Raw genomic sequence first — 288,358 nt, 5'->3', positions numbered from 1 at the left:
TCTGACCCCTTGATGGGAAGTGCCAAGACCTCTGAAAACAACTTAGGGAGAGATGGATGCAGCCAGTCTTGGATAATGCAGTTTTCTAGCACTTGCCATTAGCTCAGTCTAAACCAGCTCCATGTGGAAGTTTTGGCTCCTGTGCTCTAGAGAAAGTGCCTCAAGTCTTGCTCCTATTTGATATTCGGGCTCCAGAGTTGCTGGGCCCCGTCCTAACATTTGGTTTCTGTTACACATACATTGCACAGATCTGCCTGAGGAAAGATTCCTCTCTCTTTTAGGGTGGCCTCACTGAGAAGGCAGAGAGAGTTAAGAGAGGAATTGATATTTGGACTCAAACATCACCAGTTGTTGCTGACATGGCAGATAATACCTTAGGACCTGGTGACCAGACAGAGTTCATGGACCAAGAAAGAGAAAGCTGGGAAGAGTTGTCACAGAAAGCAGAAGTCAGACCCTCAGAGACAAAGTAGGTGAAATACTATGACCAGAAATGCTAACAGGGAGCATGGTTAATAGAAGGTAAAAGTTTCCAGAATAATTTAAATATAATTCTAATAATGTAATTCCAAACAATCCCACTGATGATTTCAGTTGGGTTGGTATAAGTAATTTGTGTGTGGTTTTGTTAGTTGATATTTACTTTTTTAAAAAAACATTTATTCATTTATTTTAATTTTGGCTGCATTGAGTCTGTGTTGCTGCACGAGGGCTTTCTCTAGTTGCGGTGAGCGAGGCTACTCTTTTATTTATTTATTCATTTTTTAATTTGCGCTACGGCGGGCCTCTCACTGTCGTGGCCTCTCCCGTTGTGGAGCACAGGCTCCGGACGCGCAGGCCCAGCGGCCATGGCTCACGGGCCCAGCCGCTCCGCGGCACGTGGGATCTTCCCGGACCGGGGCACGAACCCGCATCCCCTGCATCGTCAGGCGGACTCTCAACCACTGCGCCACCAGGGAAGCCCGGGGCTGCTCTTCATTGCTGTGCGCGGGCTTCTCATTGCGGTGGCTTCTCTTGTTACGGAGCACGGGCTCTAGGTGCACGGGCTTCAGTAGTTGTGGCACGTGGGCTCAGTAGTTGTGGTGCATGGGCTTAGTTACTCCGCTGCATGTGGGATCTTTCCAGACCAGGGAGCGAACCTGTGTCCCCTGCACTGGCAGGTGGATCCCCACCCACTGTGCCACCAGGGAAGCCCTATTCTTTTTTAAATTTTAAAAAAATTTTATTGAAGTATAGTTGATTTATAATGTTGTGTTAATTTCTGCTGTACAGCAGTGACTCAGTTACACATATATGTATGTATTCTTTTTCATATTCTTTTCCATCGTGCTTTATCACAGGATATTGAATCTAGTTCCCTGTGCTATACAGTAGGACCTTGTCGATTATCCATCCTCTATCTGCTAGTTTGCATCTGCTAATCCCAAACTCCCAATCCTTCCCTCCCTAATCCTCCTTCCCCTTGGCAACCACCAGTCTGTTCTCTATAGTTGACATTTATTCTTAAGGTATGCCAGGAACTATGCAAAACTCTTTACAAACATTTCTTCATTCAATCCTGAGACAACAGTATTTGTTAGGTACTGTTATTATGCCCATTTAACAGATGAGAAAACCAAGGTTCACATGGTTAAGTAAACTGGCCAAAGTCAAACAACCAGGAGGTTTTCCAAATCTGGATTTGAATCTAAGCACTCTGACTCCAGAGCCTGCCCTCTTAACTATCACCTACACAAAAGAGGGGCACAGACCTGAAAAGAAAATATCAGAATCCATAAAGCCCAAATTAGGATAGAAGTTACAAAAATCCTAACTTTTAAACAAGTTACAGTCAAAGCAGGACTATTAAGGTAAGAGTAAGAGGCAAATGACATAGTCCAGGATGGCAAATAGGTTTCCATCTGCAGGACAATTCCATTTGACTAGGGGAGGTGACCTGGAGTTCAGTATCAGAGAGCTTCCTGAGACAGTTCCCGGCTGTGCTGGAAAGAGTGCTGAGACCGATTAGCAATACCTGCCACACGTGCAGGGGCTGGGGAGAGCAGCATGGATGCTGCATATTTGCCATTCTTGACGGAAGCCCACAGATGGCAGAGAGAGAGCAGGATTCCTTCAAGGAGACAGGCAGACCTTGAGATAGAAGTGTGGCCAGCATGGGAAGAGGTCTAACCATGACCTAACACGTCTGCCCAGGAGGAGGATGCGGGGGGTGTCAGGTGGGACTGCACGTAGTTGGAGGTCCCAGCTCATTTTCAGAGTCAGTAGCCAGGTATCCAAGGGTGTCAAGGTGGGATTCCTTTTCCGGAAGAACAGGATCTCGGAAAGAAATCTGGCAGTGATTCAGTGACTTGGTATGTGGTCTCAAAGAAGAAGGCAAGAGCCAGAGGCCTGGTCCCTAGAGGTCAAGTCAGAGTGAGGTCAGCAGTGCATCTGAGCAACGCTGCTCTGCAGAGTGGTGGGTCTCGGCTCTGTAGCTGCCTCTCCATTGAAGGTCTGAAATTATTCTAGCACACAAAGAGCCACAGAGCCGGCAACTGGGAATTAAGTGGCCCTGGTTGTTTGTGAGGCTTGAGAGAGGACAGGACAAGAAAGCAGTATGTCCTTACACCCGTCCTGTGAAGAGAGAATGGGGGTGAACTGGTTTGGCAACCAGTCAAGGGGAAAGGCCTGGAGGCTGTGACTTGACCACGACATTAAGATGAAGCAACAGCTGACATGGCCTCTGTTAAAAGTTCATGCAATCTGCACCAGCCCTGTTTTTAGGTGTGTGGCGTCCAGATCAAGGGGGAAATAGTCTGTATTCTTACATTTGTAAAACTATATCTGGAAAACTGTGCCCAAGTCTGGCCACTCCATGTCAAGGAGGCAGGGGCAAACCAGAGGGGATTGGTGAGAGGTTCTAGAAAGCACAGTTGAAATGAATAAAACTGTATTCACTTTTGTGTGTTTGTTTTGTATTGTTTTTCTTTTCTGGTCAAGAGAGGACCTCTGAGGAACATGCAAGTTTCTTGTAGCCAAAGGGCTGACCTTTGGAGGAAGGCTTCGACTTATTCATGTAACTCCTGAGAGAAGAATTAAAAATAGTAGGTGATGGGGCTTCCCTGGTGGTGCAGTGGTTAAGAATCCACCTGCCAATGCGGGGGACACAGGTTCAAGCCCTGGTCCAGGAAGATCCCACATGCCGCAGAGCAACTAAGCCCGTGTGCCACAACTACTGAGACTGTGCTCTAGAGCCCGAGAGCCACAACTACTGAGCTCATGAGCCACAACTACTGAAGTTCGCATGCCTAGAGCCCGTGCTCTGCAACAAGAGAAGCCACCGCAATGAAAAGCCTGCTCACCGCAACTAGAGAAAGCCCGCTTGCAGCAATGAAGACCCAACGCAGCCAAAAATAAATTAAAAAAAAAAAAAAGTAGGTGACAGTTATAGGGAGGCTGATTTCTATTCAATAAATGAAGTCATATAGAGAGGCTGATTTCTATTCAATAAATGAAGTCATTTCTAACCATGAAGACAGCTATTTCTCCACAGACTACTCTCCCATTGGATGTTACTAGAATGTACCATGGGGTAAATTTAGGAATCTCTGGATTAGACAAAGTAAATGGGTTTCTTCCTGGCTGGATTCCTCAAACCCTTTAATGTGTGTATATGCTTAAAATTTCTCCAAGAAGAACATTCCCAAACTCAATTGACCCCGACAGAATCAAATTCTATTTTATTTATTAATTTAGTTTTCATGACTCATCTGTTAACAACTCTTGAAGCAAGGAGTTGTGTCTGTAAAACACACTTGGGAAAGTTGGACTGAAGCCAACATCAAAGAAATAGGCTGCTTTGTGAAGAAAGCTAGCAGCCTGTCAGTATTCAAGCAGATAGCCTTCAGATTCTATCTGGGAAAAGGGTTGTAGGGGAAATAAATTCATAGAGGCATTTGGATTAGATGGCTCTGGAGTCTGAGGTTCTATGATTCCATTGCCTGCTTGAATGACCTTTGTCCCACAAACATGTGTTTTCAAGGAGAGCTGAATTAATTCCAATCTCAACAGAGCTCTAAAACTATATAGAGGTAGCCACATGAGAACATTCAGCTGGTGATAACTTGGGATTATGTAGGTCTAGCAAGAGTGTGCTATTGGTACGTGCAGGTTTATAAGGCTGGTACTGCCCCACAAAATGCCTTACTGAACTCGTAGAACCTTCCAGATCAACTCTAGTTGATCTCTGGGGGCATTTTTCTGCCTCTAGTTCTTTAAGTCTCACAGAGTTGCTTTTGTCTAAGATATACCCATGACTTCCCTTAAAAACGATTCCACTCCTCAAACTTTCATATCATCTAATTCCTTTTAGAGACAGAGGATGGGGTATAAATTTTAAGTACATAAGCTTGAGAGCTGTGTATCTTCCACAGCCATAATATACAGTGGCCTACCTGGTTAAAGAAAAAAAAAAAGGTTGGCCCAGTGTAAAATCTGATTCCCTGCGTTGAATTAAAAAAAAAAGATGCCTGGCCTTTTCCTTTTAAGCAAAGGACAGGGGCTTAGTTACACAAACAAGGTCAGGTTCTAGAGACTTCCAGAAACATCCTGGGCAGCTCAAGCCTCATGGAGCTCAAGCCTCATCCTCTGCCTGGCTGGTCGACCGCCAAGCCCAGCAAGGAGTGGCCCCATGGCTTTCCCTGTCCACGGATGTGCTGCTCTGCGCACACACCCTTGGCCTCAGCTCCCCCTGACAAGAGACAAAGGTGGCTCTTGCGGCCCTCTCCCTCCTGCCGGTGCTCAGCTGCTAAGGAAGGGAACAAGAGTTCCTTACTGTGGCCTCGAGACGTCTTGTGATCTGGCCCCATCCCGACCTCTGGGACTTCAACTTCCCTGACCCCTCCCTTCTCCCACCACCCTCTCACCGCCCCCCTACTTCCGGCCGATTTCCACCCGCCAAGCTAGTTCCTGCCTCTGGGTATTTGCGTTTGCCTTTCCCTCTGCCGGGAAGTCTCTTCCCCGGCCCTTCGCTTGCTTCCATCTCTCCGTCCTTTCAGGCCTCTGCTTAAATGTCACCTCCTCAGGGAATTCTTCCCTGATTACCCCCAAATAATCCTTCCCTCATGATTGCCTTACCCTTCCGGATGTTTCAGTAACATTGCTTTCGACCTGACATTACATCGTTCATCCGTGTGTGGCCTTGTTTACTTCAGGCAGGTGGAAAGCCTCGGTCTGCTGCCGGGAGGATGTACCTGGGAAGTGAGCTCTGAGACGCTGGACTTAAACCCGCTCAGTCCTGCAGCGAGCTCTCCTGAGGTGTCCCTGTCACCCGGTCCTGGTGGATGGACATGCCTCTGTCACAGCCTCCAGCACAGCTGGGGGGTCCCGGAGGGTATAAAACCCTCACCAGAGAGGCAAAAGCACCTTCTGGCAGCGCTTCCGGTCCTACCAGCTGGGCATCACCAGCTGCTGGAGGGCCTCCCAGAGCCTAAAGCCCAGGCCCAGCTCCGCCCAGCTTGAGTCCATTGAGCTCCAGCCCTGCAGAGCTGTCTTCATGGGGCCAGTTGCACCCCTCACATGGACGAGAGAACCCCAATTCTTTGCCTGTGGCTAATGGCAACTTTTTACCAGTCCTTCTGTAAGATAATAAACTATATATAATCTGCCCCCAGTTCCTGGCACAGGGCCCCTAAAACGCTTGTAATTTCCTGAGCGATAAGGACACGAGGTGCATGCTTTGTTGTAATGAGGAGACTCTGGTTGGGCTCCTGACCGGGGGCTGGTCATCAGAAAGATCGAGCCATGACTAGAAACGGGAAGTTTTTAGTCCAGCCTCTGAGGGCTTCTCCAGAGAGAGGAGAGGGCCTGGAAATGGAGATGATAACTGACCATGCCTACAAGAGGAAGCCCCCATATCAGAAGTACTGAGCCCCGGGAGCAGCCAGGTCAGTGAGCAGATCCATGTTTTGAGAGCGTGATGTGCCCCAATTCTATGGGGACAGAAGCGTCTGTGATCAGGACCCTCTCTGACCTCATCCTATGTATCTATTCATCTGGCTGTTCATCTGTATCCCTTATGGCATCCTTTGATAAACTGGTAAACGTAAGTGACTGTTTCGCTGAGTTTTGTGAGCTGCTCTACCAAGTTAATCAAATCCAAAGGGGTCATGGGAACCTACGGTTTGCAGCCAAGTGGGACAGAGGTTGTGTCACCTAGGGACCTACTACTTGTGACTGACATCTGAAGTCAGGGTGTAACGTGTGGGATCTGACGCCGTCTCTGGGAAGATAGTGACAGAAGTGAGTTAACTTGAGGACACCCAGCTGGCATCGGGGAGAATTTCTTGGTGTTGGAGAAAAGAAACCCCACACATTCGGTGACCAGAAGTGTCAGACGTCAGGAGTTCTGGGTGAATAAAGAAGACACACAGGAGGGAAGGCTGGACTGAGTTTTTCCCATGCACAGTCCCAAGTGCACAGAATGGAAGCTTCTCTCCTGTTCACCCCTGTGTTCTCTCAGTGCATAAACAGTTCACGCAGTTGACATTCAGTAAGAGCTTTTTCACGGCTAAATAAAAGAGCAGCAGGAGATCCTCTAAGAGTGAGAAGGGAGAAATTATAAGATCAATAGGGAGGAACTGGAAGTCAGCCTTTCCCCCAGGGATGCCCCACCTTTGTGACAATAGCTTATAACTGTGACCAATCCCCTTCCACCTAAACAGAGAGCCCAGCCTTGTGGGGTGAAAGGGTCCATTAGGGCATGGCCTCCGGGGCCTCAGCCAGGATTCCTGCCTGATAATCAAATCCTCTGAAAGTTACAAAATTAGAAGACGTTCCCTGGTTACTCAGGAGGACCTTAACCCTCTTCTTTTGGATTTGTTCCCTCTAATCCTGACCACCGGGACTCACTGTCAACCTGTAACATTGAACTTGCCCCACTGGCCTCTAAGCTCTGATTTCTATCCTCCCACAAAGCGCACGCTTGTTTCCCGGACAAGCTGTGCTCCTGTGACACTTCTGGGTTATTTCTTGTCCCCCTACTCATAGAACCTGGAAATGTGCCTCCACGGAGAGTACACGCCACTTGAGGGAACAAGACAGATAGATACAACTTCAAGGGACCAAATCAAATGCTCATCTCCGTGTTCTTTGTGGAAAATGAGGAAGGATCGCTGAGAAGCAGGTGCTGACACTGGCGCAGGCCGATCAGGGGGAAATTATCAGGTTACAAATGAATATTGGAGAATCAAAGGGAGAGGTAAGGAAGCTGAACCCCAAAGGCCGTAAGTTACAGCCCTTCCATTGATAGAGGAAACAGGAAAGACTTCTATTTGCCACAAGTTAGCTTGTTCTTAAGAGACACCCTTTAAAACCACACTCCATTAAAGAGGGCACTGTAGGTGGGTTATCGGAGAAAAACACTGCATCTCCCTATGCCTTCAAGGAAGAATAATGAAGCAGCTAGAATGGTCAACAGAAGGGAGTTTCCAAGTGAATTAAAAAAAAGAGATTTGAAGAGATGCAAAATGTCACAGAACAAAGAACTGCACTTCACAAGCTTTCCCATTGCCGTGGCAGCTGGGAGTCCCTTGGTACCTGACAGCGTCAAGTGTAGGCCTGTCCTGTCCTATTCACGCCTGAGGTACATCAGAGTCACTTGGTTCTGATCTGCCCCAAGGTGGCCCAAAGTCAATGGGCCTATTCCAGAGTGGGCTAGTGTCACCTCTCACCCTGTACGCACACACACACGCGTGCGCGCACACACACACACACACACACACACACACACACACACACACACACACTCTCTGCAACAAGCCAGTGATTCTTCCAAGGAAGGAGTCTGGATTAAAATCTCAAGAGGGGAGACAGTATTTGATTTTAAAAAGCAAGTTCAATGTGCTTCTGATTTACTAATAGAAATTACAGGAAGTAAAGCTCCACAGAAATCTTCATATCATATGCATTAGCAGACAGCAGAGTGGGTGAGAATGCTTTGTAAGGAACTACCGGGCTTTAAAGAAATCACTGAGAACCATTGCTTGTGTTTGCCCCTGTCTGGCCTTGGTAAAGGCATCAGAGATGGGCAGTGCTTCAGCACCCTCAGTCATCAAATAGCACGGAAGCCTCAGTGTTTGGGGGAAAGAATCTGACCTCCAAGCAGTTAAGTCCACAGGAAATCTGCCTGTATTAACCGGCTGGGTGCTGGAAAGGTTTGCCACTGCCTCATAAAAATTATTTCACTCACAGATGTCTGATCTCCACCTGAAAGGATTACAGAGCAAATAGCAGATTTGCCGCAAGCTTGGTGAGTCATCACTGATGTCAGGCCATGCACTAGCTGAAAACGTTTGAGGAAATGTAGTCGGAGGGGGACTGGCTGTGAAGTGCGGTCTGTAGCATCTTGATGGGGAGACAGAGCCCTGGAATCTATGTGATTGGAATTTTAATACACTAAGATTTTCTACAAGGATTGTAGAATGTCAAGGCTTGTTAGCTGCAAATCAGAGCCTTGATTCCAGAGCTGAAAATAGTTCTTCTCCCTAAAAAAATAAAAGCAGCTTAATACCCTGACTGTCATTACTTGGCAGCAACATAAAAAAAAAATGTTTTAAGGTTAGGCTCTCAAGATCGAAAGGGAGCTCAGAATTGCTTTAGTCTAAGCAGTAAAGAGGTCAACTTCTACCGCCACCTAGGAAATAGAATTTGAGTAAAAGAGGCTGAAGTGCTATTCTGTTTAAAAATGTTTTCCCGAAAGTGCTATTCTGGGAAAAAGACCCATTGAACATATTCCAAACCCTCCTGAAAGGTGTAACTGTGCCTTTGTGTAAATATGCACATATACTCATGTGCTCACATACTTCACGTACACATCCACACATACTTCAACTCTTCTAACCCTCCATCTATCCTCCCGCTTTAAGGAGCTTTTAAAAATCCTGACGCTGAGTCCACAATCCAGAACAATTAAGTTAAATAGCTCTGGGGTGAGACCCATGCATCAGTACCTTTTCAAACTTCCCCGAGTGATTCCACAGTTCAGCCAAGGCTAAGAACTACTGCTCCAGAGAAGACAGATTCACTCTTCTTTCAATCATTCATTCAACAAGTATTTATTGAGCATTTGGCATGTACCAGGCACTGTACTAGATGCTGGGAATAAAATAGGGATTAAACAGACAAACAAAAGAACTGTGATCTTGGATCTCATGGAATTTTCAATCTCATGAGGAGAGACTAACTAGTTAATGGTGAATGTGCCATTTAAAACGTACTAAGTGTTCTGGTGGGAAGATCATCCTTCTGTGAGCAGATATAACAAAGTATCTGACCTCGATGAGAGATCAGAAAGGTCCTCCCTGAGGAAAAAGCATTTGCAATGTGTTTCTAAAATGAAGTGGCTCTGCCTGACATCATAGGCATCAGGGAAATGCAAATCAAAACCACAATGAGATAAAGGCAAGAAATAAATGCAAATCAAAACCACAGTGAGATAAAGGCAAGAAGTAACAATTGTTGGGAGGATGTAGAGAAAAGGGAACCCTCGTGCACTGTTGGTGGGAATGTAAATTGGTGCGGCCACTGCAGAAAAGAGTATGGAGGTGCCTCAAAAAACTAAAAATAGAACTATCATATGACCCAGCAATTTCACTTCTGGGTATTTATCTGAAGAAAACAAAAACACTAACTTGAAAAGATATAGGCACCACCATGTTCATTGCAGCATTACCTGCAATATCCAAGATATGGAAGCAACCTAAGTGTCCACCCACAGATAAATGGATAAAGAAAACTTGATATATACATACAATGGAAAATTATTCAGCCATAACAAAGAATGAAATCTTGCCACTTGTGGTAGCATGAATGGAATTTAAGGGCATTATGCTAAGTGAAATAAGTCAGACAGAGAAAGACAAATATTATATGATATCACTTATGTATGGGATCGAAAAAATAATACAAATGAACCTATGTACAAAACAGAAACAGATTCACAGACACAGAAAACAAACTTATGGTTACCAAAGGGGAAAGGGAGGGGGAAGGGATAAATTAGGAGTCTGGGACCAAGAGATACAAACTACTGTTACCGAATGCAAGTTTGTACGCCCCATGCACAGTGAGGCCAAACAAACGGAAACGTCAGATTTCGGAGAAGCAGGTTTATTGCAGGGCCACGCAAGGAGACAGGTGGCTCGTGTCCCCCAAACCCCAAAGGGTTTCAGCAAAGCATTTTTAAAGGCAAGGTGAGAGAGGGACATAGTTGTTGCAGACTTCTTGGGGTAGGACTCCTTTGCTCTTGCAGCTGTCCCTGTATGTCAGGTCATGAGGTTCCTGTAAACCTCCGACAAGACAAATGGTATTTTCTGTTCGGCAACTTTTTATTTCTGTATGAATGGAAAAGTGTTATACCATTAAAGGTTAGCGCCTTGCGAATGGGCTATCCTGTATATTTCAGGCCACAGGCAGCATTCTTAACTCCAAGAAAAAGCAGTAGAATACAAAGCTTAAAGTAAAAGACACAGATCTAATATGGAGTCACATTTGTTCTTCCCTATTACACTACTATACATAAAATAGATAAGTAACAAGGATTTACTGTATAACACAGGAAACAATATTCAATATCCGGTAATAATCTTAATAGAAAATAATCTGAAAAATGTATATATATATACACACTGAATCACTTTGCTGTATACCTGCAACTGACACAATATTGTAAATCAACTATATTTCAATTTAAAAAAACCTGTTACACTATCCAATGAAATATAATATCATAACATTTTGATATCCACAATTATTCACTTTAAAAATATGAGATAGGTCATTTTTTAACATTTGGAAATTTAATGTTTCTTTGTTCTATTGGAATGCATATTTCTGTTTTGCTTCTCCACACATATACAAAAAAATCTATCCTAATATATTTTATGGTCAAAAGTTTTTTGTGATTAAAACTCTTTGATCACCTCATCATGCCTGTAATTAAAATATGTATATTAATTGAAAATTTAACATTTGTTTTATTTTCTATGACCTAATGTGTTAAATGTTTAAAATTTAGGGGGAGTTGCATTATCATTGTAATTGTTAAACACAGTTGATGACAACACAATTGTTGAAAACAAAGTAAATATTTTTATAAGTATTGATTACAATAAAACATAAAATTATATTGAGATGACTGCTTTTAGTCAGATGAATCGTGATCACCACAAGGACATAATTTTATTTTTTGCTAATGAGTTAAAAATAATTTAAACATTTTATAAGATGAAACAAGGATTGATTGTAACGGGAATAAATATTTAATAATATGATCTGATAGTATAGGTTTTAATGACCAATTCTGAAAAAGAAATCACGTAAAAGTTTTATCTATACAGTTTAGTTAATGTATCCTGAAAAAGCTTCCCGTTACATTTATAGGAATTAATGTCACTCCCCTATATTGTTGTTGAGAGATGACTTGCTTTCCAGCTATAAAGGAGTAAGCAGTACTCCTTTGAAAATAGCTGGAAAAACGTTTACATTTAAATGCCTTAAGAAATCTATTTTAAGTATTCAATATTTCTTATCAATGCTTTACTTTTACAAGACTTTCTCTCAATAGTCAGAAAATGAAAGAGGCAAACTTTTTAAAAATTATTATTATTATTATTTTTTGGTACGCGGGCCTCTCACTGTTGTGGCCCCTCCCGTTGCGGAGCACAGGCTCCGGACGCGCAGGCTCAGCGGCCATGGCTCACGGGCCCAGCCGCTCCGCGGCACGTGGGATCTTCCCGGACCGGGGCACGAACCCGTGTCCCCTGCATCGTCAGGTGGACTCTCAACCACTGCGCCACCAGTGAAGCCTGAAAGAGGTACATTTATCAAGCAAAATTGTCACTTCTCCCCCCCATTCCACTCTACCATATATCTGAATCTGAACTTCCCCACACGCGAAGGCCCTCCACCTTTATCAGAAACAAGAGTAAAACCAAGAAAGACAGGATCTTAGAGGTTCATGGCACCTTCATTACCCATCAAAGGAAGCCCTCCTTTGGCTTGGCACTGGGAAGTTTTTACATTCCAGGGCAATGTGCCCATAGTAAGATTTAAAGTGTGTGAGGAATAGAGAGAGCTATTGTGAACACAGGTCTGTTCTCTAGGAAGGAATATCTCAACGTGGAGGGTTGAAGATCTGGAAATCAATTTCCTTAAAACTATGCATTGTATACGTTAAAAAAAAATTTTTTTGCACATCCCAGTGGTGTACATACTCCATTTTGAAGACCACTAAATAAAAGAATTTGGTTTTGCAATAAGTCAGATATTGATCCCAATCTCAGCTCTGACAGTACTACCTGTGCGACTTTTAGGCAGGTTGTTTGCTCTCCCTGAGTCTCCGTTTCCTTGTGGGTAAAAGGGCGCTAACGGACACATATCAAAGTTATGACAAAAAAGATAATACATGTAAAGCAACTCATGTATCCCCTAGCTAACACAGTGGTGGGCCCTGAATAGGGCCTTATCATTATCGTCATTTTGATTTTGGTACAGAAGTTGCTATTATTATTGCCCTGCAGATGGCCTCAGATTAGAAGAATAAAACAGGCACTGGAAGAGGATCCATAGCACAACTGAGTATTTTGCTAAAGGCCACAGTGACTTAAGATTTCACTGATTGATGGTGGAGAGGAATTAGCGACTGGAATTGGAATCTGTTGTATAAGCATGTGTTATAATTTTTATTACAGAGAATGGTTTAGTCATTCTCCATAATAAGCCTGTTGAAGTCTTTCTAAAGTCCCTTGTTTAAAAAAACCCCTTTAAGATTCGACTTCATTATTATAATCAAGGTTCTGGTGCTAATGGATCATACAGTCGGGTGGATAGAAACCTTTACAAAAAATTCTCCTTAATGAGATACAGACCACAGCTCATTCTTTTAGCCTATGAGTTTTGGAGGCAGGTAGACTCAGGTTTAGGTTTAAGGACCTTCCTAAATTGCCATTTTTACCAATCAGGATGCTCGAGTCATTCAACTTTTTCCCAGTTTGTAAAAAGGGTATAATAACACTAACTTTTCAGAGTTAGTAAAGAAGATGTATGTAAAACACCTAACGAAATACCTGATACGTGGTAGGTGCTCAAAAGTTAGTATTATTGGGCTTCCCTGGTGGCGCAGTGGTTGAGAGTCCGCCTGCCGATGCAGGGGACACGGGTTCGTGCCCCGGTCCGGGAAGATCCCACATGCCGCGGAGCAGCTGGGCCCGTGAGCCGTGGCCGCTGAGCCTGCGCGTCCGGAGCCTGTGCTCTGCAACGGGAGAGGCCACAGCAGTGAGGGGCCCACGTACCGCAAAAAAAAAAAAGTCAGTATTATTAAACAACACAAAAAGAGAAACCACAGCAAATTATTACATAAGGCAGAATGTTAAATACTATGAAAAGCAATCAAGGGGCTGTGGTGGTTCAAAGAAAAGAGGACAACTTTTTAAAAAATTGAAATACAGTTGATGTACAATATTATATAAGTTACAGGTGTACCATATAGTGATTCACAATTTTTAAGGGTTATACTCCATTTACAGTTATTATAAAATATTGGCTACACTCCCCGTGCTGTACAATATATCCTTGTAGCTTATTTTATACCTAATAGTTTGTACCTCTTATTCCCCTATCCGTATATTGCCCCTATCCCCTGCCCTCTCCCAACTCGTAACCACTAGTTTGTTCGCTATACCTGTGAGTCTGCTTCTTTTTTGTTATATTCACTAGTTTGCTGTATTTTTTAGATTCCACATATAAGTGACAGCACACAGTGTCTGTCTTTGCCTGACTTATTTCATTTAGCATAATGCCCTCCAAGTCCATCCATGTTGTGCAAATGGTAAAATTTCATTCTTTTTTATGGCTGAGTAATATTCCATTGTGTATATATATATATATATATATATATATATATATATATATATATATATATATATATATATATATATATACCACATAGGGGGACAACTTTTAATTCTGGAAAGAGGTGATGGAGAAAAGCTGCCTGGAAGAGGTAGCACTTGAGATTGCCCTCAAAGGACTGGCTGGATTTAGACAAGTGAGTTGGGAAGAAGGGACATTCGGGGTAAAGGGGGTGGGATGAGAAAAAGGCAGAGGTGGGAGATTCTAGGAATAGGTTCAAGGAATGAATATTGAACGTGTATAGGGAGATGATATTGAGAGATGCAGTTACTGCCTTGTCTGTTTATATCCCCCCCTCCCCTTTACCTCGGATGGTAAAATTGAAAACGAAGTTGGCAGATCCTCGAAGGCTGGGCTGAGGAGCTGCAGATGGGAGAGCTGGAACCAGAACGGACTCAGAGAGCTCAGGCTGGAAGCAGGCCCTTAACTACAACACAGAGGCAGAGAAAGGAACTGGTTTTCTATTCCTTACTTATTCCTCAGAGTACCTGGGTTGGACCATGTAAGGATATATTAGAGAATACTGTTGAGGGAATGTTCTTGGGCCAGCATTTCTCAAACCATCTTTTGGATGCACTAAAAACTCTTAACGTTAACACAAACATATCACAAACTAGTGCCCCGTGATCACACAAATTTGGCAAACAGTGTTAACGTGGCCCTCTTTGCCGGTTACCATGTGAATGAGCATATTAAAGATCCTGAGAAATCCTGAAGCCAATGAACTGTTTCTCTTTATTTAATCCAGCATTTTCCATACCGTTTACAGTGTAGCATGATTATTAACAGCTTGTGGAACACGGTCCTGCAGAACCTAATTTGGGAAATGTATCTTAAGCAAGAACTAGGTAGGCATCTGACTTAGGATTTGGGCTAAGAATTTGGGGAGAAGCAGGGAGGCGGGGGGTGGAGGCAGACAAGGTTGCCAGGAGAATTGGGTATAAAGCAGGCTGATTGACCCAAGAGTCACATACATGCGCTGCACTGCAGAAAATTAATGAGCAGATAAAGGAAGTTAATCATCTTGAAACTTGGCAACAGTGAATAACACTTTCTTCTCTAAACTCCAATCCTTTAAAATTTTTTACCATACTCTTCAAATTCTGTTGGCTAGCTCTCTTAAGAGCCAGAACTCCAGATTGCTTTCTGCTTGTTTTGAAAGACATTTCTGCAGCCTGCCCATAAAGGGGTGTGAAATGGTTAAACAGTAAAATCCAGGATATCTGCAGCCAGAGCTCTTTTTAATTGTACCGCTCCTGGCATCTCTGCCTCCTTCTCAAAAGCTGAGGCCTTTTCAGCTCATATTGGAACCACATGCATTTCTTCCCACCAAAAATCCAGAGGCTATAAAACTTGTCTCCCCAACTCCCATCACTCTGTCTTTTCCTCCTGCTGCTTGGCAGCCTGTGGGAAAAAAATTGCAGGCAGCAGTTAAAAAGCATTTCGAGAGAAACAAAAAGTTGGCCAATGACAAAAATATAGAGCGACGCCTTTTCTGAGCAATATGTGACTAGTAACAGGCACTTTTCAAATAGTGTTGGAAGATAATAACTTCTTTAAGCTGTGATTGATCAATTTTCAGGACCGAAAAGCTAAACTTTGAACCACTGCAGTTAACAGAGAGTGAAAGTTCCCTGTCAGGAATATGAAGGCCTTGATATAAAACCAGTATGAGCCACAAACAAGGGCATCTGTGCAACATGGTCCCGAATGAGCAAACAATATCAGAACAGACATCAGTCTCGGGGCTATGGATACAGAATTATAATTTTTCCATTAGCCCCTTAGAGCTGATAAACTGTCAGTTACAGCCAGAAACATGCTCTATGGACATGAAGGCCCAAGAGGATGACCAAGTAGAGAACAGTACCACCAACCACCACCCCAGGATCTCCTTACACGGTCGATCACACCGTACAAATTTCATCTACGAGAAGAAAGGTGAGATATAATGAGATAATCGCCCCGAGGCCCATGACAATTCAGCGGTGTGGGTGGCAAGAAGAAAGGTCTCCCTTACAGCAAGAGAACACAGGGAAAATACATTTTCAGCACAGTTGAGGTGGCATGGTGAGGGGTGATTGACCCCTCCTGCTCTCAATGGCTTTCACTCATTGTGGACAGAGGGAAAAAAAAACAACTAGGACCAGACACACATACTCTGAATGTCCTGTGCTGATGGGAAAGAGACTCCAGATAAGCTCTGAACTATAGCCCTTGGTTTCTTTCCTTTCTGGCTCCTGTTGGAGAAATGTGAGATGCTGGCCCGCTCCACTGAAAGACGCCTTTCCTTTAGCCCTTATATAGCCATGATTCCTAAAGGAGATACGGGTATTGGAAGGAAGGCTTGCTGCCCTGGAGATGCAGCAGAAGCATCTGGCAAAGGAGGGGAACTTTTGTACCTTAAGACTTTTCTCCCACCGCAGGGAATTTGGTACCCCCTCACGGAGTCTTGTGCGAACTTCCCCTCCATCCTCTCCTACTGAGCGGCCCTGGGCTGGGGAGACACTAGTGCTGACGTGACTGCCCACACCCCTAGGCAGTGTTGAGTCAACAAAAACGGAACAAGAACCACTGCTAGAGAGACTCTTCACTCAACCTCAAAGAAGCTGAACTTTTTGCCGAAGACAAAAGCGGAAGCTCTGCTGGGAAGGCTGTGATGGATGAGAGCATCTGAGTGGTGTCCCGAGGTCAGGGGCGTCCAGACCAGGAAGGATGTGAAAGGCTCTGGTTGCCCCGTAGCAGAAGAGCTGGAGAAGACAGAGCCAAGAAGTAGGCAGTGAAGTGAGCAACACAGAGAGCGATAAAGATCCTCTCTGCAACCGCTCAGAGCAATGGTCGGAGGCAAGAAAGGTACAAGAAATACAATGGTTGAGGGGCTTCCCTGGTGGCGCAGTGGTTGAGAGTCCGCCTGCCGATGCAGGGGACGCGGGTTCGTGCCCCGGTCCGGGAAGATCCCACGTGCCGCGGAGCGGCTGGGCCCGCGAGCCATGGCCACTGAGCCTGCGCGTCCGGAGCCTGTGCTCCGCAACGGGAGAGGCCACAGCAGTGAGAGGCCCGCGTACCGCAAAAAAAAGAAAAAGAAATACAGTGGTTGAGACTCTGGGCTGGAGTAGAGTCGAGCAAAGCCGAGGGCCAGCAGAGAGGAATGTCCTATGGAGGCACATGTCCAGCCATTTCAGTGGTGAGTCTCCCCATTGATGAGGCCTTTCTGCTCCTCTGGCAACAAGCTGGCTGGAACCCTTTCACGCTTGTGGAGGCAGCTCTGCTCACAGGCTTTACCTCCTCATCCATAAGCCTCAGGTGCCGTTCAGCATCCTTAAGAAGATCATTTTACTTAAGGGAAGCACACTCTTCTGCTTGCTTTTGTTTTTTTTGTTTATTTGTTTTTTAATATTTATTTATTTATTTGGCTGTACCGGGTCTTAGTTGCACACGCAGGATCTTTTTTAGTTGCAGCATGCAGGATCTTTTAGTTGCGGCATGCGGGCTCTTAGTTGCGCCATGCACGCGGGGTCTAGTTCCCTGACCAGGGATGGAACCTGGGCCCCCTGAATTAGGAGCACGGAGTCTTAACCACTGGACCACTAGGGAAGTCCTGCTTTTGGTCTTTTATAGGAAATACAGTTGACCCGTGAACAACAAGGGGTTTGAACTGCCTGGGAACACTTAATACACGGATTTTTTTCAGTACTACATGGTCTGCAGTTGTTGAATCCTCAGATGTGGTACCGTGGACTGGGAGGAACCCAGGGGACGGAGGGCTGCCTATAACTTAAACGTGGATTTCTACTGTGTGAGGGTCAGTGCCCCTAACCCCCATCCACCCCGAGTTGTTCAAGGGTCAAGGTCATTGCAAACTGTGTGTTGTTAAGGGCTTATTTTTACAGCAAAATAATTCGGCTTCTCCCTATGTTGGATTAAACCCACGTTTAGAGAGGGCTGACTTATTGATGTGGAGATTGTGTTCGTGTCCTAGCTCCGATCAGCGTCTACCCGTGAAGTCAAAGGCATAAAACATCTAGGCTGTTTATGTCCTTCCCATCCCCCAGCCCTGCAAACCTCACTCCTTAGCTGCTCTTCAGCTTTGCACAGATGTAAATGATGGCGAGACGAACTGCTTGTCGAACAAGCTCCTCCAGGCAAGGGTGAGCTGCCACAGAAGTTTGACGGCCAGACCTTAACTGCTGTGATCTAAGGAGTGGCGGGACCCAAGGAGGCATGTTTTAGCTCATGTTTTGCAACGTCGTGCCGTGTGTCTCGGTTCCCATTTGTATTTCACTCTACGAGGCAGGTTGAAGATAGAAGAGCTTCTGACCCAAAGCCTCTTGTATTTGGACCATTGCTTCCGGGGCTCCACTTATATCTTTAAACACATTGCCTCAAATGAGCTAAACTAGATCTCCTCGGTCTCTCCAAAAGGAGAAAGTAAGATTCATTTTACTTTCAAATCATCAGGGGGGTCAAAACTTTGGTCAGAGAAGGCAGGGGAAAACCTGTAAGATTAGATCAAGCGGTGCTTGCGCAAGATTTCTGCCAGGAATCTCCGGCCTCTGTCTTGAGCTGCAGCAATATGCACCATTAGTGCCCTTAACTATAACATGTATAAATTAGTGAATCCTGCAAACATGAAGAGCTGACGCTTCTCACTTCCCTTCCCGAACAAAATGTGAAATTCTTCATGAGATTATCAAGCTATCACTTCAGTTCAGTGTTAATTGTAATTAATGTACTATGAAGTAAATTGGTAGACAAAATTTTCCCTTCTTCTTACCGCGGCCTTTATTAAAATAAAATGCAGTAAATGCGTTGTAACCTGTCAACAGAAAGGGGTCATTTGTTTTATATTGGGATTATCAGTTTCCAAATGATTGGAATAGAATAAATTGGGTACAAAAAAACGTCTGCAGAATACAAGTTGGCCTTTTTGATTATGTAAAAGCTACTCTAGAGTCATCATAAAAAGTCGTTGAACTGGGGTGGGGTTAAAGTGCCATTTGGAAACTGTTCTTGATTTCAGTTTGTTCTAATACTGCAAATAAAGAATAAAGGTTAAATATCTAGAAATAAAATATATCAACCTGGTTTAAAATGGCACCTACATGACAGCTCCAACACATTCTCTCTCAAATACCCCTAAGATGCCTGATAAATACAAAAAAGAGAGAAATGTGGCACCACCTAAAACTAGTACTTACTCAATTACTACGCAATATCTCTGTATGGTGACATACCACAACTAGACTTCTTGTGGTGATCAGTTAGAAATGTACAGAAATATTGAATCACTATGTTGTGTAACAGGAACTGACATAGTGTTGTAGGTCAATTTTACTGCAAAACAAACAAACTCATAGAAAAAGAGATCAGATCTGCGGGTGCCGGAAGCTGAGGTTTGGGGGAGGGAGAATTGGAGGACGGTGGCCAAAATGTACAAACTTCCAATCATAAGGTAAATAAGTACTAGGGATGTCGTGTACGACATGACAAGCATAGCTAACCCTACTGCGTGTTATACACGAAAGTCAGGAGAGTAAACCCCGAGAGCTGTTATCACGAGGGAAAACGGGTTTTTCTAATTCTTTCATCTTGTACCTATATGAGATGATAAACACATCGTGACAATCACTTCATGGCGTATGTGAATCACATCATTACGCTGTCCACCTTAAACCTACACCGTGCTGGCTGTCAATTATATCTCAATAAAACTGGAAGAAAAAATTCTTCATAAAAAATAAAACTAGGACTCACAATCCTGCTATGGCAAAAAGTCTTGGACATATTTTTATTAATCATAAAGCTAATGAAATGCAATTTACGAAAACAATCAGTGGTCCATGTTTACTCTGCTGCTAAAAGCATCGCCAACCTCAATCTGAAAGTAGGAAGATGCCTTATGATTTTTCTGGGTGCTGCCTCTAGTTTGAAATGGCAGATTTGGGGCTAATGAGAAAATTAGGCAGCAAAATCCAGGGGTCGAAAGTTGGGGTGTTGGGATATGGTTGGGAAAGTCATGGGGCAGATTATCAGGATAGTAGCTGATTAGATACAGTCTACGCAGTAGCTCCATTACATATGCAGACAAGATCTATTAGAATCTCCATGAGTTTTAGATTGTGGGCACCTGAGGACAGGAATTTTATTCCTAGTTCACTGTAACATCCCCAACATCTAGTGGAGTATCAGGCACACAGAATATACTCCAAAAAAGTTATTAAATGGAAGAAGAAATGAAGGAAGGAAGGGAGGGAGGGAGGGAGGGAGGGAGGGGGGAGGGAGGGGAAGTAAGGAAGGTTAGAAAGTTGCTTACATTCAACAGTAAGATTCCAACACCTCTTGGGAAGATATTTGGTCTAAAATGTTTTCTCATGATTAGAAATAACTTTGAAGTAAAAACCTTGCTGTGGGGAAACCGTCTGGAGAAAAACTTCTGTTATATCTATACCATGGCATACGTAGCAAGGGGTGTGGTGCTAGCCGCACACCCACACTGCCTGTTCTAAACTTTCTTGTATTTGAAAAATATGCCTATGTAGTTTTGCTTTTTAGAATTTTACAATCTCCCTCCCTCCCTCTTACCCTTCGGTAATCATGAGTTTGTTTTCTATGTCTGAGTTTCTGTTTTGTAAATAAGTTCATTTGTATCATTTTTTTATGCCTATGTACTTCTTATGACCCCTGTCCTATGCCATTTTACCCTGCTGGGATTCCTGGATCCAATCGAAATATATTCAGTAGGGAAGGACATTCCAACCTGATTCCTCCATGCCTATCTCCTATTTTCAGAGATGTTCTTACAGGAATAAGCTGAAACCTCCCTGCCTTCTTCCCCTACCCCCCACTCCATCTGCAACCCAATTTCAAGGGAAGAAATTCAAGAATCCAAAAGATACCCAATCAAGCATTGCACCACTCATCCCAGAGAGACCAGATAAAGGCCTTTGTAGTGAATGTGAGGGTCTCTGTAACGAAAACGAGGTATATGAACCTCTGTGGCAATACAGCCAAGGCTACTATTTCATAGGAAATAGGCTCAAAATCATGTTAAAAAGGTCAATGAAAAAGTCAGATTAGTTCTCTCCGTGGTGGGGTGTAACTGCTCTTGGGCAATTTAAGAGGAATTAGCCACAGTCATTTCTGCTGGAGAGAAACCGGGGTGGTGCCAATTCACTAGTGAGCCAGCCTGGTGTCCCCCACAACCCACCCACGTTCAGCTGAGATGAAGGCTGAGTTCAGCCACTCGCTCCCTTCAGAGCCAGCAGAAGCCCACAGGGAAGATTCCACGGACTCGGACGGAAGCCTGGGGTGGCAGAGTGTGTAAGACACAAGAGGGATTGGGGCTGGGCCTCCCCGAACCTGCGGGCAGGTACGGCGCACCCACAGGAAGACAGGGGCCTTCGAGAGAACATTCCTCAAGTGGGAAGAGCACGTGGATGGTCGGGGAGGAAATGAAAGGTAACTAACTCAGCGAAGCTCAGCACTGCCCTCGGCTGCCCCTGCCTCATGAAGCCCCGCACACGCTAGAAGAGAGGCAGTTAGCTACGCACGCCCACGGCTCCGGATTCGGCGTGTGAGTTTGGATCTGGGGAGGATGGAAAGGATGACAGTGAGGACTTCTACCTGGGATCCCCTGAAGACTGCATACCCCTACCCGCCTGAGCATCTCTCAGGTGGAAAGGTGGTAGATTCGCGTGAGTCTCCCTGCCTAAAGGTCAGGCGAGGTTCATGGGCAACATTTCTCCAGGGAGGAAAGGAAGGAGCATCCCCCACCAGACGGAAAGGAAACTTGCCCAGAAACTCTTTTCAACAAACTCTTTTCCTGTTCACTTAACTACAAATAAGGGAGGAATGAGAGAGGGTAACTAACCCTTCTTGCATCTTAGGACGTAGTTCTTTAACTCTTAGTGTTCAGGGAAAGAAGTTTGGATGGCCACATGAGGGAGATTCAGAATAGCCACAAACGCTTGCAAATTCTCACGTTAGAAGGTAGCGTATTTTCCCACTCCCTAAATCTGGATTGGCCCTGAGGCCAGTTTGACCTATAGAAAGTGGCAGAAGTTGGGGCTTCCCTGGTGGCGCAGTGGTTGAGAGTCCGCCTGCCGATGCAGGGGACACGGGTTCGTGCCCCGGTCCGGGAGGATCCCACGTGCCGCGGAGCGGCTGGGCCCGTGAGCCGTGGCCGCTGCGCCTGCGCGTCCGGAGCCTGCGCTCCGCAACGGGAGAGGCCGCAGCAATGAGAGGCCCGCGTACCGCAAAAAAAAAAAAAAAGAAAGAAAGTGGCAGAAGTGATATTCCGCCAGTTGGAGCCAAGGCCTCCAGAGACTTTACAGCTTCTACTCATCCCCTCCCCAAACGGGATACCATGTGAACAAGCCCACGGAAGCCTCCTTGAAGGTGAGAATCCACGTGGAGAGGATGGTCTCGGGCATGCTTGCACCGCGTGAAGCAGAGATGAGCCTTGTGGTTTGAAAGCACAGCTGGAAATTCTTTGATGCGAGTGTGAGAAGTTTAATTGCCTTACCCCCTTGAAAATGGGTTGGTCTTACTGACTCACTGTTCATGAATACGATGAAGTGAAACTGACTCTGCATGACTTCTGAAGCTGGGTTAGAAAAAATTATACAACGTCCACTGGGCTCTCTCTCTTGCGACACACGCCTTGGGAGCTCGGAGCTCAGACATTGGAGAAGTCTGGCTACCGGAAGCCGCTATGCTGAAGAAAACACATGGAGAGGCCACATGGAAACAGAGCAAGATGCTCCCGGAGCCGCAGCTGTTTGAGTCCGGTCAGCATCAACTAGCAGACGTGTGAGCCCCCAGACTTCGAGCCACTCCAGGCTGCCGCCGTGTGGAGCAGAGATGAGCTGGTCCTGCCACTCTCTGCCGAAACTGCAGATGTGTAAGCAGAATAAATGTTATTTTAAGTCACTAAGTTTGGGGCTGATCCGTTAGGTAACAATAGACGACAGATAGGATCATTGTCTCTTCTCATTCTGGTCCGTCATAACTTAGTGAGTTCTGGTTAGCAGGTATGCTTAAGCCTTAGCAGCATGGGTCAGTGAGGAAGAAGCAACTGGAAGCAAGAAACAAGAATGAAGAGGGATGAAGGCTGGAGATACCTGCTTTAGCTGGAAGGGTCCAACACATGATGTTTAAAAGCCAGGGAAAAGTGGCTTTTAAAAGTGTTTAAAAGTGAAGGGGAGAGGAGAGAGCCCAGTCCAGCAAGTGTGAGTACACCTTTTCAGGTAGGCAGTCAGAGACCACGTACACGGTAGCCATCCACTCCTGGGACATTAACAGGGCTAGGGACATGGGGAAAACTATTCTCCATCCCAGAGGAGGGACTTTCCTTTCTATCTTACGACCCAGTTGAAGAGACCAAGTGTGGACAAAATCTGTTGCCTGCCATTGTCTACCAACAAAGAATGCTGTCTGACATTCCTGTAAACAAGGCATGTTGTCCATCATCAAGCCATTGGCCGCCATAGCGACCCCTGACAGTGAACCCTGCGGGGAAGTCAGGATGGAGAAGAACAGGCTATTGGCCCTAGACAGTTAAGGTGCAGATCAAAGGAATAATTTCAATAAGCTCAGACCCTTGCATCTTCCCATATATAGGAAAGCACAAAAATCATTAACTTGCGATGTCTGTTTTTTGTGATTAACAGTACTCTTTTGGTGTTTGACTACATGGTGTTTTGTTTTGTTTTTTTCAACAAAAACTCCTACGTATCCTCCCTTACCTCTTTGGGACGGTTCCTCAGAGCTCTCTGAGAGGCCGCCTTCCCGGCCTATAGTCCTCAGTAAGGTCCCCGAATAATATATAACTAGCAAATTTTAGGTTGTGCAGGGATTTTTTAGTCAACAAAAGTAACATACATGAAACCTTTACAGAGATCATTAAGTGCTCAGTTGCTTGGATTATGTGTTCAGAAAACAGAAAGTTTCAGTGTGTGAAAAATGAAAATTACCTCCACTCAACAGTATTCATACGAATTCACCTTCACCTTAGGTGCAAAGAGCTGCATTGAGATGGGTCATAGGTGCATTCTCTGGCTAGAAAATAGTACCATTTCCTAGAAATGAATGAAAAGGATTTGTGAACGTAAACCGCCACTCTTGAGAAAGAGAAAGGCAATCCTCTGTAGTAGTTTGAACGTGACAGTGACATTTCTCAATCAGCCCCAAATCCTCATCTCCCTCCCAGCAATGATTTTTCTGAAATCCTTCGTATACTCATTTTCCCCTGTTCACTTGATTGTCAGCATCATATTTTTTGTGTAGGTTAAACTGACCCCCTAGCCGTGACTGAATCTTGTGTTTTGTTTGAGGCAGGGGATAGATGGGCCCCAGGTTAGACATTTACAGCCAGCCTCCTGTTTATACTTCAAGATAGAAATAACAACAAGAACAGGGTAAATAGCTGGACTTTGTCTCCTGTGGACACTTTAAGATAACAGTCATGGCAGGGGTACTGAGGAGCCAATCCCTGCTTGGGTAAAAGATCAGGAGGTCATATATTTCCCACCCTTGGGGCCAGGGAGACCTTAACTGCACATGCACAGAAAGGCTCCTTGGGGGTCAAAAGGGAGGGGACACCAGACCATAATAAGCTTCACTAACTCCCCCAAAGGCCCTTGCCTTGAAATCCATCTTGGCTAAAGGATGCGTGAGCACATAAGAGAGGGCCCTGAGGCAAATCAGCCATGGGGTCAAAGCAAGATGAATGGCCAGAGGAAAACAAAAACCTGGAAGTCTAGCCCCTTACAAATGATTTAAACTTCCCAAAGGCGCAAAGCTCTCTGAGCCCGCCCATGCATCTGTCCGCGTGTACTCTGCTTTTCTAATAAATGCTTTACTTTCCTCTCTACCTTCCGACTCCCTGTCAGAATTCTGTTTTTTGCAAGGCAGACAAGGACTGGGGCCCAGACTCTAGCCACTGGCCTTCATGGTCTAGTCATTAGGACTTGGCCCTTTTGCCGCTGCAGCCAGGGTTCAATCCCTGGTCAGAGAACTGAAGTCTCGTTTCAAGCTGTTGTTCACTGCAAGCTACCGTTCTCTGCTGTATGTTCGAAATCATGATCAACAGGAAAAAATTAATGGACTAGAAGCCATAGATGCTGAGCATTGGTTAGTGGTTGAAGGGTAGTTTATCTTGTCTCTGTGACTATCTGAAATAATCTTATATTTTCACTGTGGGATGTTGCAGATTTTCTACCCATTTGCCAAGAAGAGTACAGAGAAAGAGAGCAATGTCAGAGAGCTGTGTTCAAAATAACTATCTGTTGCTCTTGGTAACTAAGATCTGGAGTAAGTTGAATTAGAGGAGTCTATGCTCCTTTGTGATTTTCAGATAGTTGAAACTTTAAAAAAAGTAAACTTAGTTTATTTTGGATTTTATGGTTCAAATATTTCTCAGAAGGTCAGTAGGCCTTGGGAAGTTTTATATCCCATAATTAGATTTCTAAAGCTATGTTTTCAATAAGAATATTTGGGATTTATCTAAAAATTGAACTTAAAAATAAGAATTGTAAGAGAAGTAGGGTTTTAACAGCAAATACAACCATTTGCACATCCCCATTCAGGGTCATCATTGGAGATCCTCTTACTTCATATGTCATATGTCATAGACCCTTCCAGTGTCCTCTTACAACTTGCTTGTTTTTTTCTTCTCAGTTTTCATTCTGAGCTCACACTTTGGACTTGACAAAAGAATTTGACCAACTGAGTGTATACATTGGGATTTTTGCACTTGCAAGTCACAGAACATTCAACCCAAATTGGCCTAAACCAAAAAGAAATGTATTGGCTCATGCATGTAGAAATTTCAGAAGTTCAGGTACACCATGGTGCAGGGCCTCAAGTGATATCTCCAGGACCCGTTTTTTTCCCTGTGCCATGACTCTACTTCCTCTGCTTTGATTCCATTCTCAGAAAGGCTCTCCCCCTATAACCCCCAAATGGCTGCTACCTGCTCTGGGAACAAGTTCCTTCAAGGTCTAAATCTGGTAGACAAGAGTGGGGGTCTTTGACTCAGAATTCTCAAGAAAAATCCAGAGACTCACATTGACTAGACTAGGCTAGGTCTTGTGCCAAGAAGATATGTTACAGCTATTGGCTCAGGCTTCAATCCAGTTTCCACCCCTAGAGTGAGAGCCTACACTAGGCCACAGGAGTGAAAGGGAGAAGGAGTGGATCTCAAAATGAAAATAGGGACTGTTGACAGCAACAGAAGGATTGAGTACCAGGAAGGCAAACAACAAATGTACATTACATCCAACTTAGAGCATTTGCTCTTTCTAGGTTCGATTTCTACTCAATACTCCCGCCATCTTGAGCTCTCCACACCCTTAACCTGCCATGATCTTTCCTCTTCATGCCATCCCATGTGCTGGGCTATGTGGAATGGAGTTGAACCTGTTGCCTGCCTGTCATGAAAGAGTGTAAATAAACTTACTCTAGGTACATAATTGAGGCCTTTGGACTCTGTCAAATGAAACACCCCAGAAACACCAGGATTGCTGCAGACCTACTGAAATGAGAATTGTTTCTTCCAATGCATATTGACCATGTAAACTCAAGCACATCTAATTTTAAAATCTATCCTGCTGTAGAAAGAATGATGATACAACATCTGCAGCAGGAGATGAGTAGAGCCCAGAAGCACTTAACATGGTGGCCAATAACACTTGGGAGTGCTTTAATCTCTGTTGTCTTTAAAATATTTCAAGGTTTATCCTCCAAATAATTAGTCTTTTCGTAACTACTAGGCACCTGACGAGGTCATTTAACTTAGTGAGAAAAAGACTGATTCAATTTGTGGATAAAAAATGTCACCTGCCATATCAGTAAACCAAGGATGTTGCAGCCAAAAAGCGCTCAGCCACTGCCGCCTCCCCCAGCTGTGCACCCTGAGGGGATTCAGGGTGGAGAGAAGCAGGCTACTGGTCCAAGATAGTTAAGGTGCCTTTCAAAGGAATGATTTCAATGAGCCCAGACTCTTGCATCTTCCCGTACACAGAAAAGCATGCAAGATTCATTAACTTGAGATGTCTGGTTTTCTTTAATTAACAGTAATCTTTTGATGTTCCAACTAGCTGGTTTCTGCTGCAAAACTCCTATATATCCTGCTCCTACCTTACCTCTTCAGAGAAGTCCCTCAGAGCTATCTGAGAGACTGTCTTCCAGGCTTAAGTCCTTGGTTTTGTCCGCCAAACAAAACATAATTCTCAACTTTTAAGTTGTGCATTTTTTTTCCAGTCAACAAATTATATGAAGAACTATCAGCTGAGTAGTAAAGTGAAAGAGAGAGACTTATTCTGTGATATTTTTTTTGAGAATATGAATAGAGCTAAAAGGAGAATTTCAAACGAGCACATTTCATTCAACATATATTTATGAAGAGCCTGCTAAGTGCCCAGCTGGGTATATAACATTGATATGCTAGAAGTAAGATCCTTGCCCTCAAGGTGCGAATAGGTCTTGTGAACAATATACACATTAACACACACACATTAACAAATGACCCCAAGCGGGCCAGGAACCCTGATTGAGAACCAGTGCTCCCTTCCTTCAGCACCTCCAACATTCCCACCTGGAAAAAAGGTGAGCCCTCTTGGGCTTTGTAACATTCCAGGCCCTGCTTGGCCTCTTCCAACGGATGACTCCTACTTCCTTATTTTTTAACGTCCCCTTAAATCCTACTGTGTCAAGACCATCATGGCGCTTTCTCCTGCTTTCCCTACTTTTGGGAAAGGCCTGTGAACTGGGGAGAGGCTCACTGAATAACTTAAGGCAGCTTCTCACTTCCAGAAGCAATGCTCCAGTTATCTGAGATAGCATCAGGCCTCCCAGCTTTCGGCCTGAGCCTGAGGCAGGTATACGCTGGAGGTGGCTTCCACTAAAACAGCCAGTGAATCCGCAGTGGCAATAACCACCTCAAAATTGTCATGAGTTATGGGCTTCGCTCTAAACTGAGAGATGATGCTGTGTGTGGAAGAGGAACTGTTGAGATTAGTTGGTCAGCAGCAGGAGAGCAGGCAAAAAGTATCACTTACTTGAGCTGGGACAACAAAATTGTGATTATTTGCATTTTTTAAAGTCAAGTATGGAAGTTTTATCTACTTTCTCCTCCTGCCACCAGCCTCTCGGTCATTTCTCTTTTCTTTTTTTTAACTTTTATTGGCATATTTACAATGTTGCATTAGTTTCAGGCGTATAGCAAAGTGAATCACTGATACACATATCCACGCTTTTTTAGGTTCTTTTCCCAAATAGGCCATTACAGAGTATTGAGTCTCAGTCATTTCAATAAGCACCTTTACCACGGAATTCAGAGAAACAAATCATTAATACATTTGGGTCCTAAATATAAACAGAAGTGAGCCTCTGTGAGAAAACCCAAAAAACCCAATACGCAGTAAGATCTAGAACTCCCAAACAAGCTTCGTTAATTCAAATCCCCAACAAAAGAGTGTTGTAAACATTCCTTGAATTATGATCATACTTGCAAGATTTCTAGGTGTGACTATTGAAATATACTGATTTTATCAGGGCTAAAGATTGAATAGAAGCTAAAGCTGGAAAAAGAATGGAAACAAATCCCAGAAACAGTGTCCTCTTTATATCCACGCTGTGAGAGTTGCTTTTATTAGTTTAATTAAGCTCCTGGATTAATTCAGGTAAGCCCCTCCTGATCCATCCCTTGGTCAGGCAGGAAACCCAGCACGGGCCTAAGCTGGGTTCACTCCAGGACTCCGGCAAGTCAAGGCATGTTTCAGGCACCAGCAGGGGTGGGGGGCGCTCAACAGGGATCTACTTGTACATGGCGGGTGGAGGCACCTTCTGGGAAAGAACTCCTTTTCAGGAAAGAGACTTTTAAGGCAAGTTTGATACAGGAGAGGTTCAGAATGGGAGGGGTAAACGAACAAAACAGGGGAGACAGGGGAGCCTGGGAGGCTGAAGGAGCCGCAAACTCCTTCTGTTTGAGACTCCTGAAATATTACCACATTAAGAAACACCAATACTAGGTTATAAAAACAGGCACGTTTTATACATTTACATTTAACATTTACATGTAGCCTATTAATGTTAACACCAAAATAAAAACACATTGCAAATAATTGTGCTATTCACAAAGTAATGAGAGGATTTATAAACACTTGTAATTCATAGTTCAGTACAGGTGGGGCGATGCAGGACAGACATACAAAGGCTGTATGGCGAACGCTCTTTGTTCAGTTCCAGTGGCGTCTCTCTGAGATGGTATGAATGACCTGTGGATTCATCCCCATGACTGTCCTGTGGGTGGCTGTATCTGGCCCTCAGAGTGTCCTCCTGTTCAGTCCTCATGGATGCAGCCTGAATCTGAGGTCTAGGGGGCTGCAGGAAAAGAGCAAGTGGAAGCCACAAGAGCTCCTTATCCGTAAGCTCTGAGAGACGCTGAGCTTGCAAATCTGCTGGTGCCAACACTTCTTCAGCAACTTTGGCTTCTTTGGCAACCACAGGAGTCAGCTGAGACATTATCGCCTGGACCAGGCGTCAGCAGCTTTGGCACAGGTGTTGCTGGGCCATCACAGCGTTGGGTGCCTTCGACTAACACCAGCAGGGGCCGCATCTTCCAGGCATAGCGACAGGAGAGCTGTCACTTCCAGCATCGGTTATGAGAAAGATCATCAGTAGCAGGAAAATTGCAGTAGCCGTGGGATAACCAAGAGGATCACATTCCATCAATTAATCCTTCCCTGTCCTTTCCCCTGGGGGCCAGCCTTCCCTAAGAGAGCACGCATTCTGTTTCTCCATGGCTGATTTTATAGTGACAGACCACGTCGGAAATCACTCCCTGTGACTGGGTGGGGTAAGACTATTTAATTCTGAGGTTTAGTATTTAGAAGCCCGCTTGTCCACAGATAGAAGGCTCGTTCTCCAATATAAACTCCATCAGGAATTTTTTAAAAATTAATTAATTTATTTTTATTTTTGGCTGCGTTGGATCTTCGTTGCTGCACGCGGGCTCAGTAGTTGTGGCTCGTGGGCTTAGTTGCTCCGTGGCATGTGGGATCTTCCTGGACCAGGGCTCGAACCCATGTCTCCGGCATTGGCAGGTGGATTCTTAACCACTGCGCGACCAGGGAAGCCCAGGAATTTTTTAAATGTTATAACTTTGACTCTAAATGCTGGTTGTTCTGTCTTATTTCTGGATTGGTTCAGAACTCCGGAAAAAAAGGTGCTATTTTTTGAGCTTCTCAAACACTCACAGGCACCATCATCACCATCGTCATCCTCATCACTGTATTCTCAGGTCTTGTATGTTATTTGACCCTAACAGACACATAAAAATACATTTGAGGTAACTAATGCATGAGAAAATATGTGCAATACTCACCCCGGGAAAACAGCAGAAATATCTGGTTGGAATTTGAAGGGTGTGTAATGGTAAGAAGGCACATCCATAGAAAAATTATTTGATGATTGTTACAGAGCCTTTTCCCCTAAGGCTGGTCTCCCCCAGGAAGCAGAGCTAGCTCATTTACTGTTTGTACTTTCAAGAAACATCTCTTGAGCATTTAATATGTGCCAGGCACACAGAAAGAGAATCCCCACCTTTAGGCAGTCGTACTCTAGTTGGATAGGCAGACCTGGGTGCAAATAACTGGAATTCAATATGACAAATGATTTGCTAACAACAGAAACCAGTTACTATAGAGCATAAAGGACGTGATAATGAATTCTGACTGTCAAGAAATTTAGTGGACCAAAGGATATCAACTTAAGTTTATGGATTCACAATATGGAAAAGAGGTACACTTGAAACATCGAACAAATCATCAGTGAACTGGCAGTTCTTCTGGAAGCTAGCAAATGGAAAACACCCTGTTCAAATGAACTGATGATTCATTCAAAGAGTATTAGCTGAGGGACTGCTATACACAAAGAACTGCCCTGGGACCATGGCAGATGCACGTATGACAGACACAGGACAAAGACACCTGGGGTTACATGTGAAGGGGGATTATTATAGACCTTCTCTGGTTTCAGGACTGAGCTCTCACTCCCAGGCTCTGTACTTGGCAGAAGTTTCCTTCCTACAGGGATTCCTGCAATGGAGAGGGGTGGGTGTCAAGCAATTTAAGCTTTGATTCAAGCTTGAACCCATGATCCTAGACATCTTAAAGAAGAGGATCAAATCCAGAAAAATCTCTTATCAAACTTTTGAGCAATTTTCTGTTATAAGCAGTAGGAAATAAAGTTACCTTGGAGAAGGATTCCTTTACTCTGGAAATCTCAACTCTCATGGAAATGGTCACTTTTGATTCGATACCAGTTCCAAGGTGGAGATTTTTCCCCCACACCACCAAGCAATTCTTGGACACTAGCCAGGTGTTCTACAATTCAACTCAATTCTGACACTATCTGCATGGAGATAACATCAGATCCCACAGGTTAAGCGCTCAGTCCTGCAAGACTGTCCCCACTCCCACCTCAGATGCCAGTCGCAAGTCCATGTTATCACCTGTACTTCTAACTGAGCAGTTATAGATCAGAGAGGTTTTACAGCCCTCTCCTTGGGTTTGATTAATTTGCAAGAGCAGCTCACAGAACTCAGAGCAACATTTTCCTTACTAGATCACTAGTTTATTATAAAAGGACATAACTCAGGAACAGCCAAACGGAAGAGACACATGAGGCAAGGTATGGGAAAGGGGCGTGGAGCTTCCATGCTCTATCCAAGGGCATCACTTTCCCTAAATCTCCACATGTTCACTGACTTGGAAGCTCTCCAAACCCTATCCTTTTGGAGTTTTATGGAAGCTTCATTACATAGGCAGGATTGATCAAATCATTGGCCATTGGTGATTGATTCAACCCTCAGCCCCACTCCCCACCCCAGAGTTCAGTGGGGTGGGACTGAAAGTTCCAACCTTTTAATCACATGGTTGGTTCTCCTGGCCACCAGCCCCCATCCTAAAGTGAATCCAAAAGTCATCTCATTAACATAAGTAAAGACACCTTTGTCAATTTTCATCACTCAGAAAATCCCAAGGGTTTTCGGAGCTTTGTGCCAGGAACAGCGGACAAAGACCAAAAATATATTTCTTATTATAAATCACAATATCACACCACTCCAACCCACAAGGTAGACAATGGCAGAGATGTGCATACCACAGGATCCTTTCTCCCTGGCTATAGTTAATAAGATCAAGGCTAGCCGTCTAAGATGGAACAGTCTCTTTCCCAAACTAGAACTGGGGCTAAGGGACACTTGCAAATTGCAAATGGGTACTTGACTTGAAATTATATAAACTTAGACACTGTGCAGAGTTGAATCATGCAAACGGGTTTGAAATAATATAATAATATGATAAACTTGGACACTCAGACACCATCTTTCCATCTTGTGTAGGGAGAAGCCGAGGCCCATTTATGAAGAGAGACAGCTGATGTACAATGTCGAAGAGCATGAATGAGCCTAGTTGCCAATAGCTCAAGTCTTTGTGAGATAGCTTTGCTCCTATTATCCTATTGCCCTATAATAAATCTCCCACACCCTATGTTTTTGTTTAAGTTAGCTTAGTAGAATCTTCTTACTTGTCATCAAAAGAGCCTTAAGCTAAAAAATAAATATAAATAGAGCAGAAGACCTGTGGTTTGTAACTCTCTAGCTACAAAAAGTTTGATTGACTTTCTTGGTCCTTATAAAGTCTATTTTATTATGGGGAGACTTGCTGAATATAACCTGAGACACATCATTACAAGTTATTGCTTGCTCTTAGGAAAGGCAGTTGCTCAAGTAGATTGGCTGTTAAGACCCCAGATGGTGACTGGGATATACAGGCGTTCACATGCATGTGTGTCACCTCAGACAGAAGAGAAAACTGAAAACAGACTGGACTGAGGTTAGCAATGCTTGCTCTAGACGGGACTGATCACGCCTCGTATGCATTGCTAGTCAAACCCAGTTGAGAAAACAAACTGATGCCCAATTGTGATGCTCTAAGTAGACTACTTCTCAGTATGGAGGTTTCCAAAAACACTACAAATAGAACTACCATATGACCCAGCAATTCTACTTCTGGGTATCTGAAAAAAAGCCAAAAACACTAATTCGAAAAGATATATGCACCACAATGTTCATAACAGCAATATTTACAATTGCCAAGCTACAAAAGCAACCTAAGTGTCCACCAAACAGATGAATGGATAAAGAAGATGTGATTGATACACACACACACGCACGCGCACACACGCACACAATGAAATACTACTCAGCCATAAAAAAAGAATGAAATTCTGCCATTTGGAACGACATGGATGGACTTGGAGGGCATTATACTAAGTGAAATAAGTCAAAGAAAGACAAATGCTATATGATATCACTTAGATGTGGAATCTAAAAACTACAACAAACTAGTGAATATGACAAAAAAGAAGCAGACTCACAGATACAGAGAACAAACTGGTGGTTACCAGTGAGGAGAAGGAAGCAGGGAGGGGCGAAATAGGGGTAGGGGACCAAGAGGTACAAACATTAGATACAAAATAAGCTACAAGGATATATTGTACAACACAAAGAATATAGCCAATACTTTATAATAACTATAAAATGGAGTATAACCATTAAAAATTGTGAATCACTATATTGTACACATGTAACTTATATAATATGACTGTACCTCAACTATATTTCAGTAAAAAAATCAATGAATAAAGAGACTATGTTTCTGAGGATAGAGGCCACCTTCTATGGGCTGGGGGTTGTATATTTTTTTCTAAAGGGAATGGAAATTTCCAGAATCCATCATATAGGAATGGAAAGATCCAAGGCCAGAAAGATAAAACTAAGAAGGCAAAGAATCTTTTACCTTTGAGGGATACAGGGACAATGAGACCTGTGGTTCATCAGAGGGGCACGTGCTTGAGGTCTTTCCTCCCCGGTGGGAAGAAGAAAGTTGGCGTCCACCATGGTGAGCCAGGCCAGAGACTGTGTAGGCTTCAGCCAGTGCCTCTGAGAACAGTCGTATCTAATACTAGTTTCACATTTCTCCGTATTGTATTTTCCTTCTGTGATTTTAAAGCCCTCAGTAAAGTTGTGTTGTTACAGTCTGGCCTTGGCTTAGCTATAAGCTAAGGGAAGGATCTGTGTGAAGTGGTTAGGAGGGAATAGATTCTCCTTATCGGAGTTCAGCTTCATCAGAGGAGCAGCATTGATTGAAGGGATGTAGAAGGTTCTAGAACTGCAGAAAGTGGCCAGCAGGAAAGTGAACGGTGGTCCATGGTAGAATGCAGCTCACCAGTCTGGAATCCCGCAAAGCAGAGGCATAGGTGTGACATGACTGACCAGGAACCAACATGAGGCAACCTTCCCACCTGTCTCTTCCAGGGCACGCTAGAGGGGAAGGAACAATTATGGCTGAGACTGGCTAGGTGTTCGATGACACTATCGCCACTTCCTGAACACACAGACTACATCTCCCAGGCCCCTTGCAGTGGTCAAAGAAGCACACCTGGAAGTGAGATAGGCCACTTTCAGGCCTAAAATCTCCATGATACCCTCTGCTTGATCTCTCCTTGCTCGCTGGTCAGCTCATACAGATGATATGCAGAGGCCTCCAAGAGGCCATAGAGGGCAGCAAACCCCAAAGATAGAGGAGCCTGAATTCCTGAGTCATCTCTTGGAGGAGAGTTGCCAAACCTGCTTTGGGAGTTGTAATGTGAGCAAAGGATAAATATTTATTGTGTGAAACCATTGAGATTTTGAGGTTGTTTTGCTACTGCAACTAACGTTAATTACTCTAATACAACATAAAGAGATGTCTGAAGTCCTATTTTTAAACAGTTGAGGGCCTTTGAACCATCAGAGGTCCGGGTTATAGGAGCAAGAATCAGACATATATCTTTCTCCCAAACAGCTTGCAATTCACTAGGCTAAGAAAAAAAGTGACAATAGAAAGATAAACAGGAACCTAATAAATGACTGTGTTTTCCTATTGTAGACCGTTGTGATGAGGCACAGAGCCAGGAGGAAGTGTTTAAGCAACAACTCTGTAGTATTGTTCTTTTAACAGAATTGCCAAGAGTTGAGCACTTGTTTCACAAGTGGTGAAGTCATTGCGATCCTACCCACTTTTCTCTCTGAGCAGCTCGTGGATTTTTGTTTATAACCTTTATTTTTGCATTGCCATGGTTTTATCTTTTTTTTTTTTTTTTTTTTTTTTTTTTTTTTTTTTTTTTTGCGGTACGCTCGCCTCTCCCGCTGCGGAGCACAGGCTCCGGACGCGCAGGCTCAGCGGCCATGGCTCACGGGCCCAGCCTCTCTGCGGCACGTGGGATCTTCCCGGACCGGGGCACGAACCTGCGTCCCCTGCATCGGCAGGCGGACTCTCAACCACTGCGCCACCAGGGAAGCCCCGTGGTTTTATCTTTTACTTCCCCATGGCTATTGGAAAAGAAAACAAATTAAAGAGACAGCATATTAAGTCAGTTCTTCCTGAGCCAAAATTTTGCTAACACAATGTTCTTTAAGTATATATAACTACAAGTCAAAGTATGACTAAAACATCCAAAACTAAGTTTATGGGGTACCCTGAAGGAATAGCTATTCACCTGGGATATATAGACTTTCTTTGTTTGTTTCAGTTTCCTTTTCCCATTTCTGTGGGACTGGATAAGGCACCGACCGAATTAGAGGTTTGCGGTGGCCGTTCTTTGTCTCCTGGTCGACAAGCAAAACTGAGTGAAAGGAGATATACAGCCAGGCGAAGTGGATCTGTGACTTTTCCTCTCAATTTTATTTTTATTCAAAAGTAACTTAAAATACATGCTACAACATGGATAAACGTTGAAAACATTAAGCTACGTGAAAGAAGCAAGACACAGGAGACCACATACTGGGTAATTCCATTTATATGAAATATCCAGAATAGGCAAATCCATAGAGACAGAAAGTAGATTAGTTGGTTGCCAGGGGCTGGGGGTGAGATGGCAGGGGGCGGAGGTGACTGCTTCTTAATGGGTACGGGGTTGCCTTCTGGGATGATGAAAAAGTTCTGGAACTAGATTATGGTGATGGTTGTACAACATCGTGAATGCACGAAATGCCACTGAATTGTACACTTTAAAATGGTTAAAATGCTGTTAAGTGAATTTTACTCAATTTATTCTGATTTTCAAAGGTAACTTAATATTATCCGTTGCCATATTCTCTTTCTGTCTCTTACTCACCCTTCCTAAAGCTATAGCATTAATAACAGTAGAAGCTAAATGCAGCTCACTGCAACTAGACCGGCAAAAACACAAAACTCAGCTTTAGGGCAATTGACTGTCTGCTGAATCAATGGAAAATCTGAAAGGGGAAATCATACGATCTTTAGTCAAGCCTCAGGGGAGACTGTGCTTCTACTTGGAATAGGCACAGAGCTATACGTTCCTGGATGGGAGATTAATAAACAAAGACTAAAGAAACATATCTGGATCTTTTCAGCTCACCTCCCCCAAATGCATATTGGTGTCATATATAGATTTGATCATTTGAAAAAGTCTTCTCACCTCCCAGCACTGTGACAAACCAGACTTAGATAATGAAGGATAGAGTGACCAGCGCGGGCAGAAAATGAGCTGGGGTGGGACTGTGGTTGTCACGTTGATCCCTAAAGAGTCACCCAGTCCCTGCCACTGACTGAGTGCCAAGCAGGTAGCTAGAAAGACATGAGGCTTGAAGAAAATGGACTGAAAGTCACTTGCTTTAAATTCCTGCCCTCCCTTCCTGCCTCAGCCGGGCTTTGTCTTCGGTGAGAGGGTTTGGCATCTCTGCCTGAGCTGGGAGATAAAGGGCATAGGTGTCACTTCATAGAGACGTACATACCCTCCACCCAGGCTCCAGTCTGTCCTGTTAGATGGTTTCCAGGCCTCTGAGAATGTAAAGTTAGCAAGATGTCAGCAAACTCTCCCTGGTCCAGCAGGACAGAAAGCAAACACCATTTGGTTTTTTGATTATTGACGCCTACAGCCTAGCCCTGCTTTGAAGAAGATCTGAAGAGAATCAAGCGAGGTAGCTACCAGCCCCTAAGGCAGAGGTGCACTGGAGCTGGCTTGGCTTACAAGAGTTAGCTGCTAAAGTTTCAAGAATTTTTCAAGCCAGTTATTAAATGAAACCTTTATTTTTTAAAATTATATTGCAAATGTTACTAGAGCTGCAAGAGCTGTCAAGTTACTGGTTATAATTTGTATAAAGGGGATAAGCAGTAAATCAGCAGTAGACTGCATAACAGATACATCACGATAAATTTATTGGGCAAAGACTTAGTGGGTTGGGCTACAACTTTGTCATGTCATGGCTGAATTGCAATCGTAGGTTGGCTACAGATGTATGAATTCTGCCAAAATCAACAAAAGCCTTTCGTGAGGGTCAATTGGCTATGTGGAATTTACAATAAAGTGTGCTGTATATTTTATTATTATTTGTAAATTGTACCCCACGCGCCTTTTATATCAGTAAAATTCATGATAAACTCATAAGCTCACTTTTTGTGACAGCCCGTTGTTAAACGTCACCCGCGCGCCACTGCTTGTGGTCAATAATTCTAGGAAACCTGTAGCAAGTTATCTGTTCATTTTCCCACCTGTAAAGGGAAAGAAGGAAGGAAGGAAGGAAGGGAAGGAGGGAGGGAGGGAGGGAATCAAGGAGAGAGGACTGGTTCTAGACAATCCTACCCCTCCCATTTCAAATTTCAAAGTAGTGAAGAAAATTCTAGATATGAAAAACACAGGGCAATCCAAAAAAGAGGGAATATATGTATATGTACGGCTGATTCATTTTGCTGTACAGCAGAAACTAACACAACATTGTAAAGCAACTGTCCTCCAATAAATATTTTTTAAAAAAACAAAAACCCACAGGGCTCTCTCCTTACCCAGGTAGAGCAGGTGCACTCCTAGCTGGTACGATCTGAGAAGTACACCAAATCTTACCAGCCCCCAAATACCTGTTCCTTTGTCTTGCCAGAGCCTGATTCTTGAAATTCACAGGATTTGAGCAGTCTTCCTGTGGGTAAGCCTTGTCTCCTAGAGCTGTCTCCTGCCTCAAATATCACTCATTAGCGCTTTAGCCCACATTTGTGTATAAATAACTAGATATGACCTTGAAAAGCACTGCATTTCTTTGCAGGGAAATGAGATATAATTAAAAGTTCTGATGTGGGAAGAGAGCTGGGAAAAGCCCAGACTTTGAACCTGCCTTGGCAGTACTGGCCATGAAGTGGAGATCTCAGGCAGCGTCAAGCATGGGTGCTGAAGGCACTGTGGTCGAGCCCAGGGCTTCTCAGAAGGAGATGGAAATGCTCCGGAGGCTACTTCACCTGGGCACCAACCTGATGTGTATCCTGGGGTTGAGCTTGCACATCAGACCCACTCAAAAAATAAAGAGGTTAGAATGAACCCTAAGGTAAACTGTGGACTTTGGGTGGTAATGACGTGTCAGTGTCAGTCCATCAATTGCAACAAATCCTCCCCTGCTCTGAAGGGGAATGCTGATGGTGGGTTTACTGTATGTGGAAGGGAGCAGAGGCTATATGGGAATTCTGGGTACCTTCTGGTCAATCTTTCTGTGAACCTACAACTGCTCTGAAAAATAAAAATCTATTAGATAAAATTGAGAGTTTGGATCATGTGTTTATCCTGTTTATAGCTCTAGTCTGCAGCTGCCTACCCAGATATCTTCTTTCCCTGTCACTCACAATCTTCAAGGGTCTCCTACCATGATGGTTACATTTACAATCCTTGGAAAGATATAACTATAATTTAATAGATCAACGGGTATAAGTGCGTGAATTTATATATTCAAAGTGGTGGAATGGAGATTTCCCTGGTGGCGCAGTGGTTACGAATCCCCCTGCCAATGCAGGGACACGGGTTTGAGCCCTGGTGGGGGAAGATCCACATGCCGCGGAGCAGCTAAGCCTGTGAGCCACAACTACCCAGCCGCGTGCCACAACTACGGAAGCCCGCGCGCCTAGAGCCCATGCTCTACAACAAGAGAAGCCACCGTAATGAGAAGCCCGCGCACCACAACGAAGAGTAGCCCCCGCTGGCCACAACTAGAGAAAGACTGTGAAGACCCAATGCAGCCAAAAATAAATAAATTTATAAACAAAACAAAACAAAAAACCAAAGTGGTGGAATGGTGAGAGAAAGCATCTCCTCCTCCCCCACAGCAATCAAGAAACAGACCTAATAAACACTCTGAATGTTTTACTCTCTCAAGGCCATCTCCCCTTTGCCCTTTAGACCAACTATTGTGACCAACAGGTGTTGTGTTTTTCAAATCTACTTCTCAATCTCTTTTCAGATGTCTATTTTACTTTGTTTACAGAGACCACCCTGGTTTTCAAAATATTTATTTGAATCTCTTTTCAAAGGTTTATTTGACTTCCCATTCCTCCTCCTCTTTTCAAAGGGTATACTGGAATTCCTCTTTAATACCATTATTGAAGTTTGTTTACCTGTGATCCAAGGCTCCCTCCCCTGTATATTCCTGGAAAGGCCAGAGGGTCAAGAAGATACTGAGTTGTACTCAGGTGTAAAACTGACCCTGAAACCAGGTGAGAGCAGCTTGGCTGTTCTCCTTTTCCTTCATCTCTTCCTGCATGCAGATATTTTAATAAATGGCAAAGTTGTATGTTTTTAAAGGGGGTGAGAAATGACTCACCATGTCACACAGGGCAGCGTTGGCTCTTAATGATGACTAAAAATGCCAGGGGCCACAGTGCTGCGTGGAAGCTGTTCCAGGGTGGTGCCCGCCTGCCCTACGCTGGGCCTCACCTCCAGTCCTGCTCGTCACATTGTCATCCTAATGAGATTACACCTGCCTATCTGGTCCTGCTTCATTCAAAGAGCGCTCTGGGCCGGCTTCAGGCAGTCCAAATGACCCTTCTCCACCTGGATCGCAGTCACCAGCTGTTCCTTCACTTGCTATGTTTGGGTCTTCCCAACTAAAAATGCAACCAAGGGGTCTAAGAAAAAAAATATTTTTGCCTTGTTTTTCTTACGAAGTTTGAAAGTTCATATGAAGACAAATTAAACCTCACTTCCATATTTTGTGAACAGCTTTTACTGCAAGGAATCACAATTGACCACATTGGGACTCTTGAGGAATTCAGAATGGACAGCCACCATGCCAGTATCTTCTCTGACGCAGGACATTGGCCCTCCAGCCAACATCCGTGGATAACTTTCACTCTGCGATCAGACTGCAGAGATGGGAACAGAGGGAAACTTTCACTTGCCTTCCAGACTGGCAGTACCTTTTCCGAGAGGTCACAATTTGAGAATTTACTGCTCTGGGGACTTCCCTGGTTGTCCAGTGGTTAGGACTCCATGCTTTTGCTGCTGAGGGCCTGGGTTCAGTCCCTGACCGGGGAACTAAGATCCCACAAGCCACAACTGCACGGCCAAAAAAAGAGAGAGAGAGAGAGAGAGAGAAGTTACTGCTCCAGATTTCAGTCTAAGTGGGAGTCTTTTTCCTTAACTCCCTTAACTCTAAGACAGACCCAATGGATGGTTCTATCCTCCCAGTAGTTCGCTTTCAAATGGATGATTTGTTTCACCCACTGTAAAGTTGTTTCACCAACACTGTAAAGGAAGCAATGTGGAGACTTCCCTGGTGGCGCAGTGGTTAAGAATCTGCCTGCCAATGCAGGGGACACGGGTTTGAGCCCTGGTCCGGGAAGATCCCACATGCCGCGGAGCAGCTAAGCCCACGCGCCACAACTACTGAGCCTGCGCTCTAGAGCCTGTGAGCCACAACTACTGAAGCCCGTGCACCTAGAGCCCGTGCTCCGCAACAATGAGAAGCCACCATAGTGAGAAGCCCACCCACTGCAACAAAGAGTAGCCCCGGCTCGCTGCAGCTAGAGAAAGCCCAAAGATCCAACGCAGCCAATAAATAAATAAATCTTTTAAAAAAGAAAAGGAAGCAATCTGGTGTAAACAGAGCACCTGGACCCTGAGTTACATTTTTGATCTGTGTTAAAGCTGCCTATATTTTTATAGGATAGCAGGGCAGATAATGACTTGTGTGCACTATTCTTAGGTAGTAAGTAGGAGCCAAAACCATGATAAAATTACGGTTACCAGTGCATCTTCTGCTGTTTGCAAATGGCCAGTTGTCTCTGGGAGCCTTCCTGGGAATAGCATGTCTATAGTTGCCAGATAGAGGAATTGCATAGAGGAGGTGACCAGCTCCTTGGCTCACTGGATCAGCGCCACTGGATCAGAAAGAAAGGCAAGAGGATGAGACCAGGGAAGGGACGGTGTGCTCCGTGGGGTTGAACTTGACATTTGATGTGTTGAAGCCATTTCTCAGCACAAGCTCCCCTTGACGTGGCCGGTTGGAAAAGGCGTCAGGCAGGCTTCACAGGAGTCACAAGCATAAGACGCCACCTCCTTATGGCTGAACTCACCTTCAGCAAGAGGGTTAGAGGGCTGTGCTTCCCAGCGATCCTTGCTGAGTCATTGCTTCTGGGCTGTGGGGAGAGCTGGACAGCAGCGGCTAAACCACAAGAGAGGAAACACAGAGGGGAGGCAACTACATGGTCCTGTTAGCGCCCACGTGATGCGTGCTCCTTCCTGAGGCCCGCCCTCCCCGCAAAGCCTCCAGCTGACTAAAAGATAAAAATAAAACTAAAGGTAGCAATTGCTTGTTCTCTGTGGTTTTCATCCCTGTTCACTCAAAAAGGGGCTGCAATAAGCCCGGCTCATGGGAGGACCGGGCCTTGGCCACTCCAGACCACACCAGCCATCCCTTCCCAGCTGGAGAGATTCACTGGTGAACCAGGGCAAGGGGGGATATCTGCTCAGTCCCTCTTTGCAAGGCTGCTTGTCTTTGACCTTGTTTTCTGAACCAAAACTCAGGACATGTCTGAAAAAGGATTTTTGTGCTGCTCCCAGGGACATGAGTCAGTCGGGAGAAGCATGGTTTAGAAATACAGATGTTCGAATCTCTGCCACATTAGAAGAATAGCAAGGGAGAAGAGTAGTTTGAGAGTCAAATGGAAATGATTAAAAATTGTATCTCCGCTGCTTAAAAACTGTGTGGTCTTAGACAAGTTATTTTACTGGGACGCAGCTTTCTCCCCCAGAAAAGGGAGTCATAAGACCTATCTCAGAGAGTTGTTTTGCATATTGAGATTATATATATATATATATATATATATATATATATATATATATATATATATATATATATATATATATAATAAAGAAAGGGAAAAGCTTCACTATAGATGTCACAATTGCTTTCTAAGAGACCAGGATCATTTTGTTCTGGGTATCTTCATGGCTCAGTTGGTTGGCTTTCCTTAGTAAAGAAACAAGAATATGGATTTTCTGGAACTAGTCCAGGAAGGATTCCCTGGGGAATGGAATGGAAGGAGGGAAAGAATTTAGGATCCAGTGAGATGACGTGAGGCTACGGGAGGAGGTTCTAAACTTAGGGGCTTGAAGGCTGGAAAGAACAAAGTTCAAATCCTACCCCTGTCACTTACTAACTTGGATCTTTGGGCCAGTTCTTTGCCTTCATTTAGTTCAGTTTCCTGGAAAATTGGGATCATCATACTTCCTTCTCAGAGCTCGCGCGAGCATGAAATGAGATAATGATTGCGAAGCACCTAGTACACAGTATCTACTGTTGCTATTGCGAATGACACTGAGAATATATGGTCTCGTCTCTACAATGGGGGCCCCTTGGCAAAGGCATGTGCCCTGGCCCAAAGTCTGGTGTCAGATGGGACACTGTTGAGAGAGGTTAGGGAACATCTGGGTTCCAGCAGCTATCACAGTGTAAGCCCCAGCTGAATCCCAGGTACCACTTCACGCTCGCCACTTAATGTATTTTTCTTGACATCAAAATTATATTTTATTAAAACATAAATTAATCATATGTGAATAGTTGGATGCTAAAGAACATTTTCAGATTTCTCAGTGGTTAATTTTTTTTAACATCTTTATTGGAGTATAATTGCTTTACAATGGTGTGTTAGTTTCTGCTGTATAACAAAGTGAATCAGGTACATGTATACATATATCCCCATATCCCCTCCCTCTTGCATCTCCCTCCTACCCTCCCTATCCCAACCCTCTAGGTGGTCACAAAGCTCCGAGCTGATCTCCCTGTGCTATGCGGCTGCTTCCCGCTAGCTATCTGTTTTACATTTGGTAGTGTATATATGTCCATGCCACTCTCTCACTTCGTCACAGCTTACCCTTCCCCCTCCCCGTGTCCTCAGGTCCATTCTCTACATCTGCATCTTTATTCCCGTCCTGCCTCTAGGTTCTTCAGAATCTTTTTTTTCTTTTTTAGATTCCATATATATGTGTTAGCATACAGTATTTGTTTTTCTCTTTCTGACTTACTTCATTCTGTATGACAGACTGTATGACATTCAATATGACATTCTGTATGTATTTTTGATCCAGAAAGGCAGCATTTGCTTTCTGTGATTAGGATGACAAATGTGAAAGACCTATATTTATGTAATTAAAATAAATTCATGTACATGAGAGAGTTTTGTAAACAAACTCAGGTGTGTCATGCAAAACTAAGGTATTAGGATTATTATTACCAGAAGAAAATAATACCTATATGGATGGATATTCCTTTTTTATATCAAGTACAGCTTTTCTTCAGATATGTTATCTAGGCATTAAGGGATTTTTTAAAAATCCTCTCTGGAGTTCCACCTAGTTTCTCCAGGGGAACTGAAATTGCACGTGCGGTGGTTCTAGGGTTTATGTCCAGGTCGAGTGGACCTGCCTGCTGAGCCCTGGAGGAGCAGCAGAGGCTTTGCTTACCTCCTGCACCTCCTGTGACAGGTACCTCCCTCCCCATGGCCATGAGTACTTGGTGGACTCGGGGCTGGTGCTGGGCATATAGAGTGAAGAAGTCAGGCAGGTCTCTGCTGCAAAGGTGGCTACTATGGAAAACATTTCGAGTAAAGTACACAATATTCACTCACTTCCTTCTCTGTAACAAGTGATACAAAGTAAACCTACAGAGGTATTCAAATAGAGACTTGACCTAGTCTGAGAGTTTGGGCAAAGGCTTTTCCGAAGAACTGATACTTTAACTGCAGCACTTGGTTGGAGTTTGCAGAGAGCGAGCACACCCAATCCCACCAGAAAGAGGAAACAGCACGTGTAAAGGCACTGGGGCAGAAAGGGGTGTGGTGTTTGAGGATCCAATAGAGGGTCAGCATGTCTCAAGTCTAGTAAACAGATGGAGAAGGTAGCCTGGGATGAAGGGGGCAACTTAGAACGAATCTTCCAGGTTTTTTACGTTGGTGAGTGGTGGAGATAAACCCTACCTCTCACAACTAAGAGAATAACCACCCATAATAGATAAGAGAGAGGGATAGCAGAAGGAGAATATATGAACACTTTCATTAAGGGTGCGGATGGTTTATTCAGTTACCTAGAACACTGTGCCACTGGCCCCAAAGTCAAGGACTCTGAACAGCCCGAGCTGACTCATCTTCCTCTATGTCGTGGCCAGCTTGCAGACGCGTGGGCGAGAGAGAGGCTCTTTGAGAGTGTGGATAGTTTTGTGCAACTGCATTTCCACTAATAGGAACAGACTCAGGGTGGACCCTGTGGATGATGCTGATGATCGTCATGCATGAAGAGAGCACAGTAGAGTTTAGACACCAACCAAACCTGTGTCATACGTGTTCTGGGCATCAGTACAGTTAAGCGCAGAACCCAACCCGCCCCTCGGGTTCCTCCCCGGCTTCCGGAGGAGCTCCCACACGGAGATTCTCTAGAGTGAGCATACCTGCTTCTCAAGACCTGCTTATTTGTCCTGACCCGTCGGAGGCATGAAAACATAAAGGTGTTCGGAGCCTGCCACAGGGAGCCAGGCAGCCTGCATCCACCCTTTGCACCAGTGGGTCGTGCATGAGGGCTCCAGAGCAGAGTGGTGTCCTCCTGCTGGACTCTCCTGGGGCCTGTGACCCATCCACCCTGGGATGGTACTTTCTGTCCCAGCACTAAATAGACATATGAACAGTCCCTCCAAGATGCGACACCCCAACAAGCATGCCAAATGCAAATCATCTCATTCTAGTAAAGAGAAGCAAGAGAAACTGTTACCAACCTGGGTCCTTGGACTCTTTAATCAATAGAAATTGGTAAGAGTCCAGACGAGGAATTCAGGCAAGGCTTTACTGGGACTTGTGCTGCAGCATGAGGGAGTGAAAACAAGTAAAAAAAAATAAAAAATAAAAAATAAATGCCTTTGCTAGCTCCCTGAGGGAGGGTGAGCTGATCCCTTAAATGGGGTGATGGTAGGGCGGGTCCAGGGATCGGGCAGGAGGCGTGGCTGAGGTGGACTGCCCACCCCCTTGGTGGTGCTGTGTGCAGGGATCACGTGCGGGGCCCTGCTTTTGCTCCCGACACCTCAGAAGTGGCGGTTGGGCTTTGGTCTTTTCGTATCTTTTTGTTCATAATTTGCCCCAGCTGCGCATGCATGAAGTTATTTTTAGTCTCTTGTAGTTTCTTCTTATTCTGTTGCTGGAGGAGAGGTCTATCCCGGGGCAAGCACGGCAGCAAAGGGCCCCAGGTCCCAGCCTGTCTCAAAAATCAGTTTGTCTTCTTCTAGGCTCACATGGGAAACGTTTACTCTTAGCACCTGCCTGCTAAGCAATGTCCGGGACCTTCCAACTGTGTATCCCACCGCGCCCAGCGCCACCCCTCCCCCACCCCCACCCCTCCCCCACCCCTCCCCCACCCCTCCCCCACCCCCACCCCTCCCCCACCCCTCCCCCACCCCTCCCCCACCCCCCCACCCCTCCCCCACCCCCCCACCCCTCCCCCACCCCTCCCCCACCCCCCCACCCCTCCCCCACCCCTCCCCCACCCCCCCACCCCTCCCCCACCCCCCCACCCCTCCCCCACCCCTCCCCCACCCCTCCCCCACCCCTCCCCCACCCCCCCACCCCTCCCCCACCCCCCCACCCCTCCCCCACCCCTCCCCCACCCCCCCACCCCTCCCCCACCCCCCCACCCCTCCCCCACCCCTCCCCCACCCCCCCACCCCTCCCCCACCCCTCCCCCACCCCCCCACCCCTCCCCCACCCCTCCCCCACCCCCCCACCCCTCCCCCACCCCCCCACCCCTCCCCCACCCCCCCACCCCTCCCCCACCCCCCCACCCCTCCCCCACCCCCCCACCCCTCCCCCACCCCCCCACCCACACCCCTCCCCCACCCACACCCCTCCCCCACCCACACCCCTCCCCCACCCACACCCCTCCCCCACCTCCACCCCTCCCCCACCTCCACCCCTCCCCCACCTCCACCCCTCCCCCACCTCCACCCCTCCCCCACCTCCACCCCTCCCCCACCTCCTTCTCCGCCACCTCCTTCTCCGCCACCTCCTTCTTCGCCTCCTCCTCTTTCTTTTTTTTTTTTTTTTTTTGCGGTACGCGGGCCTCTCACTGCCGCGGCCTCTCCCGTTGCGGAGCACAGGCTCCGGACGCGCAGGCGCAGCGGCCATGGCTCACGGGCCCAGCCGCTCCGCGGCACGTGGGATCCTCCCGGACCGGGGCACGAACCCGCGTCCCCCGCACTGGCAGGCGGACCCTCAACCACTGCGCCACCAGGGAAGCCCTCTCTTGCTTCTTCTTAACGCTTCTCTATACGTTTCAATATTTCTATAATGAATGCACCATGTTTTAATACACAGGGGAAAATAGAAGAACTGAAAGGAAACTCAATCCTCAAATCACTAAGAAAGGGAGCCTGGAGTGGTGAGTACCCTGGAGTCTGGTCCTGGACCTTTCACTCACGGTTTCTGTAGCCTTCATCTCCCTATGAGAGGGAAGCCTTTAAATCATTGCTAAACTCTATTCCAGCTATCAGCTAATGGAACATGTGAATAAGTGGATCTTTTTTAAGGCAAAGCAAACCTCAGGGACAGAAGGCATTCTCCAGTACCTTCATCATAGGCAATAAAACAAAGAAACCAGCCTTGAGCAAGTTATCGGATTCAACCACTGACCTACCAGTTCGCTATGCTAAAAGGACTTAGCCCTAAGACCTCAGTGCAGTCCTGAGCTGGAAGAATTTCTTTTATCAGTGATTTGCTAAAATGTTGTCAAAATTAGAGTCTCAAAATACATTTCTTTTAACTGCAGCTTTAGAAATGAGTAGGATGATAGTGTTTCCAAGCAGTTCCCCTTGAGTGAGATGATATTGATTAATACTTTCTCCATTTCTGAAAATTCATGCATGTTCTGCCCCCCCCAAAACGTCTCCACTCCTGCTCATATTTGGGGGAGGTCTAATGAGTCAATGGCGTCAGTCTCCGGCTCCAAGACACTAGAGGACTTCCCCATGTTCTGAGAGACAAATAACATTTTGGGGTCTCCACTGACAGAAATGTCTTCCTGTTTATCAGAGAGCCAGACACTGGAGACCTGTTGGTAGAACCAAAATCAGATTTCACCTGAGTTTCTATGGGGGCTTTAGCATATGAGAAGAATAATGAGGTTCCCTCTCCACCTCTCCCTGTCTATGGATTGTTGGGAAGGGAGAAGTTTCCCCCTCTACCCCTCTTGAGTTCTCACAGCTGAACTAATAATCAAATCAACGTGACACAGATTGACGGGAGAAAAGGAAACACATTTTAATTTGTGTGCACAAAGGTCTCATAGAAAAGGCACCGAAGTGGCCAAAGCAGGCAGTGTTTATGCTTTTTAGATAAAGAAACAACAAATTTGTGAACAATCGACGGGTCAAAGAAACGTAGGTTTTGGGTGCTCAATTAGTGAAGAATCTAAATGGAGTTTCGGCTTGGGGTAGTAAATGGAAGAAGTAACAGGGTTTGTCTATATAGGCTTCTTGGCCCCAATTCCCCATCTCTGGCTGTAAGGGTGTCCTACCTCCAGATGTAGGGAGTTCACCTTTCACATGAGAGATTTATTTCCTGTTTACAGGGAGACGGAGAGGAGGGTCAGAGTGTCCCTCTTGCACTGGTCATTTCTTAAGTAACTTTATTATTATTTCTCAATTTATTTATTTATTTATGGCTGCGTTGGGTCTTTGTTGCTGTGCACAGGTTTTCTCTAGTTGCGGCGAGCAGGGGCTACTCTTCCTTGTGGCGCGTGGGCTTCTCATTGCAGCGGCTTCTCTTGCTGAGGAGCACAGGTTCTAGGCGCACGGCCTTCAGTAGTTGTGGTGCGCGGGCTTCAGAAGTTGTGGCACGCGGGCTCAGTAGTTGTGGCTCGCGGGCTCTAGAGCACAGGCTCAGTAGTTGTGGTGCACGGGCTTAGTTGCTCCGCAGCACAGGGGATCTTCCCGGACCGGGGCACGAACCCGCGTCCCCTGCATTGGCAGGCGGATTCTTAACCACTGCGCCACCAGGGAAGCCCCCTTAAGTAACTTTAATTGAAAATGATATGCCTTGGAGGCACATTTTGGGGTGGCCTGCCCTGGACTTCAACAGGATCACGGTTGACCTCACTACCACCACCACCTGCACATTCCCACCACTCGTGGGGATTCGCTTTAAGTTGAGAACAGTTGCTTACGGGTGCCTTGAGAGAGCTTGAACCCTGAATCACAAAAATCAATGTCTGAAACTGACAAGTTGCAAATCAACTGAGAAAGCTATTTGCATATTTGAAATTTATGGTTCGACTGTGTCATTTAATCTCCACAATAGTAGACCGCTGGTTACTGGTGCTCTCATTTTGTAGATCAGGAAACAGAGGCTCCTTGAGCTGTATTAGGTCTGCATTGAATATTAATCTACCCCCTTAATGTCAGACCTAAAATAACTGGGAATAAGAGATCAAATAAAAATCAAAAGGCTAAAAAGAGAAAACAAGTCTATCATGAGTCGGGAGGGTATCAGGAGATTTCACAATTCCATGAAATCCCTAGAATATCACTGTCTAATCTGATCACTGTGACTCGTATGTGGCTATTTAAATTTAAATTTTAATTAATTCCTCAGTCATATGAAGCACATTTCAGTGTTTAATGGCCACACGTGTCTAGTGGCTACCTTATTGGATAGCACAGATTTATATAGCATTTCCATCATCACAGAAAAGTCTATTAAACAACATGGCTCTAGAATGTATCCTCATGAATGATGGGGTCTATTCTAAGAAGATGATGGTTTTTTAAATGCTATTGTCTGAGCAGTGCTTATATTGAGCTCCTAGAGAACAGAAGGAATCTGCTTTCTCCCACTGAAGGGACAAGATGCGGCAGACGGTCTTTCAAGAATCCACTCACGAGACTTCCCTGCTGGCACAGTGGTTAAGACTCCTCCTGCCAATGCAGGGGACACGAGTTCGAGCCCTGGTCCAGGAAGATGCCACATGTCACGGAGCAACTAAGCCTGTGCGCCACAACTACAGAGCCTGTGCTCTAGCGCCTGTGAGTCACAACTACTGAGCCCGCGAGCCACAACTACTGAAGCCCACGCGCCTAGAGCCTGTGATCCACAACAAGAGAAGCCACTGCAATGAGAAGTCCACGCACCGCAACGAAGAGTAGTCCCTGCTCGCGGCAACTAGAGAAAGCCCGCGCACGGTAACGAACACCTAACACAGCCAAAAATAAATAAAATTAAATCTTAAAAAAAGAACGCACTCGCTTGCCGAGGAGGCAGAGTTGCTTCAGTGGCCAAAGGGTGAGGTCTTTTATGGTCCAGTAGGCACACAGTCTTCCTCTGAGCTCTCTCTTCCACTCCAGGTGGCCTGATGGACAAGTGGACGCAGGGCCTTCCCTCAGGAGGCCCCGTCAAGCTGCTCACCTCAACAGCCTTCTGTGATGCAACCAGCCAGAGGTAGGTAAGATCCTAAAACTTAGGTTTGACCCAGAGCGGGGAAGGGCCAGGAAATTCAGGGTCAGAAATCTCATTTATGCCTCAAGCCTAAGCCAGAGATCCATCGTATCCCCACCAGAGCTGCATTGAGTTATTGCCATTGGCTTGGTCCTTAATAGAAATTGCAATGTGATTTTTATTTGATATTCCTCTATATACTGTTCTTTGTGGAACCCGAGAGAAAGAGACTAACAGGCAGGGAAGTATGGAGGTGACCCTGGGATGCCAAACGATAAACGCTATCTCCCAATCACCAACACTTTGTCCATTTTCTTTCCTGGGGACACGCTGCCCATTCCCTTCTTTCTGAAAGTCTCCTTCCTTTGTTTCAATGACAGGATTCTCTGAGTTTTCTTTCTACCTGTTTGACTTTTCATTTAAAAAATGCCTTTAATTTATTCTTCTTTCTCCACTTCTTAAATGTCGATCTTTCCCAAGAGTCCACACTGAACTCTTTTCCCATTCTGAATGCTCCTGCCCAATCACACCTCTCTTTATGGTTTTGCCCACTTGCCATGTATTAATGCTCTGGATGTTCTAATTAATCTCACACCTCTCTGTTGAGCTCCACACACAGATGCTCAGTGGCCTGCTAGATGTCACCATCTGGATGCCCCACAGGCAATCCAAAGTTATTTTATCTTAAACAGAACTCATTCTTTTCTCTTCTGTTGCTAAACCTTTTCTCGCCTAGCTTCAGCCAAGGCTAGCCATTGCTAGCGTTACTCATCTTTGCCGGTCAGCTTAAACCAGGGTTATGTTTCCATTGACCCTAGGCTACCTCAAACAGCCTGAAACACAGAACTCCATGAAAACAATTGATAACATATCAAAGTTTTTTAAAATTTTATTTTTATTTTTATTTTTTGGCTGCGGCACTCGGCTTGCAGGATCTTGGTTCCCTGACCAGGGATTGAACACGGGCCCTGGCAGTAAAAGCACCGAGTCCTAACCATTGGACCACCAGGGAATTCCCTGCAGAGGTTTTTAAGATAATGTTCAGTGCTAGTGAGGATACAATGTGAGAGCCACTATCACATGCTCTTATGATGGGAGTATAAATTTATACAATTCTGGGCAGCAATTTGGTGATATGTATTGTTAACAATATTAAAACACTCCTTCAGAAGACTCTTGGGTCCCTATAATAACATAGTGAGACAGAGACCAGTCTGGCATGGAGAATCTTTGGAGTCTATACTGCCTTCTTGATGCCAAGTGACACTCCTACAAGCATCACAGGTATAAAGAAGGTGATACCTTAGGACCAGGTTATCAGAATAATTTTTCACAAAAGTTTAAGTGTACTGAACCCATCTTCAAATTACATCATCCGTAATTCCCTCCAGAGCCATTTGTCTTTCATCATTGATAACAATTCACAATTATATCAGAATATCAGGTCTGATGATAGACATTCCCTTCCAGTTTGGAGACATTTGTGCTCAAGAGTCTCATCCAGTGCTAGCTTCTTCCTCTTGCAGGTGCTCAGATGCTAGATACAAGACCTCAGCCAATCAGAGCTTGAGGGACACTTTCTAGACTCAAGGCACTCTGCTATCTCATTCGCAATGAGATTATATAGATATGTCCTAAGTAGAAAACATGGAGACAGCAAAGAATTCCAATTCTATCAAACCACACTCCAGGCACAAAAGTCAACTATAAAACTTTATAAATAAAATGTAATGCAAAACGGCACTACCAGAAATGGGTAGAAAGCTCTATTCAGGGAAATCAAAGAAACAACGAATGTAAATCAAATTAGTGCGTGAATTGGAGACATAATGTCGTACTTTAGCCCCTAGAGCTGTGTGCCTGAAGTGATGCAAAGTCTTCCCAACATGTGTCGAGAGTTTCCAAAAATTTATTCTCAATTCCTCCCGAATGAATGTATACTAAATCAATAAGTAGAGACATGGGTAACGATTTGTGGTCTAGGGTGTTCAATGCAAAATTATTTATAAAAAATAAAAATAATGAAGACTATAAATGTCTAGTTATAGATGGGTAATAAATAAATTCTAGTACAATGAATACTATACCTCCATTAAATTATATTTTGAAATAATTTTAATGTCGTGGTAAAATGCTCATGATACAATACTGAATTTTAAAAAGAACGTACACATATGTACAAGTATAGTTCAATTTTAAATGTCTAAATATATATATATGTGCAATTGAAAAACAAGAGTTAAAGAAAATATACTAAGTGATGGCATTAGAGATTTCCCTACAATGTGTAGCTGTTATCTTTTGAATGAGAAAAAAATTAGGAAAGCAATCAGGCTGTCTCCAGAGTATTAATTAATACCTGGTGACAAATAGTTTTTTTTTTTAACATCTTTATTGGAGTATAATTGCTTTACAATGGTGTGTTAGTTTCTGCTTTATAACAAAGTGAATTAGCTATTCATATACATATATCCCCAGTTTTTATAACTTCTTTCCTCCATTTGGATTTGAGTACCTTGGGAGTAAAGACCCTGTCTGCTATTTATTTTGTTTTCTCCCTTATAGTACAGGTTTTTTTGCACAAGGAGGCAGTCAACCAATAAGTCTAAGGAGAAACAGCTAATGTGATCAGCTCAATGATCACTTCTAAAAAGGCTCCATGGTCAATCTGTCAACAAAATGAATGGCCACTAACCAGGTGAAATTCTACAGCTGTGAAGATGCCAAAATTCCCAGTGTAGAGGAATACCAAAAAAATTCGAGTCAAGCATATCTGAGTTCTTACCCTAATTTCATCACTTAATAGCTAAGTAAATTTGGCTCAGTTACCTGCTTCTGTGAGCCCCAGCTTGATGACCAATAATAATACCACTCCTAAAGGTAGTTATAAGAATTAAAGGAGGTACAGTGCCTGGCAACTTGTTGGTATTTTCTTTCCCCCCTTTTGAAACATTCATCTTTTCACCAAGAAACAAATGTTATGAATAATTAAAATTGTCATCAGCATCCTCAGTTCATTAAATATCTTCTTTTGAAGAACTCAAAGGATTTAACATTAAATTTTAAATGATACTTGTGTGGACAGAATCCACCCACATCTAGAAAATTGGAGGTTGAATCTTTGTTGTTGCTGCCAGCAATTGAATTTTTCAGTATTTTCCTGAGAACCTCTTGTTGTTTCATCAAATCTGAGAGGGGTGGGACACTAGTTTCCCCAGGGTCTGGGGTTAAGCATTATACATAAAAGTCATTTTATACATAAAAGTCACACAGATATCAGGAGAGATGAACACTTTGTCTCAGGTCATTTATTTTCAGAAGCTTTTTGAGGCAGGAGAAGAGGTGGATGGGAGGAACCTTGAAAGAGTAACCAGCTTTATGAGGCAAAAGGAAGTCATTTTCATAATTTGATACTAGGAAGCAGAATTATCTTTGATGAAATAGTTACCTTGGAACTGGAACAGCTACTATTTCTTTTGTGTTTGTCCCTTACAATACAGGAACATTAAAGTGAATATAATAGGGCCATGTGAAAATTTATTTTTCACCCAACCCCATTTCTCCTTGTGCTGTGACTAGTTGTTTAAGCAGTAATTTTCAAAATATTTTTTTCCTAGTTATCTACTGAGAAAGATATTATTCTTTCAAGAGAATATTCAAAATATTTCTATATTCTTTCATTTGATCCATGAACAATTCAACCTTTACACTGCCCCTACTTTGAAGGTGGTGGCAATAATTAGCTTGTGCTATTTGTGCGTTAAGCAAACTAGTCATTTCAACAGAGAAGAAAACTGGATAGTAATAATGATTTGATGTGCATGATTCAATGTTATTTAATCTAAGGCTGTGTACAGTTCCACTTAAACTGATTCCATTCCCCACCACCTTTGGGAAATATTGTTTTGTCATTATCATATCATTCACGTTCCAGAATCCTTGATCCTTACACTACAAAATTCTTACGGTGTAGCTTTTGGTCTCAGGGACTCAAGCTTGCACCTCTACGTCCTCTAGATACTACATCATCATTCCAGGTAGGAGGAAAGGGTAAGGACAACAGAGTGAGTCTGCCAACTACTCTTTGATTTTCACCAGGAAACAATAGTTTTCCTAGAATTTCCACCTAGTAGAATGCAGCTTGCATATCACTGGTCAGAATTATGTTACATATTCATTCCTAACTGCAAAGAAAGCCTGAGACGTCATCCTCACAAAACATTTTTCCTCTGCAAATGTATCAGATATTCTATCAGATCCATTTTCACCCCCAGAGACATCTTCCTGATGCCTATTGCCCTCCTCCAATCTGAGCTCAATGTACTCTAATCTTAATACTCAGCCAGAAACCCAGGACACCTCAATTTTCATCATCCTAGGAATTTTTCTTCCTCTTGCTCCTGTGTTAGATCCTCTGTTTCTCGGATGCTTAGTTCTTGGCTTACTCCCTTATTTTGGTGGTGCACATCCTTCAGTAGCTTTCTGAAAAGGACAAGAAAATTTTCGAGACCTAACATTATCTGAAAATACGTTTTATCTTGTGTCACACATGAATAATAGCTTGGCTGAGTAGAATCCTAGGTTAACAATCATATTTTGGGGCTGTTAGTTTATTTTTTTCTTTCAGTATTTTAGCGATGTCATTCAACGGTCCTCTGACTTTCATTAGTTCTGATGAGAAGTTCAACAATCATTTTTATCATGGTTCTCCTGTATATAATACATCTTTTCTTCCCCTCTGGCTGCTTTCACAATTATCTTTGATTTTATTCATTTTATTATGATGAGCCTAGGTGTGGTTTTCTTCATGTTTATACTGCTGAAGTTTAGTTGAGACTCATGGATCTCCAGGTTAATATTTTCCATCAAATTTGAATACTTTTTAGCCTATGTGTCTTCAGTTTTTTTCTCCACTGCCTAGGATTCCAATTACATATATGTTACACCACTTGATATTTTTCTACAGCTCATTGAGTTGGGTTCCTTCTTCTCAATCATTCTTCCACTCTGTGCTTCAGTTTGGATAGTTCCTATTGAGTTGTTTTAAAGTTCATTGATTTTGTTTGTCCTTCACCATTGGTCAAATTACTGTGAAGTTCAGTCAGTAAATTTTTCATTTCCTATATATTATTTTTCAGTTCTAGAATTTCCACTTGATTCTTGTATTCATTTATTTTGACATTGCATATGTTCTTTCCCAGCTTTATTGATGTATGATTGAGATACCAAAAAGACTGCATATATTCAGTGCATATAATTTGATAAGTTTGGACATGTGCATATACCCATGATACCATCACTACAATCAAGGCAATAACATAAACATATCCATTACCTCCAAATGTTTACTTTTAGTTTTCTGCTTATTTTATTTTGTTTGTTTTGTTTCATTTTTGTGGTAAGAACAGTTAACAGGAGATCTACTCTTTCAACAAATTTTTAAGTGCACAACGCCATATGGTTAACTGTGGACACTTGGTTGTACAGCAGATAGCTAGAACCTATTCATCTTGTATAATTGTAACTTTATACCTTTGAACAACTCCCCAATTCCCTCTCCCTCATCCGCTGACAACCACTATTCCACTTTCTGCTTCTAAAAGATTGAGCGTTTAAATACTTCATATAAATGGAGCTATGTAGAATTTGTCCTACTGTGACTTACTTATTTTACTTAGCAAAATGTCTTCCAGGTCCAACCATGTTGTGACAAATGGTAATATTTCCTTCTTTCTTAAGGCTGAATAATATTCCACTGTCCGGGTATACTGCATCTTCTTTATCCATTCATCCATCAATGGACATTTAGGTTGTTACCATATCTTGGCTACTGTGAACAATGCTGCAATGAACATGAGAGTGTAGATATTGCTTCAAGATCCTGATTTCAGTTCTTTCAGATATATACCCAGGAGTGGGATTGCTGGATCATATTGTAGTTCTATTTTTAATTTTTTTGAGGAAACTCCATACTGTTTTCCATAGTGGTTGCACCATTTTACTGTCCCACCAAGCATGCATAAGGATTCCCTTTTCTCTACATCCTTGCCAACATTTGTTATTTCTTGTCTTTTTGGCAAGAGCCATTCTAACAGGTGTGAGGTGATATCTCATTGTGGTTTTGATTTGCGTTTCCCTGATGATTAGTGATGATGAGCGCCTTTTCATGTACCTGTTAGCCATTTGTATGTTTTCTTTGGAGGAATGTATATTCAAGTCCTTTGCCCATTTTAAATTTGGTTATTTGTATTTTTTTGCCATTGAGCTGTATGAGATCCTTATATATTTTGGAAATTAATCTCTTATCAGATACACGGTTTGCAAATATTTTTTCCAATTCTCTGGGTTGCCTTTTCACTCTGCTGATTGATTCCTTTGCTGTGCAGAAGCTTTTTAGTTTGATGTAGCCCCACTTGTTCATTTTTGCTTTTGTTGCCTGTGCTTTGGGTCATATCCATGAAATTACTACCAAGATTAATGTCATGAAGCTTTTCCCCTGCTTTCTCTAGGAGTTTAACAGTTTCAGCTCTTATATTTAATTTTTTAATCCATTTTGAGTTGATTTTTGTGTAGAGTGTAAGATATGGGTCTACTCTCATCTTTTCACATGTGATTATGCAGTTTTCCCAGTATGATTCATTGAGAGAGTATCCTTTCCTCATCATGTATTCTTGGCACCCCCCTTTTAGTTCTTTTAAATAGTTTCATTTCTCTGGTGACATTTCCCATCTAATTATTGATTTTGGATATTTTCCTTTAGATACTTAAACATAATTATCATAGTTATTTTACAGTTTGGGGTGCAAATTCCAGAACTGTGCCATATCTGGGCTTGTTTGTATTAAATGTTATTTATCCTGGTTATGATTCATGTTTTCCTGTTCTTCATATGTGAGTAATTTTTTTTATTGTAAGATGAACACTGTAGATACTCCAATGGGTTTTGCTGTCTTCTAAGAGTGTTAAGTTTTGTTCTAGCAGACAGTTAACTGGTGGTTCAGCTTAATCCTGTTGAATCCTAGTTTTACCCTGTATGAGACAAGAAGAAGAGCAGCCTTTACTCTCGGACTTCCCTAAGGTGTGGTCTTATATTATCTCACCTAAATAACCAGAATACGTAGTGAGGTCTCTCCACCCTGGCCAATTAGAATTCAGATGTCTCCCCAGAACTGTGAAGTCCCCAGAATCTTCAGTCAGCTTCATGGAGTCTCTCTATCCACGTGTGCAGCTTAGTGTTTGGCCAAAGATTCAGAAGGACTCCTCTGCTGATATCTGAGTCTCCTACTCTGTACTCCTTCCTTCTCCCTAGTACCTGACCCACAAATTTCAGCTGTCTTATTGTCCGTGAGTCCCAGTTTCTCTTTCTCCCCGCTCTGGCTTCATTTCCATGTGCCAACCTTATAGAGGGCCTTCAGGTAGAAAACAAAGGTGAATGTGGTGGTTACTTTATGTGTTTCCCTTCTCTTAAGAAGCTTAGCCCTACAGTGTTCAATGTTTAATAACTGAAAAGTTACCTCATATATTTTGTCCAGTTTTACAGTTGTTTGCTGTAGGAGGGTGAGTCTATACGAGCTACTTCATTAAAGCTGGAACTAAAAGTCAGACTGGCTGAATTAATTAATTAATTTTTTATTTTATTTTATTGGCTGCACTGTGTGGCTTGTGGGATTTCAGTCCGACGACCAGGGTTAACCACTGGACCGTCAGGGAATTCCCTGAATTTTTTACTTTTAACTTTATATTTTCAGTGCCTATACAACAGTTTAACTCAACACTTTAAAGGGGACCATTTTTATGGTGTTACTGATTCTGTCCACCCTCACCCCCTGTATTTAGTGATCAGTTTAGGAAAAAGTGGGGAGTTTTAACCGAGAGTGTGTAACATACGTAAAAACTTACCGGCATAACTGCTAGTAAGATTGATTTCTCACTATAAAGTAAGGCATGAGTCAAAGAAGATGTTCTTGCTCTGGATTAATTCAGTGCAGATTTGGATTTCTATTTTGACAGGTTCCTCAGAGTCTTCAAATACTAGCTTTAGAAAAATGATTCCCAACTTAGGAATGGAGAGAAGATTCTGCCAGAATAGATACATATAGAGGAACCTCAGTTCACCTGGTTGGCAACAAAAAGGTAGAAACTGAAAATATTTGAATCCTGGTCATTGTCCAGTTTGGCCAGGTCCAGAGAAGTTGTTTTACTTACTCAGTACTTCCCTTTCTTCTCTGGTGAAAATCAAGAGGCAGACAGGGTGTTTATGGCAGTGATGGCTATCTCCTTTTTATACTGAGGGGGTAAAAGTATGTAGTTTGAGTATGAGAGAACAAAACACAAGAACAAACTTCTTGATTCTAAAGAAGAGATTCTCATAGGATCAAGAAGGGGAAGAAGCAGTAACATTTGGTTTGAAAATTTTGAACAATTTATCACCATTGTTCAAAATACTAGATGCATACGATAGATGATAGATAGATAGATAGATAGATGATAGAAATATTACCTTATTTTTCTCTTTAGAGTGAGTATGTGAAAAGAGAGAGAAAAATAAAACAGATATGGAAAAATGTTAATTGGCAAATTTAAGTGAAGGATATTTCTTTTAGTAATCTGTAATTTTTCTGTATATTTGAAATTTTTCAATTAAAAATATCATCATGATTAATAAAGGTGAAGCTCTGTATTTTTAAAATATTATATGTGTCTATGCAAGGAGTTTGTAGAAGCTTCATTTAACAATCCCCTGAATTCCTCTCCCCAAGATTCTATCTTTCTACACACTTAGAATACCTAAGAATCTCTGCTGTTGGGACATGCCCAAACCCTCCCCTCTCCCCACTCCTCCCAGACATCAAGCTAGTCCAACTAAGTGCCACCGCTCTAGGCGTTGGGACACTGGAGCCCCGTACCAAAGCAGGTTATGTACCATCATTCTCCTGGAGAGATTTACAGGCTTTGAAGTTTTAGATGTAATCTTCCTCAGAGGCAGATCGTTGAACCGGATAAGCGTCCCAAGGTCCTTTGGATTGCAAACGTGTCTGACTGCTGAGGGGTAAGGGTTTAGAGTCTCTGGAGGAAGTATCACAACTGTTTATTTTCCCCTGTGGTCTGACTACTCAGATTTTTGAAGCTGGCACTCACTTTTGCTTTGCTCTGTTTGCTTTTCCGTCTCCTGAAAGAGCTAAGATCCAGTGTCTGCCGGGCAAAGTTGCCAGTGGCAGCACGTTCCCAGAAGTTCCCACCTCCAGATGGTGCCAGGCCTCACGTGACCCAACCACCACACGTTGGGATGCGTGACATCATTCCAAGATGTGATTCCTTCTAATGCAGCACTTGCTGTCACCGTGCTACTGTCGCTGCTGCCACTGCTAGGAACAGCAAGCCATAACCTCAGGCAGAGTCAGGTTTGCACAGGTCAGCAGTCAAGGCTAAGTAGACAAGAGACTCACCTGAAGGTCACATTGCCTCCAGCAAAAGGCAGGGACTTTGGGGGCAGGCCACGCAACACATTAAACACGCATAAAGCCTTCCCCGACCGCAGATCAGATATGAAAGAAAGGTGCTTTTTTCCTGCCAAGATGTGGTAGCATGTGGTTTATAAAACTCACATATGAACAGTAATGGGACAAGAAACCTTTAGAGGGGCATGAAAAGAAGGCAAGGCAGGGCTTCCCTGGTGGCGCAGTGGTTGAGAGTCCGGCTGCCGATGCGGGGGACGCGGGTTCGATGCCCCGGTCCGGGAGGATCCCGCATGCTGTGGAGCGGCTGTGCCCGTGGGCCGTGGCCGCTGGGCCTGCGCGTAAAAAAAAAAAAAGAAGAAGACAAGGCATACTTTAAAGACACTTGTAATTCATGATCACCTCAAAATAATTATAGATGCAAAACCTGGGGGTGGAGGGAGAAGATGAATAGTCAATACCCGTCTCTAGGATAGTTATAAATAAAGCACTAGAAATAATAGCAACTGTTTATTGAGCTCTTACCACGTGCCAGGTTCTGTGTCAAGCAAGCTCGTGGCCTTGTTAACAGCATGATCAGGTAAGTAGGAGACAGGCTGGGTGCGACCTGGGACCTGGGACCCTTTGCTGCAGTGCTTGCACCTGGAAAAATATCTCCTGGAGCAACAGAATAGAGAAACTAACTATAAGGGACTAAAAATAACTGCATGCATGTGCAGTTGGGGCAAATTATCAACTGCAAGAGACAAACAAGCCAAAACCCAACTGCCACTTCTGAGATGCCAGGAGCAAAAGCAGGGCAGCGCACATGCCCCCTGCACACAGCACCACCAAGGGGGTGGGCAGACCACCTAAGCCCCGCCTCGGGCCCGACTCACCGATCGGCCCTCACCCTCACTCCATTTAAGGCACCAGCTCTACCCACTTCAGGGAGCAAGCAAGCGCACCTGTTGCTTGTTCTTGCTCCTTGGGCTGCGGCAGGGGTCCCAATAAAGCCTTGCCTGAATTCCTCGTCTGGCCTGTTATCAATGTCTAGTGATTAAAGAGTCCAAGAACCCAGGTCAATAACAAGCAGGCCACCCTTTGCTTTAGAAAATAGTCTTAACCTTGTGTCCCAAGGGGCTCCCATCATGGTCCAATCGACCACTTGCTCCCACCTAGTGACACTGAGCTCCAGTGCATCAGCCTCTCGCCATCTGGAGCGATTCAGACACATCTGCTTTTGGATTACCTTGAGTGATTCCCAAAGACAAGCTCAGGCCCAGGAAGGATGGCCTCAGTCACGTGGATCTAAGCAGTCCTGCCGGCATTCAGCCATCTTGTCAGGCCTGAGGAGAGCGGGGGAAGCATTAGTCCCACTCCAACTCATCAGGAGCTTCAATCAAAATGACTTCGTCTCTATTTATCTCCTCTGAGCACTAAGCCTTTGATTTCCTTGCTGTCTACACAGCCTCAGGTAACACCCACCTCATGTAGAGCCTTGTCTTGGATCCCTGTCTCTTACCTATAAGCTCTTTCCCAAAACTTCCTCCTTTCCCTTCCCCAGCCTTCTCCCATTTGTACTATGCCTCTGTTTTTAGTTTGTTTGTTTGAATTTCAACGGCTTTTTGAAAAATTTAAGTAGAGTTGATTTACAATATTGTGTTAGTTTTGGGTGTACAGCAAAGTGGTTCAGTAATCTTTTTTTCTGATTATATTCCATTATAAGTTATTACAAGATATTGAATATAGTTTGCTACGCTATACAGTGAATCCCTGTTGTTTATCTATTTTATGTATGGTAGTTTGTATCTGTTAATCCTATACTCCGAATTTGTCCCTCCCTCCCTCCGTCTCCCCTTAGGTAAGCGTAAATTTGTTTTCTATGTCTGTGAGTCTGTTTCTGTTTTGTATATAGATTCATTTGTCTTATTTTTTAGATTCCACATATAAGTGATACCATATAGTATTTGTCTTTCTCTATCTGACTTACTTCACTAAGTATAATATTCTCTAGGTCCATCCATATTGCTACAAATGGCAATATTTCATTCTTTTTTATGGTTGAGTAGTATATATATATATATATATATATATATATATATATATATATATATATATAAACACTGGGGTGCGTGTATCATTTCAAATTAGAGTTTTCATTTTTTCTGGATATAGACACAGGAGTGGGATTGCTGGATCATGTGATAGCTACTTTTTGTTTTTTAAACAACCTCCATAGTGTTTTCCACCGTGGTTGCACCGATTTACATTCCCACCAACAGTGTAGGAAGGTTCCCTTTTCTCCACACCCTCTCCAGTGCTTGTTATTCGTAGACATTTTGATGATAGTCATTCTGACTGCTGTGAGGTTGTACCTAATTATGGTTTTGATTTGCATGTCTCTAAAAATTAATGATGTTGAGCATCTCTTTATGTGTCTGTTGGTCATCTGTATGTCTTTTTTGGAGCAATGTCTATTTATGTCTTCTGCCCATTTTTTTTTATTGGGTTGTTCGTCTGATGTTGAGCTGTATGAGTTGTTCATATATTTTGAATATTAAGCCCTTTTCGGTTGCATAGTTTGCAAATATTTTCTCCCAGTCTGTAGGTTGTCTTTCTTTTTTGTTGGTTTCCTTTGCTGTGCAAAAGCTTTTAAGTTTGATTAGGTCACATTTGTTTATTTTTGCTTTCATTTCTTTTGCCTTGGGAGACTGATCTAAGAAACTGTCGCTATAATTTATGTCAGAGAATGTTTTGCTTATGTCCTAAGAGTTTTATGGTGTTATGTCTTATTTTTAGGTCTGTAAACCATCTTGAGCCTTTTTTTTTTTTTTTTTTTGTGGTACGCGGGCCTCTCACTGTTGTGGCCTCTCCCGTTGCGGAGCACAGGCTCCGGACACGCAGGATCAGCGGCCATGGCTCACGGGCCCAGCCGCTCCACGGCATGTGGGATCTTCCCAGACCGGGGCACGAACCCATGTCCCCTGCATCGGCCGGCAGACTCTCAACCACTGCGCCACCAGGGAAGCCCTTGAGCCTATTTTTGTATATGGTTTAAGGGAGTGTTCTAATTTCATTGCTTTACATGTAGCTGTCCAACTTTCCCAACACCACTTGCTGAAGAAACTGTCTTTTCTCCATTGTGTATTCTTGCCTCCTTTGTCACAGAATAATTGACTGTAGGTGTGTGAGTTTACTTCTGAGATCCCTACTCTGTTCCACTGAACTATATGCCTGCTTTTGTGCCAATACCATGCTGTTTTGATTACTGTAGCTTTGTAGTATAGTCTGAAGTCTGGAGTCTTTGTCTCCTGCTTTGTTCTTTTTCCTCAGGATTGCTTTGGCAATTCTGAGCCTTTTGTGGTTCCATATAAACATTTAGATTATTTGTTCTAGTTCTGTGAGAAATGTCATGGATATTTTGATATTTTGATAGGGATTGTATTAAATCTGTAGATTGCTTTGGATAGTATGGTCATTTTAACAATATTAATTCTTCCAATCTGAGACCATGGGATATCTTCCCATTCCTTTGAATCATCTTCAATTTCCTTTATCAATGTTTTCTTGTTTTCAGTGTACAGGTCTTTCACCTCCCTGGTTAAGTTTATTTCTAGGTATTTTATTTTATTTTTTGGCATGATTTTAAACAGGATTTTTTTTTACTTTCTCTTTCTGCTATTTTATTGTTAATGTAAAGAAATGCAACAGATTTCTGAATATAAATCTTGTACCCTGCTACCTTGTTGAATTCATTTATTAGTTCTAATAGTTTTTGTGTGGAGACTTTAGCGTTCTCTATATAGAGTATCATGTCAACTGCAAATAGTGACAGTTTTACCTCTTCCCTTTCAGTTAACTCTCTTTTTAAAAACTAGATCTGATATCCAGGAAGCATTTGCTTCCCCACTTACTCAACAGTTGTGTTCACCCTCCTTGCTCTCCCAGTGAGCTGAGACCCCCTTGATCACTGCCTACTGATTCAGCCCCAGTCTCCTAGCAACACTCAGCTCTTCACAGTTTGGGAAGTAGAGGTGTCAAAGGGAGCCTGGGCGGCAGAGATGAGAACACAAGGAAAGCTCTTTGCTCTCAGGTCCTGAAGTAAAGAATTGCTGCTTCACAATCATTAATATTACAGAAGAAGGGATTTGCTTTCCCTGGCATATTTAGGACTCAGCCTTAGGGTAGGAAATCATGTGCCAAAGAGGGCAGGGCTGTACTTTGATGCCAGAGGCAGAGAGTTCTGTTTGAAAGATGCTTAATGATTCCTATCTAGCTTGCCCTAAGGACTGATGAAGAGACAGTTAAGTTAAATGTTTATCTTTTTGGTACAAGAACAATTAGACTGACTTGCCCTTCACAAAGGATGTGCTTCAGTTGTTCTTTGAGAATAATGTCATTTTAGAGTCCCATGATCTCTTAGGATCATGTCACTCAAGTATCCTATCTTTTGTAACCTGGTAAACTGAGGGCCCAGGAAGTTAAATGACTCTTGGAGTCTCCCAGTAAGGGAAGGGTGAAGTTGGAACTAGAACGCGACCACTCAAGGCTCAGTCTTATCCTCCTTCTATTACGCCATGCTCCTTCCAGAGTCACTGTAGACATGCACTGAGCCATGCTGGTATACATCATGGTCAAGGTCATGGGTTGCAAAACAATTGGCTGTGTTTAGGGGTAAGAACTGTGCTGTAGATAGAGCAGAAGTAACTGAAACAGATGACCTGTGGTCTTGGCTTCACTAGCAGCATGTTCTTCTTGGTTGAGCTAACCAGGACAGACAACAGTGAGGAAATAGCAAAAACAACAGCTAATCACTACTCACCCATGAGTCTGGTATTTGAAAGGTGGACTCTTGGCTTGACCCTTTGTTTATGGTCAGAAGAAAGGTGATATCACCCTATAGAACTGTCTCTGTACTCGTCAAAATTCTTTTCTGTGACAAAAATCTAACTCATGGCTTCCCTGGTGGCTCAGTGGTTAAGATTCCACCTGTCAATGCAGGGGACATGGGCTCGAGCCCTGGTCTGGGAAGATCTCACATACAGCGGAGCAACTAAGCCCATGCACCACAACTACTAAGCCTGCGCTCTAGAGCCCTTGAGCCACAACTACTGAGCCCACGTGCTACAACTACTGAAGCCTGCATACCTCGAGCCCATGCTCCTCAACAAGAGAAGCCACCGCAATGAGAAGCCTGCGCACGGCAACGAAGAGCAGCCCCCACTCGCCGCAACTAGAGAAAGCCACGCACAGCAACGAAGACCCAATGCAGCCAAAAATAAATAAATTAAATAAATAAATTTAAAAAAAATCTAACAACAAGGACGTCCCTAGTGGTGCAGTGGTTAAGAATCAGCCTGCTAATGCAGGGGACATGGGTTTGATCCCTGGTCCTGGAAGATCCCACATGCTGGGAAGCAACTAAGCCTGTGCACCACAACTACTGAGTCCACGTGCCGTAACTACTGAAGCCCACGTGCCTAGAGCCCATGCTCCGCAACAAGAGAAGCCACTGCAATGAGAAGCATGCGCACCGCAACGAAGAGTAACCCCCGCTTTCTGCAACTAGAGAAAGCTTGCGTGTAGCAACGAAGACCCAATGTAGCCAAAAATAAATTAATTAATTAACAAAATAATAATAAAAATTAAATTTTATATATTTTTTAAATTTTTTAAAAAATTAAAAAAAAACAACAACGAAAAAGGAATTGATCTTAGCTCACGTAGCTAAGTATAACAACAAGGGAAACTCAAAGAACACAAGAACCTGAGGAGCCAGGGCTGAGGACAGGAACTGGGACTCAATCCTCCATCTGGCTTTATCTTTGGGTCTGTGATGAGCTCTCATATGTCCTCCAGTAGCAAGTCTTCTCCATTTAGTTCCAAAGAGGACCACAGTCACCTAACTTCATATCCTTTTGGTAGCATAACCCCTGAGACAAGACAGTTGTTCCTCCAATTTCAAAATCAGAAATCCCAGGGAAGGACTTTGATAGGCCCAGCTGGATAGCATATCCTGCCCTGAACCATCACTGTGTCGGGAGGAACAGGAAGTTATGATTAGCCAGAACTGTGCTACTGGCCCACACCTCTGAGAGTGGAGGAGGGGAGAGGGAGGATATTTACAAGAATAAGGGATAATAGGAAAGCTTGTTTGCGTAACAGAAACACCATAGCCTCACCAGCTCCTTCCCCTGCATCTTGTCTTCTATACGTGTTACCATTCAGCACAACTGCCATTACCTCACGTTACTCCTCCCTCCAGCCCACACGTATAGATATGGACTGTTAATCCATAAACTTGGGTGATGACGTTGGTGGTCCAAGGATTTCTTAGCAAGTTAAGCAGCCTTGCCTAAATCGATCCATATCAGTGGACCCTGCAAGAATCCTCCAAGGACTGGAGGGCAGGAGAGAGTGTACAGAGATGAAGAGTGCTAGGAGAGAAAGCCAGAGGTGTGGGGTTTGTCACTACCCAGCCCTGTGACCTTAGGCAAATCCTTTCATCCCTCCATTTGTTTATGAAATGGGAGAAGTTGGCCCATGAGATCACTAAGCTCCATCTAACCCTCATGTCCTACAGGTGCAATGCAGGTGCAGCAACAGAGCGTGTGTGTCACTGCCCCCTCTAGTGGTTAATTTAAAGTAGGAAAAGCGTGCGAGAGTATTTCAAATTTGAAATGAAGAGAGGAGCAACTTTCTCTCCAGAGCCTGACAAGAGCAATTCCCACAGAACAACGTTAACAGGCAAAGCTCTGGGAGCAGAAGGACACCATTGCTATGTCAATGGAAGCCCTGGAGAAGTGCCAAAAGAGACCTTGCTCCTGCACAGAAATGCAGCAGCCACCCCTGACATCGTGATTCACCAAGTCACCATGTGTCTAACTTAGGTAGTGAAAATTAGAAACTGACCACAGAGTCAGAAACCTTGTAAAAGAGTGTAAACAGCTCTGCAGACAGTAGAGGATGAGAGGGAGAGAGAGGTTAGTCCCACCAATGCTGTTGAATGAAACTCATTGACTCCAAAATGTTTATTGAGCAGCTAGTATGTCCTAGGCACTGATTGTGATTTATAGCACTGAGGATAATGGAATTCACAGTTCCAGGCCTCTCTGGAGTTTATATTCTAATATTGGACCTAAACATTACATAACTATAAGGATAGTAAGTGCCAGAATGTGAAAACCTAGGGTGTCCTCTGAGCTCATAACAGGTGGCCCAGCCCTTGACTTTGGTATCAGAGAAGGTCTCCCTGAGGAAGTGACCTTTAAGCTCAGTTTTGAGAATGCTAGCAGTGTGATATTTTTTCAAACATATGTTTTATATATATATATATATATATATATATATATATATATATATATATGGTAGGTCTCTGTCCCCGGTTCCTGACACAGAGTTCCTGAAACCCTTGTAATTTCCTGGGTGATAGGAGTGTCTTTTGACCTAATGAGATGACTCTAGGTGGGCTCCTGAATGAGGGCTTGTCACCAGAAAGACCAAGCCATGATTAGAAGCTTGGAATTTTTACCCTACTTGCCCCCATTCTCTTGAGAAGGGAAAACAGCTGAAGATGGAATTAATGACCAACCATGCCTGTGTGTTGAAGCTCCATAGAATCCCAATAATATGGGGTTTGGAGAGTTTCCAGGTGGATAAACGCTTCCACACCGGGAGGGTGATGCACCCCAACTCCATGGGGTCAGAGCTCCTGAGCTATGGACCCTCCAGACCTTGCCGTGTGTATCTCTTCATCTGGCTGTTCATCCGTTTCCTTTATCGTATCTTTTAATAAACTGGTAAACAGAAGTAAGTGTTTCCCTGATTCCTATGAGATTCTCTGGCAAATAAATTGAACCCAAGGAGGGGATCGTTGGAAACTCTGATCTATAGCCGGTTGGTCAGAAGCGCAGGTGATAACCCGGGCCTGTAACTGACAACTGAAGTGTGTGCAGGGGAGACGGGGGGAAGGGGGGACAGTGATGTGTGACTGAGCCCTTAACCTGTGGGGTCTGACGCTGTCTCCGGGAAGAGAGGGTCAGAATTGAGTGAAATTGTAGGGCAGCCAGCTGGTGTCACAGGATTGCTTGAGATGGGGAAAAAACACACGTGGTGAGCAGAAGTGAGGTGTGCTGTGTGCAGGCTCAAGGGACTCACAGGGAAGAACGAGGTAAGAAGAAAGAACTGGGTTTTTCCCTCACAGGAGGAGGAAAACTGAGGTTTTCCCTTGTCAAGCTGGTACCAGGTCAGTTGTAGGGGGATAGGGAGTCAACGGCAAACAGCAGAGGGACTTGGACCTTTCTAGACATGCATTTTGGTAGCACACCCTCCTGCAACAGCTGACAAAGTGCACCAGCCTGTGTCCTAGACTGTATGTCACTTACCAAGTGCTGCATCCCCAGCACGGCACGCGCTGCACTCGGTAGATGATGAACAAATGAACCGAGCCGCTTCCCTCAGACTCTCCAGCCTCATCTGTTGAATTCATTCAGAACGTGTAGTACACTTGGATATGGAGACAAGAGGCAGGGAGAAAGTCAGTACCAAGTCAACACCCTGCACAAAGGAGGTTCTTAATGAGTGTTTAACAAAGGCATGATTGAACGGATGTGTGAACAAACAGCTAGGTGAGGAGAAGTGTGTCACATGCATCAGAGAACTGAGACGCTGACAGTATTTTAACTGAACTGAGATGCTGACAATTGTTTAAGACTCAAAATATTTTTAGACTCAAATAAAAAAAACGTTAAGACTCAAAAGAGATCTTTAAATTCAGGCACAATCAGCTCCATGCTTCTTGATGCCCACCCTCACTCTTCAGCTTCCCAGGCTCCATGTCCGACAGCTGAGACCCTTTGATCAATGTGTTTTTCCATTTTTCTAAAGATGAAGAAAATCCAACCCCAGCTCAGTGATAGCTGGTCTGAAGGTCACTTAGCTAGGGACCGAGATAGAACGGGCATTAAAATCACTCTTTCCCTCCACTTAGACTTTATTTAGTAGAGTCAGCCCATTTATCAAGGAAAATATGCTGGGAATTAAATAATTTTAAACCCACCAGAGGTCTCATCATTTAAAGGAAGACTGATGATGATTCCTTTTTCAAAATTAAGGTTTTCTAATGGTTTCTCTGTGTGGACTTTGGCACTGGGTTTTCTTAAAATGTGGTTGACCTTTTAGACAGAAATTTGTGGTGGAAAACAAACTTCAATTTCTGAAAGTAAACAAAAACAAAACCAAAAACTTTTAAGAATCATCATCCTGGGGCTTCCCTGGTGGCGCAGTGGTTAAGAATCCGCCTGCCAATGCAGGGGACACGGGTTTGATCCCTGGTCCGGGAAGATCCCACATGCCACGGAGCAGCTAAGCCCGTGTGCCACAACTACTGAGCCTGAGCTCTAGAGCCTGCGAGCCACAACTACTGAGGCCCACGTGCCACAACTACTGAAGCCCACACGCCTAGAGCCCATGCTCCACAACGAGAGAAGCCACCGCAATGAGAAGCCCACGCACTGAAACGAATAGTAGCCCCTGCTTGCCGCAACTAGAGAAAGCTCGTGCACAGCAACAAAAACCCAATGCAGCCAAAAATAAATAAATAAAATTAAAAAAAAAAAAAAAAAAAAAAAAAGAATCATCATCCTATAATCAGTAAGGATTCCTTATTGCAAACAGTCCAGAACAACTCCAACTGCTTTAAGGAAAATGGGAATTCATGAAAACGATAGGTATGTCACAGAATCACAAATAAGGTTGAAGAACCGGTTCAGGGTAATGAATGCAGAAGGAAGCCAGAAATCACACTACAGAGCCCCTGCAGCCTGCTGCCCCCAAAGTTGCAGCTTGTACTACTGAGAGAACGCGTTGGTGAGGATTAATTTCAGCAGCAAGTTGCAGAGACTCCCAATTACAAGACCATAAATGAGAAACATGTAGCTCTCTTTCTTGTTTTGAAGCCTGGAGGCTCAGGACTGACAGATAAACTCTGTTCCTTGGAGCCCCCTCTATTTTGATGTTCCCCCATGCAGGGTCTCCGCTACCGTGGTTACCTCATGATTTGTGATAGCTGCTCCAGTTCAGCCATCCTGATCCCCACTCCAGACAACAGGAAGGGGGAAGGGATGAAGTCCCAGCTGTCCTTTATTTTTTATTTGAAACCTCTTGCATTCTTATACCCTAACAACGGAAGATCAGAAGGAAATAACCATTATGGAGAACAGTATGGAGGTTCCAGCTGTGCTTTAATAGGAGGGATGCAGGAAGAAGCCAGGCAGAGATTTCCCCTTACTAGAACTAGCTAAACCAGGCCTCAGGGGAACTGGGTAATATGGTGTGTATCCTGAGTGGCATGTGCCCACTTAAAAATAAGAGGTTTGGGGGAGGTACAAACTACTGGGTGTAAGATAGGCTCAAGGATGTATTGTACAACACAGGGAGCATAGCCAGTATGTTGTAATAACTGTAAAGGGAAAGTAACCTTTAAAAATTGTATAAAAATAGGGCTTCCCTGGTTGGTGGCACAGTGGTTGAGAGTCCGCCTGCCGATGCGGGGGACACGGGCTCGTGCCCCGGTCCGGGAGGATCCCACGTGCCGCGGAGCGGCTGGGCCCGTGAGCCATGGCCGCTGAGCCTGCGCGTCCGGAGCCTGTGCTCCGCAACGGGAGAGGCCACAACGGTGAGAGGCCCGCGTACCGCAAAAAAAAAAAAAAAAAAAGTATAAAAAATTTAAAAATATATATGCATAAATGTTTTTAAATAAGAGGTTTTGTTACTAAGGATGAAAGGAAGAATCAAAAACTAGCAGCCTTTTCCACACGTAGCAGGCATGAAACACCATCATTTCCTCCACTGTCCCTGGTTTGTTAGCTCCCAGGACCTCAGGTTTTCTGCAACCATTGCCACTGGTTGAATTTCACTCAGTGAGTTCTGAAGGACATTCAGAAGCAAGGCAGTGACATAATTAAATGAGGAAGAAAAATGACATAAATTCATTTGTATCTTCATGCTTCCTTTCAATGCTCAAAATGGCAATATCTGGGGAAAATTGACTGAATGTTGGAAATGTGAAACAGTGAGGATAGGAATGGCCAAAGCTGAGGACTGTCTGAATTTACTCCAAACTTCGCATTTTTTGAGGGCCCTCCAAGGAAGCTGACTACCATTTACTCCCTTATTTCTTTGGATAGATGCAGTAAAAGTTCCTGAAAAGATGTAGACTCATTAGGAAATACTTTAATTGGAGGTGGCCTAATCTGGGACCCAACCCATTAAACACTATAGCACCTCCTTTGACAAAGGGTATGGTATCTTAGAATGCACACTTCCCTGGGGTAGGGGATACTAAAGAATAGTAAGAATCTCCATCATCATCTTCATTATATCATCACATTAAATATAGTATAATCTATATAGGCACATAGGATAGCATATAGTGTATATATGTGCATTATATACTAGCTATACATGCCTTGCTTAACAATCCCTCCTTTTAGCCCTAATTCTAAAATGGTCCCATTGTTCTGTCTCCATTTATTCAACTGTAAATGGAGAATATTGGACTAAATGGTCTCTAGATTTCTTTCCAGCTCTAAATTTCTATGATTCTAATGCACTACATAATTCCTTAATTCCTTTTTGTTAAAAGTGTTTTCTCTAGCAAAAGGACTCATATTCAAATTCTATATTTTGCATGAGAAATGTTACAGAGGATTACACTGAATTTATCAATATCACTTCTCTCCGCTGCCTTAATATCAGTTATTGAGTTACTTTACACTGAGCCATATACGTACACACCTCTTCAGGAGAAACATCTCAGAACATTAGATAAAATAAATGTTGTTTTTAAATTTTTTGATTATTCACAATTACAGGCTTATTAGTAGTTGTACTGGGGAATGAGTGCTTTTTATATGTAACTACTGTAATTTAGGATATCCAACCTTTCTATAGTCAAACCATTTATATGAAAATAGAATAGGATAAACTTTGTGATTAGGTGGTTGCTTTACAAAAATAACCTCATAAGGATTTACTTCAAAAAAATGAGGTCCTCTAGTTAAATTATTGCAGCTTTTTCTGAAGGACTCTTGTAATATTTCTGTTTCTTTAATATAGAAAAAATATCCTCACATGAGCATGAAGAAATATATACAGATATATTCAAAGCAATATTTTTTAATAGTGAAAAGACTGCAAATAAAAATTTACCAATAGTTCAATTATGATACATCTATAATATAGAATGCTACACAGAAATTGATAAGTCTGTATGTAGTGATGTGGAACTATTTGTAATGTACATCTGTAAATTGAAAAAAGTAAAGTTCTGTTTAATCCTTAAAAAAAAAAAAAAAAAAAATGAGATCCTCTAAATGCAATCTTCATAGTGGCATTAAAAGTCTATCTATAAGACCAGGATGGAATATTCACTATAGATATGTGTGTGTGTGTGTGTGGATACAGATATATGCATACATACACACACATAGGACAAATGACTTGTATCCAGAATATACAACTCTTACAGCTTTACAGAACTCTTACAACTCAACAAGAAAATAACCCAATTGGAAAATGGGCAAATGCCTTAAGCAGACACTTCACAAAAGAAGATGCATGACTAGCCAATCAGCGTGTGCAAATATGCCCAACACCATCAGTTATCAGGAAAAAGCAAATTAAAATCACAATGAGGTACCACTAGGGAACCATGAAAATTGCTAAAATTGAAAGAACACAATACCAGGTGTTGGTGAGAATGTGGAACAACTGAAACTCTTATGCATTATTGGTAAGAGTGTAAAATGGTAGAATCATTTATCTATAGAGGTGATAAAACGGTTATCTAATGATATAGTAATTCCAGTCTAGGTATTTACCTAAGAGACATAAAAATATATATCTATTAAAAGGCTGGAGCATGAAAGTTCAAAATAGTTTTCTTTGTAATAACCCCAAACTAGAAACAACCCAGAGTCCATCCAAGGTGAATGAATAAACAGATTGTATAATTAAACAAATGGATACTACTGCAAAATGAAAATGAGCAAATTTCTGATATACATACAATATGGATAAATCTCAGAGATTCGGGCGAGTGAAAGAAGTCAGACACAAGAGTATATACTTTTTTATTCAATTCATAAGAACAGCCAAAACTACCCTATAATGAGAGATGTCAGGGATTTCTGGGGCAGGGGTTGGGTTAGTGTAGTCAGGATTGACAGCAAAGCAGCAGGAGGGAACTTTCTAAGGTGATGGAAATGTTCTACATCTTGACTTGGGTCAAGGCTACATGGGTGTATATGTTTGTTAAAACTCATCAAACTGTACACTTAAAATCTATGCAATTTAGTGTATGTAAGTTATATTTCAATAAAGTTGATTTTACGAGAATGCTAAATAATTTTACAAGAATGATACTATAGATAACCAACCATGGGGACTTCTCTGGTGATCCAGTGGTCAAGACGCTGAGTTTCCACTGCACAGGGCACAGATTCAATCCCTGGTCAGGAAACTAAGACCCTGCATGCTGTCCAACGTGGCCAAAAAACCCCAAAACCAAAAACAAGAAACCTACAATGGTTTCCTAGATTACCAACCACTTTCTGTTAAGATAAAAGATTTTTGACACTTTCTTATATTATGACTCCTAAGTTCCTTCTAGAAAACATGTTACTGTAAAACTAGTGGCTCTTGACAGAGGCTGATTTTTTCCCCTACTGGATATTTGGCAATATTTGGAGATATACTTCATTGTCACAACTGGGGGGTGGGGTGAGGGCAGCTACCAGCATCTAGTGTATAAAGGCCAAGATACTGCTAAACATCCTACAACGTACAGGATAGGACAGCCTCTACGCAAAGAATGATCAGGCCCCAAATGTCAAAAGCACCCTGCTGTAAAGCATTTTCTGAAATTATATTCTGCTGTGCACATCAAGGTTAGTGAAATTATTAGATTTACTTGTTGAATGTGAGCATCTGTACAATATCACTGCTGTGCTGTGCGGTGACCAAAGGGACAGTTTTGAAGTTGACACAGTGCTAAAACTTCTTCATCCTACATGATAAAGTCAAACTTCGAAAAATAGACTGCTAAAAGTTGAAGTAATAAAAATAATATTTGACGTTAAAAAGTCTATCTGGGGCTTCCCTGGTGGCGCAGTGGTTAAGAACCTGCCTGCCAACGCAGGGGACATGGGTTCGAGCCCTGGTCCGGGAAGATCCCACATGCCGCGGACCAACTAAGCCCGTGCACCACAACTACTGAGCCTGGGCTCTAGAGCCCACATGCCACAGCTACTGAGCCTGCGTGCCACAACTACTGAAGCCCGCGTGCCTAGAGCCCGTGCTCTGCAACAAGAGAAGCCACCACAATGAGAAGCCTGCGCACCGCAATGAAGAGTAGCCCCAGCTCACTGCAACTGGAGAAAAGCCCACACGCAGCTACAAAGACCCAACATAGCCAAAAATAAATTAAAAAAAAAAAAGTCTATCTGAAGACAACATTTCAGGAACAGAGGTGCAACATAAAGAGAGACTATAAGTTTGGGCTTCCCTGGTGGCGCAGTGGTTGAGTCCACCTGCCGATGCAGGGGACATGGGTTCGTGCCCCGGTCTGGGAAGATCCCACATGCCACGGAGCAGTTGGGCCCGTGAGCCATGGCCGCTGAGCCTGCGCTTCCGGAGCCTGTGCTCCACAATGGGAGAGGACACAGCAGTGAGAGGCCCATGTACCGCAAAAAAAAAAAAAGTAAAAAAAAAGAGAGACTATAAGTTTAATGAAATGTCAATGATCCCCTGAATGTTTGTGTTCAGAATCACCTTGACAATTTATTTTGAGTGAGAAGAGTTCTAATAAGTACAATGAAATCAGGTTTAGGGAGTGATAAATACATATCTTTGCCTTTGAACATCAAACACTATTAATGAGCTCATTTATTAAAACATCCTCAAAGTGTTCTTTTCATATTCGTTACTGGCTTTTGTTAAATATTTTATCCATAGATCCATGCATGGTCAATAATGTTAAACAGTTTAAGTTGTAATATATAAAACATTCAAAGAATTTCACTTACCGAGATACTAACGTCCATTAACCAGGACTCCATTCAGCACTGAAGTATTTATTAATACATTAGTGAATTATTTATTTCCTTGTTTTATTCATTGCTTAATATCTTAGCCCTTTTGATTTTGAAATTTCATTTCTTTAGGAAAAAAAACTCAAAATGGATTTTGCCATGTTTACAGAGCATAATGTCATAGCTTACAAAAAATATTGTTCTCAGAAGGATAAGATTTTCAGTGAATGTGATTTAGGTAGAAAGGCTGCATATAGTATAGTGTTGTGCTCACAGAGAGTATAAAATTAGTGTCTGAAGATGAAATCATGATGGGGAAAGAGGAGAGGAGGAACAGAATAGACAAATGGAAATAGAATGGGAATGGAGGCCAAGCCAAAGGATTAATCGTATGTGGCTAAATTAGTTCATAAAATGAAAGATGAGATTACATTTTATGAACTAATTTTTAAAAAGTAAAATGTAGGTGGCTTGGTTCCACACATAAAATATGTATTGATTTGACAGTAATTTTCAAAACTGACAGTTATTATACTTACCACAGAGTCTATTTTCTGATTAAATGGAGGCTGGCAAATCATCTTCTTATCTCAACAGTTAGAGGGCATTTGTGTGAGACTCCTAGAGTTACACAGAGCATAAACTAAATAATAAGTATTTATTTTTACTCCATCTCTATGTAAATCATCATTCATTAAACATTTGGTGATAATAGCAAAACTATTTTATAGCTATATTTTTTAAATTACTAGTTCCAAAGGAAATTACTCGACAATTAAAAAGTCATAGCATTAAGTTTTCAAATTCTGCAACAGTAAATGATGTTTTATTTTCTTGCTTACGAATGATTTTCCAAACTTTCGTCTTTTCAAACTCAATGTTTATCCAGAATAGTTTCTGAAACCAATTCAATGCTTCAGTTTGCTTTGACTTTTGATCTTTTAAAAAGCAGTGTTTATTGCCTCCTCACTTTTTTACCATGTACATTATTATGCAATTGCTTGAATATTTTTAGCATTGACTAAGGCTTTAGCCATCATAAATTATCTGCTGACCATTTGTAATTTGAATTTAGTGATTGTGCAGTTTATATAATCCTTGACTGTTGGTCTCCTTAAGGATCACAATTAAATTTCCCCCTTTAAATAGCAGGTAGATATATCACTAAAGTGGCTCTTCTCCCAATAAGACATAAATTACCTACTTGACAAGAAAGACAACCAAATAATTAGTTCTGTGCTACTGTTTTTCTGTTAGGAACAAAGAATTCACCAGGGCTGTCAGAGAAAACCTTGAAATGTTTTATATTTTTCTTAAACTTTTAAGTTCAGAAAAGACTTTGTGGAAGAGGAAGAGAATGACTATTAAGAAATAAATCATTAGTAATAAACACCACTTGTGACTTTTTATAAAATGACTACCTATTAGGTTTACTAGCTTTACTAGGTCAGAGTAAAGCTACCGTCAATAAACTAAATCATCTAAAATACTTTTGACATTGTCACAGAAAAGTGTGGTGCTATCTGTGTTTTCTGAAAAAAGAAAATGTGTTCATTGTTCCAAAAGTTTAGAAACAAAGACAAACCCACATCATAGCAATACTTAGGTAGGAATGTAATAAAATGATTCCAACAGGATCTCTTTTTTTTAAGTCAGTCCAGAGTCCCCCAGACTGCTATTCCTACAATAGATGGAGCCTACTGAGAAAATTTCTGATTGTCAAATGTTCTAATTGTAGAAAATATTTGAAAATTCACTGTCATATATCACTGATTCTAAGATATATTTTCCCACATTTTAACAACTCTAAAATAGAGATACATTTTACCAAAAAAAAATGCTATGTTATAGTTTAACTGACAATGTTTCTTATTTCTCTGTGGCATATTAAATAAAGATACATATTTTAAGCAATGACATCTTAGATTCAATGAAAAATAGTAGATGCCAGATAGAGTGTGTGCTAAATAGTTTGCACAAATTAGGTAATGTTAACGTACCCATGTTACAGGTGATGAAATTGAGTCTGAAGAGATTAGACTGCTGCTTATACCATTAAAAATAGCAGTACTTGAACTCAACCTTATGATTCTCCAGCTTTAGAGCAAGCGCTCACTCTAGCGAGACTACACCATCTTACACGTTTGTATAAGGCTTGGCAAGAGGAACGGGAATTAAGAAATGTGCAGAAAAGGATCAGTTTTACATAAAAAATAAATGTCAGGTGATCATGAAAGCCTGTTTGAGACATTTTTTTTTAAGTTCCCATATTGCGCTTCCCTGGTGGTGCAGTGGTTGAGAGTCCGCCTGCCAATGCAGGGGATACGGGTTCGAGCCTCGGTCCGGGAAGATCCCACATGCCGTGGTGCGCGTCCGGAGCCTGTGCTTTGCAACGGGAGAGGCCACAACAGTGAGAGGCCCGCGTACCGCAAACAAACAAACAAAAAAAGTTCCTGTATTAAGAAAACACAGTAAGTTAAAAATCTATTTTTTTATATTGAAAAGAAGATGGCAGGGTCGAAGGACGTGCGCTCACTCCCTCTTGCAAGAGCACTGGAATCACAGCTAACTGTGTTATACACAGTTAGCTGTGTAATCACAGCTAACAGGAAGACACTGGAATTCACCAAAAAAAATAACCCACATCCAAAGACAAAGGAGAAGCTACAGTGAGATGGTAGGATGGGCGAAATTACAATAAAATGCAATCCCATAACTGCTGGGCGGGTGACACAAACTGGAGAACACTTATACCACAGAAGTCCACCCACTGGAGTGAAGGTTCTGAGCCCCATGCCAGGCTTCCCAACCTGGGGATCTGGCAATGGAAGGAGGAATTCCTAGAGAATCAGACTTTGAAGCCTAGTGGGAATTGATTGCAGGACTTCGACAGGACTGGGGGAAACAGAGACTCCACTCTTGGAGGGCACACACAAAGTAGTGTGAGCATCAGGACCCAGGGGAAAGGAGCAGTGACCCTAGGGGAGACTGAACCAGACCCACCTGCTAGTGTTGGAGGGTCTCCTGCAGAGGTGGGGGTGGCTGTGGCTCAGCATGAGGACAAGGACACTGGCAGCAGAAGTTCTGGGAAGTACTCCTCGGCGTGAGCCCTTCCAGAGTCCGCCATTAGCCCCACCAAAGAGCCAGGTAGGCTCCAGGGTTCAGTTGCGTCAGGCCAAACAACCAACAGGGAGGGAACCCAGCCCTACCCATCAGCAGAAAAGTGGATTAAAGTTTTACTGAGCTCTGCCCACCAGAGCAGCAGCCAGCTCTACCCACCACCAGTCCCTCCCATCAGGAAACTTGCACAAGCCTCTTAGATAGCCTCATCCACCAGAGGGCAGACAGCAGAAGCAAGAAGAACTACAGTCCTGCAGCCTGTGGAACAAAAACCACATTCACAGAAAGATAGACAAGATGATAAGGAAGAGGGCTATGTAGCAGATGAAGGAACATGATAAAACCGCAGAAAAACAACTAAATGAAGTGGAAATAGGAAACCTTCCAGAAAAAGAGTTCAGAATAATGATAGTGAAGATGATCCAGGACCTCAGAAAAAGAATGGAGGCAAAGATCGAGAAGATGCAAGAAATGTTTAACAAAGACCTAGAAGAATTAAAGAACAAACAGAGGTGAACAATACAATAACTGAAATGAAAAATACACTAGAAGGAATCAATAGCAGAAAAACTGAGGCAGAAGAACGGATAAGTGACCTGGAAGACAGAATGGTGGAATTCACTGCTGTGGAACAGAATAAAGAAAAAAGAATGAAAAGAGATGAAGACAGCCTAAGAGAACTCTGGGACAACATTAAACACAACAACATTCACATTATAGGGGTACCAGAAGGAGAAGAGAGAGAGAAAGGACCCGAGAATATATTATAGTTGAAAACTTCCCTAACATGGGAAACGAAATAGCCACCCAAGTCCTGGAAGAGCAGAGACTCCCTAGCAGGATAAACTGGAGGAGAAAGAGGTCGAGACACATAGTAATCAAATTGACAAAAATTAGGGCTTCCCTGGTGGCGCAGTGGTTGGGAGTCCACCTGCCGATGCAGGGGATACAGGTTCGTGCCCCTGTCCGGGAGGATCCCACATGCCACCGAGTGGCTGGGCCCGTGAGCCATGGCCGCTGAACCTGCAAGTCCGGAGCCTGTGCCCCGCAACGGGAGAGGCCACAACAGTGAGAGGCCCGTGTACAGCAAAAAAAAAAAAAAAAAAAAAAAATTGACAAAAATTAGAGACAATGCAAAATCATTGAAAGCAACAAGGGAAAAAAGACAAATAACATAAAAGGGAACTCCCATAAGGATAACAGCTGATTTCTCAGCAGAAACTCTACAAGCCAGAAGGGAGTAGCATAATATACTTAAAGTGATGAAAGGGAAGAACTACAACCAAGATTACTCTACCCAACAAGGATCTCATTCAGATTTCATGGATAAATCAAAAGTTTTACAGACAAGCAAAAGCTAAGAGAATTCCGCACCACCATACATAGAGAATCCTAAAGATGCTACCAGAAAACTACTAGAGCTAATCAATGAATTTGGTAAAGTAGCAGTATACAAAATTAATGTACAGAAATCTCTTGCATTCCTATACACTAATGATGAAAAATCTGAAAGAGAAATTAAGGAAACATTTACCATTGCAGCAAAAAGAATAAAATACCTAGGAATAAACCTATTTAAGGAGACAAAAGCCTTGTATGCAGAAAACTATAAGACACTGATGAAAGAAATTAAAGATGATACAAAGAGATGGAGAAATATACCATGTTCTTGGATTGGAAGAATCAACATTGTGAAAATGACTATACTACCCAAAGCAATCTACAGATTCAATGCAATCCCTGTCAAACTACCAATGGCATTTTTCACAGAACTAGAACAAAAAATTTCACAATTTGTATGGAAACACAAAAGACACCAAATAGCCAAAGCGTTCTTGAGAAAGAGAAATGGAGCTGGAGGAAGCAGGCTCCCTGACTTCAGACTGTACTACAAAGCTACAGTAATCAAGACAGTATGGTACTGGCACAAAAACAGAGATATAGATCGATGGATCAGGGTAGATAACCCAGAGATAACCCCATGCATATATGGTCACTTTATCTTTGATAAAGGAGGCAAGAATATACAATGGAGAAAAGACAGCCTCTTCAATAAGTGGTGCTGGGAAAACTGGACAGCTACATGTAAAAGAATGAAATTAGAACACTCCCTAACACCATACACAAAAATAAATTCAAAATGGATTAAAGACCTAAATGTAAGGCCAGACACTATAAAACTCTTAGAGGAAAATATAGGCAGACCACTCTATGACATAAATCACAGCAAGATCCTTTTTGACCCATCTCCTAGAGAAATGGAAATAAAAACAAAAATAAACAAATGGGACCTAATGAAACTTAAAAGCTTTTGCATAGCAAAGGAAACCATAAACAAGACGAAAAGACCACCTTCAGAATGGGAGAAAATATTTGCAAATGAAGCAACTGACAAAGGATTAATCTCCAAAATTAACAAGCAGCTCATGCAGCTCAATATCAAAAAACAAACAACTCAACCCAAAATTGGGCAGAAGACCTAAACAGACATTTCTCCAAAGAAGACATACAGATTGCCAACAAATACATGAAAGGATGCTCAACATCACAAATGATTAGAGAAATGCAAATCAAAACTACAGTGAGGTATCACCTCACACCAGTCAGAATGGCCATCATCAAAAAATCTAGAAACAATAAATGCTGGAGAGGGTGTGGAGAAAAGGGAACCCTCTTGCACTGTTGGTGGGAATGTAAATTGATACAACCACTATGGAGAACAGTATGGAGGTTCCTTAAAAAACTACAAATAGTACTACCATACAACCCAGCAATCCCACTACTGGGCATATACCCTGAGAAAACCACAATTCGAAAAGAGTCATGTACCAAAATGTTCATTGCAGCTCTATTTACAATAGCCAGAACATGGAATCAACCTAAGTGTCCATTGACAGATGAATGGATAAAGATGTGGCACATATATACAATGGAATATTACTCAGCCATAAAAAGAAATGAAATTGAGTTATTTGTAGTGAGCTGGATGGATCTAGAGTCTGTCATACAGAGTGAGTCAGAAAGAGAAAAACAAATACTGTATGCTAACACATATATATGGAATCTAAAAAGAAAAAAAAAGGTTATGAAGAACGTAGGGGCTGGACAGGAATAAAGATGCAGACACAGAGAATGGACTTGGGGACACAGGGAGGGGGAAGGGTAAGCTGTGATGAAGTGAGAGAGTGGCGTGGACATTTATACACTACCAAATGTAAAATAGATAGCTAGTGGGAAGCAGCCGCATGGCACAGGGCAATCAGCTCAGTGCTTTGTGACCACCTAGAGGGGTGGAATGGGGAGGGTGGGAGGGAGACGCAAGAGAGAGGAGATATGGGGATATATGTATATGTGTAGCTGATTCACCTTGTTATAAAGCAGAAACTAACACACCACTGTAAAGCAATTATACTGCAATAAAGGTGTTTATATATATATATATATATATATATATATAAAACAGCCAATTAAAGCTAAAAAAAAAAGAGCGGTTGAGAAATGTAGTTTACTTTTAAATCTGGGCACATAGCTGCCCCAGTAATATAGGGGTTATCTTGTAAAAACGAGGGGGCGGCATGGCTAATGGGCAACTAGTAATCTCTTCCACATGTCTTCTCATTGTTTTAAATATGGTGGCTTATTTACCTGAAGTCTTAAATGCATTAAGTTCAAGAATATGGAGACTTATATGTGGAATTAAAAAAAACAAAGACAGAAGAAGAGCTGTTAGACAACATACTGTTGGTCATTGCCAGAGGGAGGGGTGTAGGGGATGGGGAAAAAGGATGAAGGGAGTCAAAGGGTAAAACTTCCAGTCGTAAAATAAATAAATCACAGGGGATGTAATGTACAGTATGGTGACAATAGTTAATAACAGTGTAATAACACTGTAACTTCACATTTGTAAGTTGCTAAGAGAGTAGATCTTAAAAGTTCTCATCACAAGAAAAAAAATTTAACTATGTATGGAGGTGGAGTTTAAGTGGACTTATTGAGATGACCATTTCACAATATACATATTGAATCATTATGTTGTACACCGGAAACTAATATAATGTTATATGTCAATCATGTCTCAAAAAAAGTAATCAATAGCACACACACACAAAAGAAGATGGAGACTTAAAACACTATAGCACTCAGATTTTTTAGCTGAGTATGTTAATATCTTCCTTTCTTATGCTGTTATAAAGTACATTTTGGGCCACTATAAATATTGGAAAATATTGAAAATATAAATATATTTTCTTGTATTCAAAAAAGCAATAAATGTTGCTTTTGTTAAGTGAAGTTAGTTTTTTCATGATTGGTAAATGCCAGCAAAACAAACTCTTCTTTTTCTTTCTAAAATGTTTCTCCTTAAGCCAGAGTTAAAGACAAAGATTGCCACAGCTAGCCTCTGTGGCTGTTAGAAAAAGAATCTACTACAACTTAGAAAAAGAATCATATACCCCAAATCCATTGACTCCAGCTCCAGAATCATTTTCATTGCTATTACTTTTCATTTAGAATAATGTTATGTTATCTTGGGGTGTCTCTCTGCTGTCAGTCACGCCACGTGCTGCTACCCATTATGTCCTACCTCTTCATCTTCAGTTGGCTACACCTTGCACAGAGAATAAAGTTCAGATTCTAGTATTTGGACTTTGAAGTTGTCTCTAATCTGGAACCAATCTGTTTATCGCCTTTCATACCTCTTTCCCCACTACTCCCTTTCCACAGGACAAGCCTAGGAATCAAAATGAATCTCCCGGGCTTCCCTGGTGGCGCAGTGGTTGAGAATCCGCCTGCCGATGCAGGAGACACGGGTTCGTGCCCCGGTCCGGGAAGATCCCACATGCCGTGGAGCTGCTGGGCCCGTGAGCCACGGCCTTTGAGCTTGTGCGTCCGGAGCCTGTGCTCCACAACGGGAGAGGCCACAACAGTGAGAGGCCCGCATACCGCTAAAAAAAAAAAAGATATTCCCTTTTTCCGCCCTCCTTTATTTCACTTAAGGTGTTCAATGCCCTCTTGCTTACTCCTGCCCACCCAGGCCCCTTACTAGGGTGTCTACGTAGACCCGTCCTTTTGAGCAACTCCAATGCCGAGAACTTTTCCTTCCCATTTTCTTACCAAAGCCTACACATCCCTGACATGGACTTCAGACTCCATTCTTCTCATTTCATAGCTCAAGGGACTACTGCCCAGCAAGGTGATATGAACTGCCCAAGTTCCTGTGACCTATTAGGAGGCCTAGCTGAGACAGAATCAGGTCTCTTGACTCCAAGTCCATTGCTCTTTTTTTCACACTCTGCTGCCCACCCTGTCTCTCAACACCTTCAGCCTCTGGCTGCTGTTACAGACTGGTAAGGCCAAGCCTCTAAGGCTCAGTGAGTATCTCTCTTTTAAAGACAGTTATCCATGCTCTAACTCACAATAACGGATATTGGAGAGAGTTCACATTAGTCCCCTCTTGCGATTGTTTGGTCACAGTCTCTTCTGAAGTCAGACCTTAGAGAGACACTGTCTAGGCTGGGATATGGAAAGCCTGCACATTTTCTGCAATGTGCTTTCTTATGTCTGTGTGGTTAGTGATATTCACTGTGTAACACCATCCTCCCACGCTCCACAGAAACCATGGCAGCAGAACTCCAGAGGCATTCCCCTGCAGCTTTAGAACTTCCCCGGGGGGAAGAGTTCAGTTCATGAATATGAGGTAATTTCTGTGAAGGGTATTTAAAGTCCTTAAAAACATTCATGAATGAGTCTTTTCAGTACTACTTGGAAGGAAGTCAGGGACTTCACCATTGAAACCGAGCAGTAATGAAATTCAATGTCCGCCACGCAAGAGATATGAATGCCTCGGGGCAGGCCAAAGACCAGCTGAATCAGACAAGGGCAGTTACTTCCACAAAATGCATTTACCTGAATAGGAACTTGAAGGGTTTTCAAGGAATGACACTGCGTCATTTCCAAAAGTATCATGTGTTCTTTAGTTATCATGTAAAACTAAGAATCTAAATTTAAATTTTATTCTAGTTTGGTCTTGGTGCCATATTTTACGGTTCAGTCATCAGGGCTGGATGATCTGAGGAAGCATTGCATTTTTTCAGATGGAAAAAGGAAGCAGTGAAAGCTTGCCTTTTCTACAGGCTTTGAGTTTAGAATTATAGCTCTCTGATGCTGAAGGAACTTTGTAGCACATCTAAACCAACCATATATTTTAGCGGTAAAGAACTGGTCCCTGTTCATCGGATAACATAGAAATTAGCCTATTTTATGAAAATCATTCTACTTTAGAAACAGGAATTAATGAAGTAGGAATCTGGGCACTAAATCACAGTTGTTATATTATTAGGACGGAGTGGGCACACAGATCTGACAGACATGAATGCTCTGGACTTCATCTATTTGCCTTCAATTCATTCCCATCCCATTTTTCTGTTGTACAAAGTAGACGACCACTTTAGGTTTCCTTTGGAAAGTTTGTGTTTATATTTCTTTATGCTAACATTAAAATAATTCCTTTGGGCAACAAAAATTAATCCATTGATCTAAGAAAGAAATGGAAAATTTTATTTGAGCCACATTTCAGGATTATAACCCGGGAAGAGCATCTCAGAAAGCTCTGAGAACTGTTCCGCCAGTTAGAAGTCCAGGCACAGTTATATAAGTGGGTTTTTTTTGTTTTTTTTTCTTTTTGTGATATGCGGGCCTCTCACAGCCGCGGCCTCTCCCGCTGCGGAGCACAGGCTCCGGACGCGCAGGCTCAGCGGCCATGGCTCACGGGCCCAGCCGCTCCGCGGCACGTGGGATCTTCCCGGACCGGGGCACGAACCCGCGTCCCCTGCATCGGCAGGCGGACTCTCAACCACTGCGCCACCAGGGAAGCCCTATATAAGTGTTTTTTGAGACAGAGGACTGTACATCAAATGACGTATTATTGACAGTTTCCATAATCCAGATCTAAGTGCCATGTGACCCCTTACAAGATCAAGAAGGAATGTTATCATTTTTGGTTTTTACTTTTTAGAAAAATCATTTAAATGGACTGAAAGAGTCTTCTCAGAGACACACAGATAAATTTCTTCGTTAAAAAAATGAGATAAGACACACTTTTTTCAGGATGGCATTGTGACTACCTAATTGGACAATGTGTGGAAAAATACTCTAAAAAATATATAGTGCTTTGTAAAAGAAGCGGGTTGTTCTAGTTACTTTATGTACACATTCCGTTTATTCCGCCAGCAGATATTTATTGAGCTATGTGCCACGTCTTGTGCTATACTCAGGATATAAAGGGCACGAAATGACATCCCAACCTTCAGGAGCTTATAATGAAGTCTGTTCCTGATCTTGGCAACCCTCCACCTCCACCCCAGCAAAACAAAGCAAACAAAAACCAACTAGGTGAGGTTCCCTGTTATGCTGTCACAGCACTTTGAACTTCCTTCTTTCGTTCCTGGCATTATCACAATTTGAGTTAAATAGGTGAGTAAATAATTGCTTACTACCCGTGTTGGCCACTAGAATTTTGAGCTCCATGGAACAAGTATTTCATCTCTTTTGTTCTCTGCTTTATACTCAACGCCTTGCGTGGCTGACATAGAAAAGAGGAGCAATGTATTTGTTGAATGGATGGGTGAACGAATGAATGAAAGGGAAAATGCATGTCGAAAAATGAGTACAATACAGCATAACACGTTCTATATTAGGCGTGCACAGGATGACAAGAGGATTTCAGGAGGAGCATTTAAAGCCAGGCTTGACGGGGCTGATTTCCAGAAGGGAAATTAATCTTTTCAAATTCAGATACTTGCATGATACTGTCCCCCACTGGCCTGCCAGTAGTTTAACAGGGATTATTCTCTGAAATATCAAGATCATGCCAATAGTAGGACATCAAGAAGCTTGGTTAAGTGACTCAAAGGCCGGCGCGGGCAACGTCCAATTAGATCATCTCTGGCTAACAGCCAGAATGAATAAAAGGGATCAATCCCGGGTGCAAGCGCAGAACTGTGACTAAAGCCGGCTCCCAGCCTCCGCTTCAACGTGAGCCCCCGCTGGCCGCCGCCGGTCACGTGACCCGGGCCGCGGCAGCCTGGGCACCTGGGCCGTCCCGCGCATGCGCAGTGCTCCGGGCGGCGGACCAGAGGGTGCTGACAGCTTCCGGTGTTGTTTCCCCGTCCCTGCGTGGCGAAAGCTCTTCAGGCTCCGCGGTGGCGGCTGTAGCAGCGGCGGGGTGGCGGGGGGCAGGGCGTGGTGAGGTAAGGTGAATGCCCGAACAGGGTTCCCCGGAGCCATGGCCTGCTCCATTGTCCAGTTCTGCACCTTCCAGGACCTCCAGGCCGCCCGGGACTTCCTCTTCCCTCGTCTGCGGGAGGAGACCCCCAGCTGCGCCGTGAGGAGGGATCCCAGTAAGTGCCCCCGCTTCGCCGCTCCCTTCCCCGCCTCCGCCCGCCGGACCTGCTCGGCGGCGTCGAGCAGGCGCCGCTCCCACACCCTCCTCCCCTTCTACCCCGCTGCTCCCAGTTGCCCCCGCGCGCGGAGTTGCCTCCCCTCTTCTTTCTGCGCGGATCCCTTGTCCTCCGTCCTGAAGCCGCCTCCGCCCGCCCTGGCTGCGTCGTTGCTGTCTTCCTCTCGCCTAAGCCACTCCGCCCTCTGGCCAAACACCGCGTCTTGCTTCATCTGGTCTCTCTGCCTATCTCACTTCCCCACCCCCAACTCCTAGTTGTCTCTCCTCCATCTCCCCTCCCTTCAGCCCGGGGTCCCCTGTTACACTCTGCCTGCTCCGCGATCGCATCCTCCTCCCCCATCCCTTGCCAGCTGTCAGCGCTCTAGCCTCGTTTTTCCTCAACCCCTACGCTCCTCTTTGCCTGGGACTGTGGCCTTCTAATACCTCCCCTCCCGAAAGAGTTTATCATCGCCCACACTCGCCCTTCTTCCATCCCCTTTCCTCCCATTCAGATTTAGAGAATAAGTGATAGGTGAGAGATTTCTAAGGTGGCGAGTAGGCGGCTCTCAACTAAGGAAAATAACCTGTCAGGGAGTGAGAATCCGCATCAGGAACTAAAGTTACAGTAGCATGGCGATGAAAAGTTAATTTGCTTTAGTGAGATGAGAAACCGTCCTCCGGTTATTATCATCAAACAGTGTGACTTGCCCACGTAGTATAAAATCCCAAGTCTGGTTTACTGGCTACTACAATTCTCCTATTGAAACGGTGTGTTTTTTGTGTTTGATTTCTTCGAATTTCCACTCTACTACAAAGCCATATGTCCAAAGCACATTTGGCTTTGTAGTATAGTGCTTTCACTCTTTGTGCTATACTGGAATGGTGATGAAAGGCCCGCTAACTAAGCTCCTCCCCTTTTTTTAAAATTTAGAAGATATCAAATGAAACCTACTTATGAGTATTTACTCTGTGCCAGTCAGTAGTGCTGCAAATCAAATAAGGTTGATGGTCTCTGCCCCCTAAGAGCGTATAATTTGCTGGGACAAATAAATTAACCCCTTGTTAATTTATATATATCTCAATACAGCGTGATATATATATATATATATATATATATATATATATATATATATATGTCACTAGGGGATACTTCCTTGAATTGGAGGTACTTAGGCCTATCTTTGAAGTAGTAGTTAGATGAATAAGGGAGAGGTAGTAGCATATGCAGAGGAAGGGAGACCTGAAATGGCATGATATTTAGAGAGCTAAGAAAGGCTGAATGGCTGAAGAGGAGAATATGAGGGAAAGGGTTGTGGGGAGGGGGGAGAGCTGTAAAGGTAATAAGGAGCTTGATCACAAGCCTGCCGAAAGCAGTGGCATGCATCTGAAAGGCATTAAGCAGAGGACTGATGTGGTCAGATTGTACTTAATGTAATCAACAAAGTTTTTGACCACCTGTTTTGTGCTTTGACAGCAGTGTGGAGGAGAGATAGGAAAATCAGTTGGGAGGCTATTCCGATAATCCATGCAGAAGTGATGCGAGCTTGAACTAAAATAGCTTTAGCAGGACTCTGAGAGCAGGAGCTAGATGAAGGAGGTAGAATCTACAGGACCTAATGAAGATCTGGTGCTAGGGGTTGTAGCTGGTGAGGGAGAGGGAGTTGAGGATGCCTTTGGCTTTTGGCCCGGGCAGGTGTTTCTAATGAAGGGGAATGAAGGAAATAGGTTTTGGACCTTTTTCATCTTAAATGTTTGCAGTTTGTCCAGTTTTAAATGTATGCAATGAGTCCAGTAGAACAGGTCTAAAACTTAGTAAGTATCCCTGGGCCAGAGGCATTACTTTGGGAGTTACCAGCACAATGTGTCAGTTAGTCTCAAGGGTTATGAGTATAGTGAAATGAATGCAGGACTGAAGATGTCACCGTAGAGGAGCACTGAAGGTTAAGAGTCAGGTAGAGATTAATGGGAAGAAGACTGAGAAAGAGTAACAGAGAAGAAACCCAGGTGAGAGTAATGCCCCAGAACTGAGAGAGGATTTGACGAAGAGAAGAGTGGTCAGCAGTTGCAAATGCAGCAGAGGTCAGCTAGGGTAAGAATGGAAGAGGGCTCATTGGCTTTGGGAAGGTGGAGGTGACTGGGACCTTAGGACAGCTTCAGTGGAAGGGTTGGGGGCAGAAAGCATATTTACCAGATACTGAGGAGTTAAAAAGTGAAGTTGCCTATTTCAAGGAGCCAGGTTGTGAAGGATGGTGAACACAGGACTGTAGACAGGGGATGTAGAGCATGGACACATTTTCTCTATCCCATTTCCACTCCCTGGTCCAGGCCACCGTCTTCTCTCACCTGGGCAATGGCACTAGTCTTCTTTTAACAGACCTTCCTGCTTCTACTCTTGGTTTCTTTTCTTTTTTTTTTTTCCTATATATAATAGCTTGCATCTACTAATCCCTAACTCCCAGTCCTTTCCTTCCCCACTGCCCCCCATGGCAACCACGAGTCTGTTCTCTGTATCTGTAAGTCTGTTTTTCTTTTGTAGACAAGTTCGTTTGTGTCATATTTTAGATTCCACATATAAGTGATATCATGTGGTATTTGTCCTTCTCTTTCTGACTTACTTCCCTTGGTATGATAATCTCTAGGCCCATCCATGTTGCTGCAAATGGCATTATTTCATTCTTTTTAATGGCCGAGTAATATTCCATTGTGTATATAAATACATACCACATCTTCCTTATCCATTCATCTGTCAGTGGACATTTAGATTGTTTCCATGGCTTGGCTATTGTAGGTAGTGCTGCTGTGAACATAGGGGTGCATGTATCTTTTCAAATTATAGTTTTGTCTGGGTAAATGCCCAGGAGTGGGATTGCTGGATCATATTGCAACTCTATGTTTAGTTTTCTGAGGAACCTCCATACTGTTCTCCATAGTGGCTGCCCCAATTCACATTCCCACCAACAGTGTAGGAGGGTTTCTTTTTCTCCACACCCTCTCCAGCATTTATTATTTGTAGACTTTTTAATGGTTTTTTGTAATTTGTAGACATTCTAATGATTTCTTATAGTTAGTTCCCAAAAGCAGTCAGAGTGAACTTTTAAAGACATCACATAATCATAATCATAACACATAATCATAACAGTCCTCTCTCTGTAACCCTCTGTGTCTTTCAGCTGCACTTAATTTAAAATCCAAATGGCTTACAAGGCCGTTGAGGCCCTGCCTCCTGCCACTTCTTGCACCTCATACTCTTCTCCCCTCATTTCTTACGTTTCATACACACTTTTTGGTTGCTAAACCGGTCAAGCCCATTCGTGCCTGAGGCCTTTGCCCTTGCTCTCGTCCCTGCGTTGGATATTCTGTGCAGATCCTTGCGTGCTCGGTGCATCTTGTTCAAGTCTCAACATCTCAGGGAGGCCTTTTTTGACCATCTAATCTAAAGCAGTCACCCCTACTCCCTTGTTCTCTTTTGTTACTCGAAATCATTTCATCTTATTTTTCATCACCAAATCGATACTATCCAGTATGGTTGTCTCTAGCCAGAACTAGCTGTTGAAGTGTGGCAAGCTCTACTGAGGAACTGAATTTTTAATTTTAGTTAATTTTAATTAATTAAAATTTAAATAGTCAGATATGGCTAGTGGCTACCACATTGTATGGAACATTTATAAATGCTAAAATTTAGGCACCAACAGATTGAATACTTGTCCAAGGTCACACAATGAAGGGTAGCCTTAGGCTATGAACTTGATCCAGGCATTTGGGAATATAGTCATACCCCAAACATCTAGATTAATTTATAATATGCCTATGGGTTTGCAAATATGATTTAATTTATTACCCTTTTAAATAAAATTCTTAGGCATATGTGTGTTGGTATTATTGTGGCTACCAGCAATTCAAGTAGAAAAAAAATGGAGAAAGAACCTCTTAACCGGTGAGCCCCTTTGCCAAATCTGTATTTTACAGTTAGAATGGTGCTTTAATTCAGAAATGAAAATCAGAAAAATGGCTTGTCCTATTGTAGATGGTTTACTTGGAATTCTTGAAGTGACTAGGACTACAGATTTCAGTAATCACTCCAGGCCATCTTTTACAAAACATCAGGCTTTGTAAAGAGCTCATCATTAAGAAAACCTGAACCTAAACTTTTGTGAGGGTGAAAATTTAGAGTAAAAATGAAGTTATGGTGGTGTTTGGCTTTACTTTTCTTCACTTTATTTATTAGTGTTGTAAATGATTACTTTATTGGGAAGTAGAAATCATGAGATCATTTTATTTAGTTTATATAGTTTTAATTTCTTATACCAGCTCATCTCTAGAGGATATATAAAACCAAAAAAAAAAAAAAAAGAAAAGAAAACTCAATTACTTGTCATGATTTGTCCTAGGCAACTGATAATTTTGAAGACTTATCTATTAGTTTAATAATTTTTTAATTTTAATGTGGATAGCTGCCATTGACATAGTGATACCTAGTACCTGGGCACCCAGATCTCAATACTACTCTTCTATATTTGAATTGTCAGAGAATAACAGTATGACTTTACGTTACTTTGTATCATCAATTATAAAATGAGACTGTCTTCTGTTGCTTTTTTTTTTTTTTTTTTTTTTTTTTTGGCGGTACGTGGGCCTCTCACTGTTGTGGCCTCTCCTGTTGTGGAGCGCAGGCTCCGGACACGCAGGTCCAGCGGCCATGGCTCACGGGCCCAGCCGCTCCGCGGCATGTGGGATCTTCCCAGACCGGGGCACGAACCCGTGTCTCCTGCATCAGCAGGCGGACTCTCAACCACTGCGCCACCAGGGAAGCCCTCTTCTGTTGCTTTAAAAGAGGTCTTGAACCCTACTATTTCCCAGTGTTTGCATTAGTGATAAATATTTATAATTGGTTCTACTCAATCTAGTACTATCTATTTAGACATAAAATTTGGTTTCATACTTTCAAATTTGGGAGATGGGCAATAGTATGGGTCCCCACCTGGCCTACAGTGACATAATTTCCAGGGAGATTGGATTTCTATACCAGAGCCGTCTGATATTTATAATTGAGTTAGGTGAAAGAAAGGAGAGAGGGAAGGAAGGAAAGAAAGAAAGACATGTACAGAGAGGGAGAATCAAAATATTTGGAGGTAATTTAAGTATAATATTGTGGATCTATTAATTTACCTAATAGTAAAATAATTTTCTGTTGCCATATTAATGAGGTAGAGCAGCTTTCCCTCTTGTCTCTTTTATCAGAAAGATAGAAGAAGGTAAAGCATACAGAGAATTACCTTGAAGTCATCAATTAAAGTCACATTTTTGTCCAATCACTGAGAAAAGTATGCACTTTGGGATATTATAAATGGTGTAAAGTACCCACTTTTTTATACTGAGTGAAAATGCTTTCTTTTGTTTGTGACCATAGTGGGGAGAGAAAAGTAATCTGAAAGTAGAATATTTATAGGAATTTCAGAAAATTTAAAGAGGTATTAGATTTCATTAGCTATTTAAAATTGGAAGAGGATCTTAGAGATAAATTTTTGTCGATGACAAAACTGACACATGAACAGTCCAATTCCTTTATTCACCTAATATTTATTGAGCACCTACTGTGTACAAAGTAAAGGTAAATAAAATAGGTCCCTCTCCTCAAGGAGTGTTCAGCCAGTAAATGAGTGTTGAGGTGTTATGCTCTAATTTGACACATGATAGTTGGAGAATGAAGGAGTGTTGGTTCACGCTGTTTAGGGGACTTAGGAAAGTCTTCACAGAGGAACTGATATTTTCGCCATGTCTTAATAGTTAATAGAGGTCCATCAGGTGGAGAGAAAATGGTCAGGCAAGGGATGTGAAACAGCACGGGGTTCAGAAAGATGCAGATAGTAAATTCTGGTGGAAGAGTGGGATATGGTGAGATAAAGCTGGAGAGATTGGCAGAGGAGTTTAGATTTTATGCAGTAGCAAGGAAGTAAGAATACCTTGGGGATTACAGGGAAATTTGCTGAAGTTTACTTGGGAACAGATAGTTTTAGGTAGGTCAGCTTCCAGATGCACCTATATAAGTGCCTACTTTCCCACCCTACCTTCTCCTGTTTACTAAGCAAAGGCTCACCTCTCACACATTTCAAATATTATTATAGTTAGTTGCTTCCAAGGCATTTAAGAAAACCTCCCCTTTAAGGCACTGTAAACTCCCCCATCCATCAACAAGAGACTTCCAAATAATTTTTGCTATTTAGGTTTAATAATTATTGGTCAACATTTGTGATAATGTATGTTGTTTTTCTCAGTTATCTGCTTCTAATAATAATTGCAATAAGTCAAGTAAAAAAACTTTTAATACTTAGAGCCTTTGATCCCAAGAAAACTGCTTTTTCTCAGTTCTAATCTGTTTTTGCAGAGAAATTTTTGGACTGATGATACATATCTGTATTATATTAGAATAGCATTCTATTAAGGAAGTGATTGGAAATAAGAATTCAAGGAGAAAAAAGGACTTATAAAATTACTCTTAGAGAAGATAATCATATTTTTTAAATGGGTGTTTGTGGGTAGTATTTCCCAGTAGTATTTAGAATCCACTGAATAAATTTAAAAAGATCATATAAATCTATATTGAAACATTCATGTTTAATATATCAGAAATTACATTTTTTGTGCAAGGGATACATATTATTGAAAAACTGTTTTGGGGTGTATATAATCAAAAAGTTTGAAGACATTCTATAGGGCTGTCCTTCCCAATCTTTTTTTTTTAATCATAGCATGCATAAAAAGTGAGACCTAGGCCCTGAATAGTGAAAACAATTTAGAAGGAGGAAAAAGTTGGAGTACTTCTACTTCCTAATTTCAAAACATTGCAAAGCTACAGTAATCAAAAATGTGTGGTACTTGCATAAAGACAGACAACTAGGATAATGGAATAGAGAGCTCAGAAATAAGCCCTTGTGTATATGATCAGATGATTTTTGACAAGGTGTCAAGACCAGTCAATGGGGAAAGGACAGTCTCTTCAACAAATCATGTTGGGCAAACTGCATATCCAAATACAAAAGAATGAATTTGGAGCATTATCTTTTTTTTTTTTTTTTTTTTTTTTTTTGTGGAACGCAAGCCTCTCACTGTTGTGGGCTCTCCCGTTGCGGAGCACAGGCTCCGGACTCGCAGGCCCAACGGCCATGGCTCACAGGTCCAGCCGCTCCGTGGCATGTAGGATCTTCCCGGACCGGGGCACGAACCCATGTCCCCTGCATCGGCAGGTGGACTCCCAACCACTGCGCCAGTAGGGAAGCCCTGGAGCATTATCTCATACCACATTCAAAAATTGACAAAAAATGGATTAAAGACCTAAATATAAGACCTAAAACTATAAAACGATTAGAAGAAAATATAGGGGGAAAACTTCATGACATTGGACTTGGCAGTGAGTTTTTGGATATAACACCAAAAGCACAGGCAACAAAAGCAAAAATAGACAAATGAGACTATATCAAACTTTAAGACTTTTGTGAATCAAAGGCTGCAATCAATGAAATGAAAAGACAGCCTACAGAATGGGAGAAAATATTTGCAAATCATATATCTGATAAAGGATTAGTATCCACAATGTATCAATAGAAAGAACTCTGGGCTTCCCTGGTGGCGCAGTGGTTGAGAATCCGCCTGCCGATGCAGGGGACACGGGTTCGTGCCCCGGTCTGGGAAGATCCCACATGCCGCGGAGCAGCTGGGCCCGTGAGCCATGGCCGCTGAGGCTGTGCTTCCGGAGCCTGTGCTCCGCAACGGGAGAGGCCACAACAGTGAGAGGCCCGCGTACCACAAAAAAAAAAAAAAAAAAAAAAAAAAAATACAAAGAACTCCTACAGCCCAACAACAAAAAATAACTCAAGTGAAAACTGAGCAAAAGACTGGAATAGACATTTTTCCAAAGTTGTTATAGAAATGGCCAGTAAGCATATGAAAAGATACCGAATATCACTAATCATGAGAATCACCAGCTTGGCTACTATTAAACAAAACAAAACAAACAAAACAACAAAATAACAAGTGTTGGCAAGGATATGGAGAAGTTGGAACTCTGTATATTGTTGGTAGGATTGTAAAATGATACAACTGCTATGGAAAACAGTATGGAGTTTCCTCCAAAAATAAAAAAATAGAATTACTATATGAGCCATCCCATTTGTGGGTATATATCCAAAAGAATTGAAAATAGTGTCTAGAAGAGATATTTGCACACCCATGATCTTAGAGGTTCGTTCATAAAAGACAAAGAGTAGAAGCAACCCAAATGCCCATCGATGGATTAATGGAATGGGGTATATACATACAATGGAAAATTATTCAGCCATTAAAAAGAAGGAAATCATATCACATGCTACAACACGAATGACCTTGAGGACGTTATGCTATGTGAAATATTCACCAGTCAAAAAACGTAAATGCATGGTTCCATTTATATGAGTTATCTAAAGTAGTTAAATTCTCGGAAACAGGAAGTAGAATGGTGGTTGCTAGGAACTAGGGAGAGGGTGAAAAGGGGTCTTGTTTAATGGGTTTTACAGTCTCAGATTTGCAAATTGGAAAAGTTCTAGAGATCTGTTTTATAACAGTGTGAATATACTTAACATTACTGAACTGTACACTTAAAAATGGTTCTGATGATCATTTTTATGTTATGTGTTTTTAACATAATAAAAATATATAAATTAATATGGTAGTAAAAAAAATGGGTCATAAAATGTAAAACAAAGCTGTTCACGGTGTGAGGTGACCTGCTAGAGGTTCCAGTAGTCCCATGTCCTACTTGGCTGTCCTGAGAGCTGAGAGGATCAATATCTTGGCTCACCTGTAACCCATTTGCAGTTTACTGGGAATCTCTGCTATAGGCAGAGGGTAACCATTTTAAGCAAAAGTATAACATTTCAAGATTTGAGTTGCAGAGAAATGGATTTGGGGGCTCTGAAAAAGGTTGGGTAGTTCAAAGCTAGAGGTAGGTGACCATTTGGGAGATGTTCATTACAAGTCCAGATCAGGGCCTTCAGAAGTAAAGACGGGACTAAGGCAGTAGCAGTGGTGATGGAGTTTGAAACTTGCTAGCTATAGCAGTGGCAACCTATGCAAAGAATTTGAGTTGAGAAACAGGATAACCAGGTTAATGTTTTAAACACATTCCTTTGTCAGCAAAGAAGAGAATGAATGGGAATGGTGGGTGAAAGTGGAAATAGAATGACCAGTTGGGTGGCCTTTGCAGAATCTCCCAAAAGGGGAGATAATCTTTTCCTTAGCTTGGTATTCTTCAGATGTTATTTAATGGTCTACACAGTGACAATCCTGGAACTATAAGATAGCAAGTATTTTTGAGTGACTACTATGCTAATATCATAAAATATGATAAGTGAACTTTCCTCATGAGAGGAAACGCTACGCTGTCTGTCATGCCATATTCCTCCTTTGAAAAGAAGACCAGAAACAGTCCCTTGAACACAGATCACTTTTCTTTGTATCATGTGAGCATAAGTCTCACATATAAATTCCTCAGAAGAGAGAATCTCAGGTCAGGAGAGAGATAATTACCCATGACCACATTGCCTCTTTTTTTTAAGTATATAAAATTGGAGGTATAAGCTACCTTCTGGCTACTCACATCCCACATTCTAAATGTTAAAACTTTAGTATTAAGCTGTCCAGTATAGTAGCCACTAGCCACACGTGGCTATTTAAATTTAAGTGTAAATTAATAGAAATTAAATAAAAATTCAGTTCCTCAGTCATACTAGTTACATTTCAGTGGCCACATATACCTACCTAGTGGCTAACTAATTGGACAGCACAGATAAAGAACACCTCCATCATTACAGGAGGTTCTAGTATAAGGTGCTACCTTAGTGAGAATCTTCCAGACTTTCTGCTGAGACAATAAACACACACTGCTTGGGTATTTTATTTATCTATTTTAAATTTTATAGCATGGACTCATTCTTGTAAAATGTATATTCTGGAACTTTTTTGGTTTACTTCATGTCGACATCTTTTCAAGCTGTATATATAACTCTATAGCCTTTTTTCCTAATGTCCGTACAGTATTCCAATGAAGACTCTACCAGGTTTTCGTTAACCATTCCCCTATCAATGAACATTTAGATTATTTCCAGTATTTTTGCTATAAGAAAATGCTCCAGTAAGCATCCTTATATATGCTTTTACCCATGATGCTAATATTTCTGTTTAAATTTCTGGGATTGGAATTGCTGAATAATAGAAATTCACATTTTAATTGTTGATCATGGTTGCCCAGTTACTCTTAAAATTGGTCAGGTTCATTCCTATCCATGGTAAACAGAAGTGCCCATTTACACACTTATTTGTCATCTTCCTGTGTTATCAGTTTTTTTGATTTTTGCTCTTCTGATAAATGAAATGTGGTTGTTGTGTGATACTAAGATAATTAGCAGACTTTATGTGTTGCTTTTTTTTTTTTTTTGCGGTATGCGGACCCCTCACTGCGGTGGCCTCTCCCGTTGCGGAGCACAGGCTCCGGACGCGCAGGCTCAGCGGCCGTGGCTCACGGGCCCAGCCGCTCCGCAGCACGTGGGATCTTCCCGGACCGGGACACGAACCCGCGTCGCCTGAATCAGCAGGCGGACTCTCAACCACTGCGCCACCAGAGAAGCCCTGTATTTTTTTTTTTTAAAGCAGCAAGTAATAGCAAAATTAAGCTGGTATTGCAAGAATTTAGCTTAAATATAAGGAAAATTTTCTCACAGGGACAATAATTGAATATTAGACTGTTCTAATAGAGGAAGGAAGGAAGGAAGGAAGATACTGAATTGGTTTTAGAATATGCAGAAATTAGCTTTGGTGAGCAGTGTTTATGTACCTTCATCCTCATTTACATTCCCTCACATTATTTTCTGCTGCATTGGATATAATAAATCAATAACACATAATTATGAAGTGGTAGGAAAGAATTATATAAGTTTTATCTAATATACGTAATATATTATTGCCCTTAGTGACTTTCTTTGAACAATAAAATGAGTAGAAGGAAGAATAGGGCATATTAAATTTCTTCAAGTCTACAGATTTGTTTTGTTTTGTTGCTGCTTTTGTCAAGATAGGTCTAAAGATTTCTTAAGTTTTTGAGCAAAGGAAGCATGTTTAGTTTTTAAACTTTAGAGCAGGAGGATACACTCTATGTCTGCTTAAAAATATTTTCAGTTCTGTCCTTTTGTGAATTGATTATCAGAGCATTCTTCTTCTGTGATATAGGAGGCCACTTATTTGACAACAGGAGTCATTAGAATTCCAGAACTGGAAAGGACCTTATAGACCTAGTCCGATTTAATCATGGTGTTTTGGAAGAAACTCCCACTTATTGAAAATGGGATGGCCTCGTCATTTTAGATTGCTGCATATTTTTATGTGATGAAAGGAGTATGCTAATTTGAAATTTATATTCCCATTTCCATTTCCGTAGAAATAGAAAAAGATTAATAATTCTGAGGCATAGGAAATTAAGCAGCTTCTCTGTTCTTTAGTCTTTTTTTTGGCTTTGTATTGCTATGTGATGCTTTCTGTGCCTTGGCCAAGAAGAGCCAACTAAAATTTGTTGCACCCCCTGAATTGTTTACAAGTCATAGGTTCTAGAGATTCGTGCTCTTTATAGAAACAAGTACATTATCTCTGTTTCTTTCTTGTCTTAGAAGAATGGAAATGAATTTGTTTCAGCGCTAATAAGATCTTTTCTTAGACCATGGAGATTAAGTTTTCCTTTTCCTAATGTCTAAGGATTTCAGTTTCTCATTTACTTTTTGATCTTGACATACTCATATTGGAAAAAGCAAATTCTGTTAAATTAATTGCCCACTTCTAGAATTGTTTCCTTTCTAGCTTCAGGTTCTTGTTAAATGAAAAAACGATACTCATTTTATGAGGACAGACTGTTCAGAAGCAAATCAGAATAATGTATATTTTAAATTAAATAGACCTATGGAAAGCAGAAGTTGAATTTCTCATTTAAGCTTTTGTTGGTAGAATAATTCATTCGTTGGAAATGTCCCTAAAAAAGACATCTGTAATTTTTTGATGATTGAATTACAGTGTTTTCTCTATAGTTTGAAGTTTTCAATGACTATAATTTGTCAAGTGAGGAACTGAACAGTTTTTAAATACTAGTATAATCTACTCTTCTCCTCAGGGAAAAAATTCTCTCCAGAGGGAGTTGTAGTTACATTTTACTAATAGATTTTAAAGTTATTGGTTTTATTCATTCAGGCAAAACATTTAACTTGATAAGGGTAAGAACAAGAAGTTTATGTTTATGTTACCAGTTATTCTAGACAGTTCAAAATAGTCCTCTTCAGTGATAGGTATAAAAAAGAGGTAAGGATTGAAAAGTCAGGTTACTAATCAATGAAGAGGTCGTTGCTTTTCGTTACTGTTACTTGTAACTTCATCTTGCTTGTTGTTATTTCTCTCTGTGTCATGTAAGTTGGTTGGAGATCAGCTTAGGAATTTTATTTATATAGAGAGCAAGTATGATTCAAAGTGTGGTATGAAATAAGAGTGAAAGGTAATTCCAGCAGATGCGGTCGACTAACAGAATAATCTAAACCGGCAAACTTCTTGAAAGACTTAAATTGAATCCTCAGTGCAATCCTTGATTATCTGAATTTTAAGGAAGAAGGGTTAAGAATGTGAAAAGAATAGAGTTTAAAGGAAACTCACCCCTCAAGAATGGTTTGCTCCCCCCTCCCCCCCCCAAAAAAGTTACAGGTTCAAAACTAAGCAGAAATGTCTCTTGGACTTGGAAATGCCATTTTTTTCAGTAAGTTGTACAGGAAATGAGGTGGGAAAGCCCAGTTAAAACATGAACCTTTGAAATATTTTGCTTATAGCTGATGGTGTCCTGCTGTAATATAGTCGTAAAATGACTGCTTTAGGAGCAAACATCTGGCACATGAGTCATAGCACTAAAGTAACAAGACTAGGGAAGCATTTTCATGATCTATTTTTATTTATTTATTTATTTATTTATTTTTTATTTATTTATTTTTATTTTTTGCGGTACGCGGGCCTCTCACGTTGTGGAGCACAGGCTCCGGACGCATAGACTCAACGGCCATGGCTCACGGGGCCCAGCCGCTCCACGGCATGTGGGATCTTCCCGGACAGGGGCATGAACCCGTGTCCCCTGCATCGGCAGGCGGACTCTCAACCACGGCTCCACCAGGGAAGCCCCATGATCTATTTTTAGATGTCTCCAATAGGCAATGTTTGCTATTTTTAGCTGTTTTTAGTATAACCTGTTTTATTCACTATTGGCAGAAAGAATATTTGCATAATAGAATACAGACAGAATTCAAGAATGATGTGGGTGTTCTTTTCTCTCTCTCTCTTTTTTTTTTTTTTGCCCTTAAAATGGTATGGTAATTTATTTGGGGACTCAGTGTTCTTTGTAATTATTTTTTTCTAGCCTACCAAAAAATTAGGTTGAAAGCTATACTTAATTTGAATGAATGTGTTGGTTTTCCTTTATTTGATGCAGGATCTTTTTACAATAATGATACAGTGTTGTTTTGAAACGTTGAAAGATACATTGTGTATGTGTGTGTTTATGAAATATAAAGATTCATTAATCCATATCAGGCCAACTATTTTGAACTGTATTTCTAGAGGATCTTTTTTTACCTAGTCAAATTCTGCCACTTAGACTTGAATTAGAGCAAAAATACTCTATTTTTCCTATTCTTAATCAAAACTAAAGCTAAGAATTGTTTTTTAATTTTTTTCTTACTAAAATTGAATGGAATAGAGAATTATCAAAGTATATATATTTAATTTTATATAGAAAGATTATTTGAAAGATGGTTTTGATCTGGGATATAAAGTCTGAGTATATAAAATTTATAAAAAATAAAGTGTTTTTGTATTTCTCTGGAAATGTAAAAGGTTTAGAATCAGCATCTGATTTGGTTACTGTATTTAAATCTATTGATTTAAATCTTGATACTTTGATCCCTATATAGGGATATATGGGGAAACATTTGGGTGAGAAGGTCATTTTATTTATATTCTAAATGGATATAAATATTTACTACGTACTTATAGTGTTCTTGAAGACACTTCTATATGTGTGTAAGAGTTTGCGTGCACACACCATATATATACTCCCTGTCCTCCAAGGCTTAATGGTTAACTGTATCGACAAGATATACATTTATGATAAGTTAACAATGCAGTAAATGACCCATCGCAGTTTATAATTAAGTTCTGAAAGAAAAATGTAATCAAATGCTATGGTTCCACAAGATCATTGGTGGGTTCAGGAAAACGTCATGAAGAATTAATCCGAGTCCCGAAGGAGAAGTTGGATTTGGAGAGGTGGAGACAAATGGGAATGCATTTTAGTTGACAGATATGGGATGGGCAAAGGCAGAGAGTAAGAATGAAGAATGAGCATGCTGTATTTGGAGAGTAATCATTTTAACAGCCATTAAGGGTGTATATGTGCCAAGCAGCGCTCTTGTAACTGTATCAATAGATACAGTTATTAACTCCATTTTGCTAAAGAGGAAGCTGAGAGGGAAGAGATTAAATCGCCCAAGGACATATGACTCTTCAGGGGTAAAGCTCGGTATCAAACCATGCAACCTGATATCAGAGACCTAATAGTTGTTCTAGGCTTGTGCTGTCTCAGACTGTAGCCAAGAGCCACATGTGCAGTGGGGCACTTGAAACACGTCTGGTCCGAACTGAGATGTGCTCTAAGTGTAAAATGCATGTCAGATCTTGAAGTCTTAGGATCAAAGAAAACAATGTAAAATATCTCATGAATAACGTAATATTGATGACATATTGAAATAATATTTTGGCTATATCATATTAAATAAAATGTATTATTAAAATTAATTTCACCTGTTTCTGCTTTTAAACTGTGGCTACTAGTCAGTTTAAAATGGCATGTGTGGCTTGCATTTTATTTTTATTGTACTGCTGCTAAAGACTGCCCACCAGCGAGCGAAGCGTCTAATGGAAGTGAAAGAATAGAAACAAGGGTGAGGGCAGGCAAAGGAAAAAAGGAGATTTCGGACCAGATTATTCGATTGGCATTGAAATTTATCCTTGAAGCTAGAGTTCCTCAGAGCGTGATCCGTGGACGATCTGCCTCACGTTTTCAGGATGGAGTCAACCCTGAAACTTCAGTCATCCCTAATTCATTATTTTAGTCTCTTCCTTGCAGAGATTTTAAGGCTACCTAGAGAGGGGAATCTGCAGAAGAGACTGTAACTCTGGTTTCACAAAGACAATGAACATGGATGCCATTTTCTTAATATTCTGATCAGTGTTGCTGAATTGGACTTCAGCAAAATAAAGGATACAGGCAGTTGATGACAGTGTCATTTAAAGAATTGCTTTCTGGAGCTTGGATGGTTGCTACTTATTTTTTTAATATATGGAGGGGAAAAAAATGCTTAAAATTACCCCATAACTTATAGCCTAGCCTTTGACTGAAGTGATTGCCACTTGCCTCATTAGGTGACCTGGGTAAATGCCAATGCCTATGTGATTTGGTGATTTGTGGGGTCTTTGGAATGTTTACACCGGACCCTGACCACCCTAAAGAAGTTGTATGTCCTGGTGTCCATACGCTGTAGTACATTTTGTTAAACTGACTTACCTCTTAAGTCATACCAGAGCTTGGCACTTTCAAATTACCCTGGCTGATAGGAGACTTTGATCTGTTTATTCTAAGTGACAATCATAATTGGATAACAAAAGGTAAATTAGTTTTATTTCTTCATGAGCACATAGGAATGTATAGATCTTAAGGTTTTACGGTAAATGTTCCGTATTGAGGTTAAACAGTGCATAGTTCTCAAGTGATAGACACATTGCTGTGATCATCCACAACCTTGATCAGTGATCAGTTAAAATACACTAATGATGATGTGGATTGAAGAACACCATCCTTCATAGAACTGAATAAAATTCAGGACTGCCTGAATAAAATTCTGTACATGAACGGCAACTTTATCGGACATTCAGCAGCTATTTTTTCAGTATAAACTTTTTTTTTCTAAAGAATGTGCTTGATCTGCTTGCATATTTTGAGGGCATAAGCAATAACCTTGGTAAAGTGCTGAGATTTTGACACTTTTTAACAGTCGACAATAATAGCTGTCAAATGGCAGCCTGCAAAACAGTATCAAATGATTTTCAACATAAGTCAGGAGGCTGCAAAATTTATAGCACTGGCACTGAGTAGAAATAGCCACAAGGGTAGTACCAAATTTGCAGATATTTCCGTTTTTGTTTTTTTTTTAATGTTTCCCATTTTTCAGTTGACTAGAATTTGGAATGCATTTTCGTACAGGATTATAAATAGAATACTAGACCCGCCTTCAGAAACATCTTTAACCTATCTGAGTCAGTTCTGTTTCACCTTCCTTTAACCTCTGTTTGTACTGTGACCTCTTTGGGAAATGTATTCCTGTGATAGTGGGAGATGCCTGATTAAATGCCTGATTACATTTTCTTTGTCTTGTTAATAGAAATTCCCCAGTCAGAGGCTTTGAGATATGGGTAAACTGTCATGAACAGTATTTTGTAAAAAGAAGGTATTTCTCAAGGTCCTTCTCTTCCCAATTGTTTTGAATTGCCCTGTAAGGAGATAACTGGGTCTCTGCCAGGGCAGGAAATCCAAATTCCTGCTGTATTCTGTTGATGCTGTGCATCATTTGTGAATTGAGTCAGGTACTTTTTATACCAATATGGAAGAGAATTAACACATTTTTCATAGTTTTCTTTTGTACAGCATTCAACAAGGTTATGTGCACAAACTAAGCTCTTTGAAGGCTTATTTGCTTTTGTATCTCCAGCACTTAATTAGCACAGGGCCCAACACAGAAGAGATTCTGTGCTGTGTTTGTTGAATGAATGAATGAATGAGTGAATGAATGAATAAGTAAATGAGTAGCTGACCTTTAAGAAGTACTTTAAATTCTGCATGGTCTCCCAAAGATTTGTGGTAATTTGATAAATATTTTTATAGCAATTTTAACATTGAATTGTGGACCTTAGAGTGATAAGCTTTACTAGGTCTTTGCTTCTCTTAAGAGAGAGAGCCTTTTCTAGACGCATATAAATGGGATGGCCTAGTTGCCATCAGCCCACAATAAGACAGTTGTTTTTGGTGCAGTGGAAAAATTAGCAGAATAAAGAGATTGCCTAATGGAATTAGATTGCCAAAGAGCAAACTGTAACTCTCCAAGTTACGAAAAAAAATTTACAGGTCTGAATATCAAGGGAATACGTCCCTTTTAAAATAGTAAATATCTTGCCTTTGACCTTATTTGCCCCACTGTTTCCTAATTTTATCCTTCTTTATAAGCCATCGGAGTAAGTATAGCAGAATACTTGCTAGCTTGGGCTTTGGAATTCAGGCAGACCTGAGTTCAAACCCCATTCCGCCACTTAATCCTCTGTCAAAGGAGGTAATCTGTATTTCTCATTGTAAAAAGGGGGTGATAAAGGATCCTTGTCATGCTTATGTGAACTGGTGTCTATAAAGCATTGAAGCATATAGAAATGCTGAATAATGTTAGCTGTTATGTGATAACCCCTATCTGAAAATGGCATTTTTTGCCTCTGCCTTTGAAAAGTTCCTAGCCACTTTTTAAAGACTTAGTTGAAGATGACTCCTCACTATATTTTTTCATCTCTCACTACCTCATCTGAGTTCCCTTAGTAGTCCGTTACAGCACTCACCATGGCTGTTACAGGTTTGTTTCTCTCCTACGCTAGATCACAAATTCTTTAAAGAAAAGGAGTTCATATGTTTGTATTTTTCTGTGTTTCTCCTACAGGGTTTGGCACATGGTATTTAACAGAACATTTGTTAAACTGTTTAATGTGTATACGGAAATCTTCTGTAAGTTGTGAAGTGTTAATCAAATGATTAGCACTATTTGAGGACTTAATATGTGCCTAGCAGTGTGCATGGCACATTAGAAAGTAGTTCTTTGGTGTTTAAGTGCCAATGATGGGAATAGTACCACAAAGCTAATTGAGCAATGATTCCAAGTACCTGACTGTAGCATTTTTTATCATCTAATATGTAATTGACTTTAGCAACTTTTGAAACCTCGTAGATAAGTGGAAGTTCTATTTGCTTCCTTCCATAACAGGTTCAGTCCCGTCTTTTAAGTTGATTCTTCCCCCAGAATTTTGAAGCTGATTGGTTTAAATACAGTATTTTATTTATATTTTGTAGTATTTTGATAGCTAAATCCTGGTGACTAGCATTGAGAACTTATTATGTGTCAGGCACTGAGGACTTTAGTGTGCTGTCTGGTTTAAACGCTCGCAGCAACCCCACTAGGTGCTGTCGTTTTCCATGATGTTATGGTAAGAGAACGAAAACTTACAGATACAGGGTAACTTGCTGCAGGTCACAGAGCTGGTAAGTGCTGGAACCAGGATGTGAACCTAGGTAATCTGATTCTGGGGCCTAAACTTATAATTAGGCAACTGCCTGCTCTTTTCACATTTTGGGGGGACTTTTTTTTTTTTTAATTTGAGTTAATACATATAAAGTATACTGTTTGTTTCAGAGTAGTTCCTTTAAAAATTATAGTTTTATTCCTTGTCTTCCGATATGATGTGAGATAAATTCAAAGATAATTATATAAAAATGAGTAACACAAGCATTGTAAGGGATCATACTATCCAAACCAATTTGGGGATTTTTTAATTCCCTGTTGCAGGGTTGGTTGAACATCTTATTTTAATCTTATTTTAATATAAGAAATCACAGAGTATCAGGAAAAGGTGGTGAATGGTAGACCTATCAAAATTCAGTTTTCTTTATCTTTGATACCTTGTCCTATTAAAACACTTTTAAAGATATCTGTGTGGAATTTTAGGTGTGTTTTTGGTCATTGTGTATATTTAACTTGTCTGAGGTCTTAAGTTACAAATATATGTCATTTTAAGATTCTTTTAAAGTCACGTTTGCAGTTTGATTTAAATGTAAATAAACTTGATGTCCAGTATCTTAAGGTCCAAATAACCTGCACACTTTTACATAGATTTGGAAATTCAGGTCAAATGTCTCCCGGTTATTATTACATAGAGCAAAATCCTGATCTAGTATAGTTGACCATTGTTTTCTTCCTTAATAGGAACATTATATTTATATAATATTTATTATGTGTCAGGGGTTGATTCTATTATGCTTAGAGGAAATGTTTTTAAAAATATTTTAAGCTCTATATTTCATGAAAGCACTTTTCATCTTTTTCAAAATAGGTAAATCAAACTGGGAAGATGATGGTTGGGGAACATGGGAAGAAACAGAACCCCAAGAACCTGTAAGTCTTTGTAAACATGTGCATGCTTTTTTTTTTTTTTTTTTTTTTTCTGGCGGTACGCAGGCCTCTCACTGTTGTGGCCTCTCCCGTCGCGGAGCACAGGCTCCGGACGTGCAGGCCCAGCGGCCATGGCTCACGGGCCCAGCCGCTCCGTGGCATGTGGGATCTTCCCGGACCGGGGCACGAACCCACGTCCCCTGCATCGGCAGGCGGATTCTCAACCACTGCGCCACCAGGGAAGCCCTGTGCATGCTTTTTGATAGCGGCATTTTCCTTTTGTAATGATGGTGACATATTTCAGTGTTAGGTTAACATTTTAAAATCTTTGTCAAGAACATTTTTGTGCTTACTTAATAGTACTTAAGTAGATGCCTGTTCTTAAGGATTGGATGACTTTATAGCTACGTGGGCTGGGCTAAATGGAGAATAGTTGTTTTAGGATTCTTTCCCCTTCATTAGTTACTCTTTTAGGCTCTTGCACTTACTTATTCAACATAGATTTGTTAAGTGCCCACCATATTCTAGTTGCTGGGCGTATAGCAATGAGCAAGGTAGACAAAGTCCCTGTATATGGTAGTGTATTTTCACCTGTAAGTAATAGAAAATCTAACCTAAACTGGCTTAAATAACAAGGACATTCATTAGCCTGCATAAAAGGAAGTCAGAGATAGCATGTACTCCCGGTTAGGTTGATGGGGCAATCCAGCTAGGTCATCAAGGACTCAGGCTCTTTCCTTCTGTCTACTCTGCATATACCGTGTTGACTTCATCCTAAAGCTTGTTCCTCTCACAGGTGGGGTGGGGCAACGTGTTTCTTCATTCTTGACCAGAGGGAGAAAAAGGCCGGGGTTGTTCATGACTCTTTTCCTTGCCTTTTATCTCCTTGGGTCGAATTGGGCCAAAAACTCATTTCTGAACTAGCCGCTAGGAAGATATATGAGATTTTCATCAGCCAATCACATTGTTTCCTGGAGCTGGAGGATAAAAGGGTCAGCTTCTCCTGAGGCCCATGGCTGCACAGGGCAGGAGTTGACACCTGAACGAAGTCAGGGTTTTTATGAAGAAAGAAGAATGAACCTATATACTGGATGGGTCTTAGCATCCGTGTGCCCAGCAGCTTACACTCTAATGGGGAGAGATTTTAAAAAAAAATTTTTTTTAAGAGAGATAAAAAGTGTCAAATGGTGGCAGTAGTTACACAGAGAATTCAGATGGTGATGTGACAGCAAGTGATCATGTGACTGCTGTAGATTGAGTGGTCTGGGAAGGCTTTTTGGAGGATGTGACATTTAGGCTGAGGTTTGAAAGATGACAGGCAGTCAATGAGGTGCAGGTCTGGTGAAGAGCATCTCAGGCCGGGGCAGCAGCTCATGGAAACGCCCAGTGGCAGGCTGGGCTTGGAGTTTGAAGGAATGTAGAGAGGGCCAGGGTGGCGTGGCAGGATGGAGACGGCTACAAGATGGCCTTAGAGAAGCAAGAAGGCCTGATGGAGGGCTTTGCAAATTTGGAGTTTACCCTAAATGCAATAGGAAACCACACTGATGTGGTTTCTCATTGTTAAAGTTCATCTTGGCTGCTATTTGGAATCGATTGAAGCAGGGAGCAAAAGTGGAAGCAGGGGAGACCAGTTACGAGGCTGGTAGAGTAGTTCAGTTGAGAAATGATGGTGGCTTGCGTTAAGGTGGTTTTAGTGGAAATGAGAAATTGGTAGATTCAAGGTAAGTTTGAGAGATAATGGTAAGACTTTCCTATGAACTGGTTGTGCAGGATGAGGGGGAAAAGAAGAAGCTAGAACTGACTTCTTTGATCTGGGCTATGGTGTGGAGTAGATTAACCATAATAAGATGTTGATATTCCCTAAAGCTGAGTAATAGGTACCATTCTTTTGGTCAGTCTTTGAAAATATCCATAATAAAAAGTCGTTTAACACACCTCCCAGGTACTTGGCTTGAGCTACTGGATGGATGGTGTGTCGCTTGTTGAGTTGGGGAAGACAGATCTGGAGGAGAAATGAAAGAGCGTCCTGTCTTGAGCAGCAGAGCATCCTAAGTTCACGTAGAGTTATAGCAAAGCTCCGAGGGGAGATGAAGAACAGGAGACCATTTCAGAAGACCTCAAGGAGGATTGGGATGTAATGCAGCTCAGCGAACTTGGTTGTCCCATCACCTCAGCAAACACACACCTTGTCTCTTTCTGCTCTAGTCCCGTGTCAGTATGGAGACCCGGTTATACTCTGTGTCTGCTTTTGCTAAGACTGACTGACTTCTGCTCACTCATGATTTAGACTTGCACAGCTTTTACTTCTGTCTCTTGCTTGTGGTTGTCTTAGATTCTTTCTTGTTTTTGTATCGCCCTCAGCTCATGTGAGGATTTTACTTAATCCGTTCACCAGCTTCCAGTGTAGGATATTTGGGAGCAGGGGACTCAGATTTATAGCAGCTCGCTGCATGGGACATCGGCCACCCTGGTAGTGCTGCCCTCTGGTCAGACGCCCGTCAGCAGTCAGTTAGCTGTGGCAAGAACGGGGAGGTGCCGAGGGAGCTGGATGGGAGGGGTAAGTATTGGAAAGGTTGGCGCCTCTGCGGGGTTCCGTGTGAGTAAGCCTCTCGGGAGGGCATGTGCTTTGAGAATTTCTCAGAAGGGGATAGTGTAAGTGGCAGCACCCTCGCAGTTACTTTTAGTGTTGGTTTTCTGGAATCATACAGCTAAGTGACGACGGTGAGTAAGAGAACGAACTCCCAAGTAAGTTGGAGGTTTTCTGGAATAAACCTCACAGACGCTACACATGCACTCGTCATCTCAGAGGAGCTTCCGCTGGGACCGTTATTATTAAATATATAAAATCGTGCTGGTGCCGAGTTATGGTACTTATTTACAAGCCCAGAGGCCGGCCCTCATCTTAAACAGTCCGCTGGCACATAGTTGGTTCTATCTGGAGTGGATTTTTACTTGTGAAATGGCGCAGTTGGGGATTTGTGTGTGAGGCCAGTCTTCCTCACAAGCATCTGCTACGTCTTCCCTGAAAATATTCAGGGGGTGAGTTTACTGATAGCCTGTCACAGAGCTGCTTTTTGGCTCAGCTAACAGTGTGCCTTCCCTTAGCTCGCAGCCCCTCGTGGCACATAACCCAACACGGGAGAAGATGATTGCTGCTACAGGCTGGGGTCGGAGAATCAGGCAGGCCTGGTGCAAAGCTTTGTGAGTGTGAAGCGTAGTCTGCATGTGGTCAGAAACTGCGCTCTCTGATTTCTGGTTTTTATTTATTTTTTATTTTTATTTTTATTTTTTTTGCAGTACGCGGGCCTCTCACTGTTGTGGCCCCTCCCGTTGCGGAGCACAGGCTCCAGACGCGCAGGCGCAGCGGCCACGTCTCACGGGCCCAGCCGCTCCGCGGCACGTGGGATCTTCCCGGACCGGGGCACGAACCCGCGTCCCCTGCATCGGCAGGCGGACTCTCAACCACTGCGCCACCGGGGAAGCCCTGATTTCTGGTTTTTAAACTCACCTTGGCTGCTTTGTGGAATAGGTTGCCTCTCGTACTCGTAAAGGTCATCGGTTGGTTTATTTTACAGGATTTCATTTTGATGTTCCACTGTTTCAGCTGATTCTGGGCGACGTGGACAATGATAGCCTAGTTAGAATGTGTAAGTGTCATCAGGCCTCCTTTAAATCTGACCTGTAAAGTATGTTGTCTTCTCTTTATTGGCAAGGAGATCCTAAATCTAGGGATGACATAGCTGAACTGTTTCAGTTAAAAGCTGAAGTCTGCTTCTACTCAATCTGAAAACATATGAAATTACTTACACGTAGAATATTTTTTCATTGGGATAAAATTTGAATATTTACAAGTGGCCCTCAGGGATGAGGGAGGCTTGTTGCTCTCTTTGTCTTGATAGATTTGCTCGCACTGTGGATTTGGCAAATGCGCGAGTGAAACAGTATTGTTAGGCCGCGTTGACAACAATTTTGGGTGGAGCAATCATTCCTCACTGTTTGAACCCTTTACCCTGTCACAGTCCTTTGTACATGGTGAGGGTATTTGAGAGACGGCAAAAGTGGGCCAGGACAGTGAGGTTCCGAAGTTATTCAGATGTTAAAGTCATCCTGTGGTGTTTAAGAGAGCTTCTTTGAATTTGGATCCTGTCCTCAAAACAAGACAGCATCTTTGCCAAGGGAGCCTGTTTGGCGGGTGAGGACATAAATGGCACTGTGGCCGGGGAAAAGGGTATGACCTCTGCCTTACACTGCAGCATCTTCCAGAACTTTCCACGCGTAGGATCATTATGAAGTTCTGCTGAGAAACATGTTTTATACCAGGACTATTAGAAATTTTACTAAGCTGAGGCAAGAGATTTCTGTTATTTCTGCTGCCAGCTATGGTGATGAACAAGTCCAGAGGCACAGCCAGCTCCAGAGGCATGGCAAGAATCAGAGTTAACTTTTGGCAAATGTGTGGAACGCAGAAGTACATGCTCTAGTCAAGGTTAATAGGTGTAGCCACCTCGTCAGCATGGAGAGGGAACTTGGACTCTCTCTTGTCATGGACAGACAGCAAACTCAAAACCTGCCTTTCCTCAGGGTCCACCGGGCAGGCCTTGGCCACATTAAAGATGAGAGAGACCAGGACTGGAGAAAGTGGACTGTCACAAAGTCAGTTTATGGTTGTGTCGGGGTGCTGTAGCCGTCAAAACTGATAGGCTTCCCTATCAGTTGCCATCGGGTGGTGGTTCCTGTGACCAGCAGAAGAAAGTAGGCTTTCATTCTTCATTAGTCTGGCATTAGAGACACGTTGTGTTCTGGTCCGTTTAGGCGGGCTGCAGTGGTGTGTTGGTGAACCACAGAGAAGGGTACCTAAGAGGAAAGTGCAGTAGCCGCTGCCCCTGAATGCCGACCTGAAGGCCAACTCGCTGCTACTGAGTCCAGCAAACAACTATAAAAACTTTAGGGTGCTTTTTTTTTTTGCGGTACGCGGGCCTCTCTCTGCTGTGGCCTCTCCCGTTGCGGAGCACAGGCTCCGGACACGCAGGCTCAGCGGCCGTGGCTCACGGGCCCAGCCGCTCCGCGGCACGTGGGATCCTCCCGGACCGGGGCACGAACCCGCGTCCCCCGCATCGGCAGGCGGACTCTCAACCACTGCGCCACCAGGGAAGCCCTAGGGTGCTTTTTATCTCCAGAAGTCTGTCAGCTCTTTGAGAGTAGTCTCTTATTTTTATGGCAGAAGAGAATAAAGGGCTTTTGTAATCATAGAGATTTAGGACCATGGGTCTGGATAAGGCTTTTCTAAGGAAGGAGAAAGCCTCTTTAATTTGGATTCTGGGGTGTCAGCTATAATGAGGGCTTAGGGAAGAAAGCATATTCTAGTATCTGTCATCAGCTACGCGGCTGACGTAGCCAGCCAATTCCAAGAAAGCAAGCGTCTGTGACACTGGTAGGCTTTGGAACTTTAAGGATGGCTTCTCTTATAGAAGAGGACAAATGTCCTTCTCCTATAGATATTTCATACCTGTGTTAGTCTGCTTGGCTGCCATAACAGAATACCACAGACTGGGTGGCTGAAACAACAGACGTTTATTTTCTCACCGTCCTGGAAGCTGGAAGCCCAAGATCAAGGTGCCATCAGGGTTGGTTTCTGGTGAGACTCCTGTTCCTGGCTTGCAGATGGCTGCATTCTTGCCGTGTCCTCACCTGGCCTTTCCCCTGTGCATGAAGACGGAGAGCCGGTTCTGGCGTCCCTTCCTCTTCTTAGAAGGATACCAGTCTGTCAGAGGGCTGTGCCCTTATGACCTCTTTTAACCCCAATTAACCTCCTTAAAGGCCCCCTCTTCAGATACAGTCACATTGAGGGGTTAGGGTTTCAACATGTGAATTTTGGGTGCAGGATACAATTCAGTCCATAACAATGCCCCAAATAATGGATCCATGTCAGGCGTAACTTTTATGTGTACAAGTGCAATGAATAAGGTTAAGGAATTCCTCCTTGCCCGTGAGTAAATACACGAAACGATGGAAAGGCAAACAGAATAGGCTTTCAAGACGGAAGAAAAGGCAAAACAAAGATCTTCCTCTGTACTGTACTTTAAGCTGACATCATGACAAATGGGGCCTGGCGGGGGGAAATGGGAAAAGAAGGTAGTTGTACTACAACATCTACCTATGAATGATCCTATAACAAATAGTACATAGTATTTTTTACAGTGTTGTAAGGGCTTTCAGTTGGGGTTATAATTTTTTTGCTTTGGGAAAGAAGTGGTATTTTGCTCAGCCTCATGCTATAATGGGAATCTAGGCGGTTTGGGAAGAAGCTTGACAGGGTTTAGTTGAATTTTAACTGGCAAGGCAGATTGAATGAGCTTTCCTTCATTGGTGTACTAAGACCAAAGCGTTGCAAGTATAGAATCAAGGATTTGCTTGACAGCGGTTTCTGGAACAGGAAGCACAGAAGGTCCTGGGTTAAGGTCCTCGGTTAAGGCCCTGGGTTAAGGTAGGCAGCGTGGAAATCTTCCACTTACGAGACACCTTAGCAATGTGTTCCATCTGTTTTCCAGAAGGTGATACAATGCAGTTTACAGAGGCACTAATTTAGCAGATTAGCAGGGAATGAAAAAAGCATGCTGGTCAGATAGAGGCCCCAGAGAAGTGCTTGTTTACAGGCTGAGAAATAGGAGACAGCATGACCTGATTAGAGACTCTCAGAGCATTAATAATCTGGGGTAATGCTGGAAAATATTTTGCCTTATTTTAGTGTCCTTAGACTGTGGTGCCATCTACCACGCAAGAGACATAAGCAGTGGATTGGCCAGAGGCAGAAGGAGAGCACCCACAGTACTCTAAGGGTGCGCCCGAGGCCCTCCTCCTGTGAGGGGATGGTGGCCGCAGAGGGTCTCTTTCCTCAGGTGGGGTCTCATCAGGACTTTGGACCTTGGACTATTAGAAACACTCATTTTGCCAGTGACTTTCCTCTCCGCATTAACACAAGCTGGGTTTAGCCGCGTGCTTCTCAACTGGGGGTGATTTTGCCCCTCAGGGGGCATTTGGCAATGTCTGGAGACATTTTTGTTTGTCACAGCTTGGGGGAAGGTACATCTAAGTGGGTGGAGGCCGGGGAGGGATGCTGTGAAGCGTTTTACAATGCACAGGACAACCCTTCAAACAAAGGATTGTCCACCCAAAATGTTAGTCGTGCTGGAGTTCAGAAATCTTGGTCTCGCCCGTGGCTCTCAGTATAACTCTCCCAGCTTTTCTTGCTGCCTTTACCCCTTTTTGTTCTCTAAAATTTCTTGGCCTCTTTTGGGGACGTCAGAACTTTTGATCTTGTAAATCAGCTCTTCCTCAATTAAAAAAAAATAGTTATTTAATAAATGAAAAAAAATAGAACGGGGGGAAAAAAAACCCTTTGATCTTTATGGCCATGAGTTTGGTTTTAGTAGATACAGGTGGAGTGATTTGCTAGTGTGAAAAGTGCAGTTAAAGGATTGTTTGCCAGCCAGCAAAGGTGAGTGTAAGCTGTTCCCCGGTCTTTGGCCACAGACCAGCCAGTATCCGGGCTCAGTCTTGGTGGCGCTATTTATGCCTAAATATTTAAGAGTGACCTATTTTTAGTCTCTCTGTATAGTCAGCCGCCACTTTCCCTTGCTGTTGTTGACAGTTGTTAGTTTTAGTTCAAGTCTGGACTCCTCAGGCATTCCTGCAGGGTAGCTCTGTGAGTTGGCTTTGGCTTGGTGATGGGCCTCTGGTCTTCTGCCAGGGAGGGAGGGACAGTGGCTGACTGTGTGGGGTGGGGGAAGGGATCTGGGGACCTGCCTTCAGCCAAGCCTCCTGACTTCAGCTGCATCTTTGCCCTCACGCCCAAGCAGAGCTGGCACCAGCTCCTAAGCCTATTGGCAGTCTTGCGGTGCCGCTGGGGTTGCTTCTTACCTTTCCTCGCCCCCACTTTAGTGGGAGTTAGTTTTCCAGGGACTGTAAAATCAGTTACCACCTGTCCATCTGCTTTCTAGCTCTCAAATGTTAGTGGCTTTTCTCCTCTCCTTCTTTTTGGCTGTACTTGAAACAAACTCTTCTACTGTTGTTCTTAGTGGGGTCGAGAGTGCTGGGGAAAGTGAGAGTAAAATTGATCTGTTTAATTCTCTCTTTACCTGAAAGTCCACGTAGACTTCATTTTTACATATTGTTCTACCTCTTGCCTTTTCCATTTAATGTAATATGGAGGTTTTTCTGTGTCTGCATATATAAATCATCTAGTTCTTGTAAAGGAATACTAACTATTTCATGGTATAGATATACTATGATTTATTTAGCCACACCCCTGTTGAGGGACATTTTGTTTTTGTTTGTTCTCTGTCTTTTCTGTTTTCTATCACAGGAGATGCCGTGATCATCTTTCTATCTACTATGCATCTTTGGTTACACGTGTGTGTAGTGTCATGAATGAAAGTCAGACTGCCTGAATTTCTATCCTAACTCTGCCACTCAGTGACTGTTAAACCTTGGGCAAGTTACCTAACTCCTCTCAGTCCAGTTACATCATTCGTAAAGTGGGACTAATAGGATCATCAGTTATAGGATTAAAATCATAGGATTATGAAGAGGATGAAATGAGACATGCTTAGAATAGTACCTGAAACATACATAGTATGTGCTCAATAAATGTTGGCCATTCTTATTTTTCCTTTAGAATAAATAACTAAACGTGGAATTGCTAAGGTTAAAAAGTGTACATATTTAAAATTTTAATAAAAATTGTTGAAGGGTGCTTCCAAAAGCCTGCCCCAGTGTGTATTCCAAACACAGTATGTGAGAATGCCTCCTTCTCCTCTCTGTGTCACAGAAATGAAAACATCTCCGAGGTAATTGCTTTTTACCATTGTGCTCTGTTTATTTTGTAAAAAATGGAATATTTCTCTGTACCCATATTTTTATCAATATTGGGAAACTCAGAACTATGAGAGATGGACGTGCTTTCTTACAGAGGCCTGCTTTTCTCAGGTACTTTTTGAAATTGTTTTCCCCTAGTAGATTATCAAACTTTAATCTTTGTAAAATCAGAATGGTGTGAAATGCCATTTCAGTGTTTTAATTTGTACTTTTAAATTTATGAATGAGGTTTGTCATCTTTTTAAGCTTTTCACTCAAATATTTTTTAGAAATGTGTACTGTTACCGTGTGTGTCTGTGTGTGTGTGTGTGTGTGTGTGTGTGTGTGTGTGGACACTAATAGCAATTTAAGGTCCATAGCATTTAATTTAACTATTAGCTCTATTTTGATTTATATTGGGTGCTAATTGATTCTTGTGTATTAGTCTTATTTGTCCAACTAGACAGGAAAGTTTTTGAGCAGGAATTGTTTGGTACTTTCTTATATCCCATGGTACCTAGGGAGCACATAGATTTAGTATTTAATGTTAAACAGTTGTTTCAAAAATAAAGAAGTATGCTTTTTAGTTTTAGTGTTTTATTGTAGTTATTTGTGAAATGAATTTTTTTGTGAGTAATGAATTTGTTTTGTAAAAATGACACGTTTATTACTGAAAATTCAGGTATTATAGAAGAATAAAAAGAGTAAGATAATCCGCATTCTAACACCTAAGGATAATTATCATTATTAACTTTAAGAGGTTATAAATGTAGGCATATTTGGTTGAGTGGTTGGATGAATGGGCCACACAGAAAATTCTCTAAAAATGGAGTCACATTATATATACAATTTAAAAAATAAATAAGAGCAGAATTAATCCTACTTGAATTGACAGTTGAAATAAAACTGTAAGAGTTACTGAATTATCATTAACTTCCTCTAAGGTTAGGAAGAAAAATAATTTTAAAAATTGAGATTGAAGTCGGAGGTTTTTGTGACTAATTGTTTGTAATTTTTTTTTTCTTTGGGTTATCTATAATCAAATTTGTAACCAGATTTAGAGCTCTTGCCTTGCCTCATTTTAATTTTGACATGACCTTAAGATCTTTCATTTGAGAAGTTTAGTCCCTGATCTGGAAAATGGCCGGGACCAATACTTTTCATGCCATGTTAGAGAAAGCTCTAGGGCTCTGCAAAGGTGCTAGGTAGCTTCCTCATTTCTGCTTTTATCTATATCGTATATTAAGATACTGTATAAAATTTTGTTCGGGAATAAAAAGTCTTGCTACCTCAAAAATGTTTGAGAAGCATTGGGTATTATATATGCTAATAGTAGACTAGAAAAAAGGAAAACTTACATGGCGTTACTTACTTTTTTGTGTTTCAAAATTGCTGAAGCACTTATGTCTCTTTGTTTAGAAAGTATAGCTGACTAGTTTATTTCTTTGATTTAGGTAGTAAACTACTGAGAATTACAGTGAATATGCTGACAGACCCTTATTTATACTGGATTTTGCTGGCACCACTGTTACGTGTTACATGCCTGTGAAAGTTAGCACGATGACAGGGACAGTAAAAATTGCAAACGACGGACTTATTAACTAAATTTGAAAGCTTTGAAAAATTACTGTGGGCTACTTCAGTGGTTCTCTAGTCATCACAGTAGCTGATACAGCAGAAAACATTTGCCACTATGTTTACAGAGTAACAATTTACCAGCCCCTATGGTGGCCAGCTATAATTGACAGGCTGGTTAAATTACTGCAGTTCTACCGTCTGCTGCGTTGTATATGTTTGTTACAACCCTAGTGTTTAGAAAAGATTCCTTTTCATAACCCACATCAGTGGTTTCCGTTATTCGTGCGGATTGAGAAAAATTTTACTAGTCTCGAGGCAAAGAAAAATCCTTGAAGTTTAGGCCACACTAAAATAAAATTATACTTTCTCTCTTCCCACCCCGAAACAGGGGCTGTGTTTTATGGCTAATGGATGTATTTAATGTTACCTTTAGTAACTGGGTACTTGCTGGCTTTTCTGAAAAGCCATGGTAGTCCCTGGTGATGCTGTTTTTTTTTTTTTTTTTTAATATCATGCCTCACTGGGGAAATTAACTACCTTGTCAGAGGATGGCACTATTTTAGGATCATTATCTTCAAGGGAGTTTTGTTCATGGCTTTGGGCCCCATGACTGTGTGGGACGTTTTCAGAAAAATCTAATTGGTAGGCAGATGCCCTTATGGTAGAAAACAGTGATGAGCTTGCATCTTTTTTTTTTTTTTTTTTTTTTTTTTGTGGTATGCGGGCCTCTCACTGTTGTGGCCTCTCCCGTTGCGGAGCACAGGCTCCGGACGCGCGGGCTCAGTGGCCGTGGCTCACGGGCCCAGCCGCTCCGCGGCACGTGGGATCTTCCCGGACCGGGGCACGAACCCGCGTCCTCTGCATCGGCAGGCGGATTCTCAACCACTGCGCCACCAGGGAAGCCCGAGCTTGCATCTTATTGGCCAACGAATGTGTGCTGAGGCTTCCTGGCACATTCTTACCAGGCCTTTACAGCCCTCTTTCCTCCGTTTACTTTTTTAATCATCGAGGGACACTCGTCTTCTAGTCTAGAAGCAGAGTGGAGCTTCTGTCACCCCCTTCATTCTGAACGCACAGCCGCAGAGCAGAGTTAAAGGCGCTGTGGCAGTTTCCCTTACAGGGCCCAGCTTCCCGGGGCAGGGCAGTGTTGCCCGGGCAATTGAACCCCAGTGCCTGGGTCCAAATCCCTGCCCCATCTGTGTGATGTGGAGAAGTTACCTTGATCAGTCTCTGTTTCTCCATCTCAGAATGAGGGTGGTGATAGAACCTTCTTTATGGAGTGACAGTGAGAATTAAGTGAGACTTACGCGTAAAGCATTTAACACAGTGTCTGGCACTTAGTAAGTGCTCGGCAGCTGTCGCTGTCTACGTCATCCAAATCCGTGCCGTCATTCCTGTCTCATTCCTGTCGAGTTAGGCGGCCAAACGCAGGCACTCATCTGGGGCGAACACCTCTTGACGGGCCCACTGTCCTCTGCTTAGGATGATGCCAGAGGATTTCCTTACGGTGAGAGGAGATTTCAAGTGACTGTGGCCTGATTTCTGCCAAATTGCTTGGTTACGGCGTAGCAGACATTATAGAACAATTTAAGACGTGTACTTTCCATCCTTTTATTCTTTGTTTGCCCTTGTGTATAGCATGTTGATTGTTGATGTACGTCACCCAGATGTACCAAGGGATTTTTTTTTTTTCTTTATTGAGGACTTACTGAAAGAAATTCGATTTACGTAAGACTTCTCTCCCAGTTGTTCTCAGTTTTTTTTTTTTTTTTTTTTTTTTTTTTTTTGGCGGTACGCGGGCCTCTCACTGTTGTGGCCTCTCCCATTGCGGAGCACAGGCTCCGGACGCGCAGGCCTAGCGGCCATGGCTCACGGGCTTAGTTGCTCCGCGGCATGTGGGATCTTCCCGGACCGGGGCACGAACCCGCGTCCCCTGCATCGGCAGGCGGATTCTCAACCACTGCGCCACCAGGGAAGCCCTGTTCTCAGTTTTTAAATTTGCTTTGCTTTATGCTTTTCTGATAACATTTACACTGCTTGGGGCAAAATAGCTAAACCCAGGGAGAAGTAACAAAAATCTACCACCGTGTATAATTTGAAGGAGATCGCTTGTTTTTAGTTGTGTCGTTAGCAGCTTTTTATCTCACTGAACCTGATACACTGAATGTTGTGCCTTTGGAATTACATGTGACCGGGAGCTGGTGGTCGTCGCACGCCCACCCCACTGTGGCTGTGGATCAGAAGAGCTGTCGAGCTCGTATTCAGAGCACACACCCTAGCATTTCGTGACAAAAGCTAGCATCATTCCCAAGCGGCAAGACTAAAGCTTTAGCTCTAGAATTTTATGACATGCCGAATCCTAATGATGATATGATATAATAATATAGCATAACATAATATACCACAAGCGTGCCCCGTTTCATTGCACTTTGCAGATATAACTTTTTTTTTTTTTTTTTTTTGTAAATTGAAGGTTCATGGTAATCTTGCCTCAAACAAATCATCGGTGCCGTTTTCCAACAACGTTTGCCCGCTTCATGTCTCTGTCACATTTTGGCGATTCTTGAACTGTTTCAAACCCTCCATCAGCAAAAAGATTATGACTCGCCGAAGGCTGAGATGATGGTTGGCATTTTTTATCAATAAAGTATTTTAAAATTACAGTATGTACATTTTTTAAGATGTAATGCTATTATTACACACTTGATAGACCGCAGGATAGTGTAAACATAACTTTTATATGCTCTGGGAAATCACAAAATTCATGTGACTCTCTTTGTCGTGATATTTGCTTCATTGTGGAGGTCTGGAGCCAAACCCACAATATCTCTGAGGTGTGCCTGTCTAATAGGATCATGTGAGCGTTGCCTCACCTGTTTTCGGTGTGTGGAACTCCTGCTTGTACGCGTCCAGCTTTGCCACGACAGACTAGGGGGACCTGCTTTTAGTCCCACAGTGACAAGGAAAGATGGAGAGTTAGGGAGGACACAGAAAAGGAAATGCCCTGAAGAACGACAGAAGATACTGGTTTTCACCCCCTTTCCCCCCCATCATCAGGAGATGAAACCGGAATACTGATCCATGTGAAGAAGCTTTTTCTGGTTTCATGCTACTAAAAATGTACATTTATGAGATGGTTCAGCAGGGTCAGGGATGTAACTAGTCATTGTGGAGTAGTGTCTCTGAATTTGCTTCTATGTACGTGATGTCGGTGTCTTGTGCTTTTATCTTGGTTAGTACTTGTGTGGCAAAATTCATGTTTGCTCTGGGATCACTTGCAGTCCATTTGCTGGGTTGGTGGCAGACAGAGTATGATCATAATTTGACATTGAGTTCTAGGCCCAACTAAGGGAGTAGTACTCTGTCCCTTTTTATATATATATAACTTGTACCTGCCATGGATATGTCAGCCAGAATCTTGAAATGTTAAATCGTAATATTACTTAACTAAAAACATAACTAAAGATGCTATTGCTTAAGGATACGTTACTTAGGATACTAACTTTGAATCAATCGCTCATGGTCGTACAGTTTCATGTGCAAGAATAAATATTAGATTATGTGACTACAAGTAAGGAGAAATTGGAACGCTATTATTTGCTCATTTTTGCCATTAGGGCCGTGCTGCATGTGGAGTTGAGTCATAGAAAGCGTAAAAGGCTTCTATTCTAGTCTAGCATGGGAGAAATGCAATCCCAGCATAAACAGAGAATAGTAAGAGTTTGCACTGCAATAAGTTCGAAAGACGGTAGAAGTCAGAGGAGGATGGAATTGTGATAGGAGCTGGAACTTGAGATGGATAGACAGAAAAGAGAGGGAAGAGTATTTCTAAAGGAATGCTTAAAGGAATGCCTCAAGAATGAGCTGGCTCCCTTGTTCAGGTATGGTTCTTCATGGTTCTAAGTCGGTTCACAGGACCACAGAAAGATTAGCCTGGTATATAGTGATAAGTAATAGGGAAGTTCTTTTTGAGAAAGACTTTTCATTGACTGAGACTAGAGTCGAATCCCAAGGGGAGCCAGGCTTCTCAAAGAGCTGTCGCAGGTACCCACCAAGATGAGCAGGGCCCTCCTTCGGGCTCCAACACTGATTGTGTGGCCCGGAGCACATCTCTTAACTGCCCCAAGACTCTGCCATCTTTATTATGAAATGAGGTTTGGGCCAGTTAGTCTTTAAATGCCTTCCATCTTTGAATTTCTTAAACTCTTTATCTTTTGAGCAAACATAAAAATACAGATCTCATCTTATTAGTGGCATTATTTTGAAAACAGGATAGATACACAGAAATAGTGTTCTTTGTTGAAAAGTAACTTTTACAGACTTTCTGGCGTTTATTGTTTGTACGTAATTTTGGAAGTGTGATAAAAGGAAGAACCCATTTGTATAGTTGTTCAGTTATTTTTTTAAGTTATTTTTTGTGGAACTTGCCAAAACGAGAGCTGCATTATCCCTTGTCTGGAGTATTGTTTGGATTTCTTTTTTATTGCAGTGAGATGGAAATTTTAGGATAAGAGACCAATCAAAGAGTTTTAGACGCTCCTAATTTCTTATCAAACACAATACCTAAATTATATCCCTGTATGATGTGCCCTGCTTCTAGCCTCCTTACTGAAGGGGAGACTCCAATCATTTGAAAAATCCTGAACCTCAGAGTTGGTATAATTGGGTCTCAGTTACTGGGGAGGGAACCATAGGGTCTTGATGCCCTCAGCTTACAGCCGAGGCACCATGAGGAGTCCTGGGTGAGTGCTGGCTAAACAGAGACTGTGTACTTCGACGGAAATTGGGGGTCCAGGGAGAAATGAATCACAACTGACTTTTGCCTTCTGACTTTCATCTTTAGGGGATCATTTTCTCCCTAGTTTACGTGTAGAAAAATACACATTCAAAACAGCAAACTGAAAAAACAAATCAAAACAAAACAACAAACTGGATAGCAAAATTCCTAAAAAATGGAGCTTTACTAAAACAAAACTGGGTATTTGCCAGTATTACTCTTTTCGTTATCTTTCGGGAGTGGGTGCAGCCTCCTAAGCATATCTTGCAGGAGAAAGAAGTTCCAAATCTATTTGATTCCTCAGTGTTCCATTGAGAAGGAAAAATAATCACATGACTATCCCAGAGGCTTCAGACCTACTTGGAGATTTTCCTGAAGATGTCCTGTAAACCCATATTTTATTTATATTTTAAACATTTCTTTGATAGTATCACAGCAAGAAATAATTTATCTTTCCTAGAAATACTACCGTAATATTTCTGATTAGGATGATTTTCTGTTTTTAAAATCTTTAAAATTTCATTATGCTAGTAATGCATGCTTACTGAAAGCTTTAAAAAACATAAATATGTATTTTTTTTTTAATGAAAGCAGGCTGCATCTCTTCCCCACCCCCATCTTGATTAATTCAATCCAAAAGCTATCGGGTAGGGTTGCGTGAGGTAGGAGTCCGCATGACATAAAACCTAGAAGCTGTAAGAGAATAAGTAGGTTGATAATTTAGCTACATAAAAAACTTCTGCATGAAGTAAAATAGGCTACGACATGAACTGCGAAAAACTATTTACAACTCTTATGTTCAAAGGACCAATTTTCTTGTATGTAAAGAGTATATACAAATCAACTAGAACAAGAACAGCAATCCAGCAGGAGATCTGCAAAGGAAATAACACATTGTTCATAGAAAAGGCTCTTAAGCATCTGAAAAAATGCCTATTCTCACTCATAAGAGGAATGCAATAGACCGAGATATTACTTTTTCCCTGTTAGTTGGACGAAGATCAGCCCGAGTTGAAGCATGGTTTGAAGAGTCCCTGAGGAAGCAAAAGCACTTTCAAAACTTGCTGGGTCAGATTATAAATTAACACAACTTCTGTGGAGCACACTTTGGGGGTATCTAGCAAAGTTACTAATACACATTTCCTTTGACCCAACAGTTTCACTTCTAGAAACTTACCTTACTGACGCACTCCCACATAAACTGACAAATGTATAAAGTTATTCATTGTAGCAGCAAAAGAGTGTAAACAACACAAATGTCCATCAATAGGGCGCTGGTTGACCAAATTATGGTGTGTCTATACAATGGAATGCTATGCAACCATTTAAAAAGTTAAGAAACTTCATGTAGAATGAAGTCTGAGGTATATGCTAAGAGAAGAAAGTAAAATATAGAAGTATGCATATAGTATGCTACCATTTGTGTCAGAAAAAGGGGACAAGGGGTAGTTAAATGTATTTGCCCGTGTGAGTGGTGTCCCTGGAAGTAACGTAGGAGAACCGGTCACACCGCTGTCTCTGGAGTGAACAAAGGGAGGGCTGGAATACAGGAATATCAGAGAGACTTTGCAAAGAAGACCTTGTTAGAGCTGTGAATTTTTAACCATGGGAATTTACCTACACAGTGAATACATTTTCAATTAAAAAAAGAAAACACCTTTCAGGTTACGTAAAAAGATGTGTCCAAATTATCATACTTTACAGGCCGTAATCGTCAGATAATGTTTTCTTTGCTGTCTAGCTGCAGATATCTACCTATCTGTCTTGAATAGAGTTATTTACTAAATATCTTAATACCGAATTATTCCTAGAATAATCCCTATGGGAGGTTCTTTTAATGTCTTCCTATGTTTTATTTTAAAAATTTTCAATTAATATTCAAAACAGATCTGCTTGTAGGTGATATTTTGTTTATGGGTCATCTTTGACATGTTTTGATAAGGAATATTACTGAGACTCTAGAAGAGTTGGAAAGGTTTCTTTTTCCTTTTTTCTTCTCCCTTGCTTCTCAAGGTGGACATGCTGAGTTGAACTATTCTCGATATTTTTCCATGGAAGTAATTGTAGTTTTATTCACAGGAAGAAGAAGGAAATATGTGCAAAACACAAAAAACGTCCTGGCTTCAAGATTGTGTTTTATCCTTATCTCCAACCAATGATCTTATGGTTATAGCTCGGGAGCAAAAAGCTGTATTTCTAGTGCGTAAGTACTCTTGTTATTTTCATTTATTTTAACGCATAGAATAGAAAATGGATTAGGTAGAAAGAAAAAGTTTTTTACGTCTCTTGTATGCATTATGTGGTGGCATTCCATAGTTTGATATGTGATATAACACTTGTTATTCTTTCCTTTTATTTCTCTCTCGCTCTCTTTTCCCCTTTTTCCTTTCTTTTCTGTTTCTTTCCTCTCTTTTTCTTTCATGGCTGCAGATACTGTAGCTGTCTCTCTATGGCATTTCCGAGGCAGTACTGGGCATTGCCCAATTCTTGCAAGGGGCAGTCAGAGCTGAAAAGGGCACTGACTGCTTCTTAGTAATGTGAGTCAAGTGACTTTGAACTCTAATTTGAAAACTCACAGTGCTGTAGTTTCCTGTTTGGGGCATAAGTTTTCAGCTTATAATTTTTGTTGAAGATTAAATTTAAAGTTTGGGTACATATAGAATGTGGAAAACCTCACTGATCAAAATAAGATCTTATATTAAATGGATATGGAATGGTCTTATAAAGCAGATTTGCCCTCCAGTTGCATAAATGTAATACGAAAATTTTCTCTGCCAACTACAGATAAAAAATAGTTTTATAAACAAAAAAGGTGGGGTGGTACATAAGAATTAATAACTTTCTTATATGGATTGAATTGGAGGAAAGAGACTAAAGAGAGAGTTTTATAAAAATTTTTAAACATTATCTTATGTTTACCTAGAAAAAGAGCCAAATCAATTAATATAGAACCATTCAATTCTGTACTCATCGTTCTAAAGGGAAAGAGTGAAATTTATAAATTCTCTGTTTTAGTCTACTATAGTTAAAGAAGTTATTTTGTGTGATAACTTAATTTTTTTTTTCAGCAAAATGGAAACATAGTGCTAAAGGGAAGGAAGAAATGCAGTTTGCTGTTGGTTGGAGTGGTTCTTTAAGCGTTGAAGAAGCGTGGGTACCAGTTCATTTTTTTTTTGTCTCTCTGTGTGTTAAATGTATACGTGAAATTGTTTGACTTGTATGTGAATCTATTAAGAAGTTTCATTGTTTGGAATGTTTAGTAAATGTCTTTTCTTTGCAGCTTTAGAAGTTGTAGAGCATGATTTGGCCAGTAAATTTTAATTTTATTAACCATGTGATTACTTTAAAAAAAAAAAAAAAGACCTCCTGTTTGGAGAGAATTTAAAGGAGAATTCAGAGAGATTCTCATAACATCCTGTCTACATTTTGTCTTTTCCTCAGCTCTTCATTAATTTTATTCAGCTAAAAAGTCAAGGGCAGCCCTTGTCTTTTCTGCTTTGCCAGCATTGGGCTTGTACTTAAAGGGGACAGTGTTACATTAATTCTTAAAACTCATAAATACTTCAGAAATGCAAGCTGGTAAATTCAAGTTTCCTACTGATCCAGTAAGAGGTTTTTGGTTTTTTTGAAAAAAATTATTTGCTTTTATTGATTTATTTTTGGGTGCGTTGGGTCTTTATTGCTGCGTGTGGGCTTTCTCTAGTTGCGGTGAGTGGGGGCTACTCATTGCGATGGCTTCTCTTGTTGTGGAGCATGGGCTCTGGGTGTGCGGGCTTCAGTAGTTGTGGCACATGGGCTCAGTAGTTGTGGCTCGCGGGCTGTAGAACATAGGCTGTTTAGTTGTGGCACACGGGCTTAGTTGCTCCGCGGCATGTGGGATCTTCCCGGACCAGGGCTCGAACCTGTGTCCCCTCCATGGCAGGTGTATTCTTAACCACTGTGTCACCAGGGAAGTCCCAGTAAGAGTTTTAAAACCAGATCTCTAGCGTGGTTCCATGATGGAGCTGCTAGCCTGGAACCTGCAGCCAAAACCTGTTTTCAGTTAAATTTTTATGACTGAAAGTTACCTGGTCGGAATGAGTAAGATTCTTCCGACTTTGAATTCAGATAAAGACAACCAAGTAGAAATCCATAGTACATGCCTGACACTCTGTAGATACTCAATGAATTGTTTTCTACTTTTATCAAAATAAATAACATTTCTCCTTAAGTCATTTAGTCTAAGCATTTTGAAGACATTTACTTTCTGTCCGAAATGCAAAGCAAACATAATGGTTCAATCACTAGAGACAACAAACAAACAAAAAGGTTAATTTTGTTTGGTGATTATGTGGTTTGGTGTATGTGGAAGAGGGTTTATATTTTGTTGAATAAGCTGGTGATGGTCCTGAGGTTTTACAGGTTAAATAAAAGTCAGTAGGAGTTATTTTAATTTTGTGGCTTGTCTCTGAGCGCGAGACAAAGTTTTCAAGTCTATGTGTCAGAAAAAAAAAAAAAATCTTTTAGGGACCATCCAGCCTAGCAGGTGCGTAGAAATAGGTTATCAGGAGCAATTTCTGCAAAATATAAAAGAAGAAGCCAGCCAATTGAAATACAGCGAGTCTCTAGATTAACGTGCTCAGCAGAAGTGTGGTTCGCTCGTAATGTGATTGCCAGTCCCTCCCTCCCTCTGCCCAGCTTCTTAGCTGATGCGGAGGAGAGGGGAGCAGTGGCACAGGACTACTTGGTGATCATTTGACGTTTTCTCTGTTTTGTGTATAATCAGTCATGTACAGTAAAGGTGTGCTTTCTTTACTTTTGTGCTTTTCACGACCATACAGAGTGAAAAACACTCTTTTATTAACTACAAGCGAATGTGACGTTACCTTTTATGTGAATGGACTTTATGACCCTACTTCATGGGGGAGTTTTACTGTTTTTTTATGTAGGCGTTGGATACAACTGATCACAGAGCTCCTCTTCCACTTACTGCCCTTTAACATCCCATTATAGAGCTTTCCAAGTAATTGATCAGTTCATGAGGTAAGCGTATGCTTTTGTTTTTGTTTTTAGGGAATGTGTAACCAGTGCTCTGTGTATCCCACTAGCAAGCCAGAAGAGGTAAGGATGAATGAGTCATTTGTTTTCTTTGCTTTGATTTATGAGCGCTTAAGACCGTCACTTTTGTCTGTAACAGGAGTTCCACCGGACGACCAGACTGGACCTGCATTGTGGTGGGCTTTACTTCGGGTTACGTACGCTTCTACACAGAGGTGAGTTGAGTGCCGTGCGGTTCCGAGATACCAGCTGACTGGAGCACCTGGTAACCCCTCCCCATCATACTCACTTGTGACTCATGACCACCTGCCCCCTTGGGACTGTGTATTCGACACTTTATGGGGTGGAGGCTGGGACAGGGGGAGCAGTGGTGGTAGAAAGTTCTGGTAGGAGCTATAGAGAAGAGAAGCCATATTCTGCAAACAGGCTACCAGGCATCCACGGAAGGCCTTGTGGGGGAATGATGCTCTCTGGCCGTACCTGTTCCGGTATATTGGTAAGAAAACAAGCGGGGCTTATCTCTGTGCTTCCTCCTAGAGCGGCGTGCTCTTGCTGTCACAGCTCCTGAATGAGGACCCAGTGCTACAGCTCAAGTGCAGGACCTATGAAATCCCACGACATCCTGGCGTGACGGAGCAGGTAGCATAAGAGATTGTGTCCAGAGTAGCAGTGGCTTTACTTTGAAGTCATTTTCTTCCCTCTTTCATTGGGTGGAAACTTTAAGTATCTTCTTGTGGCACAGTTAGCTGTGCTGTCATATTCTTAATAGAAATATAAGCTACTCATAGCTGAGTAAAGAATACCAGTCTTGCTTTCACTTACTTAATGAAATAGTGTATGCTTTGCTCTACAATGAAATAAAACACTTAAGTCAGAAGACAAAAAGTTTTCTCAGTTTTAGAATTTAATAATGACTTAAGTTACAAAATGGTATTTTGTAACTTCATATCTTTTTAATTTGAACTTAGGTGTCAAAATTATATAGAGAGTAAAAGAAAAAAGTTCTAGCTGTATTATTAATAGTGCTACCACATTGCACTAACCTATTTCTCAGAAAGGGGTTATTAAGTTTTTATTTATTGTGGAAAATATTTTATATTCATTGACGATTTTGATAGAGAAAATAATACTGTTGAGTGTCTAAGGCTCTCCACAGTTTTCACTTCTTCCTGGTGCTGTGTGAGATTTTCATTGTCTCACAGTCACAGTAATTGTAGAGCCACATAAACTGATACACTCTTGCTCAGCACATCTTGTTTAGTACCTTGTCAAAACTATATAATATGCCTTCTTTCTTTGTGCTGTCCTGCTTCCAGAAGATTTGAAGTAAACAAATCTTCAAATTTGCCTGTGTGGACTTAAATTGTGCGATAGATGGACTGGAGCTCTAGAAGAAACTTAACTAGTAAGAGAGACTAGACTAATACCTATTAATACCTATGAATGAGTTAATCAGTAATATTAAACAATACCTTATTATTTGCTAGTTTTTATGAACAGAATAACTTCTGTGCACGTTTAGAGAAGAGGGAGCTCAATTAGGACTAGGACAAAAAAGGAAAATTTCACTGAGGGGGTGAAGTTTGAATTAAGCCTTGAAAATGGGTAGAGAACTTAATTAGTGAGAAAAGAAGGGAAAATGTTTTAGATAATCTGGAGAAATATGAAGGAAGATTCAAATATAGGACTATGTATGAGACAACAAAGAAACCTGTGTTAGAAACTAATGAGAAATTGTTGAATAGGCTGAGTGGCCAAATTTTTCATAAATTTGAAAGCCAAGTGAAAATCTGAGTTGGTTCAGGAGATTTAGAAGCTACTGAAGATTTATGAGAAGGAAGTGATGTACTGAAAGGGATCTTGAAGGCCTCTTCAGGATGAATTGGACTTGTGAGAGCCTGGAATCAGGGCGGCTGGTTACCCGGTCTTGTAAGTTATCTGTAATGATGTACACTGCTGGGAGCCAGGACTGCAATGCAGTGGGAAGAGAAAGGACTAGTACGAAAGTCATTTGGAGGAGCATTTGACAGGACTGGTTATCGTATTGAGATGTCGAATTTTAAAAAGCAAAATGAGTTGGCTTCAAGATCTCCATCCTGAGGTGTGCCGTTGACAAAGCTGGAAGAGGGGACTGCTTTGGCAGTAAACACAGGTTATTACATTTGGTTTTGGACGTGTTGAGTTTGAGGTGATGGTAGGAAATAAAATGAAAATACCATCATGCCTGTAGTGATACAGAACCTACCATATAGACACAAAGACTAGATTGAAGACGATGGTTGAAGTCATAGATAATGAATGAATTCTTCCGCATAAAGGTTATAGGAAAATAAAACTGAAGCCTGAAGACTTAAGTCTTATAATATTCATCGTAAGGAGACGGGAGAAAATGGAACTATTGAAGGAAACAAGGAAGAAGCTGTTGGAAATCCAAGAAGATAATCTGTTTATTGAGGCTATGTCTCGAGAGCCATTTCCTTTTTTTTTTTTACAAATTCTCTGGAAGGTGAAGGTTCTTTAAACACTTTAAACTTGGCTATGTCTATAATAATCTTTTTTTAGAGCTGGTGGGAAAATATAACTCACATTTAAATATTTGTTTGCTCTTTGCTTTTGTGAGTCAAGAAAATCCTTTAGTTGACAAATAACTCTTATTAAACACGCGGAGAGAAGCCTTTGTCATTACCCTGTATTCTACACAGCATCTCTGGATCTGATACATCAGTTTATATATCAAAAATATCTATTTGCTGCTTCTTCAGTATACTCCTAGATCTATTCAAGATCACAGGAGCAGATTTCCTGTAATTCAGTTCTGGGGGCAGTGAGTGTAGTAGGTGTGATGGCTGATCATTGCAGGAGAAGATTCCAGATGTTTTTCTGGAATGCCAAAGAAGCTTCTTCCGTGGTTTCTGCATAAAGATCTCTGTCATTTAGCATAATTTCTGCAGCTGTTGGACCACTGGTGTTTGTCAGAGTGTCTTCTTCAGGAAGGCGGTCTCGTTTTGAAGACAACTGATGAGCTAGCGATTAGCTCCTGCGAGTCAGGGGCTCTCTCCCCGCTGCCACGCTCAGTGGACCGTGTAAGCTAGCCTTGTGAACTTGTTCTGTGAGCCCACACCGCAGCTCCCCTGTCCCCTGCTTCCCACCCCTTGTGGCCCACAAATCTCTTTTAAAAATGGAAACACCCCAGCAGTCCAGTAGAAAAAGGGGCAAGGCAATTCTCAAAAGAAGAAATATAGTTGGTCTAAAGCATATGATAAAATTTTGGACCTTATTAATAATCTAAGGACTATAAGCAACTACATGTGGATAATTTTTCACCTTTCAGATTTTGGGCAAAGATGGAGATTAACAGAAGTTGGTGACAATATGGAAAAACAGGCACTGTCATGTATTGTTGATAGAAGTAAAAATTGATAGGTACTTTCTTGAGGCAGTTTAATAACACAAATGAAAATCGTGAACACCCTATGACCCAACAGACCCCCTTGAAGGAATTTACACCAAAGTGATGTGAAAGGATATATACAGAAGAAGGTTTATTGCAGTGATGTTTATAATAATGAAAATATTTAAGTTCATTCACAAATATTTATTTACTGCCTATTATGTGCCCAGCCCAGTTCTAACCACTGAGCATCCACTGGTGAACCAGACATGCAAAGTTTCTGCTTTCGTGGGGCCTGCAAGTTTGGGGATGGTGGGGGGAAACCAACGATGAATAACTAGGGGTTCCAAGATGATTCCAGCCTCTGATAGGTGCCGTGAGGGCAGTAATCATGTTGTTGAGAGTTCTGAGCCAAGGGAATGGAGGTGATGTTTGAGACAGAGGCTCAGGAGTAGCCTCTCCGAGCAACGACATTTGAGCCGAGACCTGAACGATCAGAAGAATTAGGCAGGCGAAGACCTGGGAGGTGAAGGTCCAGGCACATGGAAAGTACTGAGGCGATAATGGCCTTTGTGTTCCAGGAGCCAGGGGAGAGAGGTGAGATGAGGTTAGAGACAGGGGCCGCAGCTTGTAGCATGGTTAGCGTTCAGGTTTATTCTAAGTGCAGAAGGGAGCCGTTGGAGAGATTTAATCAGGAGGGCGGTTCAGCCTGCTGAGTCTCAGGAAGATCACGCTGTCTGTGGGGCATGGGTGGTGGAGAGCAAGGCGGAAGCCGGAGGTCAAACTAAACGTCCATCAGTAAGTGCTGCTTAACTGAAGTCTGGTGCATACAGCGAGCTGCGGCATCTCCACAACAAAAAAGGGTTTGCTCGCGTACTGAAATGGAAGAGTGTCATTGGCATGTTATTGAGTAATGAGAAGCGTGTTATAGAGTAGTTTTAGAATGCCAAGAACATGTGATATGGTATAGTCTCATACGAAAGTGTGTGATTATATGTGACACCATATACTGATATATGTCTGGGATTTCAGGTGAGTTTCCTTTTTCTCTTCTTTTTACTTTTATGTGTTGTTTTTATCCATACAGTGACTATATTTCGTTTTTATGAAATGTGTACATTTTTTTGGTTACTCCCACCATCTATCCTGAAAACATTATTCACCATGAGCAAAGGCTCATATTTGAGAAGAATGTTAAGTCCTTGGCCAAAAGGCATTCTGAAATTGTCTAGTTTTACTATTCCTCTGCCTGATATTATTGTTTTGTGTGTTGGGTGTTTGACAGTTGTTTAGTTATAGTATTCTTTTATTTTACATTAATAATGACATTCAGCTATCATAGAAAAATGGATATGCTTATTTGGCAATAATGAAGATTTATGATTTTCTCCTTTCTTATTCCTTTAATAGAATGAAGAATTGAGTATCTTATATCCAGCTGCCATCGTGACTATTGACGGATTTAGCCTTTTTCAGTCTCTTCGTGCTTGTCGGAATCAGGTGGCAAAAGGTAATTTTGGGCAAGAAATAGCTAACCTCTGGTGATGTTGGTCTTATTTAACTTAATCTACTTAGGGAATTAAATATGTCTTCTAAATTAAGAAGGCCTTCTGAACTAGATTTAAAGGAAAAAAACACGGTTACTGTAGAAATGGGAGTGCATTGTGGGGTAATTGCTGACTAAGATAAAGGTGAGGACTAGAACATCACCTCTCTTCACAGGTTGCTAGTTGAACTGCTGGCTTTATTTACTGCTTCAGCAATATGTCTCAGCCGGTTAAGAGAGAGCTTCAACATTGGGGTGGAGACTTTCGTTGCATCTGGCTGAGAAACCAGATTTCTCACTAGATGGGCAGCTGTTTGGGCCAGCATACTAAAATCTTGTGATTGTTTCCATTCTCACTGAGGGTAAAGGTGGCATGAAGTTTGCAGGGGGCATTAGGCAGGACCCAATAGGAAGTCAACACCAGCAGCTTTGCGCTAACTTGAAACACTTCTGAGCAGAGAAAAGTTAGAGACCTAAATATAATCTACATAGGCAGCTACATCATTTCCAGACTTTGGCATGAAAAGTGCACAAATAATCAAGAATTCTTAATCTCTACTACCCGTAGTTTACACTCTGATGCTCTTATGTCTTTAGAAGAGGATATTGGTTTTCATCAAACTCAAGGTGCCATTGATTATAAGGTGCACTATTATTTTCTGTTTCACTAAGAAGTAAAAATGCTGCCAGTGAGAGTCACACCGTCGATTTTAAGATTCCAGTTTTAGAGATGTTAAATCATGGGAACAAAAAGCCTTAAAAGCAATGAAAATACCAGTGTTGGTGCTGACTTTCCCCATTTTCTTCTGGGTTTCGATAAGCGAGCCTTAATGGTCCTAAAAAGAGCAAACAAAGTTTAACTCTTAAATGATTTAGACAGCTCCCCGAAAGAAGAGTTTAATTAAGATGTGTTATCTAATTCATAAAGATTGTGCACAAATCCAGGACTATACTATAAGACACAAGAAAAACAATTTCTTCTAAGGAAAGAATGCAGCATCTGACATTGCAATAGAAACATTGTCACTGTCTTTTTAGCAGATCGTAACATTCTTGGTTATATTGCTCTTTAGTAGTACATGCTTTTCTGTAAAGTCAAATTTTTTTTGAATTTTTATACCTATTTTCATAATCTTTTAAATTACTTAAATTTAGCCCACCATAAGTTTCAATATCTTTGTTATCTTGGAGATATAGTAGTTACCATTAATGTATGTGCCCAAAGAGACTGGCCATTTTCTGTAGATAAAAATTCTGTCCATAAAATAAACTAGAAATAGACAACTGTGTTTTAATTGGTATCTTCAGCCATTTCGTTTTTACTATTTTTGAATTTCCGTTTATTTGGTTATGTATGAGTCCATAAAGCCGTTTTATCTCCTAAGAAGTAAGTAAGTAAGCCACTTTGTGCCCTCTTATTTATTTTGAGTTGCTCTAAAAATAATTCTGATTACTTAGCTGCAGACTGTTGTGACTTTTATTTCACAATATAGGAAAACTCTCTTCTTGGCCTAACTCTCAAATCTGAAGTGCTAAGAGGAGATTACATTTTTCCTTTATCAGAGTACTTCTACTTCCAGAGTAAACAACCAGAATCCAGCCGTTTTCTAATATGTAGCATGAGAATGTACTGGTGACTGGGGCCTTGGGCATGAACCTGTGGCAAGAGCTGGACCTGTTGCTTTTCTTTTCATTACTCACTCCCTAGGTGGAAATGCTGAGGTCAGTGATCGGCATTGCATTCATTTTTCTGGCAGTGCTATCACTGGTAGCATATCTTTCTGTCAAGCCTGGCCTCAGTTTCTTGCATTTGAGACCTTTCTATTATGTGTCCTTTGCTGGGCATATCGTCAGGTTTCGCTAAGGCACTGGTTGCTGTTCCCAGGATTTTATCCACTGTCTTACTCAAGGGGGAGAAATCAGTTACTTGGCTTCTACTGCAGTTTGAATTCACCTTGATTTTTAGTGGTAGTCTAGAATTTTTAATAGTCTTCTCTGATTCCTGAGTGTTTCAAAATCTCTTAACGACAGCCAACTTAGTCTTTTAATGTTTGCATTTTCTGTGCATTGTATTGGTGTGAATAAATCTCACTGTATGCGTAGTTTACATTCCTTTGCCTCATTATTTTTAGTTGAAATTTTAGAATAATAAACCAAGTTATTCTTGATGATTTTGTAATAAAACTTCATTTTCTCCATTATATTTAAGTTTGGATTGTCTAATTTTTATCTTTGACAGCTGCAGCCTCAGGCAATGAGAACATACAGCCACCACCGTTAGCTTATAAGAAATGGGGTCTACAAGATATTGACACAATTATCGATCATGCTAGTATTGGTAAGCATGACTAGTTCCAATTCTTTTGGAATTTACTTCTTATACTTTTTGATTGAAGTATCTCATTTATTGGAAATGTAGATTTATTCTCATGTGAAAAGAATATGCGTTGTCGTTAGTGAGACATTTGGAAGGTAGTTCAGACTTAGAGATTATCAAAGGTTAATGTCTTTAGGAAATGGTAGCAGTTTTAGCAATTATGCCCTCAGCAGCAGTACTGTACAGTTTTAAGTCACCCACTGTTTGACTTATTTTTATACAGATGAGTTTAATTCATATAATTACCAGATAGACCAGTCTTCTACAAATGTAACTTGTAGACCAGCAAAATACAGAGAAAAGCAGGTTTTTTTCTTGCAGCCAGTATTTGAAGGCATACTGTCTTAGGTACCGGGAATGCAGCGGTGGAAAGACGTGTGACCGGGTCTCTGCCGTCAGGAAGCTTGAGGCTAGTTGGGAGAAACACGTGAAAACAGTACAGCACCACAGCGTGGTGGTGGTTGCCATAGTAGACAAGTGGACTGGCTGTAGTGGGAGCAGAGGAGAAGCCCGCAGCACCAGGGGAGTCAGGGAGCAGGAGGTTGACTTCAATCTGAGATGGAAAGAGTGAGTAGGACTTGACCAAGAGAACAAGCGTGGGTGAGGCACTCTAGCCAGCAGGCACTAGGCCTGGGGTGGAAGTGCCTTGTGTGCAGGAAGAACGAACAATGAAGACTGGCCCAAGTGAGGCCAGTCTGCAACTAGGAGTCAGAGTCTGGAGGGCTAGTGTAATACGCGGAGGAACTTATATCTTTCTCCTCACCACGTTGAGAGTCATTGAAGAATTCTGAACAAGAGAATGGTATTATCACTTCGCCTGTTGGAAAAAATCACTTTGGTGGAAGTTTAGAAGTTGCAATGTAGGGTTTAAGACTAGAAACTAGGGCTTCCCTGGTGGCGCAGTGGTTGAGGGTCCGCCTGCCGATGCGGGGGATACGGGTTCGTGCCCCGGTCCGGGAGGATCCCACATGCTGCGGAGCGGCTGGGCCCGTGAGCCATGGCCGCTGAGCCTGCGCATCCAGAGCCTGTGCCCCGCAACGGGAGAGGCCACAACAGTGAGAGGCCCGCATACCACAAAAAAAAAAAAAAAAAAAAAAAAAAAAGACTAGAAACTAGGTGCAGTAAGGAAGCTATAATAATCTCGGTGAGAAGTAATGGGCATCTAAATTAAGAGTAGAAATGGGTGTGGAGAAGAAGGAAATGCTATTTTCAGATATATACCTATTTTTTCTGTTTAATAATATACTATATGCTTGTTAAAATTTTCAAATAGTACATAAAAATATAAAGAAAAAAAGGAAAAAAATATCCCTCGAAATCCTCCCGTCTAAAGATACTCACCACTGGCTTTGTGGTAAACTTCCTTACAGACGTGTGTAAGTGCAAGTGTAATATGTGTATGGTTATGCAGAGATATGTCTTCATAAAAGGATTCTCTCCTGCCAACTACATTGTAGCCCTTTTCTAATCAACATATTACAAAGAGGCTTTCACAAGTTTTGCTAAATACACATTTTCTCAGAGCCCTAGTAGAAGACAGATGGCATCCGTGAAATAGGATAATTGAAAGGGGTTTTATTTGCAGAGAAACTACTTATACAGATGTGGTATAGGAGAACCACAAAGGATAGTACAGCGTCTTGCGGGCTGGTCAGCAGTGCCGCTGTTAAGCACTCCTAGGCCTAAATTCTGCTCATTGGAGATAATGAGTAGAATCAGTGCCTTAAGAGCAGGATGGCTCTTGGCCAGTGGTCACAAGGAAATAGATATTCTGTCTTCGTTCTCCTTTCTGTCTTTGATGTCCTGGCGAGACCTCCCATTGTCTGAACCCAACCTGAAGCGTGGGCTAATAATATGCGCACACGGGCCCCTCGGGGCCGGCAGGGAGAGAAGGAAGGGGTGTGAATCATCCAGAGGGGAAACACAAGGTACCTGACCCACAGATTATCTTTGTGTATTGCTGCCGTTCTGGTGCAGAGTACAGCTAGGCCTTGTTTTATTTTGCTTTGCTTTATTGCGTGTCACAGATACTGCTTTTTTACAAACCCTGTGTTGAGCAGGTCTGTTGGTGCCGTTTTTCCAAAAGAATTTGCTCACTTCGTGTCTCTGTGTCATATTTTGGTAATTCTTGAAATATTTCAACCCCTCTACCAGCAAAAAGATCATGAGTCTCTGAAGGCTCGGAGGATGGTTAGCAATTTTCAGCAATAAAGTATTTTAAAATTAAGATAAGTACTTTTTTTAGACATCACACTATTGCACACTTAACAGACTACAGTATAGTGTAACCATAATTTTTACTTGCACTGGGAAACCAGAATATTCATTGACTCACTTCGCTGTGATATTTCCTTTATTTCAGTGGTCTGGAATTGAACCTGCAGTATTTCCAAGGTCTGCCTATAATCTGTAATAAGCACCGTGTTGGTAGACATTCGTTTGTCTTTACTTTTTGCTAACATAAAAATGTGCGAAATTCCAAAGTGTTGAGTTCAGTTCAGGGTGACTTCCCTGTTCTGTTAATTAAACTTTGGAACATTGAGACAGGCTAGGAGAAATGATTGGATAGAAAATATTATTCTATTCATTTATCTCCCAGCCTACAAAATGAAAGAAGAAAAGGTGCCATGAGCTTTATTCTGTGTACATCTTTATGTAGAGGTCTGACTAATTCATTCAACAGAGAAATGAATGAATACCTGTTACCTCCCCAGGCACTAATATTGGTGCTAGAAATACAAGGCAGACAGTACCCCTGCCCTGATGAAGCTTACGTTCTGGTGATGGGGAGACAAAAAATAAACAATTAAACCAAATGAATAAATAGGGAAATAACGAAATGTTAGTAAGCATCATGAAGAAAATAAGCAGAGGGTTATGACAGAAGTAAAGGAAGAGGGGACTCTGGGTAGACTGGCGAGCAAAGGCCTCTCCTGAGACATGCGGGATGGAAAGAAGCCGAGATCGAGGCCCGGGGTCGGGGGAGATGGAAGACTGGAGGCTTAAAGAAACAGAAGGGAGGCTGATGTGACTTGATTGTACAGTGAGGGGGAAATGGGAACAGGTAAGGTTGGAGATGTAGACGGGGGTCAGATCACATAGGGCTGCGGAGTTTGGGTTTTATTCTAAATGCAGTGGACGTCATTGATGGAGTCTAAGTAGGGGATGTTTTAAAATGCCCCTCGACTGCTCTTTAGAGAGAGGCTTACAGAATAAAGGGAAGGCCAGCAAGGAGTTTGTTGCAATAAGAGAGAATGAGGACTTTGTCTAGGGAGGAAGCAGTGGTGCTAGAGAGAAGTCGACAGGTTGGAGATGTAGTCGCACTTGCTAAGGGATGGGTATTAGAAACAAGAGAAGGAAAAGACTTCGTAGCTTTTAAGTTCGAGCAGCTGAGTGGATGATCAGGCTATGGCTGAAGTGTGCATAGAAGGCAGAGGTTTGAGTGGACAAGTGGAGAGTTGTGTTCTCTACAGGTTAACTTCTGACACAATCAGACATTCAAATGGCGATGCCAAGTAGACAGTTGGATATACGAGTCATAAGGTCAGAAGAGAGGTCCGGATTATCCATATAAATTTGGGAGGGAATGGTTAACTGTGGAATGCGTCATAGAATTCAAGAAAGGAGAAGGTCCATTGGAGTTGACAACATAGAGCTAGCTCTTCATTGACTCTGATCTGAGAAGTTTAAGTGGAATGGCGAGGATGAAAGCCAGATGGGGCTACATTTAAGAATAAATATTTCCGGGCTTCCCTGGTGGCGCGGTGGTTGAGAGTCCGCCTGCCGATGCAGGGGACACGGGTTCGTGCCCCGGTCCGGGAAGATCCCACATGCCGCGGAGCTGCTGGGCCCGTGAGCCGTGGCCGTTGAGCCTGGGCGTCCGGAGCCTGTGCTCTGCAACGGGAGAGGCCACAACAGTGAGAGGCCTGCATACCGCAAAAAAAAAAAAAAAAAAAAAAAAAGAATAAATATTTCCGGGCTTCCCTGGTGGCGCGGTGGTTGAGAGTCCGCCTGCCGATGCAGGGGACGTGGGTTCGTGCCCCGGTCTGGGAGGATCCCACATGCCGCGGAGCGGCTGGGCCCGTGAGCCATGGCAGCTGAGCCTGCGCGTCCGGAGCCTGTGCTCCGCAACGGGAGAGGCCACAACAGTGAGAGGCCCGCGTACCGCAAAAAAAAAAAAAAAAGAAAGTAAATATTTCCACCCCCTACATTCAAAACTCAGAAACACAAGAACAGGAAATCAACTCACAGCATCTCCATTTTGACTCCAGTCCTGACCTCTTCACTAAACTTCTTACTCATTTTCCAACTACTGAACATTTCCCCCTGGGTATCCAAACTTAACAGATCCCAAACAGAATTCTTAATTTCCTCTCCTCGCACTTGGTCCTCCTTTGTTCTTCTCTCTCGTCTTTGTCTGCTTTCGCCCCCACCAAAAGCTTTTGAGGCGTCCTTGATGTCCTCCTTTTCTCACCCTCCTCATCCAGTCCACCTTCGCCTCTCCTACCCCCCACAGTAGATCCTGAATCTGACCGAGTCTCATCTCCATCGTTGGCAGCTCAGGAGTCCATGCCACCACTGTCTCTTGCCTGAACTATTGAGGAGAAAAAAATCATAACTGGTCTTTCTGCTTCCTTTCTCTCATCTCTAAAATCTGTTCACCAGTCAGCAGCTAACGTGATCCTTTTGAAATATAAGTCATATTTTTGTCACTTCTCTGCTCACAGCCTTATAGCGGCTTCCCATCTTATTCCTGATAAAACCCAACGGCCTCACGGTGGCATCCAAGGCCTGACATTGTCTGGTGTATGGTACCTTTTGACTTCATCTCCTGTAGAACACTCCCCTCCTCCCCGCCCTGTTCCACCACGCTGATCTCCGTACTGAGCCTCAGATACACCAAGCGCCCTCCCACTTTGGAGTCTTTGTAATTGTTGCCCTCTCTGCTTGGAAGGTTTTACCCAGCTAGTCACATGGCTCTCTCCCTCACTTCGTTCAGGTGTCTGTTCAAGTATCATTTTGTTAAAGAGGGCTTCTTTAGCCAGTATAATAGGCCTAGAAAATTATCCAGTGAGTTTGACTTTATGGAAATTTATATTAAGAAGAACTGTAGGGCTTCCCTGGTGGCACAGTGGTTGAGAATCCGCCTGCCAGTGCAGGGGACATGGGTTCGAGCCCTGGTCTGGGAAGATCCCACACGCCACGGAGCAACTGGGCCCGTGAGCCACAATTACTGAGCCTGCGCGTCTGGAGCCAGTGCTCTGCAGCAAGAGAGGCCGCAATAGTGAGAGGCCCGCGCACCGCGATGAAGACTGGCCCCCGCTTGCCAAACTAGAGAAAGCCCTCGCACAGAAACGAAGACCCAACACAGCAAAAATAAATAAATAAATAAAATTTATTAACAACAACAAAAAAGAAGAACTGTAAGGCGTTTGAAAGTTCAGAAAGGCCTCAGTTGTTCGGGGAAAACCCTAAATGACAAGGTAGTAATAAATCCAGAAAAGAAAAATTCACATCTAAGGCAGTGTAATTACAGTAGGCAGCTTGTCTCAGCAGTGAGTTCTTTATAATGAGAACAGAGAGTGTGAATTTAATTTAAATATTGAGATATGGTTATATTGGAAGAATGTGGGAGGAGAAAGAGGGGCTGTATATATGCTACGTCTTCATTTACCTTAAATCAATGAAAAATAGTGCTAAAATTGGTGAGTCAAAAGACAACAGTCCTCTAGAGCCCACCAATCTGCCACAATATAGAGAGCGGGACAGAATATTAAATAATACCACAGGGATGCAGTCAGCAAAATCTAGACTGTAGGAAATGAGTGTCCAACAGCCTGGTTTTTTCAATGACTCGATTGCAAGAGATCTGGGCATGGGAGGGTGGAGGGGCGGAGAAAGACAGTAGGATTTGGGGCTGGTGTTGTCTGCCCATTTGTTTGTGGTCCTTACTCTGAAACTCAGGTGTATTGTTTTTCTCTGACAATGATCACCTCTTTTGGTGCAGACAGCAGAGAAGGCAGAAAGTTTATTTGTTTATTTATTTTTTGCGGTACGCGGGCCTCTCACTGCTGTGGCCTCTCCCGTTGCGGAGCACAGGCTCCGGACGCACAGGCTCAGCGGCCATGGCTCACGGGCCCTGCCGCTCCGCGGCATGTGGGATCTTCCTGGACCGGGGCACGAACCCGTGTCCCCTGCATCGGCAGGCGGACTCTCAACCACTGTGCCACCAGGGAAGCCCGAAGGCAGAAAGTTTAGGTCAACCAAGGGTGAGATTGAGCCAGGTGAGTATGTGGGGGAAGAGGGAGATGGGAATTGTGCAAGAGAGTGATTGTGATGGAACGCAAATCAGAGCCAGGTAAGAAAGGAAGTGATCACATGAGTTACTTGATAAATAGTGTGAAAATGGTAGCAGTAACGTACTGAAACTCTTAACGACATGTAGAATTATTACAGGGGATTTCTAGAGTAGTTAAGATAGAAAGCTAAGGGGTGGTGGTCAAAAGGCGGTACGCTTAAAATCAGAGTTTCAAAAAATATACCGTTGATAATGACAGGATGCAAGGGATGGCATTGAAAGTGGATGACCTTATGGAGTGAAGTAAGTCAGACAAAGACAGATATCAGATGATATTGCCTATATGTAGAATCTAAAAAAATGGTACAAATGAATTTATTTACAAAAAAAAAAAAGAGTCACAGGTGTGAAAAACAAACTTATGGTTACCGGAGCGTGGCGGAGAGGAGGGGAAGGGATAAAGTGGGAGATTGGGACTGACATATACACACTACCATATAGAAAATAGATAACTAATCGGGACCTACTGTGTAGCACAGGGAATTCTATTCCATACTCTGTAATGACCTATATGGGAAAAGAATCTGAAAAAGAGAGGATATATGTATAACTGATTCACCTTGCTCTACAACAGAAACTGACACAACATTATAAATCAACTGTAGTCTAATAAAAAGTTTTAAAAATTGCATTTGACGTTATTAATAAAGATTGTTAATTGTACTTATTATGTTTCAAAATGATATTGCGGTATACCTGGCTGATAACTTGAAACTTCTGTAGTTATAAGAAATGACAAAGTGTTACTGAATTTCCTATATAATGAAAAAAAAAAGTGGATGACTTAAATTGTGGGAAGGAAGAGCTCATTCGTGGCAAGGATGGAAAGAACTGGTCAACCATCTCTTTAGAATGGGTGAGAATAAATCCACTTAAAATTTTGGATCCACTTTGCTGGATAGCTTGTAGCCATTTATACTCACACTTACAGTGTGTGGGAGTATGAAGAGAGAGTATTGAAACTATATGTGACACCATTCAGCCATTGATGTTGTGCTGGTAGAATAAGGCTGAACTTATGCCAAATTTAATCATGTAGTAAAAACATCTGTATCATTGAATCATGAATTCATTCATACATATGAGACAGGCATTATAATCTTTCAGAACAGTTCAGCTTTTGTAAGGATTATTTGATGACTTTAATCCCTAAATCCAGTAAGTTGTTTGCTTATGAACTCCCTCAAAGCATTTCCTTTACCAGGATTCTTCTTCAGGAGCAATGCATTGTTTTTGACCATTTGCATTCAAAGTCGAGGCAGTACACATATATGAAAATTAGAATAACTCATGTTCCATTCTGCAGTGTGTTTGTGTTCAGAACCTCTCAACCGGGTATCTTCATGTACCGTGAGTACCCGAGTTGGAAGACACTGCCCAAGGCCACGTGTGTGGGAATCTAGCAGGATCTTTACTTTCTAGATCTCTAAGCTCACTGTCCCCCCTCCTTCTCTCCCTGCCACCCTGGTGCATTTAAATGACGCTGGCTTCTCTGCTGCTCCGCACAGCATGTGGGCGTCAACATTCAGTCTGTCTACTTTTGTTCTTAGAGCCTTGGGGAAATGAACAGTACCCTTGCATTGTAAAAGGCTGGGGATTTCTGGACTACAGGGTACCAGTAGATGTTTGAAAGGGTTTATTTTCACTGTGTTGGGAAGGATACGGGAGTACAGATGCTCTCCTACCTTTTTGGTCGGGGTGTACATCGGCAGCACTCTACAGTTTGCAGCGTCACAGTACTTAATACATTTTTTTAAAAAATGTAGATCCCCTTTGAGCCTGCACTTCTGTTTATGACGATTTGCCATACAAATGAACTTATATATAAATATGCACAGATCTATCAAGGATATATGTTGCAGCATTATTTGTAGTGGCAAAAGGTGGGAAACAACATAAATGTCCATCAGAAGGTCAGATCAGTTCTGGCATGGCCACACCCTGGAATGCTCTGAGTGATTGCCAAGAATGAGGCATGTCTCCTTGATATTTTATTAAATTAAAAAAACAAGGCACACATCAGTTTATTTGGTGTACTGTCATTTATGTACACACAGCATTTCTGGAAAGCAGCATAAGAAACTATTTCAGTTGTTACCTCAAAGAAGTGAACTAATACCTGGAGATATGGGTGGACTCCGTATTTCTTGTACCATTTGAACTTGTGTCGTTTAAAAAAATTAATATTTAATTTTTGTAGTATTTTATAGCTTAGAGTAATTATAGGTGGCAACTTTAATATCTTATGAATGTTTGATGACATTGATCTTGTAGCTTTTGAAAATGACTTTTGTCTGTTAAATGAAACTCAGCAGTTAGCGTCTTAGAATGGAGTTGAAATAAAAATCTAATAACGTAAAATGACAATGTCATTTCAGTTCATTAAAGTCATGTGTTGTTATTGCTGTTTTATCATTAGGTATTATGACTCTGTCCCCTTTTGATCAAATGAAGACTGCCTCCAACATAGGTGGATATAATGCAGCAATTAAAAACAGCCCACCTGCCATGTCTCAGTATGTCACTGTAGGGTCCAATCCATTTACGGGCTTCTTCTATGCTTTAGAGGTAAGTGTTTCATTACTGATCTTGATTTTTCAACATATCTACAAATTGGGATGGTAACATAGCCTTAGAAAGATTAAGCAGTTTACATTTCTAAGTTTCAATGTAAGCTAAAATTAGTCTCAACTCACTTTCTTCTAAATTCTTTAGATTAACTGAGAAGGTACTAAAGTCAGTGTATACAAGCAGCCTTCTTTGTTTCTGATGCCCCAAATTCTTAGTTGAGTTGTCTTTAAATATTGGTGCAGTAATCAGAGGCTTAGTGTTCTTAGTGATGTCAGCCCACCAGGGATTTGAGTAAATGAGGAATTGTAAAGATAGAACAAGCCGCCAACTATAGTTGATAAAGTGGTGAAAATGGCTTCCTAAAATTGGGAAAAATTAGGTGTTAGATTTGGTATCTCCTGTTGTTCGCTTAAACAGCACCCTTCTCAAAATGGTTCGAACCATCTTTATGCTTTAATAAAAATACATTTTTTAAAAAAAGAGGGGGAGGGATAAATTAGGAGTTTGGGATAAATATATACACACTGATATATAAAATGGATAAATAGCAAGGTCCTACTGTATAGCACAAGGAACTATATTCAATATCTTATAATAATGTATAATGGAAGAGAATCTGCAAAAGAAAAAAAATATATATGTATAGCTGAATCACTTTGCTATACACCTGAAACTAACACAACATTGTAAATCAACTATACTTAAAAATGTTTTTATATAATATGAAACATTTCTAAATAAAAACTGGTTAAAAAATGGAAAGAAAAAAAGAGGGAAAAGGGCTGGTTGTATATGGATAAGAAATCAATAGCCCTGGTAGAAAAATGCCATTTTAATGTCTTAGTTTACATTTTTTTCATTAATTACAGTTTAAGGAGGGAAATCCTAAAGATAACTACTAGTGATTTTACTTTTTTTTTCTTTTTTTAATTGGCCATGCCACATGGCTTGCGATATCTTAGTTCCCTGAACAGGGATCAAACACGAGCCCCCTGCAGTGGAAGCACAGAGTTTTAACCACTGGACCGCCAGGGCATTCCCTTACTTTTAAACTGTAGAGTTAAAACTTGATTATATTGCTACCTCCTACCTTTTTAAGGTACATCTAGTTTAGAGAATATATTTTGTTTATCTGTCAGCTGTTGTTTTCTCTTTCAAATGTTCTGTTTTTCAGGGAAGCACGCAACCACTATTATCTCATGTTGCACTAGCAGTGGCAAGTAAACTCACTTCTGCTTTATTTAATGCTGCCAGGTAATTACATCACAATTTAAATGATCTAATTTGCATCTCACTAGATTTTAACTTATATTTTGATAGTCTGCAGTTTAAAACTCTGTAAGCCCTGGTTTTAGTCCGAACTTTCTTTCTTTTCAGTGGTTGGCTTGGTTGGAAAAGCAAGCATGAAGAAGAAGTTGTCCAGAAGCAAAAACCCAAGGTTGAACCAGCTACCCCATTAGCTGTAAGGCAAGTCTGTCGTGCTCTTCTCACATTTTAGTAATTTTAGGAATGCGCTCTTGAATTAATGGTCTTCCTGTGTGCTTAGCTGTTTTGTTGATTTCCTGAGTCTTTGGAGCTTCTAAAAGTCATTAATGTGGGAATTATATATATATATAAATTTATTTATTTTATTTATTTATTTTTGGCTGCACTGGGTATTTGTTGCTGTGCGCGGGCTTTCTCTAGTTGCGGTGAGCCGGGGCTACTCTTTGTCCCAGTGCGCGGGCTTCTCATTGCAGTGGCTTCTCTTGTTGTGGAGCATGGGCTCTGGGTGTGCGGGCTTCAGTAGTGGTGGCACGTGGGCTCAGTAGTTGTGGCTCACAGGCTCTAGAGCACATGCTCAGCAGTTGTGGCGCACAGGCCTAGTTGCTCCGCGGCCTGCGCCACCTGGGAAGCCCAATGTGGGACTCATTTTCTCCACCATAATGTTAAGTCCACAAGGACAGTGATTCTTGCCTGTTTCATCACAGCTGTCTCCCTGTCAGGTAGTGGGGGGCTCAGTGTGTATGTGTGGAGTGTGCTCTTCTACAAACACCTGTACACTTAGCTTAAGTTGCAGGAAAATTGGTTTTTTGATAGCTGTTGGATTTCTTACTGTAAAAAGTTTAGTTTGTCATTAAGCTGTAGAAACTCAAAATGGACTTAGTGATACCTTTAAAAATAAATAAATAAAAATGGGGGGTCCCGTGCATCCAAGCACTCTTCAGCATGCTGGCTTGTGCCTCCTTGCTTGCTTCAGCAGTGCTGTAGGATATCTAGTAGATTCGTCAGGTTTTGTGGGGAGTGAGTATGATTTTGGCCTGATTTTGTTTTTAAATCATTTTTTATTACCCAATAGAAAGGCAGATAGAACCCCCCTCCCCCTTTTTAAGATGTTCTTCAGCTAAAGACATATAACAAATTATCTGTTATTAAAATTGATTAAAGATTATCTTCCAGGGTTTTTTCCATCTTCAAGTATGTTATAACCCATCACATTTTCTAAGATCACCCAAGAATCAAGAAATAAGCCAGGCTTCCCTGGTGGCGCAGTGGTTGAGAATCCGCCTGCCGATGCAGGAGACACGGGTTCGTGCCCCGGTCCGGGAAGATCCCACGTGCCGCGGAGCGGCTGGGCCCGTGAGCCATGGCCGCTGAGCCTGCGCGTCCGGAGCCTGTGCTCCGCAACGGGAGAGGCCACAACAGTGAGAGGCCCATGTACCGCAAAAGAAAGAAAGAAAGAAAGAAAGAAGCCAAATGGCCCTTATGCATCCAAATAGATGTAACAAAGTTTGAGTACTTTGTCTCAGGGACTTTTTTCAAAATGAATTCTTCTGGTCCTTTCTTAGTACCTCTTTACTTTTATTTTACTCACAGTTCTAATTAGATTGATAACAGACCAAGAGCAGTTTACAGATAACTATTTAGAAGAAGGGACGTTCTTGTACCTGCGTTGGTATCAGCAAGATATGGTATCTAGAAAAAAACTGAGAATAGATTAGAAATCAGACCCATACAGATGCCTGGGTAGGAGTGGAGTATTCTAAAATTTAGTTGGTTGTGAGGGTATTGTTTCTTATGATGTATCACTTAATCAAGGAAAGCTAGTTGTACTTGAGACTCTCTGAAAATAGGTTGTGGATATCTATATAGAAAATCTCTGAAATAAAACCTAGGTGTTTTTATTTTGTAATAGAGGAAATTTCCTTATGCATTTTGTATTGCAAAATGTGGTGTGATCAGTTAATAAATTAGGTATTAATCCATAGAAAGTTCATATTTCTTTATATAAAAACAGATTCAGCCTATTTTGTTAATGCATTTCATTCTTCTTTTATGTATTTCTGGATTGCACTTTGATTTGAGCTTTCTGTTTTCTTTCAAATACCAGGTTTGGACTTCCAGATTCTAGACGCCATGGTGAAAGTATATGTCTGTCTCCATGTAACACGCTGGCAGCAGTAACAGATGATTTTGGCAGAATTATTTTGTTGGATGTAGCTAGAGGAATTGCAATACGCATGTGGAAAGGTACTTTCTTACAAAAATCCAGAAAAAAAAGTTCATTTGCTTTCTACCCCAGCAGTTGGACAGTGTTATCCTTCTTCAGCTTCTGGTTGATAACAGTGTTTAATTCGTTACATTTATGCTTTTTGTCTGTTTGTTTGTTTGTTTAAACCATAAACTCAGATCAGCAACGCTTGATCCAGTAGTCTAACTGATATATCCTTTAAGTCTGACCACCTCGTAGGCACTTTTAACCTCTTCCGTACATACCTCTTTTCAGTTCTCACTGTCATTGTCAATTCCTGAGTTCACTGTCTTGCCCCCCTCGAATGCCAAGTCTTTCAGATTGAAGATGGCAAAACCTAGCAAAATTCATTTTTTTTCTAATTTGACTTCCGTATCTACGTGCTTGGGTCAGTTCACTTAGGTGTCTCAGTAACTTGGTCAGTTAGAAGTTGCATTTAGTGGCAAACGATGGAGCCGAGTACAGGGTTGATATGATGTCACTGTGACGTCCTCAGGAACTCAGCTTCCTTCCATGTAGCTTCCCCATGCAGGCTTATCTCATGGTTCAAATGGCTGCTGAGGCTGTAGCCTTCTTCTCTGCCTCCCAGGAAGGACGAAGGGGAAAGGAAGGCCTCCAATTTAGCCCACTTCGAAGGTGCTTTCTGAAGTCTTGCCAAGCTTTGTCTGCAGTACATTAGCCAGGGCTTAGTCACATGGCCAAGCTGAACTCTAAGGGAGACTTGAAAATACCTAGCACATTGTCAACCGGAGTAACATAAAGTCTCCTTGACCAGGGAGGAGGGAAGAGTGCATTGTTTGAAGTGACCTGGAGGAGCAACATGTCAGCATAGACTGCTGGTTGGAAACCACAGTCCCGGTGCAATCTGGTCTGCTTTTAGCTTTGTGAGGAATCATGGGTCGGAGGGCATTCTGTTACTGTGGCCCACACTGGGGCCACTGTTAACCTGCTTGCCAGAGAGTTCCTGCGGTGCTTACCTGCCACATGTTTAAGTGTCTTTAGGAATAGGTTTTAATGCTGCAGATAACATCATTTCTCCCAGAAATGGTGTCTGTCTTCTGAAACAACATCAAGGGTATGTTCTCAGCAAGGCTTTTCCAGAATGCGTACCAGCTGGTCCACATCCACTCTGGCGACCTTATCGCTGCCATTGTTGGCTGTCCTTCTGCAGCTGGCGCAGTCCGTCGTTTGCCTCCCCGTACTGGCGAGATCGGGGTCAGTTGCCTGTGAGAGGGGCCACCCTCAAGTGGAAGACGGGCCAGCTGCACCTTTCTTCTCGCAAGCTGGAGCCGTTTCCCAGCGCCCTGCAGCCCATGTTTTCCCCCCGTCTGCACATCACCAAGGGACTTGAGTAGCAGGCAACCCGTGTGATCTTTTTCTTATATGTTCATTGTATTTTTAAGTCTGAACCTGATAACCTCCCAAGAATTTTTTCGAAAGAGGAAGGGAGGGGAATGAGATGAGGAAAGGGTGCTCACGAAGCCTCTGGGATAACTTCTGTTCTTAAAGCAAAAAAAAAGTGATCAGAAGCAAATATAGCAAAATCTGAAGTTTTAATAAGACTTGGTGATTCAGTATTTATCATAATTATTATCTTCTTTTCTGTTTAATGTATTTCATAATAAAAAGCTAATGTCCTTTTTTTTTTTAACATCTTTATTGGGGTATAATTGCCTTACAGTGGTGTGTTAGTTTCTGCTGTACAACAAAGTGAATCAGTTATACATATGTCCCCATATCTCTTCCCTCTTGCGTCTCCCTCCGTCCCACCCGATAATGTACTTTTACAGCTTTTCTTAAGGCTCCCCCCGCCGCCGCCAGAAACATCCCAGAGTGCTTCAGGAGGCTACTGCTAAACCTCGATGACATAACTAAGTAGCTCTCCTTTCCTCTGTCTCCAAGGGTATCGAGATGCACAGACTGGTTGGATCCAAATTGCAGAGGACCTCCACGAAAGAGCGCCAGAAAAGGTGGACTTTTCCCCCTTTGGAAGTCCTCAGGGTCCAAGTCGAGTAGCTCAGTTCCTCGTGATCTACGCGCCGCGGAGGGGCATTTTAGAAGTGTGGAGCACACAGCAGGGCCCCAGAGTAGGCGCTTTCAACGTGGGAAAGCACTGCAGGTAGGCTGCAAACGCCGCCTTTTCCTGGTTACAGAAAGGAATGCTTTTGTGAAAGTAAAGCTTTTATTAAAGCTACTTATTAGATTACAAGTTGTTTGAGAATTGAAATGTCTTTTATTATGTTTTTTTTCCTGCGAGTGCCTGGTATATAATTAAGGATTAAGTATTTAATAACAAAGGAATCTGATTGAAGAGGCCGCCATGTGCTACTGAATTCAAGTCAGCTTTGGTGCTGCCATTTGTCCCCAAGCCTTCCTTACACTGTGGAGGCTCGAAGGAAAGATTCTTTCCAGTTCCCCTGGTGACGATGTTGAGTGAGGTGAATGCTTTGTTTGCCGCTGCAGCTTAGGCCTGATGGTGTTCATTTAATTTTCTAGAACATTTTTAACAAGGTATAAGAACCCTGCTCGTTGGGTTCTGCCTTACTTATGTCTTTGGTATCAGTATTTATTTGCCTTACTAATGCTTCTGAATTGATAATAATGTAGGAGTCCCAAGCTGTTAATAATAGCACCTTTTAACATTTTTCCTTTCTCTAAGATTTTTACCATATTGGTATGTGATTTCCTCAGGCTTCTGTATCCCGGCTATAAAATAATGGGCTTAAATAACGTTACCAGTCAGAATTGGCAGCCGCAGACTTACCAGATGTGTCTGGTTGATCCAGTGTCTGGAAGTGTGAAAACAGTACATGTCCCTTTCCATTTAGCATTGAGGTAAGTCGTCTCACGTGCCAGCTTACTTGTGTCCCTCTGCTAACTTCTCCTGGTCCTTTGTTTGCTATTGGTTTTACTCTGTTTCGTAGCTATCATTTTGTTCTCTTTTCTCATTAGACTGGTACCTTTAAAGTTAAATAGAAAGAATAGAAAGGAAAAAGAAATCTGGAGCATGTCAGAATTAAAAAGGAAAGCAGTTTCACATTCTGTAAGAATTTGTTGTATTTATTGTTTTAGTGATAAGAAGAGTGAACGAGCCAAGGACATGCACTTAGTGAAGAAACTGGGAGCCTTACTGAAAGCAAAATCTCCCAATCTTGGTAGGTGTCCTTCAATAAAAATGAAGCAAGCTGTTTTGTCATTTTTTTAAATTAATAGAATATTCTAAATGGAATAATCAAAACACTTCAGTGCATTTATGAGCTATTTCAACTCCTTTTTGGAATGAGGTGAGGTACAAGTAATCATGTGTAGTTTTTACTGGAATTACTCTGGAGGATGAAATGTGCCGTCCGAGTATTAAAATTTGTAACAATAAAACAGTAATTTCCGAGAGAACCCAGAAATCCTTTAGACTGACATATTGCAAATACGTGATTTTTTTCTTTCGGAATAAAGTTTAACTGTCATAAAAGTGAAAATTTTACTTTGGTTAATTTTCTTTCTAGATTTGATTGAAACAGAAATAAAGGAATTAATTCTCGATATTAAGTACCCTGCAACCAAAAAACAAGTAAGTGTAGATAATAAATGAAGTTTCTTGCTGAGTAGCTAGTATATATCCTTCTTAACGAAATCTTTTTTTTTTTCCTATTTCCCTCCAAACATGACAGGCTAAAACCTTCCTTTGTGTTTTCATTCCTGTTCATCCTTTTTTATATTCCCATGTGGAGGCTCCTATTGTTTCTTTTTGTCTTTCTTCTTTTTTAAATTAAGTAACATTACCATACACGGAAGCACATGTGTTTTATACACATAAACAAGCCCATACATAACGTGTATTCAAATCAAATAATAATAAGACAAAGACGTGTGTGACCACCCACCTTAGGAAACAGAACGTTGCCAGGAACTCGGAAGAGCCCCACACGTCCCTCCTCCATCCCATCCCCTTCTCCCATCCCTGAGGTAACCAGCCTTCAGAATTTTGTGCCTCTTTCTCTTTTGCTTTTCTTTTTTTTTTTTTTTTTTTTTTTGCGGTATGCGGGCCTCTCACTGTTGTGGCCTCTCCCGTTGCGGAGCACAGGCTCCGGACACGCAGGCCTAGCGGCCATGGCTCACGGGCCCAGCCGCTCCGCGGCACGTGGGATCTTCCCGGACCAGGGCATGAACCCGTGTCTCCTGCATCGGCGGGCGGATTCTCAACCACTGCGCCACCAGGGAAGCCCTTGCTTTTCTTTGCAGACACAGCATTTCTGTATGGCTCCTTTAAAACATATTGATGCATCTTCTGCTTTTGGGGGAACTTGATATGAATGGAGTCACGCTCTGTCTTCTTCTGTGACTCACTTCATTCCCTCACCATTGTGTTTCTGGGACTCACCCACGTGGCTGCCAGCTGCCTGCTGCAGCTGCGGTTGACGCCTGTGCTGTGCTATATGAATTCCACCCTGTGACTGCCACTGATTTGTTCACTTCCTTGTCAGTGCACATTTAGCTTGTTTCTAGTGTTTCGCTCTTCACAACAGCGATGGTGTGGCTATCCTTGTACGTTTTTCCTGGTGCACGTGTGTAAGAGTTTCTTGAGCTTATACCTAAGAGTGGAATTGCTAGGTATGAGCTTTGGCTGTACTAGTTGACGATAAATTGCCTATCACAATACTCGTACTAATTTACATGCGCATTTATACTGTGGAAGAGACCTTGTTGCCCCACCCACAGCCTCAGCCTCTCATGCTGTAGTCAGACTGGTTACCTTTCCCAGCCTCCTGGTTATGATATGGTAACTTGTTAGAATACTCCCACTCCTCCTATCCAGGTCCCTCATAATGCTGCCCAGGTGCTAACTGTAAATTCTTACATGACACATCAGTCCTCACGGACGCCTCTGAACTCGACTTTTAATCAGAACCAGAGAGCTAATGGCTCTAATCGTCCCTCAGTATCCTCAGGGGCATTGATTTCAGGACCCCCTGTGATACCTAGATCTCAAGATGCTTAAGTCCCTTATATAAAATGCTGTAATATTTGCATATAACCTATGCACATTCTCTTGTTTACTTTAAATCCTCTCTAGGTTACTTGTAATACCTAACACAACGTAAGTGCTATGTAAACAGTTGTAAATACAGTGTTAAGTGCAATGTAAATAGTTGCAAGTGTGTGGCAAATTCAAGTTTTGCTTTTTGGAACTTTGTGGAATTTTTTCTTTCCAAATTATTTTCCATCCATGGTTGGTTGAATCTGCAGATGTGGAACCCATGGAGACAGAGGGCCGACTATACTTGTTTTCTAATTATTTCATGTATATTACTTAAGCTCCCCACTTTTTCCTCTTTACCTCTTTTAAGCTCCTTCGAACAGGGACCTTACCAAATACGTCATTTTCATAATGCACAGCATCTAAAGTAGTGGGATGAGTTAGTGAATACTGATTTCTTTCTATCCCTCTTATTCTACTGTGACATTTTTTTAAACATCTTTATTGGAGTATAATGGCTTTACCGTGGTGTGTTAGTTTCTGCTGTATAACAAAGTGCATCAGCTATACATATACATATATCCCCGTATCCCCTCCCTCTTGCGTCTCCCTCCCACCCCCCCTCCCTCTTCCACCCCTCTAGGTGGTCACAAAGCACCGAGCTGATCTCCCTGTGCTCTGCGGCTGCTTCCCGCTAGCTGTCCGTTTTACGTTTGGTAGTGTATATACACGTCCATGCCGCTCTCTCACTTGGGCAGTCATTCTTTAAAAACGCTGTTTATCGTTTTATTGTACAACAGGCAAGTCTCTGACTTTTAATTGAGTTTTGCATTCCACTGACAGTAGTCATGGGCTCTCATCTTCCTCAGGGCAGCCTCCGTTATTTAAGGGGCTCTTGTGAGAAGGAGGACATGTGGAGAGGCAGTTTAGGGCATCGGTCGTGGAAAGGAGGCTCGTAACCCACACGGTTCTTCTCACTTTGATACCATCTTTCTTATCTTACATCGTGGGACGACAAAAGTGGGAAACTTCAGCATGGTGCAAACTGTCTTCTTGATCTTTTTGGTTTTACTCTACTACTGAATTTTGTATGAAGCTATGAATTTTATTAAAAACACTAGACACCCGAACAGTGAAAGTTGTGGGTTGTTTTACAACAGTTAAGGGAGAAAAGAAACCAGTTTAGTCTTTGGAAGATGGAATAATAGGACAGTGAGCCAGCTGCTAGCTTGTATAATAGTAGACAGAACAGAGGCAGATTACATTTTCCTGGGTATTTGCCTCTTTTGGTCACTTTCTCTATATCCTCCACCCAGTTGCCTCATCATAGGCCAGACCGACCTCTTGAGCCGCCCTCTACGCCCGTTTCTCCTCCACAGACACACAGAGTTGTTGTGGTACAATCTGATATTTGTCTCATGCCACATTCTTAGCCTACCTTTTAGACTATTTATAATCTCATCAGTCAAAATCCAATTTAATGTGCTGATCAGAACAGATAAGTAGGAACTTCAGGTGCTGTGTCTGACCCATTTGTGATTCTGATTGTTGCTTCTTTAGGCATGAAGAGGGATTTTGGAACTGATGATGGCCACTCTTAACTATCTCCTAGTGGGTAGGAAGGGGGTAGGTAGGGAGTGTGTGTGTGTGTGTGTGTGTGTGTGTGTGTGTGTGTGTGTGTATATATATATAATCTAGCATGGCCTGTGGATTCAGCCAGCCATGCTCAAGTGCAGTAATATAGCAGTAATTAAGTTATTGTCTGCTTTTATTATTGACATGACAATGACAGTGTCTGCTTCTCATTTACACCTCTAGAGTATAGACTTATTCAGACTCTTATTGGTGAATACCTTTATCTCTGTTTCTGTTTTGTCTTGGCCATTCTCTTGAACATCAATTGCCTTCTCAGTTGTTTCGTTCTCAGTCTGGACTTTCTGTCATTGTACCATGCTTGGCATGACATGAAATTGATTACCTAGTACTTATGATGCAACTTTAACTCTCAGGTAAGTATAATAAAACATCTTAAAAATGGAGCTCCCCTTTGAAACTTGGGGCAGTGAAAGTATAGGCATAAATGTAAAATTTAAAAAACAAAAGCATTGCTTTCTGATTATGAGCATTGCTCCATATCTTTCTTGCAGGCATTGGAAAGCATTTTGGCAAGCATACGTTTACCATTTTCCTGCCTCAGAAACATCACTCAGACTTTAATGGACACTTTGAAAAATCAAGGTAATAGGATTTGTACTGACTGGAGGTTATGGTCTCATCTCAAATTTTATGATGCTGACGATAGAAAGTATTAACTGCTTATGATGCCATCATGTTGCTGTATTTTTTAATTAATTAATTAATTAATTATTTTATTTTCGGCCAGGCCGAACGGCTTGTGGGATCTTAGTTCCCTGACCAGGGATCGAACCTGAGCCCTCAGCAGTGAAAACGCAGAGTCCTAACCACTGGACTGCCAGGGAGTTCCCCATCATGTTACTTTAATGTGGAAATAATATATAAGAAAGAAGGGAACTTACTTCATCCCTTTAGTATTGGGGACTTTTTAATTCCCTGTTGCTGTTTTAATTCCCTTGTATGCTGTTGATCTTCCTCTGAGCTTTCTCTGAATATGTTGCCTCTGTTTCTTACTGTAAATATTTTTCATTTGACTCCATCTACTGGGAGGAAAGATATCGGTATAGAATGATGGGAAGTGATTATTGTGGTAATAGCTGTAGAGTGTTGTGAAAGCCATTGGCGGGAGGGGACGAGATGTCTGGTGGTAAGAAAAAAACAGCCAGGTTCTCTTGCTGCCATTATGTCTTATTTAACTTTAAGTAATGTTGTTTTGACTATGATTAAAAAAATTCTAGGCTTTGATTTATGTTTTGTTCATGTATGGAATCCACATTTTTTCATCCATGTCCCTCATGAACGGAGCTAGGGCTTCCAAAATCACAGACTGTGATTACATGACCAGCTCTGAGTTTCCTGGTTGTTTTTTTTTACTGTTTAGAATTTATTTGTCTGCAAAAGAATTACATCTGTAACTGTGGGTTTGTAACTCCACATTCTGTCCAGCCGAGCTAGAAAATTTTAATTTATTCTGAATTCCTAACATCATTTAAAAATGTAGTGTGTGATGCAGTGACTTCATCTAGTCATGACTTTTTGCTTGTTGTGTAAATATGAAACCAGCTGTGTATTTAATTATATTTAAGCCAACTTAGAGTAGCTGAATAGATAAGTCGTAATATGCTGTTTCAGGACTTTTAAGCATCCTAATTTTGAGAATTTTTTTTTTTCCAACACATATGTAAAGCTGACTCTTGGTAAATAGTTAACTCCTGTAATGCATAAAGCTTGTTAGAAATACCTCTTTCAAAAAGTATAGGGCACTGATAAAGTCCCTGTATCCCCTAAGGCCTTAAAAATATCAAAATTTATTAAATTAAAAATTATCTTGCACTAGGCTAGGAGTAAACCAGACACCATTGTCAGAGTTCTGTAACATCACTAGTTTCAAGTTCTAACCATAAATGAGACTCCTAAAAATGTCAAGTATTTAGTATGCTAAGTTTTATTATGGCTGTAAGAACTTGGACAGCCTTCCATGTTACTATATCCCATATCAGAGTTCTTGGGAGTTTTCAGTATCTGCCTTTTTAGAGAAGAAATATTCATTTGTATTAGAAATAAATAGTTAAATATTCATATGTATTATACAGAGAGTATTTTTCCAGCACTGACCTTGAAAAAAAACCTGATTGATAGAGGATATTAAGTGGAATTCTACTTTTTGCCAGCCTTTCTTGAGGATACATCTGTCACAATCCACATCTTCTGGTTGAATTATAATACCTTTGACCATGATAATAAGAAGAGCCAGGCGACTTTCTATTTGTCTTTCCTCAGGGTGTGAGCACAACAGACAGTGTATGATTGATGGGGTGAGGGGAGAACATTTTCAAACCTGTTTCCAAATCATTTATTTAAATTTGAGTACTGGACTAAAATATTTCTTCTTTCTTTCTTTTTCCTTTTAACGTCCCCTTCTGTTAGAGCACCTAATTTCATTTAAAAATTTAGACATTTTGCCATGATGGGAAAAATTATTTTTGCCTTTTTAATCCATTATAGCTTAAGCATCCCAATATTTAATAAAATAGAACATCAAGGAATTATGTACTATTAAGAGATTTAATGAAAGAAAGGCTTTTTTTTTTATCAGTCTGTTAAATATATCTTTTTATTTTTTCCTTCTACCTTATAGAGCTTGAGTGTGTTGGTGAAGGATTGCTACAGTTTTGTGCCAATAAATTGAAATTACTCCATCTTTATGAGTCTGTCAGTCAATTAAATTCCATTGATTTTCATTCAGACACGCCATTCTCTGATAATGTGAGTAATCCCATTATTCATTATACAAAATAATCTCTTTGATTATTTTTTATTTTTTTCATTGGTAGTAAAGAAGTAGAATATTAAGTGTTTTTTTTTTTTTAGGTGTAAAAAAAAGTATTTTCTTTACAAGACCTTCTGCTGGCTTTCCGTGCCTTGCTGCTAAATTTATATCATTTAGGCTAGAATATTGAACTTATTGTTAATCCATTTTTAATACCTAGAAGCATTTGTTTTTCCTTATTTTTTAAGGTTACTTCTTACAATACAACTTCTTCTGGACAGGGTTTGCCAGTTAAAATATATGCAGTTTACTGAAGTAGCAAAATTTTAATTTCTTTTAAAGAAAAAAAAAAGATTCTGTCAAACAGAAGAGACCAGCTTTTCTGTGTTGTTGTTAGCAAGCTCTTACTGCTCTGTTGTTTGCTATGTAACGAAATACATTTAAAAAATATTTTATCATACATCAGAGTGTTTAAAGTAATTGTAGAAAATGTTCTGTGCTTTTAGCCTATAAAATGTAAAAAACTGATAGCACCTTGTAATGTTTATTACAGTGCAGTGTTGCTCATTTCTGAGGAGAGTATACAAAATTCTTACTTTCCATCTAGAGAAATCAAATTTCTCCTGATAGAGAATAGAGAGAAATATTGTCCTCTCTTCCCTCGACTACTATGTGACCTTGGGAAGGTGGCCTGGCATCAGGGCCTCCTGTCTTCTATTTGTCTAAAGGAAAATTATTAAGGTGATTTAAGTGATTTTTCAAGTCACTGGTAATGCTTTTAAAAAACCCATCTGGTGTATCTGAAAGTTAATTGAGTTTTAAAGTGGATGCCTTTTATTGTAAATACACATACATGAATAAAAATTTTTAAACAGAAAAATGAGAGAGGGTTTTCCCTTTGTATTGGAAATAACCTACAGGTCCTAACATCTTTTTTTATCTTTTGGGGTTCTAGATGGATTTTATAAAGCATTTTAACAGTCTTCACAATAATATTCTGTGAGTGCCATTATAAATGACAAAACCATTTTTCAGGAGCTTTTGTTTTGCTATCTACTTCACCAATAGAGAAAAATCATTTCAAGCAACAGAAGAGTTCAGGTTGATTAAGTTATGTCTATAGGATTGCCTGGACATTCCATAGATTCTTCAATGCCTAAATTTTTTTTTATGAAATCAAAACTATCTCTCTTGAACCCTGCAAAAGAAACTTAAATATATGGCATTAATAATCCCTTGTAGAATTCATTTCCACTTGATAGCCCCAATATAGTGTGCAAAAGAATTATAAACTTTTAAAGATCAGTTGACCTATTGTTCTTTTTTATTATTTTTTTATCTTTAAAATGCTTTTAAAGAATTAAAACCGTATTTTGCCGTAGACTTATTTGGATCCTTAAAAAAACATGCAGTCAACTTCTAGGCTGAATTTTGTACATACAAAACTAAAATACAAATCTAAACTAATTTATGTTTGCTGTCTGTAGGACATAGTTCATATGAGTTTGGTGTAGCATTGAACCACCTGTGTGTATTCCATAGCATTTTGCAGTTTACTACTTGTTCTTAAAACAACATCCATAAGTAAATAAATAACAAAACTGCTCATGTTTAAGAATGCAGCTTTAATCATGTAGCATGAGGGGAAGAAAGTTTTGCTTGCTATGGCGAATTTATGTCTTTTAAACATGTGTGTGCGTGTGTGTGTCTGTGTGTGTATGTGTATGTGTACACTTGTCCCTAATTTAGAAGAAGAATAGTAGATCAGGAGATGTTTCTGCACATAAGGTATGTAAAAACAGTTGGAAAGGCTGGCAGGTTGTACCTCTGCAGCCCCAAGAGCCACATAGAGGATTTATATGTAGATACAGCGAAGACTGTTTTCCACTGCTTTTATTTTATAATGTTTATGCTGCTTAATAAACAAGCATTAAATTTCAAAGAGTTCTTTAGTTTCCTCGGAATCACAAGAGTTGGCAGTTGACACCCTTTTAATATTTTTTTTTCAGCAGAGAAAGGTTCATTGCAGGGCCAAGCCAGGAGAACATGCTCAAAAATCCCGAACTCCCTGATGGTTTGGGGGGGAAAGCTTAAATTTTTTTTCTGATTAAGCAATAATACATGTTTATTAAAATTCAGACATTTTAGAAGAGTATAATCGCAAGAAACTTTCTGAAAGTGGTACTTTCAGTAATATGTAGTATTTCAAGATTAGTTTATTTAAATAACCTCCTACTCATGGATTGAGAGTAAAGTTTTAAGCAGAGCACATCCTAGCTGTCACATTAATTCAGAAGTCATCATCTTTTGCGTATAGTCTTGCATTTCATTTCAGATGATAGTGTTGACACTTATGGAAGAGTCATGGAAAGAGACACGGTCTATTCAGAACTTTTTTTTTCCCCCCCTGTATTTAAGGACTTGTCTGTGTTACTAAGGCTTGATGAAAAAGAACTTCTTAAGCTCCAGGCGTTATTAGAGAAGTATAAACAAGAGAACAGCAGGACTGCTGTCCGGTTTTCTGATGATAAGGATGGTGTGTTGCCTGTCAAAACATTTCTGGAGTATTTAGAGCATGAGAAAGATGTGATCAACATGAAGAAGATAAGTGAAGAGGACTGTGTGGCGTTAGGTGGGTAGAACGAGAAATCGCTCTCTGAATCCTCCCTACTCTAGACGGAAGCCCGGGAGGAGCTTATAGCACCTCAGAGATTGAGTTTGTTTTGAAATTAATTAACCAAAGAGTTTAATGTGTGTTTTACAGTCAACAGAAGATCCTCTGGACAGGTAGGCACTATGTCTTAAAAGTTGTCCTGAATTAGTAAGTACGCTTAGGAGACAGTGTCAGACATGTATGTAATGATTTGCCTTCTGCTTTCATCACTTAAGCCAGTTGAACCACTGATTTCTCTTCTCTCGTGTTGTTTTGCTCCTCCGGGGATCTAGGTTGCAATTCAGGAAGATTGTGAGTCCAGATGGTAAGTGGTCGTTGACTGACGTGTCTTGTTTTCGTTTTACCAGGCAGTTTCTTTTTTTGGAAGTGTTTATGTGGAGAAAGCTCCACTGAGGATATGTGTCGCACTCTGGAGTCAGCTGGACTTAGCCCGCAGCTGTTGTTGGTAAGGTTTCTTGTTTCTGGATGCTCTTCTTCCCTGATACTGTCACCCAGACGTGTCAGTCTCTTTTTCTTCTTACCATTGTCTCAAGCATGTCATAGAACATACATGAAAGCTTTCTGAACATGATCAAGGACATTTATAATCGCCATATTTAATTGAACAATATAGCCTTTTCTCACTCTCTGTAAATTATAACCAGCATGTTCCGTGGTTGGCCTAGAATAAATGTAGACTCTGTCACGTGTGCAGGCATTTGCAGTAGACTATGACCATCAGGAAAAACGTTCACGTGAGAACTAAAACGATCTTATCTGAAGGACAAAAGGAAGTTCCCTTAAAGCATATTATAGAATTACCACACATTCCCAGACTTTGAATATATATTAGGAATTAATGTCTATGCTATAACAAATGCAAATAAAAGAATCATCCAATGGAAAAACTACAACCCTAAATTTTCACCCTTTCTGAAAAGGGCAGGGGGGGTTACCCCACCGTCACCTCTCACGTGTACACATACACATACTCTGTCACAGCCCCCCCCACATCTTCAATTTTGGCCAAGATTTGGGCATTCCACCTCTGTGAACTTGTTGACTGTGTTCACGTATTGTTTTAATCGAATTTTAATTGTTTTAATTTAATTCCTTTAATTTTTAATTGTTCAATGAAAAATGGAGTCTGTTCTGCCTCACTCTGCACTGTGTATGTCAGGAAGGAAAGCAGTTAAAGATACACATGGTTGCCCACAAGCTGCTTTATTCCTAATAGCCAAACACTGGAAACTACTCAGTGCCCTTCAGTGGGTGAATGGATCAGCGGTGGCACATCCTTACCACGGAACACTCCTCAGCAACAAAAAGCAATGAACTCTTGCTACAAGCAGTAGCTTGAATAAACAAGGAAAATATGCAGATAGAAAAAAGCCAGTCTTTAAAAGATACATACTACATGTTTTCATAACCTTTATAAAATAACACAGTTGTAGAGAGAGAGGACAGATTAGGGTTAGGGCTGAGTGTAGGGGAGGAGACGGGTGTGGCTATAAAGAGTTATTCATAGGAGGGAGTCTTGTGCCGATGGCAGAGTCGAGTGTCTCGATCGTGGTGACGGTCATGTGTGCGGCGCTGCACGTGATAAAATCGCATGATGCAAAACGAGTGCCTGTATTACTGGTGAAATGTGCGTCAGCTTTATGGAGTTTACAGATGGCAGTTTCTTGGCTTTGTGTAGGATGTTAACATTAGGGGAGACGCTGGGAAGGGTACCTGGGACCTCCGTGTGCCACCAGTGAATCTATAATTACTTCAGAATAAAAAGTTAAAAAGAAAGGAAACAAGTATTACCTATCACTCAGAATTGTGATGCTTAAACAGGTGAACACAGAATAGTACTTATTTTCCGTTGTGTTTAATCAGTTTCATGTAAATTTGTTGTCTACATTAAATTGGGGTTAGAGAAACACCTGGAAAAAACAGACCTCACACCTTTACCTCAAGCCATATATAAAATTTAAGTCAAAATGGAACATAAATATGAGGTAAAACTAACAAAACTTATAGAAGAAAACACCAGAGAAAGCTTGGTTTAGGCAAAGGTTTCTTAGGGCACAAAAAGCACGAACTCTACAAGAAAAATACTGATAAACTGTGCTACGTGAAAATTCAGAACTTCTGTTTTTTTAAAAGACTGTTAAGAAACTGAAATGGCAAGACTCTTTTTCCAAACAGATCTGATAAATGAATCGTGTCCACATTGTACAAAGAATCTGTACAACTCAGTAATAAGACAACAGTACCGTTTAAAAAGGAGCAAAGGATTTGAACAGACACATTACCCAAACATATACATACAAAGGGCAAATAATCCATCACCTGAAAGAGGTTCAACACCGTTAGCCTTTTGGGAAATGCAAAAATAAAACCAGTATGGCCTCTGTCCCAAGAGGCCTAAAGAAGTGGTGGAAATGGGATGTAGATCCCCAGCAAATGATAATCTCTTAAGTTAGACAAGCTGCCTGTTCCCCCCCTCACGCTACATCATGTGATGAGCAAGCACTTCCCCCTCAACCGGGGAGACTGGATCGCTCACGTGTGCGTGTGTGCTCTCTAGAAAAGTACAAGATTTTGTTCACGGTAAATATTCTTTTAGACTGAAAAAGATTTAAAATCTGATTTCAGTCTCTGCTCCTGAGTGTTTGGCTTTCTAAGGAAAAAGATGTTTTGGACAAACCGCAGTCTGTCTGCTGTCTGCATACGATGCTGTACCTCCTGAGCAAGATGAAAGGTGAGCGTTGTGGACGCCGAGGTTCAGCTCTTCGCGCGCGTGGGCCCCACTCCCGGAAACTCTACAGAAACGGGAGGGAGGATACTTTCTCTTAACAGGAGGAGGCCAGAGGGTACAGACGTTTCACTAGAGAGGCTCTTCTGTGTAGCCATAGCAAGCTCTTAGTGCGCTCAGAGTGGCTTTATGAAAATTGTTATTTTGCATCATCATCAGAAATGATGTGAACAGGGCTTCCCTGGTGGCGCAGTGGTTGCGAGTCCGCCTGCCGATGCAGGGGACACGGGTTCGTGCCCCGGTCCGGGAAGATCCCACGTGCCGCGGAGCGGCTGGGCCCGTGAGCCATGGCCACTGAGCCTGCGCGTCCGGAGCCTGTGCTCCGAAACGGGAGAGGCCACAACAGTGAGAGGCCTGCGTACCGGAAAAAAAAAAAAAAATGATGTGAACAGTGCGTTTTCTCAGTTCAGTGAGGTGAATCAAACGGTCTTCTGTGGAGGTAATATTTCTGTCATTGTTTCGACATGATGAGAACAATCGTCTGTTATATTAAACATTCAAGAGTAGTTTTCAGCAATGATGAGAATATTCCAAACGGAGCTTTACAGTTGATTCGGAAGCAAGAGGCCTAACAGCATAAATAAATGGACTAAAAGTGTTCTGAATAAAATACATTGTAGATTTACTTTCCAGTTCATTGAGAAATACATAGATGCATCCGTGGGGAATTTAGTTTTAACATGATGTTTAATGTCAAAGTTTGGACCAATTAAAAAAAAAAAATCTCCCAGCTAAGAGTTTCTTTTTTTTAACTTTCCCCTTTTGCCTGTAGTGGCCATCGAAGAGACCTGGGATTCCCAGTCAGTGTCCCCTTGGTGGCAGCAGATGCGCGCGGCCTGCATCCAGTCTGAGCACAACGGGGCCGCCCTGCTTTCCGCGCACGTCGGGCACGCTGTCGCCGCCCAGATTTCCAACAGCTTGACCGAGAAGCACGTGAGTGAGCGGACGGCTGCCCCGTAGGTGGGGGGCACCTCTCCAGCCGGCTCCGGGCCGCTTTCCCCTTCTGGGCTGCGTCGTCTTCAGCGCTGGGAAGCATCTAGGATTTGACCCGTGTGCCCAGCAGGGTCTTTTCTGTCTCCCTGGGGGGGGTGAAGGGTGCTGTCCTTAATTTGTTTATTCCGAGGACGTGCACACTTGAACATGGTCTCCACATGGCGTTAAGGGGCAAACCACTGGATTCCGAGGGCAGAGATCTGGTCTCTGCCATCAGCTGGTGGTCTGTGGTGACTGCCTTTAAAAGGCAGGTCCCGATTCCGTTTTCTTGTCCAAAAGGATCAGGGTTAGACGGCATCATTTCTCAGATTTCTTTCGGCTCTGAAGTCCTGCAATTATATTTATGCCCCCCTTTTATAAACAAAAGTGGTTTTGGCATAGAGTGTTGAATGAGTCAGATGGAAGTTTCCTGTTGACCTTCTGCTTTGTGGCTTTTCCCCATCTCTAGAAAGCTGAAATTTATTTCAGAAAACAAAAAGACTTAATTAACATCCCTTACATCTCATGGTAAATCAAATACTTTTTTTCTTGGGGGATGTTGCATTAAATTAGATGGGATGATCACATAGGTCTGTAGAGATTCACTCAACATTGTCAGTCTCAGGAGTTTATGGGCTAAATTTAATATGACTGGCTGAAGATGTTTATACTAATGGAGAGAGAGAAATTTAAGACACATTTTTTATGTTGGCGAGTACATTCTGAGGAACTGTCAGTGTCCTGGTACTGACAGAACAAGCTGTGGCTCTTGCAGGGATGGGCCTGAAACCTCTGCAGTGCATGGTAGCTGAATTGGGGGGCCTCACTGCCGTTCTCTCCATAGATGCCCCGACTCTCTCGTTGCTGCCCCTAAATCTCCAGTCTACTCCTGCCCTCATGTTCCGTCCAGCCAAGCAGTAATATTTGTGAGACAGCATCTGTGTATTGCTTTGTGATGTATCCTGACTACGCATCAGCTTTCAAGTTAAAAGCTCATTCAAGTTCATGTAGATCCGGAATCTTGGCCAGAGTATCACCTGTGCATTTCCTGTTAGTTTTCCCAGACAGTTTCGGGTACCGATTCGGAGGCCCTCACTGATTCCTGGGAGGCCCTTTCCCTTGACACGGAGTACTGGAAACTTCTGCTGAAACAGCTGGAGGACTGTCTCCTACTTCAGACTCTGCTTCATAGCAAAGCGCCTGCCTCAGCCTCCAAAGCGTCTTCGCTGCAGTCTGAGCCGCTCCCGAAGCTTTCTGTTAAAAAGCTGTTAGAAGGAGGAAAAGGTAACCTGAAGTTTATTTGAGCATCTGTATCCATATACATTTTTTTTTTTTTTTTTATGGTATGGGCTGTTTTGGGGTTTGCTGTTTATAGAAATGACTGAAAGAATAAGGAAAGAGAAATACACTCCGATTTTAAAAGTAAATAACGCACCACATACTTCTTCTCAGTTAATCTCCTCCAAGTCTGATCCTGTCAATTCCTTGCTCAGGAACCACCAGCTACTTCCCCTGGCCTTAGAAAACAAGCCGCGGTTCTCACAGTGGCCACAGCCCCCTTTCTCTCCAACTTCGTATCTATGTGAGGCCAGCTCTTCCTCATACACCTCAACCAAAACGTCAGATCACAGTGGCTGGAAGGTCGAAGCTGGTTGGGGCAGTCCAGACCCAAGCTGGACACCAGAGAGATTTGCAAACGTGCAGTGCCACTCTTCTCACTAAGCACCTTGTTTTGCTTTGGCAAATACAATTATTTTCATAAAATGCTAGCATGTAATGGGTTTATTATTTTTATTTTTAAATGAATTAATAAAATTTTTAAAACATTTTCTCAGTTTTAATTTCTGATACCGTAATGATCAATACGTAGAACCCATAAGCTAAAGTTCTTTGGGCTTGTCAAAAATTTTTACTGCTTTGAGGACTAAGATTGGGACTAGGAAGTTCAGAAATTGCTGGGACAAAGTGTAAACTCTTAAGCTTTCTCCCCACGAACCTTCAGCTTGGAATGCAGCTCATTTCCACCTCTTGCTTGCTTGTTGCTAGCTTTTTTGTTTGTTCGTTTGTTTGTTTTTTGTGGTACGCGGGCCTCTCGCCGTTGTGGCCTCTCCCGCTGCGGAGCACAGGCTCCGGACGCGCAGGGCTCAGCGGCCACGGCTCACGGGCCCAGCCGCTCCGCGGCACGTGGGATCCTCCCGGACCGGGGCACGAACCCGCGTCCCCCGCATCGGCAGGCGGACTCCCAACCACCGCGCCCCCAGGGAAGCCCTTGTTGCTAGATTTTAATTCAAATGAAACATCTGTGATTCCCCATCTCTGGGTCTGAGAGGCCGAGCTGCCCCCTTTCGTGGATCCTAAATCTCACTCACCTTCCAAGGCCCGCCTCGAATGCTGCCTCCCTCCGAGAAACCTCTCATGATCCGCTCACTGCAGCTTCTCCCTTCTTCTTCCTAACTTCCGCGGAACGTAATACCGCTTTTCCAATGCATCACTTTCTACTGTCCCGGAGTCGCTGGGTTCCTTTGCTTATACCTGGCAGGATCGTGAGCATCTTAAAGTTTGCATTTATCACGGCGCACCCCCTCTCCTTAGCAGCAGTTCTGTCAGGCATTCGATACTGCAGTGACTGTGTGTCTGGGTTTAGAAATACTGCTATTTATAGTTTTTATTTAGTTAGCTCGTTTTTTCATTCTTTATAAGGCTTGTGACATTTTAAATTGTAAACTCACTACACTCCATGCTGCCACCTGGTGAAAATGTAGGAACACCATTTTACTATTAACCCAAGCAATAGGATCAGGGCCTTGATCCTGGAACGGGAATTACCAAATGATTTAGAAGCCAAACATGAGAAATTAGATCACCCGGCATACTGCTCTCATTTATTGATATTTCCACTGATAATTATGATTTTACATTCTTTTTGTCAAAAGGTTTATATTTGAATCAAAATAGGAAGAAAGACTGAGAGGAAGAGTTTTGGTTTATTACAGAAGATTCTATTTGTTTTAGGTAATGGGACTCTTCATCTTGAATGTTTTTTTATAATTTATAACTTTCTGAACTATATTAATGGTGGAAATGTGGTATCGCATCATGTTGTTAATTAACTATGGCTAAATTTTGCCCCCAGATATTCCATATAGGCAAGTTAGTTGACTGTTAACAGTATTGTTTTGCCCTAAGAAACCTAGACACAAGTATCACGCTAATCAGTCTGTTTTCACTTGTATTTAAATGAAAGCATTTTAAACGTGTATTCATGTCTCCATCTATGTCCAATAAAGTGCATTTTGAATGTGTGGACATTGAAGGTATGTGGTGTACAGACTTATATATGCATCTGCATTAATATTTAGCTCATCTTTTACAAGGGTATAACGATGCCCTGAGAGATCCAATATCCCACTTGCCCTCATACCGTGAGCGGTAGGTGGCGACCCCTATAAATCTCATGGCTTTGGGGTCACTTTCAGGCTTAAAACAATGTGGCGCTTAGATCTTCACGGAGACATTCAGATCCTGTGCTGTACGGGCTCCTTTTGGCAAATGCTGCCAATTTGCGTTTCCTTTCGTGTCTCCAAACTATAGGTGGCATTGCAGACAGTGTAGCCAAGTGGATATTTAAACAGGATGTCAGCCCCGAAGTATTAAAACTGGCTAATAAAGAAGGAGATGCAGAAGACTCAGATGAACCCAAAGAAGGTATTAACAGAGGTTTATCTGAGGTGTCAGAGGTGGAGGTGGACTTGGGAGCCATCCCAGGTAAGACGTAAACATGGGGAAGCAGGAAATCTGGCGTAGAGAAGGCAGGCGGAGCTCTCCTTCAGGCAGGAGTAATACATCGCTCTCCTCTCACTTTCAGACCTGCTGCACTTGGCCTACAAGCAGTTTCCTTGTAGCCTCGAGCTGGACGTGCTGCACGCACATTGCTGCTGGGAGTACGTTGTTCAGTGGAATAAAGATCCGGAGGTACGACTCTCGTCACCCCTTCAGTGTCGGCTCTGTTTTGTGCTCATGCTGTACGTACGTGGGACTGTTTCCTTCAGTCACTTACAAACACTGGCTTTTTCCCCTTTGGAATGTCTCCATACCAGCAGCTGTGCCAGGCCTTTTTCACACACCCTCTCTCAAAATCCTCACCGTAAACCTATGAAGTGTGGGTGTCGTCATTACCCCCACTCTAGAGCAGAGAAAACTGGCTTGGGGAAGTCAGCTTCCTTGCCTGCGTCGGGCCAGGATTCAAGCCTAAGTTTCTCTAACGCCAGCGTGTGTTGCCCTACTCCTGGCTAAATTGGGATGAGTGTATTTTTTTATTCCCTTTGGAATTTCTGCGTGAGGTAGCATCTACCTATAGACAGTTCTTCGTATTGTAGTCATCCTGATAAGAACCAGAGTGAGGATTCTGATGCCAGCCTGACTCTCTGCTCGGGCATCACTCTCTGCCCCTTGCAGCGGCCGCCCTCCCTCCCAGGCGTCCTCAGTCTGGCAGCGGGGCAGGGAGGGCCCGACGCCCGGAGGCTGGAGGCCCGGACTTGAGGACTCCAGACCGGTGTCTGGGTTTGGCCCCGTCACCGAATCTCTGAACCTGGTGTTTCTCCTCGCGCCCTTTTTTAACGATGGTGCCGGCCCTCCAGGGTCGACACCAGGATAAAATGAGATGTGGAAGCACATGACGTGTATTTCTCTTTGCCGTACACTCGTTCACATGGGCTTCCTTAGTCAGTACTCCGGTAAATTAACCTTCTCCAATCAAAATTCTTTCCTTTATTGTCCTTATATCAGGTTGTGCTTTGGAAGAAAAATCTCATTGATGAACTAATTCACACTAATACATTAATGATAACAATAGTTTTCCTTCCTCTAAGAAAAATGTTGTCTTGGACACGTAATCACTTTCATATGAAAGGAAGACATTTTAAAAGTAAGTGCTTGAAACAAAGTAATCGTCTTTGATCAATTAGGCTTTGACCGAAGATGATTTTAGGGTCGGGGGCCTCTTGATCCGCATCCCGTGCCGTCTTCGGTTGACTGCCCTGCAGCCATTTAGGCTCCTCCTAAACAGGATACTTTTCCCGCATGAGGAAAGAGCGTTCGATCGTTAGGACCAGAAGAGAGACACAGTAATTTCTAAACTCTGAATGAATTAATTCCAGACTCAGGTCTAACCTTTAAAATAAGTGGTCAGTTTAAAGTGTTTGTTTAGTGGTCATTTTTCTTGTTTGTTCTTTTCCGGTTAAATATTTATCTCCTTGTCCCAGTCAGCAGCCGCTATCCCAGTTCCACCATTTTACACACACAGCTTTATTAGCCTCAAAACAGTCGAAATTACTTGTGGGGGACTTCTGACACATATTAGCAAAGGTGATGTGTTTAATATTGTACAGGCCACAAATTTTTTTTTTTAATTAATTCATTCATTCACTTATTTATGGCTGTGTTAGGTCTTCGTTGCTGTGCACGGGCTTCTCATCGTCGTGGCTTCTCTTGTTGCGGAGCACGGGCTCCAGGCGCACGTGCTTCAGTAGTTGTGGCACGAGAGCTCAGCAGTTGTAGCTCGCGGGCTCTAGAGCGCAGGCTCAGTAGTTGTTGCACATGGGCCTAGTTGCTCCTTGGCATGTGGGATCTTCCCGGACCAGGGCCCGAACCCATGTCCCCTGCATAGGCAGGTGGACTCCCAACCACTGTGCCACCAGGGAAGTCCCCCAGGCCACAAATTTATTTAGCAGACATTCAGATAATTTCATCAGTTTTACATACCATATTTGTGTTTTCATATGTAAACTACCTTGATTAAAAATAGTTGAATTTCCAACATCCCCTCTGCTATTTCCTGTTTCCCTTCACTGCTTTAATGTTTTCTCTTTGGCACTTATTACTAATATCCTATGTAATTTACTTATCATATTTATTATCTAGCACCCTCACTAGAGCATAACCTCAGGAAGGGCAAGGATTTGGGTCTGTTCTGTTCATGACAGTATCTCTGGTGCCTCCAGCAGACAGGTGCATAGTAGTTGCTCAATAAACATTTGTTGAAGAATGAATGATATTTGCAAAGAAAGTAAACCTATTGTTTTCATATCTGTGTGAAATTCAAGTATTTATTGGAGAGAATACTGCTGTGATGTACAAACCACAGTAAATTTTGAATCCAGATGTCCTAGGAATCAATCATTATATAGATGATGTAAATTTAAGAGCGACCATTAACATTATCTTATGCAAAATTACTTCTTCCCTAATAATTCTGTGTTCTTAGTGTAACATTCTTGGGTAACTTTATGTGGAAATTTATGTAAGAGGTCTTCGTTTGTATTTGAAACACCTATTAAATAATATCTTTTTTCTCTCTTTTTGCTCCCTCTATGTAAGGAAGCACGTTTTTTTGTTAGGTCAATAGAACACTTGGAGCACATTCTTAATGCTCATGTTCAGAACGGTAAGTAAACAGGTGCTAAAAACGTAGCTGTTTCATTCCAAAGAGCCAAGTCTCTTAAATTCACATCCTGTTAAAATTTTCTTTGACACAATCCTGCCACCTAACGCATTACTGTGTATTGCTGTAATGCAAAGTACTGGCTGTTTTAACTGCTTGAAAAAAAAAACGCTGTCCCCAAAGGGGGAGGGGGCTGGCACTAATTATCACCTTCTCTCCCCACCAATCAGTTTCCCACACTGATGGCTGTTCCTAGGTGTGAGTAAGGAGAATATTATGCAGGAATTATTGCTTCCCTCTGTAGATCACAGGTAGATAAGGAAAGAAGAATGGGCTGCTCAGGACTGTAATTCCTGATGAAAAAGTTAAGAGAGCCAAAGCCTAATACTACTGTACCCTACACACTACTTTGTGCTGCTGCTGCTTTTTTTTTTTTTTTTTTTTTTTTTGTATTTATCAATAACCTAAGTTTATTTCATTTGTTTACAGAATGAATCATCTGTGTCAGTATCTGCATCAATTAAAAAATGTTTTTATTGAAGTACAGTTGATTTACAATGTTGTATTCGTTTCTGGTATACAGCAGAGTGATTCAGTTATACACATATATGTTCTTTTTCATATTCGTTTCCATTATGGTTTATTATAGGATATTGAATATAGTTCCCTGTGCTATACAGTAGGTCCATGTTGTTTATCTGTTTTATATATAATATAGTTTGTATCTGCTAATCCCAAACTCCTAATTTATCCCTTCCACCTTGTGCTTCTTTTGAGAAACATGAGTATCCTCCATTGGCTGCTGTACCACGGGGACTGCTGATGTCTCCTTGAAAGAAATGTTACACGTTATTGTAGAAAAATTGTCACCAGGTTGCTGGTTCCATTTAATAGATAGATGAGTTTCCCTATGAATTAATCGAGGAGCTCAGTACTAGGCTAGTCAGATACTAAGATAGGAAATTAATAAAATACTAAGTGGTGAGACTAGGTTTGGGTCCAGGTAAGGGGAGGTATCGCCTTTATGTCTCTGTGATACATTCTAGAGAAGCTACTTATTTCCTCTCCCGTAACACCTTCTTGCAGGTGGTATGAGGTCAAATTGCAGAAATTCTAAAATGTCTCATTTTACATGATAACTTAAGATTTATTTTATATATTCAAATCTCAGCTCTTACTTTTTTCCAGAGGGGGAAAAAAACGATTTAAAGTGGCTCCTTTGGAAAATATTGTCTCTAGAGTAGTCTATCTTTACTGAAAAAATTAAGTTACCTACTGACTTCAGGCTGGTATGTCTTAAAGTTAGAACTTTACCCAATTTGTCAGGGGAGGGATAAATTAGGAGTTCGGGATTAACATATACACACTACTACATATAAAATAGATAACCGGCAAGGATCTACTGTATAGCACAGGGAACTATACTCAATATTTTGTAATAACCTATAAGGAAAAAGAATCTGAAGAGGAATATATACATTTGAATCACTTTGCTGTACACCTGAAACTAACACAACATTATAAATCAACTATACTTCAATTAAAAAAACCAACATTACCCAACTTGCGCACTGAGTAAGCTTCCTGGCTTCCTCTGCAGGACCTCACTCCTAGACACAGAACCAGCTGTGTGGGTGATAATCCAGCGTGTGAAATGTCATGTTTACACTGCCTGTCAGCTGTTACAGAAATTTAATATCAGTGCCACAGTTTATTGTATATGGACATGTAAAGCCCCGATTTTTTTGTTTGGTTGGGTTTTGTAAAAATAGTTTCTTTGTATTTTGTTTTGCTTTTTAATACTTTTCTTGTATATCGCTTTATTTAGTGGTCACATGTTAGAAAACTCCACTGGGGTTGTTTCCAGTGTTTGGCTGTTATGCATAAAGCTGTCCTTGACTCTCTTCTACACATTTTTGTGATTGTTTCTGCAGTGGAATTGCTGGGTCACACGCTAGACATACTTAGCTTACGTAGATACTGCCAAGTAGTTTCCCAAGTGCTTTTACCAGTTTATTCCACCAGCAGTGTACGAGCATTCTCGTTGCTTACACATCCTCGTCAACACTTGGAGTTGTCATAGAAAAGAATTTTAGCCTTTCTGTTGGTTGGGTAACGCTATCTCCGTGTAGTTTTAATCTCTGTTTCTCTCATGACTAATGACATAGTCTTTTCTTACGCGTATTGGCCATTTCAATATCCTCTCATGCGGCCCAGTTCTGATTTTTATTAAAGATAAAGGTTCTTAATAATTTTATTATGTAAGATATAAGAAATAATATCTAAATAAATAGCCCAGATAGTTTTATCAGCTTAAGGAAGACAGCAGTTTGTTGTATATGATGAAAGAGAAAAATACAGAAGCATTCTGGTCACTGCTTTACTTTACTTGTTGTCTAGGCATCGCACTGATGATGTGGAACACATTTTTAGTTAAAAGGTTTTCTGCTGCCACGTACTTGATGGATAAGGTAAGGTAATTGTAAATGTCCTGTACCAACTTCTTGTTTATTTGGCTCCCTTACTAATTGACTGATATAAGAAAGATTATTTACATTAGGCCTTGTTAGACTGTTTTTTATTTGACATTACATTTTCTTTGTGCTCAGCTGTGCTGGCACTTTGATGATGATGACTTGAAGAGCCCAAATCCTTGAAAGAGAGTAACGTCCTGGAAAAGCCTCTTACCCAAGTGATTAGGACCAGTGGTCGATTCAAGCAGGGATTTACACTTTATTTTACATTAAAACATATAAATGCACAATTCCTCACCAATCTTTGGATGTAGGGCGAAGATATTTTCTCTAAATAGGGTCGATTGCAATTTTACTTAGGTTTTCTTACATTAACCTCACCCATAAAGCATTGCCTGTGATTTCTAGATCCTGTTTCTTTAAAGCTGGGATGCAGTCTGAGTGGGAAATCTTTAGATTTTTACAATTTATCCCCTAGTTGTGTAGCTGTTTCCTCTGTATCTAATCCAGTAGACCTAGGAGTTAGCCACTCTCCTCCGTAAATCTTTTTAAAGGGGTCAACACAATATTCACATTAAAGAACTCCCTTTCTTCCTCGTTCACATTTCATCAGTTACTTAATTACAAGATGTACCACCAGCGTAAGTAGATTTGGGAACAAACCTAACAGGTAAGCCTATAACTCGACCGGTGGGAGGAGCTGCTGGTGTACCGGAGGGGAGCCTTTGGGCCTCAAGCAGTGTGGCCAGGGCGCTTGTCAGTGTGCTTTACAGGCCAGTTGAGGATGTCCGTTACTCCGGCAGCAGTTAAGTGCATGTCAGGAGAACTACCACTATAATGACAACATGTTCTTTGAAATGTACAATGACAGGCATTCCTGAACCAAAAACAGCACTCCGGCTCAGACCCCGCCCTGTAGGCCACGGCTCCTCTACAAAGTGCTCTGACATCACTGGTGGCCTTTTTTTGTGGTTAAATCTAAGTTCTTTCCTGTGCGCTCGTCTTTCTTGTCCACTTACCTGCTGCTTTCTTGAAACGCACTCCTTTCGGCCTTTATGATATTGTTCTCTTTCACCTCTGAGCACCGTCTTGAGAGATGGATAGTACAAAGCCTTTTCTGTGCTTGTGGTACCGTGCACAGATGCTCAGCATTCTATACCCACTGTCCCATCTGACCCTCAAAACCCAGGGGTTAAGCAGTCCTGAACCGGGAAGCAGAGAGCTGAGGATCATTCATTTCAACAGATATTTATTATAAGTATCTCTGACGCGCCAAGGACTGTGCTGGGTTCTGTGGTTGCAGAGATAGGTCACAGCCCCTGCCCTCAAAGAAGCCACGACCAGAAAGACGGTCAACAGACAGCAGGGCGTTCTTGGAACTCGGAAGAGGAAGTAAATGACATGGGAGGGCTTCTGGGCTGAATTTTGGAAGATGAGTATACGTGAATCAGTAAAAAAGTGGGTGAGGAGAAAATGTTTCCAGCAAAAAGTCCTGGAGATGGGAGACAGCATGTTGGATTCAGAGAGCTGCAAGTCGCTTTGATTGGTTGAAGTACAGGCCGTAGAAAGGAACAGGAAGCCAACCGTGGAGAACTTCCTGTGTGGGCTGTGGATCTGGGGTTTTCGAACATGTGTAAACTACTTTAGCATAGCGCCTGGCACGGCTGGTGAGGGCGCGGTAAGTGGCAGCTGTCATTTTGTCTTGAAGACATTGGGGCAGTTTTAAGCAGAGGAATGATATGTTCAGATTCGCATCTTTAAAAAACGATGCTGGGGCTTCCCTGGTGGCGCAGCGGTTGAGAGTCCGCCTGCCGATGCAGGGGACACGGGTTCGTGCCCCGGTCCGGGAAGATCCCACGTGCCGCGGAGCGGCTGGGCCCGTGAGCCATGGCCGCTGAGCCTGCGCGTCCGGAGCCTGTGCTTTGCAATGGGAGAGGCCACAGCAGTGAGAGGCCCGCATATATATCACAAAAAAAAAAAAAAAAAAACGATGCTGGTAACAGAGTGAAGTATGCTGAAACTGGGGTTGCAGGCCATTGCAGTCATCGCAGTGAGAGGTACTGAGGCCAAGTGTCTTGTGTCCTTTTCATTGTCACTGTTTCCTGTGAACTGTCTTGCCAAGTAACGTTCCTGAGGGGCAGAACCGCAGTCTCCCACTCTCCACCCTGTATAAAGTATACAGTTGAATCTTAGCGGTCACTTACTGTATAAGGACACCAGCTGATTTTCTGAGCCACGAGTATAACTTCTGTCTGCTTTAGATTGTTTTTCCTTCTTGGTGGCCATTTAAAGTTTTGTATTGTATATCTTCATCAGCTAGCAGAATTCTTAGCTGCTCCTTATTCGTAGCCTTGAGTTTGGTTCTAGGGTTTAAGGTAGCACAGTAATTTGATTATGCAAAGTGGGAACCAGATTTTTGGAGTTTTTCTTTTTTTTTTTTTTTTTTTGCGGTACGCGGGCCTCTCACTGTTGTGGCCTCTCCCGTTGCGGAGCACAGGCTCCGGACGCGCAGGCTCAGCGGCCACGGCTCACGGGCCCAGCCGCTCCACGGCATGTGGGACCTTCCCGGACCGGGGCACGAACCCGTGTCCGCTGCATTGGCAGGCGGACTCTCAACCACTGCGCCACCAGGGAAGCCCGAGTTTTTCTTATTTAATAGTTCAAAAATAAGTATTTTTGAGAGGATTATTTGTGAGCCCAGTGTATTTTTTGTAATATATTTTTAAGTTCCACCACAATATTAGTTGCGTTGTGTTATAAATGAGTAGAACCAATGTTTAATTGATGAAATTAGTACTGCCTTTATTTATAGCTGCATTTACATTTTTAAAATTTGGTTACTTTTTACTTCCTGTACCATAGTAATGACTTCTGATTTAAATTATTTATTAAATACAGCACCTTATGTCCTCTTGTCTCAGGTTGGAAAGGCACCAAAGGATAGGTTATGCCGGAGGGTAAGTGACTCCCCCTTAACTAGATGTATATAGTTGTTAATTTTGCACTTTTATGTAGTACCTTATTAACTGTAGGGATGAACTTTGCCTTTAACCGTTTTGATGACGTATCGGGAGATAAGAAAAACGGAAAGAGAATAGTATATTAATAAGGGAACTGGTCATGAACTATGGCCAGTTTTAATTTACCTTTCCAGATTATCAGATAGTATGTTGAAACTAAGTTTGCCAAGATGTCTTCAACTTTGGACTGTGGACAGGAGGATAACATGCGGCCACTGCTGCGTATTTTTGCTGTCCTTCAAATTAGAAACTTATAATGGAAGTGGATTCATATGAGTAGTGAGTGTGATCTACCTCTATCTCATAGCTATTGTACAAATAGTCTTAAATAATGTTCCAGTCCATGGATACCGGGGCTTACATTTGAGGTCAGTGATTCACAGTGCTAGCGTTTGCTCAAAACTTTGAAATATTCTTATTACAAATATCTTAATAAATACTTAGACACAGGAATCCAGCCATTGTAGGCCCTTAGTCCTGAAAAATCTCCATTGTTGAAGAATTCGTCCGTATGCTCTTGAGAGGGTGGCTGTATGGCTACCGTTCATATGTGTGTGTACACACACACACACACACACACACACACACACACGTACACGTGCTGTATTCCTTAAGGATGAATTGCTTAGGGACGTAAGGAATTTGTTGGCTCTCGGTTTAAAAAACGACTGCATGTGAGCAGAGTGGCCCCTTGGGCCCCTTCGGGAAGGATCCGTTGCCCACAGCATCAGTCTGGTGTTTAGTTCACTGGCTTGGGGATCCTAGTTTTGTTCAGAGGGTTCAATTCAGTCCCTGCAAGATGCTCGGGAACCACACCAGGCTGTTTTCTTGGAACTTTTAAGATTCACGCGCGAGAGGAATCTTACCGCACGCCACGATGCTTAGGCTAGCAAATGCCTCGGCGAGCCGGGCGCGAGCGGGAGCGCCACCCCGCAGTCTGTGGTTCACCGACGACACTGCGTCTTTCCAGTACAGAAGGACATTTTTTTTAAGTTGAGGGTAAACCCGTCTTTTTTAAAGCCTCATTTTAAAATTAGTTGAATCTAAAGAAAGGAATTTAAATGTGCTAGTGCCTTGACTTTACATTCTCACCTGTCTATTCAGTGTAGAAAGTCAGTCGAATAGGTGCGTTGTGTTCTGTTTCTTTTTCTGATTAAAAGCTAGCAGTTTTGCTGCTGGAGCTAATTATGTCCCTTCTTAAAAACAGGATGTGGGCATGAGCGACACAGCAATGACATCTTTCCTTGGCTGTTGCTGGGATCTTCTTCAGACTTTAATGGAGGTAAAAGAGCTGCATTTTCATGCTGACCTGTCTCTAAAGTGTCACGTGTTTTGAAAGTCATTAGACTTAAGAACTATAAAGAGAGATTATTTTTCATTGATTCACTTCTACGTTTTGACTTAAGCCTAAAAAATAGTGATGTTTCTTATTAGAACTAGATTTTACGGGTTTGTTATTTCTTATTATAACTTGAGGGGTGGGGAGAAATACGGGTTTGTACTTTGCTGCCGGTAGTAAGGTCACTAAGATGTTTGCAAACTATTATTTCTCCAGTTCTGAACACAGTTCTCCCTTCTCCAAACACCCAGGCAGACGTCAGCCGGGATGAAATGCAGGTGCCCGTCGTGGACACGGAGGACGCCTGGCTGGCCGTGGAAGGGCCGGTCTCCATAGCGGAGCTGGCGCTGGAGCAGAAACACATCCACTACCCGCTGGTGGAGCACCATTCCGTCCTGTGCTCCCTCCTGTACGCTGTCATGAGGTTCTCTCTGAAGACCGTGAAGCCGCTCTCCCTCTTTGACAGTAAGGTAATCCTCGGAGGACCTCAGAGCCTCTCGGAGCTGAGGGTCTAGCAGGCCTGTCTTATCGAAGAGACGTCGTCCAGCCCTTTGTGTGTGTCTTGTATACGGTTGTCCGTCATGGGGGTCTCTGTCCCCCGTTCCTCGTCAGGCTCCCTCTTCTGATTGGTGCCTTGACTGTTGGTGTCCCAGGGCTCTGCCCTCTCAGCCGTCTGCCTTCTCAGTCTGCACTCTTCTTGGATACACTCCTTTCCTCCCTCTTGTGCGTCTCCAGGCCTGACCTGTCCCCGGAGTTTGGGGCATGTGTTTCTACTGAACGCCTCTCTCGGTATGTGCCGTGGACTGCAGATAACCTCCTTCCTAAAATCTCTCTCTACCTTGACCCGCACCTGCCCTTAACCTACACTCGCTGCTCCCCCCGAGTTGGCTGGCTTGGTCAGCTGATGAGTGGTGTCGCCGTCTGTGCCCGCCACAGGCCGGCAACCTCGGAGACAGGTAGCCCAGCTCCCTTCTTCAAGTCCCACAGCCACTGTAGGTTCACGCTTAGCGCTTCTTCCTCACATCCTCTCTGTCCGTCCCTCTCCATCACTGCAGCCGGAGCTCAGGCCTCATCGTCTCCCCTCGGGTGGTCCAGCGGCCTCCAGTTTCCCTCCACCCAGTCCCACGCCGCCAGAGCTTTCTTCCCCAGACACAGGTTCGGTTGTGTTAGTTTCATGCCAGCACGTAAAACACAGCCTCGACTGGCTTCTCCCCCCGCAGCACGCGTCGGTCAGCGATGACCCCGCCTTGCGCAGCCAAGGCACCCCCGGCCACCCGCGGGCTTCCCGTCGGGCTCTTGGCGCCCGGAGCAGACGACAGGAGCTCCCCCAGGAAGACTGCATCCTGGAAGAAGGGGGAACAGGGCACTGCTGAGAGCCCCGTTCCTTCCCCCAAAGGCACCGTCCATTTGGGCAGCAGTGAGTGAGAACCGGAGACCTGGCACATTATTACATTTCCTACCACGGGGAAACGCGGAGCCCGAGGAGTGCCCTCCATTCCCCTCACCTTGTGCTCTAGCCACTGTTCAGTACCCTCCACCCCTCAGAGAAGGCAGACGTTCTTATCGTCTCTTGTCTTGTTTGTATCGTTCCATTTTCACAGGCAACTGTTCTGTATGGTCAGCTCCTATTTGTTATTCATTTATTCCTTAAGTGTCCCCTTCGCTTCAAAGTCTTTGTCTACATTTCCTGAACTGAGCACCTCTCTGCTATATCCCCAAGTCTGTGTGCCGTGCTGGCCACATAACAGGAGCCCAATAAATGTTTAATGCATTCATAAGTAAGGAGGTGATAAGGAGAAGTTACATGACAGAGGGCTGCCGACGGGGCGGGGGGCATGGTGAGTAGAGTCTGGGAGACACTGGAAATCAGCAGTTGTTGAGGATGTGGACTGGGGAGAAATTATACAGGTCGTGCAGGGATTTCAAGGAGTCAGAAACCTAATGACGGACTAGGTTCAGTGCTGAAGGAGAGGGCATTGAAATGAAGTCCAGTTTCACGTTTCGGAGACTGGGCATATGCCATTTACAAGGAAGCCCATTTACAGTGGTTTGGAAGTGTTGAATCTGAGAGTATATATAAGCGGAAATAGTATGTTTTAAGAAATTTATTTCAGTAAGTACTTAAAAGTTTATTTTGTTTTAAAGCAACCAAAATAAAGTGCCTAGCTCAGTACTCCCCTCCAAAAGGTACTTTCTGAAAGCTGAACATGTCCAGAATTGGACGAGCACAGTGGTGACGTTAGTCTCAATCCGGGTCCTGCCGGGATGGCCTGAGAGCAGCGGGGTGACCCTCACGTGCAAATACCAAAGCAGTGTGTTTGCGCAGGCGCGACGGGATCCCACCCCTGCCATTTACCGGCCAGGGTGACTGCAGTTCTCCTAGCCTGACAGTGACTCTTCTAGTGCCCGCCTCGTGGTTGTCGTGAGGGCTAAATGACATACTCAACACGAAGTACTTTGTGTCTGGGACGTAGTAAATAAGAAATGTGCACACGTCCTCCCAATCCAAAGGCCCTGGTGTAGCACGGACCCTTATATCTAAGGCCCCCAGGTAGAAACTATAGAGTAACACAGACTGTGGGTGAGTGTGTGGGAAAACTTGCAAACAGTGGCGTCCACATGCGGTGGGGTTGCCCTTGGAAGTGTGGTGTCTCTCACCACCGAAGGATGAGTGGCTTCACCCTCCCTGGCGGTCACACCGGCTGACCTGCAGTCGTCGATCAGGTCTAGAAAGTACCTTAGGCGACACCTGGCATGACCTGAAAAAACAGCAGCCCAGGATGGTGGAGTCATTTGTCCAAGGTGACCTGTTTGGAAGGGTTGGGCCTGGGACTAGAGCCTGGGGTCTTCCGGCTCTGCTCTGTATGACGCTTCCTTCCTGGGGACTTCTGAAATCCCACTTTCTGATATTCCTTTTTGGCTCTTCAGAAACAGATCTGTTCTCTGAAACAAACGTTGTGTTTTTAAGAGGACGCAGAGTATATACTATGTACTAGTTATCGATTATCGCACAAGTGGTCCCCAAACTTCGTGGCTGAAATAGGCAAATGAGTAGCACGTTTGTGAGTCTTGTTGAGGTGGCTCTGGCCCCAGGTCTCTCGCGGGTCTGCAGCTGGGGTGTCAGCCGGGGCTGCAGTCTCACCTCAGGGCGCCACCGGCCGGGGGTGGGGTGGGGGTGGGATTGGGGGTGCACTTCCCGGCTTACACGACACCAGCGGGATTCAGCTCCTTGCCACACGCGTGGCTCCACAGGGCAGCTCGCGGCACGGCAGCCCTCCGAGCAAGTGAGAGCGACTCTGAGCTCCTAGGGCAGAAGGCCCAGCCCTTTCGTTACCTGATCCTGCGAGCGAGGTGCCTCACCTCTGCCCGATTCTGTTCACTAGCAGTGAGTCACCAGCACCCCCCCAGGGGAATGGGATTACACAAGGACCGGGTACCAGCACGAGGGGACCGCTGCGGCCCACCCTAAAGGCTGCCTACCGCACGCTAGATAATAGTTGTAAAAATTAAATGAATAGAATTAAGTGTTCTTGTTCAAAGACAAAAAATCAAAGCGTTATTCTTGATTAAATGACTTTGCTTTTTTAAATCTTTTTTTCACCTTAATAACAGTTCACACTCATCAGTTTTCTTGGTCTCTTCTTTCTCTTTAGGGGAAAAACGCATTCTTCAAAGACCTCACTTCAATTCAGTTATTACCTAGTGGGGAAATGGATGCAAATTTTATTTCTGTGCGACAGCAGGTAATTACAGTTACTGGGATGAGCACCTCTAAGGTATTCTTGAGAGTTAACTTCCCTTTACATTATGTGTCTTTTTTTGATAACTATTTTAATGGAAGAGCCCCAGTAATTGACAGGAGAGCCAACGATTACTTGGATTTGCATGTTTTTAAAGGAAACGCACTAACAAGGTGTCGCTGTCCTTCTTTCCCCGTCTGCAAGTTCTTACTGAAAGTCGTCAGTGCGGCTGTCCAGGCCCGACATGCAGTCCCGAAGGACAAAGACTCCTCAGAAGAGGCACCGACCACTCTTTTTGGGAAGGACCAGGATTGGCCAGCGCTGGCCCTGGATCTGGCCCATCACCTTCAAGTCAGTGAAGATGTCGTTAGGAGGCATTACGTGCGGGAACTCTACAGCTGTGGAGCGGACCACTTAGGAGAAGAGGTAATAATCACCCGGTGACTGTCATTTGGGCTCAAGTTGGTTTTTTTTTTGTTGTTTTTTTTTTGCGGTACGCGGGCCTCTCACTGTCGCGGCCTCTCCCGTTGCGGAGCACAGGCTCCGGACGCGCAGGCCCAGCGGCCATGGCTCACGGGTCCAGCCGCTTCGGCACGTGGGATCTTCCCGGACCGGGGCACGAACCCGCGTCCCCTGCGTCGGCAGGCGGACTCTCAACCACTGCGCCACCAGGGAAGCCCAGGGCTCAGGTTTTAAAATCGATAGCTGGAGTAAAGAATCCACAAAGTCGCCAATAAAGCTTTTTGCTTTTCCTTCTTTTGTTAGAACTTCTAGGCACAAAACGTGAACAGAATTAAAATAAAAAACGAATCAGATTCCTGTTTCTGGTCAACGTTTAGTGTAACTCCTGCCGTAGGCCGGGCCTGTTTTAGGCCGAGGGACAGAGCCATAAACAAAACAGACAGGGTGCCTGCCTCAGAATCCAGTCTACTTGTAGCAGCAGAGAAGCACGCTCAGTTCTGTACTGAGTGGTAAATGCTGTGAAGAAAATTAAGAAGACCATGTGAATAAACCGGAAGTATAACAGGGTGGTCAGAGGTGACATGAGAGCTGAGCCCCCAAGGAGAAGCAGCAGCCCAGCCACTCAGAAAACCAGGGCAGCGTGGCTAGAGGCTGAAAGAACACCAAGCACAAAGGCCCTGAGGCGGGGACGGGCTTGCCTGCCCCTCGAGGTCTGAGGTCGGGGACCAGGTCACAGGAGGTCTCACAGCCCGTGGCTATTTGAAGTGTATTCAGAGGCCATAAGAGGGTTTAAGCAGTCACGACATGATCTAATATAATCCCTTCTTTTGCCTAAAGCTTGAAAATGACTCCTGTAGTCATGATGAACTGAAAAATTAGGAGATAAGAGAAGGAAAGTCAGGTGATGAGAAGAAATGTGGGTTTTAAATGCTGTTTGAATTGGGCTTTATTTTCGTTGTATAAATGGCCATGCCTCAAAAATGAAGTAGCCTCTCCTCGGCACCGAACTAGGCACAGGTGGTGCCTTTCCTAAAGTAAGTACCGCTGTTGGCTTTTACCTCTGTGTGTTTATTCACGTTCATCTCCACAGGCCATCCTGCAGGTTCAGGACAAGGAGGTGCTGGCCTCGCAGCTGCTGGTGCTGATAGGGCAGCGGCTGGCGCACGCGCTGCTGCGCGCGCAGACGCGAGAGGGGCTGGAGCTGCTCGCCAGGCTGCCCCCGACGCTGTGCACCTGGCTGAGGGCCATGGTGAGCGCCGGCAGTGGGGCCGGGGGGGGGGCGGGCGGCAGGCCACTGGGCGTTTGCTTACATGCGTTTTCAGTGGAGGAAAAATTCAAGTTTACTCCACTTAGTTCTGAAGAAAAGCATCTTTATTGGGAGATTACTCTCTGGCTAACTCTTAAGTTCAATCAAGTAAGATGACTCAGCTGTATGTAAACTGACGGGTTATTTTTGTGTCCCATTTGCAGAACTCGCAGGATCTTCAAAACACAGAAGTGCCAATTGCAACAACAGCTAAACTAGTAAATAAAGTAATTGAGCTTTTACCAGAAAACCACGGGCAGTACAGTTTAGCCTTACACCTCACTGAAGCTGTGGAAGCCATAGCTATGCCTCCTTTATGACACTTATCTACTGTAAACAGTCTAAAATTGTGCGACTATAACATGAATTAGTGCATGGTTATTTTACACAGTAAGCTCTGGAATTTTAAGGAGGGAATATGTTTTTTTTTCCTTTTGTAAAATAAATAAAAATACATTATTACTTTTAAAAAGTGCAGTCTTGGCTAAATTCCCCTCCTTTGGTTAATACTGATAATAAAATATGAACAAGTATCAATTATACTATTAATTCCTCTTGCAGATGTTTTACTGTTTATTTTTAATTCAAGCACTGAAGTAGCTTTATTGTTAAACTTTGCTATTTAAAATTGGTTATAATTTACAGATGTTCTTAGTATAACATTCTATATTTCGTACCCAAAACGTTATTGTAATTAAATTTAAACGTGTTCATGTATAGTCCCCATCAGTTAAATGAGAGGAATACACCACTTCCTTTTAATAAATGTTGGGAAAATGCTTTTATTATTATGCTTTGTCCTGTACTGGGTGGGGCACTGCCCCCTGGAGTTCTGGATGCTGACAGGTTTCTTTCCCAGAGGTTATGCTGTTGCCATCAGAGGAGGATGACCCTGCCTGTGGAGGAATAATGAGTTCACGATCATATATTCATCAGAATGGACTCTAAATAGGACCCTTAACCTGCTGTACTTGCCAAAACAGAATCTAAGATGCGAGCAACACAGCAAAATTAATTAAAATGCAAGTTAAGATTTGCTTTTTGCCAAGATTCAAAGCTGTATCCACATCAGGTAATTGTAAAAAATGTATTATCTTGTAAAACTTACTTTTAAAAAAAAGGGGGCAAAGATGCTAAAAATCTAAGGTCCAACTTTATTTTTCCTACGAGTGTTTTTGACATGTCTGCTTCTGGGATTTGGTAATGTCACCTGTTCTTAGGAACAATACAGAAAATGCTTAGTAGTGATGCTACTACAGCTTTAGCGAACCTACCTCACAGCGGGCGCGAGAGGATCAATATAACTAACTTTGTACCCTGTAGTGCCTAGAGCAGTCCAAGTGCTGAATAATCATTTGTTGATTAAAACCAAATTAACCAAAACTCTGTAAAAAGTGCTTTGAGCTGTACAAATAACACCCAGTATTTATTATGGTATATCTTTGGAATGTAGCCATACAGTGCGAGTACTGACATGTCCCGGATCACAGTTGTTACTCGCAGCAACTCGTGATACAGAAGTTTGTTCTTCACTTCCTTAGGAAGAAGCCAACTCTCGCAATTGTAGAAGTTTGAGGCGTTATATCAGGAACATAAAAGGAAAAGTCTGATGTTTGAGGATATCCCAATGTAGATTCCTTTTAACTAAGAGATCACATCCAAATAAGAACTGTCTAAAACTTGCTTAATAATTACTGTTTCACTTGTCGATGAAATATTGAAAGATTAATTTTTCAGATGTCTTCAGGACGTGGGGTGAGGAGGGCCTTGTATGTCTGACTGAGGCACACGCTGCAGTAGAAACACTGAAAATGACCTTGGGCTGGTGTAGCCTCTCAGCCTCTGCTGGGATCTCTGCTGCCCCATCCAGACACATTTATATGATTTCCCGTAAACGTGTCTAGCTTCATATAGTCAGTCACTTGTGTGTATTCTGAAAGATTAGTTCTTTCTGTGACTTTTCTAAATACTCTGAAACTAGTTATGAACCTTGGAGGCTGGTCAAAGAAACTTGGAATTACAGGCATTTTTAAAGATTAAATCAGTCACCTTGACTCCATTATCACTTTGGGGGGAGAGGGTATCTAATAAGCATTTTAGATAATAAAACTGGCTGAACTTATTCTAGTAGGACATGTAATCAAATTTGGGGACTGCTGAGAATATTAATCAGCTGAAATGTGGCTCCTAGAACCGTAACACATCACTGAGTCTCTAGTTAATTTGTAATCCTAAACTTTACCATTCAAAGAGTTTTAGAATTGAATTCTCAGTTGTATGGTTTAAAAAAAGCAGTTAAATATTTTACTACTTCATTAAGGGCTTTTAAAATAAATCTGATAGAGGAAAGGAAGATAAATGCCTGTGTACGCATTGTGTAACCATGAAGAGCCACAAATAACTATACAGAATGGATGGTTTCTGAAACAGGTATGTTGCACACACTGCAGTTATTGGTGGGAAACCAATAACCGGTGAGTAGTGTGTTCTTAGATCTACTCCCACCCCCCCCACCCCCCAATACGCCTTTCCTCACGAACATTAAATAGGCATTTTGTACCTTGTTAAATTCTGTTGTATAATGCAAAGGAAAACACAAGTGTTCGAATAATCATAAATTCTACATTACAGGTTGTATTTAGATGTAGAACTAGAAGAGACAGGATAAATGCAACTGAAGAGGAATATAGCACACCAAGCTTCTAAATGGTTCATGCTTTTGCAAAAAGAAAAATGAGGTATGGAGAAAAGTGTTTCACCTTTGTTATAAAAATTAAACTAAGGTCAAAGTTAAACACTGTTCAATTTAAATTCCTTTCTTTAAAAAAGAAATTGATTACAGTTTAAAATCACAGAAAACTCAGATTTAATAACACTAAGCACACATGGAGTAAGTTCACTTAGCAGTTGCTGTGGCTCGTTTCACTCACAAGAGACAAATATTTGTAAAGTACGCAACAGCAACAGTGAAAGCCCTCTCTTACCCTGACAGGAATGGATTTGCTATATTTCTGCTAAACAGAATTAACCATCCTTGGAAAGATTTTAATCCAGTACTGAGTTGTTTATAAAATGCTCTATTATCTACTGCAATGTATTGTAAGTAGTCGACTTCTGTATATACTCTGCTATTTTCTGTGTCTGTTCATCGTAGTGAGCTTTCATGTGTATCAGTGAAATAAATTTTCAGCTTTCATGTTGTTTCCTTAACATTTATCAATATAAGTCTTAAGATACTTTCCGCTCTTACAGGAGAATAACGAACTTGGTAATGTCTTCCCTCCTGAGGCGACCCCGAAACTAGCTGCTCCGAGGAGGTCGCTGCGCGCGGTTAAGGCGGGGTGAAATTACTCGTCACCTCCTAAGCGAGACACCCCTCTGCCATTCCCCTTCAAAACCACAGGTTTTTTTTTACTGGATATTCACAACTTTTGCACTACCATCAGTCAGTCATTTCCCAGGTGCCTTTATTTTTAGACATTATAGAACTTAAATACTGAGTCAAGAAGACTGATGATAAAATATAAAACAGTTTCTTCTGAGCCACATCTGTAGGCAGGCATTTTCAGTGTCTGTGTTCTGAGGAAGTCCATTATGGATCCGTCTGCATAGGTATATTTTTCCATGTGTGTATGTGTGTGTATATATATATATATATATATATATATATATATATATATATACATTTTTTATGTAGTTACAGAAAAAAACTTTTGTAGCTCTAACTCTGACTCTCCTCCTCTACCATTTACTCTTGCACTCATTACCTAAATCTTGGATTTCTTTCCAGTGCTGTGAACAATCCACCTGAACCCCCAGGCAGTCCCAGCAGGAAGTTCTCCCTCAGAAAGCCCTCAACACACAGCGCCGTTATCACTTCCCTCTCACAACTTCCGCGCAGCGCGGACAGAGTGTGTCTGACGACTCGGCAGTGTACTTCCAACAGCGAGGGCATTTTTCCTTGGTAGTTGGCATGACAATTACTTTATATGAAGACTCTTCATGAATATCACCACCTATGGAAGAAAAACACGTGAAGGGTATTTCTGATGATAGGCCACTGAACTTGTACAACTCTTTATTTTTTAATTGGTTGGCAGGTGCTCCTTTCTCAAAGCTTCCTCCTTCCTGCCTTGGAAAATACTGCTTCATTTGCACATTTGTACATAAACAGCCAAGACGGTGGACTCACTCATACAAGCTGACTGACTGGGGAGAGGTGAGGAATCTGAGACCCCGAGAGACTGATTTTTTTTCCACAGGTCACTGAGTTCTGTATCTACTCAGGCGGAGCAGGCCTTCTAGCTCTTCATCTGGGCACAGTTCTGATAAATTACACTGCCTCTCCAGCTACACAGTGGCTTAAGAATTTTAAAAAGAGCCAAATTAGACTGACAGTGGCAGCGTCCCCACATTAAACTTCTTGGTTTGGACAAAAGGAGACAAAAACTTCTCCACAACGAATAGACCTCAGACTGGTAATGTACAGTAAAGAAAGTAAATTATTTTTTAGTCATTGCACAGAGCATGTAGATTAACATTTTGAAAAGCAAATTAAGCCAGAATCTACTACATGGTCAATGCTGCCAGGCCTCAGATTTCAACTGATGCCTCCCACCTCCTGCTGGTACCTGAAAGCTATTATGAAAAACACAGACAGCATCACTTTCCCCAAAATATCTACATATTTTTCTCTCTTAACATTACTTGGCCTCCTTTCCATCAATGCGAATGAATCAGGTTGACAAAATCCCCTATCAAACAAATAACTACAAAATGCTTATGAGATATCAATGTGGGAATGAGTTCAATAGACCTTCTTCCTTGATTCTTCACCAACAGTGGCTACGTAATACTTTAATCTGGGGTGAGCATAATAAGGAAGTTTAGACTCAACAGTGGGGAAGGGTAGCAGGGCTGGGCAGGAGTAAGTATCAAAATCAAAGGGCAGGGGCACAAAAGCCAACCGAAGTAAGGCGGACTGACCTCACGTGCAGTGACAGTGCCTTATTCCCGCTCCTCCCCCTCCCCCTCCCCCTGTGTTCCCAAGATCGGCAGGTAGGTACAGCACTCTGAGAGCTGGTTTTGAAGCCTGGCCATTGTTGACACTGCTTCCATAGAAAACCGTATTCCGAGTGTATGTGTGCCTTTAGCATACAAGTAGTCCGGTGCAAGTATCATTCGCCTCCCCAGACCCCAGTGTTACTCTCGCCTCCTCCTTACCCTCTAGGTTGATTAGAAACGTCCCTTTAAGCTCAGTTACGTCTGCAGTTACTGCTCGCGGCTCCTGAGGGAGTAAAGTTGTCTGGGACGCCATCATTAATTCGTTCAGCTGAGAGGTGCTGGAAGTCTCCTCAGGCTGTAGCATCTGGGCACGAGTATTTGCAAGTTACTGTCTATCTAAATTAAGCTGTTACCATAAACAGGTTATAAAAAGAGATGCTGCAAGTTCTTGTGTTTGGTGAGGAACCCTTTGGGACCATTACCTCCTGAGCTAATACTATTAAATAAATCAATTCTTACTAGTATAAAAGTTTATAACTAAAAACTTCTAATTAATAGTATTGATTGAGAATACACTGAAAGCCAGGCACTTCACTTTGCTAGATGCTAAATGTCCACCCGGCATTTGTAATGATCACAAAACAGCGACAGTGTTTTTTATCCCCATTTGACAAGTGAGGAAGCTTGTTCCGAGAGGTTGACTAGCCAGGCGTCCCCGAGCAGTAAATAGTGCGGCTGCAGTTCCAGCCCAGGTCTGTCCACCTCGGAGCCCATACTGCTTCCCTGGATCAAGCTTCCTACAGCAGGAGAGGGGTTAAGAGACTATCTCAACAAGGATCTGCTTTTAGCAGTGTAGACCAGTGGTGACACTCGGAATAACGCACACAGAGCTCTTCTGAAGCACACAATCTGGATATCTGATAAGCACTCTTTAACATTTTTTGTTGTCACTTCCGTCTTCAAAACGAGTGTGTGAGCTAATACAAAATCCCTTAAGGAAAAAAAAATCAGCTCATGAGAAAACAGGAGATTCAGAGATTAATTTGGTTTGAACAAATTCACACAGTTAGTAATTGACAGATCCAGGACTCCATTAGACAGCTAGTTAGTGTAATTCCTAAGGAAAATACATTCACATTTTTGAAAATCCCAAAGTATTTTTTTTCCAATATAAATGATCCAAACAAGCTGTATTGTTTTCAGCTTATTACTCAGACCTAATGAAGTCAAAGGAAACATGACATGTAGGGGAAAAGCCCAGTACTAGGCTGTGTGGCCCCAGCCAGGTCACAGCTTCAATGGAGCTCAGTTTCCTGGCTCATAAAATGGAGTCATCAGCTTCCCAACTTGTAAATTTTAAAATGTGAACATCTTACCAAAATTCTGTTATCTGATCAACAATCTTATACCTACTAGCTATTTCAAGCCTCAAATCTTAATCAATTTAATTATATTAAAAATTTAAATTGAAGTTCCAACCAAATGAGACGGTCATTTTTTAGTAAACTATGATACCAGTAAAACTTTTTTAAAAAACATATTCACTACCAATTTTCTTCTCAAACGTTAAAACCAGAGAAAAATCTTTGAGTCCATGTTAAGCTATAAGTCAGTCTGCCCAATCAACCCCTAAGAATCCCAAGAAGAAACTTCTGATGGCCCTTTTGAAATTAAAAAATAGGATGAATGCTTTGAGATCACATGATAATTTGCTGGAGCAAATGAATTTTCTTCAGATCTCATGAGAAAAAGATAAAAAATACTTTTTTGGATTTGTTTTGAATCTGGTCCAGATGGACAGAATTCTCAAAGCTCCCGATTTTTGTGTATTCTGATACGACTGCTGTATTGTCTAATTAGCCTTGAGGGCTTTTTCAAATAGAACTTTATTACACCTTCCCATCCCAACCTATAAAAAATAAGTAGCAACAGTACATGTTTCATAAGAGAAGAAAAAGGAAGCACAGAGAAGTTGGAAACAAAGAATCAGTGATTAATATTAGGATTAGAAGACAGAAATCCTAATTTATAAATTTTTAAAAAATATATTATTTACACTGAGATTTTTTAAAACTAAATTTCACATGAAGCTGTATGATATGAACACCATTTCAAGAGGAACAAATTGCTGCTTACTTCTATTATCTCAAAAAGCAGTCCAGGCTCGATCACAATGATAACCTCATACTCAGCTGCATTTCTGCCAGGGATGCTTCCAAGAAATGAATCTCTCATCGCACATGCGCCCTCTACTGCTTCTTCCAGCCCAGGCTTCTTCCAGATAGAACTGGTTCTAATCCATCCAGTACGAAAAACACTCTTGGGTTCTTAAAAAAAAGTTAACCACTTTACATATATTTTAAACTGTATATAAGGCTCAAACCGTTAAATATTCACTATGCGTGGAAAATAAGAACTGTTATTTATGACAATTAGCAAGGAGCCATCCTAAATGCGTACCAAACATTTAAATCAACATTTGGAAATGTAAACAAAGGATAAAGGTATACAGTGAGATCTCAAAGGATGCATGGAGGGAAATAAAATAGAAAGAAATATCCCAATATTACAGTAGTTGTCTCTGGGTTATAAGTAAGATCATGAGTGACTTTTGTCCTCGTTTCTAAAATTCTACGGTTTCTAATTTTCTGTACGCTTAATACAACCAGACAGAAAAAACTATTATAAAAATATTCACTAACAGGCACTATACTTTGTTTTAGTAAAAGCCTAAAATATATTTCTGACATTTATGAAGGTATTTAAGAAACAGTGATTTCTCAATATAGTCAAGCTGCTAACACATTTCAGAAAGCACTTCAAGGTGGCGTGAACACCACGCTGAAACGCATCCTACTCCTCCACACACGGTGCAGGAACTACTGCGTGATCGAGATGCAAAACGCCACGGAACAGTCACCGTCGATGAGTAAGTGCCCCTTTTGTGAAGTAGATAAAACGAGCAGCTGCACCCTCCGCCAGGGTCTTTCTCATTCCGAGAACAAATCAAGTAGTTCTTACCTTTAAGGTAAGGTATGTACTGGAATACCTCTTCAGCCAAGTGAGGAAGAATGGGAGCAAAAGAGCGAACCATCACATCCAAAATTTCGGCTAACGCCGTCTGACAAGAGCGTCGTTTGGGATCATCTGCATTTTCACAGTACAGCCTGTTGAAGGACAACTGATTGAGCGGTCGCCGACACTTTGTACACGATGACCGCTAAGATGGGGTCTGCCTCAGGCTGACTTCATTCTGACAAGGCCTAAGCCTACGGCTCCAGCGTCTTCTAATTAAAGGATAAAATATTCCATCATACAACTTTTTTGATAACATCCTCTATGCCTTCCAAGTGTGCCCACCTCCTCAAAGGCTCTCATACCAACGCTGTGTCCAGTTCTGTTTTTCCGATCAATAATAACTAGAGTCTAGACAACTGTGTTAAAGGAAAATGAACGTTAGTTGATGGTATTTAAAATGTGACTCCCCATCCCATGACCCTATCAGTGTGTCAAGGGAAGGACTGGGAGGCACAGTCCCAGTGGAAGGTCCCTGAGGTGCTGACACATTGGGGCCGACACCTCCCACTGGCTCAGTTACTGTCACACATAAGAGTCACACCGTGTCGCCTGCACTCTGCAGCAAAACGTGAAGACAGCACCAAGCCTGCCTCTAAAAGGGTATCGCTGATGTTATACAATGTCACCATATTAATAACTGCCCGACTACTTCTCTCTGAGAAACGTCCCCCTCAAGGTCGGCAAAGCCCTGAGGACAAGCCCTGCGTCCGTCTCCTCACATTCACGGCTAGTACTGACCGAGCACTTAACTCTGTCAAACACAGCCTTCAGCACATTACTTAGATTGAATCTTTTCATTTCCACATTCTGAAACAGGTATTATCATCACCATTTTACAGATTAAAAAACTGAAATTATAGGATAAGTTGCCTCAGCTCATAAAGCTAGTAAGTGACAGGATGAAACTTCCTAATCAGACTTGACTCAAGAACCCAACTTCTTCTTTTTTTTTTTTTTTTGTGCTGCGCGGGCCTCTCACAGCTGTGGCCTCTCCCGTTGCGGGGCACAGGCTCTGGACGCGCAGGCTCAGCGGCCATGGCTCACGGGCCCAGCCGCTCCGCGGCACGTGGGATCCTCCCGGACCGGGGCACGAACCCGCGTCCCCTGCATCGACGGGCGGACTCTCAACCACTGCGCCACCAAGGAAGCCCCCAACTTCTTAATAATGGTACAGGGCAGCCCCTCTTGCTCGCCTCTGCTTTCCAACATTTGCCAAGCAGAGTAGACGTTCAAGCAGTGTTTGTTGAGTATTTCAATATTCGGTCATACATACCTATCTTTGATTACGCTGAAATAAAAGTTGGAGAGTTCTCTGGTATAAAATGCTCGTAATAGCCGAACAACTTTTCCAAAGTCATACTGCTTATATGAATCGGTAATCTAGGGAACAAAGCCAAAATAAATTTGGAAGCTGGGATAAGCAAATAAAAATGCAAGTCATCATGAGCAAAATATGTTCCTTTTCAAAATATGTTTCAAAGGCAGACAAATACAAAACAGGCAAGACGTGAGAGCACTTAAGGATCTTTAAAACGTCATTTCTGGATATGAAAGTCACTATCCTCAGAAAACACTGAATAGTCTACCCTGAAAACTACAAAAGAACACACATCAAAGGAAAAGATGAGGTTTGAAATGATGAAGCCACACTGTTTTAAAACAGCAAAGAGTTGAAGCTACCAATGTTCCTTCATTTATGCCTGAAAAGTAAAATTGGGCAAAAATCTGCATGTACGACTCTTAAGGGTATGTGGAAGCAATTCTGATTTCTGAGAAAACACAAAATATTTGTGTTTATATATGAGAGGATATCTTATAAGACAACATAGGAATCATCATTTCAGTTATTTCTATACTTTTGAGATATATATTTCTATACTTCTGCTACAACTCTATTTTATTCCTTCCTATTAAAGAAATACATGGGACTCATTTCAAGAGAAAAATGTGGTCTGAGGGGAGGCCTGGGCCTACTGCTGCCACCAGGTACTCCTCTAGTCTTTTGAGAGACCAGGAAAGAAATCCTAAGACTTCATACCTAATCAACCTAGGACCATGTGGAATTTAGCAAGTGTAACTTTTTTTAGTGCTTTTAGATACTATTTCTAACAAGGTTTGCTCCACTTGTGTACAACCCAAATTTCAACATACAACTGTGCTATTTCCAAAAGCTTATTAATGCACACTTACCTTGTTTGCTAAATCCTGCAGTAAGTGTAGCATATACTGGTCTATGATATACATATTGTTAACAGGGATAGAATCTGTTTCTGGGTTGAAACCAGCCACATTTCCCAAAAGGAAGCGGAGTGTATTCCTAAGCTATAAATATTGAGGAAAAAAATATACAGTCAAAAAATATATGAGTCCTTCAATTATTACTGAAAAATTATTTTCTTTCTCTAACTTTTATCCAACTCATGTTACTTTCTTAATGGGATACTTTGTTATATCACTCCTATAATAAGACGACAAATGCAGAAAACAAACTCTCATTTCAAAAACTCAGTTGCAGAAACAACCACTGTACTTTATACATAAAAACTGAATTTTCATTATATTTCTTTAAAATCTAAGGGCAAATCACCTTTCAGTGGCCCAAGTTTGTTCATCTGTGTCGGTAAGAATGTTGTGTAGGTAAAAATAAATGGAATAAATGTGCACAGTCATTGAGCACATAAAGAGTATACAAAATTAGTATAATTTCATATTAAAATAAAATATAAAAAGACAGTATATAAAATTATCAGCATTACTACTTACTACTTATATTTTTAAACAAATAAATTAGCACAGGATATTTTTAAAAGCTCATAACATGGAGAACTCATTTTCTTTCAGTTGTGAAGTGCCAACAAAAATGTGCCTCATTTTTTTTTTTAACAACGACTCAGTAAACTTTTCATTCGGGAATAGTACATAATAGAAAGAGTAGTGACTCTGACCTTGCTGATATCATCTCTGGCAGCATTCAGTACAGATGGACTCATTATCACTTCAGTGAAGACATTGGACTCAGCGACCCACCAGCGAAGGACATCAGCGCCATAGGGAGGCTCTTTGCTTTGATCCTTTTCATTGAGGGGGAAAAACATACAAACATATAAATGGCTTTCGATTACAATTTGGTGAACAGAGGCTTTAGGTAAGACTCCTATTCAGAAATGTTTGAGCAAAATGTAAGCATAAAATATACCTGTACTGTAATGAAATAAGGGCCAACGATCTCAGAGGATCAGGCTGGATCTAAAACAACAAAACTGGACAAAGGGAGAGTTCGGCCTGCAGTCTTGTTCAGTGTCTCCCTGTCATGTCCGTAAACAGCCACTACAGCAGGCGGACAGAGTACTTGCCCCAGATGCGTCTGTGATGGGGGAGCGGGCCGGGGGAGGGGAAGGGTTGCTTTTCGCTCTCAATATTCCCAAGCTACTCTGACAAAGAGAACTGATTACTGGACACTAGGAGGGCAGTAAAAAGCCAAGGGAGTAAAATAACAGAGAAGGGATTTCTTTTCTGAAAGCAACTCCAAAATAAACCAAAGTATCAGCAACCCCAGACGGATGTTCATTAATGACTTGCTTTAAAGTGTATCATTTCCAAGAATATAACAATAAAATTCATTCATTCATTTATTTATGGCTGCAGGGCTTGCGGGATCTCAGTTCCCCGACCAGGGACCGAACCTGGGCCCCCACGGGGAAAGCGCCAAGTCCTAACCGCGGGGCCTCCGGGGAATTCCCTGAAACATGCATTTAGAAGATGCGATCTAATTTTTTTCCTATACTGTTTCTGTTTAACTGTAAAACTACAGTTTATAAAGTTTTAAAGTTCAGACAATTAAAAGAGGGATAGCATGGCTCAGGACCTAACTGGAGATTCAGACCTGAAATGAGTCAAAAGGGTCAAAAGGGCCACAATCCCAACCCTGCCCTTCCCCACCCCCCCCCCCAAAAAAAAAATCACGTATCATTTAAGAGTCTAGATTTAAAACATGGTAAAGCATTTGCTATTAGTATAAAAGATAGTTTTGTGAGGTTTTTTTTTTTTTTACATTGAACTAACTATATTAAGGGCTCTGCCTGCCAACTTAGCCTCAAAACAAAAATAAAATGACTTTTTAAGGAACCACCTACTTGTCCTCCATTGATGACAACATCAGGATCAATAACATTCCCAAGAGACTTGGACATCTTTTCTCCCTTTTCTCCAAGGGTAAATCCATGAACAACCACTGTCCTAAGAAGAAAAATTAGCTATTAATGAACACAATGATGATGGTTCTTTTTGAAGATGACTCACAGCTTAAAAAAAGTAACTGAGTTTGACATAAAAATCATTTTTCTTGACAAATTATGTATGAAAACTTTTCTTCAAAGTCTGATTCTCAGCTACTTATTTATCCTGTTAAATAGTAAGCTCTCTTATACACAAAAAAATTTTTGTTTACATTCACTAAATAACTGTCTCCTGAGCATCTATTATGTACTGATTTTGATCATTAAAACTAACCAGGAGGGGCTTCCCTGGTGGCGCGGTGGTTGGGAGTCCGCCTGCCGATGCAGGGGTCGCGGGTTCGTGCTCCGGTCCGGGCCGCGGAGCGGCTGGGCCTGCGCGTCCGGAGCCTGTGCTCCGCAACGGGAGAGGCCACAGCAGTGAGAGGCCCGCGCACCACACACACACACAAAAACCTAACCAGGAAAAAGTATGTCTTAAAAAAAAATTATCACCACAAAATTATCTTCAAAAGGATAATTTGAGAGAAATACATCTGCTGTTCTATCGACTTTTAAAAGCACGTTATACAAGAAACATAAAACATGCAAATTGTGAGATGGGTTTTCACTTTAAGATAGCAAAAATCTTAAGCTACTTAAGAATCTTTCTGATTACAACCTCCATTCACCTAGTTGAATAAGGAAAAGCTATTCTCTGTAACTAAATAAGAATCCCTAATTTAATAAAATTCACTAAAGAAATATCTCCATCCATTAGCCACTTGTGGAAATTACAAATGTAAGGATATCTGACTGAGGCTGTCCTCAGTCAAGCTAGAATATCCTCCTCCACATCCATCCGTGTGGGTTTCTCCACTACTCCAGTCAATGCCGGTTTTACCTCTTCTAGGAATTATGATCTGCATCGGAGTGACAAGGCTTCTCTGTATTGCTGTCTCTGTTTTTGTCTCTATTTGTTGTTGTTGTTTTTTTTTTAATTCAAACCTATTTCTCTCCTGAGACTGCAAGCTAATTAAGGGCAGTGTTTTATCATGTATATATTATTCAGCACAGTGCCTCACACACTGGCGAGTATTCAGCAGAAATACTCAACCGTGTGCTGACTTGTTCAGCTCAGGTGTAATACTCACTTAAAAGGTGATTTATTCCTTGCTGCCACACTTGTTAATAAGGAAGACTGAAACCAACCCCCAAGCTGGTCTTTTCCTTCCAAGTACAAATCTGCTCTTTGGTCAGTACCTCAAAAATAAGTATGAAAAAACAGAAATTTAAGTTAATTAAATAGGAAAATGGAAATGAATGTTTATCAAGGTATTAAAATATTAAAAGTCATCATGTTACTTATTTCTTGTGTCATGCTATACCCAGTGGCTAGGCTGCATTCACTTGGGCTGTTGCCCTCACTGCCAATTTATTAATCAAGATAAAGAAGATAAACCTTGGAGTATGATCTCCCAAACCACAGAGAACTAAAGTATGATCTAAGTTAGGGACTGATTCATATTAACTACCAATATCAATATTTCCAATTAAATCTTTTATGAAAGTCAACTATTTTTATTAATTCAACAATTATTTGCTGAGTATCCAGTAACTTTATATGTTAAGTCATTTAATTCTCATAGGAACTCTAGAAGGTAGATGTTATTATTATCCCCGTTTTACTGATGAGGAAAGTGAGACACTGAGAGATTTTATAAGTTGTCCAGGGTTATGCAGACGGTAAGCAGTAGACATGGAGTCTACATGTAGACCGTCTGGCCACGGAGCGTATACACTTAACCAAGATATTAAACAAACTAGGAAAAAATGTCTTATAAAGGGCACGTTATTAACTTCTAATGTGACGACGACCCAGTCAAAAGATGGGCAAAGCGTAAAACAGCCCTATGAGCCAGGGGCTGAGGCGCGAGGTTGGCGGCGGGGGCAGGGGAGGGAGGAGCAGGCGGGGTGCAGAGGATTTCTAGGGCAGTGAAAATACTCTGCATGATACTATAACGAGGGACACATGTATAATGATGATACATGTGTCCAAAGAGTGAACCCTAATGTAGACTGTCGACTTTGGATGATGATGACGTGTCAAGGTCGGCCCATCCACGTCACACAAATGTACCACACTCTGGTGGGGGGCCTTGGTTAACAGGGAGGACTGCCGGTGTGAGGACAGAGGGCACAGGGAGATCTCCGCACCTTCCTCTTCATTTTGCTGTGAACCTGAAACTGCTCTTAAAAAATTAAGTCTTTAAGAAAAAACATGGCAAAGGAAAAAAAAAAAATGCTGTACAAATAATTTAGCCTCAAATTTGTTAGGACATATATGTATGCAAGCTTGAGAGCTACTTTAGCATTCAACAAATATCAACAGTTAATTCAAGCGTTAAAAATACGAGACCATTTGGCAAACATCATAAGTAATGACCATTTCAGTCAAATATCATCAAGGACGCTTAAATACTAGGTGAAAATCTGGTGAGAAAACAGGATACTTCCACAGTCTTAAAGTATCTCTCTACAGATACAGTTGACCCTTGAAAAACACAGATTTGAAATGTGAATGCCCACTTATACCCGGAGTTTTTTAACTAAATATGAGCTATAGTACTACATGATCTGCTGTTGGCTGAATCCATGGATGTGGAACCACGAAAATGGAGGGCCAACTATGAAGTTAGACTTGGACTGAATGGAAGGTTGGTGCCCCTACCAACGTTGTTCAAGGGTCAACTGTACGTATAGTAACAATTACGATGGGGAGACGGGGCTGGGGGAGGAGTAACTCTGCAAGAGAAAGTGGGCAGGCACCACCTTAACCAAGTGATCAAAGTTAAACATCACCAGCAAAAGACATCATGTGACTTCTGACATGACTCACTAAAAAGGACACAGTATCACTTCTGTGATATTCCTGCCAAAAATGCACAATCTAAATCCAATCATGAGAACACATCAAGGAAACCCAAACTGAGGTACTATCTTCTACAAAATAAACCACCTGTACCTTCATGGATGTCAAGTTTATGAAAGACAAGGACAAAATAAGGAGACTAAAGAGAGAACTAAATGTCACATGAGGTCCTAGATTGGGTCTAGGCCCCTTTTTATTTTTTTCCTTTTCCCATATAGGACATTAGTGGGCGAAATTGGAGTAAGATCTATACATAGGTAACAGTATGGAATCAGTGCTGATTTCCTGATTTTTTTTTTTTTTTTTTTTTTTTGTGGTACGCGGGCCTCTCACTGTTGTGGCCTCTCCCGTTGCGGAGCACAGGCTCCGGATGCACAGGCTCAGCGGCCATGGCTAACGGGACCAGCTGCTCCGCGGTATGTGGGATCTTCCCGGACCGGGGCACGAACCCGTGTCCCCTGCATCGGCAGGCGGATTCTCAACCACTGCGCCACCAGGGAAGCCCTGATTTCCTGATTTTGATGTTCATATTGGTTATACAAGAGACTGTCCATGTTTTTAGGAAATCCACACTGAAATATTTCGGGATAAAAGAGCAAGTCTGCAACTTACCTTTAAATCGTACAGAAAAATGTTTATATATCCATATAGAAAAATATATATATAAAGGAAATGTGGCAAAATGTTGACTATGGAAAATCTAGGTGAAGGTATGTACTTCTTTATACTATTCTGTGACTTTTCAGAATAAAAATGGTTTTCAAAAAAAGGAGCATGAGGTCTTTGGGGAAGATTACTTCCATATTTTAAACCTAAACTCAGAACTCAAAGAAACCCCAGCAATCCCTTTTTATGTGTAAAATGATGGTGATTTGCTCTTATGTCCTGACACTGAGGAGTCGGTGTTGGAATCCTTATGTGACGAAGAGTATCTGGGTGAAGGTGGGAGACGGCACTGAAACGATGTAATCAAACATTAAATTAGTGAAATTCGACTAACATCGTCAAGCACGTAGCGGGCGCTGTGCTGCCTGCGCTCTTGGAGACGACAGCCAGCAAGAAACAACTGTGCTGTTATCAGGGTGAAAACACAGATTAGCCTAGTCTGTGCAGTTAGGAAAGCCGAGGATAATATAAAATGATGAATGGGAACAAAAATTTTAGCCTCAACATCTAGAATGTTACATCTATGTCCTACTTTCCTTCTTCTGCTGCTGATCTGTAACCATTTAAACTTTTACAATACCAGTACTTAAACCCCATCCCACCCAAAATGTTAACTTCCTACTGGAGACCACATTTTGGATGTAGCAATAATTAATGAGCAGATTAATAACAGAACACTAGGGGAAATCCCTCTCTGAAATAAGTGGGAAATGAAATAGCAGGAAGTATTCCCCCCAATTTTTCATTTCTTCAGAAAATACCTACTTCTGGCCAAATGAAATGACAGTCCATAATCATGAAATCAAACTGAAGTTCTGTCATCTTGGAGAAATCATTGCTTCCAAGCCTTGATTAACACACTTAAAAAAACAAGGGGTTTAAATAATCTCTAAAATCTTCGCCCGCTCTAAAATTTTTAGTTTTAAGAAAGCTGGTTGTTGCCTCAGGACTTACACTATGCAGGATAAAAGCAATCTGAAGACTGCACAGTGGCGAGATTCAGACTGCCTGGGTCCAAAGCCTGGCTGTGGCGCTTATGACCCAGGGGCCTTAGCATAACCTTTCCATGCTTCCATTTCTTCCTCACTGAAATGAGGATAACACCAGAACCTACTTACCTTATAAGGTTGTTCTAGAGATTAAAGAGGTACTATAACATGCTTAGGACATGGTAAATACTCAGTAAATGTTAATTATTATTAAGATACGTCATAAAGGGCACTTGATAGCTGCTGATGGAGAATTAAGAAAGAGTCTTCCTGGTATATTTTTTCAAACAGTTTTATATGAAGGAATACTTGCAAAAATGTGATTAGGTATATACTAAATTACTTTTAAAATACACGGTCTCTGATTCTGTCCTAGAAACACATGTTGTACCTAATAAAATCAGGCCATTAATAACAGCACAACAAAACAACTAATTCATATTAAGGGTAAAATCTTGGTGTCTTTCTCATTCTCATATATGCTGAATTTTTGGAATTGGGTAAGGAGCTAAATATCATTCTGGAAAAGGAAGTGTAACCCTAGAAAATTTCTGTGAACAAGAGCCTGTCAAGATGGCGTGCGAAACCAGAAGAAAAAGACGGCAGTGGGGAAGTTTTGGAGTGGCAAAACAGAGTGAGAAATGAAAAGATTCAGTTTACAGGAACTTTCAAAATGAAGATGAGGAGCTTAGTCTTGGATGGTAAGTATACGAACCACAGTCAAACTCAAGTGCTGGTATGCTGTAGGATTATTTAACGACCTCATATAATTAATTACTGGGACTACTTTCTGTTCTAGTAAGCTTATTTTTAGTAATGCTTAATTTTTATTTCTAACAACAAAAAGCACATTCTCACTTTAAGAAACCTGTGAAACAGTAAAGTTCAAGAAAATAAAACCACATATATTCCCGATACCCAGAGATAATCCCTTTATTTCAGCATATTTCCTTCCACTATTTTGTCTATGCTTGTATTCTGCGCTTCTAAAAATTTAACACGCCCTTAAATAATACCTACCCATGACCATTTAATGTTCAAAACACGTTCAAAAACAAGACTTACTGGAGGCATATCATTCTATCTATCACGTGAATGTGTGCCATTATCACTTCAGCCATTTTTCTACAGATGGACATTGGCTTGTTGGTCAATGTCATTTACTGTTTGAAATAACACTGTAATGAGTATCTTCACACATAATTTTTCATCCAGATCTGATGACTTCTACAGAATAGATTCCTGTTAAGTGGAATCACACAGTCAAAAGACAGAAAACTACTTCAAAGCTTTTGACGAATAACGTGAAAACCCCTTCTGGTAGGTCTGTGCCAATTTACACTTCCACCAGCAGTGTACAAGAGGGAGAAACAGTGCCCGTTTTTTTTTTTCTGCCTATTTTTTATCCTTTTTCCTTCTGCATAGGTTTTTTTGTAATTTTATTATTATCATTATTTTTAAATATTTTCTTGGCAGCATGTGGATCTTAGTTCCCCAACCAGGGATCAAACCTGCACCCCTTGCATTGGAAGTGCAGAATCTTAACCACTGGACTGCCGGGGAAGCCCCTGCATAGATCTTTTAGTGAAAGAAAAATTTAGTACTCTCTTATGGAGGCATAGTATGTTTGGTGTCTTAAAATTCCAGGAAAAGTAGTGATTAACCATGTGGTAAAAAGTTAGTATTTCTTTACAATAACTTTCGCTCTTAGGAAAATCGTAGGAATTCCCTGGTGGCCTAGTAGTTAGGATTCTAGGCTTTCACTCCTGTGACCCCGGTTCAATCCCTAGTCAGGAAACTGAGATCCCACAAGTCGCCTGCACAGCCAAAAAAAAAAATGTAAAGATTCATGTTTTGAGGAAACAACTGTTCAATACCTCTAGGACTGTGATTTAGGTATGGTAAAAATTTAAAGAATAAACCAACTACTAAAAAATTACTACCAAAGAGGAATTAGCAAAAAACTGAGTAATCTATAATTTCATTACTAAATTTGTATAATTTTGCTGAATTGATGAATTTTGAGCAAGATTGTTATACTGAACTAAGAAGGCAGGTTGTAGAACCAGCACAAACATTTGGCAAAACTACTGTTTAATATACATACATTAAAAAATAATTTAAACAAAAAATAATTGCTAAAGTTAATCATTAATTTTTTAAATTAAGCTATTAGTACTGTGTATGTCCTTAAAAGGGTAACTTTAAAAAAAACTTATTCGTAAATCTGAGTTTCTGTTTCAAAAAATGATCTCTTTTCTGTACTTCAAGTTATTTCTCTGTTAAAAAGAATCAGAAATGATGTAGAATAAATATTTTAAAACACTAATTACTTTACCAGGTGAATGGATAAAAAACTGTGGTACATCCAGACAATGAAGTATTGTTCAGCACTAAAAAGTAATGAGCCATGAAAAGACATGGAGGAATCTTGAATACATATTATTAAGTAAAAGCCGCCAATGTGAAAAGGCTACATCCTGTATGACTCCAACTATACCACGTTCTGGAAAGGGCAAAATTATGGAGACAGTAAAAAGATCAGTGGCTGCCAGGGCTTAGTAGGGAACGAGGGGTGAAAAGGTGGAGCTGAAGATTTGGGGGGCCATAAAACTATTCTGTGTGATACATGCCATTATACATTTGTCAAAACCCACAGAAAGTACATCCCAAGAGTGAACTCTAATGTACACTATGGACCCTGGATGATAATGAGTTGTCAACGTGGGGTCATCGAATGTAACAGACCACTCTGGTGTGGGATGCTGATAATGGGACGGCTGTGGGGAAGTGGTGTAAGGGGTATGGATTCTCTCTACTTTTCTATCTTTAAAAAATTTTAAACATTAATTAGTTTTATTTTATTTTTAAAAATTTTTATTGGAGTATAGTTGCTCTACAATATTGTGTTAGTTTATACTGTACAGCAGCTATACATATATCCCCTCTTTGGATTTCCTTCTCATTTAGGTCACCACAGAGCACTGAGTAGAGTTCCCTGTGCTATACAGTAGGTTCTCATTAGTTACCTATTTTATACATAGTATCAACAGTGTATATATGTCCATCCCAATCTCCCAATTCATCCCACCACCCCCTTTCCCCTTTGGTATCCATAAGTTTGTCGTCTGTGTCTCTATTTCTGCTTTGTAAATAAGATCATCTATACAAATTTTTTCAAAAACATAAAGCTGTTTTTAAAAAAGTTTAAATATTGGTTTTAAATCAGTGCAATAATTAATGTCTTTGGTAAACATTTAAGGAATGTTTTAGAAATATGGATATGACTTATTACTTTTATATAATTCTCTTTAAATGCCATTCCCTTTCAGAAAGTGTTCAAGTTTCAATTTCTTAAGTTTTACTGACCTTGAACTCACTCACAGTGAAACTCACAAAGAACTCACCAGGTACTTGACCTGGTGTAAAAACAGAAGCCAAATCTCTTTCACTGCCATAAAATCTGTCACCAAAAAGTAAAACTAGATATGTATGCTATGTAATCACCAAATTCAACTCATTAAACATTAGTGATACTGGTGAAGACTGGTATCTAAAATTAAGCTCAAAATCAAGCTGATTTTACTTTGTAATAATACACTCTCAAGGAAACATGCAGACATGGAATCATTTCATATTAGACTTGATACAAGCCATCTGAGAATGAAAAGTACAATAAGTCTTTCCAGGAAAGTAGGTGACTGCTCATTTTGTTTTGTTTTTTAAAGGAAAATCACCTTTGCTTTACGGTTTTTTGAACTATGAATTCACCAAGTATCTGGACTCCTTCCCACCTCATTCTTTCTGCCTATCTTTTGAAATTTTTTATCATGAAAGAAGAAAAGAGAGGAAAACAGGATGAAATATAAATCAATTAATCTAACTTACTGATCCATCTCATAAGATTTGTCTTATTTATTCTTTACTTTTTTTTGAGGAAGAGGAATATAAGATCTCAGTGAAAAAGTAGAAACTACAGTCTAAAATTGGGTTTGGGGGAATTCCCTGGTGGGCCAGTGGTTAGGACTCAGCACTTCCACTGCCGGGGGCCTGGGTTCAATCCCTGGTCGGGGAACTAAGAACCCACAAGCTGCACAGCGCGGCCAAAATAAAATAAAACAAAATAGGGTTTGTGTATTATCTGAAGATAGTTTACTTATGTTCTGGCACCCTCTTATGCATGCAACCCACATGTTTAAATGGCAAAATGATTTTCTTTCTTTGAATTTATTAGCTATATAGGACATGGAAGGAAAAAATGATTTACCGATTAGGTGCATTTTTACCACTAATTTCGTTTGATAAACTATTTCTGTCACTGTCAAATATTTGGTTAAGAACAAACTTGAAATAGCATGACTAAACTCTATCTGTACCAACCAACAGCAGCACAGATAGGTTTTAATGACAATTTTCACACAGTTTAACAGTCAATGGCTCCAGGTATAATTTGCGCTTGCTGCACTTGGTAACATAAAACCACTTTAGAAACTAAAAAGCAACAATGCCAGTAGCAGCAATCCTCACCAGGGCTGAAGCAGCTAATGAACTCTGAAATGCACTTTATAAGCACTGTTTCACATACGGCATATTTATTCTATTTTGAAATTCAGGATGCTGCCCCAAATGTGGTAGGAGGTAACTCTTTTCCTGCTGATAACATTAACACTGTTTAACCTACCTACCTACCTTCTGTAATGTTATCTGCTGACATTTTCAATATAATTTAGGAAAACAAAGTACCTAAACTGGCAATATTTTCTCTTGAGTACGGTGGGAGAAACATATGAAATAATAATTCTGAAAATTACTGCATACGATATTATAAAAATTATATTAATATGTTAACTTATATTAGATCATTATGAATTTTTATGTACAGTTTAGCTATAATACAGAGTAAGCATGAATTTCTGTGTATTTTGCTTTTCAAATTTCCTATGCTGAAAGAAAGGCCCAATTAGAGCATTCCCAGCATTCACCTGCTAGGAATCACACTGCTGTCCGCTCAGTAATGAGGCCTACTACCAGAAGTATACCCCAGGTAAAACTTGACCACGATCCCTCGTCATTCCTTTAACAACGGTCAGCTGAACAGGCAAGCGGTTTTCCCACATTCCTTTGCTCCAGAAAGCAAACAGGATCTCCTGGGTAAACGCCAGCACTCAGCAGCAATGCGAGGAACTGTCTGATGCAGCGCTGCTTCCCTGGCACCTCATCCCGGTCTTTAACCTCACAGTGGGGACAAGCTCTATTTCATTTCACTTCTAGCTTCTCACTTAGTATCCCTGAAGGTATCTTCTCACATCTAAACACATCCTCTGTGTGCCTGCTAGTACTTCTAATTCCTGCCCAATCTCACCTCCCTTTTTATCCACGGAGTCAAAAGCTTCCCCTACCTGTGAAGAAGTAGAAATTAGTCAGCTGTCTGCACAGAGAGGGGTAAAGAGAAGTACAGTCGAATGAGAACCGGAAAGCAGGGTACCCGACTTCTAGCCTGACACTAAGCTATGTAACCATCACCTAACTGGACCCTAATGCAATCTCATCTCCTCTTCTGAAAAATGATTGGGTCAGGCTATTTCAGTGATTTCCAAACTTTGTTTTACAGCACTGAGTGCCTTGGGGTCAAGGAGAATGAGCTGACTGAGAGGAGGAAGGAAATTCCCATTTTTATTAATCTTATGAATTGTGGTTCTATATAAAAATTTCAATTGGAAAAAAAAAGTTTAGAAAGCATTGGATTAAATGATTTTTAATCATTTTTAAAAAATGATTAAAAGATCCAACAGCTCTTCCAGATCTAAAATTATATTATAGCAGATGTACTTCCAAATAAAGCATAAAAAAAGTTTCTGATTATAGATTTCTTCTGATAGCATTTATTTATTTTCAAAACTGCTTGATTGGTATTTAATCTACTATTTTAAATTACCTGGAAGAACGTAAGACCATGAAGTTCCACTGTCAAACCAGATGTCCAAGATATCCTGACCAGGCACATACTCCAAAGCATCAGGACCACCAACCTAGTAAGATTAATGTAAAAACATTTCAATTACACAGCCATCACAACATTTACAATTAATACCCAAAAAGGTCTTAAGAAAATGAAATACTTACAACCATTAAATTCACATTTTAAAATGAAATTTCAGACATCTTTAAGTATTTTGCAATTAGGTACAACTGCTTCATTTGCATGTAAAAGTAATTAATTACACATTTACTAACGGAAATATAAACTTTTTATTTCTTGAAATAATCTTCCAATTTGGATTTTTCAATATGTGATGCCATCAGTTAACTCGAATTCACGTCCTACAAAGTCCTGATACACCAATGTTACGCACTGTTCTCTCACAGTCACAAGTGCCTCTCTCTGCTTAGCCAACAAAGCAGTTAAAATCAATCTTGGCCCTACTGCTACACTATACACCCAACTTCTCGAGCTCAATAAAAATGTCTACTCTCAAACTGCACCGGCTCCTCATTTACGATGAATAAACTCATGAACTTGACCATGATAACGTAACTACTTTTTAACTCCAGGGAATCTCGTGTTGTCATTAAATCATGCAATACATAACAAAGGCTGTTAAATACGCATAGAAATTTACCTGAGATAAGACTTCTTTTGGAAGAAGTTGCTCCGGGGGAAGAGTCCACCAGATATCACTGCCATGTTCTTCCACTAGTTTAATAATATGCTCAATAGTTTGGCTATTTTAGGGGGAACAAAGTAAAATTGTTCACTTAATTACTGTGGTTAATATCTAATATTTTAAATTTAAGAAACAGTAGTATTTTTTCCCTATCTGCAGGATATTTATCCCAATATGCAGGGTATTTTTTTGTATCTTTTCTCCCAAATTTAGTGGTATTATCTTCAGTTACTTGCTTACTTAGTTCCTGCTGTCATCTTAAATTCAATAAAATGAAATAAAATTGATCATATGGAGCCCTTAAAAGAAAAAAAAAAAAAAAAAAAAAAAGACTTCTCCTGATATCCCTTTTTCAGTTACTGACTTCCCTGTTTCTATCAATCTATTTTCTATCCAAGTACTTATATTCAAAACCTGCTAATTATCTACCTCCTCCAATTTCTGCTCAATTTAAGCCAAAACATTCTGTCAGTTTCTACCTTGACATATTACTCAAATTTATTCCTTGAGCAAATAAAAGAATATTAGTCCAACCTCACTGCATCAATACTAGATTGATGCAAAGGTCTGACTTTTCCCCTATGCTCATTCCTCTACATGACACATGAAATTTAATTTATATGACACATCTTTGAGAGAGTTACATTCCTAAAACTGCTTTTATCACACCAATCCCCTCTCAAAGACTTGCAGTGCCCCCTCACTGCTTATAGGACTGAGTCCAAATACATCTGCATAAGAGGCAATGCTGTACCAGAGCACAGATTTTGATATCTGATATTTAATAACAGATATCCAGGCTTATATCTTGACTCTGCTACTTTTTATATATATATATATGACCACACACAAGTACTAAAACTTCTCTAAGTCTCGGTTGTCCCTTCTGTTAAGAAGAATGGTACAATTTTTGTTCAAAAATATTTGAGTACTTCCAATGTTTTGGATGCTGTTCTAGGCACTGGAGATACAGCAGTTAACAAGGCAGATAAGATTCCCACTGTAGTGGAACTTGCATTTTAATGATCCTAGATACTTTCGTCAGAATGACTGCAAACTAAATGAGATGAGCCAGTAAAATTTAACACATGCCTAACATACAACGGAAAGCCAATAAATGCATATCAAATGAGCACTGAAACTGATCATTATCTTTGGGAAGATAAAATACACAGTTATAAACTGTCTGAAAATTAAACTCAGGGAAAATTTTATACTAAATTTTCTCATGGAATAATATACTTTTAAGTTATTATCACAGCTTTATTGGCATTACAACTTCCTCTAGTTGCTTTCCACTGAGTCACAGAATATACTGGTCAAGAACATGGACTCTGTGTGGAGAGAAGAGAACCCTCCTACATTGTTGATGGGAATGTAAATTGGTGCAGCTACTATGGAAAACAGTTTGGAGGTTCCTCAAAAAACTAAAAGTAGAGTTGCTATATGATCCTGTAATCTACTATGGGGCATATATCCAAAGAAAACTATAATTCAAAAAGTGACAGATGAATGGATAAAGAAGATGCGGTACATATACACAATGGAATATTACTCAGCCATAAAAAAGAACAAAATAATGCCATTTGCAGCAACATGGATGGACCTAGAGATTATCATACTAAGTGAAGTAAGTCAGACAGAGAAAGGCAAATACCACATGATACCACTTATATGTGGAACCTAAAATACGACACAAATGAATTTACCTATGAAACAGAAACACACTCATAGAGAACAGACTTGTGGTTGCCAAAGGGGAGGGGGGGGGATGGATTAGGAGTTTGGGATCAGCAGATGCAAACTATTACATATAGAATGGATAACCAACAAGGTCCTACTGTATAGCACAGGGAACTATATTCAATATCCTGTGATAAACCATAATGGAAAAGAATATGAAAAAGAATTCACTGTGATACACTGAATCACTCTGCTGTTCAGCAGAAATTAACACAACATTGTAAATCAACTATACTTCAATAGAAAAAAAAGAAAGAAAAAGAAAAAAAAGAACATGGAACCCAGAGCCAGACAGCTTTCATTTAATTCCTGGCTCTATAACTTACTAGCTATGTGACCCTAGGCAAAGCACTCAACGTTTCTGTACCTTGGTTTGCAAAAATGCACATAATAACAGCATCATTAATAGAGCTATTATGGATATGAATTGAGCTTATATGTAAAATGCCTAGAACAGTGTCTGGCACATATTAATAGCTATTATATAAGCATTAGCTATTATTTAAACGGATTCTTTTGGGGTTTTTTTGGCCTTGCCATGCAGCATGTAGGATCTTAGTTCCCCGACCAGAGATCAAACCTGTGTGTCCTGCATTGGGAGCACAGAGTCTTAACCACTGGACTGCCAGGGAAGTCCCATAAACTGATTCTTTGAAGTCAGGAAACTTAAGACAGTTAATTTTGTTAACCAGTTACCAAAACACATATCCATATTAATATTTAGAGGTTAAAGTATGTATACTAGAGCCAACTTTTCAATTATCCTCTTTTCTACCACACTCCATTAATGCAAGTAACTAAAAATGTAGGTCTATGAGAGTTGATAGAAATGGAAGGAGGAGTGGATAGGAAAAAGTTCTAAGTTCTTTTTTTTTTTTTTTTAACATCTTTATTTGAGTATAACTGTTTTACAATAGTGTGTTAGTTTCTCTTTTACAACAAAGTGAATCAGTTATACATATACATATGTTCCCATAACTGTTCCCTCTTTTGTCACCCTCCCTATCCCACCCCTCTAGGTGGTCACTAAGTACAGAGGTGAACTCCCTGTGCTATGCTGTAGCTTCCCACTAGCTATCTAATTTACATCTGGTAGTGTGTATATGTCCATGCCACTCTCTCACATCGTCACAGCTTACCCTTCCCCCTCCCCATATCCTCAAGTCCATGCTCTAGTAGGTCTGTGTTTTATTCCCATCCTACCACTAATCTCTTCATGACTTTTTTTTTTTTTTTTTAGATTCCATATATATGTGTTAGCATACGGTATTTGTTTTTATCCTTCTGACTTACTTCACTCTGTATGACAGATTCCAGGTCTATCCACCTCATTACAAATAACTCAGTTTCATTTCTTTTTATGGCTGAGTAATATTCCATTGTATATATGTGCCACATCTTCCTTATCCATTCATCTGTTGATGGACACTTAGGTTGCTTCCATGTCCTGGCTATCGTAAATAGAGCTGCAATAAACATTTTGGTACATGACTCTTTTTGAATTATGGTTTTCTCAGGGTATATGCCCAGTAGTGGGATTGCTGGGTCATATGGTAGTTCTATTTGTAGTTTTTTAAGGAACCTCCATACTGTTCTCCATAGTGGCTGTATCAATTTACATTCCCACCAGCAGTGCAAGAGGGTTCCCTTTTCTCCACACCCTCTCCAGCATTTATTGTTTCTAGAGTTTTTGATGATGGCCAATCTGACCGGTGTGAGATGATATCTCATTGTAGTTTTGATTTGCATTTCTCTAATGATTAATGATGTTGAGCATTCTTTCATGTGTTTGTTGGCTATCTGTATATCTTCTTTGGAGAAATGTCTATTTAGTTCTTCTGCCCATTTTTGGATTGGGCTGTTTGTTTTTTTGTTATTGAGCTGCATGAGTTGCTTATAAATTTTGGATATTAATCCTTTGTCAGTTGCTTCATTTGCAAATAATTTCTCCCATTCTGAGGGTAGTTCTAAGTTCTTAATCTGGATCTGCTTCTTATTAATCATGACTATGTATGGCAAATCACTGAACCTCTCTGGGTCTGATAATTCATATAAAATGAAGTGTTTATGAAAAATTGTTGTGGGAAGCAAAAATCAAATGGGCATTATAAATTAAATATGCTCTACAAACTGATACCCAAAATACCTAAGTTCATTATATTACAAAGGACAGAATGAAAAAGTATAATGCTACCACATCTGTTCTGAAGAAATTATGAATAATAAGAATGTTTAAATGGGCACAAGTCCATATTTCTAATACAGTCACACATTTCAGATGGACTTTAACAATAAAGATAAACTTTTGTGACGAGACCATAAAAACTTTGTGCAATAACAACCTAGTTATATGACAATATTTAGTTACATATTACTATTTTAATAGCTTGCACAGAACATTGTATCAGTTAAGAAAATATGAATATACTATAATAGAAAATCTGAATAAACCTAATGCTATTACTCTTAGAACTAAAAAAGAGAGATACTAGCAAAGTACATTTACTCACATATATCATACCAATTATGAAATTTTCATTTAAAAAAGATTCTAAATATGAGTGTCATTTTCATTTTGCCCTTCTTTTTTTTTTGGCCACTTCATGCGGCATGTGGGATCTTACTTCCCTGACCAGGGACTGAACCCGTGCCCCCTGCATTGGAAGCTCAGTCTTAACCACTGGACTGCCAGGGAAGTCTCCTCACTCTGCCTTTCTATCTTTACAATGTTATCATTAGATTGTAATTTTAGGTAAATAGTAAAATAAAACAGTGAAGCACCTTTAAATGTGTTGGAAATGAACAGGTAAAAAAATACAAACATAGGGCTTCCCTGTTGGCTCAGTGGTTGAGAGTCCGCCTGCCGATGCAGGGGATGCGGGTTCGTGCACCGGTCCGGGAAGATCCCACGTGCCGCGGAGCGGCTGGGCCCGTGAGCCATGGCCGCTGAGACTGCGTGTCCGGAGCCTGTGCTCCTCAACGGGGGACGCCGCAACGGTGAGAGGCTCGCGTACCACAAAAAAAAAAACCCATAAAGGAAAATCATTCAAATTTCATATTAATTTAGAAAATAAGGTAGAGATATTAGGATTAATATTATTAATCAAAATAAAAGCATTTATGTGTATACCACAAATTATATATACAAATTTATGTGTATACTTTTTTTTTTTGTGGTACTCGGGCCTCTCACTGTTGTGGCCTCTCCCGTTGCGGAGCACAGGCTCCGGACGCGCAGGCTCAGCGGCCACGGCTCACGGGCCCAGCCGCTCCGCGGCACGTGGGATCTTCCCGGACCAGGGCACGAACCCGTGTCCCCCGCATCAGCAGGCGGACTCTCAACCACTGCGCCACCAGGGAAGCCCCTATGTGTATACTTTTAAAAGGACTTTATAAGCACTCTCTAATTGGATTAATAAAAAAAACGTATTTATAGCTAAACTGACAGATAAACTGTTCTGTGCCTTGGGGTTCCTTAAATCATGAGCCTAATAAGCAAGTAACACAATGAAAAGCCAGTCCTTGAAACTGTCTCTCCTAAATCATGGCTTGATTCTGCTTTTACTTCTCTATTCAGCCTTTCTAACTCATTTATGAAGACCAACACTGTATCTGTGACCAACACTGTATCTGTGAACTCACACTCCCCTTCTCTGGGGTTTGCTAAGCAAAGGCAAAAAGACTTATTACCCATGTGTAATGAAAGCGTGAACCAGAGACCAAGTCAGGGCAGCAGGGAGTCTCAGGAGATTAGTGTGCTGACAGAGCGGGGGCACCAAGTCCAAAGACCAGAGGCTACCTGCGACTTTTTAGATACTGACAGGAAAACATCGTGTTTTTTTTCTGAGCTTCAGTTTCTATGAACATTCGGAAAAGCTGGGAGAAGAAAGGCTATGTGAAAAATTTTATTCTTAAAAATGTCCTAACATTGTAGCCAGTAACCTTAACAACTGCAGATGATACTTACATATCCATTTCAGAACGCCTGACTCAACTCTAATGAAACTAAGTTCTTTTTTATATTGCTAAATAGCAGATAAATTCCATGAAGTTTCAGAATTATATTTTAAGTATTACTTAACTATATTCAAGTATCTTAGAGAGTCTGTAACTAAAAATACCCAACAGCAAAGAAAGATTCCAATTTTGCAGCTGGCATGTTATTAAGGCAACTATAAAATCCTACCAAGTTTAGTCAACCAGCTCTTGTCTAACTAAAGTTGAAGTTTTAATTGCTACATTTTCTTATAAAGATATAGGTAGGTATTCACTTAGATATACAATATAACATTTCAATATGAGAAGAAATTTAATCTTGTATTATGTAAACCTTATTTGCAAGTATACTTTTTAACTCATAAAGGTCTCTTAATTCAGTGAGGAGGAAAGTTTGGTTTTGTTTTTCTTTTAGTTTACCTAATAATACTTACTAAAAATGGCATAACCATACAATGTTATCTAGACCAATGAAAATAATCCTGTAGTAGCTTTTAAAAATCTAGTTTCAAAAAGGCTGTCATAAATAAAACTACATACTACTAAAAACATGACTCATTATTTTTGTGTCCCTTCTGACATATACAGATGAATTTGGACCCCCCAAAAATGTTTTTTCCAGTGTATCAAAAAGAAATATGAACCATTTTAAAGAGGGGAGAGAAGAAGCTCTGCTTCATTAATAGACCAATTCCTACTAATATTTAGAGCAAGACTAGCTTCCTTCCTTTTTATCGTGAAATATAAAAATATGACGTACTGGACTTCCCTGGCGGTGCAGTGGTTGAGAATCCGCCTGCCGATGCAGGGGACGCGGGTTCGTGCCCCGGTCTGGGAAGATCCCACATGCTGCGGAGCAGCTGGGCCCGTGAGCCACGGCCGCTAAGCCTGAGTGTCTGGAGCCTGTGCTCCACAAAGGGAGAGGCCACAACAATGAGAGGTCCACGTACCACAAAAAAAAAAAATTAAAAATAATTAAAAATAAAATGATGTACTAAATGTACTTTAATGGGCATTATCTTCTGTAGCTTAATTCTATTTTGAGATCTTAGACAACTATATTAAGTTTTTAAAAACAGGAAAATAAAGACAACTCTGAGTTAGAGTATAAAAACTGAATAAAATTTATGACAAATAAGAATTCAGATTTCAAAGACAAAAACATTCTCACAGTCCAAACAAATCAAAATTTAAGTGCATGGAATTGGTATCACCAAGTGAAAACTTTCTTCTGACTTGTACTCTGGTGGACTGAATGATCCTAAAAATATTGTGGCAGAGTTTTTAAAACAAAATTTGCAATAAAAATAAACAAACACATATAACCTCCAAATTTGAGGTAACTATAGTAGATTGCAAAATAAAGATAAATTTAACAAACAAAATCTGAAAAGATAATGTCGATTAAAAATACAAGTAAATGCTGCACCAGTGCTCAAAAGATACTCATTATAGCACTAGCAAAAACTTAGAAACAGCCAAATGTCAGGATGGGCTACATTTATTTGATTTTCATACACAAGGAACTAGGCAACCATTAAGAGCTAAGCTACCATTTGTAATGGCTACCTATTCATTCTTCCAGAATTGACTTTAATTATTTCTTCTTTTTCATATCATTACGTTTCTTTATAAACAATTGTATTAGACATCCTTACAGATATATATATATATATATATATTTGTACAAGAGACGTTAGTCCTTTTGTTTCCTTCGGATAAATACTTAGAAGTGTTAATTTTTTATTACAAAACTGAGATGGTGCTTTAAAAAGTTTTAAGACAATTTTATGGGCATTTCTAGTGATATTAAATATTCTTCCAAACAAACTCAAGAAGTAGTCAAAATTTGTCTTTTGAAATGTAAGAATTCCCCCCTTTGTTAATAATATCCTATACTTAACACAAACAGACAGTTAACTTATAACCTAAAGATCATATAAATTACTGTTGATAAAAGTGGGTGAAACCACTTATCACTACATAATCTCTACGCGTTCATCTTAATGCTGTATTTCATAAAGCAGTAAGCCCATCATAAAACTTTGTACTTTACGCAAGGGCCTTATCTAAACACACGCATTATGTGTCCCTTCTTAGGTTTCAATCCATGAAAATCCGCTAGGTAGTACCAGCCACTATAACACCAACCAATCATTCTAAACTTCGCTATCAACTGGCTGAGGCTTATTTAACGTGTTACCAGAAGTTAAACAGCATTAAGATTGCTAGGTAATAAACTGTTGCTGTCATTTCATTTTCCTGTATTTTGTCTTTATAAAAGCAAAAATATTAAGGACTATAATATACTTTTCTTCTGGAAGTTACTGGAATAAGAATAAGGTAAGAGGCTAAAATGTTTCATATTTATTTACTAAGTTTAATTCTAGAACACAATGAAATTTGGGGGAGCTCTATTTTTAATTTAATTCTATACTTATGTTTTGAAGATGACAGGAAACAATTGTGGAGAAATTTTTATGTGATGAACATTATCAAACTTTTTCACCAAAAAGTCATTATTAACATGAGCAAAAATTTGAGGTAGCTAAAGCTAACATCCAAACTTGAAATTCCTTGCCTGCTTCTAGTGAATTTCTCACAATTTCCAGAAATCGGGGGCTAAGTTTCCTAAATGCATGTTAACTATTGCATTAATACTCTTAAATTGATTAAATGGTCTGAAATGAAAGAAATTTAACTAACCTCTTTTCCTTCCTAGGTAGCAAATGTTTCTACATTTTAACTTTTTTATGCTAAAAAGTATTTGTCTTTATTAATTAGTAATAGATTTCCACCTAAATTATAAAGGCATTATATTACAGATTAAGAAAAATGATCAATGATGTTAAAGTCAAAAATGGAATTACTTCTTGAGAAAATACAAAGTGCAAATGAGAACACTAATTCAAATCAAAATTAAACATCAGAGTTTCAAATCTACCAATATCTCAGCTTATTCAGAACATGAATAAATCAAGATTTTCTTCTGTGAAACTAGTATCCTTAAGAGAGAATTTATCGACTTTCATCAAGAAAAGCAGAGGAACCTTCTGATCTGCTTAATGGGGTCATCAACTGTAACAGCAACTCCATGTGGGCTGTGCACCAATTTCCAGTGGAGATGCTGTTACTTTTGATGGCTACCAACTCACTTTAATGTAGAGACGTATTCAAGAAAGAAAAAAAAAATTATGGTCACTTGATTCTCATTTGATTAAGGAGGAAAAGAAAGACAGCCTTTCATGCTGACAGTCTTTAAAAATTGACAAATAAAGAAGTAACATCCATTTTTAAACATTAACTGTTATGTCAATTAAAGGACCAAAAATGGAAGAGGATTAGAGTCATTATTCAGAAATGGTGTACAGGAAAATGACCTATGAATTGACAGACAGTATGGTTGTTTGTCTGTCATCTCTGTAGGCCAATATTCTGTATATCTCTGCGACTTCAGAATCAGAAAGCAACTATACCATGCAAGCAACACAGCAGCAGATGCGCAGGAAAGAATCTGTTACATACCATGTAAATGTACTGACTGTAAATAAAACATAACTTATACCTAAAGAAAACCTGCTTGTGTTTTTCTGACAAAGCTCACATTTATTTCACCTAGGTCACCGACCAATCGATCTATTGTAGTGATTAAATAATGGTCAAATAAACCAGCCTGCCCTACTTACTTACTAATACGTACATTGGTCCACTTGAATCACTTCAAGGAAACACCCTGAAAATCCTGCTCTCTAAATATGGAAAAGAATGAGGAACAAAGGCAGTGTCTTATAAAGGTTTCCTTGAAAGAAAACTCTCCAGTGTGGAATTTTAAGCAATTCTGGTGTAAACTTATCTCAACTTTAATTCTTAGTAGGGGAGATATTAGTTTTTATGTGATCAAGCTCTAAATTTTAAGAACAACATATGCAACAATATTTAGGCCAAAGAGTCTTAGCTCCAAGTTGTAATAATGTTGCAATAGCCTTAAAATCACTTCCTGGTCTCTAACCTCTAGTTTCTTTTCCTAAAACATACCGTGACTCCTCATGCTGACTTAAAAGTTTAAATTCCTTAGCCTGGTATTCAAGACTCACTTCAGTTTGCCCCAATCAATCTTTCTCAGGTGTTTATCTTTCTGTTCCCCTCACACAACCTGCAGCCCCGTTATGGTTCCTATATACATGCTACACTTTCCCCACTCTGGGTCCTCAAGCTCCTAATCCCACTGCTTCCCCCCATGTCCTACCTAATCCTCCAGGCCCTACTCAGATGCCACACCCTTTCTCACTGAAGCAAATGAGCTGATTTCGGGTTTTTCAATATTTCCTCAAGGCAGAGCCTTTAGTTGTTCCCTCTGAACGATGTTGCCATAAGGCGTCAGATTACCCATGAAGCAGCGATACAAGGAACATTTCAAAGTGAAAAGGACCTTTCACACCAAGGATACTAAGAACTACCTAATACTGGCTAAAGGTAATTAAAAAAAAAAAAAAAAACACAAAAAAACTCACTGTAGTCAACAATTTTAAAAAACCCTAAAATGCATATATTCACAAAAGTACCACCTAAAAAAATACTAATAATGTTGACAATGAAAACCAGAACCTTTTTACAAAAATGATGATGAACCCCAAGGTAGGACATTCAACTCTGTCATCTCTCCATTACTTGAATTCTCCATTACTTGCTGGCCTCCATGCCCTCAAAACCCTCACTGAATCCTCAGCTGATGAAATGTGAAAATACTTACCAAAACTCAAACTCTTTGCTCATGTTCTAGAATAACTTAGTAAAACATCCAAAACAAAATTACTCCAAAAAAATGATAACCCAGGATGTATTCGCAAAAGAAATGATTAATATTCCCCTTTCCACATCTGTTCGTAACAGCAACAATACTGAGAGCCACCTTAATTTACCAGAAGATAAAACTAGCTAGATTATCACCTCATCAAGAGCAGGGACCATGTCAGTCTTGTTTACTGCCTCAAGAAAGGGTCTAGTATATGATTAGGGAAAACAATCTTCTTTTTACTGTGTAAGCTTTTCTACTCTGAATTGTTTACTACGTTCATGTATTATCTTTCCAAATTAAAAAAAAATTAAGGAAAAAAATAAGAAATAACTAGGAACGTAATCATCACTAGAGTTAATTATGTGCATTCAACTATATTATAGTTTCTTAAATTTTAAATTACCTATACAATTACCTAATGCCATTTCTACTGATAGGGAGCGTAGACTCAGAGTAAAAGACTGACACTAATTCCTGAAGAAAAATCACATACTGGACTCCACCACTCAACACTGCTTATCTCTGGGCTCCTGACACCTTACCCCAGCACAGGGCACAGTCAGGGATAATGAATTCTCATAGGAAAATATTCACAGTCTTTGCTTCTACATATCAATACTGAAAAAATAATTTAGTGTTTGTTAAAATTTCACCCATCTGAAAGGATCTTTCTGAAATTTATATTTTACTCCCCTCAAAAATGATAGCTATTTTAGAATATTTTATTTAACATATATCTAGAGTTTTCAAAAGTCCACTATTTTTCCATTTTTGAAGAAAATGCAACTCAGTTTAAAATGTTGAAAATTTTAGAAAGAGTTCTACCTGTTGATCAAGAATTCATCTTTTGTCTTATGATGAAACACAGGAATTGGAACACCCCAAACTCTTTGCCTTGATATACACCAATATGGCCGCCTGTCCATCATTTCAACCATGGCATTCAGTGCTGATCCAGGAATAAATTTCACTTTTTTTAACAATTCCTGCAATTGATTCACAAATGAAGTCCAGTGAGAGAAAGCAGAACAAATTTTCTAGAACTGCCACTATTTATCCTAATACACTTCTTTATTTTAGAGGTTTAGAATTATTTACATGCCTCCTCCCGCAACCAAAAAGAAACTAATCTAAAAAAAACATAGATTTCAGAGCAAATGAGACAATGTTAAAATAGGACCACGAATGATCTAATAAATAACATTCAGAGCAGACTTCACCTTTGGAGGACGTGACAATAAATTTTATACTAATTTCCAAGCACCCTAGATCAAAACTGGTAATAACAGGTTTAGTAGAAGTATTATACTTTATTAAACTACAAGTTAAAGTCAATTCAAACTTGATTTCAATAATTCTTTTTTAAATGCTTAAGAAATAAGCTACTATCTTAGGTGGACAAACAAGGAATGCAATATAACCTAATTTTACATAGTATGGTTTACAACATAGAATCTCAAAAATAAGTTACTTCCTATTTACTAGCTGTCTCTCAAGAATGCTCCTTCCCTTCACCTCCTGCCCAAAAAAGTTGTAAACTACTAGTATTTGCTTTCATTTGTTAATTACCAAGAAAAGAATTGTATAGCAAAAATGTTTAAAAATATCCGTAGGTGAAAATATAACTCCATTTTAAAAAGTCTCAAAGAAAGTCTCTCTACCCATCAATAAAAACATTTTTTTACATTTTTAGAGCATGTTTAAACAGTTTCCTCGCTTACCTGACCACCAGAAATCCCCTCCCCCAAAGCCCTTTGTAGCACCACCTACTGGTAGAATGGCAACATTCGTAATTCACTTTGATTAAAAATTGAAACGTGATACTGACTTGATATTTGATTTTGTTAAGGAATAACTTATTTTTTTTAAGGCGGTAAAAATGGCATTAAAATTATGTTTAAATTTTAAATGTGAGATATAAATGATGAAATATTTATGGAAAACATAATGCCTAAAAGTTGCTTTAAAATAATCCAATGGGTAGGAAGTGTAGATAATGGGTAGGGATGCAGATAAAAATAAACTTGGCAAAAAGGTGATTATTGTTGAAGTTGGGTGATGGAAACATGGCAGTACATTATTCTCTCTATTTCTGCAAGGAACAACTGAAAATTTTCTATGAAGAAGTTAAAAAAACAATTTGGCTTCAGTGTATTGCATCAGCATCAGACTCAGATGTTCTGCAACAAAAATCTGTGCAGAGCTGAAAGTTACAAATTATAACATTTACATGTGAGAAAAACAGGCTTCACAGAAATGTAAAAAACAGAACAAAACAAAGAAACGGTCCATAGAACAGTTATCCACTTTACATGAATGTAGAAAGTGTAAATTGCTTGCATAGCTTTGGCATGGACCCCAAATTGCCAGGTCAACAAATGAACCAACTAATAATAGCAATGTTACATGCAAGGTGTAAAGCAAAGTATCTGTATACTCAGCCTGGTTACCAAATATATATTTGAGCTCTTTCATTTAATAGAATCAAGTTGTTCATAAGATACACACACAGAGATATATACATGTATTGAATGAAAGAGCTCAAGTATATATTAATATTAAAAATGCCAATTATAAAATATTTGTTAACTCAAAAGAAATAGCTTTTCAAATGAACTGCAATTTCAATTTTAAGGAAGAAAAGAGTTTTAAAAGAGTTTTGCTGAATGCCTATTACGTGCCAGACACTGTTCTGGGAACTTTTATTCACTTATCTTGTGAGGTAGGCATTATTATCACCTTTATATAGATGAGGAAACTGAGGTTCTGAGAGGTTAAACAATTTGCTGAACTCAAGTCCTAATTCTATGCTATTTTCACTACACAGGGCAGGAAATTAGAGCAAGTTAAACTCTTTAAGCATGATTTTCCCAGATCTAAAATTCTACAAGTTTATGAAACCAAATAATAATAGCATTAATCCCTCCTACTCCCAAAACCCTAGCCCAACCTCACATGTAAACCTTTCATACTGAGGGAATGATAAACCCAGCCCTTACAGTAGGATGCCTTTCATACCTTGGCCGTCGTCTTCATATCCGTGATATTTACAAACCACTGCTTGCTGGCACGAGTAACCACTGGTTTCTTAGTCCTCCAGTCATAGGGGTAGCTGTGCACCAATTTTTCCTCTTTCAACAAATTCTTTGCAGCCTGAAGCATCTTTATAACTTAAAAAACAATTAATAACAATTTACATTAGACACAATTAAAAAGCACTATGAAAATCCTAATAACTCTCTAAACTCCCAGGGAGTACTAAATCTGGGCCAACAGGTGACAGTAAGAGGAGCCATCTACCAGGTAGCAAAGGCATAATCCGGGAATCTCCGGGCAAGAAAAGCAGAAACCGTAAAACCTTAATCAGATTCCAAATTATGCCATTCCCATGGCTCTTCTTTTCAAAGATGACAGAATACATCTAGAATTCTACATCTCAAATTCAGAGTCACAATCTTTCATACTATGAAGCTTAAAACGGTCTCCAGGTAATCCAGAAGAAACCAGGTATACTGGGTCGAATTCTGTCCCCCCCAGAAGATAGGTTCAAGTCCTGGCCCCTAGTATCCTAGTACTTGCGAATGTGACCTTATTTGGAAATAGGGTCTTTGTAGATGTAATCTGCAATTAAGATGGATTAGAGTGGGCCCTAATTCCAATGCCTGGTGTCCTTCTAAGAAGAAAGGATACACAGAGACACACAGAGCAAAGAAGAACATGTTACATAGAGGCAGACTGGAGTGATACAGCTATAAACCAGAGAATGCCAAGGATTACCAGGAGCCACCAGAAGCTAGGAAGAGGCAAACATGAACGTTTCCATAGAGCTTTCAGAGGGAGCAGAGACTGGCCAACACCTTGATCTCAGACTTCTTGCCTCCAGACTGTGAGAGAATAAGTTTCTGTTGTTTTAAGCCACCAAATTTATGGTAATTTGTGACAGGAGCCCTAGAAAATTAATATACCAGATCTAATTAGCCTTAGTCTTAGTGCGGGCAAAGAAAGGTTTTCATAGTACCTGGTCCTTGGATCCGTATGTATAGAAAGGCAGAAAGACAACTCAAGACTGGAGGACCCCTAAAACTGTTCATACATCAACTATCCTATACATATCAGTGATATAAGGGTTACAAACGGAGTGCGAGTGTCTGATTCACAGCCAGCATCTAGTCCCAAGGTTGATTTCATCCTTCCACAAAACTAACACTGCTGATGACTATCTCTATAGCCCTAAAGTAACATCACTCTGTTGACTGCCTTGATTTGCTTAAACAAGCAGAGCAACTCAAAGCAAAAGATGAAAAAGTGCTAAACTCCATTTTACACCATGTGGCAAAATAAAATATAATTTTAGCTTTTTGTTTCTGTTGAAAGTACAAAATGAGAGAAATGTCAGCAAAGGTTACTTCTGGCTGCTTTTCAGAAAATACATATTTATGATACCAAGATACACAGTACTCACCCGCATCTGTTCCCTCTTCAAGAACAGCTTTGTTTTGCAGTTCAGGACCTGCAGCATCTGTGAAAACTCCATCTTCATTCACTAAACAATCCTACAAAGAGTCATTTTGAACAATTAAAATAAAGTATCAAGACATTTCATCTTACGACAATATCTAGCAAAGCAGTATACTATATAAAACATCTCGTTATAGTCTAGTCTTTCACTACACTGAAAATTTGGGTACTTCTTATTAAGTCAATCAGAATTTGTGAATTTACAACACATTTAAATCACCAAAGGGAAAATGTATTATTTAAACATACACCTAAAGTTTAACTACAAAAAGTTAACAAAATATACTAAAAACCTCTATTAATTTACAGATCTATGGCAGTGTACATACATTGTGACAACTTTGAGACTTGCCTTTAGCTAAATGGAAAAACTTGCTAAGTAACTGACGTGTGTCAAATAAATTTAGAGAAGACTGTTTAGTCTGAAAAAAAACGCAAAAACCGGCTCTTTTCAACTATTCAGTAAAACCCACTTGCCATTTTTCAGGGACTGAAAGTAATTTGTCTATGTGAATTAATACTTGGATTAAAAAAATGCCCCCTTTTACTATGTATTCTTCAATTCTAACTCTGTGACAATTTTGTGTTAATTCTGGGAAATCGTTCTCAATTAGTATGAGTTAATGAGGCTTTGGAGGCTTACTGCACAGAAGCATTTCACAACTTAACTATGACGACAAAAATTACTGTTTATTATCAAAAGTAAAGACATTAGTTAGGGCTTATCGCTTTAATTCTACAAAAGCAATAATTTAAAAGGAAAAAAGAGGAGCAGTACCATGGACAAGTTATGTTGAGAAGCTACACTGTAATCTTCCATACCATGAGCTGGGGCTGTGTGAACCAACCCTGTTCCTTTTGTCATGGTCACATGATTGGCAGGTAAAAGAGGAGACACCTTCTCAGAAAGGAAAGGATGAGCACAAGTACCATTTTCCAAGTCAGCACCTGTGGGGAAAGAAAGCCACAATTAAGAATTATTTTATATAGCAATTCTTCTACCTCTTTAAGAATAGCAATTGACATCAGGTGAAAAAAGCAGAATCTGGGAGAAGACTGGGCTCAAATTCTCGCTTTCCCTTTTACTTGTTCCGTGACCTTCAGGAATCTAAAATGTGAACAATTATGCTTCCTACCTCAGAGGTCTGCTGTGAACATAAACTGGGTTAATGCACGTTAAGCATTTGGGGTACTTATCACAATACTTGCCACACTGTAAATGCTTTAAAATATTAGCAATTATTATAACAAATAGATAATCAAATGAATCCAAACAAACTCCTCTAATTTATGTGCAGTTATGTACCTTTTAGACTAGAGGACAAAAAAATTCTAGATCAACAGGTCAATGACTAGTAGGTTCTAATACTATTTCTGCGGGAACTCATAGCTTTTCATAATGTTACCCTAAAAAGGTAAGAGATGATAAATAATACCTGACAGTTACTGGGCACCCACGTGTACTAGACGCAACATAAATTCTTACCTCATCTTTATAATACTACAAAGCAGCTAACATTATCCCCAATTTACAAATCAGAAAACAAGAATATATAGGCCAGGAATGAGAAGTATATATATTCCTCTGAAACATGGTGGCTAAAAATGGCAATCAATTAATTTTTCACAAAGTAATAATTTGAAACAATAATGCAGTCTAGAAAAATGACCTTTAAATGTAACCTTAATACTTTCAAAAACCTTTTGAGAATGCCACTCAACTTCTGTAACAACATCTAACATATCAAAGAAGTCCATTAATACCTTTTGCACTTAAAAAAGAGGTGGGCTGTGATTAATAATACTGTGCTGTATATTTGAAAGTTACTAAGGGATTAGATCTTAAAAGTTCTCATCACAAGAAAAAAAAAATTGCAACTATGTGTGATGATGGATGTTAACTAGACTTCATATGGTGATCATTTCATAATATACACAAATATTGAATCATCATTTTGAATGCCTGAAACTAATATAATCTTATATATCAATTACATATAAATTTTTTAAAAAAAGAGGTGAGAGAGGGGTATGGAGTAAAGAATATACTGGAGCCTCTAAGTTACCTAATGCACCAACAAGGTCCAAATGGTATTAAATATTAAACACTTTGGAGCTTCTTTCATGCCTTTGACATTAAAAACCTTTTGATTTTTGTTAAGTTTGTTTAAACCTCTAACTGGCTTATATCTAAACATTTTGAGGCCTTCCTTACTTTGCTAGGCAATCTTTCCATTTTTGATTATCTAGTCTTGTGATTTTTTTTTCCTTTTGTAAGAAACTCAAAGATATATCATCCCTAAGGATCAAAGGTAATTTTAAACTTCCCTAGATTTCCATAGTTTTCTTTTTTTTTTTAACATCTTTATTGGAGTATAATTGCTTTACAATGGTGTGTTAGTTTCTGCTTTACAACAAAGTGAATCAGTTATACGTATACATATGTTCCCATATCTCTTCCCTCTTGCGTCTCCCTCCCACCCACCCTCCCCATCCCACCTCTCTAGGTGGTCACAAAGCACTGACTGAGCTGATCTCCCTGTGCTATGCCGCTGCTTCCCACTAGCTATGTATTTTACGTTTGGTAGTGTATATATGTCCATGCCACTCTCTCACTTCATCCCAGCTTACCCTTCCCCCTCCCCATATCCTCAAGTCCATTCTCTAGTAAGTCTCTGTCTTTATTCCCATCTTGCCCCTAGGTTCTTCATGACCTTTTTTTTTTCTTAGATTCCGTATATATGTGTTAACATACGGTATTTGTTTTTCTCTTTCTGACTTGCTTCACTCTGTGTGACAGACTCTAGGTCCATCCACCTCACTACAAATAACTCAATTTTGCTTCTTTTTATGGCTGAGTAATATTCCATTGTATATATGAGCCATATCTTCTTTATCCATTCATCTGTTGATGGATACTTAGGTTGCTTCCATGTCATGGCTATAGTAAATAGAGCTGCAATGAACATTTTGGTACATGACTCTTTTTGAATTATGGTTTTCTCAGGGTGTATGTCCAGTAGTGGGATTGCTGGGTCATATGGTAGTTCTATTTGTAGTTTTTTAAGGAACCTCATACTGTTCTCCATAGTGGCTGTATCAATTTACATTCCAACCAGCAATGCAAGACTGTTCCCTTTTCTCCACACCCTCTCGAGCATTTATCGTTTGTAGATTTTTTTGATGATATGGCCATTCTGACTAGTGTGAGATGATATCTCATTGTAGTTTTGATTTGCATTTCTCTAATGATTAATGATGTTGAGCATTCTTTCATCCACAGTTATATTTCAAAATCAGCCACTACTTCAGAAGTCCCAAATTATAGCTTACTAAGGATCCTTTTGATAGAAATGCTATCTTGGGAATAACTTTCAGAATTTATTCAATTTCCTTATTAAAATCATATACCCCCAAAATAAATATACTTACTTCCTTCCTTGCTCCTTGATCAAATCAGATAAAAATAATTTTTCAGTAATTTAATTTTGAATAAAATTTTAGAGGGAAATTTGTGCATTGTATGTTGTACAAAGGGCATCTGTCTAATTTTCCACTGGCTATTTGCCAAAAATGTTTTTTTAATCTATTGTGCCTCTGTCAATGTTCACATTTTCTATACTCCTATCATGTTCAATGCATATTCTCCTTCAGTTTAATCAATGTAAAATATATTCTAGGAAGGTAGAGGCCGTATCTGTTTTGATTCACACTGAGCAATCTTCAGCAAGATACTGAACTCAGATCAACCCAATATTTTGATGACTCTGATGGTCAGAATACCTGTAAATCCTCACCTGAAAATGTTGAAATAACCTCAAATGTTGTTTCCAAAGTAGAAGCAACAGAGGTTATTTTATCTGCAGCCAAAAAGTAGAAGTCCCCAGATTTGGAACACTTCACGACAGCATACCTAAAATAAAATTTTAGGAGTAAATTACTAATAATGAAAAAATGAAAACCACAGATAATATTTTAAATGTTTTACATCATTTTAGAAAAACTAACTTTAAGATCAAAAAAGTACTATCTTCAAGGGACTTCATTCCTTACATTTCTGTTTTCTTTTCCAAAAAAGGCAGAAATAAGGTCTTACGTAGAATCCTCTAAAGCTTAATAAAATCTATATGAACTAAAGCTTATAATCTTTCATCTATATGAACTAAAGCTTAAAATCTTTAATCTGTATGAACTAAAGCTTAATAAAATCTATATGAACTAAATCTATATGTACTAAGTTATAATGCACTAATTTTAAAAGGATAATAAGGATTAAATAAGACCACAATAATGCTAAAAATGGAACTGATCCTATTTGTGGATATAACAAAAATTGCAATAATATACCTACTTTGATTCTGGCATATAACAAACAGCCTGATTGGCTGGAATTGTCCAAGGCTGGGTGGTCCAGACTAAGAAACTAACAGGAGACGAACCATCTGTGAAAATAAAATTTCAAATATGCTAGCAAATCAAATGTTATAATTCCATAAGTTTAATAAACTCAAGCAACAGATAAATCTTACCTATAAGAGATGCCAACTTAGGAGGAGGTTTCAAGAGAGGAAATTTTACATATACTGAGCAACTGACATGCTCTGGATTATATTCAAGTTCTGCTTCAGCCAATGCAGTCCTAAGGTTTAAAAATATTAAACATAAATATCTGGAACCCTCACAAAATTCTCCCCTTTAATACCAAAAAGACATAAATACCTTGATGAGGGAGACCAAAACACAGGTTTATAAGATCGATAAATCAAGCCCTATAAAAGACAAAGGAAAATGAAAGCTGGAATTCTGTAACACATATTTTAACATACTCAAAGAAAAAAAAACTTTTATTACCTTATCATACATTTCGTAGAAAATTCTCAACTGTCTAGCTTCATATCTTCCATCAAATGTATAGTAGCAATTATTCCAATCTGCCATTATTCCCCAACGAATAAATGACGATTTCTGTTTCTCAATTGCTGCTTTGGCAAAAGATCTAGCTAAAAACAATAAAGAAACAAAAAGCTTTTGAAACAAATTAATTCAAATTCTTAAACACACTTTAGCATGTATCTCTCTAAATGTAGGTACTGTACACAATTTAGACTATACAAATTTTTAATAGGAAAATTATCTGAAAAAGTGTTCAGAAGATACCTACAACAAATTCTAAAATTAACTAAAATTTCAAAAGTTAAAACTTTGTTACCATCTCCTCTATTATTGAGAGATCATAAAATGACCTTACTTTTAGAAAAAATAAACTGGAAAAGTTATTCTTCACATTTCTTAGTTTAAGAAAAGGTCAGAGAATAATTCTTATTTCATTATATATACACACAAAAAAAATTAATCAGTACAACCAATAATACTCTTTCATAAGGAAATATGAAATCTTCACAATCATATCCAATTATAAAATAGTTTAGGGACTTCCCTGGTGGCACAGTGGTTAAGAATCCCCCTGCCAATGCAGGGGACATGGGTTCGAGCCCTGTTCCAGGAAGATCCCACATGCCATGAAGCAACTAAGCCCGTGCGCCACAACTACTGAGCCTGCGTTCTACAGCCCGCGAGCCACAACTACTGAGCCTGAGATACTGAAACCCACGTGCCTAGAGCCCGTGCCCTGCAACAAGAGAAGCTGCCACAATAAGAAGCCCATGCACCACAACAAAGAGTAGCCCCCACTCACCGCAACTAGAGAAAGCCCGCACACAGCAGCAAAGATCCCAAAATAAATAAATAAACACTGAGGAGCCCTTAAAAAATTTTTTTAAAAAAAAGTTTAATATATAAGAACAGAAGGGGGACTTTCCCTGGTGGCACAGTGGTTAAGAATCCGTCTGCCAATGCAGGGGACACGGGTTCGATCCCTGGTCCAGGAAGACCCCACATGCTGCAGAGCAACTAAGCCCATGCACCACAACCACTGAGCCTGCGCTCTAGAGTCCATGAGCCACAACTACTGACCCCTGTGTCACAACTACTGAAGCCTGTGCACCTAGAGCCCGTGCTCCACAACAAGAAAAGCCACCGCAATGAGAAACCCGTGCACCACAATGAAGAGAAGGCCCCGCTCACCGCAACTAGAGAAAGCCCGTGTGTAGCAACGAAGACCCAACTCAGCCAAAAAAATTAATTAATTTTTTTAAAAAAGAAAAAGGATAGAAGAGTCCTCCCTGACACATTCTATGGAAGGAAAGGATCAAAAAAGAGATCTTAAAAAAAAATTTTTAATTTAAAATTTACTTTTGGTTTAGCACCTAAAATAGGTCAAGTCCTAGCCAAGAAAGTAAATAAAAACCTTGACCCAAATCATTTCAACAAAATGTGAAGACTAAAGAACTGAAAAATGTACTTGGATGTGTTCACAAATCTTTCCTTCATTTCTGAACATAAAATCTCATAAAAGTCAATTACACAAAATCTTAATTTTCTTTGACACAAAGTGGTTTCCAACAGATCTCGTTATAAGCGAAAAACAATAGCAAAAACCAAAAAACAACAGGTGTCTTTGATAAAGCCCTTTTACAAGGAAGCAGTGTTTACAAATACCATTTTAAACAGAAATAGAGATTATTTACCTTTCTCTCTTATTTCCATAGCTGAAAGATTCTGAGCTTTTCCACCAAGTTCTGATAATACCTTTATTTCAATGGGTAACCCATGACAATCCCAGCCTGGCACAAAATGTATTTTGGAACCTCTCATCATATGGTATCTGTTGGCTATATCTTTCAAAATCTGCAAAGGTAAAACGATAATCATCATTCATACATAAAGCATGTAGCCTACAATTTATATTCTCGTAATATTATTTTAAAACACTAAGAAAACCTAATTTTAATAAGATTTATATAGAATTACCTATTAAATCTACCAACTCCCTCAAGTTCTACATAAACACAAAAGTAACAAATACCTGATTTTTAAAATGCCATTAACTCCCCCAGAAGGAAGTTGAATTATAAGAGATTCTAAAGTGAAAAACATGACATCCACCTTTACTAATTTGTTTGTAAAGTTGGAGTATGCAAATTTGCAAACCATACTACCTTTTTAAGAAATAGTCTGAGGGCTTCCCTCGTGGTGCAGTGGTTAAGAATCCACCTACCAATGCAGGGGACCCGGGTTCGAGCCCTAGTCCGGGAAGATCCCACATGCCGCAGAGCAACTAAGCCCGTGTGCCACAACTACTGAAGCCCGCGCGCCTAGAGCCCATGCTCTCAAACAAGAGAAGCCACTGCAATGAGAAGCCTTCACACTGCAATGCAGAGTAGCCCCCACTCGCCACAACTAGAGAAAGCCCACGTGCAGCAATGAAGACCCAATGCAGCCATAAATAAATAATTTATTTATTTTAAAAAGGTAATAATTTGAACTTTCTAAATATCAGAGTACAAACTACAAATTTGCTTTACTCTTATGAAAAAAATTATTAATGTGAATAATCCAATATTATGTATATTTAGTTAATAAATACTATAGAATCAATGCAGAATTTATAATGTACTCAGAATATGAAATATCATGGTTAACTTTTTTTTTTTTTTTATGGCTGCACCTCACACAGAATGTGGAACTTCCCTGATCAGGGATCAAACCTGCACCCCCTACAGTGGAAGCACAGAATCTTAACCACTGGACCGCCAGCGAAGTCCATGGTTAACTTTGTTATTACTGAAACCTTAAATAAAACAATAGACCTCTTCACTAAGTATAGTTCTAGAACTGTTTCTCAGCTCATTTTAGATAGTAGGGGGCAGCAGAGTCTTTTAAAAACTATATTACCACTAAAAAATGGGGGTTCAGGGACTTCCCTGGTGGTCCAGTGGTTAGGACTTCGCCATCCATTGCAGGGCGTGTAGGTTTGATCCCTGGTCTGGGAGCTAAGATCCCACATGCCTCGTGGCCAAGAAACCAAAACATAAAACAGAAGCAATATTGTAACAAATTCAATAAAGACTTTAAAATTGGTCCACATTAAAAAAAAAAAAAAAAAAAGCGGGGGTGGGTGGGTGGGGCGCGGAGCTCAAAGACAAAGGACAGATTTGGCTCCAAGCTTAACTCCTTCTTCCCAAAACTGAATAGTGCAGTAGTCCGGAAAAATATTTCTTCCTTTCCGTGTCTCTCAAAAGTGGAAAAGATAATACACATTCTTCCCACCCACCCCTTCTTCCACATAAACGTCTTTCAAACTTCTTACCAAAGGGCAGGGGGGCCTTGTGATCTGGGTGGTAGTCATACTGCATAAACATTCATCTACTGATATATACTTAAGATATGTACACTTTATGTTATGTATATTACTTAAATCAATCAATATAAATAACATCCTTCCCACTTATCCCTATTCACAGTTATTCTATTTATTTAATTATCTCTCCCTTCTCCCTATATGAGAAAATATAAACTCTCTGAAACCAGAGATTCCATCTGTCTTCTTCATCTGTAAACTCCAAGCATTTAGAATGGTATCTGGAACTATTCTAAAGTACTTATTGAATAAAGGAATGCATGCATATATGTTCTAGACTGTGATGTCTTATACAGTAGTCACTAGCCACCAGCAGCTAATGAGCATCAAATTGGCTAGTCTAAATTGAGATGTACTGTAAATATAAAATATATACCAGATTTCTAATACTTAATACCCCCCAAAAGAATGAGAAATATTTCCAACAAAATTTACAATGGCTATATGTGAAAATGACGGCTCAGATATGTTGAGTTAAACATAATATTAAGATTAATTTCATCTATTTCTTTTGAAATATTTTTATGTGGCAACTAAAAAAGTTTAACTTACCTATGTGGCTCACATTTGTAGCTTGCAACATTTCTACTTTACAGTGCTGCTATCCATCATGTTAACAGAAAGGCATCATTTAAGCTACTTTTAATTATTTAACTAAAATTTTAATTTACTCATGAGCTAATAATTAACAATGTCCCTAATAAGGAAAGACAGAAGCCTTTATTAGAAGCCTCTAGTAAAAGAAACAGCAGGGATGCAACAGGAATGTTCTCCTAATTGCTCAGTATCAAACATTACCCTCCTCCTCTCCAAATAAGTTCCTCCATACCTTTAAGAGCCATTTGTCTCTTTTGGTCATGACAGTCCTCTCTGCCCTCATTTCTCCTTTTGTTTTTCATTTTCCTATCACAATACTCATGTACTCCTTTGTTTCACAGACAAATATTTGAACGCCTGCAATGTGCCAAGCACTGCCCTAGGAACCTAGAGTCTGGCAGTTAACAGGAGAAACAAGGTCCTTCTTCAGATGGAGTTAGACAGAAGATAAACATATTCACTCACTATGACGTCAAAAGCATGGTAAAGGGTTTGAAAGAGGCGTGTGGGGGGGGGGTGGCACTACTTTACAGGGACATCAGTAAACCTGAAGAGACGACATCTGAACAGAGATATGAAGGAAATGAGGAAGGGAGCAATCTGAACATCCGGGATGTATCCCAAGCAGAGAAAAACAAGCAAAACTATACATGGCACTGTCTGAGGAAGAATAAGAACTGTTCCTCCTCTAGTTCCAAAGTGCTCATGGTCTTGGACAGAGCCTCCAACTGGGCACAGAAGAGACAGTTTTGTGGGGTGCCTCAGTTTTTCAGAGAATTACTCCTCAATCCTTAAGCCATGTGGAGGCTACTGCCCTCCATTCCAGCTCTAAGGGTGAACACATGATCCACTGCAGCCATCAACATATTTTATCCCCAAGTCCAAACTGATTACTTCGGGGATACACTTGTGACCCAAAACAGGCCAAGTAGATTCAATTACAGGACTTGTGTAAGAACTGTTAGGAAAGAAAGGATGGAAGAATGTAAGCCTGAAAATGGTGGGAAATGAGGGGCGGGGGTGAGGGTGAGGGTACACACATCAAAAGGGGGAAAGGCTGCCTAAAAGTGAGAGAGAAACCAACCCCTCATATTACCCGAGTCCCTGGGTGCAGCCATGCAAGGAGCTAAACCTACCATTAAAACAGTCAATAAATTCCCTTTTTTGATTAATCCAGATAGAGTTGGCTTTTCTATTCCTAGGAACCAAAAGAATCTGGAACAGTAGAGTTTTATTTTGGACTTTTATTATAACATACAGTCTCACTGAGTGTATTAAAAACAAGACACTAGGTTATCTTTCTCAAATTAATTTAAGGTGTCTTCACTTAACATATGCAGCAGAAAGTTCCAGAGGAAGAATGGAAAAGTCAGCCTTAAATAATTTAAAACAGAAGAAATGACTTAAAAGCAACAACTTTAAAGCAAAGATAATACCTATTAAAGCTTCTGTGTGGTAAATAACAATATATTAGACTAAAGATTAGTCCAGACACCTGTTTTGTCTTATTGTCTTACTGATCAGATAATACTGCAGGATATTCCTATCAGATAGAGCAATTCAGTGCTCAGTCTTCCTCTAAATTTTCTTGACTATTTAAACTCATTTACTTTCCAGATTTACTTTTTAGCCATTAAGAACATTTAAAAATTTCTTTCTGTAAGTGACGCCCTTCCTTTGCCAGAGAGGTATCAGTGAAAACTACCTAAAACAGAAAGTTTTAAATAAGATGCCAAATCTCACAATACAGAAAATGCCAAGGTTTCAACAAAAATTCACTCATACCCCAAACCAGGAAGATCTGAAACTGAATAAAAAAAGACAGTCACTAGATAACCAAGACTGAGATGAGAGAAATGTTAGAATAACCTGAAAAAGACTTTAAAGTAACCATATAAAAATGCTTAAATGACCAACTGTGAACACACCTGAAAAATATGAAAAAAGAGAAAGCCTCAGCAAAGTCAGTAGATATCCAAGAAAAAGTAAATGGAAAATGTTTTTTCTTATATTTGATATCTCAATTTTATTGAGCTATCAAATGCAAATTTTAAAAGAGAAAAGTGCAGTAAGTGAAATAAAAAGTTCCGTAGATGGGCTCAACTACAGAATGGAGGGGAAAAAGGGAAGAACCACTAACCTTGAAGTCAGAACAATAGACGACCCAATCTAAAAAGAAGAGAGAGGAACTTCCCTAGTGGTGCAGTGGTTAAGAATCTGCCTGCCAATGCAGGGGACACGGGTTCGAGCCCTCACCCGGGAAGATCCCACATGCCGCGGAGCAACTAAGCCCGTGCGCCACAACTACTGAACCTGCGCTCTAGAGCCCGCGAGCCACAACTACTGAGCCTGCGTGCCACAACTACTGAAGCCTGCGTGCCTAGAGCCCATGCACCACAACAAAGAGTAGCCCCTGCTGGCCACAACTAGAGAAAGCCCACATGCAGTAACAAGGACCCAATGCAGCCAAAAATAATAAATAAATATATACATTAAAAAAAATAAAAAAATAAAAAATAAATAAAAAAAAATAAAAAGAAGAGAGAAAAAGGACAGAAAAAAAATATCACGGAGCTGTGGGACTATAACAAAATATCTAACTTTGGTGCCACTGCTGCCCTGAAAGGAGACTTTTTCAGAGCTAAAAAAGTACACAAAAAAATAATGGCTGAAAACTCCCCAAACTGCCATGAGACATAAACTTATAAATTCAAGAAGCTTAACAAAATCCAGAGGAAAAATCCAAAGAAATCCATGTCAAGACACATAATCATTAAACTTTTGAAAATAAAAATGTCTTGAAAGCAGCTGGAGAAAAATGACATGTTGTTTATTAGGGGAAAAATAATTTAAAAGACAGCAAAGTTTTCAATAAAAAACATGGAAGCCAAAAAGAAGTGGAACAATATTTTTCAAGTTCTAAGAAAAAACTGTCAATCCAGAAAGCTATATACAGTGAAAGTGTACTTCAAGAATGGAAAGAAATCAAGACACTATCAGATGAAGGAAAAGTAAAAGGCTATGTGACCAGCAGACCCATCCTAAGCAATGGCTAAAGAAAACTGTCTAAACAGAAAAAAACAATAAAGCAGAGATGCTGAAACATCAAGAAGGAAGAAAAAGTATGGTAAACAAAAATATGGGTAAATATAATAAACGTTCCATTTCCTCAAGTCATCTAAATTATGTTTCACAGTTGAAAAAATAACTGTCAAACACTGTCTTATATGGACCAAAATACGTGCAGAGGAAATATGTAAACCAAGCTAAAAGCAAGGGAAGGAAAAAAGATATAAAGGGATAACATGCTTCTAAATAATCCATGGATCAAAGAACTCTCAAAGAAAATTTTAAAAATACGATGAAATGAATCAAACTGTAAATTCAACATGACAAAATCTGTGGGACACAAGCTACAGGAGTGATGACACACAAATTTATAGCCATAAAATACATACATTAGAAAAGAATAAAAGTGTGATCAATAATATAAAATCTTACCTCAAGAACTAGAAAAAGAAAAACAAATGAGCCCAATGCAGGCAGAAGCAAGGAAACAATAAAAAAAAACCCCAGAAATTGATGAAATTAAGAACAGAAAAATAAAAGAAAAATCAAAGCAACAGAATTTGACTCCAGGCATGACAGTGTAAAAAAACTACATGGATGGAATTACCAGGAAAACTGGTGAAAATAATTTAAAACCCTAATCATTTAAAGCTTCTGGAGGGACTTCCCTGGTGGCACAGTGGTTAAGAATCCCCCTGCCAATGCAGGGGACACAGGTTCAAGCCCTGGTCTGGGAAGATCCCACATGCCACGGAGCAACTAATCCCGTGCACCACAACTACTGAGCCTGCGATCTACAGCCTGTGAGCCACAACTACCGAGCCCATGTGCCACAACTACCGAAGCCCATGCACCTGCAGCCCATGCTCCGCAACAAGAAAAGCCACAGCAACGAGAAGTCCGTGCACCCCAATGAAGAGTAGCCCCTGCTCGCTGCAACCAAGACCCAACCCAGACATAAATAAATAAATAAGTAAATTTATATTTAAAAATAAATAAAGCTTCTGGAAATGGTCCTAAGGGCATATAGCAAAGGAAGAAATATCTAAACAAGAAAAATGCCATGAAAGTTTGGCAAGAAAAGTGAGAACCAAGACCACTCCCTCCCTCCAGCCTGCCAGCTCTGTGAGGCCCACTCCACTCCAGACCGTGCAGCCAAGGACACAGGGCTCCCTGGGGAGAGCAGGGGGTCAGCATTTATGATCCTGTTCCACAAGGTCGAGATTCTCTACTTCTAAGACCCCACTCATGGAACAGAAACTTTATACCGTGTGTGAGAGTCTGCTGGGAATACTGGAGCTCTAATCACCCTTGTCTGGGCTCATGAAATGGTGGTTCCACACCAGGAAAAGCAGTTCAAGAAGATCTCAGGCTACTGACCCTGCCCATGGGTGCTCAGCTCCAAAAGTCGGGGTGTCTCTCACAAAGAAGTGTAGTTTCCCCCACTCCCAGTTCCAGAGCGCTGCCTGGCAGGTTCTGCCTGGGGGAAGGAGAAGCGGGCAGTAAAACAAATAGCTCTTACTCTCCTCCCAGCAACAGAGCAAGGAGAGGTTCAGGCCTAAGAGGGCTGTGAACAAGAGTAGAGGCTGTGGTGAAAGGCAACTGGGAAAAGGTTCATAGATTCAAGATGACAGAGCTGAACTCTAGGCCAGCTCATTTGCAGGAGAGAAGACGGCTGGGAGGAGTCCTCCTGGGATCAGAACAAGAATCAAAGACTGACCTCAGGAACCAATACTTCAAAGGACCCCAAATTTGACTGAATTATACAAAACAGTTTATGCCCAAGGACACTGCTGAAAACAACAGAGCCAAGAGCTGGAAAATTTCAGAACAAAATAGATGGGTGTTGGCAGGGAAAGAGGATGGGAGCCCTGCCAAGACCAGTATCCTCTCAGGGTGACTGAGCATACCCAAAGCTGCTTCTCCCGGGGAAACAACATCAGAGGCTTAACACCAGAGAAAAATGGGATGGTGTGGGACCAGATTTCATGAAAATAATCCTGCCAGCCACCAAACATATAAACAAGCAAATTACAATGAAAAGCCAGGGCAGAAAGCAGGCAGTGTCAGAAAGACCAATATACAGACTTATTATAATATATTACTAGAATGCCTAATTTCCAAGAACAAAAAAAATTACAAGACATACAAAGAAATACAAAAGTATGGCACATAAACTGAAAAAAAAAGCAGGCAACATCAACTGCCTATGAGAGCAACCAAATGTCAGGTTAACAGGAGAAGAATTCAAGACTGCCATTATAAACATGTGTAAAGGGGAATTCCCTGGCAGGTCAGTGGTTAGGACTTGGCACTTTCACTACTGTAGGCCTGACTTTGATCCCTGGTTGGGGACCTAAGATCCCACAAGACATGTGGCATGGCCAAAAAAAAAAAATGTGTAAAGAACTTAAAGGAAATGAGGATTAAAGAGATAAAGGGAGAAATGGTAATGATAATAATGTCATATCAATAGAAAATACCAATAAAGAGACAGAAATTGTTACTTTTGTTAAAAAGACCAAAAGTGGAATTCCAGAATTGAAAATAATAGCTGAAACAAAAAATTCCCTAGAAGGGCTCAACAGTATATATGAACTGGCAGAAGAAATAACTAGTGAACGTGAATACAGAACAATAGAGATTACATAAAACAAAGAAAAACAGAAAGAAGAACAGAAAAAAATGATCAAAGCCTCACAGAAATGTGGAACATGCATATTCAGTATACGAACATAATGGAAGGAATGGGAGTTTCAGAGGAAAAGAAAGGAGCTTAAAAATACACACACAAAAAAGGGACCTTCAAGATGGTGGAGTAAGACGTGGAGATCACCTTCTACCCTACAAATACACCAGAAATACATCTACACATGGAACGACTCCTACAGAACACCTAATGAATGCTGGCAGAAGACCTGAGACCTCCCAAAAGGCAAGAAACTCCCCACGTACCTGGGTAGGGCAAAAGAAAAAACAGACGAAGAATAGGGACAGGACCTGCACCAGTGGGAGGGAGCTGTGAAGAAGGAAAGGTGTCCACACACTAGAAGCCCCTTCACAGGCAGAGACTGTGGGTGGTGGAGGGGGGGAAGCTTCGGAGCCGCGGAGGAGAGCGCAGCCACAGGGGTGCGGAGGGCAAAGTGGAGAGATTCTCGCACAGCGGATCGGTACCGACCAGCACTCACCAGACCGACAGGCTTGTCTGCTCACCGGCTGGAGCGGGCGGGGGCTGGGAGCTGAGGCTCGGGCTTCGGAGGTCGGATCCCAGGGAGAGGACAGGGGTTGGCGGCGTGAACACAGCCTGAAGGGGTTAGTGCGCCACAGCTAGCCGGGAGGGAGTCCGGGAAAAGTCTGGAGCTGCTGAAGAGACAAGAGACTTTGTCTTGCCTCTCTGTTTCCTAGTGCGCGTGGAGAGGGGATTAAGAGCGCTGCTTAAAGGAGCTCCAGAGATTGGCGCGAGCTGCGGCTATCAGCGCGGACCCCAGAGACGGGCATGAGACACTAAGGATGCTTCTGCCGCCACCAAGAAGCCTGTGTGCGAGCACAGGTCACTATCCCCACCTCCCCTCCCAGGAGCCTGTGCAACCCGCCACCGCCAGGGTCCCGGGATCCAGGGACAACTTCCCCTGGAGAACACACGGCGCGCCTCAGGCTGGTGCAACGTCATGCTGGCCTCTGCCGCCGCAGGCTCGCCCCGCATCCGTACCCCTCCCTCCCCCAGACCTGAGTGAGCCAGAGCCCCCGAATCAGCTGCTCCTTTAACCCCGTCCTGTCTGAGCAAAGAACAGATGCCCTCAGGAGACCTACACGCAGAGGTGGGTCCAAATCCAAAGCTGAACCCCAGGAGCTGTGCAAACAAAGAAGAGAAAGGGAAATCTCTCCCAGCAGCCTCAGAAGCAGCGGATTAAAACTCCACAGTCAACTTGAAGTGCCCTGCATCTGTGGAATACCTGAATAGACAACCAATCATCCCAAAATTGAGGCAGTGGACTTTGGGAGCAACTGCAGACTTGGGGTTTGCTTTCTGTGTCTAATTTGTTTCCGGTTTTATGTTTATCTTAGTTTAGTAGTTAGAGCTTATTAACATTGGTAGATTTGTTTACTGATTTGGTTGCTCTCTTCCTTTATATATATATATATATATATATTTGTAATCCTTTTCTCTTTATCTGAGTGTGTATGTGTATGCTTCTTTCTGTGATTTGCTGTATAGCTCTGGTTTTACCATCAGTTCTAGGGTTCTATCTGTCCGTCTTTTTCTGTTTTTTTTTTTAGTATAGTTTTTAGCACTTCTTATCATTCGTGGATTGGTTTTTTGGTTTGGTTGCTCTCTTCCTTTCTTTTTTGCTTTTCTTCTTCTATTACTTTCCTATTTTTTATTTTTAATAATTTTTTTTTACTTTTTATTTATTGTTCACTTTTTTTACAAGACGTTGGGGGTAGGAGTTAATTAATTCATTAATTAATTTTTGCTCTGTTGGGTCTTCGTTTCTGTGCGAGGGCTTTCTCTAGTTGTGGCAAGTGGGGGCCACTCTTTATCGTGGTGTGTGGGCCTCTCACTATCACGGCCTCTCTTGTTATGGAGCACAGGCTCCAGACGTGCAGGCTCAGTAGTTGTGGCTCACGGGCCTAGTTGCTCCACGGCATGGGGGATCTTCCCAGACCAGGGTTAAAACCCGTGTCCCCTGCATTGGCAGGCAGATTCTCAACCACTGCACCACCAGGGAAGCCCTACTTTTTATTTTAATAACTTTCTTTTCTTTTCTTTCTTTCTCTCTCCCTCCTTCCCTCCCTTCCCGCTCCCTCCTATTCTCTCTCTCTCTCTCTCTCTCTCTCTCTCTCTCTCTCTCTCTCTCTCTCTCTCTCTCTCTCTCTCTCTCTTTCTTTTCTCCCTTTTCTTCTGAGCTGTGTGGCTGACAAGGTCTTGGTGCTCCGGCCGGGTGTCAGGCCTGAGTCTCTGAGGTGGGAGAGCTGAGTTCAGGACATTGGTCCACCAGAGATCTCCAAGCCCCACATAATATCAAACAGAGAAAGCTCTCCCAGAGGTCTCCATCTCAACGCTAAGACCCAGCTCCACTCAACAACCAGCAAGCTACAGTGCTGGACAACCTATGACAAGCAACTATCAAGACAAAAACACAACCCCACCCATTAGCAGAGAGGCTGCCTAAAATCATAATAAGGTGACATACACCCGAAAACACACCACTGGAAGCAGTCCTGCCGATCAGAAAGGCAAAGATCCAGACTCATTCACCAGAACACAGGCACTAGTCCTCTCCACCAGGAAGCCTATACAACTCACTGACCCAACCTTACCGACTGGGGGCAGACACCAAAAATAACAGGAATTATGAACCTACAGCCTGCAAAAACGAGACCCCAAACACAGTAAGTTAAGCAAAATGAGAAGACAGAGAAATACACAGCAGATGAAGGGGCAAGGTAAAAACCCACCAGACCAAACGAAGAGGAAATAGGCAGCTTACCTGAAAAAGAATTCAGAGTAATGATAGTAAAGATGATCCAAAATCCTGGAAATAGAATGGAGAAAATACAAGAAACGTGTAACAGGGACCTAGATGAACTAAAGAGCAAACAATCAGTGATGAAAAACACAATAAATGAAATTAAAAATTCTCTAGAAGGAATCAATACCAGAATAACTCAGGCAGAAGAAAGGATAAGTGACCTGGAAGATAAAATAGTGGAAATAATGAGCATAGAGCAGAATAAAGAAAAATGAATGAAAAGAATTGAGGACAGTCTCAGAGACCTCTGGGACAACATTAAACACAACAGTATTCAAATTATAGGGGTCCCAGAAGAAGAAGAGACAAAGAAAGGGACTGAGAAAATATTTGAAGAGATTATAGTTGAAAACTTCCCTAATATGGGAAAGGAAATAATCAATCAATGAAGTCTAGGAAGTACAGAGAGTCACATACAGGATAAATCCAAGGAGAAACACTCCAAGACACACATTAATCAAACATCAAAAATTAAATACAAAGAAAAAATATTAAAAGCAGCAAGGGAAAAGCAACAAATAATATACAAGGGAATCACTGTAAGGTTAACAGCTGATCTTTCAGCAGAAACTCTACAAGACAGAAGGGAGTGGCAGGACATATTTAAAGTGATGAAAGGGAAAAACCCTCAAGCAAGATTACTCTACCCAGCAAGGATCTCATTCAGATTCTATGGAGAAATTAAAAGCTTTACAGACAAGCAAAATCTAAGAGAATACAGCACCACCTAGCTTTAGAACAAATGCTAAAGGAACTTCTCTAGGCAGGAAACACAAGAGAAGGAAAAGACCTAAAATAACAAACCCAAAACAATTAAGAAAATGGTAATAGAAAATACATATCGTTAACTACCTTAAATGTAAATGGATTAAATGCTGCAAGCAAAGACATACACTGGCTGAATGTATACAAAAACAAGAGCTATATATATGCTGTCTACAAGAGAGCCACTTCAAACCTAGGGACACATACAGACTGAAAGTGAGGGGATGGAAAAAGATATTCCATGCAAATGGAAATCAAAAGAAAGCTGGAGTAGCAATTCTTAAATCAGACAAAACAAACTTTAAAATAAAGACTATTACTAGAGACAAAGAAGGACACTACATAATGATCGAGGGATCAATCCAACAAGAAGATATAACAATTGTAAATATTTATTCACCTAACATAGGAGCACCTCAGTACATAAGGCAAATGCTAACAGCCACAAAAGGGGAAATTGACAGTAATACAACAATACTAGGGAAGTTTAACACCCCACTTTCACCAATGGACAGAGCAACCGAAATGAAAATAAATAAGCACAAGCTTTAAATGATACATTAAACAAGATGGACTTAATTGGTATTTAAAAGACATTCCATCCAAAAACAACAGAATACACTTTATTCTCAAGTGCTCACAGAACACTCTACAGGATAGATCATATTTTGGATCACAAATCAAGCCTCGGTAAATTTAAGAAAATTGAAATGATATCAAGTATCTTTTCCGATCACAACGTTATGAGACTAGATATCAATTACAGGAAAAAGTCTGTAAAAAACAACAAACACACGGAGGTTAAATAATACACTACTAAATAACCAAGAGATCACTGAAGAAATCAAAGAGAAACTCAAAAAATACCCAGAAACAAATGACAGTGAAAACATGATGACCCCAAACCTATGGGATGAAGCAAAAGCAGTTTTAAGAGGGAAGTTTATAGCAATATAATCCTACCTCAAGAAACAAGAAAAATCTCAAATAAACCATCTAAACTTACACCTAAAGCAAGTAGAGAAAGAACCAAAAAAACCCAAAGTTAGCAGAAGGAAAGCAACCATGAAGTTCAGATCAGAAATAAATTATAAAAGAATGAAAGAAACAATAGCAAATATAAATAAAACTAAAAGCTGATTCTTGGAGAAGATAAACATAATTGATAAACCATTTGCCAGACTCATCAGGAAAAAAAGAGAGAAGACTCAAACCAACAGAATTATAAATGAAAAAGGAGAAGTAACAACTGACACTGCAGAAATCAAAAGGATCATGAGAGATTACTACTAGCAACTATATGCCAATAAAATGGACAACCTGGAAGAAATGGACAAATTCTTACAAAAGCACAACCTTCCAAGACTGAACCAGGAAAAATAGAAAATATAAACAGATCAATCACAAGCACTGAAATGGAAACTGTGATGAAAAATCTTCCAACAAACAAAAGCCCAGGACCAGGTGGCTTCACAGGTGAATCCCATCAAACATTTAAAGAAGAGCTAATACCTATTCTTCTCAAACTCTTCCAAATTATAGCAGAGGGAGGAACACTCCCAAACTCATTCTACGAGGCCACCATCACCCTGATACCAAAACCAAAGATGTCACAAAAAAAGAAAACTACAGGCCAATATCACTGATGAACATAGATGCAAAATTCCTCAACAAAATACTAGCAAACAGAATCCAAAAACACATTAAAAGGATCGTATGTACACCACGATCAAGTGGGGTTTCTCCCAGGAATCCAAGGATTCTTCAATATATGCAAACCAATCAATGTGACAGATATTAACAAATTGAAGGAGAAAAACCAAATGATCATCTCAATAGATTCAGAAAAAGCTTTTGACAAACTACAACACCCATTTATTATAAAAACCCTCCAGAAAGCGGGCATAGAGGGAACTTACCTCAACATAATAAAGGCCATATGTGACAAACCCATAGCCAACATCGTCCTCAATGGTGAAAAAATGAAACCATTTCCTCTAAGATCAGGAACAAGACAAGGTTGCCCACTCTCACCACTATTATTCAACATAGTTTTGGAAGTTTTAACAGCAGCAATTAGAGAAGAAAAAGAAATAAATGGAATTCAAATCAGAAAAGAAGAAGTAAAGCTGTCACTGTTTGCACTTGAAATGATACTATACATAGAGAATCCTAAAGGTGCTACCAGAAAACTACTAGAGCTAATCAATGAATTTGGTAAAGTAGCAGCATACAAAATTAATGCACAGAAATCTCTTGCATTCCTATACACTAATGATGAAAAGTCTGAAAGAGAAATTAAGGAAACACTCCCATTTACCAGTGCAACAAAAAGAATCAAATACCTAGGAATAAACCTACCTAAGGAGACAAAAGCCCTGTATGCAGAAAACTATAAGACACTGATGAAATTAATTAAAGATATTAACAGATGGAGAGATACACCCTGTTCTTGAACTAGAAGAATGAAGATTGTGAAAATGACTGTACTACCCAAAGCAATCTACACATTTAATGCAATCCCTATCAAACTACCAATGGCATTTTTCACAGAACTAAAACAAAAAATTTCACAATTTGTATGGAAATACAAAAGACTCCAAACAGCCATAGCAATCTTAAGAAAGGAAAACGGAGCTGGAGAAATCAGGCTCCCTGAATTCAGTCTATACTACAAAGCTACAGTAATCAAGATAGTATGGTACTGGCACAAAAATAGAAATATAGATCAATGGAACAGGAAAGAAAGCCCAGAGATAAACCCACGCACATACTGTTACCTTACCTTTGATAAAGGAGGCAAGAGTATACAATAGAGAAAGGACAGCCTCTTCAATAAGTGGTGCTGGGAAAAGTGGACAGCTACAAGTAAAAGAATGAAATTAGAACACTCTCTAACACCATACAGAAAAAAAACTCAAAATGGATTAGAGACCTAAATGTAAGGCCAGACACTATAAAACTCTTAGAGGAAAACATAGGCGTAACACTCTGTGACATAAATCACAGCAAGATCCTTTTTGGCCCACCTCCTAGAGAAATGGAAATAAAAACAAAAATAAACAAATGGGACCTAATGAAACTTAAAAGCTTTTACACAGCAAAAGAAACCATAAAAAAGACGAAAAGACAACCCACAGAATGGGAGAAAATATTTGCAAAAGAAGCAACTGACAAAGAATTAATCTCTAAAATATGCAAGCAGCTCATGCAGCTCCATATCAGTATCAAAAAAACAAACAACCCAATCCAGAAACGGGCAGAAGACCTAACTAGACATTTCTCCAAAGAGGATATACAGATTGCCAACAAACACATGAAATGATGCTCAACATCACTAATTATTAGAGAAATGCAAATCAAAACTACAATGAGTTGGGCTTCCCTGGTGGCACAGTGGTTGAGAGTCCGCCTGCTGATGCAGGGAACGTGGGTTCGTGCCCTGGTTCGGGAAGATTCCGCATGCTGCAGAGTGGCTGGGCCCATGAGCCATGGCCGCTGAGCCTGCGAGTCCAGAGCCTGTGTTCCGCAATGGGAGAGGCCACAAAGTGAGAGACCCACGTAAGGCAAAAAAAAAAAAAAAAAACAAAACTACAATAAGGTATCACCTCACACCAGTCAGAATGGCCATCATCAAAAAACTTACAAACAATAAATGCTAGAGAGGGTGTATAGAAAAGGGAACCCACTGCACTGTTAGTGGGAATGTAAACTGATACAGCCACTATGGAGAACAGTATGGAGTTTCCTTAGAAAACTAAAAATAGAACTAGCATATGACCCAGCAATCCCACTACTGGGCATATACCCTGAGCAAACCATAATTCAAAAAGTCATGTACCACAATGTTCATTGCAGCACTACTGACAATAGCCAGGATATGAACACAACCTAACTGTCCATCGACAGATGAATGGATAAAGAAGACGTGGCACGTATATACAATGGAATATTACTCAGCCATAAAAAGAAACGAAATTGAGTTATCTGTAGTGAGGTGGATGGACCTGGAGTCTGTCATACAGAGTGAAGTAAGTCAGAAAGAGAAAAATAAATACCGTATGCTAACACATATATATGGAATCTAAAGAAAAAAATGGTTCTAAGAACCTAGGGGCAGGACAGAAATAAAGACACAGATGTAGAGAATGGACTTGAGGACATGGGGAGGGGGAAGGGTAAGCTGGAATGAAGTGAGAGGGTGGCATGGACTTACATATACTACCAAATATAAAACAGATAGCTAGTGGGAAGCAGCGGCATAGCACAGGGAGATCAGCTCAGTGTCTTGTGACTACCTAGAGGGGTGTGATAGGGAGGGTGGGAGGGAGGTGCAAGAGGGAGGAGATATGGGGATATATATATATGTAGAGCTGATTCATTGTTATAAAACAGAAACTGACACACCATTGTAAAGCAATTATACTCCAGTAAAGATGTTAAAAAATTAAAAAAAAAACCACTACAATGAGGTATCACCTCACACTGGCCAGAAAGGCCATCATCAAAAAATCTACAAAGAATAAATGCTGGAGATGGTGTGGAGAAAAGGGAACCCTCTTGCACTGCTGGTGGGAATGTAAATTGATACAGCCACTATGGAGAACAGTATGGAGGTTCCTTAAAAAACTACAACTAGAACTACCATACGACCCAGCAATCCCACTACTGGGCATATACCCTGAGAAAACCACAATTCAAAAAGAGTCATGTACCAAAATGTTCACTGCAGCACTATTTACAATAGCCAGGAGATGGAAGCAACCTAAGTGTCCACTGACAGATGAATGGATAAAGAAGATGTGGCTCATATATACAATGGAATATTACTCAGCCATAAAACGAAACGAAATCGAGTTATTTGTAGTGAAGTGGATGGACCTAGAGTCTGTCTTACAGAGTGAAGTAAGTCAGAAAGAGAAAATCAAATACCATATGCTAACACATATATATGGAATCTAAAAAAAATAAAATACATGGTTCTGAAGAACCTAGGGGCAGGAGAGGAATAAAGACGCAGATGTAGAGAATGGACTTGAGGACACGGGGAGGGGGAAGGGGAAGCTGGGACGAAGTGAGAGAGTGGCATGGACATATATACACTACCAAATGTAAAACAGATAGCTAGTGGGAAGCAGCTGCAATAGCACAGGGAGATCAGCTTGATGCTTTGTGACCACCTAGAGGGGTGGGATAGGGAGGGAGGGGGGGAGACACAAGAGGGAAGAGATATGGGGATATATGTATATGTATAGCTGATTCACTTTGCTATAAAGCAGAAACTAACACACCATTGTAAATCAATTATACTCCAATAAAGATGTTAAACAAAATTTTAAATATATACAAAAAATATAATTGACAATTTCTGAAATTTACTGAAAAACACTAACCTACTCAATCAGAAAGCCAAACGAACTCCAAGAAGAATAAACACAGACAGTTCCAAACAAAGATACATTACAGTAAAAATGCTGGAAGTGAGAAACAAGGAGAAAACTTTGAAAGCAAAGAAAGAAAAAGGCCTATGTACAAGAGAACCCCAATAACAGTAACAGCTGAGTTGTCAGCAGAAACAATGTAGGGCAGAGAGCAGTGGGGTCACATACTGCAAGTGCTCAAAGAAAACATTCTCAACCAGGAATCCTACATCCAGCAGAGCTAAACAGAAAAAGTGCAAGCAAGATAAAGCCACAAAAAAAGAGAGAGAGAGAGAGAGCGAGAGAGAGAAGGAATGAATTTGTTGCCAGCAGACCCATCTCATAGGAAAGGATATGAGAGGAAGTTTTTCAAGCTAAAAGCAAGTACCCACAGATGGTAATTCAAATCCACAGGAAAAACGTTCCACGAGATGTTATGGAAAAACCCTGAACGAAGTTTTTGGTCAACTGAATACTCTCTTCTCGTAACTGATGTAAAAGGCAAGTGTTCAAAAAATATGTATGTAATGTGTTGTCCAGCGTAAAACATACAGAAATATAATATATTTGCAGATAACCGCACAAAGGAGATACATGTGAGAAAGGCTGCACTGGGCTAAGAAAATGACTACAGATGGTAAAGTAATCATCTACAACAATGTATTGCAGAGTTTGTAACATTAATGCATTCAACATGCATAACAATAAGACCACAAGAAAGGACCAGAACTACAGTTGACCGCTGAACAACACAGGTTTACACTGCTCGGGCCCACTTACACAGGGATTTTTGATCATTAAATATGTACCACACGATCCGAGGTTGGCTGAATCTGCAGATGTGGAACCAAGGATGAGGAGGATGGATGACTGTAACACAGCCTGTTGCCTGTGCAGAGAATTGGCAGCCCTAACCCCCGCACTGTCCAAGGGTAAAGTGAAAAAAGGCGTAACGTCTCTATATCTCACAAATACTAAGCTAGCCTAATTCTGAAGCTGACTCTGACAAGTTAAGATATATACACAAGCACTAGAGCAACCACAACGACATTAAAGATGTAGTGGAATAATGAAACTTAAGTAAGGACGTCACAGAGATGATGGAGTAGAAGAGCCCATACCCACCCCCACCACAAGGTACCACAACTAGACAGCCGTCCATGAACAAAAACGGCTCTGGAGTCCACTTGAGAAGCTTCAACAACACAGTGGGACCAAAAAAAAAACTGAGAAAAATGCACAAGAAAGGTGGGAAAAAGTTTGCTCTGGCTGCATCATCTCATCACCCAGGCAGACACTGGGTGTGTCTTGGCTGGAGAGAGTTCCCATCCCCAGGAAAGGGAGAGGTGAATGACCAGCTTCTCCAGCCTTCCGGGGTACCGTGCGGAGCATCCTCTTTGGTTTCACTCCACCTCAGAGCGCAGCAAAGCTGAGACATCTACACACAGCTAGATCACGGAAGATGGGCAGGGGCAGCCAGTATCAGCCAGGCAGCATGGGAGCCACAGCTCCCACTGGCCTCCTTTCTCTACAGAGGACTCTAGCGCCTACATCAATGAGAACCTCAGTAGCTCTGTGGATGCTGCAGACCTCCCCAGCTTTTGTCATTAAGGACCTCGTCACAGCCGACAACAGACTGCTCAGCAGAAGCTCTCACCACTGAGCAAAGCAACAGTCAACACAGATGCCGCGGACAACCAGCAGATTTCACCACCAAGGTTTTCCAAGTCTCCACGCCTGTAAATACTAGCTGTCTGAGGCTTTCCTTGCTAGCTCCCCACCTTCTGCTGCCAGAGCCCAAGAGCGACAGCAGCAACCAGCCCCAGCCACCGTGGCTGCACACACGCAAGACACCACCGTAGGCCCCTACGGATGCACAGAGGCACGCCGACTGCTTAAGGACAAAGATCTGGCCCTGACGCACGTCACTGACCTACACCACTGTGTGTGCCTGTGTTCAGCCCCAGCAGCTGTGCACCTGCACACTGCAGGCCCCCGACTCAAATCACCAGCATCTGCCGCCACGCACACGCGTAAGGCTAGCCTCTGCAGATGCACAAGCACACACTGGCAGCCGAGGTCCCCACAGCTGTTTGGGGAGAAAACCTGGCCCTGATTCTGTCACTGGCCTGTACCACTGCAGCCACCTGCAGTTAGCCCCTAGGGACACACACGTGTACACCCACAGCCAAGCCCCCCACAGCTGCTAATGGGGCTGGATCTGGCCCTGACTCCTAACACTCACCTGAATGGTGCCAGCCTCCACTCCCATCACTGACACCCACTGCCATGATCGTGCCTGTGGCTAGCCACTGTGTTCATGGGAACACATGCTGATAGCCAGGGCCCCTGCAGCTGATCATGTGCTTACACTACTGCTGACTCCGACCCTGACCACTGCAGGTGAGTTTGCAGCTGCACCCTGCCACCATATAGGTATCTGTGGCCAGCCCCAGCAGCCAAGCCTGTGCATATCACCAGTTCCAGCCATGACCACTGCTTGCCCTTGTCCCCAGCCACTGAACCTGGAAACATCACTGAACACAAACAGCCCGTGCAGCCATGAAGAACCACCTGCAGAGCCCACCAAAGATCATACAGGTGTTATGTTGTAGATCCCAACTGCCTCTGCAGACAAGACACCACACCAGACCCATCTCTGACCCAGAGCGGCCACACACCCACACCTGGCATCCTGCACCAGTACACCAGCAGTTACAGCACATTCCAACATGTTCCCACACACAAGAGAAGGTCTTTCCTTATTGAAATCAGTCTATAAAGTCCAGAAGAGGTGAAAACTCCTTCAAATGTACAGTTATCTATGCAAGACTACAGGAATCACAAAGGATAAAGGAAACACAGCTCCACCAAAGGAAATAAGTAAACTTCTAGTAAAAGAACCCAAAGAAATGGAGATCAACAAATTTCATAACAAACAATTCAAAATAACTGTTCTAAAGATGCTCTGAGAACTACAAAAACAAACAAAACCACCAGCTTAACACAATTACAAATAACAATTTACAAAATCTGAAAGCAACTCATGAACAAAACGAGAAATTCAACACAGAGATAAAAAATATAAAACAACCAAAAATAAATTTTGGAGCCAAAGAATACAATGGATTCTTTAGAATTCAATAGGAGCTTCAACAGCAGATATGGCCAACCAGAAGAAAGAATCAGTGAAATCAGAGATAGATCATTTCAAATTATCCAGTCAGAGGTACAAAAATAAAAAAGAATAAAAAGGAATAACAAAAGCCTGTAGTACTTATGTGACACAATTGAAAAAAAGTAATATATGTTTTATGAGAGTCCCAGAAGGAGGAGAAAGAGAAAAAGAGTCAGAAAGCTTATTTAAAGAAATAATAGCTAAGAATTTCTCAAATCTGGGGAAAGATATGAACATTCAAATTCACGAAGCTCACAGAACCCTAAACAAATTCAACCCAAATAGATCTTCTCAAAGTCATATAATAATGAAAGTGTCAAAACTCAAAGACAAAGTGAGCATCTTGAAAGCAGCAACAGAAAAAAAGCTTGTCACTTACCACTTACAAGGGAACCTCCATAAAGCTACAACTAGATTTTGCAGCAGAAACCTTGCAAGCCAAAAAGAATGGGATGATATATTCAAAGTGCTGCAAATAAAAAACTGCCAACCAATAATACTTAACTGGAAAAGTTATTCTTCATAAATGAAAGAAAGATAACTACTTTTACAGACAAACAAAAGCTGAAGGAGTTCATCACCACTAGACCTACATTACAAGAAATCCTAAAAGAGGCTCTCCAAGCTGAAATGAAAGGATGATAATTAGTGCCTAGAAAACATATGAAATTTAAAAATATGGTAAAGGTAAGTATATAGGCAAATTCAAAATACTCTTATACTGTAATATGGTGGTCTGTTAATGACATAACTCTAGTATAAAGGTTAAATGACAGAAGTGTTAAAAAACTATAATTAAAATATGTTAATGAATATACAATATAAAGATTTAAAGCAAAATTATAAGAAACATAAATGTGTACTGGGAGTAAAAGGGCAGTTTTTGTGTGCAATCAAATATAATTTGTTAGTTCATACAGACTGTTACAGCTATAAGGTGCTTTATGTAAGCCTCATGGTAACCACAAAACAAAAACCCACAGTAAAGGTACAAAGGATAAAGAGAAGGAAATCAAAGCATGCCTTTAAGAAAAATCATCAATTCATGAAGGAAAAAAGAAAGAGAGGAACAAAGGAACTACAAAACAAACAGGAAACAATAAGTTGGCATTAATAAGTACTTGCCTATCAATAATTATTTTAAATGTAAAAGGATTACATCTTCCAATCAGAAAGTATAGAGTGGCTGAAAGGATGAAAAAAAAAACAAGACCCAACTGTATGATGCCTACAAGAGATCATGTCAGCTTTAAAGACACACTTAGGAATCAGGTAAAGGGATAGAAAAAGATATTCCACACAAATGGAAACTCAGAAGAGGTAGCTATACTTGTATCAGACAAAATAGACTAAATCAAAAATTCTAATAAGAGACAAACAATGTCATCATAATGATAAAGGGGTCGATTTATCAAGAGAAAATTATTAGTTGTAAATATATATGTACCCTACATTGGAGCACCTAAATATATTAATTAACTACAAACAGATTTTGAGAAATAGAAAATAATACAATAATAGTATAGGACTTCAATATTCCATTTTGAACAATGGATAGATGGTCCAGACAGAAAATCAATAAGGAAACAACGGATTTAAACTATACTTCAAACCATATGAACCTAACAGACATATACTGAACATCCCACTGACAAGCAGCAGAATACACATTCTTCTCAAGCACACACAGATTAACGTCCAGAATAGATAATATTTGGCTACAAAACAAGTGTTAACAAATGTAGAAAGAGTAAAACCATACCAACAATCTTTTCTGACCACAATGGCATGAAACTAAAACTCAACAACAAGAAGAAAACTGAAAACGTCACAAATATGTGGAAAGTAAACAATACATTTCTGAAAAACCAATAGGTCAAAGAAATAAAAAAGGAAATCAAAAATATCTTGAAAACAAAACAAAACAAAACAAAACATCTTGAAAACAAATGAAAACAGAAACACAATATACCAAAACTTATGGGGGACAGAGATTGCATAGCACTTGGCCTGAACTCATTGGATTGCTGTACAGGCTCCAGCTGTGGCTGAGATCGGCCAGACACCTTAGGCCAAGGTACTCCTGCAGCAATAGCCACACACCCAGCTACAAGTACACCCCACGGCAGACCAGTGGGCGGAGGTTTAGAGAGGACCAGAGAGGACTAGTGATCTACACATCCTTTTTCAAGGGAGCTGGCTTGTAAGATTAGGTAACTGAGACAGAAAATGGAAAGCACATCTCTACACTGAATCTACTTGGTGACATTCTCATCATCCCTGAAGCCACCTTTGTGGGGAAAGTAAAAGGAGAAAACGTGCAGTATCACGCTAACTCTGGAAAAGAAGAAGGGTTAGAACTTTAGTCCCAATTCCTGACTCTATGTGAAACAGAATTAGCTGCTAACAGCAAGTGTGCTGGAGCTGGGGTTGTGGTGGAACATGGCACTCACAGGCAGGTATTAAACCTGGATACGAACGGACCATACACCTAAATAAGTTCTGAAACACTCAAAGTTACTTGCTACAGTTGTTTTTCTGGTATAAAATGATGTGGGTGGGCTATAACTAGATTTTCCTCCCCTTTGTTTTAAATACACTCATCTGCAGCATTTTTAAACAAGAAAATCCTGCCTGGGTCACATCCACAACTTCAACCTGTTAACTGGATGACCTTGCCAAGTCACCCAAACTCTGGACTTTAGTCACCTTGCACTCTGCTTTCCCCTCCACTTACACTCAGATTTGAAAAATGTTTTCTATACACTTAATGGTCATTATTAAAATGTTCTTAGAGGTCTGTACTTAAGTATTTTGCAATAAAAAATTGGGGGCAATGAAGAAAAATATATTTCTTATACTTTCAAATGTATGTAACATGTAATAACTATTTTCATTAAAATTAGGTAAAATCCAGCATAAACAAATTACAATTTTGTCAATTTAGTTTTACTATTTCAGTTTTCCATATTTTGAATGAAAGAATATGTAATTTATTATTCCTTTTAACAATATCTATGAAAATGTAATATAGAAATGTTATTGTATATTATAATATTACTTTCCAAGGATATCTGAGTGCTTTAAGTTACTTTAAGAATCTTTAGTTGAGGACTTCCCTGGTGGTGCAGTGGTTAAGAATCCATCTGCTAATGCAGGAGACACAGGTTTGAGCCCTGGTCCAGGAAGATTCCCACATGCCACAGAGCAACTAAGCTCGTGTGCCACAACTAATGAGCCCGCACGTCACAACCACTGAAGCCTGCATGCCTAGAGCCTGTGCTCCGCAACGAGAAGCCACCACAACAAGAAGCCTGCGGTCCGCCATGAAGAGTAGCCCCCACTCGCCACAACTAGAGAAAGCCCACACGCAGCAACAAAGACCCAACACAGCCAAAAATAATAAATAAATAAACTTATTTTTTTAAAAAAGAATCTTTAGTTGATATAGGAACAAGGTATTGGCGATTAAAGTTGTTTTTATTTAATATACCAATGGTTTAACACTTTCTCACTTTTTTACCAAAACAATATATTAAAAAATTGGAAGAGTAAATGAAAAAACAAAAGGTAATATTCAATGTGTGCAAATTTCCCTGACTCAAGATATTTTTAAAAAGTAAAAAGACAAATGGTAATATTTCTAATTACCAAAAAGATGAAATTTGAATAAACATCTTAAATAACTGCTGGAAAAAGATCTTATGGGATGCAGTAAAAGCAGGGCAAAGAGGGAAGTTGACAGTGATAAACACCTACAAGCAAAAAGACAGATCTCAAACTACATAACTTTACACTTCAAGGAACTAGAAAGGAACAAACTAAGCTCAAAGTTAGGAGAAGGAAAGAGATAACAAAAACTGGAGCAGAAATAAATGAAACAGAGCATAGGAAAACAAATAGAAAAGTTCAATAAAACTAAGTGGTGGGCTTCCCTGGTGGCGCAGTGGTTGAGAGCCCGCCTGCCGATGCAGGGGACATGGGTTTGTGCCCCAGTCCGGGAAGATCCCACATGCCGCGGAGCGGCTGGGCCCGTGAGCCATGGCCACTGGGCCTGTGCGTCCGGAGCCTGTGCTCTGCAACGGGAGAGGCCACAGCAGTGAGAGGCCCACGTACCACAAAAAAATGAAAAACGAAAAACAAACTAAGTGGTGGTTTTTGAAAATATAAACAAAATTGACAAACCTTTAACTAGACTTACCAAGAAAGACAGAAAACTGAAATAAATAAAATTATGAGTGAAACAGGAGACATTACAACTGACACTGGAGAAATACAAAGAAAGGATCATAAGAGACTACCGTGAACAATTATATGCCAAGAAATTGAACAACCTAGGAAAAATGGATAAATTTGCAGGCACATAAAACTCACCCAGACTGAATCATAAAAAAATAGAAAATCTGAACAAAACAGTAACAAATAAAAAGACTGAATGAGTAATTTTAAATCTCCCAAAAAAGAAAAGCCCAGGACTTAACAGATGAATTCTAACAAATATTTACAGAAGAATGAATGCCAATCTTTTTCTAACTCTTCAGAAAAACTGAACACTCCCAAACTACCTTAATACCAAAGCCAGACAAGGATAGTACAAGAAAACCACTGGCCAAAATCCCTGATGAATATAGATGTAAAAGTTATTAACAAAATACTATCAAATCAAATTCAACAGCATATTAAAAGGATCATACACCATGATAAAGTGGGATTCATCCCTGGGATTCAAGGATGGTTCCACATAAACAAATCATTAAGTTGACACACCCCATGTGGGGTGTGCCCTGGTCCGGGAAGATCCCACATGCCGCAGAGCAACTAAGCCCGTGAGCCATGGCCGCTGAGCCTGTGCATCGGGAGCCTGTGCTCCGCAACGGGAGAGGCCACAACAGTGAGAGGCCCGCATACCGCAAAAAAAAAAAAAAAAAAAAAAACCCTCTATGTACAATAGTACCATAAACAACAAAATATTTAGAAATAAATTTAACCAAGGAGCTAAAAGATCTGTACACAGAAAACCATGAAGACATGGATGAAAGAATCGAAGATGATACAAATAAATGGAAAGATATCCCATATTCATGGATCAGAAGAATTAATACAGGCATACCTCATTTTATTGTGCTTCATTTTATTGCAACTCAGGGATATTGCATTTTTTACAAATTGAAGGTTTGTGGCAACTCTGCCTGGTCAGATATTGGTTATCATTCCTTAAGCAATAAAGTATTTTTAAATTAAGGTATGTGCATTTTTTGACAGATAATGCTATTGCACACTTATAGACTACAATATAGTGTAAACAGCTTTTATATGCAATGGAAAACCAAAACATTCATGAGACTAGCCTCGATCCAATATTTGCTTTGTTGCAGTGGGATGGAACTGAACCCGAAATATCTTCCAAGGTATGTCTGTACTGTTAAAATGCCCATACACCCAAAGCTATTGAAGATTCAATGCAACCCATGTCAAAATTCCAATGACATTTTCCCCAGAAACAGAAAAAAAAATCCTAAAATTCATAATGAACCACAAAAGAGCCCAAATAGCCAATGCAAATTAGAGAAAAAACAAAGCTGGAGACACGACATTTCCTGATATTACAAAGCTACTGTAATCAAAACACTATAGTATTAGCATAACAACAGACACAGAGACCAATGTAAAAGAATCAAGAGCCCCAAAATAACCTTTGTATATAAAGTCAACTAATATGTGACAAGAAAGCCAAGAATTCTCACTCAATGGGGAAAGAATAGTCTTCAATAAATGGTAATGGGAAAACCATATATTTACATGCAAAAAAATGAAAGTAGACCCCCTATCTTACACCACTTACCAAAATTAACTTGAAATGGATTAAGGACTTAAAGTTAAGACCTGATATTGCAAAACTACTAGAAGAAAAATATAGGGAAAAAGCCCCATGACTTTGGTCTTGACAATGATTTTTGTTGCACAAGTAATGAAAACAAGAACCAAAAAGTGGGACTATATCAAACTAAAAACCCTCTTCACAGCAAAAGAAGCAATGAACAAAATGAAAAGGTAACTTGCAGAATGGGAAAAAATATTTGCAAACCATTTTTCTGATGGGGGTTAATAATCAAAACATAAAGATATTTACTGTATCACTATATACTCAATATAAGCATAGGTAAAACTCAACAGCAAAAAAAAGCAAGTAATCCAATTTAAAAAATGGACAAAAGACATGAGCAGACATTTTCCCAAAGAAGACATGAAAATGGTCAACAAGTACATGAAAAGGTACAATCACCAGGGAAATACAAATCAAAACCACAATGAGATATCACCTCACAACTGTCAGAATAGCTGTCCTCTAAAGGACAAGAGATAATAAGTGCTGACAAGGATGTGGAGAAAAGGGAATCCTTGTGCACTACTGATGGGAATGTAATTTGGTGCAGCCACTGTGGAAAACAGCATGGAGGTTCCTCAAAAAATTAAAATAGAACTACCATATGATCCATCAATTCCACTTCTGGGTATTTATCTGAAGGAAATGAAAACACTTGGAAATATATGTGCACCCCCATGTTCACTGCCCCATTATTTACAACAGCCAAGACAGGGAAACAACCTAAGCACCCACTGATGGATGAATGAATATGGAAAATGTGGTCTATATATACAATGGAATATTATTCAGCCATAAAAAAGAAGAAAATCCTGCCATATGCAACAACATAGATGGAACTTAAGAGTGTTATGCTAAATAAAGTAAGTCAGACAGAGAAAGGCAGATACCCTATGATCTAACTTATATGTGAAATATACTAAAAAAAAATCAAACTCCTAAAAATATTCTAACTTCAATGAAATCAAATTTATCCATTTTTCCTCAACAGAGAACAGATTGGTGGTTGCCATAGGTGGGGGCTGGGGGCGGGGGTTGGAGATATGGGTGACAATGGTCAGAAGGTACAAACTCCAAATTATAATACTTACCAGGTCTGGGGATGTAAGGTACACAGCATGGTGACTATAGTAACAACACTGTATTATATATTTTAAAGTGAGGGTAGATCTTAAAAGTTTTCACCATAAGAAAATAAAAATTTGGAACTATGTGACACAATGGATATTAACTAAACTTACTGTAGTAATCATTTCACTATATATATATTTGACATATATATGTCATATACCTTAATTAATACAATGTTACATGTCAATTATATCTCAATAAAACTGGTGGTACTTTTTTAAAATTAGTTCTCACAAAAAATTTGCATACTGCTTGCCGTTTACTACCTACCCACACAATTGACCTGGTACCTGCTAATACTCCCAAAATTCAAAGTCAAAAAAATTATTCTAAATTTTAATGTAAAGGCAAATAAACCAAAATAGTTAAAGCAATTTTGAAAAAAAAAATGGGAAGAATCAGACTACCAAATTTCAAAACTTACTCTATAACCATAGTAAACAAAACTGTGGTATTTGTGGAAAGAAAGACATACAGAACAAAAAAAATGAACAGAATATCCAGAAATAGGCCCACACAAGTTTGCCCAACTGATTTTTGACATTGGTACAAAAGCAATTCATTAAGGAAACGATAATAATTGTGCTGGAGCAAGTAAACATCCATATGGGAAAAAATAAACCTCAATCTAAGCCTCACACCTTATATAAACTCAAGACAGATCATGGGGTTTAAATGCAAAGTGTAAAACTTTTAGAAAAAAAAAAATCTTCAGGACCTCCGGTTAGGCGAAGAGTTCTTAGACATGACACTAAAGGTATGATTCATGAAAGGAAAAACTGATAAATTAGACTTCATCAAAATTTAAAACTTTCAATTTGCAACATACCCCGTTAAGAGGACGAAAACACAAGCTACAGACTGGGAGAAATAGTTGCAAACCACGCATCCTGGCAAAGATTTAGTACCTAGAATATATAAAAAACTCTCAAAATAAAATAGTAAAAAATTAAACAATCTAATTAGAAAATGGCCAAAAGACATAAAGAGACATTTCACTAGAGGCTCAACAGATGGCAAATAAATAGATGGAAAAGCGTTTAACATCATCAGCCATTAAGGAAATGGAAATTTAAAACCAAAATGGGATACACAGCCATCAGAATGGCTAGAATAAAAAACAGTGACGGGCTTCCCTGGTGGCGCAGTGGTTGAGAATCCACCTGCCGATGCAGGAGACACGGGTTCGTGCCCCGGTCCGGGAAGACCCCACATGCCGCGGAGCAGCTGGGCCCGTGAGCTATGGCCGCTGAGCCTGTGCATCCGGAGCCTGTGCTCCGCAATGGGAGAGGTCACAACAGTGAGAGGCCCGCATACCGCAAAAAAAAAAAAAAAAAAAAACAGTGACAACACCAAATGCTGCTGACATGCAGAGAAACAAGATCATTTGTACGTTTCTGATAGGAATGTAAAATGCTAAAAGCCACCACTTAAACCAGTTTGGTATTTTCTTAAAAAACTAAACATGCAACTGCCATATGACTCAGCAAGTGCAGTCCTGGGCATTTATCCCACAGAAATGAAAACTTACATTCAGACAAAAACCTGTACGTGAATGATAGTAGCTTTATTCCTAATAATTAAAAAAACTGGCAACAAGCCAGGTGTTAACAGGTGAATGGTGAAACAACCTGTGGTACATCACACCAAGGGATACCACTCAGCAATAAAACAGGCTATTACTGATATGCTCTGTAACCTGGATGAGTCTCAGGGAAATTATGCTGAGTGAAAAAAGTCAATCCCCAAAACTGTATGATTACATTTACACAGCATTCTTGAAATGACAAAAATATAGAAGTAGAGAACAGATTAGTAGTTAGAACAGTTAAAGGAGGTGGTGGGAAAAGAGGGAAATGAATATAGCTATAAAAGGGCATCATGAGGGATTCTTGATGGAAATGTTTGGTATCTTGATTGTATTGATGTCAACATCCTGGTTGTAATACGGTACTACAGTTTTGCAGGATGTTACCGGGAAACTGGGTAAAATGTACAAGGAATCCTCTCTATTTTTTCTTACAAATGCACCTGAATGTACAATTACTTCAAATATAAACTTTAATTAAGACAAAATTTGAATGACATTGCTTTCAAATAGCATGTACTTAAAAAACAATTAAAAAAAAAAACCAAGCACTTCAGTTTTGTCCATGAAAAGAAATAAATGCCCTTTTACCATCTGATGTAATATGCCTAATAATTGGAAAATGAGCTATCAAGCAGCATAATTTGGCCTTTGTGGAAGCAAACAAACTTAATACTGAAGAATGTGCAATATGTGTAACACATCTCAAATGTTTCAGAAGTTTTCAATACAATTAACTGTTCTAATACATTGTATAATACATATTATAATTCTGCTCTAACAGCAATACTGACTTGTTTAGTGACCAGATTTCTGGTTTTGAAAATACAGACAGATGTCAAAGGTCGTGCCCTCTCCAAATTTTCCATTAAAGTATACATAAAAATAAAGGACTGAAAAAATTAGTGAATAAATTTTGGTACATTCTCTCAACGGAATGCTACTAACCAATTAAAAAGGAATCAATTATTGACATCTATAACAGCACCTTCAAGTATCAAAAAATACTACATGAGTTAAAGAAGCCAGACACAGAAGAATATATGTTATGATTCAACCTACCTGAAATTTTACAATGGACAAAAAAATTAAAGCAATAGAAACCAAAACAGTGATGAGGGCAGGAACTCCTCATTCTATGAGGCCAGCATTACCCTGATACCAAAATCACACAAGGACACTACTAAAAAAAGAAAATTACAGGCCAATATTACTTATGAACACAGAAGCAAAAATCCTCAACAAAATGTTAGCAAAGTGAATTCAATAATTCATTAAAAGGATCATACACCATGATCAAGTAGGATTTATTCCAGGGATGCAAGGATGATTCAATATCTGCAAATCAATCGATGTGATACATCCCATTAACAGAACAAAGAATAAAAATCATATGATCATTTCACAAGATGCGGAAAAAGTGTTTGCCAAAATCCATTTATGATAAAACTCTCAACAAACTGGGTATAGAGAGAACATAACCTGAAATAATAAAGGCCATATTTGACAAACCCACAGCTAACCTCATACTCACTGGTGAAAAGCTAAAAGCTTTTCTTCTGAGATCAGGAACAAGACAAGGGTGTCCACTCTTACCACTTCTATTTCAACATATTATTAGAAGTCCTAGCCACAGCAATCAGACAAGAAAAAGCAATCTAAATCGGAAAGGAAGAAGTAAAACTGTCACTGTTTGCAGATGACATAATACTATATATAGAAAATCCTAAAGATGTCACAAAAAACTATTAGAATTCATCAAGTTCAGTACAGTTGCAGGATACAAAAATAATATACAGAAACCTTTTGCATTTCTTTACACAAACAAACTATCAGAAATAGAAATTAAGAAAACAATCTCATTTACAATTGCATTAAAAAGAATAAAATACCTAGGAATAAATCTAAGGTAAAAGACCTGTGCGCCAAAAGCTATGACACTGATGAAAGAAACTGAAGATGACAACAAACAAATGCAAACAAATGGAAAGATATATTCTGCTCACTGATTGGAAGAATATTGTTAAAATGACCATACTACCCAAGACAATCTACAGATTCAATGCAATCCCTATCAACATACCAACACCATTTTTCACAGAACTAGAACAAATAATTCTAAAATTTATATGGAAACACAAAAGACCCTGAACAGCCAAAACAGTCTTGATAAGGAAGAACAAAGCTGGAGGTATCATGCACTCTGATTTCAAACTACACTACAAAGCCACAGTCATCAAAACAGTATGATACTGGAACAAACAACAGACACATTGATCAATGTAACAGAATAGAGAGCCCAGAAATAAACCCCGCATTTATATGGCCAATGAATCTACGACAAAGAAGGCGAAAATGTACAATGGGGAAAAAGACAGTCTCTTCAATAAATGATGTTGGGAAAACTGCATAGCTACATGGAAAAGAATGAAACTAGACCACTTTCATATACCATATACAGAGCTAAACTCAAAATGGATTAAAGACTTGAATTTAAGACCTGAAACCTTAAAACTCCTAGACAAAAACAAAGGCAGTAAGCTCTCTGACATGGGTCTTAGCAATATTTTTTTGGATCTGTATCCTCAGGCAAGGGCAACAAAAGCAAAAATAAATGGGATTACATGAAACTAAAAAGCTTTTTGCACAGTGAAGGGAACAATATAGAAAACTAAAAGGTAATCTAGGGAATGCGAGAAGATTTTCAAATGATATGTCCAAGAAGGAGTTAATATACAAAATCTATAAAGAACTCATACAACTCAATAGCAAAAAAAGAAACACACACACACACCTCAGTTAAAAAATGGGCAGAGGACGTGAACAGACATTTTTCCAAAGAAGATATACCGATGGCCAACAGGCACATGAAAAGATACTCAATATCACTAATCATCAGGGAAATGCAAGTCAAAAGCACACTGAGATATCACCTCACATCTGTAAGAATGCTTATTACCTAAGAGACAATAACAAGGACACAGAGAAAAGTGAACCCTTGTCCACTATTGGTAGGAATGTAAATTGATACAACCATTATGGAAGACAGTATGAAAATTCCTCAAAAATTAAAATCAGAACTATCAATACCATACTACTTAGCAATTCCACTTCTGGGTATTTATCTGAAGAAGGCAAAGACACTAATTTGAAAAGATACACATACTTCCATGTTCATAGCAGCATTATTTACAATAGCAACCTAAGATATAGAAGCAACCTTAGTGTCTATCAACAGATGTATAGATAAAGGGTATGTGGCATATATATAAAATGGAATATTACTCAGCTATAAAAAAAACAATAAAATCTTGCCACTTGGGACAACATGAATGGACCTAGAAATAAGTGAAATAAGTTAGACAGAGAAAGACAAATATCGTATGATTTCACTTATATGTGGAATCAAACAAAACAAAACAAACAGATATAAAAAAAAGAAAAACAGACTCATAGATAAAGAGAACAAGCTGGTGGTTACCAGAGGGAAAGGGGGTAGGGAGATATTGAAAAAGATGAAAGGAAAGGTGAAACGGATTCAGAAGTCCAATTGACACTTATAAAATAAATAAGTCACAGGGATGTAATGTACAGTATAGGGAATATAGTAATATTGTAATAAATTGTATCATGACAGTAACCAGACCTACTATGGTGATCATTTTGTACTGTACAAAAATATTGAATCCCTATGTTGTACACCTAAAACTAATTAATATTGTAAATCAATTATACTTCAATAAATGTGTGTATATATACACACATATATACATATCTTCTATTTCTTGCACTGGGAGGTTAACAGATGTATACAGCTGTCACAACTCATCAAACTGAATTAATTTAAGACTGGTGCATGTTACCACAGGTTATTCTGGAAAAAAATTTTTTGAGAACAATGAAATTATACATTCATCCAGTACCATGCAAAGGTGCCAGTCTATTTCAAGAGAAAGAGCTTTACATCAAAATATAAGTCAATTCACTGCTTCCTTCATCAAGAAAGTCTTGCTACAAAAACAGTCACTAAACTGTGTGCTTAGTAACCAAGTTGATTTACATTCTAGGTGAAGCTATTTCAACACAGGCAGGCTTGTAACATATAATTTGATATCAACAGCCACTCAGCTGGGCTAGCAGCCTGTGGGAGAAGGAAGAAAGAAGAAATGGGGCTTAGAGCAAGCTTAAACTTGAAAATCCCTTCCATTCCTTTCAAATTCAAAGGAATTTTGTATTCCATTTCATATCATGTGTTATGGTCTGAAAGTCTGTGTGTCCCCCAAACCCCTCCTTTCATATCTTAGAGCCATAACCCTCAATGTATTGGGAAATGAAATTTTGGGGGTAATTAGGGTTAGATGATGTCATAAGAGTGGGGCTCTAATGATGGAAACAGTGCCCTTATAAGAAAAGCGTTCTTCCACTCTCCCCATCTTCCCTCTGCCACCCCCTACCCCCATGTGAGGACACAGTGAGAAGGCAGCTTTCTGTAAGCAAGGAAGAGAGCCAACATCAGCTGGCACCTTAATCTTGGACTTCCCAGCCTCCAGAACTATAAGAAATAAATGTATGTTTGTTAAGCCACTCAGTCTAAGGTATTTTGTTATAGCAGCCCAAGCAGATTAATATGTGTCTTAACATAAAATGGTTTTGAATGACTGGTTAAGTATCTTTTTTCTCCCAAACTACAAATAAAATTGATATTATGGGAAGATATACCACACTTACCCTAGTTTTAAAAACACCACCCAAGACTGGGGTATCATAATACCTTAAATGGATCAATCACATACCTGCCTATTTTATTTTATCTTATTTTTAAATTTTATTTATTTATTTTAAAAATTTTCTTTATTTTATTCTATGCTATTCTATTTATTTATTTCTGGCCTTGCAATGAGGCTTGCAGGATCTTAGATCCCCTAACAGGGACTGAACTCAGCACCCTGGCAGTGAGAGCCCCAAGTCCTAACCACTGGACCACCAGGGAATTCCCATGCTTTTTTTTTTTTTTTTTTTTTTTTTGCGGCACATGGGCCTCTCACTGTTGTGGCCTCTCCTATTGCGGCAGGCTCAGTGGCCATGGCTCACAGGCCTAGCCACCCCGCGGCATGTGGGATCCTCCCGGACCGGGGCACAAACCCGTGTCCCCTGCATCAGAAGGCGGACTCTCAACCACTGCGCCACCAGGAAAGCCCCATGCCTCTTATTTTAAATAGAAAAACAAGGTTTAATTTATGAAAGTGCTCAAACATATCCATTGTAAATATTGGATAATACCCATAATGCAAGAACAGAAGGAAAAAAATTACACGCCATTTTGTGTACAAATGGGGACATTTCAAGGAGTCTTACAAGGCTCATCCAAGTACCTGAGTAAGTTGAATAAAAGGGGAAAAAATTCTGACTGGATGCTAGAAATTAAGATTTAGATACTCTAGACTCAAAAGGAACACTGAAGTCAAGCAACAAAATCTTTGCTTTGCAAAAGGCATGCATATGTAATTACTGCTCTACTTGGCAAAAACAATCTCTTGGGGTTCTGTAAGGGGTCGGGGGGGGAAATGCCAAATGAATTTAAAAACTCAAGGAGAGTACTAATATAAAATGATTTAACCTAATGTAGGTGAGAAATAAGAATCAGTAAAGCAAGGTCAGCTGATAAATAGCCTGTAATAAAAACAACTGTTTCCTGGAAAGCAGACCACTTAACTACTATTACCTCAGCATAACCATGAAGCAAACTATGATCATTCTTACTCTTCATGGTAGAAAGCAGAGAAAGCCTACATGACACTCAAGGAAGTCAAGTGAGTTCTCTCAGAGGAGAACCTAAATTTCTCGCTCAATTCATTTACTACTTAAAATGTACCCAGCAGCCACCCCTCAAAAACAAAACAAAATGCAACCCTGAACTGTGTATGGTGATGACCTATCAACTTACATACCCAGTATGGACCTCTCGCCTCCAACTGCCTATTTAGTATCTCCACCTGCATGTCTAATCTTGTCTCAAAGGAAACATGCCCAGGTTTGATCTCCTGACTTCTTCCCCCAGATTGATCTTCCCAGTCTTCTCCATCTCAGGTAAGAGCTCTTCTGACTTTCTAAGTGCTCGAGATGCTTCTTCGAGGCATCCTTGACTCTTCTCTTCCTCTCACCCCATACATCTAATCCATCAGCAAATCCTGTCAGCTCTACCTCCAAACTATACCCAGAATCTGACTATTTCTCACACCACTTTCATGGCTTCAACCCTGGTCAAAATGGCCATCATCTCTCTCCTGAATTATGCAGTAGTCCCCTTCTTAGTCTCCCTATTTCCAAACTCCCTCTACCTCTACAGTCTATTGCTCACATAGCAGCCAAGAATGACCTAATCACCTCTCAAAGCCCCCACCTCCAAATACTACCACATTAGGGATTAGGTTTCAACGTATGATTTGCAGGGGATGGGAGCCAGGATGACACAAATATTCAGTCTATAGCAACTATCTAACATATTAAATATTTTACTTATCTTATTATGCCTCCCTGTTTAGAGCACAAGCTCCATAAAGCCAGGAATTATCCTTATTTTGTTCATTGCTATTCCCAGAGTCTAGACAATACCTGGCACATAACAGACGCTCACTAATGATTTATTGAATAAAATGATATTTACTAACATAAGTTCAAAGCAAATACGAGTGATGTTATTTTTCACACAGTACTGAAACTGTTTATTGCTACTTTCTATTAAGATTTTAGTTTAAGTATGCCAATACAAATTTACATAACTGTCATAAAACTAGAAAGTTATATTCTTTTGCAAAGTGTATTTAAATAAAGGTGTTCCCTCAAGGCTTGTAACCTAAATTATAATTACCTTATTTAAAGCGTGTCCAACATGAGGGTCACCATTTGCATAAGGAGGTCCATCGTGAAGACAAAACTCTGTCTTCACTTTTCTTTCTCTTTGCCATGAATAAAGTTCCAAAAATCCACATTTCTGTTTAAAAAGAACAATAATGTCTGAACATCATGTAAATACATACTTCTGAGTCTTACCATAAATAACCACCAATACTTGCTTATTTCCTATCCCATTCTAATGTATTCAACCCTAAAACACAAATGGTGAGGTTTCTAAAATGCACATCTGAGTATTCATCTTTTAATACTTTTGAATAGCTTCTCCGTAGACTTCAGTTTAAAGTCTAAGTGCTTTATAAACGTATACAGGACCCTACAAAGGTTTAGTACCACTAAGTTCTTGGGCAGTCTCTCAGCACTCCCCACCCTCCACTCCATGCTGAAGGACCTGTAGATCCCCGATAACTCACACACAGACACACACACACACACAGACACACACACACACACACACACACACACGTACTCACATCTTATTCCTGCTATCCTTTGGCCTCAATACTTGCTACTCTCTTAATTTGGAATAACACTGATTGTAATCCGATTCTCCTTCCCCCACTTGCTGTGTGACCTTGGCCAAGTCACTTTGCCTTTGTAGGCCTATTCCCTCACTTGAAAAAAATGTTAATAATATCCAACTCACCGAGCTGGTGTGAAGATTATATGAGAAAATATCTGCAACTGTCACAGTTCCAGAAATACAGAAGGTACTGGATAAAACACTTAAAAAAATTAGATGGCCCAAACAGGTTTGTGAATCTAGAACTCTGAGAGCTGTCATAAGAATATTTAAGCTAAGCATATTTACTTAGACAATATACCCAAAATATCAGGGATTTTAAAGACTCTATAATTACACAAACTAACAAGTGAATCTCTGCCCTTAGAAAATTCAGTCTAATACAGGAGCCAGAGGCACAGTTTAGGAAGCGGACTCTGAGGAAGTAACTACAGCTACCTGACCCTTCAAACAAGCCGTAATTCCAACTAGGGACCTATTGATACCACAAGAGTGAGCTTCAACTTCTCATAAGCGAATTTTTATTTTTATGTGTACATGTTAATTTACTTTTTAAAAGCCACTGGAAAAGCGTCCAAATTCGACTGGTTCTGTCTAAGCTAAAACTGGGACTTCTATTCCATCCGTGCTGAGCATCGCTGGTTCCCCCTTGGCAATCCGCTCTGGAACCTGCCACCTCTGTGGGACTTGCCTAGAGGTTTCTGCACTTCTGTTTTCACCCAATACAACCTGTGGAAAGCGCATGACTTCCACTGACCTGGTCGCAATAAAAGGGCCTGGAGCCTGCGGCCGGGTCCCGTCCCGCCCCGCCCGGGGTTTGAGTGGCCCAGGCGTGGCTCCGGGAAGGGCCCGTGTCCCCCCTCCCGGCCCGCGCCGCGCACACGCCGGCCCGTACCTGCTGGACCTCCAGCTCCGTGTCAGACTGCTGGCGGCCCAGGAGCTTCATGGGGAAGCTGGTCTGCGGCAGCAACACCGTGTCCCGATAGCTGCCATTACTCGAATTCTGCAGCTGGTTACTGGCTCCGGTGACTGACCGCACCAAAAGCCTCCTCGTCGCCCCTCGCCAACCAGGCCGACGAGGAAGGTGGGGCGGCACCCACAAATTCCGGACCACGGCCACGGTCGTTGCCCCCGGCCCGCGAGGGAGCAGCCCCCAACGCATGGCGAGCCAGGCCAACCCCAAGCTCCGGAGAGACGCCGCGGCCTAGCTTCCGGCCGGGCTCTGGGGAAGAAACAGGCCGGAGCACCTGCGCGAGCCTTGCGGGAGTGCGCAAGCGCGGGGCGGGGAGGCGCAGGGGGCGGGGAGGCGCAGGGGGCGGGGAGGCGCAGGGGGCGGGGCCACGCCCTGGTCCCCAAGGCAACCTTCCCGGTTCTGGGCTGATTCCCAGGGGCCGGAGGAGAGGGGGCAGGCGCGACCGGCTCATATTTCAATCACAGAGGCCTGCCTTTTTAGAAAGTATATTTTCTTTAATGCAGTGTAACCCAGATATTTTCACTTCAACAGGTAATTAACAAAAATTTTAAGTATGATATTTCACATTCTTTCTCTTCATGCTAAGTCTTCGAAATGTGCTATGTATTTTACACATACAGCACATCTCCATTTGGACTAGCAGCTTGCCAAGTGCTCAACAACTACATGGGGCTAATGGCTACCTTACTGGGAAGCACCGCTTTAGCCAGTACAACCTACCTCCACATAACATGTTGATGAATGCAACAGTGCTCTCTGTTTACTCCTAAAACCTGCACTGAGGGTACACTGAGCTATCAGAGCAAAAGGTTACTCTCTAGGACACCCGCACACTTCTCTTCCCACCTGTTGGGCTCAGTCAGTTGTGTTTATCCTTGAATTTATTCATGCCAGTTGTACTCGCTGTGTAATTATAAAAACCAATGGACGGTTAAGATGGTAAATTTTGTTATACTTATTTGTAACATAATAAAATAAATGGTCTGACTTAACTCAGTTATTATTGAAAATCAAATGAGATTGTGTAAGTAAAATCTTCTCAAACTAGAACTCCAGGTAATGGCAGCCATTTGTTGATACCGCTCTCTGGTGAGTTGTTTATTTTTAATAGAAATTATTGTTTCTTTCTAATTACGAAACTTTGGGAGTTACAGAAGGGCACACAAAGTGAAAATTGTTCACTAACCACCCTCTCCCTGAAACCAATTTTTTTTTTTTTAATTTTTGGGCCCTGCCACATGCAGGATCTTATTTCCCTGACCAGGGATTGAACCCATGTCCCCTGCATTGGAAGCACAAAATCCTAACCACTGGGCCACCAGGGAATTCCCAAACCAATTTTTTTTTTTTTTTATTAAAAACTAAGCTGATGTTCTTAAGAATCTAGTAAAGGCATGTCTCTAGAAAACAACAAACTGCTGTTGAATTAGATGAAGATAAAACAATTGTAGTGGGGAAAACATTGTAAAAAATTTGTAAGTATTCTGCTCTTAGAGTTTTCCTAATTGTCTAACCTACAAAACCAGATGGTGCAGCACGGCTCTGCATTATCAGGAAAGATAAAGCAAAATTCCAATCTGGGGACAGAAGCTCTAAGAAAAGGTCTGGACCCTCCTTCACTGTTGATGGGAATGTAAATTGGTGCAGCCACTGTGGAAAACAATATGGAGGTTTCTCAAAAATTAAAAACAAAACAACCATATGATCCAGCAATTCCACTGCTGGGTATGTATCCGAAAAAAACAAAAACACTAACTGGAAAAGATACATGCACCCCAATGTTCATAGCTGCATTATTTACAAAATTGTCAAGGTATGTAAGCAACATAACTGTCCATCAGCAGACGAATAGATAAGATGTTTTATGTCTATATACAACGGAATACTTCTCGGCCATAAAAAATAATGAAATTTTGCATTTGCAGCAACATGAACGGACTTGGAGGCCATTATGCTAAGTGAAATAAGTCAGAGAGAGAAAGACAAATACTGTTATATCACTGATATGTGGAATCTAAAATATACAATGAACTAGTGAATAAAACAGAAAAGAAGCAGACACAGATATAGACAGCAAACTAATGCTTACCAGCAGAGAAAGCGGAAGGGGAAGGGGCAATATAGGAGTAGGGGGAAAAGGTTATTATGGGATTATATGAAATCATGTGCAAAATTTTTGAAAATTGTAAAGCACTATAGAGTTTAATGAATCTTTTACCCAATTAAAAAAATGGGGCTTCCCTGGTGGCACAGTGGTTGAGAATCTGCCTTGCCAACGCAGGAGACATGGGTTCGAGCCCTGGTCCGGGAAGATCCCACATGCCGCAAAGCAACTAAGCCCATACACCACAACTACTGAGCCTGCGAGCCACAACTACTGAGCCCACGTGCCACAACTACTGAAGCCTGCATGCCTAGAGCCCATGCTCGGCAATGAGAGAAGCCACCACAACGAGAAGCCCGCTCTCTGCAACTAGAGAAAGGCTGTGCACAGCAAAAGACCCAATGCAGCCAAAAATAAAAATAAATAAATTTATTTTTTTTTTAAAGTGAAAATAAAATAAAGCATATGAGACTAGGAAAATAAGAAAAAAGAAAAGGCCTGGACAGATTGTTGTGGGGTTTTTCGATTGTTTTTCTTTTTTAGCAACAAGAATGTAGTGATGGGTTATTTAATTTTAAAATGTTTAAAAATAGTTTTATTAATATAAAGGATACCTTTAACAAAAAAAACGACTGTTCTCTTTGATAATTTTTCTTACCCTGAATTCTACTCTGATGAAACAGTGGGTTTGGCTTTCTAATTAATCAGAGAATTTCTGTCTTTAAATGGATGAGTTTAAACAATTTACCTTTGTTATAACTGATATGTTTGCTATTAACTCTGTCATCTTATTTTATGTTGTTATATTTTAACCACAGTGCCCTGCTTTTCAATACTGAAAAAAAAGATCATTGCCTCTTCGCTCTGCTGTTCTCACCGCAGGTCGGCTCCCACATGCACACAGAAATACAGGCAGACACAAGAAGTATGCTCATTAAATATATGGTCAAAGCCAAAATGAATAAACAGGCAATTTTTGGTTTTGCTTGTTTGTTTTTACTTTTGGCAGTGCAATAAAAGTCGTAATTAGGGTTTTTTTTTTCTGTGCTTCAAAAAAACAAACAAAAATAATTAATATGGTACATCCGACCAGGAAGAGAAAAAAATCTCCCAGGACTAATCAGTAGCCGAATGAAACGGTCACAGACCCTTTCAGGAATCTGATAAATGCTTAAAAAAATAAAATAAGGGTTTCCCTGGTGGCGCAGTGGTTGAGGGTCCGCCTGCCGATGCTGGGGATACGGGCTCGTGCCCCGGTCCGGGAGGATCCCACGTGCCCCGGAGCGGCTGCGCCCGTGAGCCATGGCCACTGAGCCTGCGCTCCGCGACGGGAGAGGCCACAGCGGTGAGAGGCCCGCGTACCAGAAAAAATAATAAAAATAAAAATAAAATAAAAAATAAATGCTAGCAACACACTTCTACATAACGTTTTCTTAGGGGGAACAGAGGTAGGGGCGTCGTGGACCACCTGAAGCCAGTCCACGGACTCGCAGGGTTTCGAGGTTAAGTAGCCGCCTGCCGCCACGGGGCGGTATCACTAACCCGACAAACATCTTAAGAATAAACTGTGCGCACAGAGTGCATTGGAAGACACCTGAAACCAGAATGATTACTTAATACACTTTTCGGTTTGACTTCTGGGGACTGGCGCCCATGGAAAGCTTGGAAAGCTTGGAGAAAACACGGACAAGTGGAGCTTTCCAGCGGATCTGGAGTCAGACCGGGCGGCGGCGAAGCAGCTGTTCTGCGCCTGCGCCGAACTTCACGCATGCTCAGTACCGAGGCAGGTTTAGTCTGCATCCACTGATGACCTATCCCCGGAGGGTAAGCGCCGTAGTGGACGCTGCGAGGGACCTGTTGCTTGGTAACGATTTTTGGTTACCCCTGAAGTCTCTTTCGTCTGACTTGGTGCCAGTCTTGTCACTGTAAGTAATTTTCTCTCCTGCGGGGCAGCGCAAGGGCCTTAGGCAGATTTGAGTAGTTTATTGGTCCCCTAACTCCACCCCTCTGCACAGATATGAAGATTCAAAGGATTTATGTTAAAAAAAAATTACGCGAATCAGAGTACTTCTCCAGATATTCCTATATCGGACCTAGATTCTTGAGTGTCAGCATTTTGATTGTTTACCAGTACTATTATTTTCGTGCCCCGGGGTCTTTTTATGGCCATATGTTGTTGAAATAACAAGGCAGACTTAGACGGTGGGTTCTTTAGTGCATCCAAATTTATAGACTGTCTTACACCTAAAATTAAATTTCGTTAAAATAATAGACATTCTTCCTACTGCCTTTTCTGGTTGTAGACTTACTTTATTTATTTAGATTCCCTGAAAATGTGATTGCTATTTAAAAGATTACTGCTAATAAGATTTTCAAAAAAGCAGTTTCACCACTTTACAACCTTGCTAACCACTTTACAACCTCCAGCCAACACTGGGCAAACTTACTTATCTATGCCAGTCTTACATATGAACAATCATTTCTCATTGTTTTAGATTGCATTTCTTTCATAATTAGTGAAATTGAGCATTTCACGATTTAATGGCCTTTGCTTTTATTTTTCTAAGTATTGCCTACTGGCGTCACTTTCACATTTTTCTGTTGAATCACTCATCTTTTACATGTTGATATATGTAAGCCCCTATGTAACAAAAATTAGCACATTTGTCTAGTATGTGATACAAATTTTTGTTATCATTTTGCCACTCATCTGTTTGCTTTGTTTATGGTATTTTGGCTATATAGACATTTTAATTTTTATGCCTTCAGATTTATCAATATATAATGGATTCTTGGTTTTAGTCATGTTTAAAAGAGCTTTTCCAAATTTATAAAACATTTCACTCATGTTTTATCCCCATACTTAAATAGTTTCATTCTTTACTTTTAAAATCATGCATTGATCTGGAATATACATTGATATAAAGAAGACAAAAAGATTCCAACACTTTTTTATTTTTTTTAACATCTTTATTGGAGTACAATTGCTTTACAATGGTGTGTTAGTTTCTGCTTTACAACAATGTGAATCAGTTATACATATACATATGTTCCCATATCTCCTCCCTCTTGCATCTCCCTCCCTCCCACCCTCCCTATCCCACCCCTCTAGGTGGTCACAAACCACTGAGCTGATCTCCCTGTGCCATGTGGCTGCTTCCCACTAGCTCCAACACTTTTTTAAAAGATTAGCAATTGTCCCCACCATTTTTTGCACAATTAACTTTCCTCCATGATTCGAATTATCACCTTTAGTGTATTTGGATCTATCTCTGGAATTTATTTGATTGCATTGATTTGTCTCTGAAAGTCTGCCCAGGACTAAACTTTTAATTACTATGGTTTTATATCATATTTTGATATATGCTCATTTCTCTTTTTTTAAGAATTTGCTCTGTTATAGTCAAGTTCCAAAAGATCTTAGTATTTCTATTGGGAACTCACCATTTATTTATTTATTTATTTTTTCTTTCTTTCTTTTTTTTTAATGGTTCTGGCAGCTTTATTGAGGTATAATTATCATACAATCAATGTAAATATTTAAAGTGTATCATTTGATATAATTTGTTTATCTACTCACCTGTTGAGGGACATTTGGGTTGTTTTCAGATTTTGTCTGTCACAAATAAATCTGCTGTAAACATTCATGAAGAAGTCTTGGGACTTCCCTGGTGGTCCAGTGGTCAAGAATCTGCGCCTCCAATGCAGAGGGCGCGGGCTCCATCCCTGGCTGGGGAACCAAGATCCTACGTGCCGTACTGTGTGGCCAAAAAATTTTTAAAAAACCAACCAAACAAACAAAATTCATGAAGAAGTCTTTGTGAGGACTTACACTTTTTTTTCTCTTGGCAAATAGCTAGGAGTCGAATGCTGGGTCAGCCAAACTGTTTCCCAAAGTAATTGCACCCTCTTACATTCCCACCCGCTATGTGTGTTACTCTAACCAGTGTCCTATGAATGATGAGGTCTCCCACTGGCTAGTGGGCGCATGAACTCCCAAGCCGTGTGAGCTCTGAAGATCACACCTACTGTTCCTTTCGGGAGGTGCATGCCCCGGCTTCAGGTAGTTTCCTCACCTGCCTGCACTGATGAACAGATCTCCAGAGGTCTCTCTGGTACTCTGCCCTGCACACTCCTATCATCTTGGCCTCCGCAGACACCCAGCTCCATCTCCTCAACTCGGATACTACTGCACGCCCCCTGGGTTCCCATTTCATCATTTATTTTAAGGAGCTAATCCTCATATGCTCACCACCTTTATATTGAATTCAAGATACCTCTCCCAGGCTATGAGAAGAAATGGATCATTGATTCCTATTGTTTTTGTCCTTCTGAACTAGCCATGTTGACAGCTGTAAAGATTCCTTAAATGATAGGATATTAGGTTGATTGCCTTAAATGTTGTACAACCTTTTTTCGTACTCCAAGCCTCAAACCCAGAACATTATGAAAAAGAACCTGTGCTGTGATTCTGGGTCATATTGGTAATATTATATCCTCAGTGTCAAAATGATGTTGCGGAAGCTATAGGAATTTTTTTTGCCCTTAACGCTGCCCTAATGTCCCTGCAGGATAGCCAGCAATGAGAATAATCACTGTAATAATGGTTAGCCAGCATTATTTAGTGCTTACCTTGTGCCAGAGACTGATTTAATAATTACCATGACTATGTTATAATACTGTTGCTAGCTCCATTTTACCAATCGAGGCACAGAGAATTTAAGTGGCTTTCCCAAGGTCACACAACTAATGTGTGCCAGAGCTAGGCTTCAGTGCCTGTGCCTTTAAACCCTGTTTTTGATAAGCTTTCAGAGAGACATGCTTACAAAAGTTAGTGTTTTACAACCCAGAAGGTATAAAACTGGTAGAGAAGGAAGTACAGTGGATGTAATCTGAACTGCTATAAGGAGGTTAAGGATTTGCAGCCTCATTTTATTGACATATTTGATAAGTATCCTTTCTACACCTTCATCTTCCACAACACTTTTGAAAAGATGCATTCAACAAATTTTTTAAACTATTTAAGTTAATGGCTAAAGAGAAAAAGACAGTCAGGACCAGAGACCTGCAATCAGTCAACCAGTGACCCTTTTCCAGCTTGAAAGTGAATCATGAATAAAATTATGGGGTAACATTGTTCACCTAGTTATGAGTACACCTATAACAGTGGCTCAGGATGGGGGATGAGGGCGGTTGGACCATGATATAAACGTTTATTAGAGAATCTACACAGTTAATTGAAGCAGTCCCAAGTAAACACTCAATACCAATATGTTGAATTGAATTCAAGTAAATGAAACCAGCAGTTGGCTTTGAAAGTAACATAACATTTCTCTCGATTTTCCTTTAGGGCACATCATGGCTTCCAGTCCCACTGTGTTGATGCGGTTGGTGGCTTCAGCATATTCTATTGCTCAAAAGGCAGGAACAATAGTCAGGCGTGTTATTGCTGAAGGAGACCTGGGTATCGTGGAGAAGGTACTGAAAGTCTCGTCTCATTTCATACCAACTCTGTTTTTGTCCCTTGAGGTTTAGCTAAAAGGACATAATAATCCGGACAGACTTTAATACTTGAAATAGTCAATGGCTCCCTTATGGAGATTGCAAGACCCTTAGTTCAAATGGGCTCCATTTCTGCTCTGCAGAGGACTCCAGACTTCCTACCTCCAAAACCTTTATTTATATGACTGGGCCTTCTAACCACTGTCTAGCTCCAGAGCACTGGAACCAAACTTCATATCCTGAAGTAATCTACTTCATGCAAAGCGGTGCAGTCCTTGGTGAACTAGACATATTCAGTAACATCTGGCATTTAAATAAGTATCCCCTATATTCAAAGCTTTAAAATGTTTTTTCTGCATGGAAAAGAAACCTAAAGCAAAGGTCTTTGTTCCAGTATGGTAATTAAAAACTTAGGTAAATTAACAGAAAGATAGTTTATAGTGGTAGTTAATTCTTCAAAGAAGTCCTACCATGCATGTGTTCTAGTTTAAAATGTAATTTCTTCCACAAGATTAGATGATTATTTCACATTAAAAATTTTAAGTGTAAGTTTCCACATATTGACTTTTTGTCATAATCTTTAAGGAAGATTGTATTGTAATTTTGCCCAAGTGGGAAAATTTTAGGATATGATAAACATTTTAAAGATTTGAAATAGAGATGTAGTTAAGATGCTCCTTTATGATTAGTCAAGCATCTATTTAAGGCTATTTGTATAAAAAAATAAGGACCTTATATATAAGTAAAAAACAACTTAGAAATAAGTTCCTATGAACTAATTATAGGATATTCAATGTAACTACTTTTAAAAATTAAGAATAAAAATCACAAGAACTAGTGAAATAAATCTCATTTCCTTTTTTGATAGATTTATGGGCTTAATAGTATAGGAAATAGATACAGGGAATCTTGATTTTGAAATCAAAATTGATTTGAATCAACTTAAAAAAAATTTGTTGTAGTCCCTCATTTTCCATTTTCAAAAAGCATTCAAGCTATTTGTAATATATAGATGATATCTCTCATTCCCCCATCCTGAGCCACTGTTATATGTGTACTCATAACTAGGTGAAAAATGTTACCCCATAATTTTATTCATGATTCACTTTCAAGCTGGAAAAGGGTCACTGGTGACAGATTGTAGGACTCTGGTCCTGACTGTCTTTTTCTCTTTAGCCATTAACTTACATACAGTTTAAAAAATTTGTTGACCCACCATTAAAAAAAAAAAAAAAAAAAAAAATTTGTTGAATGCATCTTTTCAAAAGTGTTGTGGAAGAAGAGGATGTAGAAAGCATACTTATCCAATATGTCAGTAAAATGAAGCTGGAAGGGCTAGTTGTTATATCGGATTACAGAATAAGTATTCAAAATAGTTGCAAACTTTGAGAAAGGTGGGCCAAATTCAACAAGATATTACAATAGGAATAAGGTCCTATATTAATGTTCAGGTAATAAGGGAGGAGTCTGATTCAAATTTGTGTGAAAAAGAGGTTTTAGTTGATCACATACATGCTCAATGACAAGCCAACAATGTAAAACAGCTACTTTCAGAAGGCTACTAATCTTACTATCTTTTCTTTTTTATTGTTTTCTCTATTTGAAACATAGGAAGTGGAGAAAAATAGCAAAAAGTACAAAATCATCTATTAGGCCACCACCGCCAATATTTTGGATATCTCTGCATATTTTTCTCTTAGCAATATTTATTTTGTTTAAATTGATTTTCTCTTGTGATTATATTAGATGGACCACTTTGTAGCCAATAGCTAAAGAGTAATAGAAATACAGTGTTCAAGTTAGAAAGGAAGATAATAACCTCACTGTCCTCTCTACTGGTCAGACACTTCTAGTACTTTATATCCACTTGTTGACACCTCATTTTAAAAGAGACAGGGCAAAAACAGATTTGTCACACAAGGTATCTAGAATGGTAGATCTGGCACTATGTCGGTAGAAAGAGCAGGGAATATCTTATCCTAGAGAAGAGTTGGGATAGCTTTCCTCGTAGAGTTGAATGGCTATCGATGTGTCTTTTTTTCCTCTGGAGCAGTGGTCTCTAAACTTGATTGATGGGTAAGTAATCTTCAATTTCAACAATTCTTTTAAGTAGTTTCATTCCACAGATGTTTACAAAGCACCTACTGTGTGCCAGGCACAGTTCTCTAGAAAATAAAACAAAGATCTCTGCCTTTGTGGCACTACATTCTAGCTAAATTGTTCTTTACATTGTGGTAACCAGCAAACTTCACTGTGGCAGAAAAGAGTTTGATTTTTGTAGTCATTCCTTATCTCATTATGAAGTATTGTGAAAGATCTGCTATTTAAGATAAAATCATGTGTAGGGCTTCCCTGGTGGCACAGTGGTTGAGAATCCGCCTGCCAATGCAGGGGACACGGGTTCGTGCCCCGGTCCGGGAAGATCCCATGTGCCACGGAGCGGCTGGGCCCGTGAGCCATGGCCGCTGAGCCTGCGTGTCCGGAGCCTGTGCTCCGCAACGGGAGAGGCCACAACAGTGAGAGGCCCACGTACCACCAAAAAAAAAAAATAATAATAATAATAACAATGTGTAAATCCTCCTAAACAGGCATGTATAACTGGAACATGTCCTAATTCTCAGAAAGCAAGCTACCCCAGGCAGTGGTCACTGTCTTTCACAAGTGTGACTATACGAGTTATGGATTGAGTTGAGTGCCATAGGTGAGTGATGTAGTCAATATTACTGTCATTCACTTTTATTTTTATTTTTTAGAAATAAAAATTTTGAAATAAGAAATAACGAATCGTTCTGAGGACCTCTTGAATTATGAAAATTAGGGTTAGTGAGTGGAGTTTATAGAAGGATCCATATAAGAAATACCCTTTAAATAACTAAAGAGTTATTTATTATTATTAACTGCCTTGAAAATTGTGAAGTTCCTGTCTGTCAACCTGCTTAAGCAAAAGATTAATGTAGAGATCTTATAAAAGGAATTTGTGAACTGGGGGAGAAAATGTTCTAAGTAATTGAAAAGCTCCTTTCCAAACTTTAGCCACTCTAAATCCCATGAGAAAAGCCAACCCAAGAAACTGACTCATATGATGTAAAGCTTGATCAATCTTAAAACAGTGTAATTTAAATGGATATAGATAATCACGCATGAGGCATCAAAGAACAACTTATTTCATACTTAGTTCTGCTAAAATGTGCATTCTTTGTTGCAGACCTGTGCAACAGACCTGCAGACCAAGGCGGACCGATTAGTTCAAATGAGCATATGCTCTTCTTTGGCGCGGAAATTCCCCAAACTAACAATTATAGGGGAAGAGGTAAGACTATCATATATTTTTAAAAATCCCTGTTTACTGTATGGATTTGTAATTGCCCCTTTAGTGATTAATACACTACTTTTATGATTTCAAGCATTATATTTTTGTGTTTTAACACAAAAATAGCTATCATGTTTCTTGGACTTTCAGAAAATATCTGCTTTTAATATTTTGGTTTATCTCTAGGCCAGATGTGTCAGTTCTCAACCATAGTTGATATGGTTACTGTTGTGACATTCAACATGCAAAGTATAAGATGGGTAGAGTTCTAGAACTTTGGAATAAAATGGGTTTTATTGTTCCTGTTTTTTTTTTTTTTAATTAAGGCTTATTTTACATACTTACTCAAAGACTAACACTGTGAAGGTGAAGGAATTGACATCTCATGTATTTGAGAGTTAGATATAGCTGATGGCAGAGCCACTTGTGTAAATAAGTGTATATACTTAAAAATTCTTTTCTTGGGCTTCCCTGGTGGTGCAGTGGTTGAGAATCCGCCTGCCGATGCAGGAGACACGGGTTCGTGCCCCGGTCCGGGAAGATCCCACGTGCCGCTGAGCGGCTGGGCCCGTGAGCCGTGGCCGCTGAGCCTGCGCATCCGGAGCCTGTGCCCCGCAATGGGAGAGGCCACAACAGTGAGAGGCCCGCAAAAAAAAAAAAAAAAAAAAAAAAAAAAAAAAAAAAAAAATTCTTTTCTTTTTAATCCTTGTTCAGAATAATGAAGTTGGGATCCTTTGTAATCAACTTTGATGAGCCATATGTGGTTGTTTTTGCAATTTTATTCAGTGTGCTTCTTTGTTTTTTTGTTGATTTTTTTTTTTGCGGTACGCGGGCCTCTCCCTGTCGTGGCCTCTCCCGTTGCGGAGCACAGGCTCCGGACGCGCAGGCTCAGCGGCCGTGGCTCACGGGCCCAGCCGCTCCGCGGCACGTGGGATCCTCCCGGACCGGGGCACGAACCCGTATCCCCCGCATCGGCAGGTGGACTCTCAACCACTGCGCCACCAGGGAAGCCCTCTTCAGTGTGCTTTAAAAGCTCTAAATAGAAATGGTAAACAGGAAGGACTAGTGAAAACTGTGATACTGCATGTCTTCTTGTTGCTGAGACAGACTGTACTCTGTAAACAGGAAAGAGCTTCGGTCATCATCAGTGTTCTCTGCTTTAGGATCTGCCTCCTGAAGACGTGGATCAAGAGCTGATTGAAGATGGTCAGTGGGAGGAGGTCCTGAAGCAACCATGCCCATCACAGTACAGCGCCATCAAAGAGGAAGACGTATGATCCATGTTATTACCTAACTCTCTATTAATCTTCAGCTTTTGTCGTAGTAAAGGAAATAAAATTCGCCGTCATGATGAAAACTTGGCAGTAATAAAAACAAGGGAAACCAGGAACTTGAAATCTTTCAGAGCCAACATATAAGTGCCTGGCAACCGTATGGGTTGTCTGCCCTATTAACTTCGAGTTCATTTTCTTATCCTACTGATGTCCTCTTCACTCTAAGGCTGTTATTAAAAATACTTTTGGGGGAATTCCCTGGCAGTCCAGTGGTTAGGACTGGGCGCTTTCACTGCTGGGACCTAGGTTCAGTCCCTGGTCAGGGAAGGAAGATCATGCAAGCTGCGCGCCACAGCCAGAAAACAAAATACTTTTAGGGAGAAAATCTAATGTGTTATTTAGTAAATTTGGTAGTAAAACATTTCATTGGTAATTGGAGCTGGAAGGAGATGAAATGGATTGCTACCTTATATTTTTGGAAGGCCATAAACATTACCCCCCCTTGGGCTTCCATGGTGGCGCAGTGGTTGAGAGTCCGCCTGCCGATGCGGGGGACGCGGGTTCGTGCCCCAGTCCGGGAAGATCCCACGTGCCGCGGAGTGGCTGGGTCCGTGAGCCATGGCCGCCGAGCCTGCGCGTCCGGAGCCTGTGCTCCACAACGGGAGAGGCCGCAACAGTGAGAGGCCCGTGTACCACACACACAAAAAAGAAAAATTACCCCCCTTGCTTTTTATTGTTGCTTAAATTAAATCTGTGACTTCAGATAACTATCAAACTTCTTTAATTTTTGAGTTTTAATTTATTTAACACTCATTCATTGAGCACTTACTATGAGTAAGGCACTTTGTTCTGTGATATGGAGTATAGGAAAAAAAAGATGTGGTGTCTCCCGTCAGAAATATGCCCTCACAAATTTACATCAAGCATCTAGTGGTTAATGGCTGTGTATCCTGAATCATATTAAAAGTCCTAAGAAGAGAGGATTTCTCTTTTATGCTACTGCCAGTTTTATAAACTATTCATTTTTCTTGGCCGCATATACGTGTGTCCTTACGATAATCAGACTGTCATTATTTATCTTAAATCAACATTTATACATAAAAATGACTAGCATCCACACAAAACATTTTTGGTGCCACTTTAAAGTTTTCCTTATATCACCATCTAGAGTCCAGGATGTTCATGGCCACGTGTTTAGTGTTCGGGTAACAATAAACTTTTACCAGTTAACCATTTTTTATTAAAAATTATTTTATTTAAGTGTAGTTGACTTACAACATTGTGTTAATATTTTATTACAAAATACGTTTTTACTATTATTTTTTAATTATTACAAAACTGATGACATTGGCTTAAGCCACCCATAATATAATTTCAAAAATTTTAAAAAAGGCTGTTTTAGTTTATCTATTTAAATCCGTGTTTTAAATTTTATATGCTCAATTTGGACATTTCCTCCTTTTTAGCTTGTGGTCTGGGTTGATCCTCTGGATGGTACCAAGGAATATACTGAAGGTTGGTATCTCTTTTATATTTGTGTTTGACAGCAGTAGGACTAATGTATGATGTTTAGTTGTAAACATTTAATCTTCTTCAAATACCACCCCCCCATACTCCACCAGTCCCACCATCCTAATGTCCCCTAGATGAAAATAACCAACATTAAACCAATGTAACCAAAGGGGCTGTACTGAACCCCCAGCTCTACTGGGTAGAAAAATGATGAGAAGTGTCACCGTGTCGCCTTGCTCCGCCACCAGCCCACGCCCATCCCTCACTCGCTTCCTCTGCGAACTGCTGGCTCACTTCACAGCCTCACGTCTAAAGATGGATTTTGAAACACAGTGCAGTATTTCTCCTTCCTGAAATTATCTAAGATGAGCAAAATTAGAAAGCAGCAAACTAAAATAAAGTTGGCAACGTTAAAGTGAGAAGTGCCAGGCTCAGAGCCAGAGTGGTAGATTTTAGGAGCGTAGCATAAGCTTAGATTCTTATTTTTGAGAGGAAGATCAACGTAGGTTTTCTTATATTGGTTCTCAGCTGAAAAAACTGTCTCGTAATTCCTGGAAAAAAACTCTCTCTGTCCTTGGATGAGACGTATCTATGATGAGTGAATCCCGTAGTATGTGTGAAAACGTCTCTGTAATCCACTGAGAAATAGGGGAGCTCTAGGCAGCTTTAGTGCGTGTAAGAACACCTAAACAGCTTGTTCAGCTCTCAACCCCGACCTCCAGAGGTTTTGATTCACTACCTCTGCAAAGGAGCCTGAGAATCTGTACTGAAAAAATTGAGCCAGTTAATTCCAATGCTGCTTGTTAGTCCGTTGGCCCCACTGTGAGGAATCTTAATTTAGAGGCTTGAAATGCAAATCTAGAGAGTAATCCTGGAGTTGAGAGTGATCTGGCAGGCAGAGGTGAGTTGGATGGTGGTAGAGGCAGGCACAGAGGAATCTAATGATGATGGCTGCAGAGTTATGGCTGATTTACTTGATTGGTTTACAGATGATTACTAATGAGACCATGTGTATCAATTCAATTAAGTGGCCACAGTCCCTACTTCTGTCCCTGGCCAACTCTCCTAATTTGTGTATTTTGCCAAAAGTAGGTTTAATCATGGATGAATCTTTGCAAATTCCTTACCTTTATTGCAAAAATAACTTGGAGCCATTGATGTGCTGATGAGTCATAACCTGAGAAAGTTATGTAATTGATACGAATTTCTTCTTTTTAGGTCTTCTTGACAATGTAACAGTTCTTATTGGAATTGCTTATGAAGGAAAAGCCATAGCAGGAGTTATTAACCAGCCATATTACAACTACCAGGTATTACTATCAATGATACCAAAGTATTTTATTAGATAAATAATTTTATGGTATTATATGATTCTGAATGTTATCTGATCCAATGATTTCTAGCTTGGTTGCACATGCAGTCATCTGGGGGAGCTTTTCAAAGTAAGGATTCCCAGGTCATACCCCAGATGTATTGAATCAGGTCCTCTGGGGGGTGTTGATACCAGGAATGTGTATGTATGTATGTATGTATGTGGCTGTACACAGACACACTGTATGATTTGCACATATTTTTTATGTATGCCTTATGATTCAAATCATAAGCAAAAGTTTGGGAATTACTGATATGGCTCTTGGTTAGCTTGGTCATTGAGACACCTGATTTACAGGTGGTGCTTGAAGCACGTTGAAGAACTGAACCATTTCAACCAAGAAAAGAGGCTAACCATGTTGCTTTGCAGGTAATACTACATAGTGCCTAAATTATAGTCAGCATGGACTAAATGTGTTCTTGCACTCTTTTCTCTCATTTCACTCTCTAATCTGCTTTGACTTTCTACTGTACTCCCAAGAAACTGTCTTCCTTAGAAGTAAGAGGCTAATGCAATTCGAAATCAGGAATATACTGTTAGATCACGTTAAATGTTAAAGGAAATTGTTGCAGTAAAATACTTAAGGTATTTACTTTAGTGTGACCTTGGTAGAACTTTGGAGAAACAAAGTAACCAGAGTGGGGACTATTACTTCTGAATTTCCAGTTTGAGTTAAGAGCGGGATTAATCTCTATTTCTAAGATAAATCTGTTGGTTTTAATATCATTTATGTGATTACAACTTTTTATTTATAATCATATGCATCTTACGATTATTCAGCAGAAATACTTATGCATTCATTACTGGGAAAGTCTCATATTGAACTGCTTAAGAGTCCACTAATTCTTTTAACATGACTAATGTTTATACAGTATTATAGGCAGACACAAGTTTGCAGTTATCATGGAAACTTTAAAGCAAGCTAATACTGTTACTTGAAATAGGGGCATTTAATTCATAGATAATATTGCAGTGTATGGCACCTTCTATCAGAAAAAGATCTAAGCGCTTAGGAATTGTTAACAATTTCCATCACTTCTTTCTAAGATTAGAAAAGTTGTATCCCTTCTCCACAGAACAGTGAAAATCAAAAGTTAAGGGAACCCAGGAATGAAGCAAAGGTGAGAAAAATAGCTAGGCTTTTGGCGGCGCTGGTAGGCAGAAAAGAGGTGGGCAACTTGTGGTACCCCAGTAGTCACTGTCTGTCCCACGTACCAGCTCATTTTCTCCTGCTCTGCTGCTCTCCTTTGTTACCTGTCCCTGCACCACATTCCCTTCTGTACACTTTCCTTCTCTTCTCTCTTCCTTCTCTCTTGCTTATGCCTTAAAATTTGTTGCAACAAGGAGAAAAGTTGCTGAGCTTTGTCAGTAGTTTTCAAGGCTGAATGTCCCATTTAAAGTCATTACCATCATAGCTAACATTTATCAGGAGCTTACTGTGTACTGACAGACTCGAGGGATTCACATGCATTATCTCATTCTGATACTCACCAAAATCCTGTAAGGAAGCCTGTATCCCTGTTTCAAAGAAGAGGAAACCGAGACAAGTAACTTGCCCTAGTTGGTCAATGGCAGATCTGGTATCTAAAGTGCAGTCCAAGCTCTTAGCCATTGCTCTACATTGCTCTCTTGAGCCAGATAAAAGACTTTTTACAATTCAGACTTTATTACTGCTTCTAACAGATACTGAAGCTGGGAAGCACTCAAAGGAAAGAGCATGGAATAGTGCAAAGAAACCCAGTCTGTCTGTATTATCGGAGGTAGCTCCTTAACCGTTAGGAATCTTACTGAACTCATCAGTAAGGGGAAAATGTTAGCCTTTTTTACCCCCAGACAGCTGGCGTGGGAGCTCTGAAGGAGAGTCGGCAAGAGAGGCCGAGAGATCAGGAGCACAGAGGAAGGCTAGCCGGCTGCCTCATGGGGTTGCATTGACCTCATCAGGGCGCCAGACTCCACGGTCCCATCCTCTCTGCTGACATACTCATTCACAGAGGTCATAGGAGTTTTTAGGGGCCAGAATGCTCATGTCCTCTATTTAGCATGCTTCCCTTTCTTTTTCAGAACAACTGGAGAGCTGAGTTAATAAATAGGTTTCTTGAGCACATGAAATCGGTCTCAGCAATTTAGCTGAAGCGTAGTGAGCGCACGGAGCCTCTCTGTACTTTTCCGACTCCAGCCTCTCCTACGGTGTAGACTCAAGAGGGAAGTGGGCAAGCACTCGAACGTACATTGAGCCCCCAGTGCTTGTTTCTTGGCTCCTCTGTTGCCCCATTTGCTGGGAGTGCTGTCCGCACAGAGCCTTCAGCTCTCAGCCTCTTTGGGGATCGCCTCACCCGTGAAGAACCGCCTTGCCAGTGACACGCCCCCTCCCAAGGCAGTCCCTGTCTAGTGACTGGTGATTGGGGGTGGTGTAAAGGCCTGGCATTCCAGCCCAGTTTGGGATGCCTTCTCCCCAGTTTGGTACAACTCTGAAGAGCCGCTCTGGCTCCGGAGCGCCCCGTGGGGTGGGCTGAAGCTGTGGTCGTGGCTGCGTCACAGCTCGGTCTCTCCCTTTGCCGGCTCCCCGCCCTTGCACAGGTGTTGATCCCAAGGGCAGTCCTTAAAAAACACCCTGCCTATCTCAGAGTCCGCCTCCCAGGGGATCCAGCCCTGCAGGCCAAGCATATTTCACTACAACAGCACCCAGAGCACTGCTGTAGGGGAAATAAGATGATGTGTGTGAAAGCATTTTGAGAGGTAAACCGAGGCAGTCTACTAGTTGAGTGACAACAAACATTGGCTTTTAAAAAAATTTGTATTTATTTATTTTTGGCCACGTCCTGTGGCATATGGGATCTCAGTTCCCCGACCGGGGGCGAACCCACGCCCCCTGCAGTAAAAGTGCAGAGTCTCAACCACTGGACCACCAGGGAGGTCCCGAAAAATACTGGCTTTGAGCACAGATGAGCCTCAGTTTGATTATGATCTTCCTAGAGTCCTTGGTCAGGTTACCGAATGATTCCAAAACTCATTTTTCTCATCCGTAAAATAAGGACGATAATACTATTTCACGGGATTGTTCTGGGGATTAAATGAGATAATATATGTAAAGCACTTAGTATGGTGCGTGGTACATGTTTAGTATTAAGTAAAAATATATGTCTGTATGTCTACTCTATTGATATAGTGTTATTTTGATGACTTTGTGTTAATCTTTAATGTATCAGGTTTACTTTCCATGAAATACCGGTTATGTTTTTCTGTATGAAGTATATAGTTATAACAATGTGGCCGAAAGTTCTTTGAGTGCTGCAGAGGAAAACCCAGATTCTGGGATTGCACTGTCATTGTCATTTTACGACCACCGTTGTCAGTAAAATCTTTTAACCCTGACCCCATTATACACGGCCACTCTTCAGTATCGGCATATTCACTCGCTTTGTGTCTCTGGCAACGTTATTATATTATCACCGTTACCTATTCCCATAGTAATGTGATGCTTATTGTTCCTTGGACAATGAAAAGTAATCAATACACGGTGTTTCATTTCCTGGGGACTTACGTACCTTTTGCAAACAGCTATTTTCAAATACAATAATGAGATTGTTGGATAATTCTGAAAGGAACAGGAATCAGTATGTGATGTTGCCTTTCCTGAAGACTCCAGGGAATAACCAGAAGTTCCTTTCCATACCTTTGGAACCCAATTATTATTATTTTCTTTTGGCCGTGCTGTGTGGCTTGTGGGGTCTCCGTTCCACGACCAGGGACAGAACCCAGGCCACGGCAGTGAAAGCCCAGAACCCTAACCACTAAGCCACCAGGGAGCTCCCTGAAACCCAATTATTAACCAAAACAACCACGAGAATAACCAGTTGACGTTCTCAGGAAAATTTCTTTGTCGACGATACTGCTTTTGTACTTTATAACATTATCATGTTTTTATTTTAAAAAAATCATGTTGCTAATATAACTAAATGTTCTGTTTATGGCGAACCTTTCTCTCCAAATGATGACAAGCTTTGCCACTGTTTCACCCATTTATTTACATAGGCAGGACCAGATGCTGTGCTGGGGAGAACAATCTGGGGAGTTTTAGGTTTAGGCGCCTTCGGGTTTCAGCTGAAAGAAGTGCCTGCCGGGAAACACATTATCACAACTACCCGGTCCCATAACAGCCAGTTGGTTGTGGACTGCGTTGCCGCCATGAACCCGGATGACGTGCTGCGGGTGGGAGGAGCAGGAAATAAGGTACCAAAATCCATCCATCACCTACCCTGAGGTGCAACTGAATTATTAAAAGAAATACTGAGCTGTTACAAAATGTGAAATAAGAGTTTGGGAGAAGAGATTAAAGATTGTAATTTGCCATTAAAGACACATTTCAGCAACATTTGAATCTTTTTTTTTTTTTTTTTTTTTTGGCCATACCACGTGGCATGTGGGATCTCAGTTCCCCAACCAGGGATCAAACCTGTGCCCCCTGCAGTGGAAGCACGGAGTCCTAACCACTGGACCACCAGGGAATTCCCTGAATTTTTTTTTAAATGTTGTAGTTCAAGTCTTTTTTACCTAAGAGAATTCAGTGATAAGCCATTTGGACAAGACCCCAGGCCCCTTGGCAGTCGTTATTTTCTCAAGGATCCTCTTGGATTACTTCCCAGACCTTTCTTCTACAGACTCCAGGATGGGCCTGCCTGCCCCTTTCTGGATACTTACCCCATTCATTCACCTAGGCTCCCATCCTCCTGAGACCATTGTGAATTGGATGGAACACAGTTTGATCTCCATCCCTGATCTCTTCTCATCTGATGCCCCTCGGTTGTCATGGTGACATCCATCAGGTATCTCAAATTCGGCCTCCCCAGTTGGAACGCATCCTCTTTCTACCTGCCCCCAGGTGTGTTCCTCTCCCTACTTCCTATCTGCTTAATGGCACCGCCATTTTTCTAACTGTTGTAGCCAGACATCCGAGAGCCATCCTAGCCTCCTTCCTGCCTCACATCCTATCAATCTGATCCCACCTATGGGGTCTTCTTAATTCTTCTCTAACGTCTCATCCATCTCAACCGCCAGTGCCCTGGGCGAAACCCGTCATCACCCCTCAACAAGCCTTTACAGCAGCTTCCAAAGTGATCTCCCTCTGAAAGCATTTACTTATAAGAGGATGAAAAATGGAAGTTTAAAAATAGCAGTATTTTTTTTTAAATGCAAAACATTTCAAAGCAAAACTATATTCCTGATAGTCACTGAAATATGATTTCTCTTTGCCCCTACTTTTGTAACTACAGAATGCCATTACCTCTTTTATTCCCAAGGAGGTACCATCCCCGTAGGAGCAAAGTCCCCACCCTACACGGCTCCCACGTCTTCTCCTTGCAAAGACCTTGTTGGGCATTTCTTAACTTTTCTGCCTCAAGGACCTCTCTGAGAATCTGACGAAAGCCACAGCCCCCTCTTCCCTCAAAAAATATACCTGGCATAGTTCTTGGCACGTAATAAGACTTGACACAGATGTCTTAAAAGAAAGAGAAAGCTTTTACTCGGAAGTCTGCATCAAGGGTTAATGGTTTGAACGTGTCATGGAATACAGTAATCCTACAAATAATAGCTGGTTACCTTGTGTTCACCGAGGCGCTCCTCATTCTCCCAGGCTGGCCTCTTCATCACAATATTTGAAGTCTGAATTTTACAGCACTAATTACTTTACAGTATAACCAAAAAATAAGTCAAGCAACTAATGAAAGGCTGATAGCAAGTTACTGCTGAGAGTCATGCGGTTTCTATCGGTGACCTCAGATTTTTTTTTTTTTTTTTTGGCTACACCACACGGCATGCGGGATCTTAGTTCCCTGATGAGTGATCAAACCCGCGTCCCCTGCGGTAGAAGCACGGAGTCTTAACCACGGGACCACCAGGGAAGTCCCTCAGTGACCTCAGTTTTGTATGAATATTACAGGCATTAGTAAGATGACTGATGTGATTTGATTTTGATTTATTTATTTATTTTTTGGCACACTGTGCAGCTTGCGGGATCTCGGTTCCCCAACCAGGGATCAAACCTGCACCCCCTATAGTGGAAGCACGGAGTCTTAACCACTGGACCGCCAGGGAAGTCCAAGATGACTCTTTTAAAATTCATACCTTGGGGGCTTCCCTGGTGGCGCAGCGGTTGAGAATCCGCCTGCCGATGCAGGGGACGCGGGTTCGTGCCCCGGTCCGGGAAGATCCCACGTGCCGCGGAGCGGCTGGGCCCGTGAGCCGTGGCTGCTGAGCCTGCGCGTCCGGGGCCTGTGCTCCGCAACGGGAGAGGCCTCAACAGTGAGAGGCCCGCGCACCACCAAAAAAAAAAAAAAAAAAAAAAAAAAATTCATCCTTTGGTAGCAGAAATAGCAACAGATATGAAACCAAAACAAAGACTTATGAAATGGCTTGTTAGACGAGTCAGCATCACATATGTTAGGACTTATTACAACCTATACATTATTGTACTGGTTGATATTTCTGTATCCTTTATATAATAATGGTCAAATTTTTACAAGATTGAAAAGCTTTGTTTTTTCTACAACAAATATATATTGCTTTTACTCTAAGAAAAAAAGCATAAAAAGGAAAACCTTATTTTTAACTAACTTAGAATATAGAGACCATTCAGATATCCTCCTTGTAGCTTTGTTTGACTTCTTTTTTTCCCATCAGATGACTACATTATTATGCATGTATTCTATATATTTCTTCATAAGACTCATTTACACCTGCTAAAGGCTTTAACCCAAGTTTGACAGAGGACTTGAAATATACTGATAGAAACAAGCAGTTTCTCTTTATTTGTACCTCAGTTATAATCATGGTTGAGGGGTAATTTTTCTCTTAACCTTACAGATTATTCAGCTGATTGAAGGCAAAGCCTCTGCTTATGTATTTGCAAGTCCTGGATGTAAGAAGTGGGATACCTGTGCTCCAGAAGTCATTTTACATGCTGTGGGAGGTTAGTCCATTTTATTTGGGGGAATCACAGTTTTTATACAGTTTTCGTATTATGCTAGGACATGATAGTTCAGTAATGTTACTTTACCTAGACTCTTAGCGTATAAAAGATAGAAGGAAAGTTAGAGGTTCTCCAATCTAAGCCTCGCATTTCATAGGTGAGAAGGTAGATTTTCAGTGAATTCATTTTCCTTTAGTTACTGTGTCTCTTTTGGATCTTGATCTGCACACAGTTCATTTAATTAAACCCTTATTAATTTATGGCTTTAATGCTTTTAGGTTTTTATTTTTCTTGAAAAGTAAATATTCATCATCGTCATCATTAGTTTCTTTTGAGCCAATATTATATTGGTAAATGTCTCAGTGCTAGCGCTTAAAGATCATAGAGTTGGAATTTTTTTAACCGGCCTGCAAAAATACTACAGATATATACATAGCAAGATGATTTTTCTAATTCAGATAGACATCAGATCACATCTACTCTCAAACACTTGATTTTTATTTTATCATTTCTCCTGGTACATTATTGTGTCGATATCTCAGCATATTACATGACAAGGAAGTTAAATTCATCACGATCCATTCTCGTTAGAATGTTAAATGAGACTGTAATATAACACAGTTATGTTTTATGAACATACTTCACTTAAACTCTTTACCAAATAAAGTGTTACTAATAAATGGTAGAATGAAGAAAACACTTTTGAAACAGGGAATCGTGGGTGATGGAGTATAACCAATAGGAAACATAATCACTCCAGGAAAAGAGAAATTAATTGATACTGAGAAGTATAAATTGAAAATACTAAGTGAAATTATTTTAATCAGGGAGAAAAAAATAATGATTTAGCTTTTAGTTAGTCAAGTTCCTCTGTAGTCTTAAATTGCAAGTGACTTAATACTTAACCTTTGTGGTCACACATTATCTTCCTTATTTTATCCAGAATTCAATGGATATTATTATATAGGGAAGCAAGAAGCTCTTAGAAATAACTAGAAACATAATGATCCGATCAGCCATTGACATTGTATTGATGTTTTTTCCATAGGCAAGTTAACCGATATCCATGGAAATGCCCTTCAGTATAACAAGGAAGTGAAGCACGTGAACTCAGCTGGCGTCCTGGCCACACTGAGGAATTATGACTACTATGCAAGTCGAGTTCCCGAATCTGTTAAAAATGTACTTGTTCCTTGAAGGGAAATCTCGTCGACTCAGCCAGGAGGAGGACTTGCTCCTCAAAATAACACATGTTAAAACTAATTGGATGGAATTTGAGCTCTACCTTTACTTCATTCATTGTTGATCACCGATTTACATTTGGTTACTTAGGAGTAGAAAATTGAATTTTTAAACGTCTTGATTAATGGATCAACCAGACCAATTTTGACATCTGGAAAACTTGTAAAGTCAGTATGTTTCACATTTCATTTTTCCTCCTTTTATTTGGAGCGGTGAAAGTAAAGCTTAGTTCCAACTGGCCACCCTGGTACACTGTTGAATCAGCATTCCTGTTTGGTAAACCCGATTTCTTTAGGGCACAGAGCCACAAGTTATTACCTAAATCTCATTCTTGTCTTTCACAGTAATGTAAAACGTTTTCCTACTCCCATTCTGAATACATTAAACTATCATTCTATATGTTGATGAAACAGATTTTGGAGAAACATTTCTTTATAATAAATTATTTAATTCTAGCTCTTTCTGTTATTCACCAGCTCTTTTTGTTTTTAAGTAGCTGGAAACTATGTATTCTCTACTGTGGGCATTGCTTTATCCTTATGGCATCATTATGCAGTTAAACTGTGGAAAGTTAGGTAGTTGCTCCCACTCCTTCCAAAGTAAGATTATAATGTACGCTATCAAAATTATTCTGGGGCTTCCCTGGTGGCGCAGTGGTTGAGAGTCCGCCTGCCGATGCAGGGGACGCGGGTTCGTGCCCCGGTCCGGGAGGATCCCACGTGCCGCGGAGCGGCTGGGCCCGTGAGCCATGGCCGCTGAGCCTGCGCGTCCGGAGCCTGTGCTCCGCAACGGGAGAGGCCGCGACGGTGAGAGGCCCGCGTACCACAAAAAACAAAACAAAACAAAAAACTCTTCACTGACTTCCTATCATAGGATAAAATCTTGTTCCTCATCATGATATGTAGAACTCTTCATAATTTAGGCTCTGCCTACCTTCCAGCCTTTTAATCTCGAATTGCCAAAGTATTTTACATTCTGGCCATAATGAAGTAGTCAAAGTTTTACAGATACACACAGCTTCCAAATATATGCAGCTTCCAAATACACCCAGGTTCTAGCCCTCGTTCTCCTGACTTCCTTTTTGCATCCCCTGGAAGGGTTATCTCTTATTGGAAGCTTTCCTTTACTAGTCTCCCCTCCCTCCCCCATTCACCATGGATAATCATTTTCCATCTTCTTAGCTACCTTTGTACTTTGTGCAAACATTTTATTATATTTACTCTCATTTCCAAAATGTTTTTAGAATGAACATATTTTTTCTATAGCTGCATGTATCCCCCTGTATAGTAATTTTTATTTATCTGTCTTTTTCACCTATAAGACTAGGCTCCTGAGGGCAGGGACTTTGTCTTTCATCTCCGTATATCATGTTCATATACAAAATAATAAGGGCTAGTATGTTGTCTGAATCTCAGTAGATGCTGAAAATACCTATTCTTGACTTCTAAAAAAAAAATCCTGTTAGCCTAAGAATAGAAGCAATTTTCCTTAACTGGATAATGAGTATCTATAAGAAACCAGCAGCAAACACTATTCTTGACAGTGAAACAGTGACATTCTCACTAAAGTCAGCAACCAGACAAATATGCTTTTGTTCAACATTATCACTGCTCCTGTTCAGGGTTATTCTGGAAGTCCTAAATAATGAAAGAGATAAGCCTTCAGAGATAAAAAAATGTTGCATAGAAAGAAAAAAAAATATCTATCTAGAAAACTCAGCATAACTAAAACTCTTGGAACAAATAAAAGCATTTAACAGATAGTGACATTAAGATCTCAGACACTTACTGCTGTGTCTCGCTTTCCTGAATGCAGGTTTCTTTTTGTGTACCGCAGCTCTACACTCTTTATTGTTTTCATTGATGGCATCCCTTTCCTTGATGATTCCATGCTTCTCAAAATCAGTGATCTGGGGATGTAATGCTCAGCAGGGCGACTATCATCTGGGACTGGGAAGAATAATGAAACTGGAAAACTCTGAGCAACTGGAATAGGTATCATTACTTCCTAGCACTAATCTCACCAGTAAACAAACAGTCCCACTCGCTTCTGAACTCTTGAAGCATCTCTGGACTCAACCAGTCATTGGGCCCCTCGAATGTTCTGCTTTGTACTGCAGTCTTTTTAGAACCTTCTGCTCTGTTTGACAGTAGTAGATGTACTGAATGACAGATGGGACTAAAATGATCTCAAAAGTTAAAATTTAGCAATATTTTAAAAGAGAATATTGGCTCCGTCAAATCCTCTGTGCATCAAGATAAGGGTAATCTGATACATGCAAGGTCTTATATTAGATAACTGGAGCATGGAGAACTCGGGATTTTCATTGTTGATAGTCTTACTATGAGTCAAAATTTAATGTGGCTGTAAAAAGCTAGTATGGTGTATGTTAATAGCACTGTAACGGGCAAAATAAGAGAGGCAATGCTTCTGCTTTTGCTCTGCGCTGATCACACCACACCTAGAATGTTTTGTTCCGTTCTGAGTATCCCAATTTATTTAATTTATTTTTTTAATAAATTTTTTATTTATTTATTTTTGGCTGCATTGTGTCTTCGTTGCTGTGCGCAGGCTTTCTCTAGTTGCAGCAAGCGGGGGCTACTCTTCATTGCGGTGCATGGGCTTCTCATTGCTGTGGCTTCTCTTGTTGTGGTTGTGGAGCACGGGCTCTAGAGCGCAGGCTCAGCGGCCATGGCTCACGGGCCTGGTTGCTCCACGGCATGTGGGATCTTCCCAGACCAGGGCTCGAACCCGTGTCCCCTGCATTGGTAGGGGGATTCTTAACCACCGCGGCACCAGGGAAGCCCTGAGTATCCCACT

At 40.8% G+C, this 288,358-nt stretch overlaps 3 protein-coding genes and 1 non-coding gene across 8 annotated transcripts; 3 read left to right on the top strand and 1 right to left on the bottom strand.

Moving 5' to 3' along the window:
- The first annotated feature begins 85,547 nt into the window (after positions 1 to 85,547).
- Positions 85,548 to 183,020, top strand: RAB3GAP2 (RAB3 GTPase activating non-catalytic protein subunit 2). 4 transcript variants are annotated; one of them, XM_059039696.2, is made up of 35 exons: positions 85,548 to 85,841; positions 105,176 to 105,237; positions 122,522 to 122,645; positions 123,511 to 123,592; positions 125,495 to 125,542; positions 125,619 to 125,694; positions 126,017 to 126,118; positions 130,281 to 130,380; positions 132,656 to 132,754; positions 141,571 to 141,719; positions 142,897 to 142,976; positions 143,100 to 143,189; positions 145,093 to 145,232; positions 147,136 to 147,352; positions 147,925 to 148,068; positions 148,306 to 148,388; positions 148,737 to 148,801; positions 152,356 to 152,446; positions 154,482 to 154,609; positions 157,032 to 157,245; positions 157,635 to 157,732; positions 159,913 to 160,018; positions 160,845 to 161,005; positions 162,100 to 162,328; positions 164,636 to 164,809; positions 164,910 to 165,016; positions 167,420 to 167,486; positions 169,884 to 169,954; positions 172,879 to 172,914; positions 174,185 to 174,259; positions 174,568 to 174,786; positions 177,970 to 178,059; positions 178,261 to 178,482; positions 179,609 to 179,767; positions 179,989 to 183,020. In XM_059039696.2, exons 1-35 carry the CDS (start codon positions 85,727 to 85,729, stop codon positions 180,142 to 180,144), a joined length of 4,179 nt encoding a protein of 1,392 aa, XP_058895679.1. In that variant the 5' UTR covers positions 85,548 to 85,726; the 3' UTR covers positions 180,145 to 183,020. The 4 variants fall into 4 exon arrangements, with proteins under 4 accessions (XP_058895679.1, XP_066883929.1, XP_066883940.1 ...); XM_067027828.1 differs by having other exon boundaries at positions 85,549 to 85,841; positions 164,636 to 164,749; XM_067027839.1 differs by lacking the exon at positions 179,609 to 179,767 and having other exon boundaries at positions 85,552 to 85,841; positions 164,636 to 164,749.
- LOC131747046 (small nucleolar RNA SNORA36 family) lies at positions 135,270 to 135,401 on the top strand. Its single transcript, XR_009332748.1, has one exon. It is a non-coding gene; the product is annotated as a small nucleolar RNA SNORA36 family (small nucleolar RNA).
- IARS2 (isoleucyl-tRNA synthetase 2, mitochondrial) lies at positions 182,667 to 262,564 on the bottom strand. 2 transcript variants are annotated; one of them, XM_059039734.2, is made up of 23 exons: positions 262,178 to 262,564; positions 260,716 to 260,838; positions 225,009 to 225,168; positions 223,273 to 223,421; positions 223,141 to 223,190; positions 222,951 to 223,060; positions 222,773 to 222,863; positions 222,219 to 222,334; positions 219,200 to 219,369; positions 218,366 to 218,456; positions 216,922 to 217,073; positions 214,729 to 214,889; positions 203,325 to 203,427; positions 202,640 to 202,733; positions 193,272 to 193,380; positions 192,040 to 192,142; positions 190,852 to 190,977; positions 190,097 to 190,228; positions 189,180 to 189,286; positions 187,850 to 187,995; positions 186,965 to 187,155; positions 185,048 to 185,192; positions 182,667 to 183,840 (listed from the first exon to the last, which is right to left on the bottom strand). In XM_059039734.2, the coding sequence occupies exons 1-23, from the start codon at positions 262,442 to 262,444 to the stop codon at positions 183,698 to 183,700; spliced, it is 3,039 nt and encodes a 1,012-aa protein (XP_058895717.1). In that variant the 5' UTR covers positions 262,445 to 262,564; the 3' UTR covers positions 182,667 to 183,697. The 2 variants fall into 2 exon arrangements, with proteins under 2 accessions (XP_058895717.1, XP_066883959.1); XM_067027858.1 differs by lacking the exon at positions 225,009 to 225,168 and having other exon boundaries at positions 262,178 to 262,541.
- A 3,552-nt stretch (positions 262,565 to 266,116) lies between these two features.
- Positions 266,117 to 285,952, top strand: BPNT1 (3'(2'), 5'-bisphosphate nucleotidase 1). The gene is made up of 9 exons (XM_059039869.2): positions 266,117 to 266,284; positions 269,710 to 269,837; positions 273,067 to 273,171; positions 274,335 to 274,442; positions 275,912 to 275,960; positions 277,176 to 277,267; positions 281,362 to 281,559; positions 284,191 to 284,296; positions 285,345 to 285,952. The coding sequence occupies exons 2-9, from the start codon at positions 269,718 to 269,720 to the stop codon at positions 285,491 to 285,493; spliced, it is 927 nt and encodes a 308-aa protein (XP_058895852.1). The 5' UTR covers positions 266,117 to 266,284; positions 269,710 to 269,717; the 3' UTR covers positions 285,494 to 285,952.
- Positions 285,953 to 288,358: the final 2,406 nt, after the last annotated feature.

The sequence above is a fragment of the Kogia breviceps genome, chromosome 1, assembly GCF_026419965.1.
Source record: "Kogia breviceps isolate mKogBre1 chromosome 1, mKogBre1 haplotype 1, whole genome shotgun sequence".
Lineage (NCBI taxonomy): Eukaryota > Metazoa > Chordata > Mammalia > Artiodactyla > Physeteridae > Kogia > Kogia breviceps.
Note: the sequence above shows the minus strand (reverse complement) of the source record. Positions and strands in the feature narration are given on the sequence as shown.

Excerpts from the sequence above, each read along its gene's own strand:
- RAB3GAP2 (XM_059039696.2), top strand. The coding sequence starts at position 85,727 with ATGGCCTGCTCCATTGTCCAGTTCTGCACCTTCCAGGACCTCCAGGCC. Across the intron at positions 148,802-152,355 it reads ACCCTGCAACCAAAAAACAA|GCATTGGAAAGCATTTTGGC; the intron begins GTAAGTGTAGAT and ends TCTTTCTTGCAG. Across the intron at positions 164,810-164,909 it reads GGACTTGGGAGCCATCCCAG|ACCTGCTGCACTTGGCCTAC; the intron begins GTAAGACGTAAA and ends TCTCACTTTCAG.
- IARS2 (XM_059039734.2), bottom strand. The coding sequence starts at position 262,444 with ATGCGTTGGGGGCTGCTCCCTCGCGGGCCGGGGGCAACGACCGTGGCC. Across the intron at positions 218,457-219,199 it reads CTCAACATAACTTGTCCATG|GATTGTTTAGTGAATGAAGA; the intron begins GTACTGCTCCTC and ends GACTCTTTGTAG. Across the intron at positions 202,734-203,324 it reads CAAAAGAAGTCTTATCTCAG|GTTGGTGGTCCTGATGCTTT; the intron begins GTAAATTTCTAT and ends TAATCTTACTAG.
- BPNT1 (XM_059039869.2), top strand. The coding sequence starts at position 269,718 with ATGGCTTCCAGTCCCACTGTGTTGATGCGGTTGGTGGCTTCAGCATAT. Across the intron at positions 275,961-277,175 it reads TACCAAGGAATATACTGAAG|GTCTTCTTGACAATGTAACA; the intron begins GTTGGTATCTCT and ends TCTTCTTTTTAG. Across the intron at positions 277,268-281,361 it reads AGCCATATTACAACTACCAG|GCAGGACCAGATGCTGTGCT; the intron begins GTATTACTATCA and ends TTATTTACATAG.